The sequence below is a fragment of the Lynx canadensis genome, chromosome D1 (assembly GCF_007474595.2).
Source record: "Lynx canadensis isolate LIC74 chromosome D1, mLynCan4.pri.v2, whole genome shotgun sequence".
NCBI classification, from domain to species: Eukaryota; Metazoa; Chordata; class Mammalia; order Carnivora; family Felidae; genus Lynx; species Lynx canadensis.
The window spans coordinates 46,955,700-47,244,057 of NC_044312.2; the positions used below are offsets into that span (position 1 = coordinate 46,955,700).

General features: G+C 38.8%; 5 protein-coding genes across 21 annotated transcripts; 3 read left to right on the forward strand and 2 right to left on the reverse strand.

The window, feature by feature from the left end:
* The first annotated feature begins 432 nt into the window (after nt 1-432).
* Nucleotides 433-136,587, forward strand: SYTL2 (synaptotagmin like 2). Of its 8 annotated transcripts, none has more exons than XM_030331753.2 (20): nt 433-624; nt 68,122-68,626; nt 81,993-82,144; nt 84,449-84,581; nt 97,403-97,484; nt 98,395-98,509; nt 99,894-100,697; nt 105,005-108,898; nt 112,238-112,339; nt 114,314-114,367; nt 115,613-115,660; nt 119,023-119,117; nt 122,208-122,327; nt 123,618-123,787; nt 124,896-124,998; nt 127,349-127,519; nt 129,425-129,503; nt 131,721-131,820; nt 133,484-133,689; nt 134,484-136,587. In XM_030331753.2, exons 2-20 carry the CDS (start codon nt 68,514-68,516, stop codon nt 134,627-134,629), a joined length of 6,687 nt encoding a protein of 2,228 aa, XP_030187613.1. In that variant the 5' UTR covers nt 433-624; nt 68,122-68,513; the 3' UTR covers nt 134,630-136,587. The 8 variants fall into 8 exon arrangements, with proteins under 8 accessions (XP_030187613.1, XP_030187612.1, XP_030187618.1 ...); XM_030331752.1 differs by lacking the exon at nt 433-624 and adding an exon at nt 17,647-17,747; XM_030331758.1 differs by lacking the exon at nt 433-624 and adding an exon at nt 17,647-17,747 and having other exon boundaries at nt 105,005-107,446.
* A 2,309-nt stretch (nt 136,588-138,896) lies between these two features.
* CCDC89 (coiled-coil domain containing 89) lies at nt 138,897-141,516 on the forward strand. The gene has a single exon (XM_030333378.1). It carries the CDS (start codon nt 140,217-140,219, stop codon nt 141,327-141,329), a length of 1,113 nt encoding a protein of 370 aa, XP_030189238.1. The 5' UTR covers nt 138,897-140,216; the 3' UTR covers nt 141,330-141,516.
* Nucleotides 141,517-158,069: 16,553 nt separating this feature from the next.
* CREBZF (CREB/ATF bZIP transcription factor) lies at nt 158,070-163,288 on the forward strand. 6 transcript variants are annotated; one of them, XM_030331979.1, is made up of 4 exons: nt 158,070-159,406; nt 159,616-159,693; nt 160,785-161,602; nt 162,638-163,288. In XM_030331979.1, exons 1-2 carry the CDS (start codon nt 158,334-158,336, stop codon nt 159,629-159,631), a joined length of 1,089 nt encoding a protein of 362 aa, XP_030187839.1. In that variant the 5' UTR covers nt 158,070-158,333; the 3' UTR covers nt 159,632-159,693; nt 160,785-161,602; nt 162,638-163,288. The 6 variants fall into 6 exon arrangements, with proteins under 6 accessions (XP_030187839.1, XP_030187840.1, XP_030187841.1 ...); XM_030331980.1 differs by having other exon boundaries at nt 160,785-160,853; nt 161,488-163,288; XM_030331981.1 differs by having other exon boundaries at nt 160,785-160,853.
* Nucleotides 163,289-167,651: 4,363 nt separating this feature from the next.
* On the reverse strand, nt 167,652-176,245 carry TMEM126A (transmembrane protein 126A). Of its 2 annotated transcripts, none has more exons than XM_030332420.1 (5): nt 176,149-176,245; nt 173,777-173,875; nt 170,269-170,462; nt 168,361-168,475; nt 167,652-167,889 (listed from the first exon to the last, which is right to left on the reverse strand). In XM_030332420.1, the coding sequence occupies exons 2-5, from the start codon at nt 173,866-173,868 to the stop codon at nt 167,697-167,699; spliced, it is 594 nt and encodes a 197-aa protein (XP_030188280.1). In that variant the 5' UTR covers nt 173,869-173,875; nt 176,149-176,245; the 3' UTR covers nt 167,652-167,696. The 2 variants fall into 2 exon arrangements, with proteins under 2 accessions (XP_030188280.1, XP_030188281.1); XM_030332421.1 differs by having other exon boundaries at nt 173,777-173,909.
* Nucleotides 176,246-194,056: 17,811 nt separating this feature from the next.
* TMEM126B (transmembrane protein 126B) lies at nt 194,057-200,748 on the reverse strand. Of its 4 annotated transcripts, XM_030332253.1 has the most exons (6): nt 200,655-200,739; nt 197,862-197,975; nt 197,481-197,602; nt 195,898-196,091; nt 194,707-194,818; nt 194,057-194,405 (listed from the first exon to the last, which is right to left on the reverse strand). In XM_030332253.1, exons 3-6 carry the CDS (start codon nt 197,591-197,593, stop codon nt 194,222-194,224), a joined length of 603 nt encoding a protein of 200 aa, XP_030188113.1. In that variant the 5' UTR covers nt 197,594-197,602; nt 197,862-197,975; nt 200,655-200,739; the 3' UTR covers nt 194,057-194,221. The 4 variants fall into 4 exon arrangements, with proteins under 4 accessions (XP_030188113.1, XP_030188110.1, XP_030188112.1 ...); XM_030332250.1 differs by lacking the exon at nt 197,862-197,975 and having other exon boundaries at nt 200,655-200,748; XM_030332252.1 differs by lacking the exon at nt 197,862-197,975 and having other exon boundaries at nt 200,690-200,740.
* Nucleotides 200,749-288,358: the final 87,610 nt, after the last annotated feature.

Genomic DNA, 288,358 nt, shown 5'->3' on the forward strand with positions numbered 1-288,358 from the left:
GCCTTTGGGAAACAAGGGGGTTCTACCTAGGAGCCTCAGAGGGCCTTGGAGTGTAGGGGGTGGAAGGGAATGGCTCTGGTCCTCAGTTTCTCTTCAGTAAGAGTAGATTCACTAATATCCAGTTCAAGTGTTGAGTGTCCAACAGTGTTAGGAAATAGAGTTCCATGATTTAAAAATGATTGAAAACTACCAAGTCCCCTCCAGCTCTGGCACCTGTGCTGTGCCCCCTGAGAGAATGCTATCTGGGTTCCTAGGGGTGTGGACATATTGCCTCCAGAGGAGTGGCCCATTCTTTACTGAAAATATAGGATTATGGTGTGGGCAAAAGTTCTGGGACTTTCTGTTCATTTTTTTTTACAGAACTTTCAAAAACAGTCCCTGAAATTTCCACTTTCCCAGCTTGACTGATGTCTCTTTATGTCAGCAGGACAGAGGAACCTTCCAGCAAGCCTTTTATCTGGCTTCACAAGGAACAAGTGCATTGTAATGCTGAGTCCCCCTCAGACTACACCCACACAGCTATAAAGACACATCTACCTACACGGGAAAGAATGTGAGCCTGAGAATGAGGACCAACCTCTCCTAAAATGAGACTCACTCCCTGTCTTACTCATAAGTGGCACCGTAAGTACTGGTTGAATCGTCTGCTTTCTTTTTCTTCCAAACTCTTATTCTTTAGACTTTGGTGCTCCAGAGCAGCATAACTCATTTTAGCTTGTCATTCACCCTCACCTGAGTCCCCTGGACTTGGCTTCTTGCCTCCTTGACCTGTAGATATTGCCTTGGAGTCCAGGCTGAGGCTCTGAAACTCATCCTTTGCTCACACATCTATGGAATCAGTATGCTATCCCTGCCTGGCCAGATTGGGGTCCCAGCTCCTCTGATGCAGAGCAGCCTGGCCATCTGCTCATACCCTGAGAGACCATGGTCACAATTTAAGGAATCAGTTTGGATATTCCCTGAGAGCTCCTGCCATTCCCGTCCCCTCCCAGATAGAGCCACCAGAAGCCATCCACCAGGAGACTCAGGCCTCCTCATTCAGTCAATCGTGACTGAGCAGTGCTTCTCGAAGTTTAACATGCAGACAGATCACCTGGGGATCAGGTCATATTCTGATATTTGGGTCTGGGGTAGGGTGGGATCCTGCATCTCTTAAGAAGTTCCCAAATCATGTTAATGGTTCATGAACTTCACTTTGAGTAGTAACATGAGACTGTGTAGACTATCAACTTCAACTTCACCTGGAGATAGGGTCTGTAATGCAATTTTTTCCCCATTTATTAGCAAACATGTATTAAACGCTTTCTCTGTCTTCATGGTCATTGCTGCACTGATAAGATCCCTTCTTTGCTTTCAAGGAGCTGACAAACTAATAGTTTGGAAGCCTGTATGTTTGAGGGGCACTTGGGTGACTCAGTCAGTTGAGCGTCTGACTTTGGCTCAGGTCTCACAGTTTGTGGGTTCGAGCCCCGTGTTGGGCTCTGTGCTGACAGCTCAGAGCCTGGAGCCTTCTTTGGATTTTGTGTCTCGCTCTCTCTCTGCTCTTCCCCCGCTCGTGCTCTGTCTCTCTCCTCTTCAAAAATAAATAAAACATTAAAAAAAATTTTTAAGCCTATATATTTGAGACCTATATACTTTATAAAGCTTAATTCTCACAACATCCCTATTGGATTAGTATTATTTCTGTATTCTACATGAGGAAACTGAGCCTTAAAGAAGTTAAGAAGCTTGTCAAAGTTGTGCTGATGGGAAATGACAGCCCGGATTCCAGCTCACATCTCTGGCTCTGAGCCTTCATACTTTCTGGGATATCTCAAGCATCTCTTCCTTAATGCTCTTATGTTGCCAGAATCCATACAGTTGGCCCTCTGCTTCAGTTTCCTTGCCTAACACTTTAGTTTCTGGCATTCTGGCTTACTTAAGCTGAGCCCTGCTCCAACCCCTTCCCGCCCCTCCCTCCTTCCCCCTCCAGCTTGGCTAGTGATCCTGTATCCAGCTCTTTCCAGTCCTTCCTTACCTGTCCATCTCCTAGTTGGGATTCTGCTACAGATAGTCCAGTTGCCTGGAAACAAAACATCATTCCATGTTGCAAAATAGCTTCTAGGAACTAGAATGTTTACTTTCCTCTATAACTCACCCCTCATGATTCTTTGAAGTTTCACACCAGGCATCAGGCACTTCCTAAAGTAAATAAGCTACATAATAGGCACAGTGGAGAAAGAAGGAAGTGGCAGTAATTTATGCAAACTTCATTCTCCGACCTCTTAAGCCCAGGGTGATATTCCTAATGGGCCAGGCATCCTTTCCCTAGGGATGGATGTGGCAGCTAGTAGAGCTCATGATTTGACTCATCCCAAACACAGTCTCTGCTCTGCCAGGCTCTGCTGAGGCTCTGGGGACAGCATAAAGAGTGGGGTAGAGTCTGGGGAGTTGTCTGCATAGGATGGATGTTACATAGATCACAGAAGTCCTGGCCTGTCGTCATAGCTTTGATTTCTCCTAGGGTTCCCCACTCCCTCCCCACCTGCCCTTCTTAGGGCCAACTTTAAGCAAGGAGCTTACTTCTTATTGGCTCATTTACTCCCATGTAATTACCCAGTGCAGGGGGAAGGGAAGTATTTGCTATTGCTTCAACTGTTTCATCTTACTTAGAGTGGCAGAATTTAGCAAGAATTAGGAATTGAAATGTGTTATTGACAGTTTTCACTGACCAAAGCAACATTTTCACTGTTACTCAATGTAATCCATTCTACCCCAAGACACTATGACTTTAGGTGAAAAATCTCTACCAGAATTTTGTAAACCATTCCATGCTCAGACTGACACTTTTGATGATCATAAACCAGACTTTAGGCAATCTTCTGTAGGCCCTATGTCATTTTAAGTGACATCTGTTACTTGTTTAAGTATTCCTTCCCTCCACCCGCACACCCAGCAGATGGCAATTCCTGCCTGACCCAAGCTCAAGTTTGTCATGGACCTTCTGACCCTCTGACTGCGTGTAGCTGGGTCCTCTTCCCGACACTGTGAGACAACTTTAACCACACCTCAGGCAGCATCTCTGTAAGTCATCCAAACTCCATCTGCCCTTGCCCCCAGTCATACAAAATGTAAACATGTTCACGGTCAACAGTGTGGTGGCTTGCGGTTTCCTTTAATTCAAAGTTCAAATCCCCCTCAGGGTTTACCATGGTTTCTGTGCAAGTCCCAGAGTCCTTTTTTGTTTACTCTGAGTATTCAGATGGCAGACAGAGAGCTTCAGCCTAACTAACCACAGCATCCTGTAGTCAGCATGAAGAGTTTACATGCATCTTGAAAACTTTTGAGTGTTATTTGATCTAGTGCCCTAAGAAGTAATCCAAAGTAAAATCTCAAACCTTTGCATCAATATTTTCCTTTGGGGACTCCAAAAGAAATTTTGTGATCAAATGCCATCATTTTTTACCTATGATGTTGACTGTGTAATTATTGGCAATGTTCAGGCATTCTTTGTTGCAAATTCTTTTGAAACCACTGGCAAATGCTTAGTAGCATTGATAATATTGACCAAAGATTAGTTTGGAAATTTAATAAAAAGAAAAAATAAAATTTTAATGTTCTAAAACCTGACTTAAGTGTATTTTTACCTTCTCTAAAATCTGCATGCCATTTCTTGTGAGAAAATTTTAAATGATCTTAGTATAGGATATGTCTGATTAAAAACTATACATGCTGACAGCTTATAGCCTATTTTCTTATTGGTGAATACCAGCAGACAACATGTGCTTGGAATTCTACTTAAGGTTACTGTCACAATTTGGAGTATACTCTAGGACACTAAATATTTTCTGATCATTTAGCAGTTATTCAGTCATTCGACTAACATATATCTAGTGCTTACTATGTGCCAAAAATTGTTCTGGATTTTAGGCCTTCAAATGTTGAAGAGGAGGGGTGCCTGGGTGGCTCAGTCAGTTAGGTATCTGCCTCTTGATTTTGGCTCAAGTCGTGATCTCACAGTCATGAGACTGAGCTCTGAATAGGCTCCTCACTGGGCTTTGAGCCTGCTAGGGATTCTTTCTCTCTTTCTCTGCCCCTCCCCTACTTGTGCTCAGGCATGTGTGTGTGCACAAGCACATGCACACTCTCTTTCTCTCTCTCTCAAACTAAATAAACTTTAAAAAGTGATGAAGAAGATAGACAACATTTCCACCAGCATGGAGCTTAAATGTTTGTTAATTGAATAAGTAAAGGAATGAATGTGGGTGGAGCGAGGGAGGATGCTGGGGTTAGACTGGATGGCGATCAGAGCACCCAGCCAGCAATCCCTGATAGTTCTCGAGGGCTTAGAGCCAGAAGGAAGTCAGTTCCAGGTCTGGACCAGCTTAGTGACCCTGCCCAATCTCGCTGTACTTACAGATCCTGTAAGAAGACCTGCCCTACATTCAAGTGCTTGGGAAGTTAGCACCTCTTTCACCTCTGTCCTCCCTTCTCCACCCACTTGCTCCTTAATGTTGGCTCTGGTTATAGCCTTCTTCCCTTTTGGCTGGTTGCCCCTCTCTGCCTGGTTCCTTTGGATTGATGCTTTGGGGCCTGGGTGTTGGTTCTGCTCCTTGCCATTCTTCCTACTTTCTCTCCCTAGATTCCTTCTTGCCTCTACATCCCAAGCTATGGGCCAGCTCTACCTCGATCTGAGCCTAGCTCTAGTTTCTAGGTTGGAGCCTTAGACACCCACTGACCAACTGACAAGTTGGATCTCAGGGATTGGGGCATAGCAGCAGCAATTTTCACATAGGGGTATTGCTCAGAACCAGGCAGGCCAACGAGGTTGGGGGTGCAGAATTTACCTAGTTTGGATCAGGACCACAATTGGGAAGAAGAGACTGGCAGGAGAAGGTGAAGAAGTCAGGGATTCAGGGTGGGCTCTCTGTGTGGCAGAGTAACTAAAGTGCAAAGCAAAGAGTTTAGGTAAGTTCCAGTCTTACAGAAAGGCAAGCATGTCCCTAATAAAGGGTTAAGGACAAGCCTAATTTGGTGGACACATGGGTGCACACCAAACCCGGGCTATCTTAGTGCTAATTCCAGACTCTGTAACTGGGGGGGAGGGATGTGGCGGGGGGGGGGGGGCTCAAAAGGAAACCATTGATCTGGCAGTCTGATTAGGGCTGAGACTCATAGAGAATACAAGTTCAAAGAGCAGACTTTGAGAAGAGACAGAAGAGGGTGTGAATCTCAACTCTGCTATTTACTAACTGTGACATTGGACAAATCGCTTCACCTCCAGTCCCTGGTTTCCTTACTTGTAAAATGAGAATGGTAACACCTACCTCACATGGATGTGCTGAGGATTAAATGATGAATTTGGGGTGACAGTGAGACTTGTTCAAAAAGAAGACGAGTCTTTGAACAGTGGGCTTTCTCCATGAGGCCCAAGTGGGGAGGGGGCAATGGTCAGCAGCCCAGTGCCGGCATGCCTGGCTCTGGTGCCTATTGTGATCTAGCACAGTCATTCGGGTCTGGCAACTGGAAAGCAATAACACTCAGTGGGTGTGCTCTCCCACCAGGTCTGGGGGAGTGGGTGGGTGTTGGTTCATTTGTCTCTGCCACGTGCTCATGTGTATATAGTACTATTGTATTTGCCATGGCTGTTCCAGGAGCTCATAGCCTCTGAGTACTAAGTCAGTATGTCTCCTTCCTTCTCAAACAGTGGTGACCAAAAATTGGAAATAAATAAATAAATAAATAAATGTATGATATATATATCTATATCATTATATCTATATCTATATCTATATCTATATATCTATATCTATATCTATATCTATATCTATATCTATATCTATATCTATATATAAAATCCCCTGATGCTGAGTCCATTCCAAATATCAGTTTGGACTTAACCTTTCATTCTTCTGCTCAGAGATCTTTCATTGCTCCTTATTTTTTAACTGCATCATTTGCTAAATTTTCTAAGGCTTTTATAATCTGATTTCAAGTTATTAGTCACTCAGCTCCCTTGGTTCCTAACACCTCCTGCTCTGTCCCACCCAGGCCTGTGCCTCTCAGTCAGTTTCTCCTTCCCTTTGGGTGTTTCACCTCTAGATGCTCCTGTTCTTCTTCCCCTCTTAAAAATCCTACTTTTTCTTGAACCTGGCTCAGGTATCACCTTACCCTTCAAGGCCTTTTGACTCTTGGAATGCTTATAGATCTCCATATCCCTGAACTCCTGTGATACTCAATAGTTTAGAATTTATCAAATTTCACAAAATCTATGAAGCCATCAACTGAAGATGCACCATTATTTTATGTACCGTTAGAAAAACCTTCTAATAAAACTGGCACCCACAGAATGTAAGACACATCCTTATTTCAGGAAGATTAAACTGTAAAAAAGTTTGTCTTAGGATCAATGAAATACGGTAATTATTTGGTGCTACATATTATTCATAATTATGATGGGCATTACCACTGTCTTATTTTTCTGATTCTTCCACTAGAATGTATACTCCATGAGGACAGATTTCATGCCTGGCTCATTTCACTGTTATATCCATAACCATCTAGCACACTATCTGGTCCTCAAGAAATGATTGAATAAATAGACTCCTAAAATGAATGGAAAGTTCCTCAAAGGCGGGGATTATGTATTACACACTTCTGTGTAGCTATTTTTAAAATTGACATGTAATATACATAAAGTGTACTAATCTTAAATGTAGAGACTAAAGTTTTAAAAATATATCTGTATATCTACACTATAATCCCTGAAATGAATATATAAAGCATTTTCCTATAGTCCTTTCCCCAGTGCTGAGGAAGTAGGAGATATAGGTCAATATTTATCTATACTCATTGATTCATTAAATGGTCTCCAGCTATCCTTGTATATGGTTCAGTGCCAGTTCACTCCTGTTTTCCCTGGTTCAATGGTTCTCAAATTCTAGCCTTCATCAGAATTACCTACAAGGCTTGTAGAAACAGATTACTGGGCTCCACCCCCAGATTTTCTGATTTAGAAGGTCTATGGTAGAATTTGAGAATATGCTTTTTGAACAAGGTAATGTTGATATGGCTCTAGAGGTGAGGAAGAGGGGGTCTTCCTAAGGGTATGAAATATCTCCCATTGTCTGACTATTAAATGTCTGGTTAGGGGTTCTTCACCTTTTCTTTGTAACAGGTGGCCTGGGCAGCATGGTGAAGACCCTGTACTCCTCAGAAAATATTTCTTTTTTTTTTTTTTTTTTACAATTTTTATATTTTATATTTTAAACCCATTTTGAACTCATGTAAATATGACATTTGAGTCTCTATGTCAGAGACATTGGAGAGCCTAATATGTAATATAAAATACTTTCCTACATTTTTTTCTTTTTTTTTTTTAATATATGAAATTTATTGTCAAATTGGTTTCCATACAACACCCAGTGCTCATCCCAAAAGGTGCCCTCCTCAATACCCATCACCCACCCTCCCCTCCCTCCCACCCCCCGTCAACCCTCATTTTGTTCTCAGTTTTTAACAGTCTCTTATGTTTTGGCTCTCTCCCACTCTAACCTCTTTTTTTTTTTTTTCTTTCCCTTCCCCCATGGGTTTCTGTTAAGTTTCTTAGGATCCACATAAGAGTGAACACATATGGTATCTGTCTTTCTCTGTATGGCTTATTTCACTTAGCATCACACTCTCCAGTTCCATCCACGTTGCTACAAAAGGCCATATTTCATTCTTTCTCATTGCCATGTAGTATTCCATTGTGTATATAAACCACAATTTCTTTATCCATTCATCAGTTGATGGACATTTAGGCTCTTTCCATAATTTGGCTATTGTTGAGAGTGCTGCTATAAACATTGGGGTACAAGTGCCCCTATGCATCAGTACTCCTGTATCCCTTGGGTAAATTCCTAGCAGTGCTATTGCTGGGTCATAGGGTAGGTCTATTTTTAATCTCAGAAAATATTTCTAAATTGAATAAAATAAAGTACCTAGGACTCCAAAGAAAACTAATTATATTAAAATGGATTGTTCAAATTATTTTAAAAAATATTGTAAAAATTGTAATATTTACAGTATTTAGAACAAGTCATCTGTATTGTGATATGAAACATTTGGGGTTTCCATTGGTGGTAAACTCACTCACCTACCGATAACACTACTGTGGTTGTTGCTTACATTTATAATTGAAAGAGATGATAAATTGCAGATAGAATTTAGTGAAAATAAGGAGCCTAGGTTAAGAATCCTTGCCCTGGTGTAGTCTGAAATGAGATGCTCTACCTTTGGCACTGGGTGAAGTTTCAAAGATTTTAGGTCTGTGTCATTCAAGTCTGTTACTGATTAAATGCCTCCTATGTGGAGCTGTGATAGATGCTCAACATTCAGAAAGGGCTAAGATGCTTTCTCTTCCCTTATTCACAAGTATTCGATTTCGGTGACGGAAAATTGAAATATAAACTGGTAATTAAAGTGGAGTATGATAGGGGCATCTGGGTGGCTCACTCAGTTAAGTGTCTGGCTCTTGATTTTGGTCATGATGTCATGGTTCATGAGTTCCAGCCCAGCATGGCACTCCATGCTGACAGTGCAGAGACTGCTTTGGATTCGTTCTCTTTCCTTCTTTCTCTGCCCCTCCCCTCTTCGCGCACTGTCTCTCTCAAAGTAAATAAATAAACTTAAAAAAAAAAGTGGAGCGTGACATATTCAGAAAGGGAAGTATGCACAAAGCACATAAGAATGGAATGATATATGCATGCATACGAGAAACAGGAGTAAGATCTCTGTTAGAACTCAGTTGGATGGAAGTGGTGGTGGTAGACTATCACACTGGTGGTCCTCAATGAAACATGCTTCCAGGATCCTCAGGCTCCCCCATGTTGACTCTGGACTTAGCCACAAAACTTGCTTTGGGCAAAGGATGGTTAGCCAGCTTGATGCAAATATTTACACATTGGGGCTTGCCTCTTGTAATGCTTGGGCTTCAGCTGCCATGTAAGAAGTTTGGGCTTAGATTACTGAATGAGGAGAGGCCATGTGGAGGGCAGCCCTGGAGAATGAGCTGCCACCTTCGATGTTCCAGCCTCAGCTGAGCACTCAGCTGAATGCAGCAGCATAAGAAACCGTCATCAGTGAGTGAGTAGCAGCAGAACCACCCAACCCAGAGAATCATGAAAAATAAGAAATTGTTGTTTTAACCACTGTTTTAGAGTGGTTTGCTACATACCAATAGATAACGGAAATTGTTGTTTTTATTTCTTGACAATTTTTTCTCTTCTGTTTGGTTTTTAAAGATGCAGAGGGCAGGGGCACCTGGGTGGCTCAGTTGGTTAAGCATCCAACTTTGGCTCAGGTCGTGATCTCACTGTCCGTGAGTTGGAGCCCTATGTCGGGCTCTGTGCTGACAGCTCGGAGCCTGGGGCCTGATTCAGATTCTCTGTCTCCCTCTCTCTCTGCTCCTCCCCCACTCATGTTCTTTCTCTGTCTCTCAAAACTAAATAAATATTAAAAAAATAATAATAAAAAAGATGCAGATGGTAAAATGCCCTGTAAAATAAGCTAATGCAGAGATTCTTCTGCAAGTAAATAAGCACAATTTCCAGAGTAGCTTCTGTTTCATACATTCAGGTCTTTTAAGATCTATGGCTAGAAAACTGATATAATTATGACTCTAGTAAATTGAAATGCTGATCTGCAGGGAATGATTACTTTAAAAATCATAAACTCCTAAAACCTGAAATTTTGGGCTGGAAGAGATCTTGCAATATATGCAGTCTAATCTCATAACTTTATTTTTTAAGATTATTTACCATTTTTTAGTAATCTCTACACCCAATGTGGGACTTGAACTCATGACCCTGAGATCAAGAGTCACATGCTTTTCTGACTGAGCCAGCCAGGTGCCCCTTACCTCTTAATTTTAGAGGTAAGGACACCAAGTCCTGAGAGGTTAAAGCCACAGAGCATTTTGTTAGTTGGGTCCAGAAGGGAAGCCAAATATTCTGACTTCTACTACAATGTCTTTTAATAAATAAGAAGTAGCAATTTGTAGATTATCATTTCTATAATTTTATTTTTGCAATTGGCAAAGTGGATAGTTTTATCCTTTTTAATTTTGTAGATGAGTTAGATCTAAAAAGACCTGCTCATTTCACATATCTCATAAAAGCAGGACTAGATCTTGGGTTTTATGTCCCCTGGGCCAGGGCTTTTTCATTATATCATGCTGCCTGAGATGTTCACTATTAAAAACCAGGAAATAAACTAATATCTTTTTGAAAGAGCATCAACAGCAGACATTATCTGGTTCATCTCTGAATTTCTCATAGCCGTATATCATGTACATAATGTGTCATTCAATAAATATTTGTAATATGAAATGAATACATGAATGAATAACTGAATAAACAAGGGATAGAGCAAGATTGTGTTTTATTTTTACCAGACATTCCATTCTTTTTTTTTTTTTAATTGTTTTTTTAATGTTTATTTACTTTTGAGACAGAGACAGACAGAGCATGAACAGGGGAGGGTCAGAGAGAGAGGGAGACACAGAATCCGAAACAGGCCCCAGGCTCTGAGTGGTCAGCACAGAGCCCGACACGGGGCTCGAACTCTTGGACCGTGAGATCATGACCTGAGCTGAAGCCAGACGCTCAACCGACTGAGCCACTCAGGCGCCCCCAGACATTCCATTCTTGAAGTGTATGATTAATCAAGATTCCTCTGTACTTGAAAAGGAATAGGGGAAAAAAATGCCAGGCAGTAGTAATGACAACATTTTGTAATTATTGTGCTTTGAAAGCAAAGTAACGAACAGAAAGGCAAGTTCTATCAATATGTGTCTCCTATTCTGTATGTAATAACTCAAAAGTAATATGCCCCTTCTTTCAAGGGGGAAAGTGAGGTAGAGAAAGTGACCCAGGCAACCTTGAACAGACTTATCCAGTAGAATAATGAGAGCTACATATTTAATTTAAAATTTTCTAGTAGCTGCACTGAAAAAAGTAAAAAGAAACAGATGAAACTAATTAAAACATTTTTAAAATTAAAAAAATTTTTTTTAATGTTTATTTATTTTTGAGAAAGAGAGAGAGACAGAGCATGAGCAGAGGAGGGGCAGAGAGAGAGAGAGAGAGAATCAGAATCCAAAGCAGGCTCCAGGCTCTGAGCTGTCAGTACAGAGCCCAACGCAGGGCTCAAACTCACAGACTGTGAGATCATGACCTGAGCTGAAGTCGGTCACTCAACTGACTGAACCACCCAGGCTCCCCTAATTAAAACATTTTTTAAAAATGTTTATTTATTTTTGAGACAAAGAGAGTGTGAGCTGTGGAGGGGCCAAGAGGGAGGCTTTTTTTTTTTTTTTTGAGAAAACGAGACAGCGTGCATGCATGTGCCGGGGAAGGGCATAGGGAGAGGGAGAGAGAGAGAATCTTAAGCCGGCTCCATGCCTAATGCAGAGCCCGATGTGGGGCTCAATCTCATGATGGTGAGATTGTGACCTGAGCCCAAACCAAGACTCAGATGCTTAACTGACTGAGCTACCCGGGCAGGCACCCCTAGACTAGCCACATTTCTAGTGTTCAATAGCCACATATGGCTAGTGGCTACCATTTTGGACAGCACAGGTCTAGTCACATAGGACACTACTGTAGTGTGTCTAATTCTGTAGAGAGAAGGCAACAGTAATTACAGCACAGAGGAAGTAGAATTTGAAGAAATACTTGAGGAAATTTTCCTGCTTTAGTCCAACTGCATAACCCAGATCACTGCAACTTGAAGGGAGATTCTACTACCTCCTGGGAAGTCAGCTCCAGAGTTTTGTCAGCCCTTTGGGAAGATGTTTGGTTGTGTGGCCCTGGGCAAGTAACCTAACCTTCATATAACTCAGTTTCTCATCTGTTACCCATAGCTGCTCTCACAATTACATGAAATAATAGGAAAAAGCATGTAGTCAATACTGGCAGGTAGGAGGCACTTGGTTAATAGGAGCTCTAGTACTCTACTAGGATTTACCTTATCACCCCCTATCTCAACCCCATTTTGGATTTTTTAAAAAACTTTTTTAATGTTTGTTTATTTTTGAGGAAGAGACAGAGTGTGAGCAGGGAATGGGCAGAGGTAGAGCAAGACACAGAATCTGAAGCAGGCTCCAGGCTCTGGGCTGTCAGCACAGAGCCCGACATGGGACCCGAACCCACAAACCGTGAGATCATGACCTGAGCAGAAGTCAGACACTTAACCGACTGAGCCACCCAGGAGCCCCAACCCATTTTGGATTTTTTTACAAAAGGTTGGTATGACTCCCTACAGATCAGTATCTTTTCTGCCACAGCAAAGGTGTGAAGGTGAAGTAAATTTCAAAAAGACAAAACAAAAAAGGTCATGAATTACATTATAAGTAGCCTTCTACTACAGGGAATCTCATATTAATAAAACTAGGTGGTCTTCTACTCTTTTAAAATTTTTTTTTTAACATTTATTTATTTTTGAGAGACAGAGACAGAGCATGGGTGGGGGAGGGGCAGAGAGAGAGGGAGACACTGAATCTGAAGCAGGCTCCAGGCTCGGAGCTATCAGCACAGAACCCAGTGCGGGGCCCGAACTCACGACCTGTGAGATCATGACCCAAGCGGAAGTCGGACGCTTAGCCGTCTGAGCCACCCAGGTGCCCCTCTTCTATGTTTTATTGTTATAAAATATTCATAACATAAAATTTGCTTAATTTTTAAAATAAATATTTATTCATTTCTAAATATGCAGTTCTGTGTCATTAAGTAGCTGTTCTGCAGCCATCACCATCATCCATCTCCAGGACTTTTTCAACATCCCACAGTGAAACTCTGTACCCAGTAACTACCCATTAACTCCAGCACCCCCTCCCCCAGTTCCTGCTAAACACTCTTCTGTCTCTTTGTATTGGACCATTCTAGGAATCTCATATAAACAGAGGTCTTATGTTTTTTTGAAGTAACATTTGTTCTTTCTTTAAACATTAAAATAAGAAAATTTGTCCTAAAATACTGACTGAGTAAACCTAGAGTTTTTTTTAAAAGAATATTAGTGTTGAGGGGCGCCTGGGTGGCTCAGTCGGTTGAGTATCCGACTTCGGCTCAGGTCATGATCTTATGGTTCGGGTTTGAATCCCGCGTCGGACTCTGGGCTGACAGCTCAGAGCCTGGAGCCTGCTTGGGATTCTGTGTCTCCATCTCTCTCTGCCCCTCCTCCACTCATGCTCTGTCTCTCTCTGCCTTTCAAAAATAAAGAAACGTAATAAAAAAATTTTTTTAAAAAGAATATTAGTGTTGAAATGCATGTTGATAGACACAGATGAAAGCCACTGAAGAAATAAATTATAATTATTACATATCTGAGGGAGATGGTCACTACAAAGGTTCTTCTTTACTTTATAAAAGGAAGTCTGTGCGAGAGTATATACCCATGAATATAAATTAAGACATGTCTGCGTGCGATTACTGCCCATAAAGGTCATAAATAATGATGCCCAATTTTCATGAATATCAGAACTCTCGCTGGTATAGTAGATCCTTGACTTTGTCACTAGTTTGCCATTTGGCCTGGGTTTAGGGCCTGGTCCTCTCAAGCCCTTCCTATCTTCATCTGTAAAATGCAGATACTAATAATAGTTGCCCTTCCTACATCATAGGGTTGATGTGAAGATCAAACAAGATAATTAAAGTGGAAGAGCTTTGAAAAATACAAAGCCCAGTAGAAAGGCAAGGCATTATTAAAGACTGTGGAGAGATTGCTAATATGATTTGATTCAAGGCCAGAGTTTTGTACTTCCAAAAGTTAAAAAGATATTCAGTTTTTGCAAATTATTTAAAAAACCAAATTCCTACTTTGGTGACCCAGCACCATGACTCAATTGTGTTCTAAATGCTGTACATTTGATACCTACTGCTATACATCATCTAACCACATTACCATACTAGATGTAATTGTACAGCATTTCAGCAATATCTTCAATTTTTGGTGGGTAAGAAGTTATAAATCCACATAGCTTAAAGGCAAAGTCATGTCTGCACAGGAAGTTTCGTTTTTGTTTTTTTTTAACTTTTCCATGGTGGCAACAGTGCTGCTCTCTGTAATGTATCTACCCTGCGAGACCTGCCTGCAATGCGATTTAATAAGCATTTATTGAGGACCTATAGTGTGCAAGGCATTTGAAGTAGAGATGGTGTGAGGGGAATGATGGAGGTAGTGAGAAAAAATGCAAAGAGAAAAGGGGTGTCCCTTGACTGGGTAGGCTTTAAAACAGGTGTGGAGTTGCAAGTCCTGTGACAACTAACTATAAAGACAATGAAATCAATGCCAAGAAAAGGCTTGAGGAATATGCCATGGGCGTTCCAGAGGTCCAAAGGATTAATTCATTCAACCTAAGAAGGAAGAATCTCGGGACATTTGTCCTAGGCCCTAATGCATGAGAAGGATTCCTTGGTTCTGAGATAGATGGGACATATTTCAAGCATAAAGGATTCACACCTACTATCCCACAAATAAATATTCACCTACTAACTAGCTGGTAAAACTAAACAACTTGGCCATGTGTCTGTGACCCTACAAAGTCATGGCTGGGTGGTATTAGAGGCTAAATCCCAGATTCTCATTTGAAAGCACCAGCCTTATGGCATTCCACCATTCCGGGAGGACAGCTCAGAGACCATACACACCCTGGCAAACAACACTCCATTTCATTGCAGCTCCATAGAGTTGCAAAAATTGACCAGAAGGGGGTTCCAGATTTCAACAACCCATTCCCAACTAGAAAACTCTTCCAGGCCAGGGTTCCACCTGTAGGTTTCTAAGCTGACGTCTACTCCTGTTCCAGTTTTCACAGATCCAGAATCAACTTTTCCACTTAGATTTTTTTTTCCTGGGATTACATTTTCCCCTTCCAGTGCATTACTGTTAGATGACGTTTCCCTTTCCCAAATGTATAAGACCTTTCTTCTTACCACAGTTTTTGAAATCTTACCTTGGGCCACGCAATGTGCTATGTATTTTGCAGCATCTCCCTTACATGGGACAGGTAATGTGACCACAGTTGACCCTTGAACAACTCAGGGATTAGAGGTACCTATCCTCACCACCCCTCCTTCACACAGTCAAAAATCTATAACTTTTGATTCCCCTCAAACTGAACTAGTAGCCTACTCAGAGCCTTACCAATAACATAAATGGTCAATTAACATACATTTTGTATATGTAGTATATACTGTATTCATACAGTAAAGTAAGCCAAAAAAAAAAGGAAATATTGAGAAAATTGTAAGGAAGAGAAAATACATTTACAATACTGTATTGTATTTATATTAAACAAATTCACATATAAGTGAACCCATGCAGTTCAAACCCATATTATGAAAGGGTCAACTGTATTTCTCTTGTAGAAGAGGAACAGAGACCTAAAGAAGTTAAGTGACTTGTCCAAAGTCAACTGGATAGTTCAACAGTCAGTTGTAGAGTCCAGTGGTAGAGCTGGGACACACACCAGTCTGTACTCCAACCCTGCATTATCCCTATACCCTTGTTTTTCCCCTTAATATCAACAGAGACTATTTGTGAAATTTGTCACTTACATGAAAACTATTTTGAAGAATGGCAAAATCTTATAGGTTATGAGGAACAAGCCTCTGCTGACTTGATATAATCATGTTAACTAAGATTTATTCAATACTTCCTCTGTGCAAGCCACTATGCTTATACACACACATTTTCTCATTATAAGCTTCAAGTAGCCTTAGTGAGGAGCATTATTATCATCTCTTTTACAAATGAGCAAAGTGAGGCACAGAATGGTTATGTAACTGGCTGAAGGTCCTGTTAGAAAGTGGTGGGGCCAGTATTTGAACTTTGGCCACTTAACATCAGGGCTCTAGCTTTTAACCTCAGAGAATCCTTAGACCTTTCCTAGCAGGTGTTGCTATTTTTTTCCTCTGGGAGGAGTGACACCGGGAATAGTGAGCATTGAGTTTCTTCAAAGCTTTGTACCAAGCATGCAGGGCACTCACAGGTGAGGAAGATCCAGTGCCTGCCTTCCAGGTTGAAGAGGGACAGGAAGGGGATTATGAAGGCACACACAAACACTGGAAGCAAGACACCAGACAAATGAGATCAGACCACTCCACTACTTAAAATCATTCACCAGCAGCCCTCACCAACAGGACACAGTCTGCTTCCCTCAGCAAGGCAGGCCTGGCTGCTCTTCCCGCCTCTACCTCTTTAGTTTCATCTCTGTCTCACTGTCAATATACCCTTTGCAACATATGACAGGCATCTGCATGTCTGCCTGCTTCTCTGCAGCCACTGTTCTCTTCCCCTTCTGTCTGACCTAAGTTATAGCCCTCCTTCAAGACTTGGTCACATCTGTATTTAAACTTGTATTGCCCTCTTCTCCCAGTGTTCGTGACTCTGTAACACTTTGCACATCTATTCTAGCTGTTATGACACTAAACTGAAATTATTTGCATGTTTGTCTCTTCAAGGGCAAGAGGAGTGGTTTTTCCTCTTTTGCATCCCCTAGTGCCCACCCACCGTACGGACACATGGGACTCAAAGCTTGGGTGAAAGCCAGAATACACAAATTAACACAGCACAAGGATTCCTGGGCCAGGTTAGCAGCCCAGCACCCAGCACTGAATGAGGTCCGTGGGGATCAGCATTTGCAAGTTGGAGAGAAGGTTTTTGAAAGAACCAAAGGCAGACCTGGGCCACCCTCAGTTGGATGGACAGCACAAATGGGGGAGATGAGGAGAATGGAGAAGGCCTTAAGGTCTACCTCTTTCAGAAGTTTGCCTGGGCTCTCCCCATCATTGGTAACCTTTTTTTAATTGGCCGTGATACCCTGCCTTCCAGCACCATCCAGGGCGCTGGAGGCGAGGGGAGCTCAGTCTGTGCACATCACGCTCACAACTTATCCAGGTATTATTGGATACTTTTCAAGCATCACTTCACTTAATCCTCTCAACTGCCTGTGAGGTATTTTTTTAAAAAAAATTTTTTTTCAACGTTTATTTATTTTTGGGACAGAGAGAGACAGAGCATGAACGGGCGAGGGGCAGAGAGAGAGGGAGACACAGAATCGGAAACAGGCTCCAGGCTCTGAGCCATCAGCCCAGAGCCCGACGCGGGGCTCGAACTCACGGACCGCGAGATCGTGACCTGGCTGAAGTCGGACGCTTAACCGACTGCGCCACCCAGGCGCCCCTGAGGTATTTTTATCTAATTTACACGTTAGAAAACTGACGTCCGGAGCGGTTAAAGCATCTTGATCCCGTCCGCTCTCCCGGCGCGGTGGCTAACTCCTCTCTCTTGAGTGGACTGGTTCCTTGAGCGCCACGTTCTCCGGCTCCAGGGACACCTAACGCACAGTGGTCACAAAATAATTGCACTCCTTATTTGCACAGTGAAGAAGCTGCTTCGGGGCAAGGTGCATTGGAGGAGTTCTGGGCGGGAGGGCCAAGGGGAAGAGAAAAAACCGGGAGGGGCGGAGGGAAGTGGGAGAAGGGCAGGGGAGCAGGCGGGTGAGGCGTGCCGGGGGCGGGGCGGGGAGCGGGCGGAACGCCATTGGTCGGCGCTCCCGGGAGCCGCCCCTGCGCGCCCGCCTGCCGCCCGCAGGGGGGAGCTTGCACCGGCCTCCGTGCGCTGACAGCCGCGGGGCGACACCTGGACTGCCCCGCGAGAGTGCGGGGGTAGAGCTGCAGGCGCGCCTTCGCGGGAGAGGAGGCTCCGAGCGCCGGGTCCCGAGGAAGGTAACGCGCAGCACCCGGGGATTCAGGGTTTGCACGTCTGTGGACTCGAGGACGCGGGAGGCGGCGAGACGCTCTCCCTGCCCCGCGGCGACCAGAGCAGCGGGGTTCTTTTCTCTGCCCACTCGGGGTGTTATCTCGGGCAACTTTCGTTCCTTCTCTGGGTCTCTCTTTCCTCCTCTTAAATGAGGGAGTTGTTGGTGTTGACTGATGCTTTGTAGTCTTCGGAGTTCTAAAGCGTGAGCCGCGTTTTGGCGAGCGGCAAGCTCCCTTCAAATCCGCACCTACTTAAGAGCCAGCTCCGCTGCCCAGGGGGCCGAGTCTTCAGGAAGCCGACGTGCCGGGTAGGCGGGGGTTCTGCTGGGCTGTCGCGTTTCCTGGGGCTTTTGAGAACCGACCCTGGGCTTCGTTCGGGCTGGCTGTTAGGGGGATCTGGTTGCAGAGTAACTGCCTCCAGATTGCTCAGGTGAAGTAAGGGCGATAGGACCTATCTACAGGTGGGGTGTTGGGAAGGAGGGTTTGGGAGCCGATGAGGTTTACTTGCAAAACAAGCAGTTTGTTTTGGAATTATCTCCCTACGCCCAGACCTTGTCCCGTCTTGAGTTACAAATCACAGGAATGGGATTTATCATCTTTCAGAGAGGAAAACCACTGCTTCAGCGGCTAGGACATAGGGCTCCATCAGCTTGTACGAAGTGGGCCTCTCTCTCTGCACCCATCCTGCCTCCTCTTCCCTTTCCTCCTTCCTGCTTTTATAAATCCCCTTTGACTTTTCATTTAGTGCTGGTTTGTGACCAGCAGCCTCCAGAGCTTTGGGCGCTGGGTAGGGATGGAAGCCTGGATAAGGACAGACTATGGATCCGCTGGCAGCCTCCTGACCCTTAGAGCCTGGTAGGGACGTGCAGAGGAAGCCCAGTGGGCTTCAGACAGACAGACAGACGGACAGACACTGGAAGGTGGGATGGATTCAAACTGCTGTCCAGCTTCCTGGCCTCTTCTTGGCAGCCATTCCCAGTGAGGGAATAGGGGCCCTAGTTGGTTGGGCAGCCAGTTGGTTACGGCAGCCAAACAGAGGGATGGTTGAAAGGAGTTGAGGATTTTGATGTGTTTCTGTGGAAAGTCTCCAGGTACTCTCTCCCCTCCCTATAGTTCTTTTGTTCCTTAGTGTGGTGCCTGGGTGAAATCAGATGCCAGGACCTGTCAAGAATGGTGAGGAAGGAAGGAGGCATGGCAGTGGCCTTATTGACTGTCTTTATTCGGCACTTAGGGGCCACTCTTCTTTGTGTATAATGTGTCTTTGGTTCTCACAAAGCCACATGAGGGATCCTGTACTGTCAGTTAACCCATTTTACCAATGAGACACTGAGGGTTAGAAAGATCACTTCCTTTAGTCGCATAGCTAGTAAGCAAAATAATTGGAATGCAAATCTAGTTTCTCTGATTCTAAAACCTGTGATCTTTCTACCTTTTTTGGTGAGTAAGGGCAAGTTGGCCTAGTAACAGCAAAAATGGTATTACTGAATTCTCACATGTGCCAGACACTGTTCAAAGCATTTTAGAAGAGTTATAGGGGTGCCTGGGTGGCTCAGTCAGTTAAGCAGCTGTCTTCAGCTCAGGTCATTATCTCACAGGTTTGTGGATTCCAGGTTGTGGGCTCTCCGCTGACAGCTCAGAGTTGGAGCCTGCTTCAGATTCTGTGTCTCCTTGTCTCTTTGCCCCTCCCCCGCTCATACTCTGTCTCTCAAAAAATGAATAAATGTTAAAAAAAAGAGTTATGCCACTTATGGTGCAGTTTTGGTCATTCTGCTGGGAATAAGTGACTGTCTTAGCCTTTCTCAAAGCAGCAGTGCTGTTCCAGAATGCCTGCCTGATCCCACCCAGCTGCTAGTGAGTGAATGGGGCAGGGACCCTGTTTGCTTTATCCTAGAGGTGGTTTGAGGTCTAATGAAAGATTGATTGTCCACGTCTGATCCGTTAGACCTGACCGTTGGCTTGTGAATGATCCCACTGTCCCCTAAGAGGCCTTTCTCAGGTTTTGCTCAATAAACATTTGTGGAATGAATGAATTAGTACCTTGTGCAGAGTGGTCTGCTGTCCTGCAGAAGTGGGGCAGCCTAGGGCTCACCATGCTCAGAACCCAGGATGCCAGGCCAGGCAGTTCTCTCCTCTGGGCTGTGTCCCTGTGGGCTTCTAGATTTGCCTGGTAATATGTTTTCTGCCACCTGCTTTATTTGAAATTTTAAAGGTTATAGATGAGGAAAAATTTGATGTTTTTTTTTTTTAACTAACAGGAGAAATCACTTAGTCTCTCTTAAAAAGGGAGGGAAATAAGATGGTGCTATTTGCCATAGGGCTTCCCAAACTTCTTCATAGAAGAATCTCCAATAACGAAACTGGCAAGTGCTCCTTGGGGTTGGGGTACGGTTCAGATTGACCCCAACAAGCTTGAAAATTGTTTTATGAAATTATGCGATTTTTAAATTTGATTTCATATGTTGAATTGGGTTTCAATATATAAAACAAATTTTTTCCTCAAAATATTTGTGTAAAATTGGTGTCTTGGTACATTATTTTATATTCTTGGGTGGTGAGAGTCCCCAAATGGAGAAGTACCCAAATGGAAAGCATTCTCGTGTGGCAGCATAGGGTACCATTTGCATTTTTCATGCACTTGGTTTACGGTAATAGAGCTTCCCAACTCCTTGTGTAGATAGCCCCTATCCTATTTATCAGAATGAAGAACATGTTTTAAAAATAAAAACAGGGGGCCTGGGTGGCGCAGTCGGTTAAGCGTCCGACTTCAGCCAGGTCACGATCTCGCGGTCCGTGAGTTCGAGCCCCGCGTCGGGCTCTGGGCTGATGGCTCAGAGCCTGGAGCCTGTTTCTGATTCTGTGTCTCCCTCTCTCTCTGCCCCTCCCCCATTCATGCTCTGTCTCTCTCTGTCCCAAAAATAAATAAACGTTGAAAAAAAAATTAAAAAAAAAAATAAAAACAATCTTTATTGTTTGACCCCCCACCAGCTTTATTAAGATATAATTGACATATAACATTGTATAAGTCCATGATAATTTCATATGTGTATACATTGCTACTATATTTTTGTAGCGAGAACATTTGAGATTTATTCTCTTAGCAACTTTCAAGTATATAATACTATAGTCACCATATTGTATATTAGATTCTCAAAACTTCTTCATCTTAAAATTGGAAGTTTGTACCCTTTGACCAACCTCTCCCCATTTCTCCCTCTCCCAAGTCTCTGACAACCACCATTCTATTCCCTGTTCTGTGAGTTCAGCTCTTTATCGATTATATGTAGAAGGAAGATCCTTATTGTTTGTTTTCCTATTACCAAAGGTAATATATATATATATATATATATATATATATGTATATATATTCATTGTAGAAAAAGAAAAACTACAGATTAGCAATAATAATAATACCTTTATACTCCGAAATAACTAATGCAAAACTTGGATTTTATAGCCTTCCAAATCTTCTTCTCTGTGTCTATATGAGCACATTAAAAATAAAAATAAAAAAAAGAACAAATGAAGGGGTGCCTGGCCGGCTCAGTTGGAAGAGCATGTGACTCTTGATCTTAGGATCATGAGTTCGAGCCCCATGTTGGGTGTAGAGATTACTACCAAAAATAAACCTAAAAAGAGAGGATAAAAAAAGCGTAGTAAGCTGAAAACAAAAAGTGAACAAATGTATTAATATAACCCTTACTTTTGACTCAATCATCCTTAGAGCTAGGTGTCATCTCAGATTGTTTTTGAAAGGATACAGAGAATTAATTTTGAATGATTAAAATCATCATAAAGGTTAATCCTGTTTGTGAAGTTCACCTTCCCATAATTCCCTGGTGTGAGACAGTTCCCAGCAGAGGGAAGTGCCTACCTTTGGGGCTGCTGCTGCAGTCACAGGGTCCAGCTGTGCTTCTTATGAGACGACTCACGTGTCTTAAATGTAACAGAAAAGGTAGCTCCTCAGTGTTGTTGAATTGAAAATGTGAGCAGAGAATTCTAAAGCTAAACTGCACACAGAGGAGCCTCAGATAAGATCATTGCTCCAGAATTGCATTTTTTAAATATTATTTATTTTTGAGAGAGAGAGAGAGAGAGAGAGAGAGAGAGAGAGAGGGAGAGAGGGAGAGAGGGAGGGCGAGCGCAGGGGAGGAGCAGAGAGAGAGGGAGACCGAGAATCCCAAGTAGGCTTCTCACTGTCACTGCAGAGCCCAATGTGGGGCTCAAACTGTGAAGAGTCAGACACTGAAATGATGGAGCCACCCAGGTGCCCCTCCAGAATTGAATTTTATTACCTGTGTGACTTTGGGCAAGACAGGTAGCTTCTTTGAACTGGTTTTCCCTTCCTTAGATTGGGGATAATGACACCTACTGTACCTTTGCCTACCAGAGTCACTAATGAGGACCAGGTGTCAGGTATTGTTACTTAAATTTGCATGCAGGTGTTTATGCTATTTTTAAAAGGAGGTTTAAATGTAGAAAGATCAAAAGAATTGTCAGTCTTTATAAAAAGCTGGAATCTAACTCTTGGGCTTAACATTAGCAGGACTTAATTACAAAGCAAATGCTCTATTGGATCCCCACTCTAAGTTTTCTCCAAAGAATAGAAGATTCCTTGATGGCTAACATCTCGTTACTTTTCATCACAATTATGAACTGAAGGAAAGGGCAGAAAATAGTCCCATTTCACAGAATAAAAGTGGGCTTGCCATTCAAGAGAGCTGTTCATTGGCAGAGAGAGTCAGAGTTCCAGGGCCATCTGTAGCTGCCTTAAGAGGGCAGAGGTGTACAAGGGAGAAGCAGAGAGAGTAACTGGAAAGGCAGTGTGTGGGGGGGAGGGGGGGCGGTGCATGGCTGAATGCTAGAAGCCACTGCCTCAAGGGCTGCTCACAGGCATGCACTCAACTCAGTTCTGAAGAGAGGAATGGGCCCTGCATTGGGATTGGGAGGCAGGTGTCTTGGCTTCTATTCCTGCCCCAAAGACAAACTGTGTAATCTTAGTCATATCCTCTTCTTGAGCTTTGTTTTTTTTGTTTTTTTGTTTTTTTTTTGTTGTTGTTTTGTTTTTAATAAAGTGAGGGAATAGGACCAGATGAGGTACCTTCAATTCTTAAAAATCTATGATTCTGGCTGTTTTTTCATCTATGTCTGCCCAAATGGAACTTTGGTAGGGAATTACCACACAGATAAATCAGGTGTGGGAGAATGTTCCAGCTTTCGGTGCCCCTCATGATTCCTATGGGGCTTCCCAGCTGGATACCTTTATGCACAACACATGATCCGTACATCATTGAAAGAAGAATTATTTTTGCTTGTCTATGTGTTACTCTTTTTTTTTTTTTTAAATTTTTTTTTTTCCAACGTTTATTTATTTTTAAGACAGAGAGAGACAGAGCATGAACGGGGGAGGGGCAGGGAGAGAGGGAGACACAGAATCGGAAACAGGCTCCAGGCTCTGAGCCATCAGCCCAGAGCCTGACGCGGGGCTCCAACTCCCGGACCGCGAGATCGTGACCTGGCTGAAGTCGGACGCTTAACCGACTGCGCCACCCAGGCGCCCCTCTATGTGTTACTCTTAACTAGAACCTTTTTAGATTGTTGGGAGGGAGAACTACTTTTGGTAACTTTTGGGAAGGTTGGTTGATAGAAGTATAGTAAAAGTAGGTTACTTATGGTAATAGGGCTGTGTGTGTCACTATGTACTGGCTTTTGAAATTACTAAATACAGTATTTTTCCTTAGTGCCCATTGGGAACTTTGCCTGTGCTATGGCTTTTGCAGAATGTGGGAGAAGCACTCTTGAGTGGCTCGAACTCTAGAAGAGGGAGAGGCAGGGAGGAAGGGAAGGGGAGAAGGAAGGTGGGAGAGATAAGGAGGGAGAGGGAAGGGACAGGAGAGAGCAGAGAGTACCAGTTGTGGTTAGAATACAATGGAGATTAAAAGACCAATTTGGGAAAAGACGAAGTCCCCAAGGACTTGGACTTTTGGTTTAATTTTGCATCTACATTGCCCAACCCCCGACGGGAACTCAGTAAAGTATTTTTAATGAATTAATAAATGAAAAAAATGAAGAATGAATGATTCTGTTGAAAGGAAATTTTTGCTGAAATGTAGTACAGTGACCTTCAGGTGGTTGCAGTGACGTGTTTATATATGTGAAATGTGTACTTACAACCTATGGAAACACTTTCCTGTGCATTATCCTACATAATGATGATAGACATTTTTTTAAAAAGGCCAAAATGAAAACATTGCCTAATGCCATACTTTCTAGACTCTTCATAGGTACTGATAAAAAAAGGATTTGGTTGATTATTTCTAGATAAGTCTTTCTGTAAAAGCACCAAAAAATATTTGAGGAGTGGGGGTATAAGACCTGTAAATAGTCCACAAATTTGCATTCCAAGTCAGAGGGAGAAAGACAGGCATTGCATAACTTCTGGGTGAATAAACATTTTTTTCCCCCTTGCAGAAGCACTGTTTCACCATAAGTCTTGACGGAACTGGTGCCATCAGCTTCTGATTAGACAGATGTGTTTTGTGCCACCATTACTCACGGCCACAGGCACCTGGGCTCTCCTGCCACTTGCTGAGTCAGCTGATTAAAACATTGGTCTGTGAGGCTGAAGGCAAGGGCTGGATCCCAGGCCAAGCCAAGTGCCTCAACCACTCCCGCCCCTTCTGCCAGCAATCTACATTGGGAGGAAGACTGAATTATGGCATGTTAGATTCATTAGGGAATATTCTTTACCATTGCTTGTTTTAGATTAGTCATTGAGTTTTAGAAGTAAGGGGTCTGGGTTTTCAGTTTAATTCTTTCACTCTTTTTAAAGTGGATTCTAGTGTTGTTTCAGGTTTACCATCTTGGGGCATGTTCATGGTATGCATTCTGAGACTTTTGGTACCCCAAGTCAACTATCAGCATGGCATATCATGTCTTCAGTGTGTCTAAAATGGGGATGATCATACCTGCCTCACAAGTTGCTCAGAGGATTAAATTAGGTCACATATTTAATAAAAAACAGCAAAAGCAGATTGAGATGCTGTTGCTGGCTGGTTAGCCAAAGACTGATCAGCCAAGGACTCACCACCTCATACCTATCTGGTGCCATTTTTCATTTAACTACAGTTTCTATGTGACATGTATTTAAGATGCCTTATGAATTGTTGAAGCCATATGCATTCAGGCTGCAAATGCTATGGATCTCCTGCATTGATAATGCCTGGGGAAAGCAATTGGTTAGGTGGGCTTCATCTTCGTTAGTTATTTCAAAAGTATTTTATCTGATCTGGTATGTTCTTTGTTGCTAATATAACATATTTGATTATATCTGGTTGCTTTTTTAAAACCCTATGAGGCAAGTGAATGGTGATGATATCTGACCTTTATTGAGCAGTTACCATGTACCAGGCACTGTTCTAAACACTGTACCTACGTCCATTTATTTAATCCTCACAGTAGTCTATTTTGAGTACTATTATTTTTCCCATTTGATGATGATGAAATTAAGACACACAAGTTAAATAAGTTACCCAGATGACATAGCTGATGAAAGAAGGGACAGGGATTTGAGCCCAGGCAGTCTGACTCTAGAGCCCATGCTTTGGATCATCAGAGGATAGTCTTTCCAATCAAAACTAACCATTTTATTTGTCTATAAAGTACGAGAAAGTCACAGTCACACACTAAGCATGTTCCACTCTATTATTCATGGAAGCAAGAAGCTAGAAACAGTTCTAGATACAGAATGAGGATGCATAGCTTGGCAATTTTTTTCTTCTTTTTTTGAGAGAGAGAGCCCAAGTGGTGGAGAGGGGCAGAGAGAGAGAGAGAGAGAGAATATCAGAATCTCAAGCAGGTTCCACACTCAGCAGGGAGACCTATGCAGAGCTTGATACCACAACCCTGGGATCATGACCTGATCTGAAATCAAGAGTCAGAAGCTCAATTGACTGAGCCACCCAGGTGCCCTGCTTGGCAAACCTTCTGACCATACAAGATAATACTTGAAAATGAACTTGTTGCATGATATTCAGGAAATTTTATTGCCTAGAAATAGCAATAATTAAATTTAAGTATTACAGGAAATATCTGGGGGTGAGACTTAAAAAATGAGGAGTCAGCAACTTAATGCCTCATTTCAGTATCAATACAGTACTGTAATATAGTAACTGAAGCGTTGTGTCTTAGGAAGTAAAGTTGTAGCTCTGGTTACATTAGGTAAGTCACATGATTTATCATATTTTGCTTAGAATGCCAAATTCTATCTTTCTTTTCCATTCCTTTTAGGGATGTTATGAATAATAACAAGAATATGGTGATAAAAAAGAATGCTTACTATCTATTGAGTACATACTATGTGTCAGTCCCTTGCTATGTCATTGCTCCTCTAATTGGAAGGACAACTCTGAACTAGATGATAGTTACCCATTTTACTGATGAGGAAATGGAAGCACAAAGAAGTTAAGTACATTGCCCAACGTCAACAACAGTGAATGGCAAAACAAACATTCGAACTCAGGTTGCTTACCTTGACTTAAAAGCCTGTGCTCTGTCCCCTAGCCAGTACTGCATCTTTCTGGGGCTTCTCTAGAAGAATCATAGTATATCCACATTTACTGAATCCTTCGTTGAAACATATTGCTTGGCTTGAGGCTCATAACAGATTATTATATTTGAAACTGGGATTGTTCTAGAAAACCTGGAACATTTATGTTACCATAGAAATAGTAATGATGGTATGTGGATCTTGAGAAACTTAACAGAAGACCATGGGGGATGGGAAGGGGAAAAAAAAAGTTACAGACAGCGAGGGAGGCAAACCATAAGAGACCCTTAAATACAGAGAACAAACTGAGGGTTGATGGGAGGTGAGGGAGAGGGGAAAATGGGTGATGGGTATTGAGGAGGGCACTTGTTGGGATGAGCACTGGGTGTTGTATGGAAGCTAATTTGACAATAAATTATACTAAAAAAAAAGAAATAGTAATGATGGACTTGATATAAGCCTTACAGGAGAAAAATCTGGTTTTCCCAGCACACCACAGCCTAAGGAGTCAGGTACTTACTTGGTATCTAAGAAGCAGGATGACCTGGAACCAGAGTAGCTGAAATATGATCTAGAGAGCTGGCAAGTAATTGTTTCCTTATGCTTAATTTCTGGAAGACCCCAATACTTTTTATTTTGGGGTGTCACTTGAGAAATTAGAAAGAATATATGAAGAATTTGAGTAAAACAAAGTTGGTCTTCATATTGTACATGTTGTAGAGGTTTATTAAAGAATTCTTTGTACCAGTTACCCTACTCACACCACTTAAATATGACACGTTTTTACTCTGATGGCATGCACACTCAAGTGTTTTTGAAATAACATCATACCACCTTTATGCAAATACAGTCACTGTGTTCTTGCTAGAATCCTGGGGATACTTTGCTATCTGATGGTTAGTAACAGATGGTTGTGAGGTGCAGTCATAGGTGGAAAGTCACAAGTCAGAATTTTGTGAAGCCCAGCGGCTGGCAAGGTGATAAGGGGGGGCTATAGTAAGGAAGGTGTTTCTGGATTGTGTCCATGGGCAGGTGTGGGTCTGGAAGCCCATGTTCCCTGTAGAGGAATAAACTTGGCTTTGGAGTCTGACAATATTGAGTTTATACCTTGGATCCATTTATTGTGTAATTGAACAAGTAACCTCTGAATCTCAACTTTCTTTTCTGGAAAAAATTGCATTCATCTTCCATCTCTCACAAAGTGGCTCCATATTTATTATGAATAAATAACATAATGAATATATTAAAGTGCCTAACATTGTGTCTTGCAGAGTCACTCTTCAGTATCCGTTTCCTTGCCCCTCTCTTCTCTTCCTCCTTTCCTCTTGGATTCCTCTGTTGGTTCTTGAGAGTTCCCATTGTACAAGATTTGCCATTACTCAGCTCTACTCTTATCAAATCACTTAATTTCACTGATGCTTCAGTTTCCACCTATAGAAAACAGGAGTTGATGATCTCTGCCCCACTATTTTATGGGGTTTTAATCTAATCATTAAGTTGATAATTGGATTCTAAGGATTAAAAAAAGGACAAGAAAATGCCCATAATAGGGGCAACCATGGTAAAGAGTACTTACAATTCACTGTAAATGTTCTGGTGGAAATATATACAGCTTATTGTGAGACTGCGGAGCGCGCTGCCTGGGAAATTTGAAAGGTGAAAAATGAGGTGGAACCATAGCCCAGTAGGAGTTTGCTAGATTGAGAAGGGAATGGGATAGAGAGAACAGGTTCAAGGATTTTCATGTTCAGTGGCATAGAGGCAGGAAGGGCATGGGATACCAAAGGAGAGATCATGGTGTTGTCATATAGGGTAGATAAGTTGTGGCTGGAGGTGCTAATGTGGTGGGCTGAAGCCCAATGGTGAAACCAGGCTAAAAAGTTGCCCTTTACTGGGGTGCCTGGGTGGCTCAGTCAGTTGAGCATCTGACTTTGGCTCAGGTCATGATCTCACAGCTTGCGGTTTCAAGCCCCACACCAAAACTTGCCATTTACCTTGGAGGCTGCAAGGAACTAATGGAAGTTTCTCAATATTGTGAGCGAAATAGCTGGGTTTCTCTTTAGGACAAACAGCCTAAATTATGGAAGTTGTTAACGCTGCTCAAGTTATGGAAGATGGATTTGTTTGAAGACATACTTCTTAGGACTTACGTGTAACATAAAATCGTATATTTTGAAACTTTTTTGTAAAAAGTACCTGGAGAGATGGTGCTGCTATCAAATTCAAGACTTCTACATGAAGGTACATGTGTATAGGAAAATGGAGACTTCATATACTAATTTGTGGACTGGACCACGTGGAGCCATATTGTTCCAAAAGGATGAATATGCCCTGCTTTGGAGCTAAGCATATTTACCATTTTTCAGTAAAGGACCAGGTATGCTTTTGGCAAATCATTGAGGCTTAGATCCAGAAATATGTTAAGATGTTATACATATATATCTCCAGCACTGAGTTTAAGATCCTGGGAGTAGTTGACACCCAATATGTGCAGAATTTGGGTGGTGATTTGTTGAATTTCTTGTGCTCGGCATGTGCTGCTGTGGTTAGCAGTTGCTGAATTTCCTCAGAGGAGGATCAGGGAGGCCTGGGCCATAAAACTATCATTTATGGGCAAATTGCAAGAAACTGGGTGACGTTTTTCCTTAAGTAGTCAGAGTGAAACACAAGTACACTCACATGTGTTTGTGTGTTTCTAGGTCTGTGTTTATGTTTTCCTGAGTGCTGTCTGCTTTATCCAGACCAGGGGGAAAACTAGATACATATCCAGAGTTCCTCAGGGAAAGCCTCCAGAGAGATTTGCCTTGGTTACTAGAGGTACCTAGATGTAAAGAAGACACTTGCTTTCTCATGTGAACTGGGTAGTGGCTGGGAACCGAAGGTGTGAGGAGATGTGGTTCCACTTACGAGATTCTGCTGGGGACAACTGAGCACCAGTGTTTGCTTGGCGTGTGAGGAAGTGAAGGTAGAGTGGATGCTTTCTCCTTCTTTGATAGCCTTTCCCCAGGATCACTCTCTGAGTATTCGGGAACTGAAATCAAGTCTTGGGCTGACATGTGGTGTGCAGGGAGGATTATGTACACCTCAAACTCCTAAAGGCTTCTCATCTTGGAGGTTTAGAGTATGAGATCTTTGAACCTGTCTTTCTCTATGTGCCGAGCTCCAGTTCCTTCTCACTGGGTTAATCAAACCTGGGCTGAGTCCTTTGATAGATCTAGCTTTGGTCTCTTGAGACCAAAGGCAGAAGGGCTGATGAACTGTGGGTGGGAGTGATCGGGTCTCTGAAGGGTGTATGTGTGTGTTTCACTATTTCGAGTTACAGTGACCAAGTGTTTTAAGTTTAGCTTAATATTTAAAAACACTCTGATTGGTTGATTTTTATTTCTCCTCTTTTTAAAACTGTTATTAAATAGTGAACATATGTTGATAAAAGGGGAAGCATGCTCTAGTGGGAAGAATATCAGATTTGGAGACAAGAGTTCATTCAATAAACACTTACCGAGTGTTTATTATGTGCCAGAAATTGTTTTAGGCTCAGAATTCAGTGGAGAAGGGGTGTCTGGTTGGCTTAGTTGGTTAGGCAGCTGAATCTTGATTTCTGGCTCAGGTCATGATTCCAGACTTGTGGGATCAAGCCCCATGTTGGGGCTTGGAGCATGGAGCCTGCTTAAGATTCTCTCTCCCTCTGCCCCTCCCTTGCTCTCTTTCTCTCTCTCTGTCTCTCTCTCAAATTAAAAAAAAAAGAATTCAGTGGGAAAAGCAGACCTCTGTGATCACTGTGCAGTATGATGTTAATAGTAAGATGTGAGCACAGGGGAAGGAAGTCAGGTGGTGAGGGGAAGGGGGATCAAGTGCCAAGGGCTTTCTGGAAGAGGGAGCTCTTGAGAAGAGACTGAGGGATGAATAGGGAAAGTTAAGAAAGTTAAGAAAGTTAAGAGCTCTTGAGAAGAGACTGAGGGATGAATAGGGAAATTGCTCATCACACAATTTCATGTTCAAAGCAGGACTGGCAGGATTTGGGGCCAGAGAGAGGTAGGCAGTGGGCCAATCATGGAGAACTCTGTGTATCCGAGACTGGACTTTTTAAAGATCCTGCCTTGTGTCCTGTTCTGTGTGATAATTGGTCAAGTATTTCCTCTCTGGGCCTCAGTTTCCTTATTAGTAATAATGGAGATGATAATGATTACCTGGCTTTACCTCTTGGAATAATACTGAGACTCAAATAAGAGAATAGTGAAAAATTATTGAACACTTACACAGATTAGCTCACTTAACCCTTACTACAACTTTATTAGGTAGGTACTATTATTTTTTTTTAAACCTAAACTTGAAATGGTTTATTATTTTTTAAAATATAATTTATTGTCAAATTGGCTAACATATGGTGTAAAGTGTGCTCTTGGTTTTTGGGGTAGATTCCCATGGTTCATTGCTTGCATACAACACTCATAGCTCATCCTGACAAGTGCCCTCCTCAATCCGCATCACCCATTTTCCCCTCTCCCCCACCCCCCCCATCCAACCTCAGTTTGTTCTCTGTGTTTAAGAGTCTCTTATGGTTTGCCTCTCTCCCTCTCTGTTTGTAACTATTTTTTTCCCCTTCCCTCCCCCCATGGTCTTTTGTTAAGTTTACGTTTATCAAGTTCCACATATGAGTGAAAACATATGATGTCTGTCCTCTGAATAACTTATTTCACTCAGCAAAATACCTTCCAGTTCCATCCACATTGCTGCAGATGGCATGATTTCATTCTTTCTCATTGCCAAGTAGCATTCCACTGTGTATATAAGCCACATCTTCTCTATCCATTCTATTATTAAGGCCATTTCACAGATGAGAAAACACAGAGATTAAGTGATGTCTCAGATCATAAAGCTAATAAGTGGTGGAGTTAGGATTTGAACTGAAGTAGTCTGTCTAAAGATAACTTCTCCGTGTGTGTATGTATGTGTTTATAGTGCTAACTCTGTGCCAAGCTCAAGAGCCAAGTTCTGTAGGCTGAAGGCAAAGGAATGCATAGCTGTGTACTTGCCATGTATAGTATTTGGCTTTTCCAAAATGCCTGTTACAGTAGGTCTGTGTGTCTGGGGAAAAAATATTGTGCTTGTTGGTGGACACCTGGCTGGTAAGCTTCTAAGAGTGGGAGGATCACTTTCCCTCAAGTGTCCTGCAAATAGTTAATTCTGGAGTGAATTGAACCATTTGCCTCTGACAGGTTCTTCTGTTCACACATCTGTTACTGAAAATGGGGACTCCACCATTTTCAAACCAGTGTTCCATTGGAAGGACCTTCGTTTCCTCCTTCATTCTGCCATTATCCACCATGGCTGGCTGAGGGAGCCGACTGTTTTGCACAATCATCACTATCCTTTTGGATTGTGAAGAACACCTTTGATTGTCCCTGAGCTTCTCCCCATTTCTGTCGCCTGAAAGAGAAGGAGCAGGCCGCCATTCCTAGCACCTCAGTCAGTGTCATTGTTGTCCAGACACCATGTTTCTACAACCATCTCTCCTTTTGGGAGACCCATTAAAGGCTGGGTCCCCTCTTTATACTACTTTCTTTATCTTTTATACTACTCTCCCTAGCCTCTAGAACTTCATCTCACCTTTTTTTTTCCATAGTGACAAGAGGTCTTGGCTCACACAGTTTCCTGTGGACGGTTTTCTGTCCCACCCTGTCTTTGATTGGCAAAGGTCATAAGTGACATATCAATTACCAAGCCTATTCCCCTTTTCTCTGCACCACTCTGCCTCAACTCCTTGCAGTAGCTGACTAGGTTGACAGCTCCCTCTTTCCTAAAATTCTTTCCCTAGCTTTGTGACACCCTACTGTTTTGTTTTTCCAACCTGACTGGTCTTTCTCTTTTCACTTGACAAGTACAATGTCATCTGCTTTTTTCTCTCTGCTTTTTCACTGCATTCTTTCCCTTGCTGAGTTCAGCAATCAGTTGAGTCTCTAAGCTGGTAACTGCCATGTTTATAGTTCCAACCATGGCCTCTCTCCTGAGCACTTGTTCCTCATCTCCATCAGAGTTCTAGACATGTCTACTGAATTTTCTACCATGCTATCAGTTTTTACCTTTAACCTGCCTGCCTTCCTAGGCATTCTTGGTTTGGTGCATGAATCCCCCAATTAACTCTGTTTAAGAACGTTGAGTCTTGTTAGATTCATGCATTTCCTGAGGAACATTGTTACTCCTTCCTTTCCAATGTTCTTCCCAAATGATACTTATATTTCACCTCCTCTGTTACTGCCAGCCTTCTTTGGCTCTTGTGAAGTTGACTGAGAAAGTCCTGGCCATTTGGCTTATGGTCACTCCTCTCCTTCATTCATGCTAAAGTAGCATGCTTTAAAAAGTAAACACACACACACACACACACACACACACACACACACACACGCTTCCCATCACCCACTGCATAAAGGACAATCTCAGTCTGACATTTGAGACTTTCACTGATGTGATACTAGCCTCTGTTTTTAATTCTTCTATTACCTCCTTCTCTGAACCCTGTCTTCTATTCAAATCATATTCTCCTTTCCCTGTATCAGGCTCTGTGCTTTATTCATGTAGCTTCCTGTGCCTGGAGTGATAGTTTTATTCCCCTCCTTGAGCTCTTCTTGGCCGGTCACTTACTCTCAAATCCTACCTGTCCTTAAAACTGCAGCTCTATGGCGATTCTCACAAGAATCTTCCTGGTTCATCAGAGCAGGAAGTTTCCTCCCCTTTCTCTACCTGGGCCAATTTATACCTATTTTATGGCCAGCATTGCATACCAACTTGTGTTATCTCTCTTTATGTACTCTTCTTATCTTCCGTATTGGTCTGAAAGTTCTTAAAGGGCAGGGACTAAGGGTCTTGTTATTTCCTTAATGCCACAGCACAGCAGGCTGACACAGTACAAATGTGCTGAATGAATATATTTTGAAGCACTGAATTATATTCACTGTGTTTTTTAAGAAATTATTTTTGGGGCGCCTGGGTGGCGCAGTCGGTTAAGCGTCCGACTTCAGCCAGGTCATGATCTCGCGGTCCGGGAGTTCGAGCCCCGCGTCGGGCTCTGGGCTGATGGCTCAGAGCCTGGAGCCTGTTTCCAATTCTGTGTCTCCCTCTCTCTCTGCCCCTCCCCCGTTCATGCTCTGTCTCTCTCTGTCCCAAAAATAAATAAACGTTGAAAAAAAAATTAAAAAAAAAAAAAAGAAATTATTTTTAATGTTTGTTTATTTTTGAGAGAGAGAGAGACAGTGAGTGGAGGAGGGGCAGAGAGAGAAAGAGAATCTAAAGCAGGCTTCATGCCGTCAGAGCAAAGCCTGACATGGGGCTCGAACCCATTAACTGTGAGATCATGACCTGAGCCGAAGTTGGATGCTTAACTGACTGAGCCACCCAGGTGCCCCGACTAAGGTTTGTTTGTTTGTTTTCTTTTTTTTAGAATTTTAACACATCAATTGGCTCTGAAAATTTAGTGGTCAGTGGGCAGGTATTAATTAGATTTTTGGATATTTGTTCTGTTGTGTACAGGAAAGAATTCATAAAGCAAGGCTGAGACTGCTTATCCCTAGAAAGGCCTGCTTGCAAGGCTGGTTCTTTACTGGTGTCTGGGAACTTGGATTTCAGAAGGATTGGCAGCACTCTAAATTGAGATCAGCTCACGGTACCTAAATGGTTTGTGCAAATAGCACTGTGTATGCTGAGCACCTCCTTTCCTTCCAGGAGTCTGGAATTTGGTTCCATGCTAGGCAGGGAGTGTCTACCCGACCAGTCTCCAGTAAAAATCCTGGGCATCGAATCTCTAATGAACTTCCCTGGTTGGTAACATTTCACACATGTTGTCAGAACTTGTGTGTCTTGGGTAACTCTTCGGGAGAGGACTCTTTGAAGCTTATGCTTGGTTTTTCCCAGACTTCATTCCACCTACCTTTTTTCTTTGCTGGTTATGCCTTGTATCCTTTCAGAGTAATAAATCATAGCTGTGAGTATGACCACAGCCTTATGAGTCCTCCTAGTAAAATATCAAAACCTAGGGCTGGTCTTGGGGATCCCCCAACTCTATGAAATGCCACAAATGCAGAGCCAATCCTTTTTTTTTTTTTAACCAAGACTTCAGAGACATGAAAGACTCAGAGAGATTATTGGTTTTTACATAAGAGGAGGAGCCCAGTTCTTAAGACTATATGTACAGGGCCTTGTGAATGTATATGGTGCTCTGCAGAATAAAGCTGAAGTCTTCTTGATTGCCCACTATAAAATTTGGGTGAGAAAGAGCTATTGGGGAAGATTTGGTTGGATTTTTTTTTTATAGCATCTCATGTACTGTCAAGAGTTCTAAAAATACCAGTTATCAGGGCTAGGCTCTTAGAAAAATTAAGGACAATATTTGCCTGGGATCCATTGTCATTATTCTTCCATATCAAGAGTTGAGTTCCTTGGGCTATTTTTCCTGCCTGAAAATAAAAAGCAGACAGAGCATCCATCATGCTGAGTTTCCATTGTGTCAGACATCAGCTAGGTGTGTGGTATGAATCATTTCCTTTAATCCTCACAAAGACCCTCAAAGGCAGGAATTTTAAGCCATATAATATAGATAAGGAAATGAAACAGAGAAGTTAATATTTTCCCAGAGTCACAGAGCTGAGAAGTGGTAACCCTGGAGTTCAAGCCCAGGTCTTACTCTCAAAGCAGTGCTTTTTGTTTTGTTTACCTCTGTCCTGCCTGAACACATATCAGCTCTTTCACAAGTGACTAAATCTTATCTGGACCTCCGTAAATGTTAAGTTTTGAGAAGTGTTAGTTAGCTTCCCGACTAGAAGTTTTAGAGAAGATTTCTTTGGTGAGGGTAGCTTTCGTGTGCATGCTCTGTATGTCAGTGCACCTTTCCCAGTCCTGGTGGGTCTCCATGCATGGCAGTTAGTGGCCTTTCTGATTCTTTTCACGTGCCTGCCCCGGGAAGGAGGGGATGGTCTGCTCTGTTGTTTTGCCAATTTCAAAGCAAGTTTGCCTGACGTTTCCCTTCTTAACAGATTTTGGGCCAAAACTTATCTGAGAACAGTTTGCTTTATTAAATCTGAAATAAGAAATAAGTGGAGGGTTGTTGTTGTTGTTGTTGTTGTTGTTGTTGTTGTTCTTCTTCTTCTTCTTTTTCTTCTTCTTTTTTTTTTTTAATAAAACTATAGGGAGGAAAATAGAAATGGACAGTTGGGGTACTCTCTTGTATTCTTGTTAATTTCATCCTGGGAAATGCTTTCATATAACATTTCTTTCAGATGATCAGCACACTTCAGTAAGGAAACAAGGACTTGGGTTCCAGAGACTGCCATGGAAAGTGCTGACCATGAGCAAATAAATTCAGCACCTGGTACAATGCTCTGCATACACTAGGTACATGGTTGGTTAACATTTGCTGGATGAAAGCAATTAGACATAAGTATCTTAACTCTTTTGTTGCCCAAAGAACACAGTAACTTGGACCCTAGTTCCCATTAGTGTGTTCTGGATGAGGAAGAGAATATTCAATTACTTTTAGATCAGGTGCTGAACCTGGGGCCAAGCCATCCATCATCTTTCAGAGAATGAAATGCAAATTGTTTCTTCTTGGATGGGTAAAATTTTATTTGGATTATGGAGAATAGATTGAGTGGTGGTGATAGTAATAACAACTAATACATAGGGTTTACTGTGCTAGACTAAGTGCTTTACTCATGGGAAATCATCTAATCCTCACATCACATTTTTAAGTAGATGTTTTACCAATGAAGAAGCTGAAATACAGAGAGGCTAAGTCATTTGCCCAAGATCACATAGTAAGTGGTAATTCTGGAACTTAAATGTGGGTAAGAAACAGGCCACTTAACCTGTCCTTAGGGGTAATATAAGGAAATAGGAACCCAGGCATTTCCCGCATTTTTTAAGTTTTGGTAAAATACACATAAAATTGATCATTGTAACTTTTCGTAAGTGTACAGTGGCATCACATACACAGGGTTGTGCCACCATCACCATCATCCATTTCCAGACACCAGCTGTCCCCAGGTCACCAGCTAGACCCCAAGACCTGACCTTTACTGCCCACCTGTTTGTACTCACTAACCTTGGTCTTACATCCTTCCCCACCCCCTTGCCCCCAACCCCAAGCTCTTCTTTCCAGCTTACCTTTATCTCAGGCGAGTGATCCTGGACACCACCCCTCAGGTGATGGCGACTGTCCTGACAAGACCTCTGCCCAGACCACACAGACCTTTTGAGTTTAACCCCTGACTCCTGAGGCGTGACCCCTAGAATGACAGGCAATTACCTGTACCTCATTATAATACTAAAATCTCTGCCCACAAAGGAGCCTCAGTCTCATTTATATAACATACAATATGTGTATAGGCAGGTTTTCCTTAAGGCACATGTACCATCATTTGCCTGCCTCTACATACAATGACAAGGCTTCCCTATCTAAATATTCATCCTAACCCATTCTTTCTCTCTCATTCTCTCTCTCTCTCTGAGTCACAGTTAGCTGCAAACCAAGTTTTTTTCTTTGTGTTAATACCTGACCTGGTGTGGTTTCTGTGACTTACCAAGGAGTGAACCCACCTTTGTTCAGTTACATTTTCACTGAAACTCTATATCCAGTAAATAATAATTTCCTATTCTCTCCTATCCCTAGCTCCTGGCAACCACTATTCTGATTTCTAGCTCTATGATTTGACTAAGTATGTCATGTAAATAGAATCATAAAGTATTTCTCTTCTTGTGACTGACTTCTTTCACTTAGCATAATATCCTCAAGTTCATCTATGTTGTAGCATAGACCAACATTTTCTTCCTTTTTAAGGTTCAACAATATTCAGTTGTATGGATATACCACATTCTGCTTGTTCATTCATCCATCAGTGGACACTTGGGTAGCTTTCATGTGTTAGCTATCATGAATAATGTTATGATTGTGGGTAAAAATATATCTTTGACACCCTCCTTTCAGTTCTTTTGGATATATACTTAGAAATGGGACTACTGGATCATGGGGTAATTCAGTTTTTAATTTTCTGAGGAATGGCTGTACTGTGCTTCTCAGCAGCTCTACCTTTTTAGTTTCCCACCAATGGTAAACAAGGATTTCAGTTTCTCTACATCCTTACCAACCAATACTTTGTTATTTCTTGGTGTTTTTTTTTTTTTTATAGTAGCCAGTTAAATGGATGTGAGGTGGTGTCTTGTAGTTTTAATTTAAACTTTCTCAAGTGATTAGTGATGTTGCGTATCTTTTCATGTGCTTATTGGCCATTTGTATGTCTTGTTTGGAGAAATGTCTTTCCAAGTTCTTTGCCCACTTTGAACTGGAGTTTGTTGTTTTTGAATTCTAGGAGTTATCTATATAACCTGGATATTGATTCCTTCTCAGATATATGATTTTCAATATTTTCTCCCATTCTGTGGGTTGCCTTTTTACTCTGTTGATAGTGTCTTTTGACGTACAAAATTTTTATTTTTATGAAGTCCAATCTATTTTTTTCTTTTTTCTTTTGTTGCCTGTCCTTTTGTGTCATGGCCAAGAGATCATTGCCAAATCCAATGTTATGAAGCTTTTTTCTCTGAATTTTCTTCTAAGAGTTTTTTAGTTTTAGATCTTACATTTAGACCTTTGATTCATTTTGAGTTAATTTTTTATATGGTGTTAGGTAAGGGCCCAACTTCATTCTTTTGCATGTGGATATGTTGTTTTCCTAGGGCCAATTTTTGAAAAGACTGTCCTTTCCCCGTGGAATGGTCTTGGCACTCTTGTCAAAAATCATTAGAGGGAAACTAGGCCTTTTTAAAGGCATTTTATCTCTTGGTATCTCTTGGTTTTATTTACTGAAAGGAAAGTACAGGTGAAGGGCTCCATTTTCCATGAGTTCCTGGAGCAGTTTCTGGAAATTCTGCTTTTCTTTTACTTCTATGTAAATCTTAAAAAATTGTTTACATTTTTATCAGAAAGAAATGAGAATTCATGTTTGAGTCTTGTACCCCCTGCCATAATATAATGATTTTTTTCTTTCCTCTAATATCAGGCAAATAGTAGAAATCAAGTCCATGTAATCAGAGAAGACTTCTTAAACTCAAGGTCCCTCAATAGGGAACCAGTTCAAGGAGATACATGATGCCTAGTTGGGAATTTGGATTCTTGTGAGTTTTGGGCTATGACAGTCTATTCTGTGACCTTGAGAAAGTAGGAGGTTTTACTGCTTGTTCTATTGCCCTTTAGAGTTTAAATCTGTACTTTTGAGTCATTGGACCATGGGGATTGAGGAATTGTGAGCCCTTTTCTCTAATGAATTATATAGCATCGTCAATTAAAGATGGCAGAGCATTAAGTTCTCATTTTGACATGCTTCCAGTTGTGCTGGACTTGTTTTTTAGACGACATAGTTATTTTTAATTAAATATTTTGCAGGGTTTATATTTGCATTGAGGGAGCATACTGACTAAAACAATGTGAAAATACAATTGTTGGCTTCCAGTGACAGATTCTCCAGCCTTTTTTTGGTACTAGGATTTTTCATTTGTGCAGAACTAAGTAATGTGACAGCTGTGAGGCCTTAACCATGGAAATGCCTATTTATTTGCCTGTTGGAACAATTTCCATGACAGAAAGTGTTGAGAACATTCCCTTTTTAAGGACAAGTTTATAAAACACTAGTTAGGGATAAATCAGTTTACATTTCAGGGATGTTACCAAAATTTGAGGTGGCTGAAACTTTTTTCCATGTCTATCTATTGGAGATTTTTAGTTTAGTCTCAAAAGAAAATGGCTCATCTCTAAAACATAGACATTGATTAATAACAATTCTCACATTACCTCCTTCCTTATAAGTATTTATATTTTATAATGAAGAGGAGAGGTAATAAAACTCTGAAACTAAGAATCTGAGTGGTGGTGGGGTTGCAGTTTAGCAACAAACAATTTGCTTTTATGATAACTTTTCTTGTGAAATCATTTTGACTCTGGTTTATTGTTTCTAAAAAATATTTAAAGAGGAAAAAAAATTCCTCTGGAGACTTTAAGTTACTTAAAGTGATACATTTCAAAGTAGCCCCATTTAAAGATGGTCTGCACTAAATGGACTAGAAAGTTAAGCAGCAGGTTAAGAGAAATGAACAGCCCTGACTTGGAATAGAATACAGAAAGGCAAAGGTCAGCTGGCTGTCAGCTGCCTGCACCGCTCTGTGAGACAGTTGATTCTGAACTATTCCAGAAGAGTGGGTTTGAGGGCTATATTGGTAGTGCCCAGGGTCACCCCTAATTTGAAAACCACTCCCCACTAAAGGCTGGATTGGTATCATGGTTTCCCTGGTAAGTTATATCTTTTTCAGTGATTTGAAGAGTTTAATCTACAGAACAATAGGCTTTCCCTGAAGCAGACTGTACCCCTCATCTGACCTTGTTCATCTGGCTTCCTTTTTGTCTTACTGGGTATACACCTAAATATATCACATAATAGTAATCTGTCCTATAGACAGTTCACTGTTACATACTGTGTGAACAGTCGATCTTAGCTAGACTGTCAGCATGCCAATGTTATTAATCCCCTTCTTTTGCAGCTTTTGTATTCCTATAACAGGTGGTAGAACTCCCAGGGAATGAGGTTGAGAGTTATGGGTCTTTTTCAGTTGCAAGAAGTTGAGAAAGCAAACAGCTATTAGCTGCATGTATTCTCTTCCTTATGAGCTTTAAGTTCTGGCACATGACCCAACATGAGTTAGGTTCAGTATCTTGCTAGCCCCACTTCATTCAGAACTTTGATTTAGGCCAGAGGAGAGGAAGTGAAGTGGGCACTCATGAGAGTATTCAAGTATGTATTTGAAGACCTATTGTAGGCGTGGTGGAAAACAGCTGTTTTCTGTGTCCACAGTGGACAGTGCAAAAGGAACAGATGGCAGATTAGATGGTAAAAACATAGATAAAGGGCTGGTCAACCTTTAGAATAGGAAAGATGTGTCAAGGTCATTTATCCTAGTCTTTATTCTACAGATGAGGAAACTGAGGCAGAGGAGCACAGCCAGGTATTGAATCAGTCCTCAGGCTTGCAGTGGGTGTTTCCTGTAACCCTTCACTCCCAATCCTCAGTCATTGTAAAGGTTGGGACTAGGTGCTTATTAAGTGCCCTATGCAGCAAAGCTGGATAGCCCTACCAACAGAACTCCCTCAAACCCACTCTTCTGGAATAGTTCAGAATCAGCTAGCTCACAGAGCCGTGGAGGCAGTTGACAGCCTTTCTGGAGTTTTTTGTTTGTTTGTTTGTTTTTGTCTTAATCAAAAGTGTGTGTTTCTGACTTCTTGAAGAGGGGCAAGTGAAGTCCAGAAAGGAGTGGAATATTTTTCTGGAAATCACTGTGAGCCAGAATATTTACTGAGAGTTCTTTGCCTTGGAAGATACACATTTGTTCCTATGTCCCATTTCTTCTTCCACACTATACCTCATCTCTTTATCCTAGTGATTTTTGGGTCCCTTGGTTTTCTCTTCCATGGTGGAATTGTGTTGGGGCAGGAGCTACCAACACCATAGGGCACACCTCAGTTCGCCTAAATAGACTAGCAAGGATCTTCAAGCTGTTCTTTCTCTCTAACATGTGGGACCCAGGGATCAGAGGAAGTTGCTGGGAGGCTGTCCTGGCAATGCAAGTGAATTTAGAAAGAAAGAGAAAGCACACTATTAGATAATAGTCACTTAATGAAGAATTGTCGGACGAATGAATTACTGTGCTTCTCCCCCTTCTTCCCTTGTAATTATAGAGCTGAAAGAAACTAAAGACACATTCAGTTCAACCTCTTCATTTTATGTGGTCAAGCAAGTGAAGACTACAAATGTTAAATGATTTGTCCAAAGTCCTGTTAGGGGCTGTGCTGGGGATAGGCATATGTTATTCTGTGTCTTCATATTACATTGGGTTGAACCAAGTGAAATTGCTATTTCCATGGTTCAAAACATTTGCTTATGGATAGTTTGTGAGGTGCAACCTAGATATGTTTGAAGGAGCAATCCTGTATACTTTTTAGTTCAATAATAGCAATAATAACCTTGGCCTTCTCTCTAAAACAAGCAAGCATATAATAGGTATCTTATTGTGGTGATCAAGAATAGTGGTTCTGAATCAGATGATTCTGGTTTGATATCCTTGGTCTTTGTAAGCTCAAGTTTCCTCATCTACAAAATAGGAAAAATGTCAGGTATATCATTTTTTATTCTAAAGGTTAAATGAGATGATTCTTTGAAGGGATTAGTATCGTGTCTGATACATAATAATTATGTAGGAAGGGTATTATTCATTGTATACATAAATAAAATAATAAAACTTATAAAGCTTTAAAACCTTATAATCCCTCTGAATGGCGCAGTCATCTTTTCTGAAATCTGTGGGATATGCCATACTTCATTGTTTAAGATGGACATACTTTTATATACATATTTGTATATTCTTTGTATATTATGTTTCTGTCAGTTACAGAGAATATGCTTGGAATGATGTTCTATTTTTAAGATTTTTGTGTTGATAAAATGTGCTATTGTCTCACACAAATCATTATGGTATAAGTAAAGCAAACATGGGTGAGTATGCAGAATTAGATATGAGTTCCATAAAGGAAAATCACCTTTTCTGTCACAGTCATGCATGATTCTACTCAGCTTCTACCAGAGACCAGGTGTGTATAGTCAAGACTCAAAATGCTGTTGACTGACAAACTGAGTTAGTAAATTCTTTTAAAACCTGGACCCTGGAACCATATCCAGTGTTTGTCCATCTCTGCCTCATGTATCAGCAAATATCTCTACTGCCTGGTCATGGAGACACCCATGTGTGAAGTATTTCTCAGAGAACTCCTCATGACCCAGTGACACATCCATAGCAAATATGTTTTCAGACAGCTGCATACTTAGGGGAAAAGTTATCACCCTCAGTGTAAGAATGGACTAAGGCACTCCCAGCCCTGAGAAGGAAGCATTAGACTTACCCTAAAAACAAATACTTCTGTAGCAGAGAAGATAAACATAGGTCCTCCCATAGGGTCCTGCTTCCCTTCAGGATGACCAGCCTACCATTCTTGGGGTCAGTAGAAATTGTGGGTGTCTTTCCCTAGTGCCTATGCTGCCTTTGGGCAGGACCACTGCAAGGAACTATGGGGGAGGGGAGCCAGCCCAAAACAAGCCTTCTGTTGTGATTTACCAGAAAAGGTACTTGGAATACACTATCCTAACAGCTACCCATATATACCCTGATCATCTTCCGCTCAAACTGGCCTCTTCCCATTTACTCCATCCTCTATCTCCATTTACTTTGTCCATATTACTTTTGCCATTGTAAATGGAAGCAAAGTCTGATCTTTATTTTTATATATATATATATATATATATGAAATTTATTGACAAATTGGTTTCCATACAACACCCAGTGCTCATCCCAAAAGGTGCCCTCCTCAATACCCATCACCCACCCTCCCCTCCCTCCCACCCCCCATCAACCCTCAGTTTGTTCTCAGTTTTTAACAGTCTCTTATGCTTTGGCTCTCTCCCCAAAGTCTGATCTTTAGAGGAAAGGTGCTACATGAAGGAAACACTGCTTATTTGTTTAAAAAGGCATAAATTTACTAAGAATTGGCCACCATTTTGAACTATGAAATTAACACCAGTGTCTGGAAGTATCTGTGGAAGGATATAAACATTTCTTGAGCTTCTACATAGGTGGCATTGAGCTAAGGTATTTATGTACACCATGTCTCATTTACAAAGCCGCATGCAAAAATATGTATTATTCTTCATTTTGCTAATGGGAAAACTGAGGTTCAGAGAAATTAACTACCACAAGATCATACAGCAAATGATCAGTGCAGCTGTCTGAATCTCTGTATGTGCTTGCTGCTACTGTAGGCTCAGTTGCAGATGACCTTTAATTTTGCAGTAGGCCTGTAAGGCAGTGGGCACAGCTGTTGCTGACCTCTGAAGTTCAGAAAATTGGAGCAAAAGCATTGTGAATTTCTGGTTTATCCAGCCCTACTGTGGGCGGTAGAAAATGCATACATTCTTTTATTCACTTATTTATTTACTTTTTAAATTTTTCTTAATGTTTATTTATTTTTGAGAGACTGAGAGAGACAGAGCATGAGGAGGGGAGGGAGACACAGAATCCGAAGCAGGGTCCAGGCTCCCAGCCGTGAGCAGAGAGCCCGACGCAGGGCTTGAACTAACAAACTGCGAGATCAGGCCCGAGCTGAAGTTGGACACCCAACCGACTGAGCCACCCAGGTGCCCTGATTCACTTATTTGTTTATTAAGACCACTTTTATTCAGGGGTGCCTAGGCAGCTGAGTAGGTTAAGCATCCAACTTTTGATCTCAGCTCAGGTCTTGATCTCAGGATTGTGAGTTCAAGCTCTGTGTTGGGCTCCATGCTGAGCATGGAGCCTACTTTAAAATAAATAAGTAAATAAATTAATTAATTGAAAACACTTTATTCAGTCTCTACTCTAGGCTCAGCATTGTGCTAGGCACTGAGAGAGTATTAAAAATGTTTAAGAAATGGGCTCTATCTCAGGTGCTTTTACCCTAGGTGAAGAGAGAAGAGTCCTAAAATAGTTGTCCTTAATGTAAGAACAGGAATTTGATTGTATGATTAAATCAATTGGTGCATTGTGAGTTCATTTTCTTTTTTAAGTTTATTTATTTTGAGAGAGAGGGAAGGAGGGAGGGAGCACGAGTTGGGGAGGGGCAAAGAGAGAGGGACAGAGAGAATCCTAAGCAGGCTCCATACTGTTAGTGCAGAGACCGATGTAGGTCTTGAACTCAAACTGTGAGATCATTACCTGAGCTGAAATCAAGACTTGATGTTTAACTGACTGAGCCACCCAGGTGCCCTGGTACATTGTGAGTTTAGAAGTGGGAGAGATCTATGTAGGTGGTTAGGAAAGGTTTAATGTGTTAACTACACACACACACACACACACACACACACACACACACACACAGTCTCAAATTAGTGGTGCTGATGGTGGCAGAGGAGAGATTGATTCAAGGTAATTTTTTAAAATTAAACTTTTTAGGGGTGCCTGGGTGGCTTGGTTGGTTAAGCGTCCGACTTCGGCTCAGGTCATGATCTCATGGTCCGTGAATTTGAGCCCTGCATTGGGCTCTGTGCTGACTGCTCAGAACCTGCAGCCTGTTTCAGATTCTGTGTCTCCCTCTCTTTCTGCCCCTCCCCTGTTCATGCTCTGTCTCTCTCTGTCTCAAAAATAAATAAACGTTAAAAAAGAAAAAAAATTAAAAAAAATTAAACTTTTTAGTTTGAGATAATCATAGAATCTCATGCTATTATAAGAGATAATATAGAGAGGTCTGTGTACCCTTAACCCAGTTGCCCTCAATGGTAGCAACATCATGCATAACTATAGTACAGTAATCACCATCACGATATTGACGTCAATATCATGTGTGTTCGTGTGCCCGTATGTAATTAAATTCTATGCAGTTTTATCACAGGTAGCCAACACTATCACCAAGAGACTTCTCAGTTCCATCCCCATAGGGATTGCTCCCATTTTTCTTTTATAACCATATAACCTCCCCTATCCTCATCCCTAACCCCTGGCCACCACTAATCTGTTTGCCATTTCTAATATTTTTAACAATATTTTTTATGTTTTTTTTTTAATTTATTTTGAGAGAGAGAGCATGCAAGAAGGGCAGAGAGAGGAAAAGAGAGACAGAATCCCAAGCAGGCTTCACAGTGCCAATGTGGAGTCCAATGCGGGGCTTGAACTTGCAAATCGTGAGATGGTGACCTAAGCTGAAAACAAGAGTTGGGTGCTTAACCAACTGAGCTGTCCAGGTGCTCCTGTTCTCCATCTCTATAATTTTGCCATTTCAAGAATAGATGGAACAATACAGTGTATAATCTTTGGGGATTGGCTTAATTTCCTTGAGATTCACCCAAGTTGTTGTATGTAGCTGTAATTTGTTCCTTTTAACCACTTAGTGGTATCCCATAATATGGATATACCACAGTTTAACTATTCACCTGTTTAAGGGCATCAGGGTTATTTCTGATTTCTGGCTATTACAAACCAAGCTGATATGAACAGGATTTTTTTCTTGCTATTTATGTAGTATAGTTGGGTCCAATGGTAGGCCTTACTTGGGCCTGTTATATTTCTTCATTTAGCACTTACTCAACAGCTATTTTTTGAGCTAGGCATTGTACTACTTATATTCTACTAAGAAATAGATAAATGAAAATTACCTTTGGCTTTTGGACTTCAGTGGCCTACAGCTCTTAGTATATAATCTCTTTGGAGAAAAACTAGAAGTCTGGACCTCATTTAAGCCTCTGATAGACCTCACAAATTAAAATTTAAACATCATACTCTCTTTAATTCTCCTCAACCAATTCAGACTTTTTGTAACTGTTCATAATGATTAAAAATCTCATTTAAAATCTTAAAAATCATTCTTTTGTATTGTTTTGGAAACAGAAGAATAAAAGAAGTTTTTGCAAAAATAGTTTAAAGATCTGCTTTTCCTTTTATAAAAAGACAAGGGAGTCACCTGGGTGGTTCAGTCAGTTAAGCGTCCAACACTATTTTAAACCATTTTTTAAAAGTTTATTTATTTATTGTGTGTGTGTGTGTGTGTGTGTGTGTGTGAGAGAGAGAGAGAGAGAGAGAGAGAGAGAGAGAGAGAGAGCGAGCGAGCACGAGCACACAGGGGAGGAGCTGAAAGAGAGAATCCCAAGCAGGCTCCATGCTGACAGTGCAGAGCCCTACTCTGGGCTTGAACTCACAAATTGTGAGATCATGATCTGAACCAAAATCAAGAGTCAGATGCTAAACAGACACCCCCAGCCAAGCACCCCCAGCTTCCAACTCTTGATTTGGGCTCAGGTCATGCCCAGGGTCACGGGATCAAGTCCTGTGTCACGCTCTGTGCTGAGCATGGAGCCTGCTGGAGATTCTCTCACTCCCTCTGTCCCTCTCCCCTGCTCACACACATTTTTACTCCTAGGAAGATATTCAACATTTGCCAGATAATGCCTAGGGAAGAAATGAAATCCCACTTTTCCTTCTGTTTTCCATCCTCAAAGAGGGTTTTTATTTCTAGTTGCTCTCAAATAGGCTGTGTTGTTTGTTTGAGCTCATACTGAAACTCTATTCTGTCGACTCTTACATTTAGTAAATGTATTTTGTTTTCTTTCATTTTGTTTAGAATTACAAAAACCTCTATCCTCAGGTGAAACTGAGTCCCACAGAGTAGACCTGTTTTATGTTTTGTCTTCCAGCTTTCAGGGGCGCTTGTGCTTTCCACTGTGTCAGAGGACTAGACAGTGACTTCAGTGTGGCATGGGTGTGGGATTTCCCTTGGCCTAAATGGCCCTTTTCTCACCTCCCACTTCTTCCCAACGTACCTTGACTTCTGACTGATTGGTTCAAATAAGTAGTAACAAGCAAATAAGAAGGTACTACGTTAAATACATGCAAATGTTGTATGTTGCAGCTGGCAGGAGGCTGTGGTGGGAATAACTTGTCATTCCCAGGGCTGATGGAAACTAGTTTATAAATCTAGGGATGGAAACATTGTCTTCCTTACCAGCTCTGTGGGATTGTAAAAAGAAATTAAAACTAAGAGTTAAGATGATGGTTTTTTTTTTTTTTTGGTATAATTCTTTTCTTTTTAAATGAATGTTGAAGTCTGATAATTTTGTAGGCTTCTGATATGCATAAATTTAACAAAATTAACATGTAATAAAGTCCCATGATGATATCATTTGTTTCACTTGTAGGTAACAATGGCATTTGAACGCCATTATTTTGGAAGAATAATGTAATTATGGGCCCAGAATTAGAAGTGAAAATCATAGCAGGCTGATTAGTTTTTTTTCCACTTTTTTCCCTCTTCTCTTGTATGTAAGATGAAAAAAGAATTAGCAAGGCAGAGAATATCATATTTTTAGAGAAGATTCTTTCTTCACATTTCTTCATAAGTTGATTTACTTATTCCTTTTTTCAATACTTTCGTGAGGTTCACCACACTCTTTTTCCTCTTAGTGGCTTTGGCCTTCCTAATGGAAGAATAAGGCATAAGGAATCTCAAGTTCAGTGGTTAAGCAGCTCATAAAAGCCCAAGCTCTATTTTCAGACCATTGTGTTGCACCATCTATGCCATTAAACTTTTACAAAAGCTTACACTCCATTTATCTGAGTCCACCAAATGCTTTTCTTGGGGAAATGTTTCTTTTCTCCTCTGGCTGGGTCAGAGTTCTCCCTGGGCTTAAGAAAGATGAATTTCAGTTACTCTGTGAGGGTTGGTTGTAGGACATTGTCTCAGGCCATACTAAGAAGTTTGCCCAGGGACACATGTCTCTTTTGGCTGAATAGCACCCATCAGGAGGCTGGAAGCTCCTGGGGCCTCATCAACTTGGGCTGTTTGTTCTGAAGAAATCTGTGGGCTGAATCTGCCAGATATTAGAAAATGGGCCAAGCCAGAGAGTCCGGGAGGGTCAGAGAAAAAGAAGTAGGAAGAGCCAGAGACTTAAAAAGCTAACATTGAGGCCATCTGGAGAATGACTCTGTGCTTTGTGACACCATTGTCCAAGAGAGGCAAGGTGGTGTGGAGGTCCAGAGTGTGGACCCTTGAGTTGGATGTCTTTGTAGAGTTCTGCACTGCCACTTATTAATTACTTCATTTCTCCTAAGCCTATTTCCTTAGCTATAAAATGCTTGTCATGTTGTTTTGAGAAATCACTGAGTTAATGATATAAAGCACTTAGAACAGTGCTTAGCATATATAATAAGTGCTATGTAAACCTTTGATATTGCTGTGATTAATAATAAATAATTACTCCAAGTTTGCTGTTTACTGTCAGGAATGAGGGATACTTAATTTGGTTGTAAAATATCACACGATTTAAAGGAGCGTGAGCACTACTGAAGGAGGGGCTATGTTAACTTGGTCCAGCAAGGTTGGGATGGAATTATCCAGGCTTTGAGGTGAAATGAAAGTAGCACTCATGAATTACAGGGCCATTCCCTGTAGCCAAATGGACATGGTCCACTGTAACCAAATTTTGCTGTGGCCTGAATTTTTCTCTTTCACCAATATGAATATGTCTTTTATTGCTGGCAGGGGTCTTTAAGGAGAACAAAGCTCTTGAAGGTCAAGTGATTTGCCCAACATCACATAGCTAGGGAGAAATTGAACTGGGAGTAAAATTGACCTTGCCTGAGTCCCAGGATGTTTTTTTTTCCCAACACAGGTTTTCCATGATCACAGCCCCTCTCTGCAGTGTGATGCGCCGCCTGGTGAATCTCTCTTACATGGCATGTTTTAGGGGGTTTTTACTGGTCAACCTTTGTTGATTAAAAATTCATGAGTGTTTATCTTCTTCTGAAATCAAAGTTATGGATAAAGTGTTTTACCTAAATATTTTCAGTTTTCTATTATAGCTTGGCTATTTAAGATTTACCTCTGCTAGGACAAAAAAAAAAAAAAAAGGAAAGAATAATGAGATTGCACAAATATTACCTGACCCATCTGTTTTTAATTTTTGAAATGAAAACTTCAAATTCTGTTATCTCAGTTTGTAATTGATATCTTTAGTATACACATATACACAAATATGACATAGTATTTAAGAAGACAGACAGGGTAAAGTTACTCCACTTCTCTGAGCCCAGTTCATCTTCTGTACAGTAGGAGTGATAATGGCACCTTCCTTACAGTGTGGGACTGAGGGTTTGGTGTGATGGTTCTGGAAGCCTTCCAGCATGGTGAATCTGAATAGAAACAACAGCAATAGCAGTGACTTTGCATCTAATCCTGCTACCTCCTTCCAATAAACAGCTATATCTGAACCAAAACCAGCCTTATTAGGACATCTTTGAGGGGGGAGGGTGCCTGATTTTGCCCATTACTTGGGCACCAGAATTCTGGTTTTGTAGTCAGTTAGCAACCACCCTGCTTAGCTTTCTCTATGTAACAGTAGAGTGAAAAGTTCTCAGGATTTCGTAAATTGGTTGCAAATGACTGAGAACTAAGAATTTACATATATTACATATATCCCTGCATGTATATGTGTATACATCTATCTTCTGTACTTTAGACAGATAGAGTGCATGCGTGTCTATCTTGTTCAGCTTCACTTAGTCATTGTTAGGCACTTCCTTAAGGACAAGTCTTCAAATCTCCATCAGTGGATGTGTATGGAAGGCTTTGTTGCCTTCTGATGAGCCCCTCAAGATGCCAGAAAAGCTGGAAAGATGCTGGAAAAGGTTCTGCTCTCTAACTTGGTAGCTCACTTTGGCCATTGTATTTATTCTGCAAATAGTACTGGGTTCTGATGTGATGGATGAGAAGGTTTAAATTCCCTGTGGTGGAAAAAGTCACCTCCAGCTTTGAGTCTAGCTTCCAAAACCACTTCCTGGGTACTGTCATCAGATAGTCCCTGCTTTCACCTCATCCCTAATGCTTGTCAGTTACTTGGGGCTGGGGGTGAGACAAGATTGATAAATCTCATTATACCCTGTACCCTGTGAATTTCATCTCAGAACCCTTGATGAAATTGGTATTGTTTGAAATGTAACCTGATTAGGAAAAAAAAAATGGAACCAGAATTCTGGAGGCTGACTGAAGTCTCACTAGCAAGACCTGGAATTCTGCTAGAAGTAAACCTTAGGACTCCTGTCACCTGAATTCCCCACCTGCAGGTCTGTAGTTTAACTTGAATCTCACCCTTCATTGTGCCAAAGGCCTCCTCCTCTCTCTCAAGCACCTTCAGCCTGATTCCAAAGTCTCCCCAGTTCTGCTTTTTTGGCTTACATCTCCTTCTGCATGATGTACAGAGCCTGGGCCTGCTTTATTAAGCGCTTCTGTAATTTTGAGACTCTATCATCACCTTGAAATCTTTCCCAGACATTTTCTTTCTTCCCTTCCCACATAGGAACGGGCCCAGGTTGCTCATTAATTACATTCTTGAGCCTTGGGAGCAATGAATGCAGGGAAGGCAGGCTTGCTGTACAACCATGTGATTAGTCACACCCACAGAGAAGAATACTTGACTGAGAAGGCCAGTTAGCTCAGGTAGCTACAGTAAGGATCAAGAGTGCCAAGGTCAGGAATTTTCACCCTAGCTCAGCGGGTACAGATCACATATCCCTAACACCATGTGACCCTCTCCCTGATACCCACTGTGAGTGCCAAAGGAAAAGGCTCAGAGCCACACATTTCTGCTGCTGGGGAAAATACTCAGAGCACACACATGCTGATTACCGATGACAGCTAAAGAATGGCCACTTCTTAAATGAAAGACAGTGTGCTTCTGTGTGTGTTTAAGTATAGACATCCTTAGGTTTTTCTGCACTCCACCCTCTAAAGTAGTACTGTGCTGTCTTCTGCATTGAATTCAGTGTGTGTAGGGTGTGAATTGTCTAAATCTTACTTCATGTTCAAAGGTCATCTCAAGTCTCACTTCTTCCCACTCCTTGTTCTGATCTCTTCACCTCCCCACTTCTCACATAATTGATGCTGAAGTATGCCCCCTTTGTCTGTAGTCATTTTCACCTTTTGCAAATGTATTCTCTTCCAAGCTCTGTCACTTAGCAGCTATGTGACATTGGACAAACCACTTGACCTTGCTGAACCTCAGTTTTCACATCAATAAAAGGAGGATTATGATGATGCTTACTCCCACCTGCCCTCCCTCACTGCCAAGGTTGTTGTGAAGAGTGTGTATGCCAGAGTATAGTGTAAACTCCCAATATGGTACAAATGGGAGCTGTTGTTATTGCTGTGAGCCCAAATCTTCTTGACAGCATGAACCAGGTCTTAACTACCTAACAGTTGTGTTGGTGGTACCTAGCCTAGTCCCAAGCAGGGGACACTTTCAGTGAGAAAGGAAGGAAAGAGGGAGGGACAGGAAGAAGGGATGGAGGACTTCTGTCAGTTTTTGTATCTTATTTTCCTAATTAACATCCCTTCCGTCAGTATAGCTCTTATTTTTAAATGTTTAGTTTCTTTAAAAAAATTTTTTGTTAATGTTTGTTTATTTTTGAGAGAGATAGAGCATGAGCAGGGGAGGAGCAGAGAGAGAGAGGGAGACACAGAATCAGAAGCAGGCTGCAGGTTCCAAGCTATCAGCACAGAGCCTGATGCGGGGCTTGAACTCATGAACTGCAAGATCATGACCTGAGCCAAAGTCAGACCCTTAACCAACTGAGCCACCCAGGTGGCCCAAAAAATGTTTAGTTTTTAAAAGGCATTTGCACTGGGCAGCAGAATCACTTTTTTTCCTCCAGTCAGTTTCCTCTGCATCTCCTTCTCCTTCAGCTAGCTTGGTAGTGGTGTTGAAATTCCTTCTGGCTGTTTGCTTTTATGCCCATGAGGAAAAAAATTATACAATTGGAAGATACCTGAGTGATCAGAGAGCACATGCCTCATTTTACAGGTGAGGGCCCTCAGAGAGGTGAGAGACACCAAAGGGTTTCAGTCATTTGTGGCAGAACAGGGACCAGAACCCTTGTCTTTGGCTGCTCCTCCAGGCAGGGCACAGGCTGACCTCATCTAACAAAGTGTATCATCTTTTGTCTTTGGCTAGTACTGTAAAGCTCTTTCCCTGATCAGTGCAAGAATTTGCATTGTTCATGAGGCTTTAGGAAAATAGATTTGCTGGTGCTGCCACATCACACTCCCTGCCTGCTCTCTATATGTGCTGCTAAATTGGGATCACATAAAGAATAAAAAGTCCCTTTGTAACTGGTTGCTTTACACAACAAGGTTAACAGCATTGTGTACTGCAAAGCTCAGTGCTTTGTGTGTACTGGGGTTTGAGGGAAACCTCAGCTCTTCTTTGCATCCTTGGGCTCCTTCTCAGGGCCCTTGCCCTTCCTTTCTTCACCTTTACCAGAGCTCTTCCTGTGTGTTGGACATAACTCAAACTTGGCAGACCTGGGTTCAAATCCCTGTGTGGCTTACAGGCAATATGGGTACAGGCAGATCCCTTAACCTCCATGAAATTCACTTTCCTCGTCTGGAAAACACAGATAAAGTCGCCTACTTTGCTGGTTTCCTTATGTTGTACATATCATGTGTATAAAGATGGAAGGAGGTATTGAAGGAAGATAAAATGTCTATTTCTTCTACTCTTCCATCAAGCCCAACTCCTACCTTTTAATGGTATTAACTTAGTTTTTAAATCTTCTGTAATACAGGCACATATGCATGCCTTTTAATGTTATTAGTGGTTAATAAGACATTTTACTTTTCTATACAAGATCACATTCTTTCTTGCTGCTTTTCATCTGATTTTCCAGGGTTTGGCTGAGAATTTTCAGAAAGATTAGTATATAATATATCCCTTTTGGAAATTTTCCTTCCTCTTGGTAAAAAAAACAAAACAAAACAAAACAAAAAACACCACCAAAACCAAAACCCACCAAGTTGCACATCATTTCTAAATTTGAATCTCCTTTAAAAAAAATGTGGTTCAGCTGGTTAAAAGAGAGGTTTCTCAGGGAAAATGTAATGTATATTTTTAAGCTCTGCAAAGATTATGTTACAATTCCAAACAGCTGTATATATTTTTTCCTAATAAGGCAAAGGTTTGGTAATAGTTTATTTTCTTGCTTTTTGAATAGAGAAAACAATACTTTAAAAAACCCAGTTTCTGAAAATAAGATACAGAGAGGAGGAGACAAACCATAAGAGACTCTTAAATATAGAGAACAAACTTAGGGTTTGGAGGGGTGTTGGGTGGGGGGATGGGCTAAATGGGTGATGGGCATTAAGGAGGGCATTTGTTGGGATGAGCACTGGGTGTTCTATGTAAGTGATGAAATACTAAATTCTACTCCTGAAATCATTATTAAATTATATGTTAACTATCTTGGATTTAAATAAAATAAAAATAGAATGTGATACAGTAAAAAGAAAAAAAACACAATTTCTGGTCTTTTGGAATAACACTGTAAAACCATGTGGTACTTTGGTGGAATTTGGTACAGAATCCACAAACATCGAATGGCTGGCACAGGGTTGGATAGTGGGAATATGGAGGAGATGGACATAGAATGTCTATTTTCCAGAGGCACTTAGTCTTGTAAGGGAGCTAGATAAGTAAACAGACAATTGTTATATCATGCAGAGTTCAGCAAGACCACAGAGGCCAAGACTCTAACCCAGCTTCTGAGGAAGGAGCTAGACTCACTTTCCCCGAGGAGCTGACACTGGACTCTGACTTGAAAGATGAGTAGGAGTTTATGAAGCTGGGAAAGAGCATTATTGTCTGAAGACATGGAAGCATCAGAGGTAAATTTAAGGAACATCAAGGCATGGGGTAGGGGAAAATGGAGAGGAAGTAGGGGGCAGATCTGTAGGGGCCCATGTAACACTGAAGGGGCCCAGGTCTTATGCCAGGAGAAGACCTTAGAGGTCAGTCTACCATTTGATTTCACAAAATAGGAAACTGGTGCCAAGGAAGGGGGAGTGTCTTACTCATGGCCACAGAGGTAGTTAGTGGCTGATAGTGTTCATCTTTAAACAGACTCAGTGGTGCCTGGGGAGTAGGTCAGAGGGAGCCTTCGCAATGAAATTTCAATGTTGACCTTGTGAAGCAGATTCTCATAGGAACGTTTGGCCAAGGATTTATCATGGGGACTGCATGGTTTGGGCTAATGACCCCAGCATGCCTTTTTGCATATTATGTCCTTTAAAGGAAAGGCCATCACTAGCTAGAAATGCTCTTTGGCTATTTTTAGGCTGTGTGGTAGGGGGAATTAGTGGAATTCCTAAGGTCAGCTCCAGCTGTTTTTCTCCAAAAGACCAGCTGAATTTTTCATGAGATTTGCTCATTAGAGCTTTTACCCTTTTGTGAGGCATTGTACTGGGTCTGAGTCAGGCTGTTCTGGAAAATAAATAAAGGGACTAGAGTTGGGGAAAACTAAACTGGGATTAAGATAGTTGCTGTCGTTTTTAATGTTAAGTGCTGTCTTAGATGAGGTTGGTCATCTCACACGCATTGTCAATCACAGCTAAGGTCCTTTGGGATTACAGCAAGTACTTTGAAGGATTGTTGGATTTTGAAGATTTAGGGATGTCATATATGTAAAGAGTCTGGCATGATGTCTGGGCAGAGGTGGTGCTAATTACATGATAGTTACACTAAATAGCACCTTTCATTCAGTAATATCACCTCCAAACACTTCATAGATGTCAAGACAGATGTTCCTTAAGATTCCTGTGAGGGGAGCTTGCCTGTGGTTATTTGACATCTACAGTTACAATGCTACTGTCTGGGCAGGTGAAGTGTCTATATGAAAGCATTCTTCATTTCTTCTAGAATGTACTATGCATCTTTCCTCTTATCTAGTCTCCTGGGTATCTGGTAGAGTTCATGCTGTGTTAGACACTGAATGGATAAATATGATCGTATAGCATTTTGCAGTTGATAAAATGTCTTTCCATATATGGTATCATTGGCCCCCTGTAGTGATTCAGTGAGGGAGATGGGCAGTGGTTATTCTCAATTTTAGAGACAGGAAACTCAGACTCAGGTAAGTGCTATGTTCATGGTCACTGAGCTATTAAGCAGGTAACTAGATTTCAAATCAGATATTAAATGACTTTAAATCTCATGTTCTTTCCCCTTCATGATGCTGCCAACTAGGCTGAGAAATAAAGGGCCAAGTTTCCCCTCCACAAAAGTGGTTTAAGGAATACCTTTAAAGGAACGTGATTCTGTTACATACCTAACTGAGGAATGAAGGAGAATCTCCAGCTTGAGATACCTAAACGTGATGGAGTAAAAGTGAACACTGTCCCACTAGCTCTGGAACAACAGTTGTTTTCTGAGCTAGAATTCAAGGACATTAGAATAACAATATATAACTTATGCTAGTGAAAACAATGCTCATTGAGTATTGTTAGTGGGGGGTGAATAGTGGTTTAGAGGCATTAACTAAAGAGAGTGGGTCTTGCAAAGTTGCCAAAGTTGCCGTCTTAAAAGGCTAACACTGATGATCAGAAAGAGAACCAGTGTACTGGTTTCCTTTAAAATGGAGAAAAAATGAGGCCATCCTTAGTATCTATGGAACAGGAAGACTGCAGAGATGCTCCTAACACTTTGTTGACTTACTCAGTATTTAAGTTTTTTCACTGCTACATGCAAGATACTATGTGGCTACGAAAATGAAGTGGACATACATCCTTCCATTAAAGAGTCTAGAAGTAGGGGGACACCTGGGTGGCTCAGTCGGTTGAATGTCCAACTTCAGCTCAGGTCATGATCTCGCAGTTTGTGAGTTTGAGCCCGACGTTGGGCTCTGTGCTGACAGCTTGGAGCCTGGAGTCTGCTTCAGATTCTGTGTCTCCCTCTATCTCTGCTCCTCCCCTGTTCATGCTCTGTCTCTCTCAAAAATAAAAACATTAAAAAATTTTAAAAAGAATCTAGAAGTAGGGATTTGACATGTGTATAAATTACTATAATGTTGATGTAATTATTGCATACTTATTGTTCTGGGCACCTAAATATGAATTTTAATCTTCCCAATGACCCAGTGAGATAGATATGATGTCCATTTTACAGATGAGAAACCTGAGGTTCAGAGAAATTAAGTACCTTGCACAAGAGGGTCACATTGTACCTAGGTCTGTCTGACTCTAGAGCCTATGCTCTTTCCAACTTCAGAGAGAGATGTACACGTAAGTGCCATGAGGGCTCAGTGAAAGAAGTACCTTATCACCAGCTTGTGGAAGGGGTATTTGTGAGGTGGAAGGGAGCTGCAGGAGCAGCTTCATGGAGGAGGTGTCTGTCATTGAGGGTGGGACTTGGATGAGGGGTAAGGTTTGCATGTGTGCAGATAGAAGGGAATGACATTCTGGGTGGAGAGAACAGCAGAAACAGAGGTCTGATGATGATGGTGTCATGGTGCTATTGAGAAGTGCTTTGGCTGGAATTCATGAGGTAGGAAAAGCTCCATGTGAAATTAGGTTGATAGGGAGCTGGGAATGAGAAGGAATGTTGACTTACTCTCCCATCAGGGAAGAGCTGAGGAAAGTTTTTAAATCGAGGTATGGCATGCTTAGAGTGGGGCTCTGGACTATGAATCTAGCTAGATTGTGTATGATAGAAGGAAGTGAGGGAGAACCAGGAAGGAGAGGAGCCATGTTCAAGAGACCATTACAGCCTTCTCAATGAGTGGTAGAGAAGGAGAGAAAGGGTTGATCCAGAGGGAGATTGCATAGGTTCAGTCACCTGTACCTGGCAGTTGGTTGGCTGGAGGGCCTGGGGAGGAAAGTGTCACCAGAGTAGTGTTTATGATGATGAACACAGTCAACAGAGTCTCAGGCAACAAACTGGGGATTCAGAGATGAATAAGGACACCATCTGTCCTCACACTATGTGTCAGTTCTCTGTTACTGCCATAACAAATCACCACAAATTTAGTGGATTGAAACAACACAAATTTATTGTCTTATAGTCAATAAGACAGACTGGAGGTCAGAAGTCTGCAATGGGTCTTCCAGGGCAAAAATCAAGGAGTTGGCAGAGTGGAGTTCCTGCTGGAGGCTCTAGGGGAGACTCTGTTTCCTTGCCTTTTCTGGCTCTCAGAGGCTGATTTTTTGTTTCTTGGCTCATGGCCCCTTCCTCCACTCTCAAAGTATATCACTCCAACCTGTCTTCATTCTCACAGCTGCTCTCTTTCCTTCTGACCATCCTGCTTCCTCCTCACAAGGACCTTGTAATTTCTCTGGGCCTACTTAGATAATTCAGGATAATCTCCCTACCATAAGATCCTTCACTTAAACACATCCATGAAGTCCTTTTCCATGTACCATATTCATAAGTTCCAGGAAGTAGGATGTGAACATCTTTGGAGGACCATGATTTTGCCAACCACAGAGAGTTAATAAATACATTCATGGAAGATAACTTGTCACAGTTTTTCTGCCCCACTCTTGTGACTTTTCTAGGCTTTTTCACTATGCTGCTGTCTTGATTTTTCCTTCTAATCTCTTTTTTTTCTTCCCTTTATTCAGTAAATGAGGCACCTGTTGTGTGCCAGGCACCATGCTAGGTGCTGAGGCCCAAGGATGCCTAAGCGCCTCTTTGCCCACCATCAGAGGAAGCAGAATTAGATGAGGGATGTTGGTGTTGACCCAGAGACCAAGATATTAGACTCCTGACTTTTGATTTTTCAAAGCTGAAGTCCAGGCCTAAGATGAGAAGATTTAGAAGAATTTTTGGTAATTTGAAAATGAGATCCTCCCACCTTCTTTCTCTATTGCCAAACCCCCATACCAAATTTAGAAGATTTTTTTTTATCTCCTCAAAGTCCAGGGGGGTATGGCTTGTGGAAACCAAGAATTTGACTCCTTAAAATGGGGTGGGAGGTTAGAAGATGGGCGACAGTCTAATGAGGAAAAGAGAAAAACAGCAGCGATAACACTCTGACCTCAAGGTAGCATGGAAAGGTGATTGAGTTGGTAAAATGTGGAGATTTATTGTCAACAGGTATTTATGGATCACTTACTGTGTCCCAGACCACTTAACTTACAGTCTAATGACATCCTCACAGTGACCCTGGAAGGTTCGTCTTGCTGCCCGCATGGTACGGGTTGAACAATATACAGAATCTTCAGGGAGCTTCCAAGGAATGAATAAAGATCAGTACCCTTCCAGTCATTTTTTGATGCACAATCCAGTGTTTTCCATTCCATCACAACACCCTAATAAATGGATGTGGTAGGCATTATTCACCTGTATCAGTTTTAAAATGAGTGTCTCTGTAGAGATGGAAAGGAGCAAGGAAGACTTTGCACATAGTGGGACTTTATGTATCTTTGATGGGATAATTAATGGCCTGAGCAGAGGGATTTGGACAGATTCTGGGACTGGGGTGAGGGAGATGAGGCCCCCAGGGCACAGAATCTATGGACACAAGGTTATGCAAGTACTGACACTGGATTTGTGGCACCCTGAGTGAAAATGAGGGTCTTCTTACATTTTGTGCCCTAGGTGCCTCACTGATAAGGAGGCCTCACTGTTGGGGGGCTTCAGGGGCAGAGTGCTGTGCTCACACAGCTTGCCTCCTTGAATTTTGTGCCCTGGGCATCTTGCTTGCCTCACCCCGAGGTCTTAGATTTGAGCAGGGGCCAGAGAGAAAAGAGGACCAGTTAGTTCAAGGGTCTCATCACTGGCTGCACATTACAATCACCTGGGCAGCCAGGGTCTGACCCCAGACAAGTTACATCAGTGTTACGGAGGTTGGAGGAGGAAGAGACCTGGACATGGTTAATATTTTTTTTAAAGCTTTTCAGGTCGATGCTGATGTGCAGCCAGATTTGGAAACCCCTGAGTAGTATGGTTGGAAAGGGTCCCTCATTCCCAAGGAGGAATGTACATGATTGTACAAAAGTGGGGCTTTATGTAGTCTTTTTAAAGTCTGAGTTGGTGATTTGCTACAGTTCAGTTAACTTTAGGATCCTGGTTTAATTCCAGCTGGTTAATAAATCACCTGGTTGCTGCACTCCCTTCCTCTGAATTTGAAACCTAGAAAAGAATTAAATCTAGAACTCACCTGTAATGCCTGCTGTTATCAATGTGCTGGCTTCAGGGGTGTTCTGAAATGTAGTTCAATCCACGTAGTAGTTCATTTGCAAATTCTTATTTAGGTTGAAGATGCACATGTCCTGGAAGATAAAGAAGGCCTCTTCTGGGCGACCCAGCTCTCACAGTAGGGAGCTGTGTGTCCTTAGGCAGTTGTTCTAGGTGACCTTAGTCAGTTGCATCTCAGCTTCCTCATCTGCACAAAAAACTAGTTATGACTATGATTCCGCTATTACTCCCTTTGTTGGGCTTGCTTTTGTTACAGCTGGAAAACAATTGATGTACATATGAACATGTTTAACTTTGACTAAACGCTTTGCTCTTTAACCAGTCACCATCTGTTTCTAATCCGTCGGGAATCCTTCATAGCTGTGATTCCCAGACCTGGCCAAACATCTGGCATCATGTGGAAACATTTTATAAAATGCAGATTCCTGGGCCCCAGCCCTGAAGATTTTGATTCAGTAGGTCTTGAGCAAACTCTGGGAATCTGCTACTCAGCAGCCACGTTTAGATATAAGCAATGATGGGGCGCCTGGGTGGCTCAGTTGGTTGAGCGTCTGACTTCGGCTCAGGTCATGATCTTGTGGTGTGTGGGTTTGAGCCCCATGTCGGGCTCTGTGCTGACAGCTCAGAGCCTGGGGCCTGCTTTGGATTCTGTGTCTCCCTCTCTCTCTGCCCTTCCCCTGCTCATGCTCTGTCTCTCTCTGTCAAAAATAAATAAACATTCAAAAAATTTTAGATATAAGCAATGATGACTTTAATTATAACGATAGAAGTCCCAATTTAGTTGTGACTATAGAGCTTAAAGTTGACAGAGATTGTATTTCTTCCTTAATAAGTGCCCTGGTTAAGAGTTTTAAAGCATCCTGCTCTTCTGCTTTGTAGGAATTCTTGGACTTGTTCAACATCTGTCCTCCTTTCCAGAATATAAACTCTCTGAGGGCAGGGACTGAGTATACTATAGAACTTTTGGAACATACAGATTCCTCTTCCTAAACTGTTATCTGGGCCTGTGGTGGATACTGCCATTACAAAGGGAAAGGAAGTTTCTCTCTGGCATTTTGAACTTAGACAAGGGTCCTGGTGCTTTCCAAGCTGGATAGTCAACAAAAACCCATGGTCTGTGCAATGTCAGGTGAACCTTGTTCTACTGTGTCTTAAAGCTCCTTGTTGATACGTTGTCAATGGCAAATCACCCTTTTGTCGATTGTCATCCTTTTTTTTTTAATATTTCAGTTTTTGGCCCAAGTATAAAATTTAAAATGAATTTCAGCTGCCCATTTCCCCAGCTCCTTTCTTTCTTCGCTGTTTTCATCTTTTGGAATCCTGATATGCCAAGAAAATACAGATTAAAAGAGTGGTTCTGGCACATTTATCAAGACTGGAAAATGTGAAAAATTCAGTTTCAAATTTCCCTTCTTTGGCATTTCAGGCCCTGTGTGGTCTGACCCTGGGTACTGTTTCCCCATTCGTACCCTATACTCTGGTTACCAGCCTTCTTTTTGAATCCCTTCGTGGTTTCACAGCTCAGTACACTGGCCCAGAATTCCTGTTCCCATCTCTAATTCAGCCTTCAAGGTTCACCTCATGTTATTTGCTTCCTAAATCCCTGGGACCCCCATACTTGGTTTGTGCCTCCTTTATTCATTCTTCACATAGTACTTGCCTGAGGGTTAGTTGTGTGTGATATTGCCTTCCTCACATGGCCCAGGATCTTGTGCTCAATTGGGCCTGGATGAAAATATTTTGTTCCTGTGGGTACCGTAAGTCCAAACTTGACTAGGAATGGCACATTATCATTAGGTCTGAATGTGAGATTAAAGGGTAGGGGGGAATGTCACATATAAGAAGTCTTTCCTTCTATCTCCTTCATTCTTTTTTTAAAAAATTTTTTAAATGTTTATTTATTTTAGAAAGAGGACAGAGCATGAGTGGGGGGTGGGGGCAGAGAAAGAGGGAAACACAGGATCCAAAGCAGGCTCCAGGCTCTGAGCTGTCAGCACAGAGCCCGATGGTGGACTCAAACTCATGAACCACAAGATTATAACCTGAGCCGAAGTCAGGTGCTTAACTGACTGAGCCACCCAGGCGCCCCTATCTCCTTCATTCTTAATTTGAGGTCATCACATTAGTCATGAGAAATATGAGCTGTCAGTCACATGAGCCTGGGACTGGAGGAGGAGAATGGAGTAGCAAAATGGCTTCTACCTTTGGAATAATCCTCACGAAAGTGAAAGTTTTGTGTCTTGAAGGTGCTTGTTAGTTTTAATTTTTCAGTTGTTCCTCTAAGAAAAAATAAACCTATGATTGGATAACAAACTAACATATTCTTTCTTATTCCATCTTTATCCTTTTTTTGTTCACTTATTTATAGGGTCATGTCATTTATTAATTTTATTTATTCATTCAACTCATATTTTTAAAATGTGTTCATTTTTGAGAAAGAGAGAAAGCTCACATGTGTGTAAGTAGGGGAGGGGGAGTGAGAGAGAGACAGAGAGAGAATAAATATCCCAAGCAGGCTTCACACTCAGAATGGAGTCTGACTTGGGTCTCGATCCCACCACCATGAGATCGTGACCTGAGCTGAAATCAAGAGTCGGACACTCCACCGACTGAGCCACCCAGGTGCCCCTCAAACAGCAACTTAAAAGGAAAACATGTTTCTCCCTGAGTCTCCTTTATTGAGGGGAAGATGAGCTTCCTTCCTTCTCGACTGTTCCTCACATGATGTTGTCTAAGCTTTTCATGATCTTGCTTTACCTACATGGTCCCACTGGATCTCTCTGCCCACCCAGCAAGGCAGGTATTTTCTGCATTGTGCAGATACATTTTGCTCAAGGAGTTAAATAATTTGTCTATAGTCACTCAACCAGAAGGTAATTTGAACCCAGGCCTGGAAGATTCTAAAGCCACTGTTTTTCATCTTTCTCTATATCACCACCCCCCTTATTTTCAGAGATATCACATAGCTAGTCAGGGACAAAGATGAAACTAGACCCCAGGTTTCCTGATTCCCAGTCCCGTTTGGTTTCACCATGCGTTCCTCCTTCTGTACATTCTGTTTCCTTCTTTGTCCCTATGAGCAATGTGCATTGACCCTCAAAGCAGGACATGTTCCTCTATGCACAACTCATAGGAATAGGAAAATGATTGGGCCCTTTGGATCTGTTTTATGGACAGACATGGAAAGGAGCACAAGCACAGGGTAGAGGGAAAAAGGCACCTGTGTCAACAGGTAGTGTTTATAACATGGCCACGAGCCTCTTAGGGTGGTGGAGACCCCAGGAACCAGAAACTTACTAAAAGAACCTACCTTTATGTGTTTAAACTCAATCAGAATGTTTTGTTATAGACTTACATAGAGATGTGTTTATATGAAAAGCAAATTTTGTCCACAGCACTGTCCAGAAACAATGCTACATGAATATTTTCTTGTTTCTGCGTGGTCAGGGCTTTTATCACTCTATTGAAAAGACTCAAATTACTCAACTTAATATGTTGCCTAAATTTGACTTCTTGAGGGGAAAGCATAATTCATTGCCTTATGACTGGTTCAAAGTTACTGCTCAAAAAATTTGATTTGAAGCGTGCCTGAGTGGCTCAGTCGGTTAGGCATCCGACTTTTGCTCAAGTGATGATCTCACGGTTCCTGAGTTCAAGCCTCGTGTCAGGCTCTGTGCCTGCTTGGGATTCTCTCTCCCTTTCTCTCTCTCTCTCTCTCTCTCTCTCTCTCTCCCTCTCCCTCTCTTCCCTCTCTCCCTCTATCCCTCCCCTGCTTACCTGCTCCCTTTCTCTCTCTCAAAATAAATAAATAAACTTAAAAATATATAATTGCTGTGTGAAAGGGAGAGTGAGCTGAGGGGGCCAGGGGAAATTGGAGGCAAAGGGTGAAAATTAGGGGCAAGTTCAACCATAGTTCAAACTAAGCCTGAAAATTGGAGCAACCCCATAGGGGAATTAGGGCTTTGGGCATGCATGGTGCCCTGGTGGGGTGGCCTGCAGGTCTGATGACACCAGTTTGGTATGCAGGGGGGAGATTGTTGCAGTGGGTGGGAGGTGATCAAGTGTTCTCTAATTGTCCCACTTCACTTGTTCATTCCTAGGCATCTTCTGAACCATCTGTGGATTATTCCATTTATTCCTTGATGCCACTATGATCTAGGAAGTTTACAAAACATTTGGTTTTATGTATAATGGTTTGTCACTGCTGGGGGTGAGTCCCTTAATTGATCAGGGCTGTCCAGCACTATTTTTCCTAACCCCACTGTATTGATTCCTACTCTCCTTCTGCCTCCCAGATTTTTCTTTCAAGTCTTCATTCTTGATGTCACAGGACTGTCAGAACAATTTGCTTCTCATCTGAAAACCTCATCATGTAAGTAAGTCACTACTTACTTGAGGTTTCCTCCCCTTCCTTGGGGTCTGCAGGCTTTGGTGCAACAACAGTCATCTGGGGAAGGAAGAGATGGTATATGTGTCTGCCTTTGCAGCAGAGTGTGGTTGGAGAACAAATGCCGTTGATAATCAGGCTTTAACCTGGGTTTGGTCAGGCAGAATGATTGGGATTAGGGCTATAAGTCTAACTCTTCTTCTTGCTGTGATTACCAGCAAGCACCAACTGTTTGGGGTCTTGGTTTCCCTCTCTAGCTTAACTTTGGACACTTGACAAGGAGTAGTGGCTTTTGTAGATGTGGCATAGCAGGGCTGACACATGAAAAACTTGAATTAAGCCCAGTCTGCATTTGGAGCCTGTAAATTTCCCTTTCATGTTGCTGCTCTTTTTTTTTTTTCTTTTAATGTTTGTTTGTTTGTTTGTTTGTTTATTTATTTATTTATTTATTTATTTTTGCTGCTGCTCTTACTCTTGCTCACTCCTTATTTGTTCTCGATGGTGTCCTGCATTTTTATGAGAGCTTCACAGTAATCTCCATAAGAAAGGGAAAGTAAGAATAAATATGCCCATCATACAGATGAGAAAACTGAGACCTGGGGAAGTCATGTAATTTATTTAAACCACACAGTCATGTGAAAGACCTAGAGCTTGAAAGCTGTGAATAATATGGACTGGTTTTTCAATATGGCCCTAGAGCCAGCTTCATGTCAAGGAAGAAGGGGCAGCTCAGTCCTCTTCCATTTGTATTTATGTGTTGAGTATGTGAGTGCCTCGTGGATGCAAGGAACAGTGGCAGGTGCTAGGGACACAAAGCACTCAGATGCCCAGGCCTTGCTCATAAACTAGTGGAGGAAAAACATGAGCGGATAGGGATCCCAGATGGTGTGATAGATATCCTGACTCAGGAAGTCAGGTGCTATTGTAGCCCACAAGAGGGATGCCTAACCTGGCCTTGAGAGGTTAGGGAAGGCTTCTGTGCAATAAGTGACATCTAACTTGAGACGCAAATGTATTAGCTCACGAAAGGTATTCCCGGAGGAAGGAACAGCATATTCAAAGGGGGCAAAAGTTGTGTGGCAATGGCCTAAGGAAGAAAGCTGGTGCTAGTTCATGTGGGGCCCACAGGCCACGGTGGGGAGTTTGAGCATTAGCCCAGGGGCAATGGGAAGTTGTGAAGGGTTTTAAACCTGGCCATATGGCTTAGTCACATGTGACTTAGAAAAGTCACTCGGCAGAATGACGAGGGTGGGTGGGAGGGAGGCCGAAGCTAAGGAAGACTTTATGCCTCACCCTGGGAGCTACTCCTGTGAACACATAGGGAATCCCTGTTGTTGGATTTCATCCCTCCCAATTTGCCCCCATTGCACTGAAGTTGCCCCCATTGCTGACTGCCAGCTGAGGGCCAGTGATTTTTTTTTTATGCTTAAGCAGAGAATGAGAGTCCACATTCAGACAGAAGAGTTTTGTTCTGCTTCCCAGTTTGAAGAATCTGTGGCTGGGAGAATTAAGGAGAGTTCAGTGTCGGGGCAGCTTAATCTGACAAAGCTGTTGACAGCTACCAGCCCCACCACACACAGGCTTGGTGGCCAACACCTCTCTGAGCCTTACTCTCCTCATCTAAACACACAGATCCCAAACCACCAGCCTCAGATCTTTGTGGGGATCCAATGAGATGATATATGTCAAGTGCCAGGTGTTTACGGGTACCCCGTAAGTACTTGCTTCTCCTTCTTTCTGCCTTTCCTCAGTGCTGCTCCATCTCAGAGTGAAAGCCAGAAGTCATACAGTGCTAATGCAAAGCCGAATACAGTCCGATATACTTCCTTTCTGACCTTCCCCATCCTGTCCTCCTCTTGGCACACTCTGGTGTCCTGGCACCAGCTTCCTTGTTCTCTGAACACTCCAGACACACTGCCACCTCAGGAGCCTCTGCTACCAGCGTGGCTTGTTTCCTCGCCTCTGTCAAGTTTTTGTTCAGATGCCATCTTCTCAGCAAGACCAACCTTAATCACTCTCTTTAAAACTCCAGCTCCCCCCTTCCCTTCTCTGCTATCACCTTGTTACATAATTTAATTACCTAGGCCTTTTTCGTTTTATCGTTGTCTCCTCTAAGTGCCATGTAAGTTCCACGGGACACGAAGTTTTTGTCTGTCTTACTTATTGCTCTATTTAGTGCCAGACACATAATAGGCTCTCAATAAGTGTTTGTTGAATGAATGAATTAAATGCTTGATTAGCTCCCATGGTAGAGACCATCCAGAGTACTGGGAATTGAGAAAGCACCTGGCATTGAAGAGTCTTGATTGCCATCCAAGAGCTTTAATGCCGTCTTACCCAGTTAGGAGTCGAAGGTTCCAGCCCTTCACTCCTTTGTCTGTGAAATGAAGACTTTGCTCTTTGTCTCACTAACAGTCCATTCTTAGGAAAAACCTTTAACCCTTAGAAGCTCTTACACAGAAGCACTGGTTAGCTTGTACATGAAGGTGTGGAAACCAGCATTTCCTCCTTTAGCAACGCTGCCAATTACCACTGTTGGACAACCTGAGTTGTTTTTCTCCTTTGTCCTCTTCCTGTCCCCCACTTATTGATTTAAAAACAGTCTCTCATCAAACCATATGGCAGTGTTCATGGTTCTCAGAATGTGGCATGAATTCATTTCCTTGGTAGCCTGTGAGATCTAAGGAAGTTCCTATGCATGAAAGAAGCTATTCTGCATGAAAGGATAGCCATCCCCTGGCAAACTTGTATTTTTTGGATTAGGTTCATTCATTTACTTATTCACATTCAGAGATTCACAGTCAAATGGGAATGGCTGAAGGAAGACACATAGTTACAACAGTGAAAGTGTATATATGGAGAAGAAAGTTTTTGTATTAGTTAGGCTCCTGCTACAGAAGTGTTCTAGAACAACACCACACTTGAGTGGCTTCCAACAACAAATATTTATTTCTTCCCATATGGCCAGGTCAGCTGGGGTGGCCTTAACGTGGGTCAGGTTCTAGTTTGTCCCAATACCTCCTTTTCTGGGACCCAGACTGAAAGGGCAGTAGCTTACCTGTGGCAGCTCTTCTTGTAGCCCATGGCAGGACTGTAAAAAGCCAAGACAAACCACATGAACATCTACAGTCAGGCTTGTCTGGCATTTGTAACATTCCATGGACCAAAGTCACAGGTCAAGCCCAACATTAGGAAGGTAGGGATGAATACTCTGCTTACTCTAATGGCAACCATGGTTGCATGGCTATTTCAGGGAGGGAGTGAAGAGTTAGGAGCCATAAGTGAATCTACTTTTAACTCTAGCTGTGGAAATTAGGGAAGGCTTCCTGGAACTGGTAACTTTCACCCTGAAAGGATGAGTAGTCTCCAAGATGAACAAGTAGGCTCTAACCTGTACAAATGAGTGCAAATTTTAAAAAGAGAGAAGAAAGTAGTGTCTTAATGTTTATTTTTGAGTGGTCACTGTGGGCAATATGAAGAGAGCTACAGGAATTTAAAACAAAGGTCATCAGAGTATATGTCCATGAAGTCCACACCTCATGGGGAAGTTGGGAAGGAAACATAATACAAAAGAGAAAAGGAAACTATATAATCAAGGACACTCTTATTCAGAGGGATAGAACAAAAGTGTGAACTCAGAAAGGAAGCTAGAATGTATTTTCAGTAGCTATTTTTGGTAGAGGATGCAAGATATGTGCTGTTTTCTGTTCACGTTTCACTTAGTCTTTACAACCTCTGAGGGCTGTCCTATGGGCAAGTCAGTGCAGATGAGAAGAAATCTGAGTCGCAGAGTGAGAGCTCGCTTGCTAAAGTGGCAGAAGGGGCGCTTCTCAGCAGTTCTGTTTTGCCAAAGCGAAGAACTTACTCATAAAAAGTACTCAGCCGTGTACGCACTCTATTTTATTCTTCAGTGAGACTTCTTTAAAACTTACTGAACACCTGGTTTTCAGTGTCTACCGTATGTATAGCGCGGTGTTTGTTAAAGGGCCCCAATCCTGAAGTAGGTGGCTTCTGAAATCCCAAACGGCTATGGAATTCTTCGTGTCACCTTCCCATTGCACGTGGGTTTGAATTGCCTCAAAGAAAATAGGATTCTTACCCAGAGTCCTATTTAAAATTCTCATTTTGGATGGGGGGTGGAGGTTGAAATTCTGCATCTCCCTTTCCCCAGTTTATGTACACACACATCACAGGTATTTTCTCCTCAGAAATGAAGAGAGACAAGCTTGGTGAGTTGCTCTAGACTCAGCAAAGTTAGAGGTGGGACTGGGTGAAGAATAACAATTTCCACTCTTGCGCGAAGTACCTTAACCTGATACTAGCTCACTACCTGTCATTACAGAGCACAGATATATTCTGGTGCAACATTCCTACTCATGAAGATGTGAGCATTTGTGAATTTTTACGTCTAGTTTCTTATCCATAATCACTTGACAGCTGATCACGTCTTCCTGGTCTTATGGACCTTGAGCGTGACTTTTTAGCCTAGCATCCCATGAGTTTGTAGAGAGAACCAGCTCCTTTTGGCGACCATTCCTTTGCTCAGTCAGTTGTCAAACGTCGATCGGCATTTTGTGTGCTCTCCATCTTGGCAGTCTGGAATTGAGTTGAAGCATGTTTCATGACCCATTTGCTCAGGAAGCTGGCAGAACTGGTTTCCCTGATCTCAGAGACCATCTCACATGGTCATTTTCTTTCCCCAGGCATGTTTTAAATCTTGTAATAATGAGCAATGCTTGTAGGAACTGCCTCTCACTGTCTGGTGTTTACTGTCTCATGATTCCCCAGGTAGGTGATGCTCGGATCTTGCTGCCTCTCCTCAAGTCGATGATCTGGATGGAAGGAGAATCAGTTGTGTCTAAAACTGGTCCAGAGTGGGAGTGTGAGGAGGAATGCCACCGTAGGAACAAGTGACCTGTCTGGCAAGGAATTCAGCGTCCTTCTGGGAGCCTCTTCTCCACCTTGTCCCACAGGCCACCACTTCCTCACTGAAGAGGGTACGGAGGATTTTGCAATCAGTCACCTAAAACTTTAGCTGAGCCAACACACAAGACTTTTGTTGCAGAACTGAACAAGATATTATTTCACTTAATTTTTGTGTCTTTTAATCATTTGAACTACAGTCATAGTTGTTTTGCTTTGAGAATTGTAAGCCGGATTTGTTGCTATTATCTTTGTGTATGCGTCTCAAAATGATTGACTTGAGCTTCCTGACCGAGGAGGAGCAAGAAGCCATCATGAAAGTTCTGCAGAGGGACGCTGCTCTGAAGAGAGTGGAAGAGGAGAGAGTCAGGTAAGGGGTCAGGAGGTCCTCGGGCATGGGGGAAGGAGGGACAGTCTGTCAGAAGATGGGACACCTCTTTTTCTCAGGCATAAGTGGTAGTTCTGACTTGGAGCCTGAACTTACAGGTTCCAATTTTAGGTTTACTTCCAGGATGGGACTTTTTTCCTTCTTAGTGTCTCTTAATTCCTAATTCCTTAGGACTTTTGCCAGAAATAGTCTTAATAAACTAAACCCCTTTAATTTATTAAATATTGAATTTAAAATGAAGTATATACAAACACATACATACATCTACATCTGTATATTTGAATGTGTGCATGTTTATAGCCACTTTTTAAAAAAAAGGAATCATGGACAAAATTAGAATTTTTTTTTAATTCCTAAGATTTTTAAAAGAAAATAAATTGAGAAGTAGCTCACATTTCTGCATACCTTCAGAAATGTTTGAATTGGTTTCAGCAGCAGTTGAAATTGGCTCTCACTGAGCCAGTTTTTCATTTGTGTCTCACAAGAAGGAATGGCAACTTTGACACACTATTCTTGCTGAAAGGAACCCAAATGTTCCATGTAACCATTCCTACTGCTTTCCACTCACCTGCGGGGTAGATGGAGCATGAGGCCAGGATGTCAAAGATGTGGGCTTGAGCCCAGCTCGAGCCATCTGTCACCTGTGTAACCTTGGGCTTTGAAGACAGTGAAAGGCTTCCCGAGTGTAAGTTAATAGTATTAACTGCATAATCACTGTCCCAGGAGTTCCCCAAAAGGAGCATAAGCCATGTTCTTATTTCCTGGGACACAGGATCATGAATAATGGATTTATTTGAATGATATTTTGACCCTAACTGAATGTGTATGCTTTGTGAACATGCTGAAATTCACTACAAGCACTCCAGAGTATCTGATTATGGCTACTCATAGTAATATCTCACAGACAGACAGTGCTTCACGAAGTAACAAATGACAGTGATGAACAGATTGCAAAGGGCATTTTTCTGAGCCCAAACATTCTTTTGCAGTTGGCAGTGGGTCACGGTGGGATACAACTATGCCTACTTGATGCGTGAGGAAGCTGGCACGGGTTGGGTGACTTGCTCAAGCTCATACAACCCATAGGTGTCAGGATTGAGAGTCACGTTCTGGTCTTTAGGTACTCGTGTACTAACTCCACCTCCCCTCCCTGAGAAGACAATTGCAGACAGGCCATCCTGGCACCTGGCTGTGGTTAAGAGGGCAGCTGTTTTGCCTTGAGGTAGGAAGGGCACAGAGCTGTGATGGTAATAGATACTGGAGTGTGAGAATGGGGTTCTTTACCTGGCATGTGCCTCCCCACAAGTCACCTGTAGTGCTCTGTGCACCTGGAAGGGGCGCTTTTCTCCATTCTCAGCAAGTGAGGTGCTGTGAGCATTTTATGGGGTGGGGGGCAGGGGATTTACACCAATCTTCCCTCAGAGCCTTTTGGTAGCACTGATCCTTTACCCATTACAGTTTATAAAGCCCCTTCATGAATGGTATCCTATGTTTCTTCACAACAACCCTGAGACTTGGCAAGGTAGGACTGTTAAACCCATTTTGAAAATAAGGAGTGAGGGCAACACAGAGAAAATATTAGCTGATTCTGTATTTTTTTTTTAAATCCTTATCTATTTTTGAGAGACAGAGAGAGAGGGAGAGAGTGAGCGAGCGAGCAGGGGAGGGGCAGAGAGAGAGGGAATCACCAAATCTGAAGCAGGCTCTGGGCTCTGAGCTGTCAGCCCAGAGCCCGATGCAGGGCTTGAACTCACGGACCATGAGATCATGACCTGAGCCAAAGTCAGACGCTTAACCGACTGAGCCACCCAGGTACCCCAATATTAGCTGATTCTTTTTTAAATATTTAAAAAAATGTTTGTTTATTTTTGAGACAGAGGCAGTGCATGAGCAGGGAAGGGGTAGAGAGAGAGGGAGACACAGAATCCGAGGCACCAATATTAGCTGATTCTTAAAGCATAGTGGGAATTCCTTTATCCTCTCAGAAGACAAGACAGAGAGACTTGGAAAGAAAGCACTGGAGCAAAGGCTACCCTGGGCCCCTCTTCCTACATCAGGATATGGGGACTGTGAAAACCAGATCGCTGAACACCTTTGACTCTAAATGTTCTTGGCCCCTGGGATTGCAGGCTGCTGAGTCTTCTGCATAGTTGTGTGTTTCTGTGTGAGTGGAGTGGAGGTGTTTCATAGACATCTGCAGTGGCTGATGGAAAAATCCTCAAATACATGCACAGTTCTGTCTGGAGCTGGGCTTGGTAAGGGGTGCGAGCATATCCTCTGGTACCAGCCAGTCTACAGCTGCAGCAACAATGCAATGAGTCCCTTGGTAGTGGTGAGTTTGCAGATGCCCCTTCCATTCGCCATTTCTGAGGGTGCCCCAGCAGCTGCCACTTTTGTAAACTGATAGGAAGAAGTCTTGGGGTGGCAAAAAAATCAAGTGTCAGTCAGGCCTTCTATACCACCACCATTCTGGGGGAGTTTTGAGTTAGACATCAAGCATCTGATGTTGACTTGGCCACAGATAGGTCTAGGACTCTGCTCCTGGGGAGGAGTGATGGTTTACAGCCGGGTGGGGGGCAGAGGGCAGCAGGTGAGCATGAGGCCGATAGTCTGAAGACCCTGGAAGAGGCCCAGCCCATAGCCTGGCCTGCTTCATGTAAAGAGAATCGTGCTGTGGCCCCTTCTTTGATTTAGAGGTAAAGGGACTTGTGGGTATTGGTCTGAGGCTGTTCTGCTTCTGGGCTGGTGGAACTAGATCTCTGGTCTCTGAAAATGCTATTCCATGGGCTTTTGCTTTTCAGCGCCTTTGCTATTCTCCAGCTGTTTGTCTTTGACTCTTCTATCAGCCTTCCATATAGCCTGATAGCTCTGAAAAGGAGCTTTTTTGGTCCATATTGGTTACTTTACAGACAAAGAAGGTAAAGCCCAGAGAGGGGAAGTGACTTGCCCAGGGTCACACAGCTAGTCATTGCCAAAGCTATGGTAAGAAAAGTTCTTGGTCCAGTGCTATTCCCTCTATCCCATGTTGGTATTATTGCCCTTTGCAATTTGTTAAGCACTGTCATTTGTTAATCATTTGTTAATTTGTGAAGCACTGTCTATCTATGAATTATTATTTGTAGCCATAATCAGATACTCTGGAGTGCTTGAAGTGAAGTTCAGTATGTTCATAAAGCATCCGTGTTCAATTGGGGTCAAAATTGTTGGTATTATTCTTTCAGAAGAATAGGGAAGAACTCCCCTGCTTAACCTTGGAGTCAAAACTGACATGAGTTTCAATCCTCTCCTTACCACTAACCAACCATAGTTCATTGGACAAGTTATTTAACCTTTCGGAGCCTTAACCCAGAGACTGGGAATGACCATAATACCAAACTCAAGGGATTAGAGTTGGGATTAAGTAAAATAATTCTTAATCTTCTTAGCTCATGAGAAGTGATGGATACATTTCGATTCCCTTATTCCCCACTCTGCTTTTACCTCTAAAATAGGTCAAAATTCTATGCTTGGTAGTCTGACTCTTCAGGAGCAAATTACTCCTAAAACTCTCAATAATTTAATGCAGTGAAACTTAATTGAGCATCTATTAAGTATAAGGAACTACTCTGGATGATGATATGAAGAGAATTTTAGGGTCATGAAGACATGGTCCCAGCCCTCGAGGAATTGACTTTTGTCCATTTAATCGATTATCAGTTGCACATTAAAAATCTCAGCTTTGTTTCCCTAACATGATTTTGCAGTTTCTGTCCTTCTCCTACTTGGAATGTGGCTTTAGAAACATAAATTATATAATTCTAATAATAACCTCGACAAGACATCACTAGAAAGGCAATGGACTGGAGCACTGTTGCCCAGTAAGACCAGATGCTGCCTCAGAATCCTTTTCAGCATGGCTGTAAGTGAGATTTTGCGTTCAAACTGAAATCTGTTTGCCTTTCCTAATATATCCAGGGGTTCAAATTGTTTACCTCCAAGCTCATTCGAGACATTGTGGATGATTTCACGGATGAGAAAGATGAGTGTCACACAGGGAAAGTGTTCAGTTCTCAAATCCCTGTACCTGGTAGAGCATGGACTTGAACCCAAGGGAACATCCAGTGTGATGTCTCAGGATGCAGCTACAAGATAACAGTTCCAGGTGACTGTTGCCACCACAACTGTGTTTCATGCTGCCTCTCTGCCTACAGCCACAAGTGCTGGGCTCAGTCATTACCATGCATGTATACTCAGCATGCTTCCCTAACTACCAGCTAAGAGCCATTTCACAGACCAGCAGTGAAGCAGACATTAGGATGGATTCTTTTTCTCTCCCTTTTCATTTTAAGAAACACCATCACACATACACATATGTAATTTTAGTCTTTTATGGTTTGGAAACGAGACACTTTAAAGGTGGCGTTTCCTGTGCTTTGCGTCATACTGTCAGCAGGAAACCATTGCCCATGTGCGTCTGTACCCCACCAGCACCACACCCCCACCCCTGTGCATACATAACCACATCTACGGTGATGGGCGTTCTTGCCATAGATAACATCTCAACCGCGACCACATCTTATGATTCTTAGCTGCTCCCCTAAGACCTAGTTTTTTAAGGGAAGGCAGTTGGCATTGAAGAACTGCTTTTCAGGACCTCTGGGGTATTTTCTGTCAGTGCAAAGGGGAAAGGAACCAACATTTGTTAAGGAACTATATTGTACACTGAGCTTCACTTACATTTTCCCCTTTCATCTACATAACAGTATAGCTAAACCTGCTTTACAGTGAGGAAATGAGGTAGAAGAGGTTAAGCGCCAGCAAGATTGAAGCCTTGCTCATCAAACTGCAGAGGCTGTGCTTCCTTCCCTCATGCTGTGCTGCCTCAGCAGATTGTGTGGATTTATGATGTGTCCATGACACAAGGGACACATGTTTCCTCTCATTTTCTGCATGGAGCATTTGCAATTTATTTCATTTTTGCATGTGTTAGTTTTCAGATTCTCTATCAAAGGTTGAATTCCCTTGTAGAAAAAGTGAAGTGTGATGACCATCTTAGCAAAATCATGTTTGGCTTTCTCAGGTAGGATGGAGTAGCAGAAACAGTGTTGGCCAGGAGTCTGGATGGCTTCTGGTCCTGGCTCTGTGTGACCTTGGGCAAACCTTCTAACCTCTCTGGCCTCAGACTACTTTCAAATCACATAGTCTAACTGCCTTGTCCAGAATATACTGAGGAGTTAAAAAAAAAAAAAAAAAGCGCCTGGGAGTGGGCCAGTGGGCCTTTCTGGACAGACTGCTGTTTCTTGTCCAGTTGACTAGATAACATCATGAAAGTCCCGCCTGTGAAGGTAAGCCTTTGCCTAATGATGAATCACTGGAAGCTGGAGTGCGTTGTGTGAATACAAAGGGGAGCAGGGGATCAGCTGAGGGAAATACTGAGGCTGGACTGGAGGGTGTCACTGCTTTTCCAACTTTCCTCTGGAAGCGCTCACACTCTGCAACACAGGAGTTGAGACTGGTGCTTAGGGCTGTAGATTGAATTTTTTATGCACAATTCCAAGCATCTGGCTAATACATGATAGGGGATTAATGAATTAATGAATGAACAAATGAATAGATATGGCCTTCAGCACACAGAGGAGGCAAGATGGCTGTCTTTTACAATTCACTAAATTCTTTGTACATCATGGTGAAATTGTAAGTATTAAATGAGATGATAGGTGATGCATGTTAAGTGCCAAGCATGGGGCCCAGTACAAAACGCATGCTTTATATGTATTAGCCAGAGGAGGGGGGCATGAGGGGCATATTCTGCCTGGAAGGCCAGCAGGACAGTGTGCTTCATGGGCTGAGTGCTTTTCTTCTACCTTCATCTCTGCCCACCAGCCCAGCGGGGTTTAGTGGGCATCTCCTCTATCCTCATCTCTCTGCTAAGCACAATGTGCATGTGTGGAGAGGATGGTAAGCAATGAAAACTGTGATCCGAAAAATTTATCTTTTTCTCATTTCAACTCAATGGTATAAAAATTAGAGAATCAAATGCCATTTTTGTTGGTACAATTAGAGTTGATGAAAAATGAGACATCAACCCGGCTGATAGAGAAGATTTTAATAGCATCATCTAGATGGTGGAATTTTTGTTTAATGATCCTACATCTTTGTAAAACTTGGGATTTAATGTCACATGTATGTATTCATCTATAGGATATTCCAAATGACTAAGATAGAAAAGGAAACTGACTAAACCTAGCAGTGATTATCATGTTAGGAAAGACATAATTGGCACTTAATGAATTTGAAAATTTTCGTACTCTTTTGCCACTTAAGCCACAAACTCACCCCTCGTTCTATAATGTAATGGCTACCAGCCTTTCCAGGGGCAAATGTGTTTGAGTGAGCCTGACTCACACGGTGTATGTTCATTGCACACTGAAAGTTTAGCATGATTAGGGCTTACAGACAGTCATTCAGGCAGGAGCAGAGGAAGAGTTGCACGAGGATGACTACAGAGTACATTTCAGCTGAACAACAAAAATAACTAAATAAATAACCTGAAGAGGAGTTGAGAGTTGTTATGCTATGAGGGTTTGTGGTCTCTTTCAACAGGATGATGGCTGATGCCATATTTCATCATGCTTTTTCCCATTCCCCCAAGAGTGAGATGTCCTGCCTCATCAGGGGAAGTGAACCATACCCGCCACTGCCGTTGTATTGGGTATGGTTCACTTAAGCCCAGCAGTGACAGGATCTCTCTTCTATCTTGCCTGACTCAGACTGGGGTGGCTGCTGAGCATTTATTTGTTCTTTATTCACTCAATTCACAGTTGTTGGGTATCAGCTCTGTGCCAGGCGTGGTGCGAGGTGCTCGCGTTACAAAGGTGATTAAGATGTAGTCCTCACCTACAGGGTGTTTGCAGAGTTCACAGAGTGGTGGGTCAGACAGATGTGCAAATAGATCATTGGAACATGATGTGGTCAGTGCTGTGGGAGCCTGGGGGAAGGGCAAGCTGCTCACATGTGTCTTGGCAATCAGGGAAGGCTTCTCCTGTGAGGTGGTGCATGAGCTGGATCTGAAGGATAAGGACCAATGTATTGCGAAGAGAAGTGAGGAAAGATATCCTGAGAGACTTCACATTTATTGGCCTCTTACCAAGATCTAGGCACTGTTGGGTGCTTTCAGGTAAACACCTCATTTAATCATCTTAGAAGTCCTACAGAGTAGATCTTATTTTCCTTCTCTTTACAAAGAGACTGTAGTGTCAAGGGGTTCAGTAACCTGCCCAGGTAGCATATAGGAAGGGTTAGAACAAGGATTTGGACCTGTTTGGGAGAGTCTAAACCTTGTAATCTTTCTGCCAGGACTTTCTGCTTGTAATGTTTATGGAGATCAGAAAGAGCAGTTTGGGGAATAATAAGAAATCTAGAGTACTGACGAGTAGAGTCTGGAGGTAAATGCTGGAAAATGAATCTGAAAAGGTAGTCTGAAGCCAGGTGGTCAGGGGCCTCATTTGATATTCCTTCACCCCACAAGCACTGAATAAATACCCACCGTTTTCCAGAGATACCAAATAAGGATATATAGAGTACAAGACCTGCTCCTAGGGGCTCACTTTGTAATCAGGGAATGCTAGAAGGACTTCTCTCTTCTGGAATTGAACTCAAACTTGGTCCTTTGGGAGGAGAAGCCAAAAAAGCTCCATCAGTAGCCCATGGAGGATTGTTTGCTTTGCCAAAATCATCAGACAATTGGAAACCATTAGAAATGTTTGATAAGAACCATGACCTCCCTGGTGATTCAAAACCATAAAGTGATGACTGTTTCTGTCAGGGTTTGGTGATGTTTTATCATAACTGGACATGTTTGGGATGGGGTCACTTCTTCCTAGGTAACTGGGAGAGGAGAGAAACTTCCAGCAGAGAGTTGAACTCTTGGGAGGAAGACACTCCAGGCACCCTTGGAGAGAGGACATGCACTTGCTAGAATCCCTCCTGTTTTCTCCACTCCTGGGCATGCCAGTGTGCAACCCTCACACACAGCCCTGCTGCCACCCCCTTGGTGTGGCCATCATACAATGTTCTCTGGCTAAGACCTTTTGATTTGCTACTTAGGAAGGGTGCATATTAGCTTGAATGACAATCATAAACCCTATTGGATTTATGTAGCACATTACCTCCCAAAAGTTCAAAGTCTGCTTAAGGCTTTAATACTTCTTTATTCTGTTGCTCTACTCTGGAGTTTGTGATTCTCATTTTACTGAGATGGGTGGAGAGATGTAGAGATTAAAAGACTTGTCAGGTAGAGGGTCAGCTAGAAAGATGGCAGAGTAGGATGACCCTAAGCCCACCTCATCTCACAGATACAACCAGATTACACTCACATCGGTATAAATAACCCACAAAACAACCCAAAGATGGACAGAACAAACTTCACAATTAAATGGTGGAGAAGAGGCCACAATGAATAAGGTAGGAAGAGTGAAGGCCCAGTTTGGGAGTGAAGTGGATTAGGGCCATCTATGGTGCAGAGGAAGCTGGTGGCACAAAGAAGGGCAGAAAACAGACTTTCCCACAGGGAACCCATAAAATGGAGGATGAATTACCATAATATTTGCCTTTGAAATTGAGAGGACCTGAATATGTGATTTCTTACAAGCAGTGGGACTTAAGGCCTGTAACTTTAAAAAGAGGGGCTTGACTCTGGGATCTTTTCTGACCCCAACACTATGAAACTAGAAATCAACCACAAGAAAAATCTGCAAAGAGCACAGATACTTGGAGGTTAAATAGCATGCTACTAAACAATAAATGAGTCAACCAAGAAATCAAAGAAGAAATAAAAAATTGTATAGAAACAAATGAAAATGAAAACATAATGGTCCAAAATTTTTGAGATTCAGCAAAAGTAGTTCTAAGAGGGAAGTTTACAGCAATATAGGACTACCTCAAGAAGCAAGAAATACCTCAAACAACCTAACCTTACACCTAAAGGGACTAGAAAAAGAAGAACAAATAAAATCCAAATCCAATGAAAGGAAGGAAGTAACAAATATTAGAACAGAAATAAATGGCATAGAAACTAAAAAAACAATAGAACAGGTGAAACTATGAGCTAGTTCTTTGAAAAGATTAACAAAATTGGTAAACCTCTAATTAATAAACCTCTAAAAGAGGACCCAAATAAAATCAACACCACAGAAATACAAACAATTGTAACAAAATATTATGAAAACCTATATGCCAACAAATTGGACAACTTAGAAAATATGGATAAATTCCTAGAAACGAATAACCTACCAAAACTAAAGCAGGAAGAAATAGAAAATTTGAACAGACCAATTACCAGCAATGAAATTGAATCCATAATCAAAAAATCCCCTAAAACAAAAGTCCAGGACCAGACAGCTTCACAGGAAAATTCTCCCGAACACTTAAAGAAGAGTTAATATCTATTCTTCTCAAACAATTCCAAAAAATAGAAGAGAAAGGGAAACTTCCGAATTCATTCAATGAAGCCGGTATCACCCTTACCAGATAGGAACACCACAAAAAAAGAGAACTACAGGCCAATATCTCTCATGAATATACATGTAAAAATCTCAAAAAAATATTAGCAAACTGAATCCAACAATACAAAAATTAAAAAAAGAACTACCCTATGACCCAGCAATAGCACTACTAGGAACTTCTCCAAAGGATACAGGAGTGTTGATTCATAGGGGCACATGTATCCCAATGTTTATAGCAGTGATTTCAACAATAGCCAAATTATGTAAAGAGCCTAAATGTCCATCAACTGATGAACAGATAAAGAAGATGTGGTTTATATATACAATGGAATACTAGTTGGCAATGAAAAAGAATGAAATCCTGCCATCTGCAGCAATGTGGATGGAAGTGGAGGGTATTATGCTAAGTGAAATAAGGCAGGCAGGGAAAGACAGACAGTTCCACTCATATGTGGAACTTGAAAAACTTAATAGAAGACCATGGGGGAAGGGAAGGGGGAAAAATAGTTATAAACAGAAAGGGAGGGAGGCAAACCATAAGAGACTCTTAAATACAGAGCACAAACTGAGGGTTGATGGTGGGCATGGGGGAGAGAGGAAAATGGGTGATGGGCATTGAGGAGGGCACTTGTTGGGATGAGTACTGGCTGTTGTATGTAAGCAATGAATCATGGGAATATACCCCCCAAACCAAGAGCACACTGTATGCACTGTATGTTAACCAACTTGATGATAAATTATATTAAAAAAAATCTTACACCACAATCAAGTGGGATTTATTTCTGGGATGCAGGAGTGGTTCAATATTCACAAAACAATCAACATGATACATTACATCAATCAGAGAAAGGATAAAAACCATATAATGATTTCAATAGATGCAGAAAAAGCATTTGGCAAAGTAGAACACCAATTCATGATAAAAACTTTCTGTTATGTATGTTTAGAGGGAACATACTGCAACATAATAAAGGCCAAATGTGAAAAACCCATAGCCAATATACTGAATGGTGAAAAACTGAGAACTTTTGCCTTAAGGTCAGGAACAAGACAAGCCTGTCCACTCTCAGCACTGTTATTTAACATAGTACTGGAAATCCTAACTACAACAATTAGACAACATGAAGAAATAAAAGGCATCCAAATTGGCAAGGAAGAAGTAAAACTCTCACCATTTGCAAATGACATGTTACTGTATTTAGAAAACCCTAAATATCCCCCCCCAAAAATGCTAGAACTGATAAATGAATTCAGTAAAGTTGCAGGATGCAAAATCAATGTACAGAAATCCCTCAAATTCTTATACACTAACAATGAAGCGGTAGAAAGTGAAATTAAGTAGAGAATCCCAACTTCATATATTGAAAAAAAAAAAAAAGAAGAGAATCCCATTTACAACTGTACCAAAACCAATAAAATATCTAGGAATAAACTTAACCAAACAGGTGGAAGATCTGTACTCTGTAAAGTGTGAAACACTGATGAAAGAAATTCAAGACAATGCAAAGAAATGGAAAGATGTTCCATGCTCATAGGTTGGAAGAATAAAGATTGTTAAAATGCCTATACTACCCCAAACAATCTACGTATTTAATGCAATACCTATCAGAATACCAACTGCATTTTTTTCACAGAGCTAAAACAAACCTAAAATTTGCATGGAACCACCAAAGACCTCAAATAGCCAAAACAGTCTTGAAAAAGAAAAAACTGGAGGTATCACAATTCCAGATTTCAAGTTATATTACAAAGCAGGAGTCATTAAAACAGTATGGTACTGACATAAAAATAGACACATAGATCACTGGAATATTAAAGAAATCCAAAAATAAACCCACAATTATATGGTTAGTTAATCTTCAACATAAGAAGAACGAATATCCAATGGGAAAAAGACTCTTCAGCAAATGGTATTGGGAAACTGGACAACCATGTGCAAAGTAACAAAACCAGACCTCGTTCTTATACCATACATGCAAATAAACTCAAAATGGATTAAAAGGCCTAAATGTGAGACCTGAAATAATAAAAAATCCTAGAATAGAGCATAGGCAGTAATCTCTCTGACATTAGCCCTAGCAACATTTTTCTAGATATGTCTCCTAAGGCAAGAAAATTAAAAGCAAAAATAAACTTTGGGACTACATTAAAATAAAAAGCTCTGCACAGTGAAGGAGACAAACTAAAAAGCAACCTGTGGAATGAGAGAAAATATTTGGTAATGACATAAAGGGTTGGTATCCAAAATATATAAAGAACTGATACAACTCAGTACCAGAAACAGATAATTCAACTAAAAAGTGGGCAGAATACATGAACAGACACTTCTCCAAAGATGACATCCAAATGGCCAGGAGACACATGAAAACAAGCTCAGCATCACTCATCATTAGGCAAATGCAAATTAAAACTACAATGAGTCATCACCTCACACCTGTCAGAATGGTGAAAATTAAAACACAAGACACATCAAGTATTGGTGAAAACGTGGAGAAAAGGGAACCCTCTTGCACTGATGGTAGAAATGCAAACTGGTGCAGCCACTGTGGAAAACAGTATGGAGGTTCCTCAAAAGATTAAAACTGGAACTACCCTACCACCCAGTAATCACATTACTAAGTACCTAAAAAATACAAAAACACTGAATCAAAGGGATATATGCACCCCTATGTTTATTACAACCTATTTACAACAGCCAAACTATGAAGCAACCCAGGTGTCCACTGATAGGCAGAGGATAAAGAAGAAGTGGTGTGTATTACAATGGAATATATTCAGCCACTAAAAAAAGAAAAATCTTGTTTGCAACAACAGGGATAGAGCAAGAGAGTGTAATACTAAAGGAAATAAGTCAGTCATGGGAAGACAACTACCATGTGATCTCACTCGTGTGGAATTTACAAACAAATGAGCAAAGAAAAAAGAGACCTAGAAATAGATGCTTAACTATAGAGAACAAACTGATGGTCACCAGAGGGGATGTGGGGGGGTGGTGGTGGGAGAAATAGGGGATGAGAATTAAAGAATACATTTATCACGATGAACAAAAAAAGACTTGTTAAGTAGAACAGTGTTTTTTTAAGTGAGTAAATTAGGAAGATTTTAGGGCTGCATTTGTTTTGTTCTATAGGCTTTAGCTTTTCAGTGAGCATGAGTGATCATGGAACCCTTGAAAGCAGTAGCTGCACAATTGGCTGTGCCTCTGCCTCTACTCCCTGTCCCCCTCCTACCATAAATTTGATCTTGCCTGCCTCCTGCCTGCTTTTTCAGCATTCATTTCCCTAGCATTAAGACCCAGAGACATCATGCACTTCCCCCACAGAATGTCTCTGATAAAACTCATTTCACTGAAATGGAAAGGATTGATGAGCTGATAACTACACCACCACTTATTCATTGGGTATTAAGTGCCAGGCATTTGCAAAGGGCAGTTTATATGCATTAGCTAATTTAATCCTCAAAGCAATCCCATGAAGTAGATTAGTATGATTAACCTCTTTTTACAGCTAAAGGGACCAAAGCTTAGAGATGCTTAATATATCATCTTTCCCTGGGGAGTTTGCATTTGAACAGTAGACACAGAAGACCACAGCCCAAAAGTGAATCCGTTCTTGAGAAATTCCAGACATCATGTGGAGGTCAGGGATAAAGTCTTTGATTTTTAAAAAGTGTAAGCCTTGTCTTTCTTGACTTTTCATTCAAAGAGGAATATATATTTCTTAGTCATCTAAGAGGTTTGTGGGGTCTTCTAAATTATTGAGAGCTTTATTTGTGTTTCTGTTTACAAATTTCTTTATGCACTGTCACAGTAAACTCATTTATTTACCATGGGCTCTCAGCAAAGTAAAGCTCTTTTCCTTTTGTAGACATTTGCCTGAAAAAATTAAGGATGACCAACAGTTGAAGAATATGAGTGGCCAGTGGTTTTATGAAGCCAAGGCAAAAAGGCACAGAGACAGAATTCATGGTGCAGATATCATCAGAGCATCCATGAGAAAGAAGAAGCTCCAGGTAGCAGGTGAGTTGATTTGGGTAGTACATTTTGAGCCAGCATTTGTGGGGAAGGCATTGTCAAGAGAAGGGAAGGATGTTAGAATCTTTACTGGAAGCTGCTGAGGGATGTCATTTAGAGGTTTGCTTTGCATAATGTGTAGTCCCCCAGCTCAAAATCCTCTTGCCCTGAATTCAGATGGATGAAGGCAGGGCTAAGTGACCCAGGGTAATGTAGAAAAACATGGGACGTCCTTTAGAGACTGTATTGAGTTGTAGTAGTATAGACAGTTGGGGTTTATTTTTTTTTAAGTTTATTTTATTTATTTTGAGAGAGAGAGAGAGAGAGAATGCACATGCATGGGAGGGGCAGAGGGAGGGAAGGAGGGAGGGAGAGAGAGAGAGAGAGAGAGAGAGACAGAGAGAGAGAGAGAGAGAGAGAGAAAGAGAGAATCCCAAGCAGGCTCTGCACTGTCAGCACAGAGCCTCACATGGGGCTTGAACTCACAAACTTTGAGATCATGACCTGAGCTGAAATCAAGAGTCAGAATCTTAACTGATTGAGCCACCCAGGCGCCCCAACAGTTGGGGTTATAAGGCATTTACCCCTGCATTCCTTTTGGCTGTTAACTCAGAAGATTCAGAACCTTTTCCTTTGAGTAGGGTGACAGAAAGAGACTAGCATCTCTTTCAACAACTTTAACATCTGATACCTCTTTAATCAACCAAGTGTATTACTTAAGAGACTGTAAAGACAGTATTTTGAGGGCTTCAGAATTCTGTTGGGTTTATTAAACATTTATAGTGTGCCTTCTCTCTCACTCTAGACTAGACAGTATAAACTTTTACCCCTGAGAATAGCCCCTGTGTAGATCTAACCTGTACACAATAAGGAAAACAGCTCTCACCTTTTGATCATTTAATACATTATAGGCATTTACTCTCTATATTTGTAACTATAGCAGCAATATTGTAAGGTAGGTATTATTATCCCCATTCTATATATGAGACATGTAAAGTTCAGAGAAGTGAAATTACTTGTCCAAGGTTGTATCATTGGCAAATGGCGCACTGGGATTTCATTCTTTATGACTCAGAGTCATACTCCTTGCAAATAAAGGCTTATTGTTGAGTATATGCCATGTGTTGCTCGCATCCCTCTTGATTTTCAAAACCATCCCGGCCTTCAGAACTCTTGATAGGTACAGGTTACTATTGTGGATTCTGTTTTGCAATTGAAGAAATTAGACTTATGTGTAGAGAGACTCTGTAGGGAATACCACCCTGGAATGTGACTATTTGGTAATTGGGAGCCCTTATATTGAGACAGAGCATGAACGGGGGAGGGGCAGAGAGAGAGGGAGACACAGAATCAGAAGCAGGCTCCAGGCTCTGAGCCATCAGCCCAGAGCCCGACGCGGGGCTCGAACTCACGGACCGCGAGATCGTGACCTGAGCTGAAGTCGGACGCTTAACCGACTGAGCCACCCAGGCGCCCCTGCTTCATCTTCTTAACGTTGATGTATAAGCATTCCTGGCATTTATTGGCTCTGTGGTCTTAGGCAAGTCTCCTGAACTTTTTGATCCTCAATTTCCAAACCTGTGAACTTGGAAAAAAACTCCTTCCTCACAAGGAAATGCATGCAAAAAACTCAGCACTGTGTCTGGCATTTAGTACTTGGTTGATGCTATGAGAGGTGCTGGTGAAGAGATCTGATGTTCAGAGGCAAAAAGAAGTTATTTCGTGAATAGGGAATGCAGAGTTTTTTGGGGGACCTTGGCATCTGAGCTGGGTATTGAGGAGTATGTAGAATTTGGATGTGTAGAGACTGGGGGAAGGAAGAGGCAGTGGAGAGGAACATTCCAGATGATAAGTGTTTATTTCCCTTTGGGTCCCAGAGCCCAACCTCAAGTCAGGCACTGTTGATGTTTGGTAAATGCTTGGTAATGATGGTGTCTCTGTTCCAATGAGGACTCACTGACCAGAGAATTCCCCTGGCATACATATTTAGTCCTGTCCCCAGTTGAGGTCAGATCCACTTAGAGGTGGTCAGCATTTTGCTGTAGTGGTCTCTGGATTTACCTGCACATTTAAATGTACAATCATGCTCTCAGGAGATTCTGCTTGAGGGAAGCTAACAATATGAGAATCTACTGACTTGACTTGCAGATGTAATTCTGACCCTGGATACTCAGACTCATTAGTGATTGCCTTGGCACTCTGGAAAGGCCTGAGGTTCAAGTTTGAGCTTCAGTGATAAGAGCTACTATAAGAGTTGTAGGTCATGGAGGTGAGGGATAACCTTCCTGTCTTTATTGTTTCCTCTTTCAGCTGAGCAGAGTAAGGACAGAGCAAATGAGGCAAAGGAAAGCTGGGTGAATAACGTCAACAAAGATGCTATCCTTCCCCCAGAGCTAACTGGTGCTCTAGAAGAGCCAGAGGATGTAGCACCAGCAAGCCCAAGGTAAGGTAGAGCTTACAGGGAGAGCCGCTGGATGTGGGATTCATGGCTTGGTGTGCTATGAGTGCAAACACCAGACTCTTCTCACAGGCACTGTGATGGGAGTATGTATGAGAGAATTTGGGGCCCTGATGTGGACAAAGCCTGAGCAGTACTCTTCCAACTTCGAGAATTTCTAACAAACCTGAATGTTAAATAAAATTAAAATGTTAAGTGGGTGATTTCTTCTAGCACCAACAATAGCTGATTTTTATTTGTGTTAATGATTTCACCTTAGAGTAGAATGAAGAGGTACTTCAAAATAAATATAGTCGTTTCAGAGAAGAGGTGAATTATGATCAAATTGTACAACCTGGTTCAATGGAAGAAACTCAAGTTTCTGGGAAACCAGACATGAATTCAAATCCTAAATATGCCACTTATTAGCCATTTGATGATGGACAAGTCATTTAACCTCTCTGAGTCTCTCTTCTTAACTCTAGATAGGAAAGATAATATATATATACCAGGAAAGACTATAATGAGAATTAGTGATAACGTAGGTAGAATACCTGGTATATAGGAGGTGCTCAGTAAATGCCTCTTTAGGATGCAGATTGTCCTCAATATTTCAGTCTTGATTTTTTTTTTTTTTTGGTGTTTTCCATACCTGTTACCATCTGGCCAGTCAAAAATGTACATTTGTGCATCCTTCCTAAGAAGTACCTGACTGTGGAGGTACATTGCCAGAAACCTTTTGATGATTTGCTTTTAGGTATTTAAGATCTTCCCATTGGTGTTCATCCCTTGGAGGTATAGTTATTACCCTTTGGTGGGAAGGCAGTTGCATTGTATCTGTACCTCCTCAGTGAAGACAATTCAATTCAGAGTCTACAACAGGGCTGAAGTCAACAAATTTGCTGGTAGGATAATCACTGAGTCAGTTTCCAAGTCTGAGGCACCTAGGGAACAGGGATATTTCTAATGTAGTTGACACATGAGGGAGAAGGTCTATAATGTAGGCATCAATAGGCATTTCAGAGCCAAATATGAGTAAAGTTACATGACGTGAATAATGGAATACTGATTCTATTAAGGTACCCAGTATCCATCTCCCGGTTGGAGAGGACTCACTTCCATGGGTTGTAGGCTGGACTGTTTCCCCTCTGGGATGATTTGTAATGTTCTGTATGTAGAAACCATGTTGGCTAGAAGTTAAACAATAAGTAGTCACTAATTGATTTTGTGACCTTGTGTTAGAAGTGACTTAACTTCTTGGGCCTTTGGTTTCTCAACTATAAAAATGGAATGATAATGATTTTCCAGCAGGATTACTGAGAATTTAATTAGCTAGTAAATGTAGAATTCTTAAAATGGTCAATAGCACATAGTGGGCATTTAGTGAATGGAAGTATGGACTCTCACATACATTGAGTGAGAATCGATCCCTACCACTTCCCCTTGGTGACTTCCCATTTTCCAGCAATCCCCCTAATGAGATAAAGGATTTCCTTCCATAGGGAAAGATGAGAACTTAAGTATTAGAAACTCCAGGAGTGAGAACACAGTTATTTAGAATCATCATTAAGGAGCTGAGAGCAGCTCCTAAGAGCCAATCTGATGGGTGATGGGGACACCAGAACACTAACTAGGGGAGGAGGGTTCAAGTACCACAGAAGGGGAAAGGAGATTTGGGGGTGTCAGAAGACCAACTTAGCTTACTGCACAGTTTTATCTGGGTCAGACTTCCTGTCCTTCTCCCAAGAACGCATTTCATCTCAAAGGGCCTGGGGGACAGAGGCGCCACTGCCCTCATTACCTGGCTTTTCTTCATGACCCCCATGCAGGCTGGTGGGTGTTTCTCCCTGTTCCTCAATTTGAGGCTATTAATATAGCTTCCCCAAGTCATATCTTCATTATTTTCTGCATTCCTTGTGTGGCCTCAGACGAGTCTTTCTGGTTTCATCTGTAAATCAGAGCAGAGCTGCCTCACCAGGATATTATGAGATTAAATGAAATGAGATGTGGGAACCACTTAGCATTTCACAGGAAGAAAGAGAATTGGCAATTTCCAGTGGCTTTATAATTATGTTATTATAACATAGATGAGGTATGGTTCAGAAGGCAAGAATAAAAATGTCAGAATAAAAATGTATGCTGCTTTGCTCATGACATGACATGGGTGGTAATCATCCAGAACTGTGGAAGGAGCTGTTGTTTACTTCTTCCTTCCCATGTCAGAAGCTAGTACTTTACTCAGTATCGGGTTCCTGTGGTGTTTCTCACCTATACTTTAACCTTTGCGAACTGGGTGTGTTAAGTGTATTTTGGGGCCTGTACTTTTAGAGGAATTGAACTTCAATAGCATGACTCAGTACCTGTCAATATTTTCTTAGCCAGGAGTCAGGTGTCCGGGAGTGTTGTGAGGCAACAGTGACTAGATATTGCAATTTCTGAAGCAGTTTTTCTAATAGGTTCTGTGGCAAGATTCCTTGTTTGTATGGGCACAGTTCTGTGGGGTCCTGCCTGGGAAGAATTGAAACACTGTGGGTGCCTGGCATGAACTCACGCACCATCTGGTACCTGCATTCTTCCGGAACTCATCTTTGTTTGCACCTGTGACACAAGGAAGTAGAGAGAGGTTTGATGAACGAAGGAGTAGAGAGTGAGGTTTTCTTTAAAGTGGTAAAGGGAAAACTCCAAATGCTCACAGTTCCAGTGCTGGTTGCTGAATTTTAACTGTGCAGTATTGGCACAAACTGTGGTCAAAGACCAGTGTTTTGTTTTTTCAAAAAATAACCTGTATTTCTTAGTCATCACAGATTGGAATCTTATATAAAAATATAACAAAAATGAAATACAGAAAACAGCAAAATCATACAAAGTATAAAGCTCCAATACAGTTCTGGGTTGTCTTAGCAAATTGCTATAAATGAGTCTAAATGTATACACGCAATTTCTGTACTCCCCTCATTGCGAACCAGTGACACGCAGTTCTCAGATTGGCACTGGTTCATGAACCACACCTTGATAGCACATCATGTCCTCCCTATCCCCAAATAATCCACAAGACATGGCTGAACCAAGGTGGGGAGTATACAAATAAAGATGTGAGAAGCTCTTCCCATGGGGGTCAGGACCCTGCCCATAAATGAGGTATAAGATGTCTTGACTATAGAGGTAGACCTGTTTTGGGGTGAGAAGACCTTCCTTTGTTACTTGGGATGACATGTTCTGTGAAACAAGGTTGGGTGCTCTGGGCAACACTGATAGTCTTAGATGTCCCCATTTTGGTGCTGGTTTGGTCTGAAGGAGGCTGCAAGTGGACTGGCCTTGTAGTTTCTCTCTCTAATCTCTTCCTTTAAGACTGCCTGTCTGAAGATTGGTCTCTGTGATAGCTTATATTAACACTGTGGCCTCTCACAGGACCAGCCCAATACACTAAAGAAAACGCTAGTTTCTCAAGTGCATTCCAAGCTTCTCATTTCTTTTCCCCTTCTGGTTCCTCTTCTCACGTCCTTCCCCATCCCACATCCCTCAGTTGCCCGATAGCCTCTCCTTTCTCCTTTGAAGGAATCTAGCATGCATTCCACTCTAAGGAATATTGACTTTTTAATAACCCTGCACGGATGGAAATTTTCAGCTTCTTGCCTTTTCTGAATGGTCACCTTATTGAAATAAGAGCCTGAGCGTGTTTGTGGCATCCCAACACACAGCCCAAGTAGCTCTTATCATGTGGTGTGCAGTGCAGATGAGGGCATTTCAATGAAAGGATTCAGAGGTCTGTCATGTGTCTGTCTCCCACCCTGTATAGACTTTCTGCTGGGAAGACTTCCAGTTCCTAATGGTTTCTAAAGATTAAAGAATTACCTTCAGAATGCAGACTATGATATTATACATGGAAAATCCGATAGACTCCACCAAAAGTCTGCTAGAACTGATACATGAATTCAGCAAAGTTGCAGGATACAAAATCAATGTCCAGAAATCAGTTGCATTCTTATACACTAACAACGAAGCAACAGAAAGACAAATAAAGAAACTGATCCCATTCACAATTGCACCAAGAAGCATAAAATACCTAGGAATAAATCTAACCAAAGATGTAAAGGATCTGTATGCTGAAAACTATAGAAAGCTTATGAAGGTAATTGAAGAAGATTTAAAGAAATGGAAAGACATTCCCTGCTCATGGATTGGAAAAATAAATATTGTCAAAATGTCAATACTACCCAAAGCTATCTACACATTCAATGCAATCCCAATCAAAATTGCACCAGCATTCTTCTCGAAATTAGAACAAGCAATCCTAAAATTCATATGGAACCACAAAAGGCCCCGAATAGCCAAAGGAATTTTGAAGAAGAAGACCAAAGCAGGAGGCATCACAATCCCAGACTTTAGCCTCTACTACAAAGCTGTCATCATCAAGACAGCATGGTATTGGCACAAAAACAGACACACAGACCAATGGAATAGAATAGAAACCCCAGAACTAGACCCACAAACGTATGGCCAACTTATCTTTGACAAAGCAGGAAAGAACATCCAATGGAAAAAAGACAGCCTCTTTAACAAATGGTGCTGGGAGAACTGGACAGCAACATGCAGAAGGTTGAAACTAGACCACTTTCTCACACCATTTACAAAAATAAACTCAAAATGGATAAAGGACCTAAATGTGAGACAGGAAACCATCAGAACCTTAGAGGAGAAAGCAGGAAAAGACCTCTCTGACCTCAGCCGTAGCAATCTCTTCCTCGACACATCCCCAAAGGCAAGGGAATTAAAAGCAAAAGTGAATTACTGGGACCTTATGAAGATAAAAAGCTTCTGCACAGCAAAGGAAACAACCAACAAAACTAAAAGGCAACCAACGGAATGGGAAAAGATATTTGCAAATGACATATCGGACAAAGGGCTAGTATCTAAAATCTATAAAGAGCTCACCAAACTCCACACCCGAAAAACAAATAACCCAGTGAAGAAATGGGCAGAAAACATGAATAGACACTTCTCTAAAGAAGACATCCAGATGGCCAACAGGCACATGAAAAGATGTTCAGCGTCGCTCCTTATCAGGGAAATACAAATCAAAACCACACTCAGGTATCACCTCACGCCAGTCAGAGTGGCCAAAATGAACAAATCAGGAGACTATAGATGCTGGAGAGGATGTGGAGAAATGGGAACCCTCTTGCACTGTTGGTGGGAATGCAAATTGGTGCAGCCGCTCTGGAAAGCAGTGTGGAGGTTCCTCAGAAAATTAAAAATAGACCTACCCTATGACCCAGCAATAGCACTGCTAGGAATTTATCCAAGGGATACAGGAGTACTGATGCATAGGAGCACTTGTACCCCAATGTTCATAGCAGCACTCTCAACAATAGCCAAATTATGGAAAGAGCCTAAATGTCCATCAACTGATGAATGGATAAAGAAATTGTGGTATATATACACAATGGAATACTACGTGGCAATGAGAAAAAATGAAATATGGCCTTTTGTAGCAACGTGGATGGAACTGGAGAGTGTAATGCTAAGTGAAATAAGCCATACAGAGAAAGACAGATACCATATGGTTTCACTCTTATGTGGATCCTGAGAAACTTAACAGGAACCCATGGGGGAGGGGAAGGAAAAAAAAAAAAAAAAGAGGTTAGAGTGGGAGAGAGCCAAAGCATAAGAGACTGTTAAAAACTGAGAACAAACTGAGGGTTGATGGGGGGTGGGAGGGAGGGGAGGGTGGGTGATGGGTATTGAGGAGGGCACCTTTTGGGATGAGCACTGGGTGTTGTATGGAAACCAATTTGTCAATAAATTTCATAAAAAACAAAACAAAAAAAAAACAAAAAAACAGAATGCAGACTGATGGGGATCAGAGCCTTCAACCAAGGGAAGCAAAGTGTTAGGTGCAGAGAGGACTGTGTTAGTGGCAGTGGGCATCTCAGTGCCCTGGCATCATATCAAAGAGGTGGTAGTATACTCTGACTATATACAAACAAGCCCTGGTAATAGATGTCCTCTGTCAGAGGTCAGTTACTGCTTTTGCTGGAGCAAAATCAGCAGGGGGTACTATGGGCCAGCCTAAACCACAGGCAGAAGAGTTCAGAAAGGCCAGAAGAAAGACAGTGAAATGTGTACAAAAATAGGAAAGAGAAACGGGTATGAATGGTTAGGATGGAACAGTTAATCCATATATTGGCTCGGTTTACTTTCAGGATATTTATTAGAAATAAAATGTTTAAATATCACTGTATGTAGCTGATTGGAAACACTGATTCAGTGTCTTGCTAGCACCCAGTAGAATAAATCATTTTATAGGGTTTCTAATTTATTCTTCATTCAGTCATTTATTTAGTCAGTCAGTAATTATTCCATATTTATTGTGTGCAAGATAGTAGCTAGGAATTCAGAGATGAACAACATATGGTCCCTGTCCCTAGGGAACTTATTGTTTGCCAAAGGGGCTGTCATGTATAACCATAAATTGTGATGTCACATGATAAGTGTAATTAAAAGCTATGGGAGCACAGAGGAGTAGCCCCGTGTCCAGGGTGAATGTGAGGGATTGTCAGGGAAGCTTCTAGAGAGAGTTATATGTAAGTCAGTTCTTGAAAGATGAGAAGGATTATGTTAGGTAGACATGGGGAGAATGACAATATAGGCACAGAGAATGACATGAGGGCCTGGCGTGTTGGAGACCTGAAAATGGTCTAGTAGATGTGCTCTGTGAGTGATGGGCAGTTATGCTGCAGGAAGAGACCAGAGCAAGATTGTGAAGAGCCTTGCATGTTGGCCAAAAGGCTGGACTTTTCCTTTAAGTCACAACGAGCCATCAAATGACATTTTGATCAAGTTTGCTTTTTAGAGTGATCATTCTGATAACTGTGGAAGATGGGGTTAGGCAATTCCATTAGAACACTGTAACAGAAGTTTAGGTGAGAGATGGTAAGAACCTAATCAAGGGAGTAGAGAAAAGAGGAAACGTATGACAGTTTTAGAGATGAAATTAGAAGAAATTTCAGGTGTTTGTATGACACAGGGATATCTAATAATCTATAAAAGATACGTGGGTTACTTGATGAGATATTCTCAACTGTGAGTTGTATGTCAGAACTGCCCAAGGAACTTTTAAAAATCCAGATTTTTCCCGGGGCTGAGCGTCACTGTATTTCTTTCTCAGCATTGAGGACATGGATATTATTCACCACCATGTACCAAGCACCTAACATGTAGTGATAAGTATCTGGGGAAATGTATGAATGCCAGCACTTTTCTCTTATTTTCTGCACACTTACCACTACCTGACATTGGGTTACATATTTATTTTTGTGTGTATGTATTGTCCTTCCCCGCCCTCCAAATGCATGAGGAAAAGGCCTTTTGGTTTATTGCTATATTTTGTTTGGTTCACTGCCCTATTCCTAACACATACAACAGTGCCCAAAGAGTGTCTTGTGGAATGAATGAAGGAAGGAATGAATGAATGGAGAATAGACGGAGAGTGAGAGACTGACCACTTGAATGAAAACAGTTGATAAGGTAATGAATTATGAGGTAAAGAATAATGGTGAATGAGGGGTTAACGAATGAACAAATGAGTGAATGAATGAATGATTGAATGAAGTAGTTTGGAACTCAGGAATAGAGTAGAAAAGAGGAGAAAGGGAAAAGTTAAGCTACAAATGAAGAACATGATCGATAGCCTACAGACTTCATTGCTTTGCGTTACTGAGAATCTCTCAGCTCAGCATTATCACCATGAGCTCTGGTGATTATAAAAGATGGACGAGAATGTGAGGGGTATTCTCACATTTGGACAACTATAAGAGGGGGCATTCAAAGTAGAGTACCAGAAGGCATGGAGGTAGGAGGGAGCTTGGCTGCTGCAGAGGTTTGTAATGTCTGTTAATCAAAAAAATCCCTAGAGAATATCTCCAAAATGAGTTCAGGGAGAACAAGGTGAAGCTTTCCCTGTGGTATTTCTTTCCATGGCTTCTGCACTTCCCTAGGAAGTGGTGAGAAAACAATGAGTTTTCTTACAAGAGAAGCTGTACGTCCTCACCTCACTTTGGTTTTGGTAGAGTTAAAGCACTGATTACTTGTGAGTCATCATAATGAACAAAAATGCTAATCTTTAAGCTTCACTTCCTATGCTTCAGTGATACTTTTGCCACCGATCTCTGTCTTATCCTCTGTTGAATGGGGACCAAGAAATTAAAACCATGTCTTTAATTCTGAAATAATGTTATTGTTTCTACTAATGTTCTTTTCCCTGGAAGGCTTTTGTTTGTGTCTCAATCTCTTAGTCTCTCCCTCTCTTTCTCCTTCTTCCTCTCCCTGTTTCAATCTCCCAGAAGAATTAGCCACTTACCTCAACCCCTACCCCAATAATAAGCTCAATGTGAAGCACCTAGCTTTCTCCCAAAAGCAAGGTAGAGATGCCATTCTAAGGACAATGCATTTGATCTTTTGTCCTTGGATATATTGCATATGCAGTGATGTGACCATTTCATTTCTTAGAGGCCTGCCCCCCAGAATCACTTATACTGAGCACTTTAAAACAATCTTTCTTAATTGTGTAGGATCTTGGATTTGCCCAAATCACCTGTGGTAGAAATAGTTTCACTGTGACATCAGAGTGTCTTACACTTGGCTGTGAATATTCATGTTAGAGAATTCTGTAGCATGAAGTATGGTGGCATCAGACAAGTAATGTTTTACTTAAAAAAAAAATGCTGACTTGAAAGGCTTGGTGTAGCATACTTTCTAATTTACTTCCCTCACTTTATCCCTGAGCCATTTCTTCATTTGTTTACCCATGTGTTTGAGCTTCACTGAGTGTAACATGTGTTGGCACAGTGTTGGGCACTTGGGACGTGACCCAGCATTAGCTTCCAAGAAACTTGCCACCCAAAGGGGGAGAGAGGTGAACAACAGCAACAACATGTGAAAAAAATCACTCGCAGAATTTGCTTCTGATTCGACACTGTTAATATTTAAGCTGCAAAGAGCTAGTGTAAGATGTCTGCTGTTATTTTTAACTTTTTTAGAGGGAAAGGCCAGTTAAGGTTCAGAAACTCTTAAAAGTCACTTTATGTGCTTGGGAGCACTTTATGGCTAGATACAGAAACAGGTTGAGTGTCCAGCTGGCCACGTGGTATGATTTAAAGCTGCACCTCTTTCCCCAGCATCCCTGCAACAGTATGATACCTTATTAGTCTTTGTAGTTAAGTCTTCCAAGACTTGTATTAAAATGCAGATACTTTTAACCCTAATGTCAATATCATAATCTAATACTTTAACAATTCTTTTAACAAAGTAAACACATTTTGTCTAAGTGTTCCTTCTGGCATTGCAGGTAGTTTTAGAAGGGTGCCTGAGGGAAGAATTACAAGCACAAGGTGTGGAATTTGGCTTGCTACAGTTTAAAAATCTAGTCCTGTGGAATGTATTGAGTATCTTTTATATGCAGGACACAGTCTACTGCCTTGGGGAGGGATTCCAAGAAACAAAGACACAGTATCTGGCTATAAAGAGTCTATATTCTCTTAGGAAAAATAATGCATCCGTGTGTGTGAATATCTGATCATGTGATAACAAATAGTGCCAGGCAGAGAGCAAATTTCGAATCCAAAGTACCACTGAAATGTGATATAAGGATTTGAGACAAGGAGACCCACTTCCAGCTGGGCTGATACAGGAGCAGTATCACAAGGCGGTGAGATTTGGACTGGGCTTGGAGATGACAGCAAGGATTTGGGCAGAGAGCGGAGCAAACACATGAGGGCAGGGCGGGGGGGGATAGACCAAGTGGAGACAACAGTCAAGTGAGTTTTGGGGATAATGAGTAGATCGAACTCTTTGGCATGAAGGGGCAATAGAAGGAAAGAGTGGGAAAGTATATTGGGTACATGGCGGAGCATCTCCAGTTCCTTCCTGACAAGTTCAAACAGACTTCATTCCAACAGGCCTTGGGGAGTCAGGGAAGGAGAACGAGCGAAAGAGTGACATGATCAAAATTGTGTTTGAGATCATCCCAGCTTAGTGGCGGAATGCTGAATGGATTCGTGGAACTTTAGAATCAGGAGGTCAGATGTGAGGCTAATAAAGTTGATAGAAATAAAGGATGTGACTGTAAAGGTAGAAAGGAAGTGACAGATGTGACAGTCACTGGGAAAGAAGGATCACCTGGACTTCAGTCTTCTTGCTATAAACCACCACTTTATTAACGTGAGAAATCAGAGGCAGTGTAGCCTCGCCATTATTCGTGTGATTGTCTGTTGGGTCAGGGTCAGACACACCTGGCTCAAATCCCCAGGTCTTCATTTATTAATTTTGTGACATCAAGTTTATTTAACCTCCCAAGGCTTAGTTTTTCTCATGAGTTAAATGAGGAGAAGCATACATACCTCAAAGGGTTGTTGCAAAAATCAGCTGAGGATAAGATGATTGCCAAATAAAAGGCAGGAATGCAAATCATTGCTGTATTCCTTGAGAGAAGTAAAGCCAGAGCTTAATCTGAGAAGTAGCTGTATTTTTACAGACTTTGAGGCACAAGACTGTTGTTTTCATTTTTTCTAAGCAGACTAACCCAGTCCCTAACCACGTGTCCCACCCCCTTGTCATTTTCCCTCTCCCAACACACATAGTGGCCCAGTGATACTGTATCTCTGTACTTTAGTGTCTGACCATGTGCTCTGAATGTGTCATTTCTTCCTCTTTTGTTTTCTGAACTAACAGAAACAAAGGCATTTATTTTAAACTTAAATAATGTGCCTTGTTGTTGTTTGGCAAATAACATGGGTTTTTTAAGAAAAAAATCATGGATACCTATCTGCTGCCTGGCACTGGCTCAGTGATCTTCATTTTTCAGTTTTTCACAAGTTGTGTATCAGGTGCTGTACAAGGCATTGCAGGGGGTTTATAAAGACGGTCAAAGAGGTACTTCATAGTGGACCTGACATACATTGGTTGATAGAGTTTAGAAAGAGAGAGACTAGTTTCATGTCTGGTTTTATGATGTGAAATATGGGCACTCAGAACTGGGGCCTATGAAGCACAGGAACTGGGTTTCCGGGGAGCAGAGAGGGGAGAGAGTTGAGACTGCTTATCCTTCAGTCTTGGTGAGTGGGAGAGGAGGGAAGAAGATGGCAGGACAAAATGGGTGATCCGTGGAGCCAGTAGCATTTGGTTGAGGTCCTCTGATTATACGACTGCTTTATTTATAAGGAGATGATACAAAACATTCTAAGAAACTGAGCCTAGCCTCTGCTGTAAGGTTCCTTGTGTCATTCATGGGCGTCTTAAAAAGACAGTCAAGAGATAGTGCTTTCTAGTCCTGAGCTATTGGCTATTTTTATTGTATGGACACCGTGAGTTCTCTCAGTGACCAGGTACTTGTTTTCACATTGGCTGATAGATACCTTGATTGAAATTTGTGCCCACTGTTGTAAGAATAGCCTCCTGCAATGTGTTTTTCTATGAGCCTTAATTCTAGCTCCATTATAAATTCCCATTCTTGTTCCTTGCCCTTCCCTTCCCCATCCTTTTCCCCTCTTTGTCACATCCATGTAATCAAGATGTATTTTATATACATCTGCCTCAACTGCCGCAATTCCTCTCTGGAACAATGAAGAGAGTAACAAAAGGAAGAATGGCTTCCTCAAAAGTTCATCCTTTTCCTGGGACTAAGTCTGTGCAAAAAATAACAATTGAAGTGCAGAGGGAAAGAAAGGAAATGAAGCTGTGGGAACAAGTAGCCCATGTTTTGAGGAACCATATTCTTGGGCAGGGCTCTGTGGCTTTGGGGAAAATTGCTCTCTTTCCCCAACATCCAGTTCCTTTGCTACATGGTGAAAAGCCGGTGCCTTCCTAGGTATTTTCCAAGTTCTTGAGTCTGTGATGTCACTAAGAGGACAGGTGGAGTCCACCTGGGCACAGTGGTTTCAGCCAGTAGTGACTTCACCTTTTATGCCTGAGGCAAGGCCACTGGAGCAGGAAGTCTGAACAGATGGTTTTCTTCCCGTCTGTCCGGGGCCACTCTGACTCTCTTTTTCCTTTCTTCCTTAATAGCCATGGGAGTGGTTGTTCAGGAGGGAACCCTGCTAAACTCCCTTTTCTCCATTTACTCTCGCCGTGCTCTCACCCTGGGGCTGTCCTGTCCCTTGGGTAGAGAATCTTCTTCACTCTTCTGAGCCAGCCCCAGGCTTCTACCTGCCACCATCTTTTGGCTGCTGTGCTTGCCCTTACCCCTTTTGTATTTGAATAAGAACTCACTGCCCAGCCTGAGTTAGGAGAGTTAGGTTGAGAGCCCTCACCAAGTTGCCTCCCTGCACAGCATCTCTTAGATCGGCTGTCAAGTCACTGGTCTCACCGGAGTTTTTCCTTCAGTTATTTCCTGCCTGAGTTAGAGTGACCGCTGCCATTCTGTGAAACCAAGCCCTGAAACTCTTTGGGGCTTTATTTTCAGCAATGACATCCCCTCGCCTTGAGATAAGTTGCTCCCTGTCATCTGCACCTGACCTTAGCTTCTGACTTTGAGATGGGTTCATCTCTACAAATTTACATCGTGAACCTCCTGTGTGCCTGGTACCATGATAAAAATCTCAAGGCTTCTGATGGTTTTGCTTGTCTCATGCCTGTCTTTCATGTCTGCTCTGCCTCCGCCTTCACTTTGCTGCTTAATGATCTCTAGGCCCCAACTCTCTCTCCCTTCCCGGCAGTTTGGTTTTACAAACTTCCTCTCCTGTCCTGCCTTAATAGCTTTGAGCTTCAGAGGCATGATTTATGCTTCCTCAAAGGGTGAGGGTTTATTCTCTGAATTATTATTTCTTTTGCAGTTCTAGCGTGGTAAATCCAGCTTCCACCGTGATTGATATGTCCCAGGAAAACACAAGGAAGACAGCTGTGTCTCCGGCTAAGGTAGATTGAGCTCAGACTCCAAAAGTCTCATTTTTGGCAGGAATGCCATTTTTCTCATTGTATCAAAGTACCATGATATAAAGAGGATTTTGTAGTCCTTTTTTGTACCAAATATAGATAATTTTTACTATTTTATGTAAGAAGTCACTCTTGTGGTGAAAAAGTTGGTGAATACCATGTTTCTACATTGCTGAAGACCCCGATTTCTTGCCCTAGAGAATAAAAAAAATCCCCTGTTGGGGATTGCTGCTTTTAAGCATAGCTTGTTAGTTCCATATCAGTCCATGTTCCTATTCATAGCTTCCTGAATCTCTGTTAGAGTTCTGCTTATGGGAGGGTATTGCCAATTTATGAAGGTCAAGACAATAAGCATACTCAGTCTTATATTAATAAAAAAATTCCATTTACTGTTCCCCTTTCTGTCATTGGAATTGATGATCATAATAGTGATTATGAAGCACTCCAAATACCTTGATAAGTGTCTTTTAAATCTTTATAGGAAAGGTCAGTTACAATTGTATTTAGTTCAGCTTTAATCTAGCACAGTGAGAGTCTTTTATGTAGAAAGAGCATTGGGGGAATCTGCCCTGATCAGTCTCAGCTTTACCCTAACCTAGACTAGGCCCAAGTTTTCTCACCTTTGTAAAATGTGAAGTTTAGATTTGAATGCCTGGTTCTGGTCTAACTTTGTAGGACTCTGGGATTGAGTATATTTTATACAGTTTAATTCTGGTCTGGCATATTTGGTAATTCTGTGTCAGCCACATTAACCAGGACAGTAATTTTTCAAACATGCCAGACAGAGTTTACTGGATGAAACTATCAAGTTTTGGAACTAATAAGCATTTGTTAACACTGAGTTGCTGCTATGACGTTTAAAATGAGTTTAATAAACAATATTTTTCCCCAGCAAAGGAAGAACCCATTTAATAGCTCCAAGTTGCCAGAACATCACTTATCTCAACAAACCAAAAGTGAGCCGTCAAAAAATGGAAAGGCTGGTTTCTTTCAGACTTCAAAAGAAGGTAAATATTATTTTTATGGACTAGATATTTGTATCTTTGTTATCTGTGGACCAAGGGAAATTCTCAGAGTTCCTTCAACTAAAAGAACTTTCAAGAGAAAGTGAAAAGTCCTGATGATTTTCTTATTCTACTGTGCCCATTGGTTTCCTGCCTGAGGGAAGGAAGCAGAAATTTTAGAAACTGGAAGTTCACGCATTCCAGTCTTGGAGCTCACACTTGTTGTTTGACCTCCAGGCCTTAGGTTCCCCCTCAGTGAACTGGGGAATTTTTTGACCAGAGGCGTTCATTCATTCATTTAACAGCACATATTGGCTATGTACCATGTGAGGACATTCTTTGTGTAATGAAAAGAGTTTTTGCCTTAAGGAAAAAAGGCCACTTGACAATGTTATGATCCTCTAATCTGTAATTATCAGCCTAGTCCCTCAGGAGGCATTTGATCAGGTTTGTGGCTTAATTGATTTAAGTCTGCCTTTTACAGAATTTTACCGTTCTTCCATACCATTAAGAAGAAATACTAGACAATTCAGTCTCTTCAAAAGCAACTATAAGAAGAGCCCTCAGGCATTAAAAATTGGACAAGGGGTAGAAAATTAACATTAAATAGTGGAGTTGGAGTGTCAATTATCCTGTTTTAATATTAGTGTACTTCCCCCCTCCATTGGATACACATTATATTACGTAAAATATTTTACAGAAAAAAAGGCACTGGAACATGCTACCCATTTTTTTTTAACTTTTTGGAAAAAACTAATTTTTGTTTTAGAGATTTTCTTTTTTAAAAAAATTGAGATTTTCTTTTTAAAACATTGAGTTCCTTTTTCTAGTTTCCATACGTGAATTAAAAAAAAAATTTTTTTTAACGTTGATTTATATTTGAGAGAGACAGGGTGCGAGCAGGGGATGGGTAGAGACAGAGAGGGAGACACAGAATCCGAAGCAGGCTCCAGGCTTTGTCAGCACAGAGCCCAGTGTGGGGCCTGAACTCACAAAGCACGAGATCCTGACCTGAGCCGAAGTCGGACACTCAACTAACTAAACCACCCAGGCGCCCCAACATATGTGAATTTTTTAAGTGACTTCTGTGTTTTTCCTTAGCCTCCTTAAGGAATTTTAAAAATTTTTTCTAAAAACTTTTTTACTGAGTATAAAAATACCTCAAAGTATGGATGTAAAGCACAGTAATCTTAAATGTACAGTTCAGTGAAGTTCATGAATGAATTTTTTAATGCTTTCTAATTAGGTCTGTACTTACACGAATACTTTGTTATCTTTAATATTTTATTTTACTCTTTTTGCTAAATGTACATTAAATTCGTGATAGGTGTTTTAAATTAGGGTTATTCTCCATTTGGTATATCACCCAACATGTTTTAATTTTCAGGTGAATTGTCAGAGTCAAAAGAAGAATTGTCGATCCCAGATATTTCAAGCCAAAATTTACAGAAACCAAAGCAGACATTTCCAGGCCCTGAGAATGGATCTCAGATCAAAGCTCCAATCCCCAAAGCCAGGAAAATGCTCCACAAATCACATGAGTTAAAGCAAGATGATAACCAGCCTTTTCCTAGACAAAGGACAGACTCCCTGGGTGCAAGGGGGGCTCCGAGAGGGATCCTGAAGCGCAACTCCAGTTCTAGCAGCACAGACTCTGAAACGGTTCGTTTTCTTCAGAACTTTGAACCCAAAAGCAAAATTGTGTCACCTGGCCTAACCATCCATGAGAGAATTTCTGAGAAGGAGCATTCCTTGGAAGATGACGACTCTTCAAACTCCCTGGAGCCATTAAAACATGTGAGATTCTCTGCAGTGAAGGATGAACTCCCACAGAGCCCTGGGCTAAGCCATGGCCGGGACATAGGAGAATTTAGTGTTTTAGAATCTGACAGATTGAAGAATGGAGCAGAAGATAAAGTGGACGTAGATGAGTTTTGGAATGACCCTAAACCTCCCGAGTACAGAAAGCCTTTGCCTTTACATCAATCAGCCTCAAGCCCAAGTGCATCAAAAAATGAAACATGTCAGCCAATGACTTCTGGTTCTTTTCCAATTAATGGGCACCGTTCTCCCTCACAAGTTTTAACTACAAGACCAGAGTCCATTGAGAATTCACCTACCATCAATGAACACAAAGCCAAACCATCAGAATTGTCAAGGCTTAAATCAGAATTGTCCAAAAGCCCTGCTGGTAAGAGTTGTTACTACCAGGCTATAAAAACCAACCCAGTGGGTTTGGAATGACCAAGCCCAGCCCTGTAGAAGCCCCATTTTGCCTCTTAGACATTTCAGCTACAATTCAGGCAGGTGCCACTGGGGATTGATTATACTACCTTCTAATGGGTTTGGAGGTAGTAGAATCACCAGTAAATAAAGGGATAACTCAAACTAAAACCAGGCACACCTGGGTGACTCAGTTAAGCATTGGACTTCAGCTCAGGTCATGATCTCATGGTGAGTTCGAGCCCCACATTGTGCTCTCTGCTGTCAGCATGGGTCCCTCTTCGGATCCTCTGTCTCTCTCTGTCTCTGCCCCTCTCTCCTCATGCTTGCTTGCTCTCTCTCTCTCTCAAAAATAAACAAACATGAAAAAAACACACACACACACTTTCTGGCCCATTATGCTTTTCACTAAAAATTGTTAGCTACCAATAATTTAACTAAACAAATTATAATGTTTTGAGTTAAAGCAAGGTGTGTATATAGAGTAAGAATTAAATATATGCTAATATCTTTGTACAGGATATATTATTCAGTTATTTTATCAATTACCTTTAATCAAATTTTGATATTTTTTTTTTGAAAGAGAGAGAACAGGGAAGGAGCAGAAAGAGAGAAAATCTTAACCAGGTTCCATACTCAATGCAGAGCCTGATGTGGGCCTCAATACCAAGACCCTGGGATCATGACGTGAGTTGAAATCCTGAGTCAGACGCTTAACTGACTGAACCACCCAGGAGCCCCTGACTTTATTTTTAACCTCAGAAGAACCTTCACTTTGTTAGCTCTGAAGGATGGGAACTTAGAGTTCTAGTACTTACTATGAAAAGCCTCAGACCTTGGCTTGCCTGGGGCCACCAGCCATGTGTTCTTAGATGTTAAAAGCGCAGAAGGAACTTTCTCCTTAAGCTGCTGTGAGCAGAGAGGTGAAGGGAATACTGCTTTTTCCTGCTATCTAGATAACTAGCCCTCTCTTGAAAATCTTACACCTCTCAGGAGATGAGACACTGTTTTCCCAGACCCATGTGATTACTTCATAATTCTTATGTTTTATAAAACAGGAACAATGGAAAAAATCATGTTGTATACTCTTTCCCATCTTCAGTAATTCTTCATCCAGCCCTATGATGATGTCTTTGTAGTCCAGAAAATTTACAATAGCAGCAGCCACGTGTCTGATGCACTTGCTCTCCTCCTTCCTTATTAGTCACTACTAAGTTAACTCTGAGTCACTTTTGCTCAGCCCTACAGTTTTATACTTGTTCAGATCAATCCTCTTCTTAAAGAGCAGAGCACTTTCAGTCACCCCCCTGCACCCCAGACATTTTAGTTATTTGAACACAAAGGAATATTTTTTTAATTAAAAATTAGCAGGTGATTCTTCAATAAAAACACCTCATGTTAAAGAAAATTACTAAAGTTTCATAAACACTGGCAAATAATTGTATGGTGTTTACTTAAATATTTATTCAAAAGATGAAAAAATTCTTTAATAATATTTTCATTTACTATAATCCACAGAAAAATATTGGTAAACCTTTCCTGTTTTTCAAACTGCACCTGCTTTCCCACAAACTACAATTATGTATTAACTATTTGTGTTTTCTGATTTTTAAATCCAGCTGACCAGGAAATTTGGGAGGAAGGCATCATCAGTTACACCTGTTTTGATTGATGGGCCTCCTGGCCTTATAGCTTATATACAAAGTTCTACTTACTTATTAATGCCTTGCTTACCAAAAAAATATATACAAGTAAATAACGAAGCGTAAAAAGAAAACAGGCTCCCAAAAATGATAAATGCAAAGTATGTGAATTGTAAGGGTTTAACTTTAGCTCTGAGCTTCAGGACAGTCAATATCACATTCATTACTACCTGGAAAATACAAAAGAACTCCTCAGAGGCAATTAAACATTACCTGGCATCAAATATTTAAAATAACTGTTCTTATTTTAAAACTAATATACTTTTGGGGCTCCTGGGTGGCTGTGTCAGTTAAGCATATGACTTCGGCTCAGGTCATAATCTCACAGTTCGTGGGGTTAAGCCCTATGTCAGGCTCTGCACTGACATCTCAGAGCCTGGAGCCTACATAGGATTCTGTGTCTCCCTTTCTCTCTGCCCCTCTGCCTCTCATGCTCTGTCTCTCTCATTCTCTCTCTCAAAAATATATAAACAAAAAAATTTTTTAATAAAAAATAAAAGTAATACAGTTTTGTTGTAAAACATTTGAAAAGAAGTGCACACAGAATGAAACAAATATTATCTGTGATGTCATCAGCCAGCATTAGCCACAGTATTGCTAACATTTAATTGTAGAGCCTTTCAAAAATTTTCAAGCATGACTATAATTTTAAATTATGTTTATACTGCCAGATTTCTTTTTTTCCTTATAGCATATTATAAGCATTTCTCCATCATTAAATAGTCTTCTGTTAAACACACTAACACAGAACTCTTAAAGATTTCTCAAAAGAACTTCACAATTATTGACATATATTCAATAGTACAATGGGTAGTTACGGAAACCAATATCAACCATGTGCCAATTATTGTTTAACACTTTGTTGTTTTCACGCTTAGCCAGAGTTGATGATTAAAATTAAAGATAAAATTTTATTAATTGAGATGTCCTCTAGTGCATTTGAAATGTAGCTGATTTCATAAAAATTCTGCTGATGTAATTTTTAGGAACATGTATTGCATAGCTTAGCATTTGCAAGGAAGAGGGAGAAATGCTGAAACACTGGAGTCTTTTTTTTTAATGTTTATTTATTTTGAGAGAGAGAGTGAGCCAGCATGTGCATGCATGAGCAGGGGAGGGACAGAAAGAATGGGAGAGAGAGAATCCCAAGCAGGCTTTATGCTATCAGAGCAGAGCCAGAGGCAGGGCTCCGCACCGGGCTTAACCCCACAAACCATGAGATCATGAGCTGACCTGAGATGGAGTCAGATGCTTAACCAGCTGAGCTACCCAGGTGCTCCTGAAACATCCAAGTCTTAACTAAAGGGGAGAAATGCCTGAGCTCCCTTATCTAAGTGTACGGTGTGCCCAATAATTAAGGCTCAGACAGGATTCTCTCTGCTTTCTTGATAGCTTAGCATAAACTTAAATATCCTTCTCTAGCTTCCTAGCCATTGGTCAGCCAACATCAGGAAACAAGTTGAGATCACATTCTCCATCAGTCTTCAGTTTAGTTTATTTGGCTCATAGAAACTACTAAACTCACAAACTATATCAGGGAAATGGAAGATAACAGAGGAGCCTCTTGAGATCATGGTCCTCAAACTCCAGTATGTAGAACAATCAGTGGGATAACTGTTAGTAAAGATTCCTGGGCCCCTCTTCAGAGATTCTGCTTTAATGTAGCAGGAGTAAGGCCCAGGAATGCAAATATCTTCATTGTAACATTCTTATACTCTGGCGGAAGCTCCAGAAAGTTGTTTTCCCAACTCCTGAATCTTCTGGTCTATGTTCCTCAAACGTGGGTATAAGCCCCCTCTAATGTTTATGAGTATGCCAGTGGATTGGTGGAGTCACAAAATCAACATGTTGTATCTTCTTAGAGTGTCAGTTTTATACATAGATTTGAGAGTAGAAGAAAATATTTAAAATGTAACATAGGGGCACCTGGGTGGCTCAGTTGGTTAAACGTCCAACTTCGACTCAGGTCATGATCTCATGGTTAGTGGGTTCAAGCCCTGCATTGGGCTCTGGGCTGACAGCTTGGAGCCTGAAGCCTGCTTCGAGTTCTGTGTCTCCTTCTCTCTCTGCCCTTCTTCTTCTCGTGCTTTGTTGTGCTCTCTCTCTCTCTCTCAAAAATAAATGTTGAAAAAAATTTTAATGTAACATAGATCAGAATACTAAATTCACATGAATTTTTACTTTATTTTAATTTAGCTCTACCCCTGACATGGAGCTTGAACTCATAACCCCACAAGATCAAGAGTCACATGCTCCACCGACCAAGCCAGCCAGGTGCCCCCATATGAATTTTCAGTATAAATCAGAGACTTCAGAGGAATTTCTCAATTGGGTCTATATCCCATATTTCAGAGGTCTACATTTACCTTCCTTTACTGTCATAGAGCAACTCTAATAGAATATCTTAATTAAGATTGTTTATATTATAGCCCCTGAAAAGTGCGGATATAAACAGCTAGTGGTATGGAAAGTGTAAATACAAAGTGCCTCTTCAAAAGATAATGTGAGTGATTGAATAATAATTCTTTAAGCATTCTCTTTTCTTATTTAGAAAAGCATTTCTGTGTTGCAGATGGACTGTCTTGTGTTGAGCCTGAGCCATCTCAGGTGCCAGGTCACAGTTCTAGAGACCATCAGCAAGGTAAGCCCCCTCTTCTCAAGGCCCTAAAAGCAATGACGTCCTCACACTCTGATCCATTTGCCACTGAGATAAGGAAGACAACTGATGATTCCATATCTAAAGTCCTAGACTGGTTTAATCGAAGTTGTCATTCAGAAGACAATAAGTCATCTCTCCAACATCCCCAAGGAATAGAGCCCAAAGAAGAAATAGACTCAGAATCACAGGTTGCTACTACCTTGGTGACAGATGACACCAGTGTAAAAGAAAGTGGTTCAAAGGCTCTATTATCTGCCAAAGTTAAACTGACGCCTATGGAATCTGATTTGACATTCCAGGAAAAGGGAAATATGCTACCTTCTGGAAATTGCCAAAATAATAATGTGAATATCAAACCCAAACCTATTAATTTGTTCCAACAAGGCAAGGAAGGTCTAGGCATATTGCAATCATGTGAAATCTATGACCCAAATCAAAGGAGTAAAACTATGGACTATAGCCAAGGTTCGAAAAACATAGGAGAAGGAAATCGGGTACTTCCCCCAACCAGTAACTATTCCTACAGTGCTGTCACAGGACCTGATGCAGAAGACCAAGTTCCATGCAACATTAAGGCTGTTGGCACCTTAGGTGAAGAAGAGCCTAAGCTTCATGGTTTTGAAAAAAGTAGAGGAAACTCAGAAGTGAATTTTGACTCTTCAACACTTGTCAAAGAACCAAGTTTGAAAGACAACATGAAGACAGAGAAAAAGAGCAAAGAAGAAGATACATACATCCTGAAAGCTTCCTTAGAGCCAGAGTATATTGAGTCACCACATGGGATTGCCAAAGACAAATCTTGGAAGAAGCCTGAAGTCCAATTACAGGATGCTGTTGAGGCTCCCAAGAACCAAGTACAAAGAGAGAAATACAAAAGAGTAAGTGACAGAATATCTTTTTGGGAAGGTGAGAAAGCTGCTGCTAAATTAACTCATAAAGAACCCACATCATCATGCAGTCAAGGGCGACCTTCTGCTAAAGCAAATCAGCCTGTGAAGTCCATGGACAATTTATCTACAGGCCAGTCTGAATATAATCAAGTCATTAGCAAACAAGTGGTCCTAGATGACAATGGCCACATAGCCCATCTCTCCAGCTTTTATTCCTCGAATAAATCTAAAGAGACCAGGCCTCAGAAACCAGGTCCATCCAAAAATTATCCTTCAGTTGACCAATCAGGTGAAATGTCTCCTTTTCAGAATAGGATAAATGAGCCTATAAAAATGTTGCCAGAGGCTGAGAGCTGGCATTATAAAAGGGATCTTACTTTACCATCATGGCAACATCCTTCAAATGTTGCAAATGGAATATATACTCCTTTGGAGAAAGACAGATCCCTAATTGGTGAATCAAATCCCAACTTTAAAGTTATGTCCCTAAAAGAAAGAATGGATGAACCCAATATGGAACAGGTCTATAATCACTCTCAATTTGAGAATTTGAGAAAGTTTTGGGACTTAGGAGCCAATACAAATAGTCAAGACAATGTTGAGAAGAATACTACCATAGTAAGCCAAAAACCTTTGATGCCTTTTAATAGCCAGAAACACAAAGAACTCAGTGACATTAAATCATCAGGAAAAAATATCCATGAAAAAGGGACACTTCCAGGTAAAAAAAAATTACCAGCAAGAGAGGAAATTGAGAAATTAAATTCAAAGTGCACACTCCAGGTGTTACCAGACGAAACCACATTTCCATTGAGACCATCCAGAAAGTCTGCTCATCAGTTGCCAGGAAATGAGTCATCAAAGGAAAATGCGAAAAAGAATACGGAATGGTTTGTTACACCAGTGTTCAAGGAAGAAAAGGATTACTCAGACCAAGAGATACAAGAATCAATAGTAAAAACAAGTGTTTTGTCTAAAGACTACAAAGACACTTTTAATGACAACTTACAGAAGTTACTTTCAGAAGCTTCATCACCAGCCATGCAAACTTCTGTTGGAAAAGTTCATGAAAAACAAGTGCCTGAACGAGAGATTTCTGGAAATAAAACATGGCCTCATGACACAGATTTTGCTGATACTGAGGGAGAAGACAGAGGACATGAGGAGATCATTAATGAGCATGTAGACAAAACAGTAGCTCCTCCAAAGGTCAAACCGAACACTTTGACTGCTAGTCTAGACAAACTCCTGAAGGAAGCAACTGGGAATTCACCTTCTCCCTTACCAACCATGTTAGAACCTGTTACCACTAGGATCAACTCTGAGCCTGAAGAGAGTAGAGTTTATGAAAAAGGGATAGAATGGAGTCCCAACATATCAGACTATCAAAAAGAGATAATAGCTCCTTTTCCAAAAGGGGAAGAAACTTTGGGAAATGCAGCTCTCCTTCAGAAAGTTGAAAGTGGTGAGTGCCAGCTAAACACGGAGGATTTGTGTCAGATGGCTGCAGAAAGTTCTCACTCATTGGGTCGACCTTCTCATCTATACAGAAAGGATTCTTTTGGGGATGTGGCCAACTCTCCCCAAAAGATGCCTTATTCCAGGGATGCTCATCTCGCTCCCCAGGATAAGGCATTACCTTCACAAAGGGAAATTTCAGAGACTGTGGAAAAAGTCATTCTTCCACCTAACCCTGCCTTGAAGTATGTAAATGCTACATTACAAAAGCTACTCAGAGAAGCTTGGTTGAGCTATCCAGTTGGGAGGGGAGTAGTGCCTGGAGAAGTAAAAGCAGAATTTCCTGAAGGAGTTGAGGCAGCAGGTAGCCCCCAGAATTCTACACCATGGGCTATAATGGACATTTTAATTCCAGACAGAAAGGATTTTTATCCCTTCACCGTAGTTCCTGATAAAACTCATAAAATTGGATCTTACTTAGCTGCCCGAGTATCTCCATCAGAACAAACCCTTTGTTCATCTGATTGCACTGTTACTCAGTATGGCAAAAAGTTATCCCAGGAAGTGGCAGAAATTGTGAAGGAAACAGTTATTCAACCTAAATCAGAGTTCCTAGAATTCAGTGCTGGCTTAGAAAAACTACTGAAGGAAGCAGTTGAAAGCCCCTCCTCAAAAAATGAAAGTGATACAGGGACTCTTTCTCCATCAAAGCTAACAGGTAGTACTGAGGTGCCCAGGCAAGCTGCTTCTGAATTCCATCCTGAGGAAATCAAAGAAACAGTAAAAAAGTCTGAGGCGCCATCAATAACTGAGAGTGCTTTTGATATGGGTTTTGAGAAACTTTTTAGAGAAGCATCGGAAACTCCTTCTTACCTGCTCCAGTTGTCAGTGAAGGAAGAAACTCCCGAGAAGGAGTGTCCACAGTCAGAGCAGGACAGTTTCTTGAAGACAGTGCCCCATTTTTACTGGACAGCCTCAGAGGCCTCTGAAAGGAAGCTTAAGAATAATGTTCTCAAATCTCAAGTCAACCAGTGTGATGAAGTGTTGGGCGGACACCAAGCTATGACTGATTTATCAGTAGATCTTTGTGGTCCTGACAGTGGGGTTGAGATCTTTGGAACCCCACAGCTCTTTGCAGAACATAAAATAGGGGTCACTGAAACTATAATAGCCCCAGAGGACAGGGACAGTGAAAGTCAGGTTGCAGGGGTTCAAGAAGGGACTTCTCAGGAACCTGGCTTTGAAAAGGCTCCTAAAGCAATGAGTGTGTCCACAAATAGGCAACCCATTTCTCTCCTGACAGACAAAGCAAACCCTACAAAAACAAGTAAAGTTGAATTGATTCTGGCATCACCATGTAAGAGAGAAGAGAAAAAGGAAGAGAAAGAAGGTTTCTCTGACTCTGATTTTTCAGATGGAAACATTGGTTCCAATGCAGAAAGCTGGAGAAATACCTCTAGTGAGCATTCTGATTTTTTTAACCTGTTGGTTAATGAATTGATTTGTGGAATGCTGATGTAAAAGATGATACAGTTTTTACAATTGAGATTAATTTGACATTCCAAGTGGTGCTAAATTCTTCATATCACTTTAGCTCTACCTAGCCTTTCTTAATGAAAAGCTACATTTCCTTTTATATTCTTCTTTTTTTTGCAAGTTTATTTATTTATTTTGAGAAGGGGGGTGCAAAGAGAGAGAGAAGGAGAGGGAGAGAATCCCAAGCTGGCTCAGCATTGTCAGTGCAGAGCCCAGTGCAGGGCTCGAACTCACAAATCATGAGATCATGACCTGAGCCAAAGTTAGATGCTTAACCAACTGAGCCACCCAGCCTCCTTTTTATTCTTTAATCAAATCAGTTACATAGAGACAGTTTTACCCACAGGCAGTGTTTCAGAATCTGACTTTATTCTCATTAATCTCAATAGAATTTTTAGGTTTTAAAAGTATTTTTTAAAGAACTTTTTGGGTTTAGAAAGTACTTCTAAAACATCCTACCTAGTTTTCCTCCTGGACATAATTAGAATTTCATTCTTAATGGGCAATCCACACAGAAGTCTCTAGTAAGATTTGTGGCAAGACAGTGCCACAAATGGACAGACATTTCCCTTTTAGGATGAATATTTTACCACAGTAGGGGCTAAATACCAGGAACAAAGTGCAAGGTTGGAACTTTATTTTCATCAGATACATAGTACTGTGGTGTTTTGTTGCCACTCTTTTCCTCTTGTGTTCAGTTATCTGCAGAATCTTTCCCCTCTCTAGAGTATGACTTTGGTCAGATGAATTCACCTGATTCCACCTGAAGGCATTGCCTGGCCTGCTGCATTTCTTTGACTCCAACTTTGGCCAAATGGATGAAGATCTTAATTGATTACCACATTCATCTGAGCGGACTTGGGGGTAGTGGTTTCAGCCAGGCTGTAAGACACGGGGCTTGTCTCTGTTTGCTATTGTGATCAACATGGGCATTTTAGAAGAGAAACCCAGAGACAAATAGGAATGAGAAGTTACCCAATTATAGTGATTAAATGATAAAGGATGCCCTTTGGGAGGGACATTTTAACCAAAGTTGCACAACAGCTAGTGTCAGTCACCCTCCTAGTAGTTTTAAAAGTTTGTCATTTTTGAGTCCCCTCAGCATCGATGAGAATGAGTAAGTCTTACTGGGTGGATGACTTGTGAGGTTTGGTTTCCTTTGCAAGTAACTGTAGTCTTCTCTTCTTGAAAACTGACCAAAGTATCCCCTTTAATCCTAATTAATCAACTTGGAGCCCCTTTAACAAAGGTTGTTGGTAAGCAAAGGAAAGTGATATACCAGTCTCTGAAACCAGACATTTGCAAGAGTATAAGTCAGTATGTTAAACATGCTGAAGTAGACTTTTACTAAAGTACCCCATTAGAGACGAGGGTGAAGTGACCCTAAGAGGGTAAATTTGTACTTACTTTGGAGACTATTGCCTAATGTATATAGCTTTGTTTATAGTATATCAGGATAACCAATTAGACAGTAAAAAGCCTATCTAAAAATGAAATAATATTAAATAACCACCCAGAGCTTAGAGAAGATATTTAAAATTCATAAGCCAATAAGAGGTATAAATTAGTACAGTTGTAATTTTATATCCCCTAACCTAAATTTTTATTTGAAAACAAACAGATGGGGGTAGGGTGGGAGAGGGAGGAACCTGGCTACAGTAGCACCACAATTTGGGTGAGCAACTTAACATGTTTGACATGTGGCTGAGCTCTTAACCAATACTTCAGTATGCTCCTTACCAAAAAAAAAAAAAAAAGTTTCCATGATTAAATACATTTGGAAATGCTGGGAAATTATGCACATTATTAGCATATTAAAGTCTATAAGAAGATCTGTAGTAAGAAACCTTTAAATCTGAACACAAAGCATCTCATATCTAATTCATCTTAGAGTCCATTTGCTCTAGAATGCCTGTTAACACTGGGGAGAACTGGGATGCGTTTCAGGAAAGTACTGTGTGGAGAAGTGCTTCCCAAATTCATTGGCCCATTAATGAAATCATGCAGTGATTTAGCAAACATTTTTTGTTTTTTTGTTTTAATTTTTTTTTCAACGTTTTTTATTTATTTTGGGGACAGAGAGAGACAGAGCATGAACGGGGGAGGGGCAGAGAGAGAGGGAGACACAGAATCGGAAACAGGCTCCAGGCTCCGAGCCATCAGCCCAGAGCCCGACGCGGGGCTCGAACTCACGGACCGCGAGATCGTGACCTGGCCGAAGTCGGACGCTTAACCGACTGCGCCACCCAGGCGCCCCACATTTTTTGTTTTTAAGTAGGCTCTACATCCAACATGGGAATTGAACTCACGACCCTGATATCAAGAGTCACATGCTCTCCAACTGAGCCAGCCAGGCGTGCCTGGCAAACATTTTTGAAGTGCTTATTGTCAGCCACTGTTCTAGGCACTAAGAATACAACAGTGATAAATGACAATATTCAGACCAGGTCTAATCCATGATGGAGTTTTCACTGTCAAAATGAAAAAGTTAAGAGCCATCTAGAGATATTTTTTTATAACATTAGATGTATTTAATTTAAAGGACTATTCTTATTTTGAGATTATGCCCTTTTTCTTTTTTTCTTTTGGTCCTAACATGCCTTTTTAAAAAATGAATACAGGTATTAGTACATGATACAGCCACCTCCCCTCCCCCCCCCCCGACTTTAAATTGACTTAATTACATAAAAAGTTGACTATTTCATGTCATTTCCCAACATTTTGTTGGAAACTTTACTACCTCATGAAACCCAAAAAGCCTACATTCTTCATCTGGGGAATTCGCCCATCTGTGTACCTGATTATACACAGATGTTAAACATCTGAATCCTGCCTTCTATGGTTTTCAGCTAATTGTTTTAATGCTCCTAAAACCACTTTGTGGTTGTCTTCAAAAGCTGGAAGTGAAGTGGAAAGATTCAAAGTCTGGCACAGAACAAATCATGTGCCTAAAATAGAGGTGTAGACGACTAAGAGATCACTCTTCTATTTATGTGGTAATCTTGTTTCTTTATGATTTATGCTTGCAAATATTTCTTGACCAGGGAAATGGTTTTTAAAGGACATACCAAGAGAGTAGAGAAATTTTTCTTTTCTTTTTTCTTTTTTTTTTTTTTTGAGAAGTGCTTCATAGAGTAAATACAAGTATAGAGGCTTATAACATAATGCCTGCTTTCAACCTATGATATCAATTTCCACTGGTTTTTAAGAGTTTGGGTGTTTTTTGTATTGTGCAGTGTTCATCGATTTTGTCTTGTAACAGGTTCAGAAGAAGAACCCAGTCCTGTCTTGAAAACTTTGGAAAAGAGTGCTACTAGGAAAATGCCTTCCAAAAGTCTAGAAGACATTTCATCAGATTCACCAAGTGAGAAAATTTGCCCCACTGTTCATGCCCCAGTCTGAGCTTAAAAATGCTTATGTGCTCTTCTGTGGCCTCACCGCATGCTTGTTGTGCACTGAAGCCCCTAAAGGGGGCGTTAACAGATGAGAATAACCTTTCCAAAGTGAGCAGAGTGTCTGGAACTTTTAAAATAGCGCATGAGGTTTGGTTACTAGACACTAGGTTTCCTTGAATTGAAGAATCCAAGTTTGAGTGTTTATTCAAGTACAGTGAGTTTTAAAAGATTGGGGTAGCTAGTGGTTCTAATAGTAATAGCTAAGATTTACTAAGCACTGTGTACCAAGACTTGGCTAAGCATTTCACATGCATTATCTCATTTAACTGGCATAAGCAACCCTATGAGGATGAATTGTTATTCCCATTTTAGAGATGAGGAAAATGAAGCTCAGAGAGGTAAAGTAAATTGCTTAGTGTCCTGCAGCAGAACTGTGATTCAGAATTAACAGACTAATACCAAGAGTAGTTATGAAGTGACCATGTTATATGTGACAGTGATGGATGTCTGATGAATTTTACATGGTATAGAGATGAATGAGTCCCTAGCTTCAGGGACTGTCCTCTTTTATTCCTTCTTTTCACATATTTCTTTTGGATACTGGAACTATAAGCCCAAAGACTATCTGGCCTGCAATACTTTAGGCACACTGTTCCCACCCCCCCCCCCCAACTGCTCCTTTAATTGGTGAAGGACTTCCTGAGTACTAACATAAAGGATAATATCTATAGGGACTTGTGAGCCACACAAGCAAATTTAGAAATCATGACTTCTAGGGGGTTTGTTCTTAATTGTTTTTAAACTAAGATGCACCCCTGGGAGTGCAGAGGGTCATGAGAAAATTTATTGAATGAAAGTTAACCACTGCCAAACTCATATGATTGAAAGTTGACCATTCTCATGTTTAGAATATGCTTTAGGCACCTGCAATTGAAACTAAAAAGTCTGAATTTAAAAAGGAAAAGGAAAAATCCATTAAATAATTCCTGAAAATCAGAGATTCTCAGGACTCTGAAGACAGTATTCCCAATTTAGGCAGTTCTATCCCCACTGGAGATCTTAGAATCTCGGGGTTAGAAGTGACCTTGAAGGTCACCCATTTTACACTCCTCCCCACCATGCAGGAATTTTCTATAAAGCCTCCTCAACAGGTGGCCAACCCCCTACATCCGCCTGAATGCTCCCACAGAAAGGGAGTCCAGTCCTTTGTTGGACCGCCCTAATTGTTCTTCCTGATGTTGGCGATGGGTCCTGAAAACAAAAACAAAAACAAAAAACTCAGCAACAATTGTCCAGTTTGACAAACCTCTTGCCTGTGAAGCATGGGGATATTTCCATGGTGCAGCTTTAAAGTACTTAGGAATGTGTAGGGTTAAAAAAAAATCACCATCAGCTGACGGGTATTCCTGCACGCTCCCTTCCAAATACCGATACCCACTCTCACACTAGCCTGCCAAGATTCCACTTAGCAGCTGGTCCCCAGTTACATCTCTTCAGTTGACTTCCCAAGCAAGGCTCCCAGAGGCTTACACAAATGATGATGCATGCACAGAAATATTTGTTAATGACCATGGGTTTGAGAAGGTGTTAGTCATGGCTAGCATCTTACCCTTTCCAGAAGAATAGAGAGGCTGTTGCAGCCCTGTGTTTTCTTCTGCCTCTGGCCGATTGCTTGCTCTTAGCTAACCCACTAACCCTTGGGAGTCCGTGTGCAGCAGTGTGCTGATGTAAGCTGCATCGGGGCTGAAATGGGAGCTCCCGCTATGGCACTGGTTCAAGTAGCTAATCTAAAGAGAAAGTATTTTGGGGAAGACATCTTGGTTGCACCCCTCACTGCATCTTGACTAATTGCTTCCAACTCCGGGGGCTTCCAGGGACAGTCTCATTGTTCTCTCTCGCCAAGGGTCAGCCGTGTTAACCATTTGTTAATTTCTCCTGAACAGATCAAGCAAAAGTAGATAATCTGCCAGAAGAATTAGTACGTAGTGCTGAAGATGGTAAATATCTTTACGTATTTGCATGTCTGTCTGGGGTGGTTTGGGCAGTCACCGGGACGCAGCTGTTGGATAAATAGAAGAACGTCATTTGCCACTATGTGATGAATGGTGCCTAAGTTATTATAAAATGGTTCTGACTCGGTGCATTTAATACTAACTATTTGTATTCTCAAGGCTTCTGCTGGTGATACCTTTGTGAGGATCTCATCAGAGACCCTTGGCAAGCGAGGGTTTCTATAAATAGGAAATTGTATTTCTATTGGTATGAGCTGATTTTTTGCTACTCTGACTTGCAAAACTCCTTGCGAGGGCAGGAAGCATCGGGTGGGCTCCTGGGTTAAGTTATTCCTGTATTGGATTCGCACATCTCAGCATTTGGATCTCTCTGGCATAGCTGGTAAAGCTTTAACTTCAAAGGAAGGAGTCCCAGAACCAGAGTCAGGATCCTCCTTGGGTAATTTAAATAGCTAAATATAGACTGAGGTAAAATTTAACTGGTTCTGAATATTCAGGAGCCAGAAGATTTTGAACTTTGTCAATGGATTATTACTGGGTTCAGTTATAAAATCATAGGGTAATAGTGCCTTTGGGGGGAAGGGATGGAAATGAGTCTGATCTTTATATCTTATAGCTCAGCATTTATGCAAATGTATAGTTTACATTTGTATACTGGAATTGTGTTTTCTAAATTGCCTTTACTATAATAAAAAAAATGTGTATTAACTGAGTTTTCCATATAAAATGCAGCATCAGAGCTCCTCAAAGGTCATTCCTTACTTTTATGTCATAGTTTTGTCTTTTTCATTTTATGTTTACAACAACTTCATGGAAGTAGGCAGGGCGGGGATTTTCATGGTCCTTTACTGATAAGAAAAGCTCAGAGAAATTAGGTGCCTTTCTAAGATCCTATAGCTGGTTGGTCAGTGGAGGGAGGTGGCAGCTAGAATCTCGGCTTCATTGCTCCTAGTGCAGTGCTCTTTGCATTTCCCAAGCTATGTGTGGCTCAGTGAATTAGAGGAAAGATGCCAAGCATCTCCTGTGCTGGATGTTGGATTTTTAGTTGAACAGGAGACCCTAAAGCGGCTAATGAAGAGTTACTCTGGGGATCAGATGAAAGCAAGCTAAAAACCCATCAGATGTATTTTTCAGTCTCTGTTGTGAAACTGACATTTGAGCTTTACTTTCTTGTCTCTTTAATCCTTCTGTTAAAATGGTATTTATTCTCAATGTTGCTCTTCTGAGTAGATCAAAAAGCAGATCAGGAACCAGATACAAATGAATGCATACAAGGAAGTGAGTAGCAGGATCTTTCTCACAAATGACTAAATGTTGCCACTTTACATGGTGTTAAATATACTGAAATAACTAACACTATTAATAACACAGTATTTATTATTGGTACTAAACTCTTGCAGCTTATAAAACTATTTCATTCTGGCAAGCGTTTTATTAAAAACATTTTACTGCTGTCAGTGTTGAAAGATTAATTCATGGTTCCACTGAGGAAGAGTTATGTACTTAAACAATTTTTATGTAGACACACACACACACACACGTGTGTGTGTGTGTGTGTATTTTATATATAAATATATACATGTATGTTATTGCTGAGTATTGTTATACTTTTGTACATCTCTCTGCTCTTTGAGTCTTGGCTTAAAATGAAGTTGGCACCTTGTCTTATCACTTGACTTTTATGTTGCAGTATATGGTCTTGAGTATTGGATCTCTTGTGGCCTTTACACAAGACTGTAGACATGACACAATTTATGAGTTATTTAGACATAAGAAAGAATTGTACTTTTACAAGTATGTGGTATGGTTGTATATGCCTCTCTCCATATCTATGGAAGCAAATTTTATTATGTCCAGGGTTTAAGCTCTGGGGTTCAAAACTGGACTCAGTATATATTCAATATATAAAGCAAGTGAACATCTGACTTTTAAGAAGTAAGTGTATACTTGTGGTGGCTAATGTCCATCAGCTAATTAATATCCACCACGAATCAAGAGTAATGATTATTTACTCTTTTCTGTTCAATCTTAAGATTGATGTACTTAACTCTAGCACATTCAAAGGGAGTTTGTGGGGCCTTGCAAAGGATGCAGATAATGCGTGTGTGTCTTCTAAGCTTCTCGCTTTCAGTCAGTTTCATAATGCTAGGTGCTGGAGGTATGAAGACAATGATACACATGTCTGCTCTCAGGAGTCTACAAGATTTTTATTGACAGTTTGCCAACAGTCTGGATGTGCTAATAAGTCTTAATGAGAACAGCAGCTAACTGAAGGAGCCATTCGATAGAGAAACAAAGTGCTGATGCTAGAAGGCAGTGACATCTAGTCTGAAATCTGAAACTTTGCTCATAAGGTCATGCCAGAGAGGAAGGTGTTGAGCTCTGGCACATGACCTGGCAAAAGGACACTCCAGGCTTCAGATCTTAGTGCGTGTTCTCCGTCCAGCTGCTGCCGAGGAAACAAAACTCCTGCCCCTTGGGGGTGTTGGGTAAAGAGATTTCTCCAGTTGCTTTTGAACTGGCAGATACTTAGGTATGGTCATCTTGTTTTATCTTGTTACATTTTGTTCAACAGTTAGCGGAGGAGTGAAAACAGTAACATGGACATATATGCCAATGTATCTGTGTCTTCATTGATGACCCAGCTTAGTTAGGTCAAGCCACGAAGGCTAGTCATGTGCTGAATTCTGGATGTATTGATTTCTCTCTTATTTTATATTATCCAAGATGACTTTAATGTCTGGGCTGAGACTATTGCTTTTCTCCAGTGAAGACTGTATTCTTACCAAAAAACAAAATGAAATACATGATCAAAACATAAATAACTGAAGCCTAATAAATGTAAAACTGACTACATTCGAGGAGCAGATGTAGATTTTGCAAATAATGGGAAGCAATATTACATAAGTTTTGTGTACTCATTGGGCTGTACTGTGCCCTCCCGGGACCTAGTCTTACACCACTTCAGTGTAAGTCACCTGAATATGCACACATACATATTATTGTTTAATGGGAAGCAATTAAAGAAGGTATCATTTCATGAGTCACCGTAAAATATGTTTTGATACATTTGTGAGCCAAAGGCTAGATGAGAACTATGTGAATAAGAAAATATTTAATATATATAGTTCAGTTTTCAGTTTTCCTTCATTAGATTTCTTTTAACCAAACATGAATTTAGCTAATGCTTAGGGCTGAATTTGAGCCTTTTGAGTTATATATAGAAATATAATTTGATTTTTATCTATTTTCCTGGTATCTCTTTCACTGCTAAAACCAAGTCAGTATATTTGTAGCACATCGAATAGGTAATTTAAGGATTATCAGACAATATTTACTTTTTTAGCAAATAATTATATATAGAGTATACTATGTGCCAGGCACTATTCTAAGGGCCTTGAAACATGTTAACTCATATAATATGCAAACTCTGATTCACTGTAAGAAAAGCTTAGACACTAATGTTTTTTTTTTTGTTTTTTTTTTTTTAGTTTATTTTTTGAGAGAGCACGCATGAGAGAGAAGGGGCCAGGGAGACAGAGAGGGAGAGAGAGAGAGACGGAAAGAGAGAGAGGGAGAGACAGGTAGAATCCCAAGCAGACTCTTCACTGTCAGAATGGAGTCCAATGTAGGGGCTTGAACTCACAAACTTAACCACCTGAGCCACCCAGGTGCCCCAGACACTAATTCTTAAAGAAGGAAATAGGTTTCTAACTAGAATTACACAAATGAGGAATAAAATTCATCATCTCATTGTGACTTCCACGTATATACTTACTGTATCAAAGGGTATCTAAATTAAGGTGTCTAAATAGTAAGTCTAAACAATTTGTTTAAAAAAATAGTTTGGAGGGGCGCCTGGGTGGCGCAGTCGGTTAAGCGTCCGACTTCAGCCAGGTCACGATCTCGCAGTCCGTGAGTTCGAGCCCCGCGTCAGGCTCTGGGCTGATGGCTCGGAGCCTGGAGCCTGTTTCCGATTCTGTGTCTCCCTCTCTCTCTGCCCCTCCCCCGTTCATGCTCTGTCTCTCTCTGTCCCAAAAATAAATAAACGTTGAAAAAAAAAATTAAAAAAAAAATAGTTTGGAATCATAGTCTTTCATAATTCTGAGTGAGAAACACTATCAGAGAAGTGATCCTCATAATCACTCAACAAACAAGCCTTCTCTTAGACGCTCAGTAGCCAGGACACTTTTATGATTGAGTTGTGTACGGAGATCCTTGCTGTCCAATGAAATAGTTTTTCAGCCTGCAGCATGTTTTAAAAATACATCTCAAGGAGATGAACCGATAAATCACACATCGTGTGGTTCAAATCTCTGATGTGAAAAATAAGTTAAAACTGATTCACAATGTCTCTATGTTTTAATAAATATAATTCAACTCTAGCTCCAGATTAATAAAAATGAACAGTTTTTAAATTCTTATTTTCAATTGGTTCATCTCCTTACTAGTTCTCTCTATATAATTTATGAAAACTGCATGTTGCTTATCTTAGGATCCTGTGCATGTGAACTACTATGCCTTTAACCTTTTTATAAAAATATCTCATTCATAGATGAAAGAAAAGTGTGTTTTCAACTTATGCTTTATGTTTGTCCAAAATTGTAAGGATAATTTTGAATGGAAATGCTGCTGTTTAGTTTCCACAGTGCCTTCACAACCTGATAATCAGTTTTCCCACCCTGACAAACTCAAAAGGATGAGCAAGTCCGTTCCAGCATTTCTCCAAGATGAGGCAAGTTTGTCTTTTGTAATTTCAGAAAAATGGAAGCAAATCGGTGAATTTGTTCTGCCAAGGTTGGTGTGTTTTTATTCAGCTGTGGCAGAGACCAAAGAGGTCAGCAGGACTGACCCATGAACTTTCCTGTCAATAAAGGTAGTGTTGTTGATCCTGGAACGAGGCATGGCATGTCTCATTTGACTCAAACGGAAACTCATTTTGGTGGTGAAGTCAAATTGCGTTGATTTTGGAATATGACTTTTGTTTCAAAGTGGGTACAAAATAAGAAACCCCTACAGAAATATGTTGGTGTGAAATAACCACTCTTTAGTTTACAGTAGAGTTGATTTGTGAAAGCTTAGTCTGGGTAGCATGACTAGCTTGAAAGCATTTGGTAAAGTAATAGAGTGACAATTATACAGCAGACTTTAAGGATATCTCCTGGGCATAGACAATTTGTGTACATTATCTCATTTATTCCTCCAACAAGCCTAGAAGGCGGGCACCATCATTATCCCCAGACTTTACAGGTCAGGAAACACCATGAGAGGTAAATAACATCACTCATCTAGAAAAGGGTTGAACCAGGACTGGAGCCCAGATCCGATTATCATGGTTAGCCATTATGCCTAGTGCCTCAGGTCAGAACAGGACTATTATCTGCTATTCCCTGAATACTTTGTAAATACCAGGCACTTAATATTCATTCTGATATCTAACTGTCACTAACTAAATGTGGTAGGTACATAAAACAGGAAAGTGCCTGAGATGTTAAATAACTTTCCCCAAATCCAACAGCTGCTAAAAAGTAGACCTAGGACTTTAACTTAGGTCCTTTGACTTAATTAAGATTCCATGTTCTGGGTTGGGGGATGGGTTAAAGAGGTGATAGGGATTAAGGAGTGCACATGTCACGATGAGCACTGGGTGTTGTATGGAATTATTGAATCACTATATTGTACACCTGAAACTAATATAACACTGTAAGTTAACTAGAATTAAAATAAAAACTTAAAAATCCCCCCCCCTCCAAAAAAAATAAAAGATTCTATGTTCTTGCAGCCAGGTAGTTAGGAGCTTGGGGTCAGACACTCCTACTTCTGGCTGTGCTACAAGTTGGCTGTGTGACTATGGGCAAGTTTCTTACTTTCCCTGTGTCTGGTTTCCTAGTACCTACCTGATTAGGTTGTGAGGAGTCAGTGAGATAATGGAGCGAAAACACAGGGCATCGTGCCTGACACATAGTGAATACCCAGTAAACGTTAACTGTTACTATTTGCAGTTCGCGTCTGATTTTTGATGGTAAAATTAAAAGCTTTATCCTCAAGCATTCTCTTAGTAGATGAAATATGAGGAAAGTTCTAGACAGCATATAAATTACATATCTCTTGCCTGACCTCCTGGCCTTCCCTTTGTCTATTCTTGGGCATTAGATGAACTGTATCTGCAAATATTCACCCCTGCATATGCATAACAGCCCACATTATAGTTCCTTTGAAAAGAATCACTCATTCTTTGAAACTAAATCATTAGTTGGAAGCCACTGATAGGCACCTCATGGAGTTCCTGTGGTTTTATACCTTTGTAAACAGGCTTTGGTCTTGGTTGGTCATATGAATAAGCTATATAATAACTGAAGAGGCAAGTGATACCAGTTCTGGTTTTTCATGCTCCTCCTTCACTTTTAATGTGCTGCCTCATAGCTCCACACAAAGTAGAGTCCAAGTCATTTGAGTTTGTGCATCAGAGATGCCAAATTAAGCTGTATAATTTTGTCTTTCAAAGCACATGGGTCAGACTAAATGTTAAAGGAAGTGGACATGAAACCAGGCCTTGTGCCTTTGTCCATTATCCCTTTGAGGCTTAGTTTAACATCAGTCACATTTGTTGAGTACATGCTATGTGAAAATTGGTGTTCCAGGTCAATAAGACAGGATCCCATCCTTCATGAATTCACTAGTGACCTGATATACTAGGTAGACCATAGTGCATGCTATAATAGAGGGAAATGGACTGTAAGCATGTGGGGAGAGGGTGTGACAACAGAGACATTTAAAAGGTATGGTGTTTTGTTGTTGTTGTTTTTAAATCCTTGAGGGAGGATTTTTTTCTTATCCATATAAGTCATAAATTTTGTTTTTCTTTAACTCCTTAACTCTGCATTTGAATTGGCATCTGTTATATTGATACATAATTGCATGGCCCCAGAATATGTTGGCATGAACTAACTACTCCATACAGATGTTTCCCTAACTCCACTGAACTGCTCCATAAACTCCCTAACCCCAAAAGGAACACATTCTGAATCATGAATTTTTAAAGGTACTGTCTGATAAACTTTAGCTCTGAATATAATAAAATTTATTATTGCCACTTTTTTTTTCTTGACCCAGGTAAATACTTCCTGGGACATATTTAAAATAATACTTTAAAAAAATTGTTAAAATCTGATGTGGGTAGAATTTAATACATGTTAATAAATGTAATTTAATATATACTTCCCTATAGCAATAAAAAGATAAGCACAATAGCACTATGAAAATACATAAGAGGTGGTTTAGAATTCTTAAATATGTATATATATAAGTTCTAGTTGAAACAGATCAAACTAGCATTTATTTTTCTAGTTTAATAGTGTCTCAAGTAAAAGATTTGAATTTTAGGGAAGACAGGCTATGTTAATAATGAGGAATTACACACGACATTTTATGTTTTGATAGTAAGTCTTAGACCTTTTATTGTGTGGGTAAAGTTAACTTCTCATATCTATCAATAAAGTTCCCCAAGTAACCTAAATACATATACTAAGACAGTAACAAGAAATGCTGCCTTCTGTAGCACTATGGGCCCACCTTGTAGGTGAAAAAAAAAAAAATCACTTTGTTTTGGTAGCAAAGCACTGCTCTCCTCCTTAGGTGAGGTCCAAGATAGACCACCCCTTTCATCCTGAATCCCATTCCCTGGTGATTAGCACGAGTGTCTTTTGACCTTCAGAAATGTTGACAGATCCCTGGGATACCGAGATATCATATTTTTCTAAATTGAGATTCTGATCTTCACTCATCCTGAATTTAAATTTTGTGTATATTATATGATGTTTTGTAGAGTGATGACAGAGAAACAGATACAGCATCAGAAAGCAGTTACCAGCTCAGCAGACACAAGAAGAGCCCAAGCTCTTTAACCAATCTTAGCAGCTCCTCTGGCATGACGTCCCTGTCTTCTGTATGTAAACAAAGGCTCCGTGTTAATATCTCTCTGCTTCTGTGAACCTTGCTCTGCCGTGCTCCTTCTTACTATAAAATGGCTCCCATTGTATTCCCAGATTCCAAGGGCACTAGCTTTTTCTCTAACCCACAATTAGCTTCTGGCTAGCTAAATCTTTGTTTTTCTTTTTTTAAGCATAAAAAGAGTTCACATCCATTATAAATGAATATGTTTTTTGGGATGTAAGTACTTTAGAAATAAGCCTAAATTACCAACAAGATGAACCGCTGCATTTTTCTCTGCAACAAATGGGGTAACTATTGTTAAGTTCTGCTTATATTAGATATGTTTTATATTCTCTTTGCAGGTTTAGAATTGTATCTCTCTTTTAGCAAACCTGATGAATAAAGGTACTGATTCACATAAAAGAATAGGATTTCTTTGCCTTACAGAAGGATTTAGAACAGGGTTTTAAAAGGAAATCTACTTAAGTGTATTCAGGTTGGCTTTAGAAAATTTGACTTTACCTAGAACTTCTTTCATAAAGTGAGATCAGTCATTGTGCATGTAGTATGTGTGTAGAAATATATATATGTAAATATATCCACATACACTTCCCAAATAGTTCTCTGATATACATAAACATGCACATATCTCACCAGGTATGCTAATCAAATGATAAAGCTGTACTTAAATTCTTACTAGCCTCCCATTTCTCAAACTTTAAAAAAAAAAATCTGTTTAAATTGAATTTCTACTGATAACAATCAAATGTTTGGCCTTGGGAAGGCTTTCAACTGCCTTCATCAATCATCCATTCTCTACCCTTCCTGACCTCTAAAGGCGTATGGCCCAGTAAGCATTTTCCTAGATTTAGTGGATGAGTAACATAGTAAAATTCCTTTTTAGTGCCTTGGAAATTTGATAGAGCAATGTGTCACTGTGATTTGTGTGCCTGGGGTTTCTCACATCCTCTTTCTTTAATGTCTTAAATACTAAGCATGCCTAAAAATGGAACTTTGAATGCCCCCCACCATAAAAATCCCCCTGCTTTGAAATGAGCCAGTATCTAAATAACTTTGCATTTCACTTTTCATCTGTATCTTTTAGAGGCATTTTTTTTTACACACTATTTGTGCCATATATTACGTCAGGTTGTCTGTGTTGGCCTGTCTTTATGCCATATTTTATTAATTGCCTTAAGTGCAAACTAGAGAAATAATGGCAAGCAAAGATTATATTCATGATCCTTGTATTGGGTTTGTGAAAGAGATAGAAACAAACACTGTGTGTTTCGGATGCTTTCAGGTGAGCGGCAGTGTGATGAGCGTTTACAGTGGAGACTTTGGCAATCTGGAAGTGAAAGGAAATATTCAGTTTGCAATCGACTATGTGGACTCATTGAAGGAGTTGCATGTCTTTGTGGCCCAGTGTAAAGACTTAGCAGCAGCAGATGTTAAAAAACAGCGCTCAGACCCGTAAGTACAATTTGAAGTAACTGTTTTCTCTTAGTTATTCGTAATCTTGCAGAAACTGGCCAAGAAAGAAAGAAATTGAAGGGAGGGTATGTGTGTGACTGCATCAAAAAGAAATGTTTGACAAGAAAAGTTTGGGGGAAGTGCTGTTTTATTTACTTTATAAATTCATATGCCAAAGTTATTAAACTATAAAAATGTCAGAGAAGCACAAAATATTTCAAGTTGGAAGGGACCTTTGAGGCCATCTTGTCCCATTCATTCTTTTAACAGATAAGGAAATTAAGGCCAGAAAAGATAAGTGACCTATTTACATAAATTCAGAGAGTCAGCAGCAAAACTGGGAATAAGGGCTTAAACCCTAATCTGTTCCCATGACTCTCAAACTTCTCTAAAGTTAGGGGCATGTAGGGGCATACTTCAGAATGTTCAGTGGTGCAGGAACAGTTAAGATTCTAGACTGAGGTAGATTCTAAATTTAACTTCTATTTACAGAAGAACTTTAGGGGGAATTACCAGCTCATCTTTTAAATCAGAGGCTTAATTGATACTTCACTTTATTTGCAAAAATTGAGTACATTCCTCACTTATCCTTATGCAGAAGTCAGATTCTTAATTATTTTGCTGGCATAAGCCTAATTCTTCATGCTTTTATTATAAAAACAATTGGGGCCAGTATACTTTTTCCCCCATTGAATGTGGCTTGATTAGGTTGGTGCTAAGAGTAACTTTTGTTTGCAAAAGGCAGTAACAAAACTTTTTTAAAAAAATTCTGTAAGCACCAGTCTTTTCTTAATTGGAAACAAGCCACTAAAATTAAGCACTACATTAGAGGTCTGTCCCCCACCACCCTCCATATCAGATAAGGCCAAAAAAGGAGTTCAGGAAATATCCTTTAAAAAATTTTAAAACAATTATGAAATGATCAATTCTGCTGCAATGTGTTTAAACGTTTAAGTATAAAAGACATTAGTGAGAACATTCATTTACTTATCACTTTTCTGAGTGTCATGAATTATTTCTGTCAATTACCAATGCATTTTTCAAAGTAGAGATAGAAACATGACTTTTATTTTCTCTGACCTTCTTGTCTTTCCGCTTCTCGCTTTAGATATGTAAAGGCCTATCTGTTACCAGACAAGGGCAAAATGGGCAAGAAGAAAACACTTGTAGTGAAGAAGACCTTGAATCCTGTGTATAATGAGATACTGCGGGTATCTATGAACTCTCTGTCTAGGAAAATCCTAAATGATGATGTGTCACTGTGATTATGTGTAAATAGCCATGTTGTCTAAAATTTTTTTAATGTGTGTTTATTTTTGAGAGAGAGGGACAAAGAGACAGAGTGTGAGCGGGGGAGGGGCAGAGAGAGCGGGAGACACAGAATCCGAAGCAGGCTCCAGGCTCTCAGCTGTCAGCACAGGGCCCAACTCAGGGCTCCAACTCACTGAGATCATGACCTGATCCAAAGTCCAACGCTTAACCAACTGAGCCACCCAGGTGCCCCTAAATAGCCACGTCTTCTTGGGTAGTATCTCTACAAGTGAAGTCAGTCACGGGGAGAGAAAAAGGGAAGGAATAAACATTTTCTGACAAACTGCCTTGCATGAGACCATACACCTTGAATGTTGTTTGCGTTCTGTCATTCATTCTCTACATAGGCCACCAGGAGGATACTGCCTGCACCTCACAGATGAAGCAGGTGAAGCTTAGAGAAACAAAGGAAATTGCTCAAAGACACACAGCTGACAGAATTGAGCATCGTAAAAATGATTTACCAAGAGCATAATTCTGATCATGTTATTTCTCTGCTTAAAATCTTTTAGGATTCCCATTACCCTTAGCGGCAAGTCCATCCTTCTTAACACGTCACCAGTCCATCCTTCTTAACACGTCACCAGTCCCTCCACAACCCAGGCTCCAGCCTCCTCTTTTCAATTTCAGAGTCTTTGTTCAGGTCACCCTGATTCCTTTCTGTTCTTTGGAGGAACTGACTACATTTTCTCACACTGCTGGACTTCCTGTTCCATCTGGCCAGAGGGCTCTTTCCCACATTCTATCCCTAACTACCTCCTACAGCCTTAAATGCCTCTTCCTATGAGAGGCTGTCCTTAACCCATCAGGCCACCTTGCGGTCTGCTGCCTCAGTCACCTTGTTCTATATTAGGCTTTGTTAACACTCAGCACTTGAACTACTAGCCTCATTGTCTGCTTTCCCATTAAACTGTGAGTTCCAGGAGGGCAAGGTCCAACTCTGTGCCATTTATCAACTGTGTGCATTTGGGCAAATGACTGAACCTGTCTGTGCTTCATATCTGCCAAAGGGAGACAATAAGAGTACCTACCTACTTCAGTAGGTGTGAACATTAAAAGAATTAATATATGCAAAGTGATTAGTATGTATTAAACACATGTTGACTCAATACAGTGTCTGAATAGGTACTCAAAAAATGTTTATTGGAAGGATAGATGGATAGATGAATAGAAAGTATACCTGCCTCAAATACCCATATTTTCCCCTACCCCAGACTGTATAATGTTGTCTTAGTCATGATAATTTGAAACTGGAAACAGAAGAAGTGTCATTCATTCCCTTTTTCTGAAAGGCTGTCCAACTATTTGATTATCCTCTGAGGAAAGAAGCAGAATTAAATTAATTTTCAGTCATCCATGGGTCAATTTTTTATAGATTTTCTGTAGCCAGTTTTTAATTACAGTTTGACTGTGATATACCTCCATACCCTAGCTGTTTCTAGGTCAACTACTTCAACCCTATACTCAGGAAAAGCCACCTAATTGAAATGGTAAATTCAGAGAAAGACCAGCCTGCTACAACCAAAATGGACATTCAAGTAGTACATCATAAAACCAAATAGAGATTATTTTTAGGTCAGAAGTACTATTATCCCTCCCATGATTATATACAATCTAGGATTGATTGCATCTTAGATGAAAAACTGTTAGGATGCCAGATATTTTCCACTTAACCATATGAATCAGGAAAAAGGAATTTAATTGAAAAGTACCGTGTCATTGCAGGATATCTATAGTGGGAGATGTTGTGTGTAAATGGGGGCAAGTGGTATATAGGAATTTTCTGTACTTTCTGTTCAGTTTTGCTATAAATCTACGACTGCTCTAAAAAATAGAGTCTATTAGAAAAAAAATACCTTGTCCTTAGGTAGAAAACAGACCACAGGATTAAACTTCATTAGCATTTTGAGACTGAATTGGACTTACGTTATATCTAGTTTGAACAAAAAAACATCCAGTAAAAAAATGAATAATTGGCTTTCGTTTTTAGAAAGCTATTACTGGCTATGATATTTGAACTGTGGTTTGCTTTTCCAGAAGCAGAAAGAAAATCAGCTTTTGTGAAAGATGGATTTAGCTCTTTGAAACAAGACACTTAGAATAAGATGACTTTGCAATATCTTTGAGACTTGAAACCTAGCAGATGAGAAAACCTGATCTGTACAGATGACTTTTCTCTTTATCTCTGTGTCATAACTTTGGCATAAAATAATATTATTCACCACTTTAATTTCCTTCTTTGATCTGCAGTATAAAGTCGAAAAGCAAATCTTAAAAACACAAAAGCTGAACCTGTCCGTTTGGCATCGAGATACATTTAAGCGCAATAGTTTTCTAGGGGAAGTGGAACTTGACTTGGAAACTTGGGACTGGGACAACAAACAGAATAAACAACTGAAGTGGTACCCTCTGAAGCGAAAGGTAAGTTCTGACGTTTTTGGTTTGTTGGTTGGTTTGGTGCCTGGCATGTAGGAGAAAGCTACTATAAACTGCATTTTAATTAATAACGGTTATCCCTTGTTTGGGATCATTATATCTTTCACTCTGTCCAATATGTCTCTTATGCCCTTTTAATGTATTTTCTGTTCTTTTTTTTTTTTCTCCTCTCCAGAATTCAGGCTGGCTAGTTTCTGCTAACTTGTCTTTCCATTCAATAATTTTCTTATCTGCTATGTCTAAAACACCCATCTTACAGGTTCTCAATCATTATATTTTTCAGATTTATATTTTCATTTGATTTTTCATAGACCACTTCTCTCCTAAAATTCTCTATCTTAACATTATCCTCATGAACATATTAATCAAAGTTATTTAAAATATATATCTGAAAACCCAATATCCTAAACATTTGTATGTCTCTTTTATCTAATTTTTTATCTTAGTTTGGTCATTTGGTCCTTTGTCCTGGTATGCCTGTTCATTTTTTATTGTAAGCTAGACATTGTATATGAGAGTTCTAGGGATACTTTGAGAGGATTTACTTTTGTTTCTGACACACAGAGTGGGGACAGAACACTTTAATCTGAGAACAAACTGACTAGAAGCTGGGTTTCAGTTTTCATGTGGTCTCATGTAGTTTTTGTTTGCTCAAATTCCTAGCCTATGGCCCTTCAGGGATTCCAAGTGAAAGCCTAGGGAAGTAGTTATCAGATTTTAGCATGCATCCCATTCACGTGAAGTACTTATTATAATACAGATTTCCGGGCCCTATTGCCAGGGTTTCTGATTTAGTAACATCTGGGCCCAAGTTTCTAGCCATGGCTGGTTGCTGATACAGCGTCTTGCCTGGGGACCATACTTTGACAACCACTGATCTAGAGTATGTCTAAGGCTATTCCTTTCTATTATGCTCTAGTTTGGCACTACTTAAAAATCAGCTGATGCCTCAAAGTGAAAAGCAACGAATGTCAGACTCAAAGATGTTCTCCATTTGAGTCGTGATAATAATTCATTAATTCCTTCAAATAAATTTGTTTAATCCAGTTTTTTTTTATTGTTCCCAGTGTGAGGGTTGGTATGATCTCAGCTGGAAGTAATGAATATCAATAGTAGAAATCATTGTTCAGCATCTCCATAATAAACCACTTATGCTTAAGAAATGGTTCCCAAATATTGCATCAAAATCACCTGGAGCACTGATTTCTAGTCTTACCCAAGACTCACTGGGTGTGAATTCCTTAGAAGATGTCAAAAGCTTTTCATTTTAAACTAACCCTTAGGTTTCTGATGCATAGCTATGTTTTGGCAATAAGGTTCTAAAGGACCAGAATTTGAAAGTGAAACCAGCTCTCTTATACTTGAAAATAATAGATACACATTTTAAAATTATTGTCCAGTCTTTGTTATTCTTACAGACATCAAACCATGTGATCTGAAATGATCAGGTTAATGCAGCTTTGGAAATGTAATGTTTGGCTTTTCTTCCCCCAGACTTTCCCCACACTCTTCTTACTCAAAGAAAGAGTAACTCAAATAAATAGTTTTATGTCTGACTGGGTGACCAACAAAATTTATGTGCTTTTATAAAAATCAAAGCATCCCAGAACATTTCTTCTCTCTCCAAGAAAGCCATTCTGATTTCTTTACTATCTCTGAGACTAAAGGCCTTGAGATATTTTCTGGGTACCAAGCAAGTCTTTCCAAGATACACAGTATGGCTTTCCCAGATATAAAAGCAAGAGTTTAGCTTTGATGGAAATGTTAATTCAGGGCACTCATGGGTGATACATACTCACAGAAACGGGCATTTGTTGTCCTATAACACAATATCAACAGAGTAAAATAGTTTGTGTCTCACACTTACTGACAGTGTCCTTCATTTTCCAGACAGCACCAGTTGCCCTTGAAGCAGAAAACAGAGGTGAAATGAAGTTAGCTCTCCAGTATGTTCCAGATCCAATTCCTGGTATGTAATGATTTTCCATCCAGATTTATGTCCTTTCCCAATCCCTTCCCTCTCCAAGGACTTCTTTGAACTCTGTGATATTTTCAAAGGTGAAACCCTAGGCAAAATTATTAACTTAGTAATTATATGGACCAGATGAGTCAATTTATAGTTGATAATTCTTTATTGTGGTAAAAACACATAATATAAAATTTATCATCTTAACCATTTTGAAGTGTACCTTTTGTAGGATTAAGCATATTCACATTGTTATAAAGCAGATCTCTAGACCTTTTTTCATCTTGCATATCTGAAACTCTGTACCCTTTAAACTTCAGCCTCACCATGTCCTTCTCCCAGCCCCTGATAACCACCATTCTACCTTCTGGTTCCATGGAAAAAAAAATGTTCAGTTTCCAAAATTCTCTAGTTTACAATCCTTGTTTGAACTATCACCTCACTCTCCAAAAGTTTTTTTTTTTTTATTGTTCCCAGTGTGAGGGTTGGTATGATCTCAGCTGGAAGTGATGAATATCAATAGTAGAAATCATTGTTTAGCATCTCCGTAATAAACCACTTATGCTTAAGAAATGGTTCCCAAATATTGCATCAAAATCACCTAGAGCACTGATTTCTAGTCTTACCCAAGACTTACTGGGTGTATCTGCACAGTGTGGATGGCCTTTCCCGTATTCAGAATGGAGCCTGGGTGTTCCTCACAGGCAAGAATTAGACAAATTCATATGGAGCCCTTAGGAAGTAAGAGTGTATTGGTTCCCCATTCTTAAGGTCTCAGCAGGACTGAAAGCTTTTTCCTCAAGATTCCTAATTGCATCCTTGATGTTAGGGCCTCAGGTCTCCAGCCCAGTTAAGGAGCAAGAGACTAGCAAGAAATGAATGCCTGCCATTACTTCCTAAGCAAGTTCCCCAAGTTTTTCTCCTTAAGAATCTGTATAAATGTTATGACTGAAATCAGAGGTTGCAACTCAACTGCTTTCAGTAACCAGGCAGTGAAACCAGTGGCATGAAAGAAATCTTGGATGGTAAGGGCAGTGATTGAACTAGAAAAAGCATTCTAATTCGGTTAAAAAAAAAAAAGAATTGGAGGACAAGTAAAAGATATCTTTAGGTCCATATGGCTGCCAAACCACCGTCTTGTTACTTCTGGATCTTCCTAAAAGGGAGATTTTTAAAATATATAATTTCTATCCTATAATTTATGGTCCATATGCATAGAAATTCTGCCAGTCTGTTTTCCACCACTATCATTTCTTGGTGGGAGCAGGGGGCAAAGGAGATGATGTTTTGTGGTGGGCTCCACCTTGTCTGATTTTTTGTTCATGTAGTTTCTCTTCTCTGGAGTGGCTTCCTCTCTCAACCTATCCAAGTCTTAAATGAAGCCCCATCTTCTCCATAAAGCTTTTCCTGGCTATATGCATTCACCCTCGTTGAGCACATCATCACCTAGAACATTATAGTAATAACTTGGCATTTCATTCTGTATTACATTTTTATAGGTTTTATTTGAATTACTCTTTTTAAGTGTAAACATTTCCCGAGGACATAGATTTCTTATGTTCCTTGTATCCAATGATATTACTAGCATAGGGCTGAGCATATAATAAATGCTCATTAAATTCCTGTTGGTTAATTAGGTTAACCCATTCAGAAAAATATGGTAGCGGTCCTCTGTCCATGTGCACCCAGCCCAGCCAACAACTAAAGAGTAAGCCAACTTCTCAGAATTCCCTGGCCATAACCCTAGTTATTATGTGTGTGTACGCAATATTGTCACAAAGTGTGTAACCACACTTAACAAGAAAAGTGGCTGTACTTAGCCAGTACCTGTTTTGGTTACTTTATACTCATTATGTTTCAAATGCCTCCCATTAACAATATTTGAAAGGAATATGCATTTCATTGAGATGTTTTGAATATAACTGTAAATGGATGATTTATATACCTGATCTCTATAATTTATCTTGAAACAAGCCAAACCCAGAAATAATGATGTAGTACTCTGTACTTGGAATCAATATGAATTATTTGCATAGAGTTATCTGAGCTCAGTGCAGCCAGACTAGGGAAGATTTAGTTAAGAATGTATAAATTTAGCCAATTAGGATCATATCATCAAGCTCTAGCTAGCATCACTGTTCCAGACTGCATCTTTGGATGCAGTATTGCCAAGAGAGGAATGGCAGTGAAATTTTCTTTTCTGCCCTTTTTCAATTATAGGTAAAAAGCTTCCTACAACTGGAGAAGTGCACATCTGGGTGAAGGAATGTCTCGATCTACCTCTGCTAAGGGGCAACCATCTAAATTCTTTTGTTAAATGGTAACAGCATTGATAACTCTGCCTCTCTCATCTCTACCATAGCCCAGCCTTTGCTGGTTGGTTTCAAGCCTCCATACCTGTGATGCTGAAACTCATCATTCATGGTTTGAATGAAATAACTTAGGACAATGGCAACACATTCTGGAAGGACCTATGACATGAACCCCTAATTTGAGTTTTTAAGTGGCAAGCTTTTTTCTCTGTTATACATATAAATGCCTGGCATCAAGTCAGCAGTGTCTAAACAGCTATTAGTGTGGTCTCTTAGCCCCCCTGACTGATTTTATCTATACCTATTCTTTCAGAAGACCAGTTGTAGCTGTTTAAGTTTATATGACATTATTTGTGACTTTCTCTCTATATATTATTCATAGATGTCAGCTGGTAAGATTTTTCAGCTCAGGGCAGTCTCTCATTCTGAGACAACTTTCAGACCTTCTTGTATTTATAAGAGGTATGGTAGGTTAAAAACAGAAAAGAGATAATCAGGACTAGATCATATTTCCAAATTATAAAGGAATCCTCAAGCAATTGCTACCATGTTAAGCACTTACTAATTGAAAGCACTGAACTAAGTTGTTTGCTTCATATGTAATTATAACATTAACCTTACGAATTAGGTATCACCGTTCTCATTTTAAAGATGAAGCAAGTGAGAGATTAAGTGACTTTTCCTACAATACACAACCAATAAATGGCAGAGTCAGGATTCAAAGCAAGTCTGGTCCACTGTAATGAAGAGTAATGAAGAGTACCTCCAGCAGGATGCTGCCACCACTGCCACCACCACCATGACCACCCCCACCATGACCACCACAACCACCATCACCATCCCCATCATCATCACCATCACCACCATCACCATTGCCACCATCACCACCCCCATCATCATTGCCGTCACTACCACGACCACCACCACCACTACCACCACCATGACAACCACCACCATCCCCACCACTACCATGACCACTACCACCATCCCCATAATATTCTCCAACACCACCACAACTACCATCACCACCATGACCACCCCCACCATGACCACCACAACCACCATCACCATCCCCATCCCCATCACCATCACCACCATCACCACCCCCATCATCATTGCCATCACTACCACGACCACCACCACCACTACCACCACCATGACAACCACCACCATCCCCACCACTACCATGACCACTACCACCATCCCCATAATATTCTCCAACACCACCACAACTACCATCACCACCATGACCACCCCCACCATGACCACCACAACCACCATCACCATCCCCATCCCCATCATCATCACCATCACCACCCCCATCATCATCACCATCACCACCCCCATCATCATCACCATCACCACCATGACCACCACCACCATCCCCATCCTTACCACCATCACCATTGCCACCACCACCACCACTACCATCACCACCACCACCATGACCACCACCATCATCCCCACCACCACCATCACCATCGCCACCACCACCATGACCACCACCATCATCCCCACCACCACCATCACCATCGCCACCACCACTGCCTCTCTACACTCTTTTTGTCTTCTATATCCTTCTGCCAGTCTTCACTAGCTGTGTTGAAGTACACTTAAGGTGTAAATGTTCACCATCTTAGTAAAATGCTTTCACAATGATTTCTTTTGTAGTATCATCCTTCCAGATACAAGTAGGAAAAGTCGCCAAAAGACAAGAGCTGTAGGGAAAACCACCAACCCTGTCTTCAACCACACCATGGTGTATGATGGTTTCAGGCCTGAAGATCTGACAGAAGCCTGTGTAGAGCTTACTGTCTGGGACCATTACAAATTAACCAACCAGTTTTTGGGAGGTCTTCGGATTGGCTTTGGAACAGGTAATGTCTGTTACGTTTTTAATTCTCTATGAGCCAAGTGCTTCTGGAGACAGTAGAGGTTTGTCTGCTTGTTGCTTTGCTTCTTCCTTATGAAAACAGATATTCTATTTCTGTTAAGTGTAATGAAATGAATGAATGAAGGAATGTCAGGCTGTATGCCAAGGGCTCTAGATATGAAGATTAACAGGATGTAGTGTCTGTCCACACAGAGCTTAAGTTAGAGTATGTGGGGGGATACAGAAAATCCTTCATCACTACTCTTCCCTGAAAAACATTTATATCCTTTTATGACTAAAAGGATGCTTTAAATAATGATAGCAATTAACATTTGTGGAGCAGTAGTCACTGTACTGAGTGCTTTGATTATATTATTTCATTTAATCCTCACAGAAATTCTATGAGTCGTTACTATGTTATCTCCAGAGGAACTGATGTTCTAAGAAATGAAGTAACAGCTAATAAGCATCAGAGCCAAGATTCAAAGTCGAGTCTCTTAGACACAAAACCCCAAACCACACTTCCTTAGAGATTATCTAGTGTCACCTCCATCCCAGTGCCAGGCCTCTTCCCTACTACCCCACTATGTCCCTGACAGATTGTCAGCTGGCTCAGGTGACTAAACAGCTCTTTCTTCGATTGAGCCCCAGATTTGCCCTCCTGGTGATATTAAAACGCTTCCTAGCTGTCTTCCACTCGTGATTATAATGAGGGAATGACCTTCCTCGCCGCCTCCAATGAACAATTCCTTTCTAAATGCAAAGCTTCCTTTCTCTGCCCACCCCCCCCCCCACCAGGTAAAAGCTATGGCACTGAAGTGGATTGGATGGACTCTACTTCAGAGGAAGTTGCTCTCTGGGAAAAGATGGTGAATTCCCCCAACACTTGGATTGAAGCAACCCTGCCTCTCAGAATGCTATTAATTGCCAAGATTTCAAAATGAACGCAACATCGACTGGCTCCTCCACTAAAAACCACTAAACAGGTGGAATCTGATCTTGAAAATCTGACTGTGTGGACAGAGTTCTCACCTGCTACCTATTTCCACTAACGGATGCCACACAGCATGTTCAAGTCAACCTGCATGTGCTTCTTTGGTTACAAGGCCCAAGAGATTTAAATAATAATAAACAGTCTAACTTATTTGTGCCCTCAACATTAAAGAAGATATTTGAGAAAGATAGCAAAATCAAATGGTACTGAGGCTTCAGGGAAAACGCTTTCAAAAAATATTAAATATGGGGTGATGTTAACGAGCAACATTTTCTAGTTTACTGTTGTGTTTCACACCACAATTTTGTGCAACAGTTCAGAGGGCCTGCTTCTCGGTGGTTGAAAACCCTTGCAGGAACTGAAAATGTATAGTTTTTGTAAAAGAGGGACAGAAAAACACTCCTATAAGAAGTAGGGAGGGGGGGAAATATCAGTGATGATAAAGAATTTGACCATAAGAAAACGATATACTCTATAATCTCTATTATGATATGGAATTCCGTGTTAGGGACTTGAGACTGAATTTATTGCATGTATTTCTTTCTGCCTTTGAAACTGCTTTCCACCCGGCCCCCAATGTCAAAGTCTCAGATGTGCTTTGGTGCCACCTCCTGGCTCATAGTTGGAATTCAGTTTTTGGCTTAATTTTCTCCCAAGCTCTCAACCCTGTATTTTGTCATAGACTATGTGAAAAAACCAAAAACCTTGCATATATAAAATTCTGGTTTTCCTGTAACTCTACTATATGAAATTAGCATGAGAGTGGTCACAGGCATGTTTTGCAACAGAGTTTTAATTAGAATGTAAATTGTTAAACTTTGCTTCCTATGTATAATTTTCATACAGTATTTTGTAAAAACCCTTAGAAGAAATTATGATATGATTTAATTGTGTTGTCAAGTTAAATAGACTTCTTATTTTAAATGAGATACTTCATGTTAGAAGTCCTAAAATCTTAAATTCCCAGCAAGGCTAAAGAATTGGTAAGCTAATATTTCTCGAGTCTTTACTGTAACTCTGGACATCATTTCCTCCGAGTGAGATGCTTTGACCACGTTGTTGAAAGTGGAAGTTTTTCTTTTAAAGAAGTAGTTGAAAAGCATTGAAGATATGTTAATATTTATTTTTGAAAAGTTTTCCACAGAGACATTTTTTGGGTCATTTTAGGATGTAAAGCATGACTCCTCCTTAGGACCCAACTTGCTTGCCTTTCTCAAAACAAGCGCTGTAGGTTAGGCGGGGTCTGGATGGTCAGGAGTGTGAAACCTTAGGACAGGTGTCTAGGAAACATCACTGAAAATGACTAGTGTGCTTGTCTCCTCTGAACAGATGTTAGAACCTCTATCCACTTGAAACACGTGAGAAACTTCTCCCCAGTAAGAGCGGCTAACTTAGAACCCCCTTCCTGTGGTCTCTCAAGGTCTTTTAGGAAGATGTGTAGTCTAGCTCTATTTCCTGATCCTGCTCTGACCACAAGGAGAGGCACGAGCTGAGTGGAGGCGCAGCTCCCAGGTCGAAAGTACAGATCCTGTTCCAGCTCCTGCCGCTTCACGGGGCCAGCTCGTTCTCAGCCCTTCTTTCAGTTGCCTGCTCAGCCACCTCCCAGCAGCCAGCCAGCTCTGAAACACTGTGATTGGTTCTAGTGTCTCCCTATCTAGGACTGGGACTGCCTGCCTCCTCCTATTCTCAGATCCCTGACCTGCAAAACACCAGAGTGGTCAATAGAAGCACCTTTGGTATCCAAATGATCTGGGTTTGAATTCTGGCTCTACCACTCAGGGTGACATGGGGTAATTTGTTCAACCTCTCTGTGCCTTCGTTTCTTTGTTCCCTGCAAACTATAAAATGTATATACTAATGCCTACCTTTCAAGAATATTGTTAGAATTAAATGGGAGAAGATGTACAAGTGCCTAGTACTGTGCAGGTTATATAGAAGAACTCTGGAGATAGTAGTAGATTCAAAAAAAGAGACATTAAAAGACTTACAGGCAAGTGGAGGGGACTCATTGGTCACCACTAGGGAGAGCATCAGCCCAGTTTTAGGCTTTGAACTTCTGGGGAGGAAATATATTGGATAATTTCAGGATCGAAGGTAGGTGGGGGAAAAAATGGTAGAGCAAGGAAAACAACCATGGCAGAGAGGAGCCCAGAGTCATTATTACTAAATGGAAGTTCTCTCAGAAAAGAGATGGTATCTAATTTATTAATGTATACTTAGCCTCTAGCACCACACTATACCTAGTAGCTGTTTGTTGAGTAAATAGGTAAATGAATATTGATTAGGGTCTTGTGAGATTCTCAGACTTGACAAGTTATCTATGGACTTAGTTTTTTAAAATAATTTTAACATAGAAATGTAACCAATTTTTAATGTGGAAAATCTACTTAATCAACAAATGTCACCAAGCATTCACCATGTGCAAGGGGCATAGAAAGGTGGAGGGGGGTAGGGGAAGCATCCATAAGCTTATCCCTCAAGAAACAACTGCTATTAACACTGAGTATTTTTCTGTCGTGTTTTCTTTTCTTAGGAAATATATTCTGTGAATTCACTTTACTACATCAGACAACCATATGTGGTAATCAGCAAATACATTCAATATATCTGTGACCCTTTTTTTTATATGAAGACGACTGTTCTAATTTTCTAGTCACTTGTCTCAACTTTGTAAGTTCCATTTCAGTGTATGAGCTTGAAATTTAAGGAAAAGAAGAGAAATGAGGGGGAAATACAAATAAGTTTAGTTCACTTTTTTTAATATTTATTTTTGAGAGAGACAGAGCACATGTGAGCACCAAGTGTGGGAGGGGCCCAGAGAGAGGGACAGAAGATCTGAAGCAGGCTCCGCACTTAGAGCAGTGAGCCTGATGTGGGGCTCAAACTCATGAGCCATGAGATCATGAGCTGAGCCGAAGTCAGACACTCAACTGACTAAGTCACCCAGGAGCCCCTAATTCATATTTGTGAAGTCTTTGGAATCCACTTTCATAAAACCTCAATATCCTACAATTTAAGTAGTTATTAAAATTTCAGTTCAGGAAATTTCCTAGTCTTCCAACATTGCTTTCCCTTTACAGACATGAGACCCTGATCTCTGAGACCAAAGATCAGATTATTTCTCATCTGTTTTCCTTCTGGTGAAATCTGAAGCATTTGAAAATCCATCCAACATCTACAATGACACTCAGGCTTTTTCCTGATCATCATGACTTGAGAGATGAAGTCCGAACACCAGAAACAGTGGTCATAGCAATAGTCACTAGGATCATTCTGAATTTTAAGATTTTTATCTTTCTTTTTTCACTTATATTTCTAGCATAAAATTTTCCATGCCATTAAATTACTTACAAGCATGATAATGTTTAATAGCTGCATAATATCCTAAGAAAATATAATTTCTTAACATTTTCTCTTTTTTGGACATTGAGGTTTCCAACTTTTAGTTGTTATAAACCACACTGCAGTGAAAAACTTTATCTTTTGGATTATTTCCTAAGCAAAACGCTCCCCCAAAAGGGCAAGCATTAGTTTAAAAAGCATAAAAATGTTTTTAGTCCTCAATATGTGCCGTCAACTGATTTCCACCAATAGTGTGGGAGTACATATTTCACTATACGCTCACCAGTCCTGGGTAGTCTTAAAATAGGGGGAAAATTGTGACTAAATTGATGGATGAAATGGTATCTAACTTTAACTTATTGGATCACTGAGGGGGTTCAATCCTTGCCCATTTTCCCCCCTTCATCTGTGAATTTGTTTCTCTTTTTAGATGTTAATGCTTTATTTATTTGTTCAGGCTCTATAAAAATATAAATTTATCATCTGTCATCTTTATGGTGGATACTTTTCCTGGTTTTTGAAATTTGCCTTCAACATCTATTCACCACACATTTATCTAAGCCTCCCCAAGGTGCCAGGCACTTGTCAAGTATCAATGATGGAACAGTCACAGCCCCTGCCCTTAATGATCTCAGGCTTAATAGGGGGAGACAGGCAGGTGAGCCATGAGTGCAGTAAGGCTTTCACAGTTTCCATTAGAATTGTGAACAGTCGGGGCGCCTGGGTGGCGCAGTCGGTTAAGCGTCCGACTTCAGCCAGGTCACGATCTCGCGGTCCGGGAGTTCGAGCCCCGCGTCAGGCTCTGGGCTGATGGCTTAGAGCCTTGGAGCCTGTTTCCGATTCTGTGTCTCCCTCTCTCTCTCTGCCCGTCCCCCGTTCATGCTCTGTCTCTCTCTGTCCCAAAAATAAATAAAAGCGTTGAAAAAAAAAATTAAAAAAAAAAAAAAAGAATTGTGAACAGTCTCCAGTGGATGCACCAAAAGAGGTGAGCAGTCAATTCTACATGTGGGGGCCAGGAAAGGCTTCACAGAGGAGATGATTCTCAACTGAGTATTGATGCTCAATAAGTGAGTAGAGTAACAAAGGACAAGGTGGGAAAAGGCATTCTAGGCAGAGAGAACACGCACGAACAAGGCCAGAGAGCTGGTTGGTTAGGGGAATATCAGTAGTTGGGATGGACTAGGAAGTAAAATGTCAAGCAGGTCCTAAGGAACAAGGGGCTGGAGAGACCTCAGAGCTCACAATTTAAAAAGTTATAAGTAACTTGAGATGTTCGGCAAAGTCACATTAAGCTTTTCCTTACTCCTCTTTTACATAATGAATAAACTGAGACAGTCCTTTCTGCAGGTTTTATTCTTATTTTAAGGTTTTATTCTTACCTGTGTTTCCTTTGTTTCCATTTTGAACACTTTAATTTACTTGTTATATTTAACTGTTTAATCTGGAGTTGACTTTGGTATATGATAGCAAGCCTCATCTGGATCTTTCTTTCAGTTTTAATGTTCAGCGCATCTATATTGTTCATTAAGCTTCTTTCTATAACCTTATTTTGCCATTGAGTAGAAACAGGGAAAGCTGAATATCTAATAAGATGTATCCCCAGCCAGGGACAATAGGAAGGGAAACTAAAGAAATTTCACTGGGGTTTGCTCTTGTACTGAGCTGTGTTAAACATCATAGGCTCAACTCACAGCCACTCAGGATCCTGGCTCCCAGGGCACCACTGCTACTTTGTATTTATAGATGACACATTTCTAAGGAGCAAACGTGTTTCCACAGAGAGTAATTTATTCTCATGACAAGTGAAGGGGGTAGATGGAGGAAAAATATGTCACAGGCAGCTTGATTTATTTACTCCTCCCAGAAATTAGGTGGAGTCGCGTTTGTTTGTTTTGCACCCTGATGCTGGCTGAAAACCCAGTGGGCCTGGCATCTCTGTACAGTATAGGCCAGATGCTGGGCTGGGAGCAGAGAGCTGTGATTTGTTAGAAAGGCAAGCACAGATTGGTTCTCCAGTCCCTCAGATCTCCCTGTTCCTTCACGGCATTCTGAAGACCTGTCCACCAATCACGGGGCTGCTTACTGGAAAAAGCAACTGCTGGAGAGCGCTGGGAGTCCCTAGCAACACTCCGAGGCTTTTGAATCTGAGGGCGAACGGCTGTGTAGTCAGCCGATAGTGGAGGAGAGCAGCACCTATGCCTCAGGAAGAAAAGCCTGTCAGGATGGACACTCCACATACTGAAGAACCCTTCGATAAGAAAGACAAAAAAACAGAAAAGCAGGAAGAGGAGATGGAGTTTAAGGAGCTGGGCGGTCTGAGGGAGGCCTTGGCGAATCTCCGGGGACTGTCCGAGGAGGAGAAGAGTGAGAAGGCCATGCTTTGCTCCCGCATCCAAGAGCAGTCCCAGCTCATCTGCATCCTGAAGCGGAGGTCAGATGAGGCCCTGGAGCGCTGCCAGATCCTGGAGCTGCTCAACACAGAGCTGGAGGAGAAGAGGATGCTGGAGGCTGAGAAGCTGAAGGCCGTGAGCGAGCATGCCCAGAAGCTGGAGGAACGCTTTATGACCCTGGCAGCCAACCACGAGTTGATGATCCGCTTCAAGGACGAACACAAGAGTCAGAACGTCAAGCTCAGGGAGGAGAATGAGAAACTGAGGCTGGAGAATGACAGCCTCTTCAGCCAGGCTCTGAAGGACCAGGAGGCCAAAGTGCGCCAGCTCACCGCCCGGAGCGAGGCCCTCTCCAAGGAGCTGGAGACCCTGAAACAGAGGTGTACTCGGGATGCCCGCCAGGCACAAGCCAGAGAGAAAGAGCTGCTGGAGCTGCAGAGCCGGCAGGCCTGTGCCCACGCCAAGGAGACGGAGCAGCTGCACAGCCAGCTGCAGAGCCTCCAGCAGCAGCACCAGCAGATCGCGGAGCAGATGGCCGCGGCGGAGCAGGCTCACGGCAGCCTGAAGCAGGAGCTGCAGGCCAGACTGCAGACGGTCACTCGCGAGAAAGATGAGCTGCTGCAGCTGTCCATGGAAAGGGGCAGGGCGCTTCAGAGCAAGCAAGCGGAGATCCGCCAGCTTGAGGAGAAGCTGGAGACAGCAGATGAGGCCAGGAGGCATGCGCTACAGAGGTTTGAACAGGAGGCCGTGGCCGTGGACAGTAACTTGAGAGTACGAGAACTTCAGCGCAGGATCGATGGGATCCAGAAGGCCTATGATGAACTCAGGCTGCAGTCTGAAGCCTTCAAAAAGCACAGCCTGGGCCTTTTAAGCAAGGAGAGAGAACTCAACGCCAAACTCCGCCATCTCTTCCCATAGGAAGCTTCTGTTTCCTCTTTCCTCTAGTTTAGAATTGAAATATTTGTGCCTTAGCATTATGTGTATTATACTTTTAAGCACAATAGGAAGAAGAAAAGCTGCTTTACTATGATCTTGTGGTTATTACTATTGTAACGCTAACACTGATTTTCAGTCCTACCACCTAGAATACACAAGATTTACCTGACTTCTTTCTGTGCCTTTGAAATCCTCCAAAGTTTGCTATCATTATCTCTACCTTCCTCATAACCTATTCATTCTCAACCTCAGATATCTTCATATATCCTAAGATTTTAAATTAGCAGCTCAAGGGAATCTGAAATGCAATGAGATGTACTATGGTGAAAGTAATTTAGTATAGTTCCCCCTTGGAGATAGGTAGGCTGTAGTCTCCCATAGTTTAAATTATAAACTGTAACAGTTAATAGCATGATAATAGCATAGAGAGCTCACAGAAAAAACTGTCATATTTTGCAACTGGCCAAACAGTTGCTTGCTTCATCTGCTTTACAGCAGCATCCTTTTGATTTTATTTTACTTGCACTAGTTTGGAAAACAAAGATTGAAATCAGTAAGTTCTTTACCAAAGCAGGCAAACTTTATTACAGTCATTCTATATGAGCAATAAGATTCAAATAAGTGAAATCAACCAGTTTGTATTTTTCCTGGAAGCTGAGATCACATTCCATTTTCTTGGGTTTTTCCTTTAATGAAAACAGGATATAGAGGTACAAGGTTGCAAATATCAGTAGTTTCATTTAATATTACATAATGTGCTAACAGACAAAAGGCCCCAATTTAGGTAACATTCAGAGCAGACTGGGTACGATACATAAAGCAATGCAAAGTGATTGTTTTGTTTCTATTAGCATATTTCCTTGCAATTAACTCTTTCCTTTAAAAAAAAAAAAAAAATCTAGGGGCACTTGGGTAGCCCGGTTGAGTGTCTTACTCGTGATTTCAGCTCAGGTCATGGTCTCCTGGTCTTGGGATCAAGCCCTGCATTGGGCTCCATGCTAGGTGTGAAGCCTGTTTAGGCTTCTCTCTCTCCCTCTCCCTCTCCCTCTCCCCCTCCCCCGCTCTCTCTCGCGCTCTCTCTCAAAAAACCAAAACAAAACAAAACAGCCAAACATCTAAACAAAATATATATATGTATACTTAACAGCATGTTTTAGGAATACCTAAATATGTAGATGCATACAAACATAATAGTTATTATATATATTTATAGAAAATTCTTAGAGGTAGTTATAAAAATATACTTAGTGCTTACTTATATCCCTGTTTTTAGTTGATATAGAAACATTATTATGAATACCCCTCAAAATAGATTGTAATATGTCGACCTCAAAGGGCCGTGGACCTGGGAGGGGGCGGAGGAACTGAGAAAAAGAGAGGACAGTATAGCAAGGCACAGGAGACCCCAAGCCAACAGCCCAAGGCACTGAGGTTTATTGTAGATCTTATATACGTTTTCAGGAAAAACAGATCAGCAATGATTAACAACAGAAGCTTAGCAAAGCATGTCAACAATGTACATCTGATTCAGCTATCGTACGTACTTGCGTACTTGCGAATGAGAGCAGACTTGCAGATACGTATGTTCCGATAAAAATCTTTACCATAGAAGCAAAGACAAAGAAGGGAGTGAATGCACTGTGCTATATACATCTGGCTTTCTTTAAGCAAAACATCCCTATCTGAGTACTAAAGAACAGACCACATTTTCCAAGGGCAATTCACTCAAGTCCTTTCAGGTTATTTTTAACCTTATGATCTCCAGTTTTCTCAGAGATCTTGGACCCTGAATGAATATGGGCCTATGGTCATTATGGTGTTCTGTTTCCCACAGTAATATAGTATTTTTCTTACCTCACAGGGGCCAAGAGTCCCAAGAGTTACCTAATAATTTGGATTTATTAAAAAGTATTACTTGCTATCTTAAAAAAATTATTTATTTTTTGAGAGAGAGCATGCGAGCAGGAGAGGGACAGAGAGAGAGAGGGAGAGAGAGAATCACAAGCAGGCTCCACACTGTCAGTTCAGAGCCTGATGCGGGGCTCAGATCTCACAAACCATGAGATCATGACCTGAGGCATGACCTGAGAATTAGATGTTTAACTAACTGAACCATCCAGACGCCCCTTGGAATCTTTTTAATAAGCAATTTTCCAGTGTTACTTTACCTCAGGCAGTTTTTTAAACCTATTTTCTCATAGTCCTACTAAGATTGTGATATTAAATACAAATTCCAAGAAACCACATTGATGGCCTGAAAGGACTATTTACTTCTTACATATTACCAAGGATCAGAATATAGGAGCTAGTTTAATCATGGTTGTCACTGTTGAGCTCATACTATTTGTCATTGTGCTGAAGCACTTTGGATGGCTGGCTTTATTTAATCCATAGGGCCTTTTGAGAAGGTAATTATGTTTATTTCTATTTCAAAAAAGAAAAAACTGGGATTCAGTAATTTTCTCAAGGCAACTTGGTCCCTGTGGAAGCTGGGATTTTGATGACATACCCCATTGAACCCCACTGAACAATTTCTTGACTGTCCACTGAGTGCCAAATTCAGAGGTTAGGCACTTAGAATAAACATGAAGAAATATCTTTTCTGCATTGGCAGAGCTCTCACACAGTCTAGTCTAGGCACATAAAGCAATTATATACACAAAACAAAGTAGTTATATATAGTGTGATGTGTTTTCACAAGGGGGTGTTATGAGATCACAGTGGGTAAAACACACACACACACACAGAGTAGCTAACTCTGCCTGGGGTTAAAGGTCAGGAAGGTAGAGAGGATTAATTGGCAGGGATAACCAACACAAGAGTTGACATGTAAGCTGGTTCTTAAACAACTAGTAGAATTTCATCTGTGGAGAAAAAGATTTGAGACAACATGTAGAAAACCACAGAGGTTTTTAAAAAATGTGCAGGATATTTGGGGACATCATAAATAGTTGGGAAGAGGTTCAGAGAAGCATGTCTACAGATAAAACTGGAAGAGTAGGTTGTGGACAGAATACTGGGAGCCTAGAAAGCCAGGCAGACCGCTTATATTGGGGGGGGGAGAAAAGGGAGGAGGGGGCAAGCCTAGAAACATAGCCACAGAAGAGCCTTCCTCTTCCCAGCCAGGTTTGGGGGGTTGTGGTTTGAAAGGGGCCTGGTGCACATGTGCACCAGCACCCCTTCCTTTCTCCCACCAACACCCCCAATGTCTTTCAGTGAGTCCAAGGTCGGTCCACTTGGCTCAGCAGGCTCTGTGGTGGTGGTGTAGCTCACCCAAAGTTTTATGCCCAATGCTTGTGGAGAAGGCAGCTTCTGTGCAGAGGCAAGGTGGGTCTTGAAAACGAGGGAATCCTGGTGCCCCCATACTGAAGTGTGGTCTGTTGGAGGACTTAGCAGAGGGGACTCCTTTTGTGGTAGGGAAGGGTGTGTCTGGAAGAGTGCAGGGGTGGGTAAGGTAGGGTAAGGTAAGGTAGGGACGTGTGTCCCCTAAAACATGGGCACAAAAGAAGGGCCTCAGGTGCCAAGGTCTGAGGACATTACTTTTCAAAGTCATGCTAAGGCATTTGTATTAGGTTGTATGATATGAAATCGACACTTTGTGAGTCATCAATTATTAGATATTGACCTGTGACGTTGACTCTAATACCCTTTTGAAAGATATTAAAAGGATAGTGGGTAATGAGAAGAGAAAGTCAAAGATGGATGCCTTGGAAAACTGATGGAAGAGCCTGATGTGGAAACCAAAGGTAAAAGAAATGTGGAAAAAATTAAAATTCCTTACAACTTACAGCCTATTGACAAGAACTTGGGATAGGCAGAGTGAGCTTCCTGGAGGAACTGAACTGCCTCAATCTTAATACTTGGCTAAAGGCAAAAGGCAACCTTAGTTTGACATTATAGCCTGACCTCCAGGATCCTGCATATTTTCTGTATAAAAATCCCTTTGGAAACTTCCTTTATCTCTACACCACCACCACCAACCCTTCCCCCAAGATATATGTTAGCAATCCTCCTCCAAACATATGGCTCATTGATACACATCTGAAGGGTCTCATGATTAAGATTTTACTAGACAGTAGTAAATGACCTTATCCTAACAGCGGCTAGCCCCCTCAAGGTCCTGGAAACCTTGGCTTGCAAATTCCTTAGAGACTTACACTATCCTAACCCTCTCCCTACTTAAGAGTATATAGTCAGTCACTCCTCACAATCCCAGTGTAGCTCTTTCTGACAAGTCCTGTCCCTGTGCTTTACTAAACCACCTTTTTTGCACCGAAGATGTCTCAAGAATTCTTTCTTGACCATTCACTCCCGAACCCCAACATTTCACATCGATATGGAGCCCACAATACAGAATAGGAAAGAGGAATGTGAACTTATCATGTATCAAGTGGTTTTCATTTCAGCCACATACCAACTCATTCACTATTTTACAGATGAAAAAAGTGAGACTCAGGGAGGGTGACTTTCCCAAAGCCAAAGAGTTTTGCTGCGGGGGAGGGGGGTGGGGCGCTGGAGCAGGAGAGAGGTTTGAACATAAGCCCCATCTGGCAGGGCCAGCTTCATGGCGTGTCACTTGTATGGACTTCCACACTTGGTTTAATGCTCTGCTGTTCCTGCCTTGAGATGCTTGATCATTGTGTGACAAGGGGCTCCACATTCTCCTTTTGTGCTGGGCTCTTCAAATTATGTGGCTGGGCTTGTTTTCTCGCTCAAAACCCCATGTTTTCTCCCACTATACAAACTACCTTCTAACCAGCCACAGAAAAGCATTGTTTTTTCCCCTCTGTGCTCCACACCACTTTGCATTCCACTCTCTCAGTGCTTATCTTGTGTGTAATCTGTGACCCACAGCCAGATCCGGGGATGAGCAACCAGTTTAGTCATTGTGGTATGCTGATCTAGAAAATGATGTTTATCACTGGAACAAATTAAAAAAGTGAAGTGGCCACCTCCAAACTATGCCCATGAGGGGAAATTTTAAAAAACAAAATAGCTCAACTCTTTTCCAAGGCAGACCTACATCTCTAGTAAACTTTTCTGCAACATCCACAAGCAGTAACCCTAAAATGAAAGCAGAATAGAAATTCTAAAACCAAATAATGAGTGATGCCCCATCGATAGTGTGATCTTTTGTGTTACCTATATTGAAAGCCCCTCAGTGTGCCTTTAAGAACTTGTCTAGTTAAAAACCAAACCAAACAAACATAAAAGAGAGCTAGAAAAGGAGACAGATTACAGAAAAGGTGAACTGACTGGGCTGATATTTTCACAAATACAGACTCTACTTCAATTAGTGAACATTAATTCAGGTTAATTTGTTTCCAGTAAGGTATTAATAGAAGCTCTGTTTCTTCCTGGGGCACCTGGGTGGCTTAGTCAAGCATCCGACTTCAGCTCAGGTCATGATCTCACAGCCCATGAGTTCAAGCCCCGTGTCAGACTCTCCGCTGACAGCTTGGAGCCTGGAGCCTGCTTCGGATTCCGTGTCTCCCCCTGCCTTTGCCCCTCCCTTGCTCATGCTCTGTCTCCCTCTGTCTCTCAATAATAATAAACGTTAAAAAAAATATTTTTTTTTAAATCTGTTTCTTCCCAGCTCCACTATATTAAACAGTTATTTAAAGAACGGTGTTTGAAGGAGTACCTGCCCAGGTGCTTGCTGTTCTATCCAGCCCTTGACCCAGATACCTACGGATGGAGGGCAATGGGTGTTGGATAGGCCATCAACAATGCCTGCTGTACCACATCTACTTAGATTGACAGAGCCTTATCTGCAGGGAGTCTCTTTTTATCTTGGCCTCCTAAAAAAAAGTTGGAATTTAGGGGAAATGGCCAAGAATAGGCTTTTCTAATCATTTGTCCATCTTCCTGAGGACAAGCTGGATGTTATTTTCCAAAGGCTAAAAACATCCAATTAAATTTAAAGGCCTAGGGCTGTACAGATGAATCTCCCTACCTGATGTTGTTCTCTCCAAACCTTCTGTTTATCTCACTTGAAAAAACTTTCAAATTTTTTCTGTCCAAATTTTCCCTTGGACAGATCTCCCTGGTCATTCATTACTTATTCAACTGACCACAGCAGCCCCCTACCTCAATCACACTCTTCAGTTCTACAAAGGGATTAGTCTTAGCTATTTGCCAGACTGTGCCTATTTAATGCTCTAATCCACTCTTATTTGTACTAGTCTAAAATAATCTTCCCTTTCATGTTTGAGATTGTTCATTATAGCAGTGTTTGTAAGAGCAAAAGATTGGAAACAGCCTACATACCATAAATAAGGCACTGGTTAGACTGTGGGCCCTTCATTTTTTGGAATACATTGCAAGTGTAAAAAAAAAGGGGGGGGGAGAAAAATTAAGCTCTTTATGTACTGATATGAAAATATCAGGTTACATGTAGGGAAAAAACAAACAGGGTGCAGAATACTATCTGTAGTATACTCTCTTCTGTAGAAACAGGGAGGTGAAGAGGGGAGTAAAAATGCAAACGTATTTACTCCCATCTGCTTAAATAAATATTGGAAATCAGAAATACTAATAAAAAATGGTTATTAGTGGTATGGAGGGTTGTGGGGACCAGAATTGTCGGGGGTAGGACTGAGAAGGAAACTCCATGTACACTATTTTATATCATTGGAATTTTAAACCATCTGAGTGTATTACCTATTCAAAAAGGCAATAAAATTAAAACAAAGCATCTTGCACATAACTGTTTAACTTCTTAGTAAGCTCTGTTTCTGTGTAGGTGACTCAAAAGCCTGCAGTTTTTTCTTTCTCCAAGAATTAAGTAGACAAGACATATTTTATATAGAGCCAAATATGGCCTGACAGATCTAGGTCAGGCCATTCGGCTGAAAGCTGCTGCTTTCACAAATGTTCAACAACATACGGCTAATGACAATTTCTTTTTCTATTCTGAATGCCTCCCAAAGCTTACTATTTCTCTCCTGAATTTAAAGATTTGAATGTATTAACTTTTCTCATGGATTTTCATATGTCTGTGTGAGATGTGAATTTTTTTGAGAGAGCAAGCCTGAGAGCAAGTGGGGGAGGGGCAGAGAGCGAGGGAGAAAGAGAATCCCAAGCAGGCTCTCATCTGCCAGCTCGATCCCACGAACCGCGAGATCATGACCTAAGCCCAAATCAAGAGTTGGATGCTTAGCCGACTGAGCCATTCAGGAGCCCTGAGATATGAATTTTACATTTTAGAAAGCCTACTTTCTCATATTAAATTTTTTAGGCTTTGGATGTTGGTGTTGGTTTTGCCCTAACAGACAAACAAAAGATGGTAGAGGTAGAGCAGGCCAAGCTGTTCTGACCTTTCCAGTTGAGTAAGTTATTCATCTAATGCACCCTATTAATTTAACAAATATTTGAGAGCCTTTTGTTGGCCAGGTACTGTGCTAAGTACAGAGACACAATGTGAGCAAGACAGGGACCTTATCCTCACGGAATTTGCCTCCTAGTGGGTGAGAAAAATGCTCTAGGATAGGATGACATTGGAGTGCACAGCAGAGCTTTGCAACATAATACCGAGGGGGTTAGGGACAGGTTTTCCTAGAAGTGGCATTTAAACTAAAGCCTGTTGAATGTGTAAGAATTGCCCAAGAGAAGAGAAGAGGAAACATGAGAGTCCAGTAGCTTGGCAGCCTTCATAATACCTCATATTCCTGGTAAGAAACTGCCTTTCCCAGTAGCTACACCATCCAGGGCTGCAGAATAAGCAGTCATAGTAGGTTCTAGTAAGAGACCCTGTGGCCAGATTAACCCCATTACTCACATCCGTGTTTACCTCCGTCACTGTCAGAGGTCTGAGCCTTGATAATCTGGCTCAGTCCTCCCCCCACAACCATCCCCACTCAAATCCTTCTACTAGGTCCTTTGGAAACCTAGATCTATGATCAGCAAAATACCAAGGTATTAGTGCAGTGAGTGAAGTACCAAGGTATTAGTGTAGTACGAGTGCACTGGCATCAGACTGCCTGGATTCAAGTGCAGTCACTTACTGGGGGACCTCAGATTAGGTCTTAACTGGATGCAGAGGAAACCAGAGAGCTAAAACTTCCAGTGTGTGAGAGATATGAAGAGAAGATGGCATGAACTTCACATTGGTGTAATCATATAGAGAAAAGAATTATCCAAATCTAGAAAACTGCTTCTTAAATGAAAATCCTTAATAGACAATATTCCAAGGAGAAATTGAACCACACCAAAATCTTAGTACATTTCATTTATTAGTTTTATGGCTGGTTGTGATATTGGTGTTATTCTAAAACTATTATATTTTAAAACTATTTTTAACTATATCACATATATATGACATATGTGTATATGTTTTGTGTATGAGACAGAGAATGAGAGAGACACTAAAGGAAAGATAATTATGTTAGTGTGGGGACAAAGTTAGGGACAAGACTTTCAATGTATAAACTAAGATATTAAAAAGTAAAGTAAAGCAGTTAATGTTAAATTCAAATTGAAAATATCAGTCTAAATCTATGACAGTTTTTCTTTAAAAAACATACACATGTTCTTCGGGTGCCTGGATGGCTCAGTTAAGCATCTGAATTTGGCTTAGGGCATGATCCTGTGGTTTGTGGGTTCGAGCCCCGCATCTGGTTCTGTGCTGACAGCTCAGAACCTGGAGCCTGCTTTGGATTTTGTGTCTCCCTCTTTCTCTGCCCCTCCCTTGCTTGCGTTCTCTCTCTCTCTCTCACAAAAAAAAAAAAAAAAAAAAAAAAAAAAAAGACAACATATGCCCTAGCTCTGTCAACTGAGAAGCCTAAATTCAATGACAATCTGGTAGTAATGAATATCCCTCAGGCCCAATCTGTGGCCTCCAAAAACTATTTTCCACTAAAATGCAGAAGGAATTGTTGGAGAAATGGCTAATTCCAGAACTAGAGTTGGAAATGTATACAATGAACTTGAGGCAGTTAGTTGTGTCAGAAAGCAAATAAAGTGTCGAAGACTAACACAGCTCTCTTTGAAAAGACAGGAGAGCCAGGCTGGAGAGGTTCCCAGTGGCTAAAGATGAGTAATTGAGAACAAAAATAACTGCAATTGAGTGAAACACACTGAACATTTAAAAAATCTATGAGTTCATTATGATACACCAAAAAAGACAAAACAATAACAATAATGAAAACAACAACAAAACTCAGTGGTCATTAACTGAAAAGTGGCTATTAAAAGGAATAAATTGGTCATTTATCCTGCTTTTCCAATTTTTGTATTTCAGGGTAAAAAAAAATGGCCCATATGTGACAAACTAACAGAATTGAGAATTAAATTAAATTAAATTAATTGAGAACTAAAGGAATAAGAGAATTTTAAAAATCATTATTTTATAACTCCTAGTGAAATAATTTTTTCAAACACTGATCATCATTAGATGAAACTATTAGGAGAAAGGTTAATGGAGAATTTTACAATGGAACAGGAATGAGAGTGTCACCATTTGAAAACATCCATCCATCTTAGCATCACTAAAAACAGGAAAGCTAAACATTGTTTGCTTCCCATATGATGCATTATGAAGAGCAGTGTCTTCTAGGAAGTATTCTGGCCATAAATGTTGAACCTTAAATGAACCAAGCCCTGAAAACCAATTTCCCACTTGCAGGATGTATGGGTCTAATGGGAAAAGTAAAATGGCACCACAAGAAAGCAGACAAATCTAGAATATTCACTTGCAGTCAGAAATGCTTTCTTGGGAGGAGGACAAAGGAACGGAAATACAGCGAGCACACTAGGAATTGCACGTAATCCCTGCAAATACACAGTGCTTGTAAACAAATCCTACAGTGCCTAAACACTGCCAGTCCGGAGTCTTCAGTTTACACTCAGCCGTAAGATCCTTTCATGGTCTTACTACTCTTTACAGATTATACTTCGCGGGTAAATAGGCAAACTAGATTAAAATGAGCATTCTGGCCTCTGTAGCACTGTTATCCTTCTGCTGTATCCGCTCAGCAATACCCCAACCCTGACTCACCTGCATTCCCTGCCACCTCTGCTCCAATCTTCCTCTATAGAAAATCCAATAAACGTTATGTATTGGTGCTGAAGCACCACAAAGCCACGGTCTTTGTAGAGGACTTAATAGACGGTAATCGTCATCTACTTCAGTCCCTCTTTTAATGTGCTTTTTCCTGAATTACAAAAAGTGGAGAAACTGAAACAAACGAAAAATACAAAGCAAACTATATTTGCCAGACTTCTCTGCAGTATTTTTTGGAAGATGCAAATAAGGCAGGGGCCCTTTCCCTTCTTTGGCTGTTGTTGCTGCCAAGCATATTCTCAGAAACACGGGCTTTTTCTGCAACAGCATTCCTATATGCATTCACTAGTTTTATGGGATATGGTAGCCAGCCCCCAAGATAGCACTAATGATTCTTGTCTCCTAGTATTCACTTTCTTGTGTAGTCCCCTTTCACAGTGAATAAGGTCTGACGGTGTGACCAGTAGAAGACTACAGAAGTGATTGTATGTAACTTCTGAGGCTAGGTCATAAAAGACATTGCTGCTGCTTCCTTGGTGTCTTGGATCATTCACTCTGGGGGAAGCCAGCTACCATGTAGCATAGACATTCACACAGCCTGTGGAGAGGCCCACATGGAAGGGGAACAGAGGCTTCCCCCAGCCATCTTGGAGGTGGATCTCTAGCTCCAGTCAAGCCGGCAGATGACTGCATTCTCAGCCAAAAGCTGATTGAATTCGATGAGAATTCCAGAGCCAGACTACATGACCAAAGTACTTGAAATTTTCCGACCAACAGAAACTTTAAGAGATAATAAATGTTTATTGTGGGTTTAAGCCATAACAATAAGCAAATATTTATTATTTATTGTTATTTTTAGAGTTTGAAGAACTTGCTGGGCCCAATAGATTATACATGGGGTTGAGAGTTTGGGCAGTGGTAGTACTCTTGGAGCCAAATTCCAGTTTTTTATTTTAACACTTTCCCAATTAGGGCAGAGATCTCTATTGGGCCTGTTGGGCCACATTGTACTGAGAGGCATTCTTGATCACCCAGCCTAGTGCCCATTCCTCCAGTCCTTCCAATGACTTCATAAGCACACATTCTCTGTATCACAAACTTTTCTGCTTAAAATATCCAGATTGCTTTCTGTTTCCTGAACTTTAGCTTAACCTAATCAAAATACCCATCTGAAATCAACAGTGAGACACCAGAGACATTCCTGTGAAAGTCAGAAATAAGACAAGGAAGTTGGCTTATCAACAGTATTATTTAACATCAAAGTGGAAGCACTATTTTATTATTAGTCAAGATAATGAAAAAAAGTATTGCAAAAGAGAAGGCAAAATTATCATTATATACCATAAGATGATATAGTTGTCTACTAGAAAAATTTGAATGAATAAGCTGAAAATAAAAACTATTAAGAAAGTCTAGTGGGATAGTCAGTAAAAAATTTAACAAAAAAGATCTAAAGCTTTCCCATATAGCAATTTAGAAAATATAAAAGAAGAAATAACCTAGTCCAGTGACAAAAAAAAATACATAAGATAACTTGAAAAAATTAATAAATTTAATGCAATTTCCATGAAAACTCCAGGTCTTTTTGAACTTGGAAAATTTTATAAAGTTATCTGGTAGAATAAATATTCAAATATAGATAGAAAATTCTGAGAAAGTAAGACCAGCAAAGAAGGACTTGCCCTATGAGTTATTAGAAAACATTGTAAAAAACAGTGATTTGAGGGCATCTGGGTCACTCAGTTGGTTAAGCATCTGACTTTTGATTTTGGCTCAGGTCATGATCTCATTGAACCCCATGATGGGCTCTGTGCTAACAGTACACAGCCTGCTTGGGATTCTCTCTCTCCCCTTTCTCTGACTCTCTCCCACTCATGCTCTCTATTTCAAAATAAATAAATAAGCATTTTAAAAAATTGAGTGGTTTTTCTCTCAGAATGGTTATACTGACAAATGGAACTGAAGAAAAAGACCAGAGATAGACCCAACTATACATAAGAATTTAATATGTGGCAGGTATGCTGGGAAATCTGTGGAGCAAGTCTGCATTGTTCAATAAATTGTATTGTGGCAAATAACTTTTTGAAGAATTATATTCCTATATCATAATTTATACAAGAACAAATTCCATTTGTAACTAGATGAAATAAATAATCATATTGTGAAAAACTTTTAGTAAAATGTGAATGGAAGTAATTAAGGAGTATTATTTAGGCTAATAAAAGCCTTATTAGCCTTAAAACCAAAGCCAGAAACCATGAAGAACACTTTGATAGACTATTTAAAAATTATAGCAAAACAAGAAATTTCACTTCTTCTCTCCCCAAATGTATGTTCAGCTGAGGAACAAAATTGGGACATATATAGGAAATAAAGGTACATTATCCTTGTAATGCAAAGAATTCATGTAAATCAAGCAGGAAAAAGACAAATACTTTTTCCCACTGCAAAGAAAAATGAGCGCAGAGGTGAACAGGTTGTTCACATTACATGTCAAGTGATCATGTGAAAAACATTCAGCCCTCTAATAATCAAAGAAACACAAATTGACACAAAAGATGCCACTTTTTATTTTTGGATTGGCCATTTTAAAAAGAACAAGTCCACTGTCTTTGAGTGCATAGGACTAACTACTGTTGCACATCATTGGTGAGAGATACCTTTCTGTAGGTAATGAAGGTCTCTGTATAAAAATGGTATCTAAAAATTCTGCTTTCAAGAATTTATCCTAAGAACGCTCTAAGTGAACAAAGATATTTGTACAATATTATCATGTGGTTTATGATAGTGAAAAAGTCAATGCATCCTAAGTGTTATAGAAACTGGTTGAATAAGTTGGAAAGTTCATGTAATGGCATTCTAGACAGTCATCAGAAATAAGCATGTGGGCGGGGGGGAGGGGCACCTGGGTGGCTCTGTTGGTTGAGCATGTTCAGCTCAGGTCATGATCTCACAGTTCATGAGTTCGAGCCCCACATGGGGCTCTGTGCTGACAGCCCAGAGCCTGGAGTCTGCTTCTGATTCTGTGTCTCCCTCTCTCTCTGTCCCTCCCCACTCTTGATCTGCCCCCTCTCTCAAAAATAAACATTAAAAAAATAAAAAAAAAAAAGCATGTGAGTCTGTACTAGTTGTCTGAAAGATATCCACAATATATTCATGCCAGAACAGTTGAGTTCAAAGAAATAAAATCAAAACAAGTGTCTGTACATAGAAAAACTATGATATACTCAAATTTTAGTAACAGTTATTTTGGAGTAGTTAGGTTGGACAGGTTGTAATGTCTTGTTACTTATTTATACATTTCTACACCATCTGAATCTTTTGCAATAATCGTTATAATCAGAAAAAAAAAACACAAAACATCTGTAAAGAAAGAGTGAGAAGAATGAATAGAAGAAAAGGGAGTGATAGTGAAGGGGAGAAGACGCATTTTCTAGGAGGTTTACCCTTGCTTTGTTGCTTTTTTGTCTTCTGAGGCTACATTGTAAAAAATTCTCCTTCAGTTTTCTACTTTTAATCCAATCGGAGAGCCTCTTAAAATACATGTATTTAAACCAAAATCTTGCAATTTAGGGAAAAATATAAGAAATCAATCCATGATCTTGAGAATCTAGGAGATTTGCCTAAGGAGAAAATTCAGTTGAATGGGATTACCAGCCACACAAGCACCTGTAACCCAAGAGGGGCCAGAGCATATAACAAGCACCTTGCACTGTTTGCTGCTCTGCTGCAGCAAAACCTTTCCCAACGGGAAAGTTGGGAAAGACGTGCATGTTCATTCTTTCTTTATTCTTCTAGATACCATAGCTCATATTTATTTTTGTTCTTTGCAGAATTGCACAGTTGAATTTTGTGTTATACCTTCAGCTGGAACTGGAGACCTTCTTTATCTATGAAACTGGAGACCTTTTTTATTAACCCATTTAATAAATATGATTGAAACCTAAGCTGTGGCAGGTACTGTTCTAGATATTTGGGATTTATTAGTGTCCATGGTTCCTGGAACTTGCTTTCTATCCCTGTAAGAAACAACCATATAAAAGTAGCTATTTGTTGAAGCTATTTGCTACTTATTCAGTACCCCCAAGAGAAGTTTCTTAAGACCTAAAATCTGAAAAGTGGATAAAGGAATTCATATAAAGTTAACTCGTGGGCAGAGAAGGAAAATTTTTCCCTTTTGATTTGCCAGGGAAGTTTAGTCTATTGTTAACTCAACTTGAGTAACTGTAAGATTTTATGTCTATCCTATTCCAATCAAACTTTCCCCCCTTTTGGAACTCCTTATCTTCCCATTTCCTCTATATCTTCATTGGCCTTGCTTTTAAAATTTTTGAATTTTTTTGTTTCACGGTATTCTAATGTACTTGTACAGTGCTTCAAATCTCAAATACCTTGTGGGGTTAGAGAACAAGATACACCATGAGGAAACAGACATATCCAGAATGTGGTGTGTTTTTTAAGACACATGACCTTCTCTCTTCAAAAAGCCAATAGTAAGAAAAGCTAAAAAATGGGAGGGATTATTATTCGAGTTTGAGAAATGGGAAAAAAACTTCTCAAAAACATAGCCAAATGTAACAAGTGACCCTTGTTTGGATCCTGGCTCAAAAGAAAGTAACCACTATAAAAGATTATCTTCAGGAAAGATGAGGAAATTTGAAGATGGCATGGAAAATAGATAATTTTAGTAAATTATTGTTAATCTTCTCAAGGCCTAATAAGAGTATTATGATTATGAAAGAGAATGTTCTTATGGTTAGAGATACATACTTAAATATGTTGGGGTGATATGTGTTCTCTGCAACTTTGGAATGATTCGCCAAAATTTATGTTTTACAAACATTTATAAACAGATAAAGCACATTTGGCAAATGATAATTGTTGAATTGTTGAGTCTGGATATTGGGTAGTATTGCTGAATTAGAGTGAATTATTCTTTCATATATTCTGTGAAATATTTGGAAACTTTAAAAATTGATATATATCTATTTATTATGCAAAGATAAAATATATAAAACTGATTATAAAAAATATTCAAATATTTTAGTGAAACAATTTCTTATGCAGTAAACTTCTAAAGAAAGAGACTAACGCCTTAATTTTCTATGGGGATTAAATTGAGAGACCCTATTATTATGGTCCAATCATCACTAGAGCCACTAGAGGTGTTTGGTAGAATTTTGATTTCCAGTGTTACACAAACCTACAGACCAGTCTATGGGTAATTTACATATTCATTAGCTCCCTGAGTAGTATTTTCATTCACCTGATTTTGGGAATCATTATCTTGGATTTCATATTTTGCATTTACACTTCCTAATGAATTCTTCTTAAATGGCTATTTTCTTAGGCAAGCCATTAGAAATTGTAACAGATAATATTGTGGTTAAATTCAAAAAATATGCTTCAGATATCATTTGTAAAATGAATCAATGAACCTTATGTTAAAACTATTTTAGGGAATTATATACTCTACCTGATAGAGATGTATCTTTCTTGTTATCTTGAGGGAGGGAGACCACAGCATTGTCACAAAAGTGAATGTGTATGTAGCCTTGAAAGGGAAAAAAGCTCTAAAATTCCTAAAGAACTTGGACAGAAATTTAGTTGAAACCCTAGAGTTATAAGGAGAAGAGTTAGCCTCGATAATGTAGTCCATTTCAATATCTATTTTTAAATTAGAATTTCTTTTATGATTTAAAGAAAAGTTGATGTCAAAGAATATGTGATCCTAAAATATTGACCAGAATAAACAAAATATAAAATTAAAAAAACCCCAAAACTGTGGTTATCACAACAATACATCTAAGTACGTTCATAAAATTGTGAACACAATGAACAGAGAAAAGAATACAACAAGGGTGTTCAACTTGGCTACAGGGATTTTAAGAGTACTCTTTTTACCCTGATAGCTGAAAAACAGCAACAAAATTGGGCTCATTCAGAAAAAACCAGAAAAATATTGTCTTTGGAAACTGGTAACAGTCCTTTTTAGGAAAAACATCTGTCAGTTTCATGAACAACTCCCAGATAAAACAGAGGAAAAAAGTCACACACACGATTCATTCTATTAACACAACCAGCAATACAACCATCGCTCAAACCATGAGGTAGCGACAGTACAAAAAGACTGGCGCACATATGCACACCCACACATGCTCACAATACGCCAACTACAGAATACACACAGAAAATGCGTTTACAATCTTATTACAGACAAGGAAAAGACCTTTTTTGTTGCTTAGAAAAGGCATAGAAATGGCCTAGACTTTTTAATAAAATTATAATTAAAACTTGAAAATTAAATTATATATGAATGACTTATTTACTTTTTTCCCCTAGCACTCTGTGTTTGAATGAAATGATCTTGTATTACAACAGAAGGGGAAAGGATTCAAGCGGTGTTTTATCACCAGTCTTAAAATTCCACGGACATGCAGGGTAACTTTAAGATTTTTCGTAAATTTGGTATTTAAAAGATCATTTCTGAGAGAGTCGTTTCACTGGAAGTGGAAGCTAGAATATGCAGGGTTGAGAAGTGAGGGCGGAGAGAGTAGACCACTTCTTGATAAATTCGGGGTTTGTTATTTTTGCCGCTGTTACTATGACATCACTGGAAAGCTGAAATTACTCCCACTCCGGACCTTACTGAACTCTCGCGATACTAGAGCTCAGTGGAGCGCGAAACGCCGTGGGAGGGGCTGGGGTAAGATCAACCGACTTCCGGCCAGGCCGTTGTCTGGGTGGCGCGGTCTAGTCATCGTTGGGCCTCGCCGCTTCGATCTCCTATCCCTTCCCCCCCCACCCCCCGCCCCAGCGCGGGGGGTCGACCAGTCAAGTGGCGCGGGAGGCGTTTCGGATCTTCTCCTTCATTTCGCTGTGGCCAGCTCCCTGGCTCCCCGCGCTGGGGGTCTGGGGTCCTTGGGGGCCCGCGAGGCCCGGTCTGAGGGGCCGGGGCCTACGTGGGCCCGCCGCTGGGCCCCATGAGGCATAGCCTGACCAAACTGCTGGCGGCCTCAGGCAGCGACTCCCCAACCCGCAGCGAGAGTCCGGCGCCGGCCGCGACCTGCTTGCTGCCCCCGGACCTGACCCGGGCGGCGGCGGCTGCGGCGGCGGCGGAGGAGGAAGAGACGGCGGCGGCCGGATCTCCCGGCCGCAAGCAGCCGCGCGGCGACGAGGGCGAGTTGGAGGCCGGGAGGGGGGGCCGCGGCGGCGTGGCCGTGCGCGCGCCCTCGCCCGAGGAGATGGAGGAGGAGGCGATCGCCAGCGTCCCCGGGGAGGAGACGGAGGACATGGACTTTCTGTCCGGGCTGGAACTGGCAGATCTTTTGGACCCCCGGCAACCGGACTGGCACCTGGAGCCCGGACTCAGCTCGCCCGGGCCTCTCTCGTCGTCCGGCGGAGGCTCGGATAGCGGCGGCCTGTGGAGAGGGGACGACGACGACGAGGCCGCGGCTGCCGAGATGCAGCGCTTTTCTGACCTGCTGCAGAGGCTCTTAAACGGCATCGGAGGCTGCAGCAGCGGCAGTGACAGTGGCAGCGGCGAAAAGAGGCGGAGAAAGTCCCCAGGAGGAGGCGCGGGCAGCAGCGGCAACGACAACAACCAGGCGGCGACAAAGAGTCCCCGGAAGGCGGCGGCGGCTGCTGCCCGTCTCAATCGGCTAAAGAAGAAGGAGTACGTGATGGGGCTGGAAAGTCGAGTCCGGGGTCTGGCAGCCGAGAACCAGGAGCTGCGGGCCGAGAATCGGGAGCTGGGCAAACGCGTGCAGGCACTGCAGGAGGAGAGTCGATACCTACGGGCCGTCTTAGCCAACGAGACCGGACTGGCTCGCTTGCTGAGCCGGCTGAGCGGCGTGGGACTGCGGCTGACCACCTCGCTCTTCAGAGACTCGCCCGCCGGTGACCATGACTACGCTCTGCCCGTGGGAAAGCAGCAGCAGGACCTACTGGAAGAGGACGACTCGGCGGGAGGAGTGTGTCTTCATGTGGACAAGGATAAGGTGTCGGTGGAGTTCTGCTCGGCGTGCGCCCGGAAGGCGTCGTCTTCTCTTAAAATGTAGGGTCAAGTAATCTGCTCTTTATCCGCGTTTACCCCTTTCAACTCCCTTACACCATGTAAAACACCTTAGTGGGACATCTTCACTGGACACATTTCAGAGGAGGAAAACAGTAATATTGAATCTTTAAGTGTTTAGCTAAAAGCATGAATGTGACACTGTAACCAACTCCTAATGATAACATGTGACTATTAAATCTCTCTGACAGTTTCTTTTTTAGGTGATTTCCTTCCTGCCAGGCTCCGTTGTAGGGGTTACAGAACAGTCGTTCCCGCCTCACAACCTGGTAAGGATCCATCTCTTCACGTAACGCTCATGCTCTGCTGCTTAGTCTACTTTAATGGGCAACATCTCAATATGTGTGTGTGTGGAGGTTTTTTTTTTCTTTTTTTTTTCTTTTTTCTTTTTTGGAAGGTGGGAGGGGAAATCTAATTTGGGCCCTGTCCACCCTGGAAACAGACTTGTGCTGGTCAATAATGTATTTAAGATGCTTCTTCTGGTTGAAATAGCTGTTAATGTGTCCCCTTGTTCAGACTTGCGTGTACCTAGCTCTTCTGTCCCCAGTGTGGACATGGCCTTGGATGACATCGGTTCCAACTGTACACTGAAAGCTGCTAATAGAGATACAGTTTGGAGACAGTGAAACAGGTGAAGTTGAATGGAAGTTCCGAGTTGTACAAGGTGCAAATTGGAATTCCAATGTTAGAGCAACTTTTTAGAGGCTGACAATAAGTATTTGGGGCTTGCACAAATGTGATAGTTATTTTGCTGGAGATGACAGAAATGTCTTAAATATTTGGGAATGCCATTTAGTTTTCAGGAGGAGATGTAGAAATACAAAGTATTCAGAGTAAAAGATTTTAATATCTCACCATTAGAGAGGTTGGAAATTAACATGCATATCTGTGTTATTGAAGGAGGAGTAATAATGGTTAATGAAATGTTTCTTTGAGGACCAGCACAGTGATTACCTTATCACTGAGTATAAATAAATTGTTAAACACTTTTACTTTTGTTGTATTAAAATTTTAGGTTAAATTTATGTATGATTAGATATTGAAGGTTGTGAAATGTGAATGAAAACGTGTAAAGTGAGGCTTCACAAAGAATCTTACTCTCCTTATTTCAAAGGTTTTTGTCCTATTTAAAAATAATTTTTAAAGTTGAGTGGTTCTGGCTACTCAAGAACACGATTGACACTTTTTCCAAAGATGGGACATATTCTTCCCTTGAAGTACTGTATTATCCATTGTCTGATTGTATAGATTCAGTTACTGTGTCCTTCAGTGTAAGAGGCATTAAGAAATTCTTTGTGAAACATCACTGTTTGATAAAGTATATACATATTTAGCATCCTTGTTTTTCTTTGTGCTAAAGTGGATACAGCTGTTGGGGCAGAAGAGACGGGACCAGCTGCTGGCCACATTTCCTGCTTTATTTTAAAAGGTAGTATAAGAAATGAGGAAAAAGAGGTAATATCAGGGCTTCTGCTGTCTTTTATTTTAAAATGTTCATAATTAAAAAGTATTTTCCAGCAGTCCAAAGATGTAAGTTATCTTACACATAAAATGTTTTGTTGTTATTTGGTTATAAAAATGGAATCCTTGTTCTTGCACAACTGTAAATGTTTTGTTGCTAGATAACACAATTTGAGACCTAACTTGGTCTCTGGTTTCCAGTGCATTACAGCATATTTTGTAAAATCATCTACTGCACTTGAGCATGAATGGGTAATAGCCAAACTCACAACCTGGAGTGATGAACCTGCTTATACCTAAGTGCAGGAGCAAGCCCCTCACAATGCAGCTGCATGGATTTTTAGTGCCTACTGAATTATATATATATATATATATATATACACACACACACAAACCAAAAGTAGTTGGAAAAATTATTTGAAATGACTAATTTGTGCTATCTCTATGGAATATGTTAAATGTAGCTTTTTGAAACAGAAGCCTTGAATTGAAATTTAATTAATACTTGAACATTTTGTATATATTTCTTTGTATATAATTTTGTGCAGTACCAATGACAAAAATATGGTGTCATAATAAAACCAGGTTTGTTGATCTTTCAGTTATGGGCTCAAAGAATTTATTCATCTCTAACATGACATTGGAAAATAATGGATGAAAATAGGAAAAATGATTATTGTTAATGCTGACTTTGGGTCTTAAAAGGTTCTGGAAGCAGTAAGTGTGTTTTTCTAAAATACCATTCCCTTGGAATATTTTCTTCCTAATGTCATTGCTTTTCCTGCATTATTTGAAGTTTGGGGCTGGGGAGAAATAGTAGTCAGAGCTTTCTGAATTGGAATGCTTTGAAAATTCTAAGTGTAGATTTTTAGAATGTCATTTTATAAATGGCAGTTTTTGGAAATACTTGAGTAAGAACTTTTGAGAATGGAGATTAGAATCACCTATTTTTAAAGCTGCTTATTTAGGTTACTTACGTTTTAACTGTCTTTTCTTAGTTTCCATTTCATTCTCTTTTTTTTTTTTTTCCCTAATTTTGGTGACTTAGTGATTTTGTCATTTTTTACATCAACTTCATGGTCTTGTTTTTACATGGTATTGCATGTATTTAGGACCTAACAGGGGCTTTAAATAAATTTGATCATATTTATGTGTAAGCACATTTTACTGTAAATGTTTGGGTTTCTGAATTTACAACAGATCTGTTTATTTCAGTATGTAGTAAACAATATCTTAAAGTGTCCGATTCACTACTTGTTAATTAAAAAAAGTTATGATTAATATGAAACTGTTGTCTTACTATTTTTAGAAAATTGTGTTCTGAATGATGAGTAGTTGGATAAAGGAGATTTCTGGAATATAATAAGGATTGTTTTGAAATTTTAAGGTTTGGCTCTATTTACTGTAGTGGTTGAAAACAACTTAGTATTTGGGAAACTTTTTTTTTTTCCCTAATTGCCTCTATGGCAAAATGATGCAGAATTAAAGAGGTAGTTTTTTTTTTAATATTTGCCTTCTGATGGTGACAGGAATTCATACATTAATTGAACTAACACATCATATTGACCTCCTATTTCTGTCATATTGACTTACTGTTTCTGCACTTTCTTGACCAGTCCTAACTAAAAAGTCCACATTTGTTAAAATGTCGTCACACCTCTGATATAATCCGACAAAAAGTGTTCAAAATATTTTAAATATTTGTGCATTTTGTAATCACTAAATTAATCTCTCTCTCTTCTCTTTAAACAGCTTAGCAGTGTCTGCAAAAACGAATCTTTTCCTACAACCTGTTAACTGACTGGACTGATGGTAACAAAGTAATTGTGGGAGCCATGTCGGTCAAAAATTTGGCATCTGCTGAAAAAAATGAATGCCATATTCAAGTTCCCAAATTACTTCTGTACTGATTTCACTTTCCAGATTTCACTTTCCAGAAATGGAGATATGAAAAGATTCTCTGGAATCCTTGAAAGACTTAATAGAAATACATGAGACTAAGTTAATTTTGGAACAAAATCATACCCTTTTGTCTTTCATGGGAGTGATACTCAGTTCTTGCATACCTTTTAAAAATTGTAACCATTGGAGAAGAGAATTATAGTATTTCATCAAGGAATAATAGAGTCTTTACACAATCAAGAGCACATTCTGTAGAATTACATTTTAGTGGAGTAGAATTACATAAACAGGCCATCAGGGATCACAAAGCATATCATGAGTTTGTATTTATTTCCTGGAACTTGAGAGCTAATCTGAAGTATAGGCTGACCTTGCTGAGTAGAATATAAAAGTTAATGTAAAGTCCTTAACTATAAAGAGTAGTCTTTTTAAATAGATGCATTGATTTGTCTTGTGTATCTGAAAAAATTGATTATGATTAAATATGTGAGTAGTTAATTACAATTCAGGGTAATAGGATGTTTGGATTCTGAGGTTTTGGCTTCTTGAGTTTTCTCTGAGTACTTGACACTTTCTTGAATATTTTGAGGTTTCTAACGGTATCGTAGTTTCTACTGTTATATATTAAAATTTCTCTAGTGTTACGTAAGGGCTTTAGTATTCTGGATGATGGGAGTGGTTTTTTTTTTTTTTTTTTTTATGCGGAATGTGATTATTTTACTTAATTGAAACATTTTTCCAGTTTATTACAAGTGTGAAAAAACACTCAAAACTCTGGATTGTTTTATTTCATTTCATTGGCTTATGTTAATACATTATTTAGTCTGGTCTAGACTGAGTCATTTTATCTTACTGACTCATTGGGAAGTGTGTAGATCAGAGAGGTGGGAGGGGTAGGAGATAGCCAGAATGAATTATCATAACTATACAGTTTAGTTATTGTATGATATTATACAAAATTTATTAAATCCACTGTTGCTTGTAATCTAAGTATATTCAGTGCCTGTGCTGCCAGGCAACAATGAGCATGTGTAGTGGCTTATACTCAACTGATGGATATTCCTACAGTTCCAACAGTATAACTGGTTGTATTTCTACAACCAAAGATTTGGCATTAACACTAGTTGGTGATGATTAATTACTCCTTTGATAGAACAGAGTGGATAACTCACTGATAATGAGTAATTACCTTTCAAAATACATGATTACCTAGTTCAGCATTTTGAAGTTCTAGTTTAAGGTCTCACTAATTTAGTCAGAGTTTTAAGTTAAATAATCTGATGATTCTTAAAAGTTGAGTAGGTACTGAAATACTTTTAAGTGTTTACTTTTTCCCCCAGACTCTTATTAATACAAAGTGTTGAGACCCTCCTAAATGTTTATATTTCTGTATTTTACTGTGTACTTTTTTCTTCAGAAACCAGGTAGTTAACCCTCTAAGCTAGGGATCAGAAAGGGGAGGGTCTCCATTAGAAACTTGTAGAATGTTTTGTGTGGCCAGCATAGTATTTTTCATATATTTGAACTTGAATACCTCAATCCTCTGTCTGGCAGTCACTCGTCTTACAATACCAGATAGCTCTCAGCTCTGATCTGTTTGTAGTAAAATGGTCATTTACTTTCAGTTTTGAAATGTAGAAAAATTAAACGAGGTGATTTAAATTTTATTCAGAAAGTAACCATCTTTAGGAATATAAATCATGCAGTATCAGGGAAAAATTGATTTTTAAAAAAATATATAGGTTGGTTAATAGAATGTTGTTGCTCATGAACTTGCCTTTTTCATTGCTTTGGTTACTGATAATAGTGTTTTTATTCCTACTTTTTTACCTTCCTCAATTTGTACATTCAAGATTTCTTAATTAGAGCCATTTCCCCCAATTTTTAAAAAGAAACCAGTTTACAATCAACTTTAATAATTTTTATAGTTTTGTTGACCCCAGATTATTTTTTGCTGAAAATTATTTTGCTTAATTTTCAATCTAATTTAAAAATGTAGTCACTAATGGTGTTTTGAAAAATTGCATCGTTGGGATAATATGCACAGTTTGATTTTTATTGGTGGCCCAACTTTTCTTTACACTGTGCCTCCAAATGCTATATCTTTGGATACCCACTGCAGTCAGTTTCCTAGACCGTCTGGCTTTTAATGTGCTATAGTTTGGGGTTTACAATGTAATATGAGCCTTCTCTCTTTCATAAAGCCAGATAACTACACCAAGTAAATTGTAAAAGACAGACTTAAATAGTTGGTTTACTATGACTGAACTGAACTATTAAAAGCTCTCTAAGGGTAGTGTTCTTAAGGTCTTAGCTACAAATGACTATTTTCCTAAATTGTAAGGAAGGCCACAGCAAGTTTACATGTCATTTACCTGCCCCCATCCAAGTTTTGGTAAAGTAGATTTGTAGCAACAGATGTAAAATAACATTGTCTCTTGCTTATATTGTCCATTTTTACTAATTGGAAAGATGATCTAAAAATATATATGGTAGAGGATGGAGATGTTAGAAAGTAATTCTTTTTGGTTACAGACACCATTGTAAACTCTTGTATGGATTTATAGATGGTATTATGGTAGAAGTGTTTCAGCACAAGAAAACAATTTGTACTGAGTTACCAGTTTAGTTGTCAGAGGCTTTTGAATTATCCAGGTTGATTGCGCCATTCTTTTTCTTTAAGGAGTCTAATTTAGTAATATGGATTTCTTATTTTTGAAGTCAGGAGTTTTAATTTTTGCTGTGATAAGTAGAACTCTCCTTTAAATAAAAATGACAGAATGTAAAGTATATAATTTTGGGTCAGAGAGCTTTAAATTTTTTTCTTAATGTTTATTCATTTTTTGAGGGAGAGACAGAGCATGAGTGGGGGAGGAGCAGAGAAAGAGGGAAACACAAAATCTGAAGCAGGTTCCAGGCTCTGAGCTGTCAGCACAGAGCCTGATGCGGGCTTCAAACCCATGAACCATGAGATTATGACCTAAGCTGAAGTTGGATGCCTAACCAACTGAACCACCCAGGCACCCCAGAATTAGAGAGCTTTAAGTAAAGCATATTCATTATAGAAAACTGAGAAAATACAGAAAGGAACCAAAAACAAAAAGAAAAATCACCACTAATTCTCTAACCCAGAGAATATTCATAGTAAAATATAGATTTCTTTTGCTTTGTAATTGGGATCGTTCTATATATAAATTTGTTAGGGAATACATTTTAAGGTACTTGTTGAACATCATCTTTCTGAAATATTTAAAATGAATTTTGAATTTTGTTAATTTTGTTTGAATTTAAAAATATTTAGCTGTACTGCTTTCTTTTCTTTGAGAAGACCCTGAAAGCCTATTTCACTCATGAGGCTGCATTTTCTAGGTAACAAGCTAAATTAAATTCTCCTTTCATGTAATTAAGTAGCATAAGATTATATAACAGATACATCACTATATTTGAAAGGAATAAATAAGATGCTTGTGAATATGTTGTAGGAGGACACTTTATTTGGTAAGATTGGCTTGTTTCATAAAGGAGTGTTAGTCTAGATCCACACTGTTCAGTACTGTAGCCATTACTCACATGTGGCTAAAAACTTTAAAGGTAAAAATGAAGTTTTCCAGTTGCACTAGTTACATCTCAGCCACATAAGGATAGTAGCTAGTTACCATGGTGATTTAGATGCTTTCACTTAAGAAAATAGTTTAAAGAAATGAGATGAGGGGCGCCTGGGTGGCGCAGTCGGTTAAGCGTCCGACTTCAGCCAGGTCACAATCTCGCGGTCCGTGAGTTCGAGCCCCGCGTCGGGCTCTGGGCTGATGGCTCAGAGCCTGGAGCCTGTTTCTGATTCTGTGTCTCCCTCTCTCTCTGTCCCTCCCCCGTTCATGCTCTGTCTCTCTCTGTCCCAAAAATAAATAAATGTTGAAAAAAAAAATTAAAAAAAAAAAAAAAAAGAAATGAGATGAAAAGTTTTAGGAAGAGGAATGTAATATGTCACTTAGAAAATTTAAATGATCTGTCTTAGGAAATGAGGAATATTAGATGAGGCTATTTCAGAAAACAAAACCGGGAGCAATAGGAAGAGTGTTCTATTTAAGTGCTACTATTTATGTCAGGTGGTGGGTTAGTCAACTTCCATATATTCCATAATACCAATCTTGAGTGAGGTTACTGTTGAAGAAACTGAGGACCAGAGAGGTTAAGTTGCTCAATTAACACCACACAGCTTAAAAAAAAAAAAAAAAAAAAAAAGTCTGGGTATGTGACCCCAAAGGGTTATCCCATACTAGATGGAATCTTCAGAGGTAGAATTTGCCTTGATCTTACAAGAACATAGATTTCCAGAGATAATTAAGATGACTCTTTAAATCGTTAACTCTATCATTCTATCACTGTATTGGCAATATCAACATATCAGCTTCAGCTGAGCCTACCATCTTTAAGACTGTAAGGATTGATCCCTCTGTGAGGAAGGTTGTTAAATATGTTCTAAACTTCTATGGATTAATAATACCAATGGAAAGAGTGAATTGGGAAAACGGAAGTGTGAGTAACATTTGCTGTAGTGAACTGATCCTCATCCCTGCCTCCCATTTTCATTCCAGCTTGGATTCTTTATGAGGCTTTCAGTTAAAACTGCTGTAAGGCTATTTTTCCTGTATTATGGACCAAAATATGCTTAATGTAAAGGAGTGGAGCAAGTGAAGTGAAAGAGAACAGTGGGCAAATTAAAGAAGTTACACTCTTGTTTAAAGGGATGGCCCTTACTGGTATTCAGCCTTGTGTTGCCTTGTGTTGCCTTAATGTTATCAGTCCCAGAACTGTACCTCATGTGATAAATTAACAAATGTATGTTTATTCATACACTAGACATTTATTCATACATTACAGTTTTATTTTTGTGTACAAAGTTGTTTAACAATCACTGAATTTCTAGGCCAGGTTCAGGTAACTGAAGAGCCTTTATAACTAATTTATATTGTCTAGATCCAAGGTATGCTGCAAACATGGTCTGGAGCAAAATGGGAAATAACATCTTTCTAAAGACAGGCTTAGAAATTCTAGTCCAGTAAGTTAAGATGTTTCCTTTTTCTGGTAGCAGGGCTGACTCATACCTATAAGAAAACATTGAGGCAATTCTCTAGAAAAGACAGTTGTATCAAATGGTACAATATCTATTAATCCCAGAAGTCTTAAGATAAAACTAGTTTAGGTAAAGATTAAGGTAATTCGGTTATTCTCTTTGATATCATTAGTCTTTAAAACCATACTTTTGGGTTTTTTGACCCTTTATCCACTTTACCTTTGAAGGCTCATATAGCTTATATTGCTAGATATGAATTCATCAGAAAATAACTGCAACATTTGGCTTATAGCTAGCCATTTTGTGATGGAATTTTTCTTTAATGAAAGCTCTCATGCTTGGCAGAGTAATGTTTGCAGCTTTGTAGCTGGCATTCAATAAACAAATTAAGGTTACGAACCTATATACCCAAGAGGTATAACTGTTTTCAAATTCTTGAGAAGTAGTCATTTATATATTTTTGAAGTTTTTCAATGATTATGAGGAAAAAAAAGAATCCTACCTGGCTGCTAGGCCACCATTCACAGGTATAGCCAAGAAAACAGGGTACAGACCACCAAAAACAAGACCAACCAGTCCACCCCGTGTTATGGTACAGGTTTCACAATTCAAATCACCTAGGAAATAAATCAGTTCTAAAATGGTCATGATAGTCAAGCAAACATGATTTTAAAAATGCAAGCTTATCTTAAATGTGTCACAAAGAACTCAATTTTCAGGCAGCAAATACAAATCTACAAGGCATATTAGAAGGTATAATATGTATGGATAACCTAAAATGGCCATGAATAACGAAACCATCTTAGGAAAAATACTCTAATTTGTTTTGAACTTGAATATAATAATCTCAGTTTGCACTGCTTCTGCTTTCTGCACTTGTATTGGCAAACCTGAGGTAATCTGTCTTCAGGAAACTTGTAACTCATTTTTAAAAAATGATTTGTACTTCATTTTCTGTTTTTATATTATATAGCGTGACTATTTTCATAAAATTCTTTATTCATTTCCAAATTAGTATAAGCTATTTTAAAAACAGAAAGCTAAATTAATAACTTTAAGTTTTAGTCTGTTCGGTTCACTGGGTGGTAGGTTTCCCTAGATCTTAAAAATTCTTTCCACAGTGATCATGGGGATTCATGCAAAATATTCATCCAGTTTAAACCAATTTGGAACACTTAAGAGAATTTAAGTGGACTATCTCCCTTCCATCTGACCATCACCTGCAGTAATAATATTTTTATTTGAAATCAGTCAAAAAATTTTCATGATTAGCCATACAGGCATACCTTGTTTTATTGTGCTTCATTTTATCATGCTTTGCAGGTAATGCATTTTTTTTTTTTAATTGAAGGTTTGTGGCAACTCTGTTTTGCGTAAGTCTGTAGGCACCATTTTCCCAGCAGCATTTGCCCACTTCATGTCTCTGTGTCATATTTTGGTAATTCTCATAACATTTCACACTTTTTCATTATTGTTACATTTGTTATGGTGAATGGTGATCTGTAACCAGTGATTACCACTCGTTCAAAGCTTAAATGACAGCAATATTTTTAAGGTACATGCATTGGTTTTTTTAGACATAATGCTATTGTACACTTTAAACAGACTATAGCGTATTGTAAACATAACTTTTATATGCACTGGGAAACCAAAAAATTCTCTGGACTTTGCTAAAACATTCACTTTATTGCAGTAGTCTGGCTAACCTGCAATATTTCCAAGGTATGCTTATACTGAAAACACTCAGCACATACGGTAAACAATCAAAAGGAAATGAAGTCTCCATATATTTGTAATTCTTGTATATACATTTAGTGCATTGGGAGATTTAATCTACAAAGGGTCTTATTCCCTTCAGTTTTTCCCCCCCTTTTTTCCTCTATACAATTCTTTTGAAAACTAAGGCAGTGGGGTGCCTGGGTGGCTCAGTCGGTTAAGTGTCTGACTTCGGCTCAGGTCATGATCTCACGGTCTGTGAGTTCGAGCCCCAAGTCGGGCTCTGTGCTGACAGCTAAGAGCCTGGAGCCTGTTTCAGATTCTGTGTCTCCCTCTCTCTCTGACCCTCCCCCATTCATGCTCTGTCTCTCTCTATCTCAAAAATAAATAAATGTTAAAAAAGAAAAAAGAAAACTAAGGAAGCATTTAAAAAAAAATTACACATATTTCTTTAAGTATTGTGGGAAAGAACTTAGCTAAAGAAAACTATAACTGCTATGAGTGTGCATTTCACTTGCATAGAAGACTAACTTGTTATATGAACTGCCACTTTACACAGGCTAGCAAGTTTCAGTCTTATCCATGCACCGACTAAGATATATCATATTAACCTGGTGTTAATATTTAAGGATTAATGTAAAGTGCAAATAATATATACCAAAGCAAACTCTGGTGATAGTGAAATCGAATTTACCTGTATTCAAAGGTAGATTTACAAAACCTTTGTAAGATGCATGCGCAGTCAAAAATGGGATCACTGCCATTGGTAAGCCAGCAGCTATACGAGCCTGTGTCACGTTTAAGATGCGTCGAAAAAGACTATTTGCTATTAGACCACAGAGAGCAGCATTAAGTCCGATATAAACTGATCCATGTTCAAATAGATTCCTGAATGGTGAGAAAAAAAGAGTAACTTTTTTTGTGTGTGCTGTCCAACAATTCTGGTGTAAACACGACAGAATTATAGGAATAACAGGATACCACATTTATCCCTTAGAGTTCCGTAAAACAAAAACCTTTTAGAATAATGTTTTATGTATAGATTTCTATTCTAAGGTCTTTTGAATTTGTTCAACAATTAAGGATAGAGTGATACATTTAGATCTTGCTGAATGGACTTTGTGATTTTGCATGAGACAGTATAGAAATTTCCCACAACAATGTAACCGGGAAGAGCTTCTGAAGGGTCTTGTGAATGCCTCTTCTTTGGGCTCCCACAATACCCAATACTTAACTCTAGCACAACAGATGATAAGGTGGATCTATCTTACAAACACTTCTATGTCAGGCTTCCCCACCAGTCTTCAAGTAAATAACTTGAAGATAATGGATACAAAGATATATTTGTCTTGTTTTCAGTAGCACCTGACACCTAAAAGGCATTCATTAAGGTGAAATTAATAGGTTTCCTTTCACTTTACCCTGAAGGATTAGAATCAGGATAGGGAGGTGGAGGAGTACTAATATTTAAGGGATATCCTATGCTAGGTACTTTACAACAACCCACTGAAATAAAGAAGAAATTGATGTTTTGAGCTAGTAAGTGGTAGAATTGGTTTTTAGCCAAGGTATGTATGAATCTTAAAATGCATGTTCCATGCTTTCTTTAGTTTTGGAAAAAATAATACCTAAACTTATTGCTGGATACTGAAAGTACTCCAGACTCTTTAGCCTACCACTTTTCTACCACCTGCCTTGCCATCTACAACACAGGCATCAAACTCTAAAAATTTCTCATTATTTATTTAGCCAGACGACCCACACAATGCCCCCTAATTTCTGTGGTTAACACTCATCTTAAAAAGTTTTTCTAGGAATTCCTAATTGAGCTTCCTACATTGTATAAGGCATTACTTTTCTTACCTGTCACTCTGCAATCATAATGGTGCTTGTCATTCAATCACTGAGTACCTACTACACGCAGCAGACTTGATGCTGGAGACAAAAAATTATCTTATCTTCTACCTTCAGTGTTTTCATAGTTTATTATTGGAGGATGAAAGACATGTGAGCATGAGATAAAACAAGTCTATTGAAATGGTAATGGAAGTATAAGAGAGAGGCAGTTTAGAAACTTAGGGTACACAAGATACATTTAAAAAGTGAGGAGAGCCTAGAGAACCTTCCAAACAATAACAGAAAACCCATGAAAGTGAAAGACCTACGTATTTTTGTATTTTTGAATAGCAAAGTTTATGGCCTCCCAAATTTTAATTTCTTATGGTTTAGAGTCACATTTTTTAGTAATTCAGTACAAAACAGTTTCTAGCAGCTCCTTTGCAAGTCAGTTTTCCAAGAAAGTGCCTATACTACTAGAAACTCATGACTGTTTGGCAAGACACACACAAAACAACTAGACAACATGAATGAAACACATGAAATAGAAGATCACAATTAAGTGGCAATGAAATATATGGTACATAAAATTATTTTGTAGATCAGAAAGTGAAGTTTTTGATATTAAAGTTTCATACACCTCAGGACTTTTCAAATACCTATTAAACATATCTAATGATAATGCAAGACCAGGTGAGGATTCAAACTTAAGAAAACAAGGATAAGAAAATAGGAATGGTAAAAATATGAAATAAGTCAAAGATAAGGAGACACTGTCATCTGCTCTGTTCGGGTGCCAATGCCTGAGAGCAATTTTTACTTCCAAATTAAAGCTTACTTACTATGCAGTTCCAGCTTGCTTCCCCACTGTTTCTGCATTCTTATTTGGTGAAAGTCCCAGTGAGATAGCCTGCTCTTTTCAAAGCTGCCACCACCTATTATTTCAGTCTTTCTGGCTCTCTACCTTACTGAGCTGGAAACATGGACACAGGCCCTTTATTGCTTGAAAAGTTCTGTTACCTCCCTCAGGAAAACAACAAAAGGACGTACAATGGGTGTGTGTGTGTGTGTGTGTGTGTGTGTGTGTGTGTGTGGTGGGGGAAGAGCTGTAGGATATACAGCTTATGAAATCTCACCAAGTTCTTATTACTGCCCTTGGTCTATAGGTTCTCTCTTGTTGGGCTAAGTAGCAGCAAGACTGGAATTTACTCAAGAATGTATCTGGAATTTACTCCAAAATGTATTTCAAATCCACCTTTTTCATGTCCAATGACCCCACCCCTGCCATCACCACCTACCAACATTACTATACCAGTTTTCTTACTGGTCTTAAATTTCTCTCCTACCTTAAATCTAGTTCCCCAAAGCAACTGGAATGTTCTTTAGAAATGTTACCTGGATCACATCATTCCCTGCTTAGAACTCTTCCTTTTCCTTCAATCTTATGCCCACTTCCCTGTTTTTCAGTAACACTGGTTCCTCAGGTATGATCAACATTTTGCCACCTTGTGGCCTAGGCATATACCATCCCCTCTGCCTGAGATACTGTGTCTCTCTCCTCCCTAGGCTGGCTCGCCTTCATGCTTTTTGGTCTCATAATTTCTCTTTAAATGGAACCTATTCAGAGAGGTCTTCTTGCTATAGAAATGCACTATTCAGTGCTGTCTTCAGAGATACTCTGTTTCCTATATAGCCTTTTTCTATTTAATAATACAGATCTTTAAGCCATGATCTCATTTCTCTGGCATTTCTTGTCATGTGTGTCACATGGCACTCTCTTGGACTGTAAAACATAGTTCTAGAAATAAACTGACAAGACAATTTAAAAGCCATCTTAGGGGCGCCTGGATGGCGCAGTCGGTTAAGCGTCCGACTTCAGCCAGGTCACGATCTCGCGCTCCGTGAGTTCGAGCCCCGCGTCAGGCTCTGGGCTGATGGCTCGGAGCCTGGAGCCTGTTTCCGATTCTGTGTCTCCCTCTCTCTCTGCCCCTCCCCCGTTCATGCTCTGTCTCTCTGTCCCAAAAATAAATAAAAAAAAAAAAAAACGTTGATAAAAGCCATCTTAAAGGTCTATTATTTAGATGAGTCTATAAATGTTCACAACTGACTATACTCTTACCCAAATGGAAAAACTGAGCACTATCATATAATTAGATATGTCCAAAGGCATGAATTCTAGCCTTAACTTCAAGCAAAATAGTTAACCTCTCCTGGTCTTGGGTTTTCTCAGTAAGGCAAGAAAAAGAACTCAGTTTCCTTCTGACATTTTATGTTTATATTCAAATCAAATAAATGTGAGATAATGAACGAATGACGAAAATCCACCTGGTAAAAGATATTTTTAAATTAAATTTAAATTAAATTACCTTTCTGCTTCTGGGAGGTGGTTAATTTTTCTGGTTATGATATTGAAAATTAAGTCTTCCTTGACAGTATCATCTGGTTCATGATTTTTCATCTTGAGCCTTAAAAAATTAAATATTTCTCAATAATATGTATCTATAGAAAAACAACAAAAAGGCTTATAAAAAGCTTTATAAATACCATAAATATTTAATTAAAAAATTAGCTATAGCTTGAATTCATAATCTGAAAAATCAATGCATACACACCATACCAAAAAATATATTCTAAGTGAAATAGAATCAGAACATGAAAAGCAACCCATAAAGCTTCTAGGAAATACAGAATAGCTTTATAATCCTTAAAATATTTCTGAATTTGTAAACAGCACTAAACATAACACCTAAAGCTAACATTAAGCCAATATTACTGATTAAAATTAAGAACTTGGGTTGATCAATAGCTACTATAAAGATAAGCCAGTCTGGGAGAAAATGTCTGCAATATAACCGACAGAGGAGCAGTTAGTACCCAGAATATGTAAAGAAGTGCATATATCAAGAAAAAGGCAAGCAACCCAATAGAAAAGTTGGCACAAGGTTTGAACAGGTACTTTCACAAAGAGGGAAGCAAACAGCCAATAAATATGAAAATATGTTTAACCTCATTATAAAAAATTAAAACCACCATGAGATATCAGTCTGTACCTGGGTTGGCTAAATTAAAACCTCACAATTTCAATTACTGGCAAAAATGCTGGGTAACTGGAACTCTCATGTGCCACTGGTCAAAGTGTACACTGTACCCACTTTGGATACAACCACTTTAGAATAAAGAATTTGGTATTGTTTAGTAGGTAGAAGAAACATATAATCAATTTCACTTTCAGGTATACCCTAAAGTAGAAATCTGCACACTTTCTCTAACGGGCCAGCTAGTAATGTAGAGTAGGGGGATGGTGAACTATGAGTATTAGCCTGAAGATTTAGCTCATTAAACAAGATTTCAAGGTAGCAGAGTTCAAAGCAAAAGTTCAGAAATAACAGCAAAATACAACACAGTTTTATGAAATTAGATTCTTGTTATACATTTGCTATGAGATTAATTTACAACACCGATTTCTTGCTGGGTACCTGTTAGATATAAGACCTCATTTGGAACATGTTGAGTGAAATGAAATTTCATATCCCTAGATTTAAAATTAATAAGTACAATATAGACTTAGAAATTTACATCTAGTTTCCTGGACACAAACTTTTTGAGGGTCTTGGTTATAGTACCATGACAGACACCATCTCTGACCTACAGGAACTTTGAATAATTCTGTTTATGTGCTGGAGGCGCACGTGTGTTGTGTGGATAGATATATAAATTCAGTATATACAGAGAAATTTGGGGCGCCTGGCTGGCTCAGTCGGTTAAGCCACCGACTTCAGCTCGGGTCGTGATCTCGCTGTTCCTGAGTTCAAGACCCCTCTGCGCTGACACCGCAGAGCCTGTTTCAGATTCTGTCTCCCTCCCTCTCTGCCCCTCCCCCGCTCACGCTCTGTCTCTCCTTCTAAAATAGATATTATTAAAAAAAATCTAAAAAATGTACTGAGAAAGTGTACGATGTATATAGTTCTGAAATAAATTGTTTCCTTAGAAAGTCCAGCCTGCTGCTGGACTAGTTTTCTATTTTATGCTCTGCATATTGACGAGGTTCCGAGTTCTGTGAACTAGCTTTTTCTAACATGTGGCTATTAAAAGTCTTCCTTAATTCAAAAAAGTTCTGCCATAGCAGCCTGCAGTAGGCCTTTGTATCTGCGTTACTAACAATACATCCAGGGGTGCCTGGCTGCTCAGTCCGAAGAGCATGCGACTCTTGATCTCGGGGGTCCTCAGTTCAAAGAGCATGCGACTCTTGATTTCGGGGGTCGTGAGTTTGAGCCCCACTTTGGGTGTAAAGATTACTTTCAAAAAAAATTTTAATAAAATCAAAACAAAAACATAATGAATCCAAGTCCAAAACAATGTCACCTTTAAATCCTACAAACATTTTTAAAAGCTTTTGCCTTAGCTATCTCACATCCCTCAGGATAGCTCTTAGATAGGCAAAGGGCCAAGTGGGGCCTCTGAAAATTAAGTTAGGCCAGGGTCACCCTGGCTATTAGCAGTAAAGCCAGGATTAAATTCAAACGCAGACTTTTTTTTTTTTCTATTAGCTTAATTTAAATATAAGGTCTTTTCTTCTAGGATGTAAAGTGAAGAGACGGTAGGCGTCGTCTCCCCTCCTCCCTCTTCCGACCCAGTCAGTGGATCTCATTCCCGCGCTGCAGGTGAGCGGCACGTCACCGCGTTGTACCTCTCTTGGTGCCCGAACATTTACTGCACCCTTTCCCCAGAATGCCATTACCTTATGCTCTGCTCACAACCCTCCTCGGCACGCTGGGGTTCACGCCAACCTTTGCTCAACTAGCCTGAACGCAGCCATCTTTGGCTGACACGTGACTCGGGTCAGGCAGGCGCCGGGTCGCGGGCGCTGATTGGGCTTCCAGCACAGAGGTTGCCTGCACTAGTAACTTCCTGCTTGGGGAGTTCAGCCGAGGGAAGTGGTGGGTCGCTGAGTGAGGAGTAGGTTTTCGGCGAGCGCAGAGGGTACTTGTTAACAACCTATCCCCCGCCTTCCAGGACAGAGTCTGTGGAAATTGTGCAATTTCGGTATCAGAGTGACCGTAATGCTTCTCCTTTCACTGAAAACCTACCTTGGACACATTACTTCAGTTCCTGGCCAATAGAGCCAACCTCATGTGTTGAGATAGGGTATATAGAAAACTGTACAGCCCTTGGCATGCTATAGGTAGTTAAAAGAAGCTGAGATTTCTTGGCTCCATCGGTTTTTTATTCTCCCTTGAATCTTAAGTTCCCGTGCTACGTTGTGATCTGGTTAAATGTTCCACCACAGTCTGAACACCTCAAGAGCAAGCGAGGGTTTTGTTTTGTTTTTTTTTTGTTTGTTTGTTTGTTTTTTCCTGAGGATCTCTGGTGCCCTGCTGAGGACTGCTTATAAAAAAAAAGGGTTGGGTGAATTATGGTGAAAGAAAAACTAGAGAGTGAGAGAGCTAGTGGCTTCGTAAGTCAGAACAATTGAGAACCAAAGTCTTGGACCAAGCCTCTGAAGACCTCTCAGTTCTCGTCTCCATTGGTTCTTTTCTCATCTATAAAACAGGAGGGGAAATAATACTCTCCTTGATTATTTTGTAAAGTTGTGAGGATCCTATAAAAGTGCTTGCCAAGGTTGCTTTGGAAATCACTGAGCTTTATCAAGGAGAAAGGTATTCAAAATAAAGAGGGAAAATTTCATTGGCGAGGTGAGCAGAAGAGCGCCCAAAACTCCTTTGGCTGGGAGGAATTTATCCAATGTCAAATCGTCGCTGGTCAATAAACCAGAAAATTAAAACAGGTCCTCAGATTCCAAGCCAAAAAGCCAGTATACTCCTCACCTGGAAAGTTTCCTAGGTAAAAGTCAGAGACAGTTTGAGAAAACCAGCTTAAGATGCTAACCGTAACGTCTGTTCGCACGCGTGAGTGCGTGCGCAAGTGACTACTTTGTCTCCATTCTATACTCAAATTTAATTTTTAACGGTTTTAAGCTAATTTTAAAATCTATAAATATTCGTGCTGTACAGTATCTGCAGCATGCCATTCTGAAGTAATAAAAGCAATTTAGTAATTGAGATTTTATTTAAAAAATCAGTTCTTCACAAGAAGAAACGTCCATTTCATCTAAATTCTCAAATTATTAGCTTAAATTGTTTACTATATTTTCTTATTAGCCTTTAAGTCTGTAGAATGGGTAGTGAGATCACATTTCTCTTGATATCTGTCATTTGTGTCTTCTCTTTTTTTGAGTGGTCAATCTGACTAATGGTTGGTTTGATCTTCTCAAGTAACCGGATTGTTTTTTCTTTTTTAAATTTCATTGTGTTTTTTTTTTTTTTTTTTGGTTATTTTTTTGTCTTCAATTTGATTGTTTTGTACTTTGATCTATATTATTTGTTTTCTTCTTCCTACCTGGGATTTAGTTGCTCCTCTATTTATAATTTTTTTTTAAATTTATTTATTTATTTTGAGGAGCAGGGGAGGGACAGAGGGACAGAGAATCCCAAGCAGGCTCACACCAGCAGCACAGAACCTGTAATGGGGCTCCAACCCACTAACATGATATCATGACCTGAGCTGAAATCAAGAATCGGGGGCTTATCTCCAAATTCTTTAGGAAGGAGCTGAGGTCATTTGAAGTGAGATCTTTCCCCCACCCCCAACATATGTGTTTAGTGCTATGAATTTCCCTCCAAGTACTGCTTTAACTGTATCCCACATATTTTGAAATGTTTATCATTTTAATTTGGTTCAAAACACTTTCTTTTTTAAATTTTTTTAAATATTTATTTTTGAGAGAGAGACAGAGAGATAGAGTGTGAGTGGGGAGGGGAAGACAGAGAAGGAGACACCGAATCTGAAGCAGGCTCCAGGCTCTGAGCGTCAGCACAGAGCCTGATGTGGGGCTCGAACTCAAGAACTGAACCATGAGATCATGACCTGAGCCAAAGTTGGATGCTTAAACAACTGAGTCAGCCAGGAGCCCCTGGTTCAAAACACTTTCTAATTTCTCTTTGCTTTTTTTCTTTGATCCATGAGTTATTTAGAAGTATGTTTATTGGGGCGCCTGGGTGGCGCAGTCGGTTAAGCGTCCGACTTCAGCCAGGTCACAATCTCGCGGTCCTTGAGTTTGAGCCCCGCGTCAGGCTCTGGGCTGATGGCTCAGAGCCTGGAGCCTGTTTCCGATTCTGTGTCTCCCTCTCTCTCTGCCCCTCCCCCGTTCATGCTCTGTCTCTCTCTGTCCCAAAAATAAATAAACGTTGAAAAAAAAAAAATAAAAAAAAAAAAAAAAAGAAGTATGTTTATTAGTTTTCTAATAGTTCCAATTCTCCATGTACCTTTCTGTTAATATTTCTAATTCAATTCCATTGTGGTCACAGAATATACTTTGTATGATTTGGATCCTTTAAAATTTATTGATATTTATAGCCCAGATTCTGGTCCATGTTGATAAATGTTCCATGTTTGATTGAAAATAATGTATATGCTGCTGTTGTTGTGCCAAGTGTTCTAAAACATCAGTTATCACAAATTGGTTGATTGCATTGTTGAAGACTTTTTACCCTTTCTGAATTGCTACCAACTTGTTCTATCAATCACTGAGAGGTTAATGAAATCTCCAACTATTATGGAAATTTTCCTATTGTTCCTTTCAATTCTATCAGTTCTTGCTTCATGTGTTTTGAAGTTCCATATTATATGAATAAATATTTAGGATAAATTGATCCCTGTATAACTATGAAATTACCTTCTTAATACTTGTTAATATCTTTTGCTTTGTAATTCACTTTGTTTAATATTAATATAGCTACTACAGTAACTTTTTAAAATTAGTATAAATATGACATAGCTTTCCCTATCCTTTTGCTTTTTAACCTACTTGTGTCTTTGTACTTAATGCAGGCTTTATAGGCAGGAGATAATTGGATTTTTAAAATCTAAATTGACAATTTCTGACTTTTAATGAAGGGGGGTGGTTAGGCCATTTGTATTTAATATGATTTTTATATCCCAGGGTTTAAAATATATCACCTTGAAATCTGTTTTCTATTTCTTCCATCTGTTCTATGTCCCCCTTTTCTTTCTGCTTTTGTTTGTTTGTTTTGACTAATTGAATATTTTTTATTACATTCTATTCATTTACTGGCCTATTACCTACAGTTCTTTTTAAAAATTGCAATGATTGCTTTAGCATGTATAGTACTGTATACACCTGTTTTAGTTTCCTCAGGCTACTATAAGAAAGTACCAGAAACTGGGCAGCTTACAACAACAAATTTATTTGCTCACTGTTTTGGAGGCTAGAAATCTGAAATCAATGTATTGGCAGGGTTGGTTCCTACTGGAGGTGTTGAAGGACAATTTGTTCCATGCTTCTCTCCTAGCTTCTGGTGTTTGCTGGCAAACCTTGATGTCTCTGGTCAATGCATTGCTCCAATTTCTTCTGTATTCACATGGCATCTATCCCTGTGTCTTTGTGCCTTCACAGGGTCTTTTCCCCTCTGTGTGTGCCTATGTACCCAAATTTCTCTAGTCTAATGAAAATGCTAGTCATTCATTAAGGGCCCACCCTAATCCAATATACCTCATCTTAACTTGATTACATCTGCAAAGACCCTGTTTCCAAATAAGGATGCATTCACAGGTACTGAGGATTAGAACTTGCAAATATATTTTGGAGGGACACAACTAAACCTGCAACATCTTTAACTTATCACAACCTATCTTCAAGTAATATTATACCATTTTATGTATGATAAAAGAATGTTACAACAGTATACTTTTCTTTATTTCTTCTTGGTCTTTTTATTATTATCATACATTTACTTCTAAGTATGTTATAAACAACACAATACATGGTTATTTTTTGTTTATTTCAATGGTCATTTGTCTTTGAAAGCATTTTTTTAAATGTTTATTTGTTTTTGAGAGAGAGCGAGCGAGCACACACATAAGCTGGGGAGGGGTGGCACACAAGCCAGGGGTGGGTGGTGCAGAGAGGGAGACACAGAATCCAAAGCAGGTTTCAGACTCTGAACTGTCAGCATAGAGCCCAATGCGGGGCTCGAACTCACAAGCCATGAGATCATGACCTGAACTGAAGTTGAAGGCTCAACGGACCGAGCCACCCAGGTTTCCCTGAAAACACTTTTAAAACTAAGAAAATTTACCTTTATCCACATATTTTCCATCTGTAGTATTCTTTTTATTTATTTTTATTTATTTATTTTATTTTATTTTTATTCATTTATTTAGCCTTTTAATTTTATTTTTTATTATAAAATATGTAAATGTTTGAAGACAAAAATTGGGAATTACTATTGGTAATTAGTTGCACATATAGTAATAATTAATTGGAAGCAAAATATTACATTTCAAAGTATGATATTCAAATTATGATAAGCATATCCTTATCAAAACTGTTAATTTATTTTTTTTAATTTTTATTTAGATTCCAGTTAACATGTAGTGTAATATTGGATTCAGGAGTAGAATTTAGTGATTCATCACTTACATATAACACCCAATGCTCAACACAACAAGAGCCCTCCTTAATACCCCTTCATTCTTTTTATAGATATTCCATTTGGTATCATTTTCTTTCTACTGTCATTTCTTAGAATGCAAATCTTCTGGTAGTGAATTCTGTCACATTTTTCCAACTCTAAAAAGTATTTAACCTTAGTTTTAAAATTGTGGTAAAAAACACATAACATCAAATTTACCATGTTAACCATTTAAAAATGTTTGGTTCAGTAATGTTAAGTATATTCAGTGTTATGCAACAGATCTCTATATTTTTTCTTTTTTTTTTTAGATTTTTTAATGTTTTTATTTTATTTTTGAGAGAGAGAGACAGAGTGTGAGTGGGGGAGAGGCAGAGAGAGAGAGGGAGACACAGAATGTAAAGCTGGCTCCAGGCTCTGAGCTGTCAGCACAGAGCCTGACGCAAGGCTCGACCCCACGAACTGTGAGACCATGACCTGAGCTGAAGTCAGATGCTTAACTGACTGAGCCATCCAGGAGCCCCTATAATTTTTTCTCTACTGAAACTCTATACCCACTTAATACTAATTACTCCTCTCCACTCCTCTCAGCCTTTGGTAAACACCTTTCTTCTACTTTCTGTTTCTTTGGATTTAGCTACTTTAGATACTTCATATGAGTGGAATCATACTTTATTTGTTCTTTTGTGACTGGCTTATTTTATTTAGTAAATTTCCATCCATTCTGCAGCATGTTACAGGATTTACTGCTTTTTAAAGAATGCATAATATTATGGAGCACCTGGGTGGCTCAATCAGTTAAGCATCTGACTTTGGTTCAGGTCATGATCTCACAGTTCTGTGAGTTTGAGCCCTGCATCTGATGAGCTGAAGCCCCACCTTGGGTGCGCCCCACTTCTCTTTCTCTCTCTCTCTCTCTTTCTCTTTCTCTGCCCCTTGTGGGGTTCTCTTTCTCCCCATCTCTCTCTGCCCCTCACTCACTTGCTCCCTCTCTCTCTCTCAAAAAAATGAAAAAGAATGAATAATATTCCAAGTATGTATATGTAGGTACCACATTTTCTTTATCCATTTATTCAATCATGAACATTGGATTGTTTCATCACTTGGCTATTGTGAGTAATGCTACAAAGAACATGGGTGTGCAAATATCATTTCAAGCCTCTGCTTTGAATGCTATTGTATACATACCCAGAAGTGAGATTATTGGATCATGTGGTATTTCTATTTTTATTTTTTTGAGGAATTGCCATACTGTTTTCCATGATGGCTGCACCATCTTACACTCCTACCAGCATGGCACAAATGTTCCAACTTTTCCATTTCCTTGTCAGCACTTATTTTTTGTTCTTTTGATAGTGGCCATCCTGATGAGTGTGAGAGGGTATCTCATAGTGGTTTTACTTTGCATGCCCCTGATGATTTGTAATGTTGAGCATCTTTTTGTGTGCTTATTGGCTATTTGTGTATATTCTTTAGGAAAATGTCTGTTGAAGTCATTTGTCATATATTAATTGGATTTATTTTGTTTTGCACAGGCTTTTTTTGTTGCCTGTGCTTTTGATGTCATAGCCAAGAAATTATTGCCAAATCCAATGTACTGAAGTTCATTTTTCTATGTTTACTTCTAGGAGTTGTGTAGTTTTTGGTCTTTAATCACATTTTAGTCTTTAATCCATTTTGAGTTAGTTTTGGATATGGAGTATGGAAAAGATCCATCTGTATGTATGTATGTATGTATGTGGATATCCAGTTTTCCAAACCCCATTTATTTGAGGAGACCATCCTTTTCCCATTATATAGTTTTGACAGCCTTGTCAATAATCATTTGCCCATATATGCAAAGATTTATTTCTGGAATATCTATTGTGTTCCATTGGTTGATATATCTATCTTTATGACAGCCCATCATCTTACTTACTGTTGCTTTGTACTATGTTTTGACATAAGAAGTGTGAGGCCTCCAACTTTGTTCTTTTTCAAGAATGTTTTGGCTAGTCAGGATACCTTGATATTCCATATGAATTTTAAGATATGTTTTTCTATTTCTGAAAAAAAATGCCATTGATATTTTGATAGGGATTGCATTGACTCTGTAGATCAATTTGGGTCATATGGATATTTGAACCATACTGAGTCTTCCAATCCAGAAGCACAGGGTGTCTTTCCATGTATTTTGTCTTCTTTAATATTTTTAACAATGTTTTGTAGTTTTGAGTCAATGAGTCTTTCACCTCCCTGAATAAATGTATTCTTAAGTATTTTATCCTTTTCAATGGTATATTAATTGGGTTTATTTTCTTAATTTCTTTCTTGGATTGAGCATTGTTATTGTTATTGACAACTTTCTTGGATTGAGCATTGTTATTGTTATTGACAACTAATTTTTGTGTGTTGCTTTTGTATCCTGCAAATTTGTTGAAATAGTTTTTAGTTGTAATAGTTTTTTTTTTCTGGGATTTTTAGGTTTTTCTACATATAAGAGTATGTCATTTGAGAACAGAGATAATTTTACTTTTTCCCCCAATTTCTTATCTAATTACTTTTGCTAGAACTTCAAGTACTACATTGAATAGTGTTGTCAAGAGTGGACATGTTTGCTTTGTTCTTCATCTTAGTGAAGGAGCTTTCAGTCTTCTACCATTGAGTATATTAGCTATGAGCTTTCCATATGTGGCTTTTATTACATTGGGGTAGTTTTCTTCTATTCTAATTTGTTGAGTAACTGTTATCATAAGAGATATTTAATTTTTCTGTATTGAGATGATCATGTGGTTTTGTCCTTGATTTTGTTAATGAGATATATTACATTGATTGATATTTTTATATTGAACCATCCTTGTTTTCCAAGTATAAATTCCACTTGGTCATTGTATATGAACTTTTTGATGTTCTTTTGAATTTAGTTTGCCAATATTTTGTTTAGGATCTTTGCATCAATATGAACCAAGAATATTGTTCTATAACTTTCTCGGATCTTTAACTTTTTTTGTTTTAATATCAGGATAATGCTGTAATACTGGCTTCATAGAATGACTTTGCAGGTATTCCCTTCTCTTAAACTCATAGGCAGAGTTTGAGCAGGACTGGTATTGATTCTTTAAATGTTTGGTACAATTCTTCAGTGAAGCCATTTGCTCATAAACTTTTCTTTGTTGGGAGCTTTTTAATCACAGCTTCAGTCTCCTTACTAGTTATAGGTCTGTTCAGATTTTTTATTTCTTCATGATTCAATCTTGATGGGTTAGATGTTCCTAGGAATTTGTCCATTTCATCTAGGTTATCCAATTTGTTGGCATATAATTATTGATTGTAGAGACTATTGATAGTAGTCTCTCATGATCCTTGTTAATTTGGGGTCATAAGTTGTAAAATCCCTGCTTTCATTTCTATTTTAGCTCTTTGAGTCTTCTTTCTTCTTTTTTAAGTTAATCTAGCACCATCATCAACTAGACTTGGAAGAGAACCTCAGGAAATTCTTTGAGGGTAAGAAATACAAGTCCCTGGATCTGTGGTCCAAGAAGACACATACCATGTGCTGTGACTTAACTGGCACCAGGAGAACCTGAAGACCAAGTAGCAGTAGCAGCAGCAGCAGCAGCAGCAGCAGCAGCAGCAGGAGTGCTGCAGAAGGTCAAGGCCTGAGCATCGGCATCAATAAAACAAAAAAATTGGGAAAAAATATGACTATCATATAATCTCATCATTTCACTTCTGGGTATTTATCTGAAGGAAACAAAAACACTATCTCCAAAAGATATATGCACTCCCAGGTTTATTGCAGTACTTGATAATAGCCAAGATATAGACTCAACCTATATGTTTATTGATGGATGAATGGATAAAGAAAATGTGATATACATCCACACAATTGAATAGTATTCAGCCATAAAAAGAAGGAAATCTTGCCATTTGTGGCAACATGGATGGACCTTGAGGTCCATTATACTAAATGAAATGTCAGACAAAGAAAGACAAATACCATTGATTTCAGTTACATGTGGCATTTAAAACAAACAAACAACAACAACAAAACCAACTCATAAATACAGATTAAGAGATTGGTGGTTGCCAGAGGTGGGGGATAAAGGATGCGTGAAATGGTGAAGGTGGTCAAAAGGTACAAACTTTCAGTTATAAATAAGTAAGTCCTGGGGGTGTAATGTACAGCATAGTGACCACAGTGAATAACACTGTATTGTAATTTTGAAATTTGCTGAGACAGTAAATCTTGAAAGTTCTCATCACAAGAAAAAGATATTTGTAATTATGTGTGGTGATGAATGTTAATTAGGCTTATTGTGATAATTTTGAAATATACACATATATTGAATCATTATGTTGTACACCTGAAACTAATATGTTAATTATATCTCAATAAAAAAGAAACCAAAATATAAATACTTTAAAAAACAATTAAAACTTCATAATTTATAAAAAGAAACTAAGTAAACAGGCTTTTTTATGTGTGAAGAAGAAAAAATGAAGGGAGTTGTATAATGGTCATCTGTTGTGGACTTATTAATTTGCCTGTGTGACTACCTATAGAAAGGATGCAGAGTCAAAGGACAGATAGGGTTTTCAGTTTGACACGCTCAGCAAGAACATGCAGGAGAACATGTAGGAGGGCCAATAGTGGTCTGCCTCTCCTGACCCTGATGTCAATCGAGTCTAAACACAGTAAGAGAGATTTGGTTTATACTAAACAAATTGAATATATTTGAACTATAATTTGAGAGATTTTAGTTATGCTTATTGAATATATTAATGTGTTACATATATTAATATATGGAATAATATATGTTGAATAATTTAAAAAGAGTTCATTGTTAAGTTTCCACATATTTGTGAATTTTCTTGTTTTTTTTTATTTGTTTCTAATTTCATTTCATCATGGTTAGAGAAGATATTTTGAATGGTTTGAATCTTCTTTTTAAGCCTTGTTTTGTGGCCTAACATGTTGTCTCTTTGGAGGAATGTTCCATACTTTGATTCTATTTTCATTTCCCTTTCTTATACTATATGGATATTTTCTTTGTGATTACCACTGCAATAACATGAAACGTTTTAAAGTTATGACAATCTACTTTAAACTGATAATCACTTCAATTGTGTGTAAAATCCACTCTTTTACATCTCTGCTTTTCACACTATATGTTACTGATGATATAGTTACATCTTTTTATATTGCATATTTCTTAACATAAACCTACAGCTTTTTATGCTTTTTCTTAAATTCTATACTATATCGTAAAGTGATTTACATACCTACATTATCATACTTCGAGATTCTATATTTTTTAAAATATTTAACTTTACCAGGGAGTTTTATATTTTTGTATGGTTTTGTGTTACTGTTCATAGTCCTTTTGCTTCGATTTGAAGGAGTCCCTTTAGCCTATCTTATGGGGGTAAATCTAGTGGTAATGAATTCCCTCAACTTTTGTTTATCTGGGAAATTCTTAATTTCTTCTTTGTTTTTGATGGACAGATTTTCCAGATATATTCTTGGTTGCCATTTTTTTCTTACATCAGTACTTTGAATATGTAATCTTATTCCCTTCTAGCCTGCAATGTTTCCACTAAGAAATCTAATAGTAGGTCTTTTGTATGTAATAAGTTGCTTTTCCCTCATTGCTTTCAAGATGCTCTGTTTTTGACTTTGGACAGTTTGATTATGATGTCCGTTGGTTTGCAAACTGCCTCTGTACATAAAGGGCAAGTAGAGACCAAAGCAAGAATCAGACCACTCCAGATTGGTTGGTGGAAATTTTAATAAGGAATTTACATACAAAGCTTGTCTTGGGTGGCTGCAAGATGAGCCTCCGGTTGCCCGGGTTCAGCTTGCACGTCAACTGGTGGTCATATCTTCTTGATTACCTCCAACATTTCTCTCATTGTAAATCCCTTTGGATTTTTCCTAATTGGGGTTCCTTGAGCTTCTTGACTTTGTATGCCCATTTGTTTCTCAGAGTTGGGAAGGTTTTGGCCATTATTTTTTCAAATAGTTTCTCTTTCTTTTCATTCTGGGATTCACATAATGCATATATGGTTCCATTTGATGATGTTCCAAAAGTGCTTTAGGTTCACTTCATTTTTCTTCATGCTTTTTTTCTTTTTGCTCCTCTGCTGCAATAATTTCAAAAGCCTTGTCTTTGAGTTCATTGATTCTTTCTTCTGATTGACATCGAGTACCTTTAGTAAAATTTTCAATCCAGATATTGTATTCCTAATTTTCAGACTTTGTTTGGTTCTTCTTCATAGTTTCTATCTCTTTGTTGATATTCTCATTTTGTTCATGCATAATTTTTCCTAATTTCATTTTGTTGTCTATCCATGCTCTCTTTTAATTTATTGAGTATCCTTATATCTCATATCCTTATACTCATATCCTTAGTATATGTCTGTTTCTTTAGGAATAGTTTCTGGAGATTTAATTTGTTCCTTTAAATGTGCCATTTTCCTTATTTCTTAGTATGGGTTGTTATTTTTTGTTGGGATTTCAGCATTTGAAGAATCACTCATTGCCCCCAGGTTTTTTGCTTTGCTTTTGTGTAGGAAAAACTTTCTCTACTCAGCCCAGCTAGATAGTCTAGAGATTCCTCCAGGCTTTTCTGGGGATGCATCTTCTCTGTGCTTGAGGAACTTGGCCAATTTCATCTCAAGTGCTCTTGCTGGTGCCACTTTGTGATACTGTGGCCTCTTTGGTGCTGTATTAAGCTGCAGTATTGGAGCTTTACCTATTGTTTCTGTGGTAATGAAGACTCTGGTGCATGTTGACAGTCTGTTCTCAGCTATCCCTATCCTGGCACACTATTCCTGTCAGTACTTGGATTCAGGAAAGACAGAAAATCGTCCCTTGGGCAGCCCCCTAAAAGTCAGAATGATGGATATGTTTCACTCCTTTCAACAGGGAGAAGGGAGTTTCCTCCTAATTGTGCCACACTGTGTTGTGGTAACAGTTTCTGGATTTTCTTATAAAGGTACTTGATCTGTGTTTTGTTAGGAATAGTTTCTGGAGATTTAATTTCTTCCTTGTCCTTTGTTCTATGTCTTCATGGGAGACGGTCTGTGGCTTTCTATTTTGCCATATTGCTGATGTCACCCTCCCTATTTAGCCTTAGTTTTTGAAGAATATTTCTGCAGCTATAGGATTCTAGGTTGACTCTTTAAAGTTATCTTTGCACCCAACATGGGGTTCGAACTCATGACCCTGAGACCAAGTGTCGCATGCTCTGCCATTTGAGCCAGCCAGGTGCCCAGACTTTTTTTTTTAATGTTAGTATTTTAAAGGTTTTGCTCTACTTTTTTTCTGGCTAGCATTGTTGCCAGTGAGAAGTCTGTTGTCATCCTTCTCTCTTTTGGTTTTTCTCTGACTCCTACAAAGATTTTCTTTTTCATACTGGTTTTAAGCTATTAGATTATGATGTAGTGTGTGGGTATTTTTTCTGAAATTTCATTTAGTTGGAGTTCATTGAGTTTCTTGAATCTGGGCTTTAAAAAATTTCAGTTTTTCTGTGGTATAATTAACATGTAAAGTTGTAAGATAGTTAAAGTATACATTGTGATAACTTGATACATGTGTATATTGTTCCTCCCATCTAATTTAATTGACACATCCATCACCTCACACAATTATCCTTTTGTGTTTGTGAGAACTTTTAAGTCCTAATCTCTTAGTAAATTTCAATTATACAGTACAGTATTTATCAGTTATATTCACCATGTTTCATATCAGATCTTCAGACCAATTCATCTTAGAGCTTATTGCTTATAGCTAAAAGTTTGTACCCATTTACAAACCTCTCCCTATTTTCCCACCCTAGCCCCTGGCAACCACTTTTCTACTCTATGTTCTATGAGTATGACTTTTTTTTTTTTTAGATTCCACTTATAAATGACATCATGATACCATGAAATATTTTTCTTTTTCCATCTTATTTCACTTAACATAATGTCCTCAAGTTCCACCCATGTTGTTATATATAGTAGGATTTCCTTCTTTCTAATGGCTGGAAAATATTAGTCTATATATGTATATAGACACATATAGTACATTGTTATTTATATATTATACATGACTATTTTCATTTATAATATTACAGTTATCCACTTATAATTGTATGTATTATCCTATACAATATTATTATACATTATTTTACTATATACACAGTGTATATAAACACAATAGAATATATATCTCACATCTTCTTTATCCATTCACCCATCGATGGACAAAAAAGTTGTTTCCATATCTTGGCTATTGTGAATAATGGTGAAATAAACATGGTAATACAGGTATCTCTTTGATATCATGTTTCATTTGTTTTGCATATATGTACCAGGAGTGGAATTTCTGGATCATATAGTAGCTCTATTTTTAATTTTTTGAGAAAACTCCATACTGTTTTTCATAGTGGCTACACCAATTTATATTCCCACCAACATTGCACAAGAATTCCCTTTTTTCCTCATTCACGAACACTTTTTATCGCTTGTCTTTTTGATGTAGTCATTCTAACAGGTATGAGGTGTTATTGTGATTTTGACTTGCATTTTCCTGATGATTAGTGATCTTGAACACCTTTTTGGGCACTTGATGGCCATTTATGTCTTTTATGGAAAAAATGTCTATTAGGTTCCTTTGCCCATTTTTAAAATCATATTGTTTGCTTTTTGCTGTTGAGTTGTATGAGTTCCTTATATACTTTGGACATTAGCCCGTTATCAGATATATGGTTTGCAAATATTTTCTGCCATTCAGAAGGTTGCCTTTTGTTTTGTAGATAGTTTCCTTTGTTGTGCAGAAACTTTTTAGTTTGATATGGCCCCATTTATTTTTGCTTTTGTTGCCTTTGCTTATGGTGTCAAATAATATAAAAAAAAAATCATTGACAAGACTGATGTCATAAAGTTTACTCCCTGTGTTTTCTTATAAGAGTTTCAGGGCTTCAGTTCTTAAGTTTAAGTCTATTTTTTTGAGTTGATTTATTATATGGTATGAGATAGGTTTTATTCTTTTACATGTGGCTTTCCATGGTCTCATGTAGGAGATAAATCAATTAGCCTGGCTTGTTTTCCTGGTTGTCTCTGAAATCTTTGTGGTTGTCCAAGTCATCTTTTGTTCTTAGTGGCCCCAATCAGTTGAGGGTGTGCCAAAATCCATTATTGTCTCAAAGGGAAGCAGTCAGCACCTAAATGTAGGCTAGTTGGAGGCTGGTCCCCATAGGCAAGAGCTGGGAAAATATGTAGCTAGACTACTTCCACGGAGTAAGTGGTAGTTATGAGTTTTTGCCTACTTTCTCTGCACTGGGCTGGGGTGTATTGCCACAGGAGGTACGTTTGAGCTTACTAAGAACTTCTTTGTTTACTATAATCCTGTGGGACTACTGAATGCAAGTACCATTGCCTCTCTGAGCCAGGCAATCCAGGCACCCATATTTTAGGTGGTAATTGATAAAAGCAGGGAGAAAATCAATACAATACACTGCAAACAATGCAATGTGATGCAATACAATACAAAAGAGCAGGGGGTGGGGGTGGGGCGGAAATTACATGGTTAAAGCAATTGGGGGAAATGGAGGAGAAAAGGCAGGAGAGAAGGTAAGCTATCATAATAGGGACTGCATCTTAGTCTTTGTTATATACTTGGCAGGGAAAACAGACAATATAAACACATTTACTAAGCACTACGTATATGCTGGGGTATGGTATGGTTCCATGCACTTTAATCTTTGTAATCTCACTGCAAAGCAGTTATTAGTATGTTTTCAGAGGAAACAGAAAGCTTAGATAACTTGCCCAATGTGTGGGATACAATGTCTTTCATACACCAGGTCTTGAATCAATACTAGCTGAATAAATGAGTACATATTTATTTATATGAAAGATATCTTGTGAATTTTCCTTGCTGTGCTTTTTTCTAATATTTCCTAGAAAAATGCTAAAATCATTCATTACAGCTAGGGAAAGGACTGTGATAATTGGTATGGAGTCATAGCAACAATAACAGTAATGGCTGTAACACATGTAGACTTCCTGTGAGTTGGCCACTGTTTTGGTTTATAGATATTAACTCATTTAATCCCAACAACACTATGAAGTAAATAAAATCTTTATTCTTTATTTTACAGATGAGGAAATGGAGGTGCAGAGGGGCGAAACAGCTTGTTAAAAGTCATCCTGTTGGTAAGTAGTAAAGCCAAGATTTGAACCTTGAGAGATGAGCCCCAGGTTGTATTTAATACCTCTGCCCTATCTTGCCTCTAGTTCCTTGCTGCCTTTCACCTAGCTTCACTTTTGGCTTCACGCCCAGATCAAGATTTCCCTAATTTCTTCATTCAGGCCTCATTACAGCCACTTTGGCAAGCACTGCTTTCCAACACCAAAGGAAAATATCAATAGACTTCCCAGTTTTTTCTGTAGGAAAGGCAAAGTGAAGTCATGGAATAAGGTACCAACCTCTTCAGCTTTCAGGTGGCAGAGGAGGGGAACATAAGTCAACCTTGCTGTGTTTCCCAGATTACTACCTCAGCAGATGAACAAATAAAACTTGCCTGATGAGCTTCCTCAAATCAAGTGGGTCAAAGACATGAACAGAAAATTCAAAAAAGAGGCCAATATTTTTATCTAAAAAAAACAACCTTAGCTAGATTCATTCTTATTTAATTTTTTGCTTTGAGATTGGCAAACTTTAAAAAGATGTGGCTGATGTGAGGGGCATGAGGGATAGTAAGAAGGTAGGAGGAGGATTGCTGAATTATAGATTCTGGTGAGGTTGAAGTAATGTTGGAGTTGTGTGAAAGTGAATGGACTGGAAGGACAGGAGGTACTGATCAGAAGATGGGATTTTAAAATTGAGAACGTAGAGAATTTGAACTTACTGATAATTTATGACTAAGGCTATAGCACCATAGTCCAATAAAAATATAATGTGATTCACGTATGACATATTTTGGTGAGATATTTAAATTCTTTTTTTACATAGTAATTCTTCAAAACTTGTGTATTTTACACTTAACAACACAGCTTTAAAAAAATTTTTTTTAATGTGTATTTATTTTTGAGAGAGAGACAAGAGTGTGAGTGGGGGGAGGGGCAGAGAGAGAGACACACACAGAATCCGAAATAGGCTCCAGGCTCTGAGCTGTCAGTACAGAGCCTGACGTGGGGCTAGAACTCACAGGCCATGAGATTATGACCTGAGCCAAAGTCACACTTAACTGACTGACCTATCCCAGGTGCCCCACACTTACAACACATCTTAACTTAAACTAGTCACATTTCAAATGCTCACTAGCTACAAGTGGCTAGTGACTATTATATTGGATGGCACAGCTCTAGAGTATGACCATAGGTTAAGTGGTCTGGTAGAGAGACCAAGGTGTTGGAAGGATCACCTATGTGAATACTGGAATCACCAAGAATATTACTCAGTCAATAAAAAGAACATGTTAGACCTATATGTAGAGTTGGAAAAATCCCCAAGACATATGGTGAAGTAAAAATTAATTTTCATTATAATATGTATGGTTAATATTATTTTAAAAAATATATAAGTTACAAAAGAATACTGCAATGAAAGAGACATGCTAACTTGATGGTGGTTACCTCTGGAGAATGGAGTAGATATAGGATGTGGGAATGAAGGACATCTTGCTTTATTTATTCCTGGGCCTTTTAAATATTTTACAATGAGAAGGTATTCATGTACTCTTTGCATAGTAATTTTTCAAACAGTTAAAATATGAATACCATAGGGGCGCCTGGGTGGCGCAGTCGGTTAAGCGTCCGACTTCAGCCAGGTCACGATCTCGCGGTCCGTGAGTTTGAGCCCCGCGTCAGGCTCTGGGCTGATGGCTCAGAGCCTGGAGCCTGTTTCCGATTCTGTGTCTCCCTCTCTCTCTGCCCCTCCCCCGTTCATGCTCTGTCTCTCTCTGTCCCAAAAATAAATAAACGTTGGAAAAAAAAATTAAAAAAAAAATATGAATACCATTGATCCAGTTATCAGTTTGACGTGGTTCCCCTTGTCCCCCATCACCTGCCCTTTCCTCAGTTTCACGTATCATGAATTATTCTGAGAATACAAAGCTGGACGGCAAACTAGCTATTTTTATCATTTTCATTAGCAAGAGGGTATGTATTCCAGTTTGTTATCTATGCTGTCGTAAAGCACCTTGTTAAGACTTCCGTTTCTGCTTTGTGTTGCTTGGGACCTCAGATGACCACATCTTATCTCAAGATGTATATGATTAAGCCAAGGAGAATGAACTGTGGGGTTTGGGGTTCCAGTCTGTGCTTTATTCATCAGTATTTATTTTCTCAACTAAGATAAATGTGTAGCTCAGGAATGCTCAAGAAGACATAAAGAAACATCTGGTAATCTCTTTCTTTAGATTTTGAGCTTCGTGAGGGCAGGGTCTAAATCTCTGAACCCCTGGTGTATTAATGCACATTACATAATAGGCACTCAATAAATGTTCTTTTTTTAAAAAAAAATTTTTTTTTCAACGTTTATTTATTTTTGGGACAGAGAGAGAGCATGAACGGGGGAGGGGCAGAGAGAGAGGAAGACACAGAATCGGAAGCAGGCTCCAGGCTCTGAGCCATCAGCCCAGAGCCTGACGCAGGGCTCGAACTCACGGAGCGCGAGATCGTGACCTGGCTGAAGTCGGACGCTTAACCGACTGCGCCACCCAGGCGCCCCTCAATAAATGTTCTTTAAACAGCACATGTGTTAATGGTAAGAGGCTAGAAAGTATACACAATCAGAGTTTAGGGCAGACTGTGTGTTAATTTCTATGTGTTGCTTTCCTAATGAAGTTTCCACTTCTCCTTCAAAATTTAGGTCAAATGTCACTTTTCCCCCTTAGCTTTCCCTTCTGGACAAGCAGTTAACAGCCATATCTTCAATGTGCCCACATAATTATTTGTATACCTCTTAAACCTTCTCTTGCTATATGTTCACATTTTAAATTTCTCTTCTAATTGTGAGTTCCTTTTGGGTTAAAGACCATTTCTTATTATATATTACCCAGTGCCTGAGATATAACAGGGGCCTAATAAATGTCTGGTGAACGAATGACTATATGTATAGAGCAGACCTTATCATCTCAAACCTATTCCCACACACAGGAGGAAAGAAAGATGAAACTTACATTTAAATAGTGAATTACAGAATATTTATTGAGTACCTGCTATAGACTAAGCAGGAGGAACAGAAACAAACTGTCTGGAGTTAGTTTTAACTCCTTCAGCAATGCCGGATTCCTCATCATAAAAAAAAATCCCATTCTGCTGATTTAGTATTCATTCACTCTTTGATTAATCATTACGTACAGTTTTCTCAAGTGTACTTTCAAATATCGCATAATGCCGTAGACCATTAAGTATTCCAAAGACTGTCTGAAAGACCAGAGGAATCATCATTGCTTTTACCTCTGTTTGACAAAGCAGCAACCAGTAAAGTAAAACCCTTCCTTTTGGTGGCAATGGAACAGTATGATACCTAAAAAGGAAAAATAATTAAGCACTTCTTCTGCATGTATTTTCTATGAAAAGTTCATTGGTTCTCTTAAGTGGATAATTTCAATTCCAAGGTCTTTCATGTAGATAGCAAAAAGGTTGAAAGCTAGCTATTTGAAGTACCAAAGTACATTTTGATTAAAATGTGTCATTGGCAGCTAAAGATAAAGAAAAATTTAACATTAAAAAAATAAACAAAAACAAAAGGAGGGAAGGAAGGAAGGAAGGAAGGAAGGAAGGAAGGAAGGAAGGAAGGAAGGAAGGGAAGGAACAGATGGACTTACTTGACTGCCAGGCGTCCAGTTTTAGAAAAAGCCAAACCAGTGGGATATAAAACACCACATACTATGCCAACCAGTGAACTCCTCAGAACACAATTTTCCTGGCTTATATTGCCTGGAAAACAAAAGGAAATTTAGTCTCCTTTTAAAACTCAGGATAAGAACAATTAAGACAGTCTTGTGTCCTCACAGAGTAGTTATCTGTACTGTCCTCAATCATAGCGAAAACAATAGAAATTCAGTCTCTAAGGCACATGATAAACTAAGAGCATCATGTTTAAAAAATGCCTTTATTACACTTAATGTAAGGTGAGTTATCTCTTATAAATTTGGTTTTTGCAGAAGCAATTTCATAATGAGAAATATTAAACAGCAGACCCAGACATCTGGATTCTAGGCTAATGCATTTTTATTGTCTATGTGTTAGGCATGTGTTAGTGATACAATGCTACATAAAAGAGACCCTAACTCTAACCTTTAGGTGAGTCCAGTAGGAACAAAAGAACTAGACAAATATTTAAATAATTTTTTAAGTGTGTACAATGCTTTGAAGGTAAAACGAATAGAGAATGTGTCTAGAAACCTAACCTACCCTGAGGGAATCCGAGGTTTCCCTGGGAAAGAGATATGTAAGTAGGGACCTACCTGATAAACAGGATTCAGAGGTTCCATTAATTACTAGTTGTGAAACTTGAGGTAAGGGGAGGAGGTAGGAAATAACATTAGAAGCCCACACAATAAGCCAGATATCTCATTAGGCATTTAAGATATTGTATTTTAATGATCACAACTGTCCTGTGAGGTAAGTACTAGTAGTCCTAATTTATAGATAAGACAATTGAGTCTCAGATATTAAATGACTTATCCAATGTCACAAACTTAAGCAGTGGGGGGTAGAATCTGAAATCATGTGTGTAGAATGCCAAAGCTTGCTTTTTATATTATGTTGCTTTCTAACATACGTGAACATGTCTTAGTTTTGGTTGTGTACCTGTAAAAAGGACACAATACTATTTGTTCTGCCTCATCAGGAGGATTGTTGTGATGAGGAAACAGGACAATATAGGTAAAGGTACTCTGTGAGTTGTAAAGGAATATACAAGTGTAAGTGATCATTATAAATGGTAGCAAAATTTTGTGTTAATGTGTAATTTTAGACATAAACACATTATACATTAATGAATTTAAATTTACCCAAATACAAAGCATCTGTTACAAGGAACTTATAAGCGACTACAGTAGACAAAAACGGAAGTGTAGTCACTGATGCATATGTCTTCAAAGCATCATGCTTAACCTTGAAGCAGTGTCTGAAAATGAAGTTCGCCAACATTCCAGAGAAACTAGCTGCTGTTCCAAAGAACACTGTGCCATACACATTTAAAGTCCTAACAGGGAAAACATAGAGAAAAATTACATTCAACATAATATAGTATTCTCTTAAAGGATATATCCTTTCCTGGGTATAACCAACACCAAATATTTCTTGAATACTTACTATGCAAGAGACATTTTCTCTGTGTTGAGGATGAGGCACTGATAAAGAATATTAAAAAACAAATCTCACTTCTCATGGAACTTTCATTCTAATGAGAGGATAATTCTCTCTCTGAGATCAATTAGAGTGGTTCTAAAATGGAACTCTTTTAAGAGATAAATTCTGGTCACAAATAAAAATTAGTATGTTCTAGTATAGCCAAATTTTATGAGATATCTAAGAATGCTGCTCTTGCTAAAAGGATTAATTTCTTAAGTCATATGAACAAAGTTGTTTACATTTTGGTTAGTCCTTCTAGCAAATAACTATTTCTTAATTAGTCCAGATATATTTCAAATAATTTGTCTAGGATTTCCAAAACTTCATTCAAAGAGATTTGATAGGTCTAGTTTTATTTATTCCGATCATACCTAAATTCATAAATGTCTGAGGTCTAAGATTAATGTCCTTTGATAATGTCCTCTGTTAATCTAAGTTTAAGTGGTAATGTGAGATAATATGTACACCATGGCATCTGTATTCCTTTTTTTGCTGAATTCAGCACTGTGCTGAGTCAATTAATTCTAAACTGAATTTAATTACAACTGAACATCAATTAAATATAGATAGCTCCCAAAATGGTGTTCTCCTAATTGCTTTTAATTTAAAAATGTTTATTATACAAATAACATTTCAACAATAATTCTGGACTTTTTTTTTTTTAAGTTTATTTATTCATTTTGAGGGCACCTGGGTGGCTCAGTCAGTTAAGCATTCAACTCTTGGTTTCAGCTCAGGTAATGATCTCACGGTTAGTGGGTTTGAGCCCCATGCTGATAGCACAGAGCCTGCTTTGGATTCTCTCTCTCCCTCTCTCTGCCCCTCCTCTGTTAGCTCTCGCTCTTGTTTATTTTGAGAGAGAAAGAAAGAACACCAGTGGGGGAAGGGCAGAGAGAGAGGGAGAGAGACAGAATTTCAAGCAGACAGTGCTTGTGAGCCCAACTCGATCTCACAAAGAGATCGTAACCTGAGCTGAGATCAAAAGTGAGACACTTAACCAGCTGAGCCACCCTTGTGCCCCTGGACATTTTATTTTTAAGAAGCAAAAGAAATTATCCACGGTCTCAATATTACAACAAACCACTATTTTCATCTGTCCATACTTCTCTTCAGTTTTTTTTATAAGCTTTTTTTATAACCAACTTAATAAAGTTAATAGATCTTAGATACTTAGAAACAACAGTAATACAGAAGATCTGCAAATAAAGTTATTGACTGTCAGTCTGGGTGTGTCTCTTACTTTTCTTTTCTAAGATACTCCATTTTTTTTTCTATGATTTCGATGACCATGGGTCTTCTGAATTTTTCATCTCCTAGAGAAACACTGGGCTGACCATGTGTGTATGCTGCCATTCTGATGTCCTGGAAAACACAAAATTTCAGAACCATAATAGCTAATGATATTAATTATAAATTTTATAAATTTTAGATTCCAATTAAAAAACATTTAGACCCTAGTAAAATGTCATCTGCTTTCACATACAGTGTCCATGATTCAATCACTATTTAGCAGCTACTATTTAGTAGACAATGGCTTTTTGAGAAACTGGCAGGATAATAATCATCTCTAATTTTATACTTTTATAGATGAGAAAAATGAGGTTCAGAAAGGTTGACTTGCCTTAAGACCTAGTGTAGAAGGATAACTTGCAGAGATACTGAGTTTTTGTTTTCCTTACAGTTTTCCTCAAAAGTAGCCAGGTCCTCTGTAGTTCTTTTTCTAGCTTTTTCGAAGCTAGAAGGAAACAGTAGGTACTTGTTGACAACTATCTCATGAAAGCCTGACCTCCTTTTGGAGATTATGTTTCCTGGAGATGGAAGAGAGCAGGGACTGCCTTGGAGAATAGTGAGAGAGACATCAGAAAGAGGGACACTGTTCCAGGCTAGGAAGAGGTAGTAGATCATGGATACCGTGGATTACAGAAATTATATATCCAGCCCCCTCACCTGGGGCAGAAGCCACAGCCTTTGCTGGAAACTACATGTGGCACATGAGGGAGCTGGGACCCAAGGTACTGAGCTTCAGGGTTGGAAGGCTCCAGTGTTCCAAGTGTAAAATATGAACAGACAGTTGCCAATGTCAAGGGACCATGAGGGTTTGGCCAGTAACATCTTAAGAGAAAGTAAAAAAAAGTGATAAACAAAACAAAACAAAATCGGATCCTCAAACAGGATCCTTCCTGAATGCTTTGCTCTGGTTAAGACTTTCAGGTCTCTGAAAAGTCTTAATAATGACATTTGTTAAACCTGCTGCCACATTGGTATTATGAGATTCCAGATTAGCCGATGAATAGATTACAAAATCATGGCCCTTCACAATTTATACCAACTTCTGTTTTAATATTTATAGTCACGGACACAGACTAGATCTCAAATTTCAGGAGTCCTGGGCAAGAGAATTAGAGTGGATTAAGCATAATGAACACAGAAGATAATAAATCAGTGATTCTCAACCTTTAGTGTACACAGGAATCACATGGGGGGTTCATTTTAAATGCAATGTCTTGAGCTCCCTCCTGAGATATCTGGATTCAACAGGAATAGGGTTAAGTCTAGAAATCTGCATTTTATTTTATCTTTTTTTTTTTAAAGTAGACTTCATGCCCAGTGCAGAGTCCAATGCGGGGCTTGAACTCAAGCAGCCTTGAGATCAAGACCTTAGCTGAGATCGAGTTGGATGCTTAACTGGAAGCTTACAACTGAGCTACCCAGGCGTTCCACAGAAATCTGCATTTTAATAGTACCAAGTGATTTTGCCACTGGTTGTCAGTGGACACATTGCTGTAATTGTTGAACATCACTGTAATACTCATTTGCTGAGTAAGTGATATGTACCAATCCTAACTAATGAAAGGTCAATTCATTCATGGCATCAACATCCTGAAAGTACGGGCTCCTTTGAACTTTCGTATGTTAATACACAATAAGTAATAACGGGCAAGTTTCTTTCCTTGTATCACTGCAGAATTGGACTCAAGCCAGTACTATCTTTTTCTTTAAAATATCTGGGAGGACAGGGAAAAAATTATAAATTACAATTTCTCAGGGAGTAGATTTAATCTTTTGGCTCTTTCAGACATCTAAATGGAAAATGGAAGAGATAGTAACATCTAAGGGAGATTCTATATCTAAGCCATCTAATGTACTATGAAGGCAGGTATCAGTAATGTGGTAATTTACCAAAAATCTTGGATAAAGTACTTATTTTTCTGTCATTCAATTCATTGATGACACTGAAGTCCCTTACTTCCCACAAAGAAAACTCTCAGGCAATGCTTTGAACCAAGCTTCTACCCTACTGACAGTCTACACTATCAGTTTATAGGGAACCCAGACAACTAGTATAATGATTCTAAAATCCTGAAACAGGACAGATACTTATTGAGCACAAATATTTACTGAATGCCTAGTCTTTGGAAGGCACTGTTTATTAAAGCAGAGAAATAGCCTGGTATTTTTTTTTTTTTTTTTTTTTTTTTTTTTTTTTTTTTTTTTTTTTTTTTTTTTTATGAAGTTTATTGACAAATTGGTTTCCATACAACACCCAGTGCTCATCCCAAAAGGTGCCCTCCTCAATACCCATCACCCACCCTCCCCTCCCTCCCACCCCCCATCAACCCTCAGTTTGTTCTCAGTTTTTAACAGTCTCTTATGCTTTTAGCCTGGTAATTTTCTGATAGACTTTTACCAGGTGCTGAAATGTAAAGACTGCTATAACTAACATTTTATCTAAAAATTGACTAGTCCAAGGTCACCATGATTATACCATTACGAGTGTATGTATCGAGGTTTATAGTCTGGAAAGTATTTTACAGTTTTGTAGTGCTTTTATGTGTATTATTTTGCCTGACTTTCAGAATTTTAATATTCACTCATCATTTACACAGCACCTGATATTTGCCAGACCCCAGGATAATTAAAAGGTAGATGTATCTTCTAGAACCCACAAACCGGCCAACGTGAGGACAAAAAGGCAGGTAATTTACAGGCAGAAATTAGTGTGCCATACAAACGAAACTAAACGGAACAAAACCAAAACCATAAGAAAAGCCAAACTTAACCTGGCCAGGGGAAGCGTGGGAAGGTTTCCCGGAGTAAGCGAAATTTAACCGAATAGCTGAAGAAGGTGAGGTGGGGAGGGATGGTTACAGGGAAGCACTGCAAGTTGAAGGAAAGGCCAGCGCAAAGGCCTGGAGGCCAGAGAAAGGAAACATCAAGCAATCGGGACTAGACTTTAGGTCTCCTACTTTGTCTCCGTCTCTTTCTATAGCAACTGGGGGCTCCATTGATCGCGCTCTGCATGGACTTGGAGGCTCTTCTCTTTAGATTTCCAAATCCCATAATTTCGGAAGAGTCCGCTAACATATTGAGGCTGCAGAAATCACGACTCCTACCGCCCTGGGTTTCCGCCTACCTTGGACGCTTCCCCAGTTCTGACCGGCAACACACCTGCATCCTTCAGGTCAGCCCCAGCCTCACGCCCAAGCGCCGCCATTTTGGCGGCTCACGTGACTAGCGGTGGGCGGGGACCCAGAACGCCCGCCCCGAGCGGGAAGTGGTGCGGGCTCACGCCTCTAGCCTGCAGCCCGGCCCTCCCCAACTCAGTCAAAAGCCGCGCCCTCCATCCTGGCTGTGATTGGGCACGGCTTCCAGAAATGAAGGCCTCTCATTGGCTTCGAGGAGGTCCAGACGTCCATGGTCCCGCCTTCTTGCCAGCCCTGCATTCCCTTATCCTGCTGTGTGTTAGCCTAGCTCCCTCTTCCCTCAAGCTGAGGGGGTGCGTGAGGCGGTCCGAGCGCAGGGATGTCGCGCGCTTTCCCCTCTTCTGGGCACCTCTGTTAGCGGGGGCCGAGCTGTCCGCCCCATTCGCTCCTAGAGGGAGTTCTTCCCTCTGGCCTGGTCCGTGTGTTAAGGCTTCCCGGACACCTCCTCCCCAGAGCCCCCAACCGGCCGCCAGAGCGGCCCCGACCAGCCTCCTCCCCGCTCCCCCCCTCATCCTCCCAGCGGTGTGTCTCCTCTCCCAGTCTTTAGTTACCTCATATTCCATCTTTTCACCCCATTTGGAAGGGACCAGAGAAAGACACCCCCCCCCACTCCCCAAGAAGACCCCTTTGCCAGCCGGTGTTTCGGGGTGGGGGTGGGGGGCGCTGCGAATAGGCCTGGCGCCCTTTTGTGCACGTTCAGTGCCCAGCAGTATCTCCCAGACCAGCAACCCCCGACCCTCCAGTCTCCATGTCTTAGAGAAGCCAAATTCGAGAGTTATATAATTTCTAGTGCTGCTGTTTTTCCTGCCTGAGGAAACACTTCATCGCGTGGAGGGTGCAGGACATTTCTGTGCACTTCTATATAAGAACGGGGTGTGGGCAGGGGTGGCCAGCGGTAGCAGAGAGATTTCTTGTCTTTTCTGCAAAAGGAAGGTGGGTAGTTTGGAGAAAGATAGAAAGGGTGGATGTGGAAGCCAAGCAGCAGAACTCTCATTTAGGAAATCGCGAACCGTTTGCACAGCTTGTGCTCACATGCCTAATACTACTACATCGTCTCAGAAAACACCTTTGGGGGAAGGTTTGACTTCTCTCGAACAGTCTCAGTGTTTTTCCTCGCCGGATAGGGAGCTGCTTGGATGCGAAGAGATGGCATGATGTGAATGACTCCAGTGTGAAGAAATCTGCTTCGCCAACTCATCCTGCATCAAGTGCCCATTGAGTAGCACTGTCACTTTAATGTCTCCATGCCAAGGGATTGCTTTCCTTCTTTTCAATCCTCTCGGTTAATACATGGGAGGATCAGAATCAGAGGGGCATTAAGGATTAAGCCTGAGGGGCTTGGAGAGCACTGAAGAAAAAAATGAAAGTGACAGCAAGCTGGATCCTGTCTTACTGAGGGGGTGAGATCTGGAACTTCTGGTCCAGTAAATAAAAAGGGGGCCTTTCAGTCTGTGTACTGCCCCAGAAAACTGTTCAAACTCACCCACCTTTTTAGACACCAGAGTCAAAAAGGTTTTTAAAAGTATTTTTTGTTGGGGAGATTAAATTTTTCTCTAAAGAATTGAGAATCTTTATCATCAACCAGTTCATCTGAATTCGATCATGTATTGAGTAATGAGACAGCTGTATAAATTTGGTTTGTGCCTTAATTGAGTTAGTCATTGAATTCCAAAAATGTTGATGCCTGAAGAAGAGTTTTAATAACATTTTCTATGCTTACGATAATTTTCTCAAAATTTTTTTAACAGAATAAATATTTTATAAAAATCGAAAAACTCAAGGTTATTTTTTCCTGAACTCTGTGGGCAGTGTCAAAAGTTTAATTGTGGGGAAAAATACATCATTTTTTTCCTTATTGAAAGAGAAGACAGCCTGGATTTCAAAATTGAACAGTGAAGTGGTTTGCAACAGTTACCTGGCTCTTGGCCTCAGTCCAGCTGGATCAAGTAGAGACCTGAAAAGATCTTGAATCCTGTGGCAGTGGACAGACCCAAGAATGCCAGTCAAGAAGAAAGGTGGGCAATGAAGCTTCCTATATAATATATGTTTCTCCCTTTTTTTGGTTCTGGTATTTGCTATTTAAACTGTTTTCCATTTGAGAGTAAAATTTTCCTTGGGCTTTGCGAAATATTTATTGTAATAATGTCTTCTCTGTGGTACATCATTAATATTATTTTGCTAAAGTAAAATGAAGTAGGGCTATAGTATTTAATTACAGACATTTGTGATTTCATAAATCAGGTTGTCTAAATTACCATTCATAATCAGCATAAATTTGATACCACAGATTTGAGCGTTTCTTTAGCCTGTGTTCTTAGCTTGTTAAAGGTTACTTTTGAACAATCTTTAAAAATAAAATTTGCACAGTGGAGCTCTTCCTCATGGATTTAATATTTATCAAGTGAATTACCTAGTTGTGAAAGATAACAGAGTTGTTTATACTGAACAAAATTATGGATTTATCAATCTTCTGATTAAAAATAGATTTCATGCTTGGGTTTCCTGTAGTGTAAATATTCACTTCTGTGATGAAGCACAACTCCAGTAACTGCTGTGCTTTTCCAGAGGGTATGTATCATCTAAGAACACAATTGACAAGTTTACCAAATGAGGCAAACCTCTGACTCCCTGCTCCCTCTCCAGAATTGATCAAGATCCAGTGGTTTCCTAAAGTATAGTTTATTTTAGGTTAGGCCAAGGGATTCACTTTAACCTAGATCTACCCCAGGTTAGCTTTGTTCCCAAGGATCCTCATGAAACCAGTTTTTGTTGTTGTTGTTGTTGTTTTGACATAGCGTGGAAGATCAGATCAACTATAAAGAATTTTCTCGAGGTATTTTTAAAATTTATTTATTTTGAGAGAGACCGGGGGGCGGGGGGCAGAGAAAGAGGAAGAGAGAGAATCCCAAGCAGGCTCCACACTGACAACATGGAGCCCAAAGCTGGGCTTGAACCCATGAAATGTGAGAGATCATAACCTGAGCCGAAACCAAGGGTGGGATGCTTAACCGACTGAGCCACCCAGTGGCCCCTCTTGAGAGTTTCGAACCAAAATTTATTCGACACCCTTGGACTCCACTATATCGGGCTAGCATAGATCCAAGTGCTGACCAGTTATGAGTTGCTACACACTGAAAGTAAAGGTCAGGTGAGGTTAAGGCAATCTGGTTCTGCACAATGTCTAATCCTTCTACCTGTGGACTTGTAAGATGCATTGAGGAAAGTCAATAATCAGTGAGATACTTTAGCCAACTGGTATCTATAGAGATGGACAATGATATATAAAACCTCTGAAACACCTAGAAATGTTCCTTTGTACATTGGATTGAAGACTGGGGTTGTTTTCTTCTTCTGCTCTCCCCCTTAATATCACCAAGAGAAACAAAACTCTCTGTGAGATTTTGGAGCCATACCTGTCCAGATCTGGCACAGTTGGTTTGTCTGGAACAAGAATGGTTTTGGTAATGTAGCCAATAAATGGCATGGCTCTTTGACTTACTTCACTTTGTGTTTTTACTCTCTCTACCACTTGTTCTCTAGACATTGTCCCTTTTGGATTGCCTTATTTTAGACTAATAATTGAATTTAAACACATTGTCTAGGTGTATATGTAGTGGGGGGAGAAGAGGGGAAGAGAGAAAGGAGAGAGGGAGGGTAGAGTGAAAGGGATAAAAAGGCATCTGGGAATGAGGTGGAGAAAGGCACTTGATGTTCTAGGTATAATGTAACTAACCAGGTGTCTTTTTTAAAAATGATGTCTTAAAAATATTATTGATGTATAATTGGTACACAGCATTACATTAGTTTCAGATGTGCAACATAGTGTGGCAAGTCTGCACATTATACTTTGCTCACAAGTGTAGCCCCATCGGTCACCATACAACTCCATTATAATACCTTTGACTGTGTTCCCTGCGCTGTATCTTTTATCTTCATGACTTATTCATTCCCTAACTGCAAGCCTGTATTTCCTACTCCCCTTCACCCATTTTGCCTCTCCCCTCTACCTGTCTGTCACCCAACCTGACAACCATCTGTTTGTTCTCCGTGTTTATGGCTCCATTTCTGTCTTTTGTTTGTTTATTCAATTGTTTTTGGTTTTTAGATTTCAGATATTAGTGAAACCATATGATATTTGCCTTTTTCTTTCTGACTTATTTCACTTAGCATAACACTCTGTAGGTCCATCCATGTTGTCACAAGTGGCAAGATTTTCATTCCAGTGTGTGTGTGTGTGTCTGTGTGTATGTGTGTACCACATCTTCTCCATTCATGTGTTGATGAATACTTGGGTTGCTTCCATACCTGGGCTATTGTAAATATGCTGTAATAAACTATTTTCAAATTAGCGTTTTGGTTTTTTTGGGTATATATCCAAGAATGAAATTCCTGGATCACATAGTATTTCAATTTTTAATATTTTGAGGAATCTCCATACTGTTTTCCATAGTTGCTGCACCAGTTTGTATTCCCACCAACAGTAAGCAGGTTGATTTTAAGGTTTCTAAGCCCAATAGGCTGAGTTTCTCAAAAGTTCCTACCTTTGATGGAAGTTACAGAAATTACAGATACATAATTGAAAATTATACTTTATGAGAAATAGTTTAATGTTTATTTCCTTCCTTCTTTCTTTTCCTCTTCTTCCTTTTTTCGCTCTCTCCTCTTCCTTCCTTCTTTAATACTGAATTGATGGTAATGGGTCAACTTTTTTTTTTAATTTTAATGTTTTTATTTTTTAAATTTACATCCAAGTTAGTTAGCATACAGTGCAACAGTGATTTCAAGAGTAGATTCTTTAATGCCCCTTACCCATTTAGCCCATCCCCCTTCCCACAACCCCTCTAGTAACCATCTGTTTGTTCTCCATATTTAAGAGTCTCTTATATTTTGTCCTCCCTCCCTGTTTATATATTATTTTTGTTTCCTTTCCCTTGTGTTCATCTGTTCTGTGTCTTAAAGGCCTCATATGAATGAAGTCATATGATATTTGTCTTTCTCTGACTAATTTTGCTTAGCATAATACCCTCTAGTTCCATCCACATAGTTGCAAATGGCAAGATGGCAAGATTTCATTCTTTTTGATTGCTGAGTAATACTCCATTGTATGTGTATGTGTGTGTGTGTGTGTGTGTGTGTATGTATATATATATAATACATGAACATACATGTATGTGTGTGTGTGTGTGTGTGTATGTATGTATATATATATATAAATACATGAACCACATCTTCTTTATCCATTCATCCATCGATGGACATTTGGGGTCTTTCCATACTTTGCCTATTGTTGATAGTGCTGCTACAAACATGGGGGTGCATGTGCCCCTTCGAAACAGCATACCTGTATCCTGTGGATAAATGCCTAGTAGTGCAATTGCTGGATCTTAGGGTAGTTCTATTTTTAGTTTTTTGAGGAACCTCCATACTGTTTTTCCAGAGTGGCTGCACCAGTTTGCATTCCCAACAGCAGTGCAAAAGAAATCCTCTTTCTCCGCATCCTTGCCAACATCTGTTGTTGCCTGTGTTGTTAATGTTAGCCATTCTGACAGGTGTGAGGTGGTATCTCATGGTGGTTTTGACTTGTATTTCCCTGATGATGAGTGATGTGGAGCATTTTTTCATGTGTTGGTTGGCCATCTGGATGTCTTCTTTGAAGAAGTGTCTATTCATGTCTTTTGCCTATTTCTTCACTGGATTATTTGTTTTTTGGGTGAGTTTGTTAAGTTCTTCATAGATTTTGATGCTAACTGATATGTCATTTGCAAATATCTTCTCCCATTGTGTTGGTTGCCTTTTAGTTTTGCTGATGTTTCCTTTGCTGTGCAGAAGCTTTTTATTTGGATGAAGTCCCAATAGTTCATTTTTGCTTTTGTTTCCCTTGCCTCTGGAGACTTGTTGAGTAACAAGTTGCTGCGGCCAAAATCAGAGAGGTTTTTCCTGCTTTCTCCTCGAGGATTTTGATGGCTTCCTGTCTTACATTTAGGTTTTTCATACATTTTGAGTTTATTTTTGTGTATGATGTAAGAAATTGGTCCAGGTTCATTCTTCTGCATGTCACTGTCCAGTTTTCCCAGCTCCACTTGCTGAAGAGACTGTGTTTATTCCAGTGGATATTGTTTGCTGCTTTGTCAAAGATTAGTTGGCCATATGTTTGTGGGTCCATTTCTGGGTTCTCTATTCTGTTCCATTGATCTGAGTGTCTGTTTTTGTGCCAGGGTCAACTTTTTAAAGGAATCAACAAGTTCTAATTAGCAAGACAAGAATGTATTTGGATTATGCTAAAATCTATGTATTATGTCATTTATGAACTGATCTACTTAGAAAAATACATTATGTTGCTTTAATTTTTTAATTTATGTTTTAAAAGTTTGTTTATTTTGAGAGAGAGAGAGAGAGCACTAGTGGCGAGGGGCAGAGAGAGAGAGGGAGACAGAGAATCCCAAGCAGGCTCCACGCTATTAGCATAGAGTCCAACGTGGGGCTTGAACTCACAAACTGTGAGATCATGACCTACCTGAGCTGAAGTCAAGAATGTCACGCATAACTGATGAACTACCCATGTGCCCCCCATGTCTGTGTTAAAAAAATTGTCTTATTGGGGTGCCTGGGTGGCTCAGTCGGTTAAGCATCTGACTTCGGCTCGGGTCATGATCTTGTGGTTTGTGAGTTGAAGCCCTGTGTTGGGCTCTGTGCTGACAGCTCAGAGCCTGGATCCCACTTCAGATTTTGTGTCTCCCTCTCTCTCTGTTCCTCCCCCACTCACACTCTGTCTCACTGTCTCTCTCCCAAAAATAAATAAAGAATAAAAAAATTTTTAAAAAATTGTCTTATTATCCTCTGGGCTTCTTTTAAATTGGTATAAAAGTCTATCTGATAGTTTTCATTTGTATAACATTTTATTTCCTTTAAATTCTTTTTTTACAGCTATTCTCAGTGGTATAATAGAGTGTGTATAAACTTATTTTTACCAGGAACTGGAAGTTAAATACCATCATATTCATAACTCATATGTTTTGATATTGTTCTTTTGAGAGGAAGCTGAAGAGTGTTGTGTAATTAGAATTCTAAGTAAGACTTGATACTTCCATGTATCTCCTGGGCATCCCTGAAATTGAGATTGTTGTTTTCTGGGTTCACAATCTTTCCTTTTGGTTGTCTATACTTTCTAAAGGTGTCATTTTGTTTTTATTATTTTCTTCCTCTCCCTAGGGAAGGAACCCCTTTAAACTCTTCTGTTCATTCCTTCCTCATTTGAAGTTTTCTTCTTTCATTATGTTTCTTGTACTTTGTGGCTTAATTTCTTTCTCACAGTATCTTAGTAATTTATATTTTCCTTTCATTATTTGGATGTATTCTCTTTGCATCTCTAACTTTTCTCAAGTTGTTAGAATTTTTTTTTTTTCAGATTCACTAAAGGGGAAAATGTGTGCCTGAATTGATCGTACTTGAGTGGCTATTTTATTCCTTTTACTAACTGTGTTTGAACTTTCATATTTGCCATACCAGTGTTATATCCAGACATTTTTTCCATTTCACAAACTTCATGTTTTTTCTTTTTCTCAATCAGTAAAACTCAAATGAGTTAAGAACTGAATCCTCCTAGAGAGGGATGGGAAAAGATAGTTTTTCTAATTTCTGTAAGTAAAAGTAAAATGATTGTTTACCAAAGATTTTTTTTAGATTTAAAATTCCTCAAAAGGGTCACCTTGACTTTGGTTTTGAGAGTTACTGGAAACCATGAAGCCACAGATTCTTGAGGTTGGAAGATACTCATCATTTCAGGAGGCATAAAGAGAGAGAATTCTGGAGAGAGAAATGTTTGTATTCAACTACTGGTTAAGACTATGTTATGAAGCAAACGTTAGGCATAGTATTAAAGTTATCTGTTAATTGAATTTATTCTACAATTCTTGTATATTGGGAAAGTGTGAAAATGATATGCTAATGACTTGATACCTGAAATATTTGAACTATTAGGTTTTTGGGAAACTGCCCAAGTATTCTCTATATGATAGAATATTTTATCTCTCCTTTAGGCCTATCACTGGTTACTTCCTTGAGTAGTAAAGTCTAGTCAGTAGGAAGATGTACACAAAATATTAGATTTTTAAAACAAGGAATTAAGGCATTCAATTCATTCATGTCTTTGCCAATCACTCACTCACTCACTCTTTTATAACAGTATATTCACTAAACTATAAGAATCCCCTTATTTATTAATTATATATTCTCATTATATGCTCCTATTAATATTTACTGTGTAACCATTTCAGTGATTATAAAATATTTCTTACTGTCAGGCTAAGATGTATAAAAAACTTTTTTAAAACTATGGGGAGAGGACCTCTTCTCCAGCTCAGGAATTTTTATCAGTCAAGGCACGAGGGCTCTGTATCCTCAATTTAGGTTGCTTTGTCAGCAAAGGATCATGAGTTTTACCTACTCTCTTCAGTCCAGTCAGTCACTCTGAATTCCAAGTAGTAAGCTTTCTGCATAGGTTCAATTTTTAGTAAGTTTCTCAAAGCTATTTCAAGAATTAATGGCCAAATCACCTACATTATGAAACCAATCTCCTGACCTGATTTGTTTTAGTATTTTGGACCAAGAGAAACAATGCATAAAAAGTAGAAAATTCTGTAGAAATGAATTCAGTTAAAACTTTCAAAGATAATGGACAAGTATGGCAAGATTATGTATCCCATTTCTTCTGATGACACCATCTTGTTAGCCACTGAGGCCCTAACTCTGTTAGATAAGATTTTGAAGTTTCTGTAGGGGGCCTATAATCTTATAGACCTGTGGAATCTATCATTGACTCCGTGATAAGACTTGGAATAAATCATTAAGTTCTGTTCAATTTAAAATCCCTTTTGAATAATAGACTATACATTCTTTTAAAAGCTAAATGTGTATGTATTCAAGACAATAACTTTAGTTTCATTTATTTATTCTGTCACTTATCCACTCACCAAAGATATATTGAGCACCTGCTATGTACCAGGCACTGTGCTAGGTGCATGTTTCCCAGTGGGAAATTATATTCAGTGTCTGCCTTTATGATGATTAAAATTTATTAAGGAGATAGATGTGGAAACAGGCAATTTCAGTGTTGTGTGGTGAGGTTAACACACTGTCATGGAAACCGATGAGGAATACCCAAACTCATCTAGAGAAACCAGGGAATTCTTTGTGGATAGGTGACATTTAGGATGAGACACAAAAGACCAGTAGAGGTTTACCAATGTGGGGGATTATAAGATACTGTTTCAGATCATTATTTATTTTCTTTGCATTGAACTTTTCACCATGTGGTCTCTCCTCCTCCTCCTCCTCCCCCACCTCCTCCTCCTCCTCCTCCACCTCTTCCTCCTTCTCCTCCTCCTTCTCATCATCAATAGCAATGATACTGTGATAAACACCTGTACTAAGTAGTCAGAAAACCTGGCTTTAAGATCAGATAATCATTGGGATAGACTTTAGTCTATAAATTTAGTTTTGTAAGAAATATCCATTCATTTTCTATAGATCAACTTTATTTTTGACTCTTAGTCACTGAGTGGTGAATACAATTACTCCAATCATTTTTCAGGTTTTTCCTACTTCTCCGGGGTCATGGTAGAGTTCTGCCTGGAATGGTGACATCATCTGGTCATCGATCATCCCATATGCAATAGCTTACCTCTATGACAAGAGTTGTTGTGTTTAGATAGTTCCTTTCTGGTCTAGCAGTGATTTGCTACTTCCAAGACATAGATTCCCCACCCCCATCCCCGAATTTCTGTGTTTCTCTTTACCTAGGTGCAATTATGATGCTCTTCCTCACTGGCTTCTTTTTGCCCTCTAGGAAATGCTTTCAGGAAGCAGAGCCTAGATCCCTGCTGCCTTGGAATTAATTCAAAGACCTCTCTTCTTCAGCTGAGAAAATCTTCTTCTAGACTGGAGAGGTGCTAGAAGATGTCTTTCTCTCTCTTTCTGTAACAAAGTCTTAGTTGAGTGCTTAGGTTTTAGGAAAGCAAAACTGGAAAAACTTAAAAATTGCTTTTTTCTGTCCTGGCACATATCTCCCTTGAGGCAGTAAAATGCAAAACTAGTTATCTGCTTAATGTTTCTTTTCCACATCAAATATGGTAACATATATGAACTTCAATTTTAGAAAGTTAGTGATAGAATCAGGACCAGAGGCTCATCCAATGTTCTTTTCATTGTATGAGTGTGGTGTTCTTGGAACAAATGAATGACATCATCGCACAGTGGAGAAGAGCCCAGGGATCCAGGCTTTACCATTAGCTAGCTAAATTATCTAAAGAAAATTGACAGAAACAGCTTCAAATTCCTCATCTTAAAACGACTATATTAATTGTACTCACCTCTTAGGATTATTATGATAGCCAAATAAAAATATATAGCCTATGTAAAAATTGTTTTGTCAGGAGGAAAGTGCTACACAAATGCTTTTCATCAGAATACTTTTTTTTTTCCTTTTGGTTCAAGGAGGAGGAAAATTGTGTTCAGAGTCAGAGTCCCGTTTTGTCAGTGGATGGGTCTAGCTTCCTGGTTAGCTTTGGAGTAAGTCTGCCCAGTTATGGCACGGACACATCTGCTTATAGACAGGAAATGCCATACTGTGCTTCTTTATTGATTATGGCAATATTTCTTATGAGTATTATCTCTTTCATTGATGCCAAAGTAATTTATAAACCTTCCAATATTTACAAAATGATTACAATCTTTAGATCTGCTCTAAATCTGGCCAGACATTTTTTCCATAATTCAAATTCCAAGTTTTATTTCTTTTTTCATTGTCTTTTTCTAGTTTGCTGCAACTGGAATGACGCATATTTCAATATTCAGCTGAAGGTGAAATTTGCTATTGTCTTTTCTTTTTATTTATTACTACTTAACCTTGCAATTTCCACATTGGTCTCTTCAACAGTTCTATAGAAAATGTGAAAACATGTCTATCTGAAAGGTAGCAATAAAAATTCACCACTTTAGGGGCGCTTGGGTGGCTCAGTCAGTTAAGCATCCGACTTCGACTTTGGCTCGGGTCATGATCTTGCAATCTGTGAGTTTGAGCCCTGCATTGGGCTCTTATGCTGACAGCTCAGAGCCTGGAGCCTGCTTTGGATTCTGTGTCTCCCTTTGCCTCTGCCCCTCCCCCACTCGTGCTCTGTCTCTTTCTCTCTCTCAAAAAACAAATAAACACTAAAAAAAAGTTCACTACTTTATATAATATCTTTTTGTTTCCACAGGGGAAATGTACTATCAATAGGTGTTTGTTGAATTATATTGAAACAGTTTTTGGGGGGTGGGTGGGTAGGAGGAGTAATTATACTGAGAACAATTACAGAAAGAAGAAACACTATGATTTTTTCCCAGAAAGTTAGGTATCAGTGTGGCATAATATTAAAAGTTGGCTTTGGTGCCAGCCAGATCAGGATTTGAATCCTGGTTTCAGTACTTACTGGTTGTGTAGCCTTGGATAAGTTATTTCATTTCTCTCACTTGACATGTCTTCATTTGAAAAATATATATGTTAGTATTTCTTAGGATTCTTGTGAATATTGAAAAGGTGATCTATGCAGAATGCTTAGCATTGCTCAACAAAAACTAGAATCTTAGTAATAAAATGACACCTTTGTTGTATTGCCTTGAATTGTAAATTGTATTTTATTTTTTAAAGTTTATTTATTTATTTAAGAGACAGAGAGAGAACATGCATGGGTCTGTGCATGAGTGGGGATGGGGTAGAGAGAGAGGGAGAGAGAATCCAAAGCCTGTGCAGAGCCCGATGCTGGGCTCAATCTGATGAACCGTGAGATCATGACCTGAGCCAAAATCAAGAGTCAGATGTTTAACTGTCAGCCACCCACGTTCCCCTGAAGTGTAAATTTTAATACTAAAAAGTTTCGTTCTAAAGACCTGGCACAACGTGACTTTTCTATTAGCATTTATCATTTTATTATTTTCATATGAATATCCTTAATTTATAAAATAACAAAAAACAATAATGAGAATTAAGCGTATATAAATATTTCCTAATAAAATATTTTTATTTGCTAGTAAACGTGTCATAAGTAATAATAAAAATTATTACTGCAGTGTTGCCTGTATTTACTTAAAATGGTATGAGGAAAAGAAAACCTAGTTGTTCTTACTTGTTTTAAGTGATATTTATCACACTGTAGTTAAAGTGCTCTTTCTAAAGCTAAAAAATGGTCATGCTCATCTTCACTTAAAAATCTTCCAGGGTTGGGGTACCTGGGTGGCTCAGTTGGTTAAGCATCTGACTCTTGATTTTGGCTCAGGCCATGATCACGGCATCGCGAGATCGAGCCCCATGTTGGGCTCTGCACTGAACATGGAGCCTACTTCAGATTCCCTCTCTCCCTGTCACTCTACCCCTCCCTCTCAAAATAAATGAATAAACATTAAAAAAAAAGTTCTTCCATGGCTTGTTATTCCTCCTTGGGTATAAGGACAAATTTTACATGGTCTCTATTGGCATCAGCTTCTTTCCTCCCATGGCACCTGGTACCTCATCATAGCATTATTACACTCTATTTTAATCTTTTACTTTGTTGGAATTTCCTATTTAATTATCTTTACTTTCAGACAAAAATCTCTAAGTGCAGAATATTGCCTATCTTGTTTAATATTGAGTTTCCAGTGTCTGGAACATAGCTAGATACTCAAAAATAGAACTTAATTCTAGTTCTATAATAAGTTCTAGAAAGAACTTATTATTTTGATCTACCATACTTAAAGGTAGGGCCATTTATATGTTATTTATTTATGTTATGAATACAATTTTTATGTTAATTGCATGCTTGTGAAAATTAGTTATTCAACATTTAACACTAGATTTTAAAATTCACCCAAACAATTTATGTCTGATTGACCAAGTTCTTTTCTTTTTTTTTTTTTATAGCAATTTACTCAATTCTATTCCGAAGGATTAAGGGTAGTATTGTGGAGAGAACACTATACTTGCAATCAAAAGCTTTAACATTAAGCTCCAAATATGTTATTTAGTAGCTCTGTGCTCTTGGACAAGCTACTATGGATTTAAGTTTCCTGTATATTAGACCTGATATGACTTCTTAGTGGTGAGAATCAGATAAAATGCATGTAGAAGTTCTTTTTGAGCTATAAAAAATTTTGCATAGATTTATGTAAAGGAATTTCATTATTCTAACTGCTCTGCTCTTAAAGATTTGTGTATTAAGTTCACCTTTTCTCCTACTATACTTTCATCATAATTTTATTAACACCATATATTCTGTAATTTGTCCATTTTTAAGTTGTGGCAAATAATTTTATGTGTCGTATTTTCTTTTTCTTAAAAGCTCATTTGTTAGCACTATTGCCATTCACTGTTCCGAATTTAAATTACCTGTCCCAAATTATTTATAACTTCTGGAAATGCTATTCTTAAACCAAGAAGTTGAACCTTAATTAGCTGACACATGATTACCTACAATTGCAATTATGTAACAGTCACTATGTCCTTTGCATTGCATTGCATTGCATATTTCCTGCAAAAATTTTTATTTTGCAAAATTATTCCCCACTCTCCATTTCTTCTTGTGTCTGCCTTCAGGTAGTCCAAATGTAGTTTCATTCTTCCAGTAGATGGTGGAGTCCTATGAAGATAGATTTCTTTTAATGAAGAAAATAGGAGAAGAGAATTGTGGTCATTATACTGGCAATTCAGGTGAAAAATTCTCCACTTCTAACTGGTTATTTGAATGTCAATTAAAGTATTAGTGCTGATTGGATAATTATCTCAATTTTCTACTTTATCCAACTTGTCAACATCTGGCTAGGGGTTTTTGTCTCATAAAACAGGATCCTTGTCATCTTGTCTTTTTTATTTTTTTGCTTTATGTTTTCATCTTTTCACAGGTATCTAGTTTTAGGTTACCCTGGATATTATGCTCTCATTATTCAGAAATAAGAATTTCGGTAGAGTGAGCTAAAGGGCATAATGGAATTGACACAAGAAGGTGATCATTACTGATAACCGAAAGAAGAAAAAAGGGCAGCCATAATTCCAGCACTAGATGCTGGCATGCAAAAGTCTAAGGGAAACTTGACCATATTTGACCATTTGTTTTTCTTATATTCTAGCATCTTATTTTATGTGTCAGGTTTTTCTCATACAGAGATGAGAAGCATAATAAGCTTTATTGGTTTAGAGAACATCTAGATGCTTTAAATCAATACAGTGTCTTCCCTGGGTAGTTATTCAGTAAATATGTGTTGAATGAATTAGTGGAAGTCCTCTTATCTACCAAATTATATTTACAGATGTGATTATGGAAATGCTGTTGATACCTTTTCTTAATGTATCGTTAAATTCAAAATTCATTCTAAATGAGTTTTATTCACAAGAATAAAAGATCAGAGTAAGAGAATACCTACAAAAATGACACAAAGCTAAAAAAGAGCTTAAAAATATAATTGTAAAAAAAGGAAAAAAAAAAGATGCCTAGGTTTAAGTACATTTTCAAAGACTACCTAACAAATGAAGGGATGAAAAAGACTAAAGCTTGAAATCTGGAGCCCAAAGATACGTAGAAGTACTGAGGAAGGTATAATTATGGTATTGTTGATTACTTACATTAGTGGTTAGGAATGAATTAGAGTATGAGATCAATAAGCTACTATCATTTCAGGGAAACAGCTGATTTTTTAACTGTTGTCAAAATGTGAATTCAAATATTGGTTCTTGACTCAAAGAGTTAAAATATTTTATTGGGCAAAGTATGAAAGCATTTAAAAAATCAAAATTCTGTGCAAATGTACTAGCATATGTTTATGCTTTGCTTTAAAATTGGAGAGGGCTCCCTGTGCATCAACATTCATTTTTATTTATAACCTTTTTAGGTGACAAACTAATTACATGACATCCGTATCCACTCATGACAGCCTGTTGAAATTCTCCCTTCTTTCAATGGAGTAAACTTAAGATTTGCTATGTTATAGAGGAAAATTTGGGAAGACCTCACTGATACGGTGGTATAGGAGCAGAGATATGGAAGTGAAGGAACAAGCTTTATGGATATCTGAAGGAAGAATAATTAGGCAGAATAGTAGGTATAGAGACCCTGGGATAGGAGAGTTCTTAGTATATGTGAGAATGAGCAGAGACCACTGTGGTTGGAGTAGACTGAGCAAGGGGAGAGGAGTAATAGCTGAAATCAGTGAGGTAGTCTTAAGCTAAGTGAGATGGGGAATCACTGGAGGATTTGAATTGGGGATGACATTATCTGGCTTATGATCTTGCTGGCTGCTGTGTTCAGAAAAGTCTGCAGGAAGGCAAAGGTGGTAGCATGTAGGTTGGTAGGAGGTTATTGCAATAATGCAGGGGGTAGTAGATATTGGTGCACCAGGTGGTAGTACGAGCAAATGATAGTGGTGGTATTTGATGTTAGAGCCAACAGAATTCACTGATGGATTATATGTAGAGAATTAGAAAAGGAGAACAACAAATGACTCCAAGGATTCTGGCCTGAAAAATTGGAAGGACGAGAGAGAACAACTGCAGGAGAAGCAGTAAAGGTAGATAAGATCTGGAGTTCAGTTTTGACAAGTTAAGTTTGAGGTGCTCACTAGACATCCAAATGGAAATGTTGAGTGTACAGTTTAATATGAGACTGGAATTCAAGGGGCAATGCCTGAGCTATAAATATAAACGTGGGAGTCTTAAGGTTTCCGATAATATTTAAAGCCAGGAGATTTGCTAAAGTTACCTACAGAATGAGAATAGAGAGGAGTCTCCAGATGTTTAGAGGCTTGAGGAATGAGAAGGAACCAGAGAAAGTGAACAAAGGGCAGCCATGATATAGGAGGAAAAGCCAGAAGATAGTGCTACCTTGGAAGCATTGGTGTGCTGGAATGGGCTCACGTCAGTTTGTAAGAGCCTACTGTTACATTTTTAACACATTTGTAAACTGGTTTAAATGCAGCCGTCTGAACATTAAGTTATGTAAACGTACATTAAATGAATTATGTTAAAAATAAAAGTAATAAATACTCAAAACTCATCACTTCCTAATATTTTTCTACATTTTGATACTACATATGTTCTTGAGGTTATTTGCATCTATTGTATCTGTATGGTGGGAAAGCTCTGTGATCAATTCCCGGGTCTGCATTCAGTTAAGTCATGTGCATATCTTGAAATTGGCCATGGTGGGAATATTTACACCTTGGATATTGCAAATGCTACAAATCAGGGCTCGATTTATTGTTCTGCTAAAAAAGTGATAAAGAAAATGTTAATAACGCAAGTGCAAGGTAAAAGCATATTATGTCTCTAGCTGTTACACTGTGATTAGCATAGACATTGAGGAAGTATTTGTCCACTACTAAAAAATTATTTGATTCAGCAAAGAAATCACGAAATTGATGAAGGAGTGAGTGGAGGTTTATAACATAAGCCATCTTTGTTGTTTCATTTTTATCTTATTAATGTAACAAAAAAAATCAACCAACACTTATGTTGAAACTACATTTATCAATTACAACCCTAAGTTGGCTCTGATTAAAAGAATTGGGCAAAAATCAATAAAAATATTCTTGAGAATCTATTGATTATATGGAATTTATGATGAAAAGTTATGCATCTTCTTATTACTTGTACATTTCATGTTATATATTAGGTTCCTATTTTTCCAGGACTATAAGACAGAATTTTAAAATCATGTTTTTCAGATACTGACCGAGCTTTATCATTACTGGAAGAATACTGCAAAAAATTAAGGAAACCAGAGGAACAGCAGTTGAAAAATGCTGTTAAAAAGGTGATGGGTATCTTTAAGAGCAGCTTATTCCAAGCTCTGCTAGGTATGTATTAAAAAGTTATCATTATAATGGTCAGAATTGGGCTTAATAGTTTGAGTAACGTGGTCAAAGAACCTAATGTTAACCAAACTTAAACTGGAATAATTTTCCATGATAGTAGAGGAAAAGATTTGTGTTTTCTGTTTTTTTTTTCTTTTCCTTATTTAAGGCTAACCTAAAAAAGAACTGTTAAAAAGTAGAAAAAATAGAGTAGTTATTAAAACTATAAATATTTAAAGAATGATTTGTATAGGAAGGGAAGTTTACACGGGAAGAAACCTGAGTGGTTTGTTGCCAAAAAACTGACAACAAATGCTGGAGAAGGAACCTACCTCCCTCTAGAGAAGGAACAGGCTATATAGCACGAAACATAATGGGTCATTTCTACTCAGCGTCTTAGTTGTACTTTTTTTCTCTTAAAACAAAAGTTAAAATACTCTTTTCATCTTTTGCTTCTCTTACGAAAGTTTATGATCCGTATTTAAAATTCTATTGATGAAGATCTCAGTGCTTTGGAACTTTTGTCAATTTGTCGTGAATTTAACCACATAATGTCAATCTTAGTTTAATCTCTAATGTGTTAAAGATTGTGTGGCTTATGTATGTGTGTCTTTATATGTGTATGTTTTGCATTTATGCAGATAACTTTTCATTCTTGGCATAATATTTTAATAGTTAAAATAAACTAGCAAAAGATATAAACCAACAAAAACTAACTTTAATCAACTAACTAAACAATTAAAAAAACCCACTCAATTATACTGTATTTTACTATGCTTAAACAGTACATTTTACAGAAATAACTGAGTCTACTACATATTCCCATTATTTTTTCAGGTCTGGTAGTGATGGATGTAAAATCTAAAAGTGATGGATGTAAAACCCATTTGGATTAATTTTGAAAACATTTTATGTATGTTTTTATTATGTCTACCCTTACGGACAAAAACTCCAGCCTTATGGTGTGAATGTAATTTAAAAAACCATTAAATTTTGAAAATCTAAAATTCAGCTATTGAATAAAAATAGAAGTAAAAAGCTTTATAGGATTATTTTGCCTGTGGATTAATTTCTTTAAAATATTTTTTTGTGGCTGGTAAGAATTAATGACACAAATAACTATAATCATCTTAGTGGTATTCAATAAAAACAACTCTAAATGGAGTCTTACAGAATTTAAATTAATCCTGCCATTAGAGAATAGTATTTTGGAGAACATTTTTAAACCACAGATTTCTCAATTAAAAATTAATAGTTTCATCTAGTTGATAATTAGTAAAGGTTATTAACTGAATGGCAGTATCTCTAAGTAGATTTGTATGATGTGCTTAGTTGACTCTTGCCAAGTGTTTTGAGAATTTGAATTTTTGAGAACTTGATTTAGGAAGAGTATTGTTAGATGCTTTAGATACTTTTACTATGCTTTGGTAATGTCGCCATTTGGTATCACAATATTATATGGGGAATAAAAGGGCAAACGAATGACAAAGAATTACGTTTTGCCATTGTTTTGGGTGAGTGATAAATATCTTGGCAAAAAGCCTATAGCATAGTTTGAATTTCTCTAATAAAATGAAAGGCAACAATAATCTGTAAAAAGCTGTTATATAAGTAATCCTGGTGGTCCGCTTGGAATGGATAGATTTGCTTTGGCTAGTCTTTAAAAGTCATTTTGGGATAAACCAGACTGCAAAGATTGGAGGAACATTATGCAACAAAACATAATTTTCATTTCAGTTCTATGTGGGTTGATAACTGATAACTAATTTTATTATTATTGAATGTTTGAGTGTTTCACTGTGTATTTTCTTTAAGGACTCGAAGAAAAAACAGGTAGCCCTCTGCATCCTCAAGGGGATTATATCATTATAAAAGGATAAGTAGGGAGTTACTGATAAATAGAGCATTGTTGATAGTCTGTAACTTTCTGTTTGAACTGGCTACCTCCTACCCTACCCTCCTCTTTTTTTCTGTTACAAGTAATGGAACATAGTGGCTCCACCTGTTCTTCTGATATTCAGACAGCCAGTACATTGAAATAATACCTTTCATGAATCTCAGTTAAATAGAGAAAGGAATCATAATGCAGAAAACCCAGCACAAGTGGGTAGTGAAGTAAAATATTATTATTTCAAGATGTTTACATATCACCAGAAAACCAAGCCTTCTCTCGACAGATGAAAAGCATCACTTCAAAAATGGATACTAGTCTCCTTTTGTGGTCCTTCCATCATATGCTTTAAAAAAAAATCCCACATGCTACTATGTCTTAGATGGTATTATCTGTGAGTACAGAATTCTGTCTACATAATTTTGGCCATTATTATAGTGCATGAAAGCATTTTACAAGTGGGTTCTGTGATTGTGCGGTGGAAGGCGGTGACAAAGGTTTTGTTTTTTAATTTTTAAAATAATAACTTTATCAGATTATGAAAGCAATATGTTTATTCTTTAAAAAATTTTAAAATAAAGTCAAAGTAGAATATAAAATCCTGTGGTAAGAGACATTCCTTTTATTGTAAATAGCAGGATGTATGCTAAATGTAGACAATGATCAACTGTTTGATTAACTTTCTACCTCCTTGAGTTTTGGTATACTTTGTTTTAATTTTCCATCTATCAATAACTGATAGTGGAAAAACTCACTTAAACTTTAAAAAAGTTAGTAATTAGTGTTCATTAATGTAGAAAAAAGAAAAATCCTTTAAACAACAATGTGCTAGGAGCTGCACATTTAGATGTTGGGCTTAGGGTGACATCTTGTGGTAAAACTAAGGTAAAAGTTTTGTCCAATGATAATCACAGTTTTATATGATTACATTATTAGCTCTACAGATTTTGAATATAAGTAAATTGGATTTCTGTGATATTTTACAAATTAATTTAGGTATCTTTTATTTAGTTTAAAACATTCAGCTTTTCCAGCTACTCTATTAGGTTATTTATTCTTCATGTAGGTGATGAAGGAGCAAGATGGAAATGTTTTTATTATTTTGATACTTCTCTTCCAGATGCTATTTGAATATTTAAAGATTTCCATTACCACTATAATTATTTGCAAGAAACATTTTAATAATATAATGGGTCAGTTTATTCTCAGATATGTACCTCAAATGTCCTTTGCTTTTATACCTTATTGAAAAATTTTTTATTCTTTATTTATTACTCATACAATTATGGATAGAACTATGCTTATATACTTAATGAGTTTCAGCCCCTTTAAAATCTTATTAACCTTTTGATCTGATTTTATTTCCTCTTATTTCACTGCAGTGTGTGAGGGGGTCTTTTGGGGAAATATTTAGAAGAGAATGGACAGTAAAGTGCTATTTTCCTTAAAACCTTGCCAGTAGCAACATCTTAGAAAAGTGCTTATCCCTTGCATGTCAGATTTTGTGTTATAGTAGAATACTTTTCATGTCCATAAATCTTAACATAGAACCTTATGGATTCATAGGGGTAATACAGTAGATATACTACATGTTGGGATATACTGCATATTGGAATATACAGTAGATATACTACTATTTTGGGATTTATCACCTCCTTGTTGAAGCCTTCTGTCATATCCCTACTTGATAGTAACTTTAACCAGCCCTTTTATTATGGCTTGTAGCATTTTTTTTCAGATTACTGTAAAGCATTTATTATATTGCCTTATGAATACACTGAATATATTTCTGTCCCCTTAGTAGACTGTGAGTAGTTTGAGAGTTGAAGTTATATGTAAGTTATATGGGGATACTTTGTATCCCCAGTATATTGACCCTAATAAGAGAAGGCCTTCAATAAATTTTATTTATTCATTTACTCAATAGTTATTTTTAAAATTCCTGTTATGTATTATAAATTGTGCTAGGCAATGGGGATACAACAATAAACTATAAGGGAGAGGATAGTCCTTGCCCTTATGGATAAATGAGAACGATCAAGTAGGGAAAAGAGGCATTAGGTATGTAGATAGTTGATTATTTAAATGTAGTGATGGCAAGTACTCAATACAAAATGTAGTGTTTTTCCAATATAGTAATTCCAATATAATGTTTTTTTTCAAAATAACATCTTTGTGAAAGCATCCTGGCTATTTTGGTCCTAATTATTCATTGTAATGTGTAATTTTTGCCACCTGCTCATAAGATAGTCAAAGGATTTTTTTATTACAGATTATAATGAGGGTGAAAATCCACATGGTTATGTGAATTTGGAAAAACTTGGCTCTAATCCCCCAAAGCAGAGGTTCTCAAAGCATGGTTCTTGGATCAGCAGCATCAGCATCACCTGGAAACTTGGTTAGCATTGTAAATTCTTGGGCCTTACTCCATACCTACTGAATCAGAAACCTGGAAGTAGTGCTCAGTAAATAGTGTTTTAATAAGCCTTTTAGGTGATTCTGAGGCATGCTAAACTTTGAGAACATATGTTCAAAATGATTAGGTATTTGGCCACTCAAGGAAAGTAATATAGCACATGAATATTATTAATACATTTGGTAAGATACGACCGTGTCATTTCTTTATTCTTGGGTTTTACAAAGATTTGATTTGATCCGTAACAAATATAATGAGCTATTATTCTAGGATATATTTGGAGCACCTTAAGAACCCATAACTTAATGAATATAATTATGGCATCTAATTTTCTTTTTAAAGTACAATAGTATATCTGAAACTGATTTTTTTTTTCTTTTGGATACTTAATGGTAGTGTCTACCTATGAGGCTATGGATAGAGAACAGCAAAACTACACTGAGGTGTTGCTATTGCACACACAAGGCTCACTAGTATGTGCTTGCTGACAGTTACAGACTTAATGAGGTGCTCCAGTAAAATATATAAATTGCTATATGTCAACACCTTTAAATAAGTCTTGACTGGTCAAAGCAGTACATGTTAGATTCCTAGATACTTTAAGTTCTACTCTTCTGCCTACTTCTGCTTACACAGGTATTTCAGTTATTGCAATTGAGTAATAATAATTAATGAAGTATTTATGAAGTGTTTAATTTACATGGACATATGCAATTGGTATTACTAATGACAAAATCCTTTCCCTTAAGGAGGTTAAGGTCAATTGGGAAGGTAATATTCACATATATACAAACAAGTACAAGACAGGATATAAATCAAGGACTAAACTCTGAAGGCTAGGCCAAGCTGCTGTAGGAGTTTAGAGAAGCATGGGATCATGGTACATTGGTGTTGGTAGGAAAGCTCTTATATAAAATGTAAACTTGAGCTGGGTCTTGTCGATGATAGGATTTGGGTAAGAAGAGGATAGAAAAGGACATTTTTTCCATCCATCCATTCATTCAAAAGATATTTACTGAACATTGTGCTTGGCATTGTGATATATACTGGAGAGACAAGCTTTAAACAAAATTACATAATTACAAAATTACATTTACAATTATGGTAAATGATACAAAGGACAAGGAGAGGGTGCTATGAAAAGAGGCTTAACCTTTGCAGTGGAATCAGGGAAAGCTTTCTTAGGGAATTGGTATTTGAGGTGATGAAAATTATACTGATTCATGGAGGTCAGAAGGAGAGCGAGGAAACGGATGTGACGAGAACAAGGGTTCTTATGTTATTTATGTTTATAAATACATTTATGTTTTTAAAATGTCTAGGAATTAGATAAAGCATCACATTAAACTTAAGTCTCTTCCAAAGGCTTATTTAAATTTGAAGGTAAACTTGGACAAACAGGAGTGGTAATGTAAAATGTGGCCCAAACAATCCTTATTATAGCCCTTTGTTAAACTGTCATATACTGAGTGTGATTAGTTGTGTGTTTCATGTCACATGGAATCAAGTATATCTTAAGTTAAATTTGACACTTCACATTAGATGCCATCAAAAGAGTTGGATGCCATTCTTGGCTCTGGACTCTGTATCTTTGCTGGAGAATTTATGTCACCAGATGGCACCATTTAACAAAATTTATGTACTTTGGATGCTTATAAGGCTGGTTGTTTCTAAATGAAACAATTTTATTTGTGCTGTAGCTGAAATAGGAAAAATTAATTTATTTTGATGGCATGTGAGACTTCTCTACAGAGGAATGTAGTGAAACCCTAAAACTTTGAGAACATGAAAGGATTTGGGTGATTTCTGCTTAAGTACAGAATAAATAAGAATTTGGTAATGATCACTGTCACTGATCTATGGCAGGTGGCAAAAAAGCAGAACACTATAGGTTTGCCCATCTAGGTTTTCCCTATTGTAATAATATTATGAATATTTTAACCTTGAATTTAACTTTCAGATGTAGGGATTTGATATGCATAATAAAAACATAGAGAAAATTCTATAAGATTATTTTAGGAATAGGCCTTTCTAGATGTCTTGAAATATTATGATAATAATATATTAATTTTTTGTCAATAGAGCAGATGATCTTTCGAACTATAGAACTAAAAAAATTAATAGAACATGATGTAGATTTTTTTTCTTAGTGTAAACGTTCATCTCAAAGAAATAAGTATTTGTTACTTTCTTGGTTAAAAACTTCCTTAACACTTTTCTTACCTTTAAGCAGAATTAGTCACTTTCTTCCTTATGTTTCTGTATTTGTTCATGTTTCTGGTAAGGCAGATATTACATTGTATTACTGTTAATTGATTACATGTTAGTTTCCCTCGTGTAAGCTGTGAGCTTCTTGAATGCAGGGACTGATTCTAATTCAGTGTGTAGCACATGTCTGATATGGAATATTCTGTCATTAAATTTCTTTCATTTGACAAAATACATTTTGAACCCCTGCTATCTAAGAGATACTGTATCAGGCTCTGGGAATTTAGTGACAAGAGATATGTGAACCTATTTTCATAGAGTACGTAATCTGCTAAGAGAGACAGACATTAAACAAGTACTATAGTGATAAGTACTTTGAAATAAAAGTTATTTGGATTAACCAGTAAAATCATAAGGAATTACTTAACTGGTCAAATTCATGTTAGTGTATTGTGTTTGTTTAAAATATTTATTCTTTTAAAAAATATATTATTTTTTACATTTATTTATTTATTTTTGAGAGAGAGAAAGAGATAGTGAGCAACCAGGGGAGGGACAGAGAGAGAGGGAGAGAGAGAATCCTAGGCAGGCTCCATGCTATCAGCACAGAGCCCGATGTGGAGCTTGAACTCACGAACTGTGAGATCATGACCTGAGCTGAAATCAAGAGTCAGACACTTAACCGACTGAGCCACCCAGGTGCACCTAAAAATGTTTATTCTTAAAAACAAACAAACAAACAAACATTTATTTATTTATTTATTTATTATTTATTATTTAAGTAATCTCTACACCCAGTGTGGGGCTTGAACTCATGACCTTGAGTTCAAAAGTCACATGGTCTGCCAACTGAGCCAGCCAGGTACCCATTAAAAACGTTTAAATACTGTTTATTAATTAAAACCTCCTAGTCGTATCTATTATCGTTATAAATTCCAACTTCTCACCTGTAAGGTTCCCCATCTCCTCTGTCTATGTCTCATCTCATCTCTTCTCTACTCACTACATTCCAGCCACATGGCCTTCTCTCTGTTCCTAAATGCTGTTCATGACGTTTTCACATGCTTTTCTTTTGTTTGGAGTACGTTTCTACCCAAATCTTTGCCTTATTGGCTTATATCATTATTTAGCTCTCAGTGCCTCTAAAGTGCCTTTCTACCTCACTTCCCATTTCCACCCCACCCCCAAGTCATACCTATCACATTACTTTTTTTATTTTTGTGACTGTGTGGATCACTATGTGAAATTTTGTCTATGTGTTTTTTTCATGAGTCTCTCCACTAAAATGTAGATTTGATAAGAGCAGCCATCTTGCCTCTCTTATTCATTGCTGTATCTGTTATATTAGCTTAGTGCCTAACACATATTAGCCATTAAATAAATATTTATTAAATGAATGATGAATAAGTGAGTGTTGCTGCATGCCTGGTACTATGTTAGATTCTTGCTTAAGTTAGAAATGTACTCATTTGAAAGGAGTAGAAAGCTTATGTAAGTAGGGTTTTACTTTTTACTACATAATAAGAAATCTGAAGGTAGGCAGTTGCTGGCATTGGGTCAGCATCTCAGGAAAGTTCTGGTCAATGTCTTTGCTGGGTGGAAATTGTAATATGTCCTTAGGGAGAAATGTAGGAGTATAGTGCCAGTAGAACCCAAGGCAAGTGTTGTCAGCCAGGTTGAGCACTTGGGAGCTTTGTCTGAGCTGAGAGAATGACTGCATGAGCGGCCATCAGTATGCTCAATGACCATATGGACAGGGACATTGCTTTAGGACCAGAGGAGCAGAGAACAGCATTTAAATCCAGTGAATACAACCTATTTCTACCCCCAAGAGTATGATGGCTATGATGGCAGATAAACTGTATGCCCCCTCCAGAATTGTTTACTCACATATAGCTGGGCATTATTTTAGAGATAAGCAGAATGATGGGTAGACTATAGGGATTTAGGGTTTCTGAGGCAGCTGGATAAGCCACGGACACAGTAAAGATCTATACAATTTGCTTGCACATCCATGGTGTAGTGTATGTTTTACACGAGACTCCATTATATTGAACATAGCTCTCAATGTAGATTCTAACTTCATACTCTTTTCAAATTTGGGATTGAGTGTTGAAAAAGATTAATCACAAGAAGGAGCAATGGGGAAGGAATTATTTGACAAGAATATGATAGGAAAGTCTTCCCTTTCATCCTGTTAGTTCTGGTTTCTGGCAAAAGATAGACATGGTGTAAAATGAGGTGCATTGATCTACTTAAGTTTGTTTACATGAATTGGTCCTAAGAGTTGCTTAAGAAAACACTTATCCCCTACATTATTTGCTGCTCAGAAGCCTTGGAACTTCTTACACTATATTAGGAATTCTAAACATTCTGGTAATAACCTACAGATACACTATGCAGCATAAATTTCCCTGATTTCTAGTTTCTGATTCCCTGGGTTCTACTTTATATTCATTTTCCAGTTTGCTGTCAAAATAATAAACCTTCACGAAACCATAAAATTAGCATTCTCTTTGTAGGCTATATGTATATATGCAAATTGAGTCATCAAATGTACCTAGAACCACAAAACTCCATTGGGCATGGCATTTCTTACAAAATGCCTTGATCACGAATCCCTAGAATTTTAAGGCACTTTTAATAAGCTCACAGAAACAAATTATACAGAATATTAAACAATACTTTCACGAAAACCTTGAGTTATAAAAATAAGCCACTTAAAAATTAATAATTACTTCAGAAATAAGCTTCATGCTTTAGAAATAGTTTCTGCAAAAGTTTCTTGAAGAAGAGTTTAAGAGCTCTTCAACTGATCAAAATAGGACAATAATTATAAATATGAAGGTGAGTCTTAGATTTCATTAATTGAGATAATTGGTGCATGAACAAAACTTGATTATTTTAGGTGCAGAGCTCCATTATAAATTTTCAGGATACATGTTTACATTTTTCTGCCATTTTTCTCATAAAATCTAATTTTTAAAACTTTCTAGAATGGGAGGGGCACCTGGGTGGCTCAGTCGGTTAAGCAACTTTGGCTCAGGTCATGATCTCACAGTTTGTGAGTTCAAGTCCCACATCGGGCTCTATGCTGACAGCTCAGAGCCTGGAGCTTGTTTTGGATTCTGTGCCTCTCTCTCTCTCTGCCTGTCCCCTGCTTGCATTCTGTCTCTCTTTCTCAAAAACGAACATTAAACAAACAAACAAACAAACAAACAAACAAAAAACCTCTCTAGAAGGCAGCCCCTGGAAATTTGGGAAATTAAACATATTTAACAGCTCTCTGTAAGTACTAAACCAATTTTGGTGCAGGATACTTCCATTTCCCAAGTTTGAGTATTTATAATTGTAACATGGAAGGAGGTGAGCTAATGACTTTATTTATAAACAGGATAATTATGGAGAGGAATAGTGACTCTGCATATTGAATGAGCATTGTAGAAAATAGACGGTAATGCCCGATACACACCAGAGCCAATCACTGAGACAAGGATTTCCTTGTATGAAGCAAGGAAAGAGTTTATTTGAGAGATAGTCATACGAGGAGATAGGAGGCTGGCTCAAATTTGTCTCCCCTGATGGAGATTAGAACAAATTTTTGTAATCCTAGGGATTGAAAAGGACAGGGAAATTTATCACTGTTCATGAGGAAATATGGGACATGCATACTGAGCAAATATATATAACAGTCATCCCATGTTCATTTTGAGGTGCAGACTTAACATTAAAATGAAGCAAAATTTGGCTCCTGCCATTAGGAGGTCATCTTCAGGACCAAAGGAGGGGCTGTGGGCATGCTCAGAGCTGATATAAAGTATATGGGATCTTAAACTTGTCATCTCTGGTAAGGAATGCAGAGTTTTGCTTGTTCATAGGCTGGAACCATATTGGTGGCTTTCATTTCTGTCAGGCCAGGTCTCTGTGGAGACCGCTATTGGATTTTTTAGTGGTGTCTGAAAAGAAACAATAGGTGATTAAGAAGAAACAGGTCTCTGAAAACCAAGTTTTAAATTTTCTGTTAGTCTTAACCTTATTAACCCTATGGAGCACTGCTTTAGTAATAGTCTGCGATAATTTTATACTTTCAAATTTGAAATATTATCATTATTTTGGCTTTGTTTGTGGACAATCTATTCCTTGGATGAGTTCTTTGATTTCCTTTTTAGCAATAATCTCTTCTTTTATCACATGTCAGCCACTTACTCTTATGTTTTATTCTACATCTTATCATTATTTAATAACCATGTCCCTCTAAAATCTCCACTCTGACCACCACTCATCACCTTTTTTGATCCTGTTCATTTCTATATTTCCCTTATCATCTTTCTTTGATCCCATAAGCACTGCTAAACGATCAGTGCTATATATTTTCATGATCTGTAGCTACCATAAGTCCTCATGTCTCTCCTTACCCAGCTTAGAATACATGATTCATTGCTATAATTAACCATTTGCATACATCTTCAATTTCTTTGTTGTTCCTGCCATCTGCTGGCAAAATCCAACCTGTGGTTAACCCAATCTCTGTCTCTTCCATGCCTGCACCAATGCAGACAAATGTAGCTGAAGAAATATACACAATCTTGTTAACTGATTTCACTTTAAATTTATGACCAGAAAGCTTTTTTTTTCTTGGACAGTTCACTTTCTTGTTTTTGTAGGGAACATTTCATACCTTCTTTCTCCTCAAATATAATACACTTCACATTCTGCAACATTATCTTCTGATTTTTTTTCCTGAGACAATAAAAACAGTCAAAAGAGAACTTCCTTATATTTTTACCAGTTAGTCTACTAACCTACCTATATCTGTATCCATATATTCTGCCTTCCCTTTTATTAAAGTGGATTACCTGTCCCTCTTTTTATCTAAGGCCAAATCCTCCTGTTGGATAGAGTATCAAGTCAAGAGTCCTAGAAGGTAACAGAAAGCTTTCTCAAAGAGAGTTTATTGAAGGATCTGTTTACAAAAACAGGGTGCCTGAGTGGCTCACTTGGTTGAGTGTCCAACTTTGGGTCAGGTTATGATCTTGCAGTTCATGAGTTTGAGTCCCATGTCGGGGTCTGTGCTGACAGCTCAGAGCCTAGAGCCTGCTTCAGATTCTGTGTTTCCCTCACTTTCTGCCCCTCCCCTGCTCTCTCTCTCTCTCTCTCTCAGAAATAAACATGTAAAAAAAAACAAAAAACCCACAAAGATATGGGCAGAGTTATGGGAACTATCCAGGGATGGAAACACTTGGGGAATAAGAATAGTGGGGACCTGAAGGAGCAGGAAGAGCAAGCTATCACTGTAACACAGAGAGCTATAACTAATGGAGGGGCTGTCTGTTAGAAACTATGGCTTTAGCTGAAGAGGAGCCAAACCGTGGCCCCAAAAGGAGAGAGCTGGAGAAATAAACATCCAAACCCCTGTCTCCTCCCTACCCTGATCTTCAGCTTGTGCCTCCCATTAGTGGACTTGAACTGGAAGCCAGAGGGCCAAAGAGCCAGATGACATAGTTTGTTGAGGTCAGCCTCCTAGGAATAGAGCAGGGTGAATAAAAGGAAAAACATGATCTGGAAAGGCAAATGGAGCAGATTCATGACAGTTCTATCCTGGTTTTCCTCATTTACTTAAAGAATATGCTACTGTAAATATTCTTTGTCTCTTTGCAATTAATTCACCTTCCTATTAAATTATGCCTGTTAGCACATAAACATCTTTTCTTGAAAAAGATTTGTTTGAATGTTTTATTATTTATTTTTGAGAGAGAAAGAGAGAGCAAGCAGGGGAGGGGCAGAGAGAGAGGGAGACACAGTAAACATCTCTTCTTAAAAGAAGAGTTTGGAGTAAGGGTTAAGAGGATAGTTGTGTTTATATCTTGGTTCCTCTGCCACTTTCTGTTTGTATGGCTCTGGACAAGTTTCAGAACCACTCTGTGTCCCAATTTTTCAATCTATAACATGGGGGTGATAATAAAAGTGCCCATTTTGTAGGGTTGTCATGAGGATAAATAAGCTAATACATGTATTGCATTTCAATCAATGCCTGATACATAATAAGTATTTGCTACTATTGTCATCTTCAAAATCTATTCTCTTCATTGTCACTTCCCTTCACCTTGTCTTCTGGTTTCTGTCTGCGTTAGGTCAGTGGAAGGTACTAACAGGAGATTAGAAGAAAGAGAGGAAAGACAGGTTGGGTTATTTATTCTTCTGGCCCCTTTTCTTCTGGGCCATGATTTAGCAGTGAGTGCATTCTTCTACATAAGGCAACAGTTTTTGTATGTAGGCCTTTTCGCTTTTCACTAATCCCTTTAAGAGCAAAGTTTATGATAAGAATTGTTTATATTCGTAGCCAACACTTCTTTATCTCCCATTTTCTCTTGAAGCTACTCCAGATTAGGCTCTTGTTCTCTCCACCCTAAAGAGATTGTAGTTGTCCGGGTTATTGTGATATTGTGATTTATAAGAAATATGTGTTTGGTCATATATATTTCTCATTTGTATGGTCTTCATTCTTTGTTCTGAACCCACAGGGCCTAAAATCCTTAGAATTTCCTTCCATAAGAGCAATAAAGGTGTCTTTTGTTATGTTAATCAGATTACTTTTGCAAAGCCATTAGGTAACTCAAGGCTGAGGGAGGAGCTTGTTGACAGGAGAACCAACTCTGTGATTGGAGGAATGGAACTTTCAACCCCCCTTCCCCCACTTTAGGAGAAGGAAGAGGAGTTAGAGATTGAATTCCATTTCTAGTGATCAATGATTTAATGAGTCATGCCTACATAAGGAAGCCCCCATGAAAACCCAAAAGGACAGGGTTAGGAGATCTTACACGTTGGAAACTTGTGGAGATTTGTGGGGAGTGGTGCTCCTGGAGAGGGCATAGAAGCTCAGCATATTGTCTCTATACCTTGCCCTCATATATCTTTTTAGTCTGTTCCTGAATTATATTCTTTTATAATAAACCTGTGATCTCGTAAGGGAAATGATTCTCTGAGTTCTGTAAGTTTCTCTAGCAAATTAATGGAACGTGAGAAGGATGTGAATCTTCAATATGTAGTTGGTGGGTTAAGAGCACAAGTAACAGCCTGGGCTTGCCACTGGCTCTGAAGTGGGTTGGGTGGGGCAGGTAGTAGCAGTCTGGTAGGACTGAGCCCTTAATCTGTGGAATTCCACGCTATCTCTGGGTAGATATTATCAGAATTTATTTTAATTCTCATTACCCTAAGTGTAATGTGACTCCTGCCTCTCCCACCAGTTTTATTAACACTGTCAGCATTGCTCACTCCTGTCCAATACTGTTGGGCTTGAACTTTTCCTTGAACTGGCTTTCTACTTGAAGGCATTTGTACTTGCTGTTTTCTCTGTCTGCAAATGTTTGCCTACTTTCTCACTTACTCAAGTACCTGTCTACTTGTCACCTCCTCAGACCTCTCTAGGGCACTCTGTCCAAAATAGACACCCTTCACCCATTACTCGTTTTTGCTTACTCTATTTGACTCTTCTTTATTGTACTTATTAATATATATTTTCTTGTGCTATATATTTGTGGTCTTTTCCTCCCATCTTTAATGTAATCTTGAGGGCAAGGACTTTGTTGTCCTGTTCATTTTTCTAATCCCAACACTTAATAGAGTTCATGGAATATAATAGGAGCTAATATAATTTGGTGAATGAAGGAAAAGCTAATTTACTACTGATAGTCAACTTTTAGATTTTGGCAAGGTAACTGCATTAATACTTTTTTTTTTTTTGCTTTTTCTATAAAATCAAAATCATTGGAATCTTAGATGAACAATGTTGAAAAATATATTCATTTATAAAGGGCTCTTGTGTTTGCAATATTTTATAGTTAATACAGTGAGAATTTTGCATTTATTTTCAGGGTCTTTGTGCCAAGAGCTCTGGGCATTGAAGAATGTGATTTATGAGGTCAGGAAAGTACGTTAGGTTAATTATTCTACTGCATTGCCAAGCAATCTCTTGGTGTTTGATGCTATGAAATGATCAAAACAGCATCATTTAAAATTGGTAGGCCTATTAAAACATGCAAATTTTACTTGTTTACATGTCCTGTTCCTTTTTGAGGTTATTGCTGATAATATTAAAAAAAAAATATATATATATATAAAATACTATGCAGTGCTTTGAAAATTTAACAGAATAAAAATACGGATCTGTTAATAATATGACTTAACTTCTAGTGTTTAAGGCAGAAGTGTTCTTATATATCTTTTTTCTTTTACATACTTGAACCTTTCTCTTGAAATTCTTGATTGCATCTCAGCTGTTTTGAGAAATTTAAAACTACTGCTTAAAAATGTATTGTTACTGATATAACTATTCTTTATGATGTATTTACCTATGCTTTTAATTAAATTATATGTTAATTTAACAGATATTTATGGAGCAGCTATGATGTGTCAAACACTGATAAAGATGCTGGGTATGTATCAGTGAACAAGATAGATATGGAATTTATATGTCATGGAGTTTATAGTTAAGTGGAGGGTTATCAGCAATATACAAACATGATATGGAGAAGAATAAGGCAAGGAAGGGGAATAGAGAGTACCATGGAGTGGGGAGAAGGACTGATATTTTAAGAGTAGTTAGTGTGGTCCTGTCTAAGAAGACATTTGAGTAGACTTGAGAGAGCTGAAGGGCTGAATTATGTGGCTATTTGTGGAGGAAAGAGCTAGTGCAAAGGTCCTAAGGAGAGTGCATGTGTAGGTTATTCCAGAAATAATAGGAATCCAGCATGAGGGACTCAATCACTCGATTGAGAGACAGTAGTAGGAAATGAGCTTGGTTATGGTAGGAGGACAGATTATGTAGGGATTTATTAGTCATTATAAATACTTTAATTTTTATTATGGATTATCTAGGAAACTGTTGGCAGTTTTGAGAAGAATAATATGGTCTGAATTATGTCTGGAATGATCAACTCCGCATTGTTAAAATTGACTGAAAGGATGCAAAGAAGAAAATGGAGAGATGAGTTAGGAGTTTATTGTAATATTCCAGGTAGAGATGATTATGGTTTATTTATCTATTTTTTTAAAAGTTTATTTATTTTGAGAGAGAGAGAGAGAGAGAGAGAGAGAGAGCACCTGTGTGAGCTGGGTAGCAGCAGAGAGAGAGGGAGAGAGAGAGAATCCAAAGCAGGCTCTGTACCATCAGCGCAGAGCCTGATGTGGGGTTTGATCTCATGAACTGTGAGATCATGATGTGATCCAAAAATGAAGGGTCGGATGCTTAACCGACTGAGCCATCCAGGCACCCTGAGACAATTGTGGTTTAGATTAGGGTGTGACAGCAGTGAGAGTGGTGAGAAGTGCTTAGATTCTAGATTTTGAAGGTAGAGCCAATGGAATTTACTAATAGATTGGATTTCAGGATTGAGAAAAATAGAGTAAAGAGGACTAATTTTTTTTTTTTTACCCTGAGCATCTGGAAATATTGCATTCCCATTTTCAGAGATGGGGAAGTCTAGTAAAACAGCATATTTACGGCAGGGGTGGAAGATCAGTTATTTGGTTTTGGAAGTGTGAAATTTGAGATAGCCATGTGGATATGTTAAATATACAGTTGGATATAGAAATCTGGGAGATATCAAGGATTGAAGCTTAAATTTGGGAAAACTTAGAGTATTAATGTTTTTTAAAACCACGAGACTGGAGGGAGAAGCAAGAGGTCGTGATATGCACAGTACTATGAAAATATTTATTAAATTCTCTGAGGCTGATAGTGTTCATAATTGATGTTGAAATTATTTTCTTGCTAAATGTTGTGCAAAAATCTTCATTAAAGTTTCATATAGAAACCAGTTACTTAGTTGGGTACAGCACAGCTTTTTACTGGCTTTTATCTTTTTAAAGTTAAAATAATTTATTTCCTAACTTCTTAAAAGTGTCAATTACTAGGTAAAAAATTTATCCTAACTGGCCTGAGTTCTAATTTCTATAAATAGTAGCATTATGGGATTCAATTTCAAATTTAAAAGAGGTCATGCTTATTTAATCATTTTAAGAATTTACCTGATTAATTAATATACCAATACTTGACTTTTAAACCTTCTGGAATTGATTTATCAAGATCATTTCTAATGTGACAGAGATTAAGTCTAGAAATAGATGACCCTGGGACTTAGAGTTCTTGGTTGAGAATGACTGACCAATGCCATGCAATTGAAGTAGAAAAGGGATTTATTGGGAGGATGTAAGATACTTTATAAAAACTGCAGGAAGGCTGGAAATCAGACTCAGAGAATAGACAGGAGCCAAAAATTACAAAGCATAGTCAAGATTTCCCCACAGAAAAAGAGTTCTAATGATGCTGACCTTTTACCATTACCAGTGCCTACTAGCTACCACACCACACTTCTGGATTGTGGCTTCGTAACATTCATCACTGGGCCTTACACTCTTGATTCTACCACAGTCATCATGAATTATTTTTTACTTTCCCAGCACTGTTAGTCATTCTGTGAAGATTAAATGCCTAGGTCAAGAAATATGATGTAAATATCACTGTGACATAGTAAGAAATGTATATATTTGGTCTCTGCTGCCCCCCCCCCCTTTTTTGGGGACACAGTTTCTAAAATTCTTGGAATCTACAAAAATGTTTTTGTGTATGCTAATGAGATGACAGGTAGCTGGACTCCTGGATAGCCTCAGGATGGGGGCTGGTTGCCAAGGGAAGCAATGGAGTGATTAGAGAGTTGACACTTTCATCCCTGCTCCTTGAAGTCTAGGAGCAGAGAGGGACTGGAGATAGAGTTCAGTCACCAACGGCTAATGATTTAATCAGCCTTGCCTATGTAAAGTAGCCTTCATAAAAAAAACCTAAGGTGGTTCCAAGAGCTTCTGGATTGGTGAACACATGGAGGTACTGGAAAAGTAGTGTGTCTGGAGAGGACATGGGAGACCTCTTTCTTTCCCCCAAATTTTGCTCTATGCATCTCTTGATGTGACTGTTCCTGAGTTGTATCCTTTTATAATAAACCAGTAATCTAGTAAGTAAACTTTTCCTGAGTTCTGTGAGCTGTTCTAGAAAATTATTGAACCTGAGGAAGGGGCTGTAGAAATCTCTAATTTATAACTGGTTGCTCAGAAGCACAGATGACAACCTAGACTGGGATTAAGATCTGAAGTCAGGATGGATGGCACTGTGGCACTGAGCCCTTCACTGATGGGATCTGATGCTGACTTTAGGCAGATATTGTTAGAATGGATTTGAATTGTAGGACACCCAGTTGGTGTCCACAGAGAATGGGAAAGTTGCTTGGTGTGAGAAACTCCTATGTACTTGGAGTTCAGGAGTATTTAAATAGTGTAGAGTGTTGAGATAAGAGACAGTTTTTTTTTTTTTCTTACCATGGCACTCAGTATGTTGAAAATGGTCTAAAGATTGCTTGTGGAAGTGGATGTTGTCAGGGTTGGAGCTTGTGAGTTATAGTGAAGTGGTAAAAGCAGGGCTGTTTGAAATCAGAAATGTGGTGTCTGTCCTGATTGGATGGGAGCCCTTAAAGTGTGGGGCAAACTGATTGACTGGGGGCTAGTGGTGCAGGCGGTGAAAGGATCCAGCCAAGGTGGAACAAAGGAGATAGAAGTTTATTGAACACACTGCAAGGGAGCAGTGGGCAGGACAGCAAAGGAGAGACTGTTTGCAGTGAGGCAGTGGGTGGGAGCTGAATTTAAAGGAGGAAGGTGAGGAGGTATGGGGACATACAGAATTTTCCTGTTTTTGGTAATTGTGCCTGGTTGTAAATAGCCCATTGGTCTGTTACGGCCTATGGATAATTTGAAGTGGGTCGCCTGACAGGCCTGTCTGTATTCAGCCAGGTGGTCACTGTGGACCCTTTTTCCTTGATCAAGTTTCCATTGCTCCAGCCTATTGTCTCAAAGCGGCCTCTACAAGAAAGTTGTAATGTTAGTTGTGGATGAATATGACTCATAACACATGCAGTGAATTGAGGCAGCTCACAGATGTTCACATTGTGTGTATATATGCATTTTGTGTATTTCTAAGAAGCTTGTTTCAGTTAGAGGCACTTTCTTTCATTCTCCTCATGTTTCTTGCAGAGAAAATTGTAGTGAGCTTCCCAAAAGGAAGTCTTGAACAGGGACTTGCGTATAATATAACTTCATGGTTGTGCAAAGAAAGCTAGATACATAGGGAACAAGGAGGAAAATATAGAAATTGAGACAAAAGAAGGAGAGTAAATAAACTATAACTGGCAAAAATGTGGGAATTTTTTAAAGGTGGGCTTTTAAAAAATATTTATTTTGAGACAGTGAATGAATGCAAGTTGGGGAGGGGCAGATAAAAGAGCAAGATAGAGAATCCCAAGCAGGCTCTGTGTTGTCACTACAAAGCCCAATGCAGGGTTTGATCTCACGAACAATGAGATCATGACTTCAGCCAAAATCAAGAGTCAGGTGCTCAACTAACTGAGCCACCCAAGTGCCCCAAGGTGGAACTTTTTGAAGAAAAAAGATTTAATACATTTTGAGTTCTGAAAGGGAAGATTTTATTATTATTTTCTTTTTCTCACTATGTTTCTGGCACAGATCACAGAATAATTTCCATTGTTGAGTAGTATATGCAAGGTGTTATTTTGAGCTATTTATGTAACATTGATAATTCTTACAACAATGTTCAATAATTATTATCATTTTCCAGATTTGATGCAAGCTATAAAACTCTAGATCTGAGAAGCTCACTGAATCCACAGCAGGATATACACAAGGAAAATCACACCAAGGCACATTATAATTAAATTGCTGAAAACAGTGATAAAGAGAAAATCCTAAGAGTAGCCAGAGAAACAAAGACACAGACATCTTGTCAGGAACTATGTAAGCAGAAGGACAGTGCAATGGCATCTTGAAATTGATAAAAGGAAAAAAACTGTCACCCTAGAATTCTTTATCCAATAGAAGCATCCTTCAAAAATGAAGACAAAATAAAGATATGTTTCAGACAAAACATATTTTGGGAAAATTGATTATAGGCAGATTTGCACTACAAGAAATGTCAAGGAAAATTCTTTAAGAGGAAGACAAGTGATAGGAGATTGAAATTTGGATGTGTGCTAATAAATTTAAAAAAATTAAAATATTAAATGAGTGGGCAAAAATAAAAAATTTACCCCCTATTTCAAAAATTTAAAAGATAATTATCTAAAGCAAAAATTATAATATGTAGTAGGATATATAATAACAATAGTAAGGAAGGAAATGGAAGTATACCACTGTAAGACTTATACTATGCCTGAAGTGGCATAATAACATTTGCAGGTAGACCATGGTAAAGATCTTCATTATAAAACTTAGGACAATCACTAAAAGAATAAAACAAAGGGATATAGCTAATAAACCAACTGTGGAGATAAAGTAGAATTCTAAAAAGTACTTAGGGAATCAAAAAGAGGTAAAAAGATGGTTTAGAAAACAGATAGGTCAAACAAAACAATAGCAAGATGGTAGATTTAAATGCAAACAATCAGATTGCCAGCCAGGTAAAAAATGAAAAATTTTACTATGTGCTATCTATAAGAAGTCCGCTTTAGATATAAATTCACAGGTTAAAAGTAAAAACAAATGTTAAACACTAATCATAAGAATGATAGAATGGCTTTCAATTTAAGGCAATTTAGGGATCATGACAAGGTATATTACCTGGGGTTAACAGAGGTATCTCATAATGATAAATGGGCCAATTCAAGGAAACAAAACTTTAAATAGGTAGGCAACTGTTAGAAGAGCTTCAGAATTTGTGAATCAGAAACTGAAAGGAAATGTTGACAAGTAAATAATTTCAGTAAGAGATTTCTAAAATCATTTTCAGTAATTGTTAGAACAAGCAGAAAATCTGTAGATCTAGAAACATCTATGGAAAAACCTATAGCTGGAAGAATGGTGACTTAAGGAACTCTAAAAATTCATGTCTCCATAAAAAGTGAAAAAAACTGGCACAACATTTCAGAAATCAACTTTTTGAGAACTCCAGAAATTAATCAAAATCTTACAGTGATGTGGCTTTTTATTTTATTTTTTGAGAGAGAGAGAGGGCACAAGTGAGTGAGGGTGAGAGACAGAAAGAGAGAGAGAGAGAGAAAGGCAGGGCTCACCCAAAGCAGGGTTTGTGTTTCCCCGAAGTTGGGCTCATGCTCACCTGAAGCGGGAGTTGAGCTCACCTGAAGTGGGGCTCGTGTTCACCTGATGTGGGATTCAAACTCACGAACTGTGGGATCATGGCCATGACCTGAGCCAAAGTCAGATGCTTAATGACTGAGCCACCCAGGCAGCCCAGTGATGTGGCTTTTTAAAAACCTACCCTAGGGGGCGCCTGGGTGGCGCAGTCGGTTAAGCGTCCGACTTCAGCCAGGTCACGATCTCGCGGTCCGTGAGTTCGAGCCCCGCATCGGGCTCTGGGCTGATGGCTCAGAGCCTGGAGCCTGTTTCCGATTCTGTGTCTCCCTCTCTCTCTGCCCCTCCCCCGTTCATGCTCTGTCTCTCTCTGTCCCAAAAATAAATAAATGTTGAAAAAAAAAATTTAAAAACCTACCCTAGTCATATCCCATGTTTCCAAATCAGTGATATCTTTTTTTAAAAAAAATTTTTTTTTTTAACGTTTTTATTTATTTTTGGGACAGAGAGAGACAGAGCATGAACGGGGGAGGGGCAGAGAGAGAGGGAGACACAGAATCGGAAACAGGCTCCAGGCTCCGAGCCATCAGCCCAGAGCCCGACGCGGGGCTCGAACTCACAGACTGCGAGATCGTGACCTGGCTGAAGTCGGACGCTTAACCGACTGCGCCACCCAGGCGCCCCAAATCAGTGATATCTTTGAAAATAAAGTTCTGCATTCCCACTACATATAATGGAGTGAAGAGAATATACCTCTTTTGCAAAAAATATATACTTATTTTGACCCATCTAGTGGTTTCCTGGAATACTGGCTCAAAAGGCTTACTTTTATTTCACCTTACTCAAACTTACCCAGTACTAAATTGGCTATACTGGAGCATCTGCCAAAATGTTTACAAGCAAATGTTTCAGTTGTTGCTATTGGACACAATGGTTAACAGTTGGTACAAACAGTAGACTAATCAATAAGTTTCAGAGGAAAGCCTGGGTAATGAGATAGTAGAATAAGGGCTTTGAAAAGCTCTGACATATTCCTGGGAAACTAGAAAATCATGTGTGTGTGTGTGTGTGTGTGTGTGTGTGTGTGTGTGTGTGTGTGTGTGTGTGTATGACTGTGCACATATACAGGAAAGATCTGAGTAGACCCTAAGGTCTAACCTCTGGTTGATCTTGAGGCTCTGCAGAATTAGTAATTGAAGGCTAATGCAGATTTGTAAACTGTGTGGTTGAATGTGAAAGATATGGCCCAGCATACAAGAGCTCTTTTGCAAAGACTGGGAACATTTTAGTTCTGGTGATTAATGAAATCTCTGTCCAATCATTAGCTGACCACTAAGCAAATGGTATGGAGACTGCAGAGGCCACACATGACAAAGAATATGGACTTTACAAAATTAATTCATATAGTCACTAAACAACCTAACAGAAACAACAACAAATGAAAACAACAAATCCTGGGGAGGGCAGAGAACCTAAGTTCCATAGTTTCTTCATTATAATATTTAAAATGATCACCCCTACTCTGACCTACCCCTACTCTGACTAGTGCACCACAGTGGCATTCTAAGGCAATTAATTGAAGGGCCATGACTCTCTGTTTTTATGATTCAGATTAGACTTTTGCTCACTTAGAACTTTTTTGCTTTTACAGATAAAGTAAGAATTTAGTAGGCTTCCTATCTTTATCACTTTTAGGAACACCATGATCAGTTGGCCAGCACCATATATCTGCAGCAGTCAGACTACTCTGATTAATGCTTTTAATTGTGCTGTCCAATATGGTACCCATGTCCTCCTTGCCTGTAGTGGCTGAGTCTGCCACTTGATCCCTGCTACCTGGGGATTCAGTTATTCCCACTGCATTTAGGTTTCCCAGATTCAGTGGCTGTAGTGCCCAATGTGAGGTCTGGCCAACAGAGAAGAGTGATCATAGAGCTCTTTAAGGATGTAGGGGCTCCCATCACCAATTGATTCCTCTCAGTATTGGTGAAAGCTATGTCTTCTGAACACTGCCAGTGTGGATGAGTAGATTTTACATGACTAATCCACTCTAACATTTCAATCTTCTTAAGCTTTTGAATCCCTTTTACATTAAATCAAGACATGTCTGCCATTTTTAGTTTGCTCCTGATGGGCCACCTTTTGGCCCATGTTTCAGCCAACCAACCCGTATTTGTTTATATCTATATTTATATTTATATTTATATTTATATTTATATTTATATTTATATTTATATTTATATTCATGTTTATATTTTTATATTTACATTTATGTTTATATATTAAAAAGGAGATTTATTATGAAAAATTATTTTATTGCCTTATGGAGGCTGAAAGTCTCATGATCTGTTGTCTATAAGATGAAATCTCAAGAAAGCAATTGGTATAATTTAATCCAAGTTCAAAGGCCTGAGAACTGGGGGAGCTGTTGGTGTAAATCCTACTCCAAGGGCAGGAGAAGATGAGGTGTCCCAGTGCAATCAGTCAAGCCAAAAAAAAGAGGTGAATTTCTCCTTCCTGTGCCTTTTATTCTATTCAGGCCCTCAACAGATTAGATGATGTCTGCCCACACTGGGGTGGGCAATAAATTTCATTGAGTTCACAGATTCAAATGCTAATTTCACACAGAAATACCTTCACAGACATACCCAGAAATAATATTTAATTGGTATATTTAAATATAATAATATTTAATTGGTATTTAATTAAATAATATTCAATTAAAAGCCAGTCAGTTGACACATAAAACTAACCATTCACATTCAGTAAGCACAGGAAGAGATGCTCAACATCATTCGTCACTAGGGAAATGCAAATCAAAAGTACAATGAGAAAGACAAATACCATATGATTTCACTTACATGTGGAATCTAAAAAACCAACCAACCAACCAACCAACCAACCAACCAACAAAAAACAGAAAGAGACTCAAATACAGAGAACAAATTAGTGGTTGCCATAGGAGAGGGGAATGGGGGTGGGTGGGTGAAATAGATGAAGGGAATTAAGAGGTACAAACTTCTAGTTATAAAATGAATAAGTCATGGAGATTAAAAATACCCATATGGAAAATAGCCAGTGATATTGCAGTAACATTGTATGGTAACAGCCTACACTTATGATGAACTTTGTGTAATGTATAGAATTGTCATCACTATGTTGTGCACCTAAAACTAATATAATATTGTATATCAACTACATTTAAATAATAAAAATTTTTGTAAAAAGCACAGAGAGATTCCACTTCACAACCATTAAGATGACTATAATAAAAACAAATAAACAATGATGGTTGACAAGGATGCAGAGAAATTGGAACCCTCATACATTGCTGGTGGGAATATAAAGTGGTGTAGCGATTATGAAAAACAGTGTGGCGGTTCCTCAAAAAATTAAATACAGTGCTATTATATAACACCCAAATTCTCCTTCATGGTGTATACCTGAGAGGATTGAAAAGGTACATTTATGCAATTTGTAGAAGAATGTTCATAGCAATGATGATTGTTAATAGCCAAAAAGTAGAAGCAACTTAACTGATTTATTATAATAATATAATATATATAATTATTTATTACATATTTATGAGACTGACTTATTTTTATAATTTATTATTTATAAGCAAATTAACTGATGAATGAATTAAACAAAATGTGGTATATCCATACATGGAATATTATTCAACCATAAAAAGGAATGAAAGAAATACTGATCATTTTCTATAACATGGATGAACCTTGAAAACATTATGCTAAAGGAGAGAAGCTAGTTACCAAAGGTTACATATATGATTTCAGTTATGTGAAATGTCTGCAGAGGCAAATCTATAGAGATAAAAAGTAGATTAGTGTTTGCCAAGGACTGGGAGAAAGAGGAATGGTAAATGACTGCTTAAAGAATATGGGTTTTTTCTTGGGAATGATAAAAATGTCATGGAATCAGATAGTTATGATGGTGGCTTAACATTGTGAATATACTAAAAATGGAATTGTATGCTTTAAAATGATTATGGTGGTGAATTTTATGTGAATTTTATCTCTAGCCCTGCCTGCCCCACCTCCAGTTTACATTATACTTAATTATAAAAGATTGTAAGCTTTTCCCCTAAAACAAGGATAGTTGCTCTCACCACTTCTATCCTTCATTGTACTGGAGAATCTAGCCATTGTACAAAAGGAAGAAAAACAAAAGAAGATTGTAAAGAAAGAAGTAAACTCTCTTATTCATAGAAGACATATTGGTTTTGTAGAAAGTCCTATGGAATCTACAAAAATGTTCATAAAACTAATAAATGAGTTTAGAAATATAACAGGATATAAGAAAATATACAAAAATTAATTGGATTTCATATACTAGCAGTGAACAATTAGACATTAAGAAATATAGTGCATCAAAAGAATACTATGCATCAAAATACACAATCCTTTGGGATAAATTTTTTTTTTTTTTAAACATTTTTTTTTTTCAACGTTTATTTATTTTTGGGACAGAGAGAGACAGAGCATGAACGGGGGAGGGGCAGAGAGAGAGGGAGACACAGAATCGGAAACAGGCTCCAGGCTCTGAGCCATCAGCCCAGAGCCCGACGCGGGGCTCGAACTCACGGACTGCGAGATCGTGACCTGGCTGAAGTCGGACGCTTAACCGACTGCGCCACCCAGGCGCCCCCGGGGATAAATTTAACAAATTGTTGTATAAGAACTTTTTCTTTTGGACAAAGAATTATGAATTTTATTTTCCATCAAAAGAAGATCTATATACAGAAAATTATAGATCTGGAATCACTTTCTTAAAACAAAAGAATTTAAATTTAATTGTATCCTTACATGGTAAATTAGTTGGAAGTGGCTACTGATGGAGGATTGAAAATTATTTTTCTCAGCTTTATTGAGGTATAACGGATAAATAATATTATAAAATATTTAAAGTGTAAAATTATGATTTGATATACATTGTGAAAATATTCTATTGACTTAATTAACATATCCATTGCCTTACATATTTACCCCCACCCCCTTTTTTCCTGGTGAGAGTAGTTCTACTTTCTTAGCAAATTTCAATTATATCATGTAGTGTTATCAGCAGTATCCTTCTTTTTTAAGGATGAATAATAATATTCCATTGTGTGTGTATGTGTGTATGTGTGCATGCACACACACACACACACACACATTTTCTGGATTCACTCACCCACTAGGTTCATGTAGGTTATTTTCATACCTTGGCTATTGTGAATAACACTGCAGTGAAAATGGGAGTACAGTTATCTCTTCAAGATAAAATATAACTGTCAGAAATTAAATAAGACTTGAATAACCAGAAAGATATTACATGTTGCTTGCTTGGAAAACTCAATATTGTTAAAATGTCAGTTCTTCCCAAACTGTTCTATAAATTCAATGTAATCTCAATAAAAATCTCAGCAAGATTTTTTAGAAATTGGCAAGCTAATTCTAAACTTTATATAGAAATGAGAAAACCTAGAATAGCCAAGCAATTTGGGGAAAGGAGATCCAAGTTGGAAGATTTACAATACCTAATTACATAACCTATTATGGAGTTAACATAATCAAGACAATGTGTTACTGGCATAAGGATAGTCATATATATCAATGGAGCAGAGAAGAGTGTCCAAAAATAGATACAATATACAGGTGAATTGATTTTTGACAAAGGTGCCAAAACACTTCAGTAGGAGAAATGATAGTCTTTTCAACAAATAATGTTAGAACAAATAGGTAGCTATATAGAAAAAAATGAATTTGGGGCTTACTTCACATCATAGAGAAAAATTAACTCAAAATAGATCACAGACGTAAACAAAAGAAGTACAAATATAAAACCTCTGGAAGAAAACATAAGAGAAATTCCTTTTAATCATAAAGGAGACAAAGATTTCTTAGAGCCCCGGAAGTATAAGAGAAACAATTGGTAGATCCTTATCAAAGTTGAAAACTTCTGCCCTACAAAAGACACGGTCAAGAAAATGAAAAGAGAAGCCAGAGATGGAGAGAAAATATTGCAACACAAACATCTGATGGAGGGCTGTATTTGCGGTTTATAAAGAACTCTTAACTGTAGAATGAGAAGACAAACTACCCACCCACTAAAAAAAGGAACAGAAGATCTTTCAGACATTTTGCAAAATAATGTATTTGAATGACAAATAACCACATTACAATATATTCACTATGTTTAGTCATTAGGGAAATGCAAATTAAAGCCACAAAAAGATATAACTACACAACTTAAGCTAGCTTAAAATTAAAAAGACTCACAATAACAAGTTTTGGCAGGAACTCATACACATTTCTAGTGGGAATGTAAAATGGTGCAACCACTTTGGAAGGCAGTTTATGTTTCGTACAAAATTAAACTCATACTTATTCAAACCTGCCATTCCACTGAATATTTTACCCAAGTGAAATGAAAATATTTGTTCACATAAAGCATTGTGCATGAATTTTATAGCAGCTTTATTCATAGTAACCCCAAATTGGATTCCAAGTGTTCATCAGTAGATGCATAGGTAAACAAATTTTGAGGTATCTGTATAATGGAATACTATATAACAATAAAAAGGAACAAACTACATCCAACAACATAAATGAATCTCAAAAACATGCTGAACTATTAATAGGCCAGATACAAAAGAGTACACACTATATGATTCTATTTGTATGAAATTCTATGAAATTCTATTATAATTCTGATTTTTTTGAGGAAAAGGTAATAGTGGTTGTCTGAGATTTGGAGTGTGAGGTGAGAGGGCAGATTGGGAAGGGGCAAAAGGGAACTTTTTAAAATCCATTCACGTACTGATGGATATTTGGGGTCCGGTTTGGGGCTACTGTGAAGAAGCTGCTGTAAATATTTTTGTGCAACTCTTTTGTGTTGATGGAAATATTTTATGTCTTGATTGTTGTGTTGATTATATGAGTGTAGACATTTGCCAGGATTCTGCAAAGTGTGCACTTGAAATGGAAGCATGTTATTTCATGTAAATTATTCCTCAATAAAATCGATTTTAAAAGCTCAGTGAAGCTGAAGGAGGTAAAGCTACTTACTTGCTCAAGTTTACATAGCTAGTGAGTGGCAGAGAAGAGATTGAAACTCTTGCCTATGTAACTCCAAGTTCATCCTCTTTCCATTATGTTATGTAGCCTTTTTATACCCACAAAAGGTACTCAATAAATATTGAGGGAAAATAAATGTAAGCAGAGGAATTAAAGGCCTTAAAGATGAGGCAAGAAATACATATTTCATCCCAAAGACATTATAGGTAAGAAAGAATAGGAGAAATAATTTAGGCACTCCATTCTCCATGTTGGTAATGTGCCTTGCGATTATTTATGGCATTTTACTATAATTATTTTACACAGATCTCTCTCTCTACTTCTATCCTGCCATTTCCTTAAAATGTTTCATGTAAATCTTCCTTTTTTTCCCCCTAGCTCTGTCTGGTAATGGAAGGGCTAAATGGATGACAATGAATGAATAAATGAATGAATGCATGACAATTATATGATAGAGCTTTGGAGAATTCTAATTGTATGATGGAAGGCATAAGAAGAGGTCATTTTGGATTGGAGGAAAGCAGTTCTAAAATGAGCAATAGAAGAATGGGCTTTGAGCATTGTATAGTGAAGAGAATGTGGACTTTTAGATTAGATCCTGGCTTTGCCGCTTATTAACTGTGTGATTTGAGGCAAGTTACTTGACCTCTCAATGTCCTATAGTTTTTATTTGTAAACTGAAGATCATAATACTTATGGAGTTAGTTTTGAGGATATTTAAAATAAGATCTATGAATAGTGTGGCATATTCTCTGACTAAAAACAGAATGTCAATACAAATGGCAAACATTTCCTTTCTCACTGGTATCCAGGAATTCTAAGCTCTAAATTGAACCTTGGTCTTAAACCTGGTCTCAGGTTTACTTGGCTGTACATAATTCAAAGTCATTTATAAATTGCCTGGATCAAGTTTTCAGCTGCTGCTGGTGACTGTGTTTCGTATTTGACCTCAAAATTCACAATATAATTTTGCTAGCATTAGTGGGTATTCTTGCTTGTAAGCAGGAGCATTGCATGTTCAGGTAATAAAGTTCCTCTTTCAAGCAAAGGTGTTTTGCTTTTTTAGAGTAGAAAACATAGTTCTGTGGTCAGGCAAATGGATTACTAAATCAATTTGGAGATATGTCACTTCCTACCTTCACTCAGTGTCTCTGAGCCTCAATTTCCATATCTGTAAAATGGAGCTAACAATATGTAACAAGATTGTTGTAAGGATTAATGAGATATTAAATGTGACAATACTTAGCATAGTGACTGGCATATTGTAAATGTTCAATAAAATCATTACTATAAGCATCATTTTAAAATTATTCAGGAGAGAAACTCAATGAGAATATTACAGATTAAAGGACTGCACCAGAGACTGATTGGAGCATTGGCAGGATTTATATTATAGTGAAGTTAGATACAATGCTGTCTATCAGTGTAGAACCACATGTGCTAACATTTCTTATGGAGTTGATTTGACAAGAGTTTCCTTTTATGCTCTATCCATTTAAATAATTACTTATTGCCAACTATGCTTCTTGCCTTCATTACGCTGTTAGTTTAGATTGGTAACTGCCAAATCCAAGGGAAATCTTGAAAACTGTTGAACCGTAGCTTAATCCTTAATTTGAAAATTATGTATATAGTTTCCCCATTGTAATACTGGCAGGAATTTCAGGGCTTTTGAAAGTATTTTTGTCACTCGCTGTCAGCAAAAGCAAAGAAAAAGATGGAAGTTTGCAGAGCTTAAAAAAACAAACAAACCAGCTTTATGGAGGTTTAATTTACATACCATAAAATTTATCTCTTATAATTGCATAATTCAACAATTTTTAGTAAATTTATAGAGTTGTGAAACCCATCATCATAATCCAGTTTTAGAACATTCCCATCACTGTAAAAATTTCCTCACTACTATCTTCCTTCCACAACTGAACTGCTTTCTGTCTCTATAAATTTGCCTTTTCTGGACATTTCACATAAATTAAATCTTACAATATGTAATCTTTCACATGTTGTGTCTCACTGAGCAAATGTTTTTGACTGGCTCATCCATGTTGTAGCCTCTATCAGTATGTTCATTCCTTTTTATTGCCAAATAGTATTCCATAGTATGGATATATCACATTAAAAAAAAAAAACATTCACCACTTGATGGACATTTGGATAGTTTCCAGTTTAGGCTATTATAAATCATGTTGCTATCAACATTTGTATACATGTTTTGGTGTAGGCATATGTATTCCTTTCTCTTGGGTAGATTCATAGATGTGAAATTGATAGGTCATATGGTAAGTTTATACTGAACTTTTGAAAACATTGCCAAATTATTTTTCAAACTGGTCATGCTGCTTCACATTCCCATCAGGAACATATGATGGTTCCAGTTTCTCCATATCCTTGCTAACTCTTGGTATTGTGTATCTTTTTGATTCTAGATATTTTAGTAGGGGTATAGTGATATCTTATTTTCATTTTAATTTGTATTTCCTGTGACCAGTGTTGCTGAGCATCTTTTATTATGCTTACTAGCCATTTAAAAAAGAATAGATTCCACATATAAGTGATACCATACAGTGTTTATCTTTCTCTGGTTGGCCTATTTCACTTAGCATAGTGCCCTCATGTTTTTTCCATGTTGTCACAAATGGCAGGATTTCCTTCCTTTTAAAGGTTGAATAATATTCTTTCTTTCTTTATTCATTCATTGAGGAACACTTAAGTTGTTTTCATTTCTTGTCTACTATGAATAATACTACAATGAACATGGGAGTACAGATATTTTATTGATATCCTATTTTCATTTCCAGAAGTGGGAAAGTTGGCTCATGTGGTGGATCTATTTCAACTTTTTGAGGAGCCTCCATATAGTTTTCCACACTGGCTACACAAATTTACATTCGATCTACCAGTGCACAAGGGTTCCCTGTTCTACATCTTTGTCAAAACTTACCTCTTGTCTTTTTGATCTTCGGCATTCTGGCAGACGTGAGGTGATATCTCATTGTGTCTTTATCTGCATTTTCCTGATAATTAGTGATGCTAAGCATCTTTCACATATCTGCTTGCCAGCTGTATTTCTTTTTTGGAAAAATGTCTATTCAGTTCCTCTACCCATTTTTTCCTTTTTATTTTTTAATTTTTTTTTTTACATTTATTTATTTTTGAGAGACAGAGTGAGACAAAGTGAGAGTGAGGGAGGGATAGAGAGAGAGGGAGACACAGGATCGGAAGCAGGCTCCAGGCTGTGAGCTGTCAGCTCAGAGCCCAATGCGGGGCTTGAACCCACAGACCGCAAGATCATGACCTGAGCTGAAGTCGGACATTCAACCGACTGAGCCACCCAGGCGCCCCAACACTTTTTCCTCTTTAGTTGGGTGAGTTCTTTATATATTTTGGATATTAACCTCTTATCAGATATGTGGTCTAAAAGTATTTTCTCCCATTCTGTAGGTTGCCTTTTAATTTTGTTGATGGTTTCCTTTGTTGTGGAGTTGCTTTTTAGTTTAATATAGTCCCACTTGTCTATTTTTGCTTTTGTTGCCTTTGCTTTTGGTGTTAAATTCACAAATCATTGCCAAGACTGATGTCAAGGAAGTTACCCCCTGTGTTGTCGTCTAGGAGTTTTATAGTTTCAGGTCTTAAGTCTTTAGTTCATTTTGAGTTGATTTTTTGTGTATGGCATAAAATAGGGGCCTAGTTTCATTCTTTTGTATGTAGCTGTCCAGTTTTCTCAACACCACTTATTGAAGAGACTATCCTTTCCCCTTTGCATGCTCTTGGCAACTTTGTCCTTACTACTGCCATTTTGTTTATTTTCTGGCTGTTTTATAATTCCTTCATTTTTTTCTTCTCTTCATCTCTTCTTTTGTAATTTGATGATTTCTTGTTGTGGTATGTTTAGAATCCTTTTCTGTACCTAAGGTGTAGATTTTTGCTTTTGTGGTTACCATGAGGCTTATATAAACTGTCTTTATATAAGTATGTTTTAACTTGATAATAACTTAATTTCAAAACACATACTAAAACTCTAAGTTTTTACTCTCCTCCCCCATGTTTTGTGTTTTTGATGTCACAATTTACATCTTTTTACCTTTGTATCCATTAACAAATTATTGTAGTTATATACGTATTTTTTTTTTTTTACCAGTTTTGTCTCTTTAACCTTCACACTAGAGTTATAAGTGATTTACTCACCTCTGTTAGGACATTGGAGTGGTTCTGAATTTAACTATATATTTACCTTTTCCAGTGAGATATATACTTTCATGTATTTTGCTGTTACTAACTAGCATCATTTCATTTTAGCTTGAAGAAGTCCCGTTAACATTTCTTGTAAGGCTGGTCTGGTGGTGATGAAATTCTTTAGTTATTGCTTGTCTTGAAAACTCTCATTATCCTTCAATTCTGACAGACAACTTTGCTGGCTAGAGTATTCTTGAATGGCAGTGTTTTTCATCCTCTCCCAGTACTTTGGATATATCGCATCACTTCCTTCTGGCTTGCAGTTTGTGCTGCAATATCTGTTGGTATTCTTAGGGGGGGTTCCCTTGTACCTAGCAAGTTGTTTTTCTCTTGCTGCTTTTACAAATCTCTCCTTGTCTTTAACTTTTGACAGTTTAATTATAATGTGTCTTCATGTGTGTCTCTTCAGATTCATCTTATTTGGAATTCTCTGCGGGCTTTCTGGATCTGGATGTCTTATTTATTTCCCAAGTGTAGGGAAGTTTTACAAACACATACTAATTTTATCTTTTTGATGTCACAATTGACATTTTTTATCTTGTATATTCATTATCAAATTACTGTAGTTATATTTTTACCAATTTTGTCTTTTAACCTTCATATTAGAGTTACAATGGTTTACTCGCCACCATTACAACATTAGAGTGTTCTGAATTTAACTACATATTTACTTGTGAGATATATATACCCTCTGGCAGTGGGTTTTAAAGTATGCAAGTATATCTCTTTCAGGGAAAGACTGGGAGATGGGTATTTCTGTTTGCTCCCTTTGTGGAGAATCCTAAGAGGATAGTAGGTTAAGAACAGTTTCTTTGTTTTCTACAGCCCTGAGGAATCCACAAACACAATCCCTGCTGTCCACTACAGCTTGGCAATCATTTTTTTTTGTCCCCTGACCAGCAGCTGCAAAAGCCAGGGTATCTGATGTGTAAACAAACTCCTTCCAGGGTGATAATGGTAATTTGGACCTGACTACAAAGAGAATGCAGAGTGATGTCTGCTGGCTCTCCCTAGGTCTCTAGGGAGAATCTAGTCTGTCTCTGGATGCATCCTAAATAAGAAGCCTGACCCTCAGGCAGCATCTTTAAATTTTTTTTTATGTTTATTTATTTTTGAGAGAGAGAGAGAGAGAGAGAGCGAGCGAGCATGAGAGGAGCCAAGAGAGAGGGAGACACAGAATCTGAAGCAGACTTCAGGTTCTGAGCTGTCAGCACAGAACCTGATGTGGGACTCAAACCCACAAACAGTGAGATTGTGACTTGAGCCGAAGTCAGATACTTAACCCACTGAGCCACCCAGGTGCCCTCAGGCAGCATCTTTTAAAGTGTGCTAATAGGCTTCTTTCAGGGGGAGAGTGGGAGATGGGTGTTTCTGGGTGTTTCTGTTTGTGCTCTCTGTACTGAATGCAGAGAAGATAGCTAGTTCAGAAGTGATTCTTTGCTATGGTCTTATGGGAGCTGGAACTCAAGCTTCACTCACTACCAGGGTCAGGCAATCAAAGAGCATGTCACCTGGATAGCAGCTGTGAAAGTCAAGGTGCCAGACATGAACACAATCTCCTTTCAATGAAGTACTGGTGACCCATATCAGTGTGGGTTTTTTCTTCATATTTTCCAGATGTGTAGTCACTCAGCTAATTTCTGAATATTTGTCAGAGGGAATTGTTCCATGTGTAGCTGTAGATTCAGTGAGCTCATGGGAGGAGGTGAGGTCAGGAGCCTCCTATGTCACCATCTTTTCTTTTTTTTAATTTTTAAAGCTTATTTATTATTGAGAGAGAGAGACAGCACAAGGGAAGGGCAGAGGGAGAGGGAGACACAAATTCGAAGCAGGCTCCAGGCTCTGAGCTGTCAGTGCAGAGCCCGACTCAGGGCTCGAACTCATCAACTGTGAGATCATGACCTGAGCCAAAGTCGAATGCTTAACCGACTGGGTTGTCTGTCTTATTGTTTAAAGAATTATTTTATATTTTGAACACAAGTTCTTTTCTTTGGCTATATTAACTGCATATAGCTTCCCCAGTCTTTAGCTTGTCTTTAACTTTTAAAATAATGTCCATTTAAAAATGGCTTATAGTTTTTCTTGTGCAATTTGTTTTTTTAAGGCTTGTACTTTGATATCATATCTAAAAACTCTTTCTAAACTCCAAATGATGAATATTTTCTTTTTTGTTTTCTTCTATACATTTTATACTAAATTTTTTAGCTTTTACATTTTGTCTATGATCCATTTTGAGTTAAATTTTGTGTATCATGTGAAGTAAGGATCTAAGGCTGTTTGGTTTTGTTTTGCTTGTGGATTTCCTAGAGTCTCAACCCCATTTGTTGAAAAGACTGTCCTTTCCCTATTGAATTGTCTTGGCACTTGGTGGAATAGACAACTATTTTAGTTCCTTCAGGAATGAGAAACTATTTTATAATCTTTTCTATATCTTGACAACTAATTCTGCAATTTAAATTTCAAAGGCTTTTCCAATGGTGTCTCTAGGAAACACAGATAAGTATTTGACAGTACAGAAAGTCCAACCACATGAGAATTTAACAGTTAATTTGTTAATTAGTTTAAAAAACTAGTTGCTATTTTTTGACATAGTAATAAGAATTTAGACTGTAAAAACCTAGTATTAAGAGAATATTTTATTTAAGAGCAAAGTGAAGCTATTCATATTTAATCAAAGGACAAATTTGAGTTTGGGAACAATATGATTATATGAATAAATATATGTATGAATACATATATATGTGTATATGTATATATAGTCACTTGATATAGTTATCTTTCACATATATAATAACTTCTGTATATATTGTTTAGATTCATTTTCTGATATGCAAACTTGTGCCATCATGTGCTATGTTTATGAGAACAGGTCCATTTATTTTTTGTACATTGATCCTCTCATGGCTTTGTTACTACTAACTCATAGTACCCTATCTATATTTTATCCTTTTGTTTCTTAAATGGGTTTTGGTTCATTCTACTTCTGATATCAAGTTTTGGAGCTGATTAAAAAAAACTTTCTACTGCCACATAGGATTCTTTTTAAGATGGTGAGATTTTTTTTTAACTTGTTTTATTTTTTTATTTTTTAAAATTTACATCCAAATTAGTTAGCATATAGTGCAACAATGATTTCAGGAGTGGATTCCTTAGTGCCCCTTACCCATTTAGCTCGTTCCTCCTCCCACAACCCTTCCTGTAACCCTCAGTTTGTTCTCCATATTTATGAGTCTCTTCTGTTTTGTCTCCCTCTCTGTTTTTATGTTATTTTTGTTTCCCTTCCCTTATGTTCATCTGTTTTGTCTCTTAAAGTCCTCATATGAGTGAAGTCATATGATTTTTGTCTTTCTCTGACTAATTTCACTTAGCATAATATCCTCCAGTTCCATCCATGTAGTTGCAAATGGCAAGATTTCATTCTTTTTGATTGCTGAGTAATACTCCATCATATATATATGTGTGTATATATATAGTGTGTGTGTGTATATATATGTGTGTGTATATATATATATATATATATACCAAATCTTCTTTATCCATTCATCCATTGATGGACATTTGGGCTCTTTCCATACTTTGGCTATTGTTGATAGTGCTGCTATAAACATGGGTCCATTTGAAACAGCATACCTGTATCCCTTGGATAAATGCCTAGTAGTGCAATTCCTGGGTCGTAGGGTAGTTCTATTTTTATTTTTTTGAGGAACCTCCATACTGTTTTCCAGAGTGGCTGCACCAGCTTGCATTGCCACCAACAATGCAAAAGAGATCCTCTTTCTCCACATCCTCACCAACATCTGTTGTTACCTGAGTTAGCCATTCTGACAGGTGTGAGGTGGTATCTCATTGTCGTTTTGATTTGTATTTCCCTGATGATGAGTGACATGGAGCATTTTTCATGTGTCAGTTGGCCATCTGGATGTCTTCCTTGAAGAAGTGTCTATTCATATCTTTTGCCTATTTCTTCACTGGCTTATTTGTTTTTTGGGTGTTGAATTTGTTAAGTTCTTCATAGATTTTGGATGCTAACTGATATGTCATTTCCAAATATCTTCTCCCATTGTGTTGGTTGCCTTTTAGTTTTGCTGATTCCGTTACTGTGCAGAGGCTTTTTATTTTGAGAAGGTCCCAGTAGTTCATTTTTGCTTTTGTTTCCCTTGCCTCTGGAGACTTGTTGAGTAACAAGTTGCTGCAGCCAAGATCAAAGAGGTTTTTGCCTGTTTTCTCCTTGAGGATTTTGATAGCTTTGCTTCCTGTCTTACATTTAGGTCTTTCATCCATTTTGAGTTTATTTTTGTGTATGGTGTAAGAAAGTGGTCCAGGTTCATTCTTCTCCATGTCGCTGTGCAGTTTTCCTAGCCCTGCTTGCTGAAGAGACTGTCTTTATTCCATTGGATATTCTTTGCTGCTTTGTCAAAGATTAGTTGGCCATACGTTTGTGGGTCCATTTCTGGGTTCTCTATTCTTTTCCATTGATCTGAGTGTCTGTTCTTGTGCCAGTACCATACTGTCTTGATGAATCCCAGCTTAAAGTCTGGGATTGTGATGCCTCCTGCTTTGGTTTTCTTTTTCAAGATTGCTTTGGCTATTTGGGGTCTTTTCTGGCTCCATACAAATTTTAGGATTATTTTTTCTAGCTCTGTGAAGAATGCTGGTGTTATTTTGATAGGGATTGCATTGAATATATAGAGTGCTTTGGGTAGTATCAACATTGTAACAATATTTATTCTTACTATCTAGGAGCATGGATCTTTTTCCATTTTTTTGTGTCTTCTTCAGTTTCTTTCATAAGCTTTCTATAGTTTTCAGCATATAGATTTTTGACCTCTTTGGTTAGATTTATTCCTAGGAATTTTATGGTTTTTTGTGCAACTGTAAATGGGATTGATTCCTTGATTTCTCTTTCTGTCACTTCATTGTTGGTGTATAGGAATGCAACTGATTTCTGTGCGTTGATTTTATATCCTGCAACTTTGCTAAATTCATGAATAAATTCTAGCAGGTTTTTGATGGAATCTTTTGGGTTTTCCATATAGAGTATCATGTCATCTGTGAAGAGTGAAAGTTTCACCTCCTCCTGGCTGATTTGGATGCCTTTTATTTGTTTGTGTTGTCTGATTGCTGAGGCTAAGACTTCCAATACTATGTCGAAGAACAGTGGCGAGCGCGGACATCCCTGTCTTGTTCCTGCCTTAGGGGGAAAGCTCTCAGTTTTTCCCCATTGAGGATGATATTAGCGTTGGGCCGTTCATATATGGCTTTTATGATCTTGAGGTATGCTCCTTCTATCCCTACTTTCTTGAGGGTTTTTATCAAGAAAGGATACTATATCTTGTCAAATGCTTTCTCTGCATCTATTGAGAGGATAATATGGTTCTTGTCCTTTCTTTTATTGATGTGATGAATCACATTAATTGTTTTGTGGATATTGAACCAGCCCTGCCTCCCAGGTATAAATCCCACTTGGTCGTGGTGCATAATTTTTTTAATGTATTTGTTGGATCCGGTTGGTTAATATCTTGTTGAGGATTTTTGCATCCATGTTCATCAGGGAAAATTGGTCTATAGTTCTCCTTTTTAGTGGGGTCTCTGTCTGGTTTTGGAATGAAGGTCATGCTGGCTTCTTAGAAAGAGTTTGGAAGTTTTCCTTCCATTTTTATTTTTTGGAACAGCTTCAAGAGAATAGGTGTTAACTCTTCCTTAAATGTTTGGTAGAATTCTCCTGGAAAGCCATCTGACCCTGGACTCTTGTTTTTTGGGAGATTTTTGATGACTAATTCGATTTCCTTACTGGTTATGGGTCTGTTCAAGTTTTCTGTTTCTTCCCGTTTCAGTTTTGGTAGTGTATATGTTTCTAGGAATTTGTCCATTTCTTCCAGATTGCCCATTTTATCGGCATATAATTGCTCATAATATTCTCTTATTATTGTTTTTGTTTCTGCTCTGTTAGATGTTATCTCTCCTCTTTCATTTTGGATTTTATTTACTTGGGTCTTTTCCTTTTTCTTTTTGATCAGACTGGCTAGTGGTTTATCAATTTTGTTAATTCTTTCAAAGAACCAGCTTCTGGTTTCATTGATCTGTTCTATGGTTTTTCTGGTTTCAATAGCATTAATTTCTGCTCTAATCTTTATTATTTCCTGTCTTCTGCTGGTTTTGGGTTTTATTTGCTGTTCTTTTTCCAGCTCCTTAAGGTATAAGATTGGTTGTGTATCTGAGATCTTTCTTCCTTCTTTATGAAGGCCTGGATTGCTATATACTTCTCTTATGACTGCCTTTGCTGTGTCCCAGAGTTTTTGGGTTGTGATGTGATCATTTTAATCGGCTTCCATATAGTTTTTAATTTCCTCTTTAACTTCTTGGCTAGCCCATTCATTCTTTAGTAGGATGTTCTTCAGTTTCCAAGTATTTGTTACCTTTCCAAATTTTTTCTTGTGGTTGATTTCGAGTTTCATAGCGTTGTGGTCTGAAAATATGCACGGTATGATCTTGATCTTTTTGTACTTACTTAGGGCTGATTTGTGTCCCAGTATATGGTCTATTCTTGAGAACATTCCATGTGCACTGGAGAAGAATGTATATTCTGCTGCTTTAGGATGAAAAGTTTTGAAAATATCTGTTAAGTCCATCTGGTCCAGTGTGTCATTCAAAGTCATTGTTTTCTTGTTGATTTTTTGATTAGATGATCTGTCCATTGCTGTGAGTGGGGTGTTGAAGTCTCCTACTATTATGGTATTACTATCGATGAGTTTCTTTATTTTTGTGATTAATTGATTTATATATTTGGGTTCTTCCACATTTGGTGCATAAATGTTGACAATTGTTAGGTCTTCTTGGTAGATAGACCCCTTGATTATGATATAATGCCCTTCTGCATCTCTTGATACAGTTTTTATTTTAAAGTCTAGATTGTCTGATGTAAGTATGGCTACTCTGGCTTTCTTTTGTTGACCATTAGCATGATAGATGGTTCTCCATCCCCTTATTTTCAATCTGTAGGTGTCTTTAGGTCTAAAGTGGGTCTCTTGTAAACAGCATGTAGATTGATCTTGTTTTCTTATCCATTGTGTTACCCTATATCTTTGATTGGAGCACTGAGTCCATTGACATTTAGAATGAGCACTGAAAGATAGGAATTTATTGCCATTATGATGCTTGTAGAGTTGGAGTTTCTGGTGATGTTCTCTGGTTCTTTGTTCTGGTTCTCTGGTTCTGGTTCTCTCTCTCTCTCTCTCTCTCTCTATATATATATATATTTTTTTTTTTTCATCTTTTCTCCTCTCAGAGAGTCCCCCTTAAAATTTCTTGCAGGGCTGGTTTAGTGGTCACAAACTCCTTTAATTTTTTTTTTGTCTGGGAAAATTTTTTATCTCTCCTTCTATTTTGAATGACAGCCTTGCTGGATAAAGAATTCCTGGCTGCATATTTTTCTGTTTCAGCACATTGAATATATCCTGCCACTCCTTTCTGGCCTGCCAAGTTTCTGTGGATAGGTCTGCTGCAAATCTGATCTGTCTTCCCTTGTAGGTTTGGGACTTTTTCTTCCTTGCTGCTTTCATGATTCTCTCCTTGCCTGAGTATTTTGTGAATTTGAGTATGATATGCCTTGTTGATGGTCGGTTTTTGTTGAATATAATGGGGTCCTCTGTGCTTTCTGGATTTTAATGTCTGTGTCTTTCCCCAGGTTAGGAAAATTTTCTGCTATGATTTGCTCACATAACCTTTCTACCCGTATTTCTCTCCCTTCCTCTTCTGTGACACCTATGATTCTGATGTTGTTCCTTTTTAATGAGTCACTGATTTCTCTAATTCATAAATTGTGCTCTTTTGCCTTAATCTCCCATTTTTTTTTCTGCTTCATTATTCTCTGTAAGTTAGTCCTCTATATTGCTGATTCTTTGTTCTGCCTCATGCATCCTTGCCACCGCTGCATCCATGTGTGATTGCAGCTGAGTTATAGCATTTTTAATTTCATTCTATTTTTTACTTCTTTTATCTCTGCAGAAAGGGATTCTAATCTATTTTCAACTCCAGCTAGTATTCTTATTATCGTGATTCTAAATTCTGGTTCAGACATCTTGCTTGTATCTGTGTTGGTTAATTCCCTGGCTGTTGTTTCTTCGTGCTCTTTCTTTTAGGGTGAATTCCTTTGTTTTTTCATTTTGAAGGGAGAAAAGGAATTAATGAGGTAGAAAAATTAAAATTAAAAAAATTAAATTAAAAAAATATTAAAGTTAAAAAATTAAACACACACACACACACACAGACACAAAATCTAATAAATTATGCTAGATCTTAGGTGTGTTTTGACCTGGGTGTTGAAAGTGGTTTGACAGATTAGAGAAAAAAAAGTGGAAAAAAAATAAAGGAAATCGTTTGAGAATTTGAAAAAATGAATACACTGAACTAGGCTAAAATGAGATGATGGGAGGAAAATAGAATTTGAAAAAAATTACACAAAAGTGAAGAATAAATATAGTAGGAAAAAATTAAAGAGAAATATTTTTAATAAAAATTAAAAATAGAAATGAATTTTTTTCTCTTTCTGTATTCAAGAAAAAGAAAAGAAACAAAAAAGAGAAAAAAGAATAAAAATTGTTTGAAAATTTGAAAAAGTCTATACACTGTAGTAGACTAAAATAAAATGATGGAAGTAAAATAGAATTTGAAAAAAATTACATAAAAGCAAAAAATATAGTGAAAATTTAAAGAAAAATACTTTTAATAAAAATTGAAAGTAAAAATGAAATTTTTCACTTACTTTCTTCATTCAAGAAAAAGAAAAGAAATGAAGAAGAGAAAAAAGAAAAAGAAAACAAGGAAATCGTTTGAAAATTTAAAAAGGTAAATACACTGAAGTAGACTAAAATAGAATGATGGCAGTAACATAGAATTTGAAAAAAACTTACACAAAAGTAAGAAATATAGTAAAAAATTAAAAATATTTTTAATAAAAATTGAAAATAAAAATGTATTTCTTCTCTTTCTGTAAGGAGAAAGAATCGTGTAAAAGAGAAAAAAAAAAGAAAAAAAAGAAAGAAAATTGAATAGATGGACCTGCTAACAGATTGAAATAGGACTGAAATTACTACATTTTCCCCTAGCAGTCAGACTATGAAGCACTTTATAGTCCATAACCTAAGCAGGTGGTGAGATTTGTGTTCTTGAAGATCAAGGTTGTCCCATTTGGGTGGGGCTCAGTGTAACAGCTCCATTCTCCACTAGATGGTGCCACTAGCCTACTGGGGTAGATTGTTGCAGTGCTTGTAGGTGGGTATGTGCATGTGCAGGAGCAGCAAATATGGCATCACCCAGCTACTCACTCTCTAGTATGGGAACTGTTCTCTCTGATCAGCAGTCGTGCATCAGTCCTCTGTCTTCAGCTTTCATCCATTCCCTGCTTTTCGCTTTCTGTGACCAAGCCCCAGGCAGTACCTCTCTCCCGAGTTTTGTCTCAGATGCGGCCGTTTTCCCCAGCCCCTTACTTCTGAAGGACTGCCGCTTTGACCTGTTCCGCCCCTCTGTGGGAGGGCCTCACCAAGCAATGGCCGAATGCTGGCTGCACCCAGGAATGCCTGCTGGACCCTGCTGCTGCACGTGCCCCGAGACTACGGCCAGGTGCCAGCCTGCCCCAGAAAAAGTTAATGAGATAGTGTAGCAGTAGCATTTCAGGGATTATGGAAAATCACAACACACATCTGGCACCAGCCTTCACGCTTAATGACCTTGTTCCAGCACGAGCAAACGTGGCCGTTTTGGGGGTCTTCTGGGACTAGGAGGCTTCAACAGTCTCTACTAGATGTCCTTCCAGCAGTGGACCTGCTTTTCCCCATGTGTCCCAAGAACCTCCTGGACCCCACTCTGCTCCTGGGGATTCGCCCTTCCCACCACAGCACCGCCAGGTATCGAGCCGGGGAGTTGCAGACTTTGCCTTCCCCTTGTTTACAGTCTTAATGGAATTTAAACTCTCTCCTTTCTCCTTTCTCCCTTTTTAGTTTAGTCCCTGTGGCTGTTTCCAATTTTCCACTTTCTCTCCAGCTGCTTTTGTGGACGGGTGCTTTTCCTGTATTCTCCCCCACCCCAGTCACAAAGGTGGCTCCCTGCCTGCCGCCGGCTTCTCTCTCCCCAAGTTCACCTCTCTGCTCCACGTACCTGCTGGATTCTGTGGTTCAGGTTGTGCAGATTGTTGTGTTAATCCTCCAATCAGTTTTCTAGGTGTGTAGGATGGCTTAGTGTTGGCTGGATGTATTTCATGGACGCGAGACACACACAAAAAAACTTCCATGCCATTCCACCATCTTGGCCCCTCCCAAGATGTTGAGATTTTGAGATTTGAGATACCTTGCATTTTTGCCGATGTTGGTTTTCTACATGGCCAGCAACTTCAGTGCTTAAAAAACATTTTATATGATAGTTATTTATTTAAGTGGTTTTCCCATGTTTTGAATTTCTATCATATCAAACTTGTTTTTTCAGAGGACTGGTACCACATAAATTTAACCATATAATGAAATGTATTTTTTTTATCTTGTAATAACTCTAAGTGACAATGAACCTTGTACCAAAGCTTTTTTTTTTTAATTTTTATTTTTGAGAGAGAGAGCGAACATGAGCAGGGGAGGGGCAGGGAGAGAGGAGGAGACAGAATCTGAAACAGGCTGCAGGCTCTGAGCTGTCAGCACAGAGCCCGATGCGGGGCTTGAACTCATGAACTGTGAGACCATGACCTGAGGGGAAGTTGGACACTTAACAGACTGAGCCACCCAGCTACCCCTTTAGCAAAGCTTTAAAATCAGTCATTGAAAGAAAAATTCAGAATATTCTACTACGATATTGTGAGGATTCCTTTGTTATTTTGCTGTCATTCTGATTACCTGGTGCATATGGCTGGGATTATAATATTTCCTAGTGTTAAATCTGATCAACTGTCCAACTTATCACATCTGCTAACACATCTGTGCTCTAGATTCCCCTAGGATCTTAGATTTTAGAGAAATGATTCTATCTTAGTAAGAACATTAATTATATAAAAAGTAAATTAAACTCCTATTAGTCTGAAGAAATGCTTTAAGATCAAAAGGCCTTCTGATATATTTGTAAAATTAAATTAATTTTCAAATTCTTAGAAGATTATGTTCAAAATGATAACCAACTTGACTATGAAGAACAATAATTCCAACCCTGATAATATGCCTGGGTATGTCAAGAGAGGTTATAAATTAGGAAGAAAATACAATATAATCTTGTTCAAAAGTAGTTTTGAGGGGCGCCTGGGTGGCTCAGTCGGTTAAGCGTCCGACTTCAGCCAGGTCACGATCTCGCGGTCCGTGAGTTCGAGCCCCGCGTCGGGCTCTGGGCTGATGGCTCGGAGCCTGGAGCCTGTTTCCGATTCTGTGTCTCCCTCTCTCTCTGCCCCTCCCCCGTTCATGCTCTGTCTCTCTCTGTCCCAAAAATAAATAAACGTTGAAAAAAAAAAAGTAGTTTTGATCATTTTTTGATGGTTTTCAAAATGAATTTTGCAGAGTCCTGGAGTTAGTGGGTGAGTGTGGGCAGAGAGGGGAAGATGGTAAACCAGGGAGGTACTAGGCTCTCCATCCATATTTCAACTGGAATAGGTCTACTTGGGTTTTACATGAGGAGATTTCATGTATACATAATAGTGAACACACAGTACAGAGACTCTTATTTGATTCCTAGAACATTGTATTAGATATCCATATAATGCCCATTTAAACTGTATTTCCATGTAAACATTACCTCTAAGCAAATAACAAAATTTTACAAAATTATGTGACAGCTTTTTATTGTTAGTTTTAATAATTGCTTGCTGGAAATTTTTGTTAACCTACATAAATACCTAACATAGAAAAAGTTGAAGTTACTAATATTATTGATCTATATACTATGTAGGAATTCTCTGATATAATTTAAAATATACTATCCTGGAGTTGGCTTGCTGATGTCATATTTAGAATTTTGATGTCTATGTTTATAAGTAAGTTTAGACTGTAATTTTCTTTTCTTATACTGGTTTTGTCCAGTTTTGGTACCATGTTTGCATTGGCTTCATAAAGAATTAGGGAAGCTCTTTCTCATTTTCTGTTCTTTAAAACGTTTTGCATAAGAAAGGAGTTATTAGTTGCCTGAAGGTATGATAAAACTTGTCTGTGAAACCATTTGCACATGGTGCTTTTTTTTTGTTGGTTGACTTTGTGATTTTTGATTCAGTATCTGAAATGGTTATAGGTCTATTCAAGTTGTGTATTTGTCAATATAAGTAAATTATATTTTTCAAGGAAATTGTCCATTTTGTCTATGTTTTCAAATTTATTGACTTAAGGTAGTTAAGTAATTGTTTATGACTTTTTTGTCATAGTACAATTTTTAGTAGCAAAAATTGAACTAGAACTAAAACATCCAATGATAAATAGGCATCATTGAGTAAATTATGGTGCATCCATGTGCTAGAATCCTTTTAACTTTACAGAAGATTATTTGAAAGGAAATCACTATGGCTGTTAATATTATTACCCAAAAATTCCCTGTTAAAATGTATAAAAAGAAAAATTAATATATGTTCATATATTAAAAAAAAGTACAGAAAAATATTTTATGACCCCCTTCTAGTCCCTTCCTGTGAATAACTTGCATATCCCTTCAAAAATATCTATTTGCTTATGATTGTTAAATCTCTCTTCATTGTCAGAAGTTTTACAACTTTACTATTGTTTACAAAGACACAATTTTTGTGTTTGGTAATCTGCTCTATATTATTCTTTCTCTTTTATTAAATTTGATTCACATCTTTATTATTTCCTTTCATCTGCTTTCTTTAGGTTTAATCTGTTGCCCTTTTAAAAAGTTCATGAGTTGAAATCTTGGCTAATAGTTTTCTGTGTTTTTTCTTCTCTAATAATATAGGCATTAAAAACAATTTTTATAATGTTTATTTTTGAGAGAGAGAGAGAGAGGGAGAGAGAGAGAGAGAGAGGAAGCATGAACAGGGAAGGGGCAGAGAGAAAAGGGGACACAGAATCTGAAGCAGTGTCTGGGCTCTGAGCTGTCAGCACAGAGCCTAACATGGGGCTAGAACTCATGAATCATGAGATCATAAACTGAGCTGAAGTCGGATGCTTAACCGACTGAGCCACCCAGACGCCCCATTTAATATATGCATTTTAAAAATATTTATTCATTTTTTGAGAGAGAGAGAGAGAGAGAGAGAGAGAGAGAGAGAGAGGAAGGAAGTACAAGTGAAGGAGGGGCAGAGACAGAGCAAGACACAGAATCTGAAGCAGGCTCCAGGGTCTGAGCTTTCAGCACAGAGCCCAATGCGGGGCTGAACTAAGGAACCTGCAAGATCATGACCCGAGCCAAAGTCACTGAGCCACCCTGGTGTCCCTGCATTTTCACTATAACTTTCCCTGTTAAGTTTTACTTTATCTGCAGCCCACATATTTTCATATTATGTTAATTTCTAAGTATCTGTATATGCTATAAAATAGAAATTTAAATGATGAATTATTTAGCAGTGTAATTTTTAACTTAATTTTTAAAAAAATTGAACTTGAACTTTTAAAGACTTGAATTCATGATTCTGAGATCAAGAGTAATATGCTCTACTGACTGAGCCACCCAGGGTCCCCAGTGTAATTTTTATGTAATATAATTTTTATGTAAAATTTTACGGTAATTTCTAAATTGTGTTTCTTTTTTTGTTTCTCTTTGAGGGAGAATCATTCTTTTTTTAAAAACCGAGTATAGACACACAATGTTACATTATTTCAGATGTACAATATAGTGATTTAACTTCTCTGTACGTTATGTTATACTCACCACAAGTGTAGCTACCCTCTGTCACTCTACGATGCTATTACAATATCATGGACTATATTCCTTATGCTGTGCCTTTTGTTCTCATGACTTAATCATTCCATAATTGGAAGCCTGTATCTCCCACTTCCCTTCATCCATTTGCCCATCCTCTTATCCCCCTTTCCTCTGGCATCCATTTGTTTTCTTTATTTATACATCTGATTCTGCTTTTTGTTTACTCATTTTCTTTATTTTTCAGATTCTAACATAGGAGTGAAATCATATGTATTCGTCTTTCTCAACCTGACTTAGCATAATATATTCTCAGTCCATTGATGTTGTCACAGATTTCATAATCTCATCCTTTTTTATGGCTTTGTAATAGTCAAGTGTGTGTGTGTGTGTGTGTGTGTGTGTGTACCACATCTTACCCATTTGTATATCAGTGGATCCTTAAGTTGCTTTTATATCTTGGCTATTATATATAATGCTGCAGTAAACATAGGACTGTGCATGTCTTTTTGAAATCGTGTTTTCATTTTCTTTGGGTAAATACCCAGTAGTGGAATTAATTGGATCATGTGGTATTTCTATTTAATTTTTGAGGAAACTGCATACTCTTTTCCATGGTGGCTGTACCAATTTACATTCCCACCAACAGTGCATGAAAGTTCCTTTTTCTCCACATCCTTATCAACACTTATTATTTCTTGCCTTTTTTATTTTTGCCATTCTGACAGGTATAAGGTTATATCTCATTAAAGTTTTGATTTGCATTTTCCTGTTGATTAGTGATGTTGAGCATCTTTTCATGTGTTTGTTTGCCATCATATATCTTCTTTGGAAAAATGTCTATTTAGGGCCTCTGCCATTTTTTAATTGAATTTTTTAATGTTGAAGTGTATAAGTTCTTTATGTATTTTGGATATTAATCCCTTTTCAGATAGATCGTTTGCAAATATCTTCTCCCATTCAGTAGGTTGCCTTTTTGTTTTATTGATGTTTTCCTTTGCTGTGTAAAACCTTTTTATTTTGATATAGTCCCAATAGTTTATTTTTTTCTTTTGTTTCCCCTTACTTAGGAGACATATCTAGAAAAAAGTTGATGCCAGAGAAATTACGGTCTGTGTTCTTTTCTAGGATTTTTATGGTTTCAGGCCTCACATTTAGGTCTTTAATCATTTTGAGTTTACTTTTGTATATGGTGTTAAAAAGTGGTCCAGTTTCATTCTCTTGCATGTAGTTGTCCACTTCTCCCAGCACCATTTATTGAAGGGACTCTTTTCCCCATGGTGTGTTCTTGCCTCCATTGTCAAAGACTAATTGGCCACCAGAAGCATGGGTTTATTTCTGAGCTATTTTGTTCTGTTATTCTATGTGTCTCTTTTTGTGCCAATATCATACTTTTATACTGTGGCTTTGTAGTATATCTTGAAATCTGGAATTATGATACCTCCAGCTTTGTTGTTCTTTCTCAAAATGACATTGGCTTTTTAAGGTCTTTGGTGATTCCATACAAATTTTAGGATTATTTGTTCTAGTTTTGTGAAAAATGCTATTGATATTTTGACAGAGATTGTATTGAGTCTATAGATTGCTTTTGGTGTATGGCCATTTTAACAGTGTTATTTCTTCCGACCCATGAGCATGGAATATCTTTCGTTTTGTTTGTGTTGTTTTCAATTTCTTTCATCCATGTTTTATAGTATAGAGTACAGGTCTTTCACCTCCTTGGTTGAGTTTATCCCTAGATATTTTATTCCTTTGGTGCAATTGTAAATGGAATTAATTTCTTAATTTCTCTTTCTACTACTTAGTGTACAGAAATGCTGTACTGATTTCTGGGTATTAATTTTATATGCTGCACCTTTACTGAATTCACTTATTAATAATTTTTTTGTTGGAGTCTTTAGGATTTTGTATGTATAATATGTCATCTGCATAGAGTGACGGTTTAACTTCTTCCTTACCAATATGGATGCCACCTATTTCTTTCTCTTGCTTGCCGTAGCTAGGACTTCCAGTACTATGTTGAATAAAAGTGGTGAGAGTGGAAATCCTTGTCTTGTTCCTGATCTTAGAGGAAAATCCTCAATTTTTTTACCATTGAATAAGATAGCCGTTGGTGTTTCATATAAGGTCCTTAATATGTTAGGTATGTTTCCTCTAAACCTACTTTGTTGAGAGTTTTTATCATGAATCGTTGTTGAATTTTATCACGTGCTTTTTCTGCATCTATTGAGGTGATCATATGATTTGTATCCTTCATTTTGTGGATGTAATATATCATGTTGATTGATTTGTGAATATATTTTTATTAATTTTAATTTTTTAAAATTTAAATGCAAGTTAGTTAACATGTAGTATAGTAATGATTTCAGAAACAGAATCTAGTGATTCATCATTTACATATAACACCCAGTGCTCATCCCAGCAAGTCCCTCCTTAATGCCCACCACCCATTAGGCCATCCCCCCTCCCACCCAGTACCTCACCAGCAACCATCAGTTTGTTCTCTGTATTTAAGAGTCTCTTATGGTTTGTCTCCCTGTCTGCTTTTATATTATTTTTGCTCCCCTTCCCTTATGTTCATCTGTTTTGTATCTTAAATTCCACATATGACTGAAATCATATGATATTTGTCTTTCTCTGACTGATTTATTTCGCTTAGCGTAATACACTCTAGTTGCATCCATGTTGTTGCAAATGACAAGATTTCATTCTCTTTGATTGGTGAGTAATATCCCATTGTGTATATAGATACCACATCTTCTTTATCCATTCATCTGTCGATAGGCATTTGGACTCTTTCCATACTTTGGCAATTGTTGATAGTGCTGCTGTGAACATTGGCGTGCATGTGCCCCTTCAAAACATCACTCCTGTATCCTTTGGATAAATACCTAGTAGTGCAATTGCTGGGTTGTTGGGTAGTTCTATTTTTAATTTTTTGAGACATCTGCATACTGTTTTCCAGAGTGACTGCACCATTTTGCATTTCCACCAGCAGTGCAATTGTCACCAACATCTGTTGTTGCCTGAGTTCTTAAGGTTAGCCATTCTTACAGGTGTGAGATGGTATCTCATTGTGGTTTTGATTTGTATTTCTCTGATGCTGAGTGATGTTAAACATTTTTTATGTGTCTGTTAGTCATCTGGATGTCTTCTTTGGAAAACGGTCTCTTCAGGTATTTTGCCCATTTCTTCACTGGATTCTTTGTTTTTTGGGTGTTGAGTTTGATAAGTTCTTTATAGATTTTGGATACTAACCCTTTATCTGATATGTCACTTGAAAATATCTTCTCCCATTCTGTAGGTTGCCTTTAAGTTTTGCTGATTGTTTCCTTCACTGTGCAGAAGATTTTTATCTTGATGAGGTACCAGTAGTTCATTTTTACTTTTGTTTTCCTTGCCTCCAGAGACATGTCAAGTAAGAAGTTGATGCAGACAAGGTCAAAGAGGTTGCCTGTTTTCTCCTGTAGGATTTTGATGGCTTCCTGTCTTACATTTAGGTCTTTCATCCATTTTGAGTTTATTTTTGTGTATGGTGTAAGAAAGTGGTCCAGGTTCATTCTTCTCCATGTCACTGTCCAGTTTTCTCAGCACCATTTGCTGAAGAGACTGTCTTTTTTCCACTGGATATTCTTTCCTGCTTTGTCAAAGATTAGTTGGCCCATTTCTGGGTTCTCTATTTTGTTCCATTGATCTAGGTGTCTGTTTTTGTGCCAGTACCATACTGTCTTGATGATTATAGCTTTGTAATATAGCGTGAAGTCTGGAATTGTGAAGCCTCCAGCTTTTTATTCTTTTCTTTTCAGGATTATTTTGGCTATTTGGATTTGTTCATATTGAACCATCTTTGAATCCCCAGAATAAGTCCCACTTGATCTTTGTGAATGATCAGTTTAATGTATTCTTTAATTGGTTTGGTAATATTTTGTTTGAGATTTTTGCATCTGTGTTCATTAAGGATATTGCCCTTTTTTAATCTCCAATTTTATTGCTTTATATTCTGTACGCTAACTCTTGGTATTCAGTATTAGTTGAATTGATTGTGACTTATTATCTGGATAATTTTTGTGTTTAATGCATACATGAAAGGAATATTTTTCCTTAACACTGTCTTTTATAATGTATTCTTTTTTGCATATAGTTTCCTTCACATGCCATTTAGCATTTTTCATTATGAGTCTTTCAATGTTAATTTTTTAAAAATGTATTTTATTCCTTAAAGTTAGTTTAGCTGCAAATCCTTCAAGCCTTTACTCAAGTTACATGCTTATCTTTCACCTATTTAAAATCACAACCTACTCCAGCCTCATCCCTAATTTCCACTCCCTACTTCACTTATTTTACTTAACTTTTAAAAACAACATTTATTACAGTCTAATATATCATATATTGTATATATTTTTATGTTTATTGTTTATCCCCAGGATATAAGCTCCATGAAGCCAGGAGTTTTTGTCAACTTGCTCATTGACGTATTCCAACACCAAAAATACTGGCTGACACATAAAAAGTTCTTTATATGTGTACAAAGTACTTAATAAATATTTAATGAGTGAAACAAAAAGTAAATTTAGAATTCTGAGTTCATATTTATTTTATATTTGTACTTTGTAAATATTATTCTGTTCCTATCATCAGGATATATGCTACATGAAAGCAAGAAGTTGTTTGTTTTGTTTTGTTCACTGGTGTATCTCTAGCACCTAGAACAGTGCCTGGCATTCCATAAATATTTATGAATAAATGAAATAATAATTAAGCTACTCTCCATTTTATTGTTTTTTCTATTGTATTAAATGCTTCTTTTCTCTGAGGTTGCAGTTAGCTTTTTTTTTTTTTTTTTTTTGGTCTTTGACTATCTGCTGTTTATCAATAATATATCTAGGTGTAGAGTTCTTTTTAAATTTTTCCATGGGATTCATTTCTTCCTGAATCTGATCATTTTAAAAATCATTTATGGCAAATTCTTAGCTATTATCTTTTTAATATTTTATTTTTCTTACCCTCTCTTGGAACTTTTTTTTTAAATTTATTTTTTAAATGGTTATTTATTTATTTTGAGAGAGAGTCAGAGGGAGAGGGAGAGAGAGAATCCCAAGCAGGCTCAATGCTGTCAGTGCGGAATCCAACATGGAGCTTGATCCAGTGAACTGTGAGATCATGACCTAAGCCAAAATCAAGAGTTGGACACTCAACCAACTGAGCCAACCAGGTGCTCCAGAAATTTTATTTAAATAGGCATATGACTGCTTTTCTCATTCTATCCTTCATGACTCTCTCTCATTTGTATTTTCTGTGTCTCTATGGTGTTGCATTCTTGGTAAGTTTCTCAAGTATATTTTCCCAAATAAGATTTTCTCTTCACCTGTATCTAATTTGCCCATTATTCTATACATTGAGATTTTAAAACTTTGATAATATGTTTTATTTTTAGATGTTCCATTTTTAAGAAATCAACTCTTTATTATGGTTTATTTTCTGGGTATGTTTCTATTTATTCTTTTACCTTTTAAAATAATTCTAAAAAATTATTTTAAAAATCTCAGATTGTTCTGTTATCTAAATTTTTCTCTTTTTGGGAGGAAGTGCTATTTTACCTATTTGTTATGTCAATTGACTCTCCATTTTGGTGAATCTTGTTCTCATATGATTTGTAAACTTTATGAGTTAATCTTTATTAGGACTCTTATTTTTCCATATGAGTCATATGTGTTGTGGAAATATCCCCAGAGATGATCTTTGTATTTACTTTTTTTTGGAACTTCAGGAGTCCCATTGTTTTGAGGCCAGTTTTTAAAAATTTCTTGGTTTGGGATTCTTGCTGCTCTTGGGTTGTGCAGGATTGGAGTTTTGATTTCTGACAGGAGACTTTTCTTTTCCATTTATAGCACTTAGCAGTGATGAACATTCTTGCCATTGTCTTGAGCTCTAAGATGGAGTTTTTTTTTTTTTCATAAATAGGAAGCTTTTCATAAATGTTTATATTTATTTCATAAATAGGAGGAGGCCTCTTATGATGCAGAATATTAGGTATGTGATTTACCTTGTCCAAACCAGTCAGTTGCCACTCTTGGTAGGAAGACTTTCACATATATGTTCCAGCTTTGATTGATTCTACCTCAATGGGCCGTCTAGCTGATCCACTTACATCTCTAAACATGACTCTAAGGAACTTCTTTTGTTCCTTTATTTGTCAGTGTGCCAGACAACCTGACAGAACTTAGAAGGTCAGACAGATACTCATTTGCTTTTGCCCTTTATCCGTAACCTGTCTAGCTAATCCAAGAGACACTGTCAAGTTTAACCACATTATTGACTGTCTCTGTCTCATGGACAAGATAAATCTTGGTGTTAGTGGAAATACTCACCAAAGATGACACACTCCCTTATACTACCTTCTTTTTTTAGTCTTTTTTATATTTTAGATGGGAAATGCTTTTTTTCCATACTTATAAAATATATTTTTTTATTGTGAAATGTTCAGATATAGAAAAGCATAGGAAGAGAGTGAATCATTTATAGCTATACTTAGCAGTCATATTACCTAGAGATAGTAACATTTGGATGGATATTCTTGTAAACATTTAAATTTACACATACACAAACACATATGTACCATATATCTTATATGTTCTGACATAAATTTGACTATTTTCATTTCTTACTAAATATCCTTGGGCTGGTACTGGCTTTTACTCTTTAAAACAATAATTCAGTGTTGAAATGATTTACTTTGACATTTTTGGTTATGAAATGTCATGTCAAATGATTGTGCTATGACACAGAAAGGAAGAATAAAGAATCATAGAATTATAGAATTTAAGATCTAAAATAGATCTTTGAGAACTTTAAATACTACTCTGAAACTCAGAGGTAATAAGTCAGTTTTCCTCCAACTTTACATGTTGTCATATATTATGCAAACTTACAAAGGAAAAAAAAGCTGATATTGAAGATGTGAGTATTTACTTTCAAAAATGAAGTCTCACTCATGTATTTCCTTTCCAACAAACTAAAATTTTTTATTTTATTCAATTTTAGCTTCATAGGACTTTGTTTGGTTCATTGACTCATCAAATACATAGGTATCATTCTATTTGGTTGCAAGTCAGTTTGTACACACAATTTCGTGTCTGTCTGTGGGGATGTTCTTCAACATAATGTATTTCCAGGAAATGGCTTAACAATGGAGGTGGTGGCTCATTTCTTTTGGGGTAATTCCTAGTTAGGTTGCACTCTGAAGTAAATTTAAAATCTTATTGAAGTTAAAATGAGGAGAATGGAAAGGAAAAAGAAATGAAATGAAAGCACCAGCAGGATAAAAAATAGCTGCTGTTTTGAATATAATTTATTTCTCTTTCTCTGTGGGCATACATGTGTGGGTGGGTTTTCTCAATTCTGAGGTTGTTGTAAATAAATTAGCTGTAAAGCAGTCACAGATTTTTTTCCTCTTGGTCACCTAAATTACTTCAGGTATCAAGCTGAGAAGTCTGTGGGGCTTTCAGTAACAGCACACTGTTTCATATTATGATTTTTTAAAAGCAGAGACAGAAACAACCCAAATAGTTCCGTTTACATCTGAATTAAATTTTTCAGGCATTTCTTGGATTTTATTAGTAATTCAACAAGAAGCCTAATATTAGGAGATATGGAATAATTACAAAACAATGGGAGAGATAGAAGTAAAGGGGTGCTGAATTCATAATGCCGAATTTGGCTGACATGGTCACTTTTTTAGTGAATAGAGAGTGATAGATTAGATTTTAATCCTTCAAAGTAATTTTCTATGAATTCAAATATGCATATTTTTTATACTTACTCTACTAATTGTTTCATTGCAAATGTCAAATCAGTAGTAGTTTTATAAACCATCTCAAAGACTTTGATGGATATTTTCTAAGTCATTTACTCATCCAATTTTCATATAACCCATTGGTATATATTATAATAACAAATATTAGTTAAGGATAAAACATATTTATGAACAGTGATGCCCATTAGCAATATGACATTGGACAAGTAAGTTAATTTTCTAGGTCCAGTTAAATGAGGAAATTGGTCTGAATTATTTCTGTATACTTTTTAGTTCTAAATTCTGTGAGGTCATTAAGAATGAGAGAAACAGTCCAATATGTAAATGAAAGTCCCACATTGTAATTTAAAGTCATACATATATAAATATTAGTTACATCATTTCTACTTAGGTTAGCAGTGGTCTCATATCAAAAAGATAATTTATCTTTTTGAATCAGTTGTGAATATTTATTTCATTGCTTTCCACCATAAGATGAAGTAAAAAACTTCTTGGGATGGCACATTAGAGTAATTGTTCTTTTTATAATAGAGTCCCAACCTATCTTTCTTGCTTTCTCACTTATAACCCCTGTGCTACAGGCATACCAAACTCTTTTTAATGATTATTTTTGGGGTAACAGCTTTAAGATTAATCTTTTTAAAGTGTTCAATTCAGTGATTTCAATATATTCACAGAGGTGTGGTCATCATCACTATCTAATTCCAGAATATTTTTATAACCCCCCAAATAATTACTATACCCATTAGCATGCATTCCTCACTTTCCTCTGAGCCCAGCCCCTGGAAACTGTTAATATACTTTCTGTCTTAGTAGATTTGCCCATTCTGAACATTTCATATAGATGGAGCCTTATAATATGTAGCCTTTTGTGACAGGCCTCTTTTACTTAAGATAATGTTTTCAAGGTTTACTCATGTTGTATCCTGTATCAGTTCTTTATTTCATTTTATGGCCAAATAATACTTGATGATGATGATATGCTACATTTTATTTATCCATTCATCAGTTGATGGAAATTTGGGTAGTTCCCACATTTTGGCTATTATGGATTGATGATGCTACGAGCATTCTTAGACAGAATTTTTGTGGAAACTTATGTTTCCTTTTCTCTTGGATATATTCCTAGGAGTGGAATAGCTGATTCACATGGTAAGTCTATGTTTAACTTTTTATTTAAAAATTTTTAAAAAATGTTTATTTTTGAGAGAGAGAGAGACAGAATGTAAGCAGGAGAGGGGCAGAGAGAAGGAGACACAGGATCCAAAGTAGGCTCCAGGCTCTGAGCTGTCAGCACAGAGCCCGACCTGGGGCTTGAACAAACTCACAAACCATGAGATCATGACCTGAGCCGAAGTCGGACGCTCAGCCGACTGAGTCCCCCTGGTCCCCTTGGTCCCCCTGTCTATGTTTAACTTTTTAAGGAGCTGCTAAATTGTTTTCTAAATAGTTTCACCATTGCATAATCCTTCCATCAGTGTATGAAAGTTTTAGTTTTTCCACATTCAAACTTTTAAAATACGAAATTCAAAAAATATCTCTTTTCATTCATGCAGTTTACTCAACACATATTATTAAAAGCAAACCTCTATGTACTTGATGTGATTTTCACAAAAGTAAAAACAGAGTGATGTGTGTGATACTATAATGTTTATAATATCTACAGTGTCTTGAATGATTCTCATTTTTACCCTTATAAAACCCAGCTAAACACTCTATAGTACCACACTGCAAAGCAGACAAAAAAGTAAAAATTCCTTAGCATAGTCTACACAGCTCCCTATGATCTACTCCCCTTCTCCTACCATCTCTGGCCATGAATAACAACTTTGCTGTAACCTCTACTCCAAAACAAGTGAAACCAAAATCACACCCTAACCAGTTAAAAGTAAAATCACAGTAAGGCACTTTGGGCATCTCTGAAGTTGTGCCATGCAATTTATTTTTATATATTCCAAGATAACCTGGTTATAAAATATACATTCTAAATAACAAAATGAATTGATTTATTTTTCCCTGTGAAACCTTTAGCTTAAAGAAAGTTGGGAAGAGATGTGGGACATTAAAATGATGTATTTTATTTCTGACAGAAATTAATTACTGGGGTCAGTTATATGCTAAGGACCCTCCATAATAGGGTCATTGGTATATAAAAGAATGTTTACCTTTTTTCTCTTTAAAATGGGAAGAGTATTCTTATCCAAAAGTGGTATTGACATGCCAGGTTAAAAAGAAATGGGCTGGGGTATGGCAGTACTGCCTATCTGAATATTACTGCACTGGAAATTATGATCTGTTTCATCTGTAGACCATTCCTTATGAGTATCATTGTCTAGTTTATGATGCTCATGTAACTTCAGCCTGTAACTGTTTCTGTTTAAATGTGGAGGAATGGGATATAAAAACAAATGAATACATAGTATTTCTGAATGAGAATTTCTACAAGACGGCATAGAGGATGGCAGCAGGTGATTTGTGGCAGAATCACTAAGCCTGAAGCCTGCCTGTTTCTCATGTGGGATAAAGACAGGGAAACTAGTGTAGGAAAATCTTCCAGGACACTCTGATAATGCCACTAACGTTCAGGGCTTTCACTTTTCGGGTGTTTCAATCTTTGAAGAAATAGTAACAGTGGAAAAGTACACTAAACATTACTTTTTTTTTTTTTTTTTTTTTTTTTTTTTTTTTTAAATTTTTTTTCAACGTTTATTTATTTTTGGGACAGAGAGAGACAGAGCATGAACGGGGGAGGGGCAGAGAGAGAGGGAGACACAGAATCGGAAACAGGCTCCAGGCTCTGAGCCATCAGCCCAGAGCCTGACGCGGGGCTCGAACTCCCGGACCGCGAGATCGTGACCTGGCTGAAGTCGGACGCTTAACCGACTGCGCCACCCAGGCGCCCCACATTACTTTGTTTTTTAACTTGTGCTTATATTCCATACTTAGGAGCACTTTTTCTTTCATATACTGTGTTACGTAAAGGGCCATGTAAGTGAGAACCTAAGAATGTTAGAGATTATGACATTCAAAAATCTCCTCTTATTCTGTACAAATTATAATAAAATGGTTTTCTTTCTTTTATTGGATCTCTTCTTGGATGCAGTAGGTGGAATACAGTAGATAAATACCCAGGTTCTGGCATCAGAACCCAGAAGACCTGGGTTTGTTATGCCAGGTCTTTCAAAATTCTACCTTTGTGGCTTTGGGAAAGTTGATGAACATTTCTGTTCCTTAGTTTATTCATCCATCATCTATCATCTATAAAATAGGGAAAATGTTAGCATCTTCATCATAGGGTTATTGTGACATTAAATATAATCCATTCAAAGATTAATATGTTACTGTTATCAACTCCAGGGGGAGGAAGAAGTCTTCCTTTCTAATTTTGTCTCTCAGTGTGTGTCTTGCCTTATTCCTCTGGCCCCATGAAACCTGATTCAGTAACAGGCTCACTTTATTGTACTTTCATGCTTTCACAGATGCCCACTCCTACTTTTCTTTCTGTCAAAGACAGTTTCAAACTTTGTTTCACTGATTGAGCCACCCAGCCACCCCAGTAAGAAGTATAAATATGTTTCTGGAGCGCCTGGGTGGCTCAGTCGGTTGAGCGTCTGGCTTCAGCTCAGGTCATGATCTCACAGTTTGTGGGTTCGAGCCCCACATCAGGCTCTGTGCTGGCTGCTTGCTCAGAGCCTGGAGCCTGCTTCAGATTTTGTGTCTCCTTCTCTCTCTGCCCCTCCCTCACTCATGTTTTGTCTCACTCTGTTTCTCAAAAATAAATGTAAAAAAAAATTATATATGCGTCTTATATTTAAAACGACTATATGATTTCATGCTCTTGGCACTTTAAAATAATTGCAGTAGTTTTTAATAAATTATTTTACTGAATATTAAGTAAAGAACACCTTATTTTAAGAGTTATTTTAATTATTGTATTTCTAGGAAATCTTGGTCTAATTTTTAAAATTTATTTATATATCATGGCAGTAAGGGAGGGCAGGAAGTCTCTGAAGAGACTTGCCCCCCAATCCTTTCCACTGAAGGGATTTAGGAAATTGTAATATAACTGAGTCCAAGTGAATGGGTTAAAAATGGTAGTGTATCAGAGCATCAGAGTTGTGTAATGAACAGAGGGACAGAGCAGTTTTACTGCATGTGGCACATAGCCTCAGGCAAATAGACTCAGGAAAATCATCTTGGCAATGAACTGTTGAGTTGCAAAAAGGAAGTGTGAGAATTGTAGCTAAAACAAAGCAGAACCAAAGCCAACTTTAAAGATAGGCAAACTCAGGGACTCTGCTAGATTGAATGTACCCATTAGAAAATCACACTCTCTGAACAACTCTACCCCTTAGGGTACTTGGCTTAAAGAGAAGGTGGTAAATGTATGTAAAGAAAATGGATCATAGTCCTCCTGCCAGTCTCATGTGAGGATGCATTACTTGACTAGTAGACAAAGTCCACCTCATCTCCTTGTCTGGGAGCATAAATGCATAATTGCATGTGTGGCTCTGGAAAAGCTAGACCTAAAGCTAGACCTAATTCCTTCCTAAAGGAATGGAAGATTTTATATGTAGAGGTGCACCTGAGATTAAGATAATTTAATAGAGTATTGAAAAGGTAAAGGGGGGACATGATGATAGTTATTAATATTGTAAGAGGTATGAAGAGCATGAGTAGACTTGTTTACCAAAGTCAAGAATACTGGAACTACAGGGAATTTTGAATTCTAGAATCAAAATTGAATGATTGAGAATCATTCTAGAAAAATAAAATGGACTGTTTCTCTATCAAATTAATATTAGATGCACTGTGATTCAATTCTTGTGGCAGGTGAGGAAGATAAAAATGTAGATATTTTGTGGTTGGATTTAAGTAGACAATAGTAATGGTAATGGTCATTGGATAGATTTTTTATGCTAGCTAGATCAGCTGGTAATGCTGTGGTAATTAAAAATTGCCTAAATTCCAGTAATTTCAAATAGCAAAGGTTTGGTTTTTTGCTCATAACACGTGTTTATGATGTGTTGGAGGGTGGAAGCATGGGTGCTTCTTTACATTGACCTCACTCAAGTACCTAGATGGAGGGAAGCTCCAGCTAGCTATATGCTTCTAAATTTGTCAACGTGGGAAGAAAAGATGTGACAACTTGCAAACTACCTCTCAACAAAGGTGTGCACATGTATGTGTGTATGAAATTGGCAAGTTGACTCTAAAATATGTATGAAAAATACAAAGGGCCTGTAAAACCACAATTCTTTGAAAAAAGGATAAATTTGTAGAACTTATTCTACTGGGTATGAAGACTAATTTAAAAACTATACTAATGAAGACATATAGTGTTGGTACAAGGATAGGTAAATAGACTAGTGGAATAGAACAGAGAACCTAGGAATAGAACTGAACACCTGTGAAGACTTGATTTATGGCAAAACTTGGCATTGCAGAACCCTGGGCAAAGAGTATTCTTTTCAACTGATAGTGCTTCCTTTATTGATTGGCATAATGAAAAAAAAAAAAAAAAAGCAAAGCTTGATCCCTACCTCACACCATGCACAAAAATCAATTTAAGTTTTTTTCCTTCTTTCTCTTCTTTTTTTTTTAATTTTTGCTGAACAAAAATTGATATTGTATATAGGATGAGGTAAAGGTCAAGTTTAACAGGACATTACCAGATGTTGAACATTGATCAAGTTTAATAGAACGTTGCCAGACGTCAGAAATCTTCCTTGAGTATCCTCCCAACAATTATTGTTTCCTTTCTCTCCCTAAATAACCACCACCCTGACTTTTAAGACTATATATTAGTTTTACTTATTTGTGTATATCAAATAAATGGGAGCTTATAGAAGATATTCTAACGTGCATTGCTTGTTTCTCTTCACATCACTTGAGACTAATTTGTGTAGCTGCTATACTTCTTATTTTCATTTTTGTGTAGTATTTCATGGTATGATTGTCCTACAATTTATCCAGTCTATTGTTAAAAATGTAAATTGTTTCTAGTTTATTTGCTATGAATATCCTTGTATGTGTCCCTTGGTACTCACGTGCACACATTTTTATTAATGTTATGCCTAGAAACAGGACCACATGCATGATTTGTGGGGACCATGCAGAGTGATAATGTGGGGTCCCTTGCTTAACATTTATTAAGAATTTCAAGACAGTTGCAACTGAGCAATAAACTAAGCATGGTGGCCTTCTAAGTTCAAGACGCTATGAAGTTGCACAGGTTACATGTCTGTGAAACTGCTGGGATTTGGGGAATTATTTACTGTTGCAGTATTATTCATGGGGAGTTCTGGGGTAAAATTGCTGGTTTATGGGTTTTGCATAAATTAAACTGTGGGATTAAATGACAAACTCTTTTCCAAAGTGTACCAATTTACAGTATTGTCAGCAATATATGTGAATTCCAGTTGGTCCACACCCTTGAAAGCATTACAAGTCTTATTAATAATAGTTACTCTGGGGCGCCTGGGTGGCGCAGTCGGTTAAGCGTCCAACTTCAGCCAGGTCACGATCTCGCGGTCCGTGAGTTCGAGCCCCGCGTCAGGCTCTGCGCTGATGGCTCAGAGCCTGGAGCCTGTTTCCGATTCTGTGTCTCCCTCTCTCTCTGCCCCTCCCCCATTCATGCTCTGTCTCTCTCTGTCCCAAAAATAAATAAATGTTGAAAAAAAAATAATAGTTACTCTAATGTGGGTATGATTATATCTCACTGAATTTTGTTTTGAATTTCCTTTACAATGAATAAAGTTTATTACCTTTTCATATGTTTGTTGTCCATTTGGATATCTATTCTTTTTTTTTTTTTTTATATGAAGTTTATTGACAAATTGGTTTCCATACAACACCCAGTGCTCATCCCAAAAGGTGCCCTCCTCAATACCCATCACCCACCCTCCCCTCCCTCCCACCCCCCATCAACCCTCAGTTTGTTCTCAGTTTTTAACAGTCTCTTATGCTTTGGCTCTCTCCCACTCTAACGTCCTTTTTTTTTTTTTTTTTTTTCCTTCCCCTCCCCCATGGGTTCCTGTTAAGTTTCTCAGGATCCACATAAGAGTGAAACCATATGGTATCTGTCTTTCTCTGTATGGCTTATTTCACTTAGCATCACACTCTCCAGTTCCATCCACGTTGCTACAAAAGGCCATATTTCATTTTTTCTCATTGCCACGTAGTATTCCATTGTGTATATAAACCACAATTTCTTTATCCATTCATCAGTTGATGGACATTTAGGCTCTTTCCATAATTTGGCTATTGTTGAGAGTGCTGCTATGAACATTGGGGTACAAGTGCCCCTATGCATCAGTACTCCTGTATCCCTTGGGTAGATTCCTAGCAGTGCTATTGCTGGGTCATAGGGTAGGTCTATTTTTAATTTTCTGAGAAACCTCCACACTGCTTTCCAGAGCGGCTGCACCAATTTGCATTCCCACCAACAGTGCAAGAGGGTTCCCGTTTCTCCACATCCTCTCCAGCATCTATAGTCTCCTGATTTGTTCATTTTGGCCACTCTGACTGGCGTGAGGTGATACCTGAGTGTGGTTTTGATTTGTATTTCCCTGATAAGGAGCGACGCTGAACATCTTTTCATGTGCCTGTTGGCCATCTGGATGTCTTCTTTAGAGAAGTGTCTATTCATGTTTTCTGCCCATTTCTTCACTGGGTTATTTGTTTTTCGTGTGTGGAGTTTGGTGAGCTCTTTATAGATTTTAGATACTAGCCCTTTGTCCGATATGTCATTTGCAAATATCTTTTCCCATTCCGTTGGTTGCCTTTTAGTTTTGTTGGTTGTTTCCTTTGCTGTGCAGAAGCTTTTTATCTTCATAAGGTCCCAGTAATTCACTTTTGCTTTTAATTCCCTTGCCTTTGGGGATGTGTCGAGTAAGAGATTGCTACAGCTGAGGTCAGAGAGGTCTTTTCCTGCTTTCTCCTCTAAGGTTCTGATGGTTTCCTGTCTCACATTTAGGTCCTTTATCCATTTTGAGTTTATTTTTGTAAATGGTGTGAGAAAGTGGTCTAGTTTCAACCTTCTGCATGTTGCTGTCCAGTTCTCCCAGCACCATTTGTTAAAGAGGCTGTCTTTTTTCCATTGGATGTTCTTTCCTGCTTTGTCAAAGATGAGTTGGCCATATGTTTGTGGGTCTAGTTCTGGGGTTTCTATTCTATTCCATTGGTCTGTGTGTCTGTTTTTGTGCCAATACCATGCTGTCTTGATGATGACAGCTTTGTAGTAGAGGCTAAAGTCTGGGATTGTGATGCCTCCTGCTTTGGTCTTCTTCTTCAAAATTCCTTTGGCTATTCGGGGCCTTTTGTGGTTCCATATGAATTTTAGGATTGCTTGTTCTAGTTTCGAGAAGAATGCTGGTGCAATTTTGATTGGGATTGCATTGAATGTGTAGATAGCTTTGGGTAGTATTGACATTTTGACAATATTTATTTTTCCAATCCATGAGCAGGGAATGTCTTTCCATTTCTTTAAATCTTCTTCAATTGCCTTCATAAGCTTTCTATAGTTTTCAGCATACAGATCCTTTACATCTTTGGTTAGATTTATTCCTAGGTATTTTATGCTTCTTGGTGCAATTGTAAATGGGATCAGTTTCTTTATTTGTCTTTCTGTTGCTTCATTGTTAGTGTATAAGAATGCAACTGATTTCTGGACATTGATTTTGTATCCTGCAACTTTGCTGAATTCATGTATCAGTTCTAGCAGACTTTTGGTGGAGTCTATCGGATTTTCCATGTATAATATCATGTCATCTGCAAAAAGCGAAAGCTTGACTTCATCTTTGCCAATTTTGATGCCTTTGATTTCCTTTTGTTGTCTGATTGCTGATGCTAGAACTTCCAGCACTATGTTAAACAACAACGGTGAGAGTGGGCATCCCTGTCGTGTTCCTGATCTCAGGGAAAAAGCTCTCAGTTTTTCCCCGTTGAGGATGATGTTAGCTGTGGGCTTTTCATAAATGGCTTTTATGATCTTTAAGTATGTTCCTTCTATCCCGACTTTCTCAAGGGTTTTTATTAAGAAAGGGTGCTGGATTTTGTCAAAGGCCTTTTCTGCATCGATTGACAGGATCATATGGTTCTTCTCTTTTTTTTTGTTAATGTGATGTATCACGTTGATTGATTTGCGAATGTTGAACCAGCCCTGCATCCCAGGAATGAATCCCACTTGATCATGGTGAATAATTCTTTTTATATGCTGTTGAATTCGATTTGCTAGTATCTTATTGAGAATTTTTGCATCCATATTCATCAGGGATATTGGCCTGTAGTTCTCTTTTTTTACTGGGTCTCTGTCTGGTTTAGGAATCAAAGTAATACTGGCTTCATAGAATGAGTCTGGAAGTTTTCCTTCCCTTTCTATTTCTTGGAATAGCTTGAGAAGGATAGGTATTATCTCTGCTTTAAACGTCTGGTAGAACTCCCCTGGGAAGCCATCTGGTCCTGGACTCTTATTTGTTGGGAGATTTTTGATAACCGATTCAATTTCTTCGCTGGTTATGGGTCTGTTCAAGCTTTCTATTTCCTCCTGATTGAGTTTTGGAAGAGTGTGGGTGTTTAGGAATTTGTCCATTTCTTCCAGGTTGTCCAATTTGTTGGCATATAATTTTTCATAGTATTCCCTGATAATTGTTTGTATCTCTGAGGGATTGGTTGTAATAATTCCATTTTCATTCATGATTTTATCTATTTGGGTCATCTCCCTTTTCTTTTTGAGAAGCCTGGCTAGAGGTTTGTCAATTTTGTTTATTTTTTCAAAAAACCAACTCTTGGTTTCGTTGATCTGCTCTACAGTTTTTTTAGATTCTATATTGTTTATTTCTGCTCTGATCTTTATTATTTCTCTTCTTCTGCTGGGTTTAGGCTGCCTTTGCTGTTCTGCTTCTATTTCCTTTAGGTGTGCTGTTAGATTTTGTATTTGGGATTTTTCTTGTTTCTTGAGATAGGCCTGGATTGCAATGTATTTTCCTCTCAGGACTGCCTTCGCTGCGTCCCAAAGCGTTTGGATTGTTGTATTTTCATTTTCGTTTGTTTCCATATATTTTTTGATTTCTTCTCTAATTGCCTGGTTGACCCACTCATTCGTTAGTAGGGTGTTCTTTAACCTCCATGCTTTTGGAGGTTTTCCAGACTTTTTCCTGTGGTTGATTTCAAGCTTCATAGCATTGTGGTCTGAAAGTATGCATGGTATAATTTCAATTCTTGTAAACTTATGAAGGGCTGTTTTGTGACCCAGTATATGATCTATCTTGGAGAATGTTCCATGTGCACTCGAGAAGAAAGTATATTCTGTTGCTTTGGGATGCAGAGTTCTAAATATATCTGTCAAGTCCATCTGATCCAGTGTCTCATTCAGGGCCCTTGTTTCTTTATTGACTGTGTGTCTAGATGATCTATCCATTTCTGTAAGTGGGGTGTTAAAGTCCCCTGCAATTACCACATTCTTATCAATAAGGTTGCTTCTGTTTATGAGTAATTGTTTTATATATTTGGGGGCTCCGGTATTCGGCGCATAGACATTTATAATTGTTAGCTCTTCCTGATGGATAGACCCTGTAACTATTATATAATGTCCTTCTTCATCTCTTGTTACAGCCTTTAATTTAAAGTCTAGTTTGTCTGATATAAGTATGGCTACTCCAGCTTTCTTCTGGCTTCCAGTAGCATGATAAATAGTTCTCCATCCCCTCACTCTGAATCTAAAGGTGTCCTCAGGTCTAAAATGAGTCTCTTGTAGACAGCAAATAGATGGGTCTTGTTTTTTTATCCATTCTGATACCCTATGTCTTTTGGTTGGCGCATTTAATCCGTTTACATTCAGTGTTATTATAGAAAGATACGGGTTTAGAGTCATTGTGATGTCTGTATGTTTTATGCTTGTAGTGATGTCTCTGGTACTTTGTCTCACAGGGTCCCCCTTAGGATCTCTTGTGAGGCTGGTTTAGTGGTGACAAATTCCTTCAGTTTTTGTTTGTTTGGGAAGACCTTTATCTCTCCTTCTATTCTAAATGACAGACTTGCTGGATAAAGGATTCTGGGCTGCATATTTTTGCTATCTAGCACCCTGAAAATCTCGTGCCAATTCTTTCTGGCCTGCCAAGTTTCAAAAGAGAGATCAGTCACGAGTCTTATAGGTCTCCCTTTATATGTGAGGGCACGTTTACCCCTTGCTGCTTTCAGAATTTTCTCTTTATCCTTGTATTTTGCCAGTTTCACTATGATATGTCGTGCAGAAGATCGATTCAAGTTACGTCTGAAGGGAGTTCTCTGTGCCTCTTGGATTTCAATGCCTTTTTCCTTCCCCAGTTCAGGGAAGTTCTCAGCTATGATTTCTTCAAGTACCCCTTCAGCACCTTTCCCTCTCTCTTCCTCCTCTGGGATACCAATTATGCGTATATTATTTCTTTTTAGTGTATCACTTAATTCTCTAATTTTCCCCTCATACTCCTGGATTTTTTTATCTCTCTTTTTCTCAGCTTCCTCTTTTTCCATAACTTTATCTTCTAGTTCACCTATTCTCTCCTCTGCCTCTTCCATCCGAGCCGTGGTGGTTTGCATTTTGTTTTCCATTTCCTTTAAAGCGTTTTTCAGCTCCTCGTGACTGTTCCTTAGTCCCCTGATGTCTGTAGCAAGAGATTCTCTGCTGTCCTGTATGCTGTTTTCCAGCCCAGCGATTAATTTTATGACTATTATTCTAAATTCACTTTCTGTTATATTATTTAAATCCTTTTTGATCAGCTCATTAGCTGTTGTTATTTCCTGGAGATTCTTCTGAGGGGAATTCTTCCGCTTGGTCATTTTGGATAGTCCCTGGTGTGGTGAGGGCCTGCAGGGCACTTCCCCTGTGCTGTGGTGTATAACTGGAGTTGGTGGGCGGGGCCGCAGTCCGACCTGATGTCTGCCCCCAGCCCACCGCTGGGGCCACAGTCAGACTGGTGTGTGCCTTCTCTTCCCCTCTCCTAGGGGCGGGATTCACTGTGGAGTGGCGTGGCCCTTCTGGGCTACTTGCACACTGCCAGGCTTGTGATGCTGGGGATCTGGCGTATTAGCTGGGGTGGGAAGGCAAGGTGCACGGCGGGAGGGGGGGCAGGCTTAGCTCGCTTCTCCTTAGGTGATCCACTTCAGGAGGGGCCCTGTGGCAGCCGGAGGGAGTCAAATCGCTGCCGGAGGTTTGGCTCCGCAGAAGCACAGAGTTGGGTGTTCGCGCGGAGCGAGCAATTTCCCTGGCCGGAGCCGGTTCCCTTTGGGATTTTGGCTGGGGGATGGGCGGGGGAGATGGCGCTGGCTAGCGCCTTTGTTCCCCGCCAAACTGAGCTCTGTCGTCCGGGGGCTCCGCAGCTCACCCTCCCTTTGTCCTCCAGCCTTCCCGCTTTCCGAGCAGAGCTGTTAACTTATGACCTCCCAGACGCTAAGTCGCGCTTGCTAAGTCGCGCTTGCTGTCTGAACACAGTCCGTCAGGCCCCTCCGCTTTTGCAAGCCGGACTCGGGGGCTCTGCTTGGCCGGCGAGCCGCCCCTCCGCCCCGGCTCCCTCCCGCCAGTCCGTGGAGCGCGCACCGCCTCGCCGCCCTTCCTACCCTCTTCTGTGGGCCTCTCGTCTGCACTTGGGTCCGGTGACTCTGTTCTGCTAATCCTCTGGCGGTTTTCTGGGTTATTTAGGCAGGTGTAGGTGGAATCTACGTGATCAGCAGGACGCGCGGTGAGCCCAGCGTCCTCCTACGCCGCCATCTTCCCAGAATCCCCAGGATATCTATTCTTGATGAAACCCCTAATTAAGACTCTTGCCCATATATTTCTATTTGTGTGACAGTGTCAATTACAGGACAGGAAAATTTCAGAATAAACAATAAATAAAATATATACATTTTGTTTGTCTCCTATCAGCTTTAATCATATTATTAAAAAGTGATTTACTTCCTAATACTATATGGGCCTAAATTAGAATCGCTGAGTATTATCATATTCACATATTGTGCTTTTGATGTTTAGTATTTATTTTGGGCTTCTTTCTTATTCCTAGGCATAGGAAACAACAAATATAAAAACCTTGAAGGCAGAAGTGTGATTGTCTTTTTTGGGGCAACAAGAAGGCCACTGTGGCTAGAGAATGTGGAGGAGAGTGTGGTAGGAGATGAGATCAGACAGGTAGTTGAGCTAGAGTGTTAAAGATCTTTGAAAGGACATTGGTTTTTACCTGAAAAAAAAAACAAAACAAAACCTGGAAACTGCTGGGATATTTTAACATAAAAGTCACATGATCAGACTTAAGTTTTGAATGAGTCACTCTGGTTCCTCTTTTGAGATTATAAAGTAGAAGCATAGGAAAGAAAGTTTAGGAAGTTATTATAAAACTCCATGGGAGATAAAATGGTAGTCTGGATTAGGGTGGTAGGTAGCACAGGAAGTCGAGAGATAGAGTCGGATTCGGCATACAGTTTGAAAAATAAAAAACTCTTTTATATTTACTCATGTAGTCACCATTGCTAGTGCTATTCATTCTATCTGTAGGTCCATATTTCTCTATGGTATCATTTTCCTTTTGCCTGTTGGACCTCCGTATTGAAGTGCATTTGACATGCGATAAATATATTGGTTTCAGGTGTACACCATAATGATTTGACAATTATATACATTATGAAATGCTCACTGCAATAAGTATAGTTACCATCTGTCATCATAAAGAATTATTTTAACATTACTGACTATATGCCCTATGCTGTATGTTTCATCCCCATGACTTATAACGAGAAGCTTGTACATTTTTATCTCTTTGTCCTATTTTGCCCATCCCTTTACCCTCTTCCCCTCTTCCCTCTGGCAACCACCAATTTGTTCTCTTATGTGTGAATCTGTTGTTGTTTTTTTTGTTGTTGTTGTTGGCATGTTCATTTCTCTTATTTTTTTGTTTTTTTTAGATACCATATCTAAATGAAATCATGTAGCATTTGTCCTTTTGTGTCTGACTTATTTCACTTAGCATAATACCCTTTAGGTCTATCCATGTTGTCTCAAATGGTGAGGTTTCATTCTTATTCATGGCTGAGTAATATTCCAGTGGGGTGTGTGTGTTCTTTATCCATCCATCTATGGATGAAGTCTTGGGTTACGTATCTTGGCTATTGTGTATAATGCTATAACAACCATAGGGGTGCAAATATCTTTTTGAATTAGTTTTTTTGTTTTCTTTGGATAAATACTCTGAAGTGGAATTTTTGTGTTGTATAGTATTTCTACTTTTAATGTTTTGAGAAACCTCCATACTGTTTTCCATAGGGTCTGCATCAATTTACATTCCCACAAGAGTTCTCTTCCTCTTCATCCTCACTAACACTTGTTATTTCTTGTCTTTTTGATACTAGCCATTCTGACTGGTATAAGGTGATATCTCATTGTGGTTTTGATTTGCGTTTTCCTGATGATGAGGGATGTTGAGAATCTTTTCAGGTGTCTGCTGGTCATCTGTATGTCTTCTTTGGAAAAATGTCTATTCAGGTCCTCTGACCATTTTTTAACTGGATTATTTGGGTGTTTTTTTTTTTTTTTTTTTGGTGTTGGGTTGTATGAATTCTTTATGCATTTTGTATATTAACCTTTTATTGAAGTATTATTTGCAAATATTTTCTTCCATTCAGTAGGTTGCCTTTTTGTTTTGTTGCTGATGTCCTTGGTGTAAAAATTTTTTAGTTTGATATAATCCCACTTATTAATTTTTGCTTTTGTTTTCCTGCCTGAGGAAACAAATCCAGAAAATTATTGGTAAGGCTTATGTCCAAGAAATTACTGCTTATGTTTTATTTTAGTAGTTTTATGGTTTCAGGTCTTACATTTAGGTCTTGAATCCATTTTGAGTTTATTTTTGAGTATGGTATAAGAAAGTAGTCCAATTTCATTCCTTTACATGTAGCTGCTATTGGCTTTCCTTTAACATATCTTATTGTGTGGTTCTGTAGGTGATGAATTCTTTCAGCCTTTGTATGTCCTTTTTTTCAACTATATTTTTGAAAGATATTTTTGGGTATTGAATTCTAGGTTAACATTTTTTTCTTTTAGGTTTTCAAAGATGTTGTGTACTGTCTTCTGACTTCACATTATTTCTGATGAGAAGTCTGCTGTCATTCTTAATTTTTGTTCCCCTATGTGTAATGTGTCTTTTTTTCCTCTGTCTCTTTTAAGATTTTGTCTGTATCTCTGGTTTTAAGGATCACTGTTCTTTATTGCCTTTTCTAATGCCTTGAAAAGATGTTGTTCCATTTCTTTTTTGCCCAGAGTTTTAGTTGTTTCAGGTTAGCGAGTAAATATGGGCCCTGTTACTCTATTTTGTTTGGAAGTAGAGATCTGTCAGTATTCTGCATATATTGTTGACCCTTGAACATGAGTTGGAAGTATATAGGTCCACTTATACATGGATTAAAAAATTTTTTTTTAAGTTTATCTTGAGAGAGACAGACACAGCATGAATGGGGGAGGGGCAGAGAGAGAGAGAGAGAATCCCAAGCAGGGTCCACAGTGTCATCACAGACCCCAATGTGGGGCTTGAACTTATGAAATCATGAGATCATGACCTGAGCCAAAACCGAGAGTCGGACTCTTATCTGACTGAGCCACCCAGATGCCCCAAATTTTTAAAATAAATACAGTACTGTACATATATTTTCTCTTCCTTATGATTTTTTTAAAATAAAAATTTTAAAATGTAGTGTACTTTATTGTAAAAATGTAGTCTATAATACCTATAACATACAAATGTGTTAATCAACTGTTTATGTTATCAGTAAGGCTTCCAGTCAACAATAGGCTATTAGCAGTTAAGTTTTCAGAGAGTCAAAAAGTTATATGTGGATTTTTGACTGTGTGGGGAATTGGTGCCTCAACCCTTGTGTTGTTCAAGGGTCAACTGTATTTTGAAGATAAATTTGTCAGAATTTTTCTTTAATGACAATTTTATATATTTCTTTGAAAATCTCTATGACCTTTATTTCCTTATTATGCTTTAATGCACTAGTGAGATATCCATTACAATGTTGGACAGATAGAGATAGTGGAGACCTTTGTCTCATTCCTGATTTCACTATAAAATGTTTTTAACATTTTGACATTGTGCATAATTAAAAAATTCTTTGTAGGTGTCATTTATCATCTTCAGAAATCTACTCCTAGGTTTCAGAGATTAAAAAAAAAATAAATGGGTGTTGAACTTTTTCAGTTGCTTCCTCTGCATCTATTTAATCAAAGGATTTTTTTCTATTATTCTGTTAATATTGTGATTATAATTTTTTTTAAAAGTTTTTATTTATTTTGAGAGAGAGGAAGAGGGAGAGGGAGAGAGAATCTCAAGCAGGTTCTGTGCTGTCAGTGCAGAACCCAATGTGGGGCTTGATCCCACGAACTAAGAGATGACTTGAGCTGAAACCAAGAGTTGGATGCTTAACTGACTGATCCTCCCAGGTGCCCCTGTAATTACAGTTTTAACTGTGACTTACTTTTTGAGATATAATTTATATAAGGTAAATTGATGTTAAGTGTATTATTGTTCAATGAGTTTTGAGAAATGTATACACCTATATACCTTTCTTAATGGAAAAGAGAGAGAGAGAAAGGTATACAGGTGTGTACATTTATTAAGTGTGTACTACTACTACCATCAAGATACAAAAACAAAATATTTTCACTATTCCAGAATGTTTTTTCTTACCTTCTAGTCAATACTGTCTCCATCTAAAGGCAATTATTGTTTTGGTTTTTATAACCAGAGATTAATTTTGCTTGTTCTTGATCTTCACATAATAAAATTAAAGAGTAATACTCATTTGCACCTAGTTTCTTTAACTCAGTACAGTTTTTAAGATTTATATATGTTAGTGTACATAAATTAGTTTTTATTTCTTTCATTGTGTGAATACATCACAATTTGTTTATTCATTCCCCTATTGATGGAAATTTGGATCATTTCCAGTTTCTTGCTATTATAAATCTGCTGTGAACATTGTTCATATTTTATGGACATATGCTTTAATTATCTTGTGTATGTCTCAAAGAACAGAATTGCTCAGTTATAGGCAGTGTGACCAGCCATCCCTGTAAGTTTGAGACTGTATTTTATTTTATTATTTTATTTTTTAATTTTTCTATTCTATTCCATTATTTTATTTTGAAACTG

Bases quoted from the DNA above. Each gene is read 5' to 3' on its own strand.
- SYTL2 (XM_030331753.2), top strand. From the start codon at position 68,514: ATGCGTCTCAAAATGATTGACTTGAGCTTCCTGACCGAGGAGGAGCAA. The intron at 127,520-129,424 runs GTAAGTTCTGAC...TTCATTTTCCAG, and splicing joins GGTACCCTCTGAAGCGAAAG to ACAGCACCAGTTGCCCTTGA. The intron at 131,821-133,483 runs GTAACAGCATTG...TTTCTTTTGTAG, and splicing joins CTAAATTCTTTTGTTAAATG to TATCATCCTTCCAGATACAA.
- CCDC89 (XM_030333378.1), top strand. From the start codon at position 140,217: ATGCCTCAGGAAGAAAAGCCTGTCAGGATGGACACTCCACATACTGAA.
- CREBZF (XM_030331978.1), top strand. From the start codon at position 158,334: ATGAGGCATAGCCTGACCAAACTGCTGGCGGCCTCAGGCAGCGACTCC.
- TMEM126A (XM_030332420.1), bottom strand. From the start codon at position 173,868: ATGAAAAATCATGAACCAGATGATACTGTCAAGGAAGACTTAATTTTC. The intron at 170,463-173,776 runs GTAATTTAATTT...CTCACCATTCAG, and splicing joins CACCTCCCAGAAGCAGAAAG to GAATCTATTTGAACATGGAT. The intron at 167,890-168,360 runs GTAGGATTCTTT...GTTTTCTTATAG, and splicing joins AATGGTGGCCTAGCAGCCAG to GTATGAGTCAGCCCTGCTAC.
- TMEM126B (XM_030332250.1), bottom strand. From the start codon at position 200,735: ATGGCGGCGCTTGGGCGTGAGGCTGGGGCTGACCTGAAGGATGCAGGT. The intron at 196,092-197,480 runs GTAAGAGACACA...TTTCCCTGTTAG, and splicing joins GAGTATCTTAGAAAAGAAAA to GACTTTAAATGTGTATGGCA. The intron at 194,819-195,897 runs GTAAATTTAAAT...TTTGTTTTCCAG, and splicing joins AACAGATGCTTTGTATTTGG to GCAATATAAGCCAGGAAAAT.